Genomic DNA, 216165 nt, shown 5'->3' on the forward strand with positions numbered 1-216165 from the left:
GTTTTCATGCAGATTGTATAAATAGATAGAATATGATGAAGTATATTCTGTTCTAGTTGATATTTTATGTCTAATAATTAAATTAAGGTATATTTTGTTGATGTTTACTCACCAAACTCTGCAGAAAAGAAAAAAATAAAGAAAATACACAAAAGGGGCGTGAAACTTATCTTGTTTAATCAAATTCAAAAATAATTTGGCCGTTAAAGAACAGTTTTGTCCGTTATAAACCTCAAAATTCAAATCTTTGTTTTCAATCCCAATTTTTCTTATTTCTTAAAACTGAGAATTTCTGGACATAATTGCTTATCAAATTATTGATCTTTTGTTAGTCTACAGCTCAAAGTTATGAGCTCAACATGTCATGAGCTCTAAAATTGTCCTTAAAGTTCTTAAATTTGTAATAAAATATCACCCTTTTGTAGAAGGAATTTACTGTAAACATAACCTATTTGCTAAGATCCAGTTAAGAGGAAATAAAACGATCAATTCTAATGTATGTACAGTAAAAGAACATAACAATTACCCCAACTGCCTACTTCCCTAAAACAAATTTCAACAATCACGCTCTTTACAATCATTGTCGAAACATCCCATCTAGAACCTCCATTCGCTCCTTGTGGTCAATCTTTTATTGCCTTTCCCACAAAAACATTCTCCAGTATATATCTAAATGAGCATTTTTATATGCACGATGTGTCATGCTACTGCTTTTTATGATCTTATTGTTTATTTTTCTGAAAAGCTTTTTTGTGTATAAAATACAACAGTGAAAAATTGTATAGGACTACGAGTAATTTGTTTTATTCATTGAGGATAAAAACGGCTATAGACACATTTCTGTAGCTGTCGCAATTCATTATGTAATCAAAAAATTATGAAGTGTTAAATTACTCTAATCTCGTGACAAACAAATAAGAAAAATGGAAAATAAAATGATGAAAATGAATTTGATTAAATAACAAAAAAAAAAAAACAGCAAATTGAATTTCACCTTCGGAGTGGGATTTTTTTTGTGCAAATCTGATGATAGATGCCACTTATAATGTCACTTTGGTCGTTCGGCTAGCTGAGGTGTGAAATCTCAGCAATTAGACATCGAAGAGAGCTCGGGTTTGTTTTATTAGCTCATTTCTATCAAGTTAGTATGTTACTTGATATCCAATATTCTTAAGACATCGCCCAAATACGGTAATTAATGAATTTTTGATTTCATTTCAAAATGTAAACAACTTTTTATTCTTTAAGGTCCTTTGACAATTTGAATTTCAGAAAGCCGTTAAATGAAAAATGAACTGCATGATTTGTTTCTTGCTGGATTTTATTTTATAAATTGAGGAAGTGATTTGGATATTACTGGATCTTGTTTTTAGAATAGGAAAGTGGGTTACATCCTGCTGGATCTTGTTTTGTAGGTCGGAGAAGTAACTTGGATCTTACTGGATCTTTTTTTATTTAGACATTACTGTATATTGTATTGTGGGTTGAAAGCTTACTTGTATCCTACAGAATTTTCCTTGTGAGTCAATTACTGATCACCTGGCGTAAATGCGCTTAAATTCCTCAATCAATAACACGTAAATTTTCAACATTATTTTTTTGAAGGGGATACATGCTGTCATTTATATTTGCTAACATCCACGATCTCCCCAATATTTTTCCTGTTGTTTGGTGCCTTTTCATATTTTCTTTCTTCATACCAGTGTCATGATAAATGACGGTCCAAGATATATTTGATTGTTTCAATTATCCTTGAGCCTTGACAAAAAATAAAATACGGAGAGACGGAGAGATTTTCATTTTCTATTGTTTTTGTGCCAGCAAGAAAACTTTCCGAGTGAAATGAATAGCACTCTCATGGGAAATAATTTTTTGTTGTTGCTGTGTATGGCAGCAATGAAAAAACACAAAAAAGCAAGACGCAAATAAGTGCTGAAATTTACATCAAACTTTACTCACCTCACGTAAAATTTTCTTGTAATATTTCTTTAGGATTAATGTTCAGCATAATGGTTCACATTGAGCAAGATTCATTTCACTTTCAAGTTTGTTCCTTAAATGTTTGATATTTTTTTCCGAAAAACATTGATTATGGAAATGTTCGTGTTAGTGGCAATTCTGACGTTTAAATGAAAGGATGTATGAAACAAGTTGCAGCTCTAAAATTAATTGACACGTGCTTTAATACTCTCGATGCAGGATCGAATTAAATACTATATTCTATTGCTGATGTCTTACTTACGAATTTAATGGGAAATTCTAAATTGCCAATAAAATCAAATTTGTACACAAATCTTAAATAATGGCTTCTTTTCCCTCTTGGGAAAATATCCAAAAAATTATTCAAATTCTGAAAAACCGTTAAATTTCAAATATTTTCTAGCCGTTAAAATTAAATTCTTTTATTTCTGGCATAACCATTCCGCGTCAATGATTCATGCCTTTAATACACATTTTCCCGTTATTATATTGAACAACACCAAAGATGCTTCCTGCCTTTTTATATCAAATTGTGCGCCGAAAATTAGAAATAAAGCAACGCAAAACCCCCTCAAATTACAAAAAATGTCAAAATCATCCCTCAAACTGATTTGACCATAAATGCGCTTACAACTGCCACACATTTTCCGAACCCTCAGCAATTACATGAGCAAATGACTTAACAGTACACACAATGAACAATTTGGAATATTTCCTCAACTGAATAATTATGTTGCATTTAAATGACGGAAAATTGATGTTGAAAATCTAATTTAATATTCTGTACACATAACATAGTTAAAGTTATGATCTTTACGTGATTCTCATGCATACACATACACAAATGTTGCTGCTTTTCTTTAGAAAAAAGATATTTTTAATTTTCCGGAAGTTGTAACTGAATGCTTAAGACTTAATTAATAGATTTATTGGCATAAAACATTTTGAGGCTGTACAATGCATTGTTATATGCAGCACCATACTCCATGTCCATTTTAAAAATGTATGTAAAACATATAACAAAATAATTTAAACAATACAATCTAGCATAATATGCTTCATAGAATCTAATATCCGAAAAGAATATTCTTAAATAAAGTCTTGTATCCTCCCATGTCAGTTTAGTTCCAATCGACTAGAATGGGATGTGGAGTTTGTTTTTAGTGCATTTTTGGTACTTTTAATTTCATTTTGATCGGCTGTCTGGGTGAGGCGCGATATCTCAGCAACTAGACATTGTAGAGAGCTCTGGTTTAAAGGATTAGCTCTGTGCCATCGAGTTGCTGGTTAATTGATTGCTTTAGTAGCTAAGAATCACGAATAAGTGCTTTAATTAATGATTTTAAAATTAAATATGCAAAAAAACACGTGGAGTTTAGTTTTAAAAAGTTTGAATCTTTTTTGACCGTTAATTTTCAAAAAGAAGATGACCGTTATTAATCAAATACTAATTGCTGAACAAAAATGCGCTTTCAAGTCTTTCAATTATGTTACGAGGACTTCCGTCACTTTTTCCAAACAAAAATTCAATATCAAATGAACTAATAAACTAATAACCTACGAGATTTTCCTTCTTTATACATTCACGACACGTCTGCAATGATGCTTTTCTCGATTTGCAGCAATAAATACCAAATTACCGAAACTTTCATCAGTTCACTAGATTAAAGCTGTACACAGCAAAATATTTTCATTGTGATTTCACTTCGATTACTAGATACGATTGCTATTTTGGACTACAGTGAATACATATCCATTCATATCTCATCTACAGTCTTTACTGTCTCTTTTTTTTAAAAAAAAAATGTGCATACATATTTTTATGTATTTTCACTGGATGTATGTGATGTTCCTTTAATTTAACCAATTATTATATTTTTGAATTCGAGCTTCTCTCTCATCTTTATCTCTGTTTAATAATATCGAGCATAAATTGAAAAATTTATTCGAATTCACATTTGTTATTAATATAGCGAATTTAAATTCCAATTTGCATGCATTTTGTTTTCAATTCTCATAATGAAGTCGATAAAGCCATGAAATTTTTTATTTTGTAGCTTCTATGTATTTCACTGCATGCCTGAACAGTTTATGCTTTATTGTTTACTATTTAGTTTTAAAGTCACTATTTTGTGTGTTGAACGGCTTAATATTATTGATGAATGTTGTTTAGCATGAATGTTCAAATTTTTGCCTAAAACACTTCAATTTCTTTGTTTGGGAATTGTATGGTTTTGATGTTGATTCTGCATTTTTGCAGAAATTTGTTTAATTTTGGTATTTTCCAAACTTCTTAATGATTGAATCAGATTGTTAAAGTGCCTCACTTGTGCCTCACTTATAATACTAAGCAGATCACGAGAAAAACACTGAAATTCTAACCAAAATCCAAATTTATCAAAATCAAAATTGTTCAAAAAATCCATTCAATTCTCTTTAAAAACCCCATAAATGTCAATTCAAATTTAAATTTCAAAATTCCGTTGACAAAAAAAAACTTTTCCTACTAACTTGAATGAAAATATTTTTTCTAATTGAATAACTGACATGTCACAAGTGTAATTGAATGAAAAAATGAATACCATAACATAACATAGCATAGCTTTTTGTTGAATGAAACATTTGCAGTGCTTCTTCTAAACCCCTTAAAATTTATATTTTAGTGAAAACTTTTGGCAAAAATTCAAAAAAAAAATAGTCATTCACAAAGGAATACAATCGAGATTTCAAACCTGACAGATTACAAATGAGAGAGATAGCACCTTTTTTAAAAAAAAAATATAGTGTAATCAATGTTTGGAAAAAAAACTTATTTTTCCACCTTCGTCTTTCGAGTTGTTGAGCATTTTGGCAAAAATTCGCACATAAAACATGTTAAGGGAAACTACAAGATGCTAGGTATTAATGAAAAAGCCACTAAATCAGACAAATTTATGGTAAACATATGCATATTGTGTTACAGCCAACGAGGAAAAGAAAGCTCCTGTTTTGATAAGACAAAGATCCTTTTGTGGCATATTTAAGACGTCGAAAATCGTAAATTAAACAAATCCGAGCGTGATACTTATTTTTTTTGTGTTGTGTCTTGTAATATATACATAGGTAAATGAATTCTTTACATACGCTACTTTACGTCTTCTATGGTGCACCACACTTCTCTCACATCTCCTTTACTTTATAGACTTTTTTATGTTGTTTAATTTACTGCCATTCTTTCTGCTGTTATTCTAGGAAAAAGGAATGAAAAAAAAGAGTTTTTTTTTGTTGATGGGGAAATGAACAAGGAAAAGAAACAACAAGTCGTAAAAAATTTGTATGAGCTAAAAAACAAGTCTTTTGGAGATGATGATAAAATTTCTTAGTTATTGGCGCATTTTTAAAGCCAGACTGGCTTATAAATCTTACAAATCTTTAAATTTGTCTGCAAACTTTAACTCAAGAGTTTGTAATTCAAAAGATGCAGATGCTGGATTTAGCATTGACGATTTTTGTAGCTTTTGGTAATTGCAGTTCAATTAAATGTCTTTATTTATTCACAATGATGTTTATTCTTTGGAGTTCAAAAACGGACTGAATTTTTCTTTAAAAAAGGGGTTTTAAACTATGCACAATAAATATTATTCAAATCTAAAATGAACGTTATGAACGTAATTTTAAATATGAACAAATCTGCTCATGCATCAGTTAAAGATTGACTTGTTCATATCTTCTAGTCGCTTTATGACTTTTTATGGCTAATCCTAAGTATTGGAATCAACTTATTTAAGAACATGCTCAACAGAACAATTGACAGACACCCAAAACACCCCTTAAACACTTTTCTAATCACCGTCAGATAAGTTCGTTAAAAAAGAATGTTAAAGCATCTTCATTTTCTGTGGTTTATAGATGCTCTGATTATGATGAATCATTAAAATGAAATATGCATGAGCTCGTGAAGTGCATTTTGATTGTAAATTTAGACAAGAGATTTATATATGTGTGAAATAATGAAGAACTTAGAAGACATCATGCCATAAAGAAAAAAAAATTATTATAAGTCGTTAAGACAAGGAAAATTACTTTGATGAAGAGCTCTTACATTAGTTGCATGCATTAGTCATCCTTTAACTTAGTGTACCGAACGGTATGGTATGGGAAATTACATTTGTCGTCGTCAAAGTATCTAGTGTCCTCTGGACAATTTCACGTATTGCTGTTAAGGGGAGCAATTTTTTCCATTAAAGGAACTTTTTGAATAAGCTCAAAAAGTTCAGATTTGAAATCTTTGTTATCAATCAAAAATTTTCTTGTTTTCTTCAAATTTACCATTCCTGGACATAAAAGCTTGTCATGTTGTCGATCTCTTGTCAATATACAGATCTAAGTTATGTATCCAACATGTTTTGAGCTTGTAAAATGTTCAGAAAGTACTAAAATTTGCGGTTTTCTAAAACTTTTGGAAAAAAAATTTGATGCACTAAAATTAAGAATTTTCCGTACAGTACACCGGGCTTGCAGCATCAATGTATTAGCAATAAGACGCGAAGTTGCTCTGACGACATCGGAACTGCAGATTCTACGTATTTATAAAGCAAAAAATGCTGTTTTCTTAAATTTAAGATTCTAAATTTAAAATTCCTTCTAAAATAAAGAAAACAATTCCAAGTTGACAATTGTTAATTGTGCTTCTCGGGTGTATATTGAAAGAAGGACTGGGAAAGACATCCAGAATGGATAAAACCTTAAGAAATATCAAATCTTTAAGATTAAATGTTTACAGTAAAGCATTTTTTAGCGCATTTTTGAATTTTTTTTCAAAAAGGTAGCTTATTAAATCACTTTGTTCGTTCGGTCGTTCGGCTGTTCGGGCGTTCGGCTGACGCTAAAAACTTTTTAACTAGACATCGTAGAGAGCTCGGAATGGTTTTAAAAGATCAGTTCCATAAAGTTATTGCGGCGCCGGCCATTTAAAACTTCCAAATCAAAGCATAAATACTATAATTAACAATTTTTCATTTTCATATACAACAACAACAAAAACATCAACACGTTTTTTCAGTGCTTTTGAATGTTTTTCAATGTTCTTCGATGTTTTAACAATGTTTACTGAGCAATGTTTAAATTTTTTTTGACCGTTATATGGTTTAAATTATCAAAATCCGTTAAATTATGAAATTCTTAAATTTCTAGTATGGTGACCTGTAATTAACTAGATCTTGTTTTGTGGGTCTGGAAGTGACCTCGATCCTACTGGATCTTGTTTTTGTGAGTCTGGAAGTTATATGTATCCTACTGGATCTGGAAGTGACCTGGATCCTACTGGATCTTGTTTTGTGGGTCTAGAAGTGAACTGGATCTAGTTTTGTAGATCGAGAACTGATTTATTAGTCAATTACTGATCGCTGGGACAAAAATGCGCTTAAGTCCCTCGATCAATAACACGAGGACTTTTGTAATTTTTTATTATGGATATAATGATACATATTGTGTATTAGGGGTTTCAATCCCGGGACAAAATCTCAATCCCGGGATTACGGGATTTGAAATCTCAATCCCGGGATCCCGGGATTAATCCCGGGATTGGATGATGAAAAAAATGTCAAGTTTTTAGTCGAATTCAAGTGCAAATGTAATACTAATAGTTTTATTAGAAATTTTAAGGATGAAAAAAATCATTTCCAGTACACAAAAATGTGTTCTAAATAGTTAACAAAACAAATTAATGACAAAAAATTGCCAAGATTTGTGATTTCAAAGCCGAAATCAAGATGTCAATATCATGCTTTCTCAAAATCTCAATTTCAATAGATTTTTGAGATCGGGAATAGAAATTTCGGGATCTGGGGATTTTTCGGGATTCCCCGGGAAATCCCGATATCAAGAAAGCATAATTAACACAGAATTTGCAAATAAATTGCACAAACAAATAAATTTAATTTCTGGCCTTTTAAAATATTAAAAATTTAATATGAATTTTTAAAAAAAGTTTCAATCAATTTTTGTTATTTGATACTGTAAAGCCTCATTTTTAACTTTAACTTCAAAAATTGTGGATGAAATTACTATATTATATTATTAGACATGATTTTTAAACGTGTGGTTCTTAATTTTTTTAAAATTTTAGACTTTAAACTTGAAGTATTTGTATCAAAATCAAATGAATTCTCAATCCCGTAATCCCGGGATTGAAGCTTCTCCAATCCCGGGATTTCGGGACCGGAAAAACGTCCGGGATCCCGGGATCCCGGGATGCGGGATCCCGGGATTGAAACCCCTATTGTGTATATATAAATGCCTTATCTTGTCAATTTACTCTCCATGCCTCATCTCTTTATCGTATATAAAACATGTTATCATCTGTAGGAAAATCATAAAATATGGAAAGGAAAATCATGACCTTAAATCGTTAGTAGAGTCAGTTCTCTGTGAACAAGGAAAAGAAGGCATCATCTTAAAAGTATATAATTTTTTTCATCATCATAAGACAACAACATACCCAGATAGAATAAGAACAATAAGAAGGAACGTCGTCCATTAAATTTTCATAATCATAAAACGATAAACATCATCAAAAATTATTGTTTGCTCTTTCCAAACAAGACTTTTTTTTTTGTGGTTTTTTGGTATCATCTGTTAGAACTATTATTCTATACACCATGAGTTGTTTTGTTCAGAGATTCATCTAAGATGATGACTGGGGTGTAGTGAACGAGGGGTATCATAAAGATGGAAAATGCTTATGTATATATGTTTTGTTCTTTCTTTTTTTGTTGGGAAGAAATGAAAAGGAAAATTTAATGGCAATGTTGAGAAAGTTTAATCAGATTTTCGAGGGTTTTTTGTCATTTCCATAAGAAGTTTATAATTCATGGATTGGGGCGATTTTCCTTAAAACAACAGAAAAAAAAATGTTATATTCTTATGATTTAGGAGATAAGGACGAAATAAAAATATTACCGTACATCAACAACAGGAGATAAACGATAAAAAAATATGTTGAAAAGTTAATATAAAAATATTGTGAAGCATACTTATTATATGCTTGTGAACGGGACAACCTGAAATAAGTTATGTCAACTCGTTTTGTTCTTGTGTATTTCCCCAGTATTTCCAATAAAGTAATTGAAAAATAAATCCATAGCCGATATTTTTATTCCTACTTTATTCCTACCTATGCCTCCCTCATTGCCTAATTCTTAGCAACAGATTTAACTGCAGTTGATATACCCTCTGCCAAACGTTTCTTTTACCGGCGCACTCTTTTTTGGCCAAAAACATCTCTTTTTACCTTTACTTACTTACTTACTTCCACTTGCCAATTTCCGAAACCAAGTGCAATACTATATCTATCGACAGCTTCCTTCCAAGAGTTCTTTGGACGTCCACGAGCTCTTTTCCCGTCCAGAAAGTCAGGGAACATAGCTTTTAGTTTTTAAATATACACGATTTTTAGAATTTTTGTATGAAATTATATACTTCACAAGAGCAAACATTTTGTATGAAATTATATACTTCACAAAAGCAACAATTTTATATGAAATTGTATACTTCACAAGAGCAAACATTTTGTATGTAATGATATACTTCACAAGAACAAATCGAGCATGATCATAGGGCATGAAAGAACTGAGTCCCCAACAAAGAATACACTGCCCCACTAACCCCCTTCAACTCACCAAATGTTCAGAATAATGCCAGTTGAGATTCCCACCTTAATAAGCCTTAATATAACTGTAACTTAAGTGAAAGCTGAGTGTTACATAAATTTTTAATATTTAGATTGAATTCAACACATAATTTAGACAAGTTTTTATTCTTAATACTAGTAATCGATTATATTTGTCAAAAACATATTGAAAATGAACGTGAAACTTTTGGCAAGTGCTGTCTCACTCATTTTGCAACGATGCGATGATTACATTTATGAAAAAGTCATGAATTTAAGATGTGATGAAAATTGATATCTCATGTCGTTGTCAACATGCAGCGATGTTCAATTTAAAAATCCGAGAAGTGCATTGTCTCCTTCATGTTCGCTGTTTGTTATTATGTCACTAATATTAGTGAGATGAGTAAGTTCATTTGTTTGAGGTATCAGCAAATTTACTTCATTTCCATCAAGACTCGGTACATCGTCAAGTACTTTTATAACTTCATTGGCGTGTGCTACATGCTCAATATCTTGATGATGTACTTCTTCTATGCTTACATTACGCTCTTCTTCTATTTCCACCTGATCCAGTGGATTATCAAACTTGAAATTCTTATCAAATACATTCATATTAATCTTGTATTCTCCTGGATTGATTCTGAGGACACTAGCTGAATTTTTATCAATCACATGATGATGGACATTTGGATGATTTTCATTGTTTGTTATCAACTTTGGAGTAAGCTTTTCGCATTGCTGAACAAAGCTTGATAGCTCTTTGAAGAATACATTAGCCATGTCCTGATTGTTTTTCTTTTGACGAACTAATTTCATTAGATGGGAAAACAAGTCACTTTCCAATGAGAAGACTCGATGACTGGGATTTAATTTCAGATGATGATTCATTTTGTTCTTGCCGAGATAAACCTTTTTGCAGGTAGCACATCTGAATTCTGAAGAGATTATTCTCTGTTTTCTAGGTCTGTCAACTTCCTCAAGTGGTTCCGTTGGAATCCTTTTAATACCTTCTATTAATTTTTCAGGTCCTTTTTTGTGAAGTAATTGAGACTCTTGATCAATTTGTAGCATTTTAGCTACTTCTGTGTTGAATTTTATTGACCTTCCATACTTTGTCTTATGGATTAATATCTCTTGATTCAATGGATTAGCATGGAACTGATCATAGCTGTAAGTTTGTAAGATTTTCTTATCCTCATTTCTAGGTCTTCCAACCTTCCGTTTAGGTGGCACTAAGTCAATATTTTGCATAGATTCCTTCTTTTCATCCAGTCCCAGCTGTGATGGCTCAATTATGTTATAATTAATAAGCTTTGAGCTTACATGATTGTAATAGACGACATTCTCAAGTTGATTCTTCGAGGAAGTTTTCATTGTCAGGAATCCGTTTTCATTTTGTGGCACGACACTTGATATTTTCTTAAGTATCTTTAGCTGCTTCTCATTTATGTTTTGCAGTCTGTGAATGATAAGTTAGGTTTAGATAATTGGAATTTAAACAGGAATTTAAATCCTTTTTTCAGAATTTGTAAGGTTTAAGAACACAATTCTGGATCTCAAGAAGCTTAATTAATACTCACAGTTGTAAAGACTTAAAATAATCAGACAGATTCAATTCCTTTTTTGATTCACCGGAATGTTGTTTTGGGATGTTTACTTTTTCTTCTGTATTGTCATTTACAAACAGCGACTTGTTAAATATGCCGGAGAATTTAGAATTGATTGGAGATAAATTATCTACATCCTTATGACAGAGAAATTTTACGGAGCTATTTTTATTCATCCTTACTGAGATTTTTAGAATTTGTAAGTTTTTATTTACATGTAGTTTGTTTTGTTATGAATTAAGCCGTTCTAACAATAAATAGGGACTTCAAGGCCGTCTTGATCATTTTATTCAATGTTTGTTTTCTTCGATAATATACAATTTGTTAGCCGAATACCATTACTGGATCTTATTAAAATTATTGAAATCATGGTTAATATGATTGGTAAGCATGTCAAGAAAGTGACAATTCCTGATAAGCACAGGAAAATGACAAAAAAACAGTTTTGCCGGAAGTTTTCGAAAAAATGCAGTTTGATGTCCCTAAAGATGATGAAATCGGAAATTCAAAAATATTTTGACGGTTGAACGATTTTAGGTATGATTTCATGACTAATTCGATGTGTAGAAGCTGTTCGCTGTTCAGATTACAGAGATTAATGTGTGGAATTTCACAAAACGAAAAGTTTTTTTGAGAAATAATTTGTGTTTATTAAATTTATTTAAGCCAATTATATTGAAATGGCTAATGTATTTATAATACTACGTGATCGCGATGATAAAAAGTCATCAGACATCAATAAAAGAAGACAAATTCCACTTCAAAGTCTGTACGATTTGAAAGCCTTTTCGTCCAATGAATGTGATAAAAATTTAATGGTAAGTCAGCTATTTAGCCATTAATATGATTCATCAACCACCAAGTCCGGTTAGTTATAATCTATAGCAGCTATAAAGGAACAAAACAAAAAAATATTTTCGTATACAAAATGGAGTGAGAATTCAGGTTACGGAATCTAAATTTCGGAACAACTGACGTAAACAAGAAAGAATATTTCCAGATATGATGATAATTAATCATTAATATGTCTTATTTCTTAAGATCCTATGTCCAAATCTCATTTAAATATCATATTTACGGACTTTAGAATCATAAAAATCAAACTTCCAGTTTAACATATTTTTTTTAGATGATTATGTAGGACAATCTACTGATAATGTGAAAGTTTCTAAAATTAATTCACTTTAATTAATGTTTATTTTCAGATGGTAATGGATTTAGGACAAAAAGGATTAATCTTTGATCGCGATGTAATTGAAGGTGAAGCCTTAAATGATTTTGATGTTAAATACAGGCTTTTGAAACCATCAGAAATCAGAAATTCACTTACAATAACGACAAGCGAATTCCAGAATGTCTTAAGTCAGACAGTTCCATGTGTTGGATGTCGAAGAAGCGTTGAACGATTATATACGACCATAATGTCTAATAATTATGCGACATTAGATCCAATAAGAATAAAAAATGGAACATTAACTGTATGCGATAAGTATTTACAATCATCCCAGCTTATGTGTACCTTGTTATATGAGCATGATATTCAGCTCAATGAGTTGCTTGAAAATCAGCCGAGAAATAAGAAAAATTCTAGATGCAATTTACATTCACTTGAATCATTTCGGCCCTTTGCACGTCCATTCTCAGAAACATTTTATGAGACATGGCAGTGTATGAAGAAAAATTGTAAAGAAAAGATTACTGTTGTTGAAGCATTGGAATTGCATGCAACATTAGATGACTATTTGAAGAAGCATAAATTTTGTCAGGAATGTCGAACAAAAGTTGAAAAGGCATTCACATTATTAATGAGTGAATCGAATCCAACAAAGAAAGAGAAGGGATATGTATCGGCTATATATAGTGGAATTAAGAGATGTCTAAAGGATAAACATATTCATTTACCAACGGAAACTGAGTATATTGATGATTTAATTAAACGTGCAGAACCGGAAATTATTGGAAGTCATTCACGTCATCGTGAGCGTCATGCAAAGACTATGGAAATAGCCCAAGAAGAAGTTTTAACGTGTATTGGGATGTGCATTTATAACCGTCTTAAAAAACTACAGCAATGTGTTAAGGAAGAAGAAAATGCTTGTGAGCTACTTGCCGGTGTTGCTGTTCACGCATTGTGCCGTTCATTTGATGTGGCTGTGGAAAATAAACGCGGTGTTAATTTAGAATTCATTTATAATGAAATTTCACGTGATGAGCGCCCTAAAAAGCGTAAAATTAATAAGAAACGTAAGAAGCAACGCAGTGCTGACAAGAAATCAAAAGATGATGATGATCAAGATTTATGTAGCTGTGATCCTGAGCTCGTTGTCGATAAATGTGACAGTTCATCAGACGAATGTCATAATATTGACTATGAAGAAATGAATTCGGACGATGATGATAAGGACAAGATAATTTTATGCGATGGAACTATTATAGATGCCGTTGATTTCATTTCACCTATACTAAATACAAGTAAAATGTCATCAATTACGGCTGAAGATAATCATATACACAATAATAATCATAACAATAATTCGGATGAAGAAAAGACTAGTTGTTCTCGAAGTGCTTCTATTGAAAATTTAGAGACTAAAATAGATACATTATCGGTAACTTCCTGTCATTCGTGTCATGACGATGGTGAATGTGCTCAGCGATCAATTGATGCCGGATATAGTTCAGAAACTCAACACGAAGTCTTATCATCATCCAATAATAATTCGTCTCGGACATCAAGTATTGCGAGTACACCTGAAGGTAGTGAAGTGGCCTGTTCGCATTTTTGTTGTCGAGCCGTCAAGGAAAATGAGATCGAAAGTTTCTTAACACTGGAACAGATGCTTGTAAGACACGTAATACTTTTTTTTGTTCTAGAATTAATTTACTTATAAATGTATTTTTTTGCTTATATTGCAGGACGAGAATTCAGAACCGACAGATGAAAATGAAGTTGAATGTTTCATTCCGGATTCAGAAATAATAGCATGGAAAATGAAATTTAAATCGCGAGATGATATTAAACAAAAGCGGGAAGAATTACGGGAAAAACTACTGAAAAATTTTAATGAAATGTGTCAGAAAAAGTTGTCATCAGCAAAGTAAAAATGCTCATCATTTATAGCATCTTCTATAATATTGGATAAGGAAGTGAACTTTATTGAATGATTGCTGGAAATGCTCAAGTTTGCAATATTTGTATGAAAACCTCACAAATGTTTTTGCTTCCAATTAAAACCTTTCAAATGTTTGATAATTTCCGTTAAAAATTATTTTAAATTAAAATTGAAACCTTACAACAGTTTACATTTGATATGTAAAAAATTCAAATTTTTTTTGTTATTTTTTTAATATCTTCATTTCCAACAATCATTCCCAAGTCAAAATTCACTTCCTGCTATTTCCACTTTAAACAAAACCTATTATATAAAGTAAAAAAAAGTTTGCGACTGAAGACAGGAAACCGTTTTGATTTTAGTTCCAATATCTTTTTCTTTGCCATAAGCATTTTAGCTCTAAACAAAAAGTAAAACCTTTTTCAAAAAATCAAAACAAAAAAAAGTAAATGAATTAAGAGAAAATAGGAAACTTTTGGATATGATGATATGTTAAACAGCTTAGGATGTTCAAGCAAAAAAAGTTTTTCTAGTTTTTTCCTAGACAAAAAAATGGTAACTATAAAAATTTGTTAAATCATAAAGCATTATATTTGATTTTTATGCATAAATAAATAAATAAGGGCTAAAGTTAAAACAAATAATTCAAATTCCACAACCTTTTCAGTTTATTTTTATCATTTATTTAGGTATCTTTTAATCTTTTTCAGTTCTTAAAGAATATTTTGAAATTCTAAATTTATTAGATTAAATCTTGCAAAAATGGAATCAAATAATGAACATGTAGCAAGTTGATCGTGTTTTTTACTTTTTTTTTTTATTTAGTGACACAGAGAAGCACATCCTCTCTAATGAATCTCATCAACAAATTTTACGTCTTCTACTCCTCTTTTGCTGCACGTTTTGAACGTTGTCTAGGACTTTGTTTTGGTGAAATCTTTCCTTTTGGCGAGCTTTCTGTAATTCCAAAGTAGAATGTCAATAATCAGGACTAATATTCAGCAACTATTACTACTTACGTAAATTACGGAGTGTTTGGGCTGGTAACCAATCGTAATCGATGTCTGTGTTATTTGATGTTCCTGTTTCAACTTGTTTGCGAATATTTTGTGATCGCTTCTTCTTTCCGAATGTTCCGAGGAATTGTTGTCCAACAACAAGCAACAAAACAACAATAGCAGCGAAGAAAACGTAAAGGAAGAAAGTTTCTCCGTCAAGACCTTCGTCTAATTCAGTGATAAGTACAGTTTCGTTGAAAACTGATTCAACGAATGGAGATCCATTTGAGTCACGGTAGTTGATAGCAATGTTAAGACCGAATGGACGTCCAGCAAATGATTCTGATGGCATGAATGAGTATGAGACTGTTGCTTCACTTTCTTGCTTAACTTCGCGGTTATATGCAATAGCTGAGAAGTTCTGGATGTAGTAGTTGAAATCCATTGGATATCTGAATGAAGCCTCGACACTTTCAATGATGAAATCATTCTTTCCCTTATTCATGAATCCAATCAAAAATTCAACTGGAACTCCACCACTAAAAAAAAGAAAGTTTTGTTATTTTTTTAGTTATAGTAAATTATAACTGTAAATCTTACGGTAATTCGAGTTGTGTGCCTGGATTGTAGAGTGGACGGACAAATAGAAGATGTGTATCTGCATCAGGAGATGTTGTGCTGGCTTCATCAGGTTCCACATCATCGCCAGTCATTGCATTTTCTTCATTATCTCCTTCATTTTCAACATCTACTAAATCCTCATCAATTTCGTCCTCAGCTCTAGCATAAATCTTATTTCCTGTACAGCAAACGATAGTTTATTAATTAAAATATAAACTTAATTAGCTATTTCATTCATAAAAGGCGAAAAAATTGATTAACTTTGAATGCGTGGCAGATAAATCTCTTCGTTGCACAAATCTTTACATTTTCTTAATTAAATCATTTACTTACCGCTATCAATGAATAACAATAATGTAGGTAAAACAAAAAGGATTAAAAGTAATGAACTCTTCATGATTTATTGTATTTAGATAATTTTTATATGTCACTATTTTAACACGAGAGAAATATGAATGAAGAACAACTGTGCTGTTTTGCGGCAGTCCGTAGAAAAATTCCAACAAAACTCCAACGAGACAATTTCCAGGGCGTTGCTTACTCACTTAAAATGACTTTTTCTGACATGTTATTTTAACTTTCTCGTGCTCAATCAGTTTATCTACTCATTAGATCTTGACATTTGTTGGTACCTTGGATTGCATTGCTGTAATTTCACCAGATAAACTAAATTAAAGTAGATTTTCGAAATCAACGGTAAAATAACTTTTGAAATTCTATTTTTGACGAAGCAGATTTTCCCCTGAATTTTTTGAAATCGTTTCGGTACCGACTTATTTTGAATTTTCGATAATCGTTAGAAAATTATTCGAAAACATAACCATTGTCAAGATCTCAAAAGAAGATTCTCTAATTTATTTTTAAATAGATGATTTTTATTGCCTTTTAATACTATTTTATTAAAGAATATATTTAGTTTTATTATTATTTATTAACAAAATTAGCAAAAATGTATATTTTCCCTGATGAAATTATGTTGATAATTTTGGGTCACATAAAAAATGATTGCGATAAAGTTAAACTAGTAAGTACCCGATTCTACCGGCTGATGAGTGAACTGCACATCTGTGAAAAACCTCTGTTTATCTCTAACAAACAGGTATGTTTGGTTTTTAAGCTTTTCGATATTTTTATAACTTACAGTAAACATTTTAGTTACGGAGCAAAGCATTTTACAATTCGATGGTTTTCTCTCAAAAAAGATACAAGATAATGAAACTAAATACAAATAACATTAGAGCACGGAATTCTTTTTGGAAACTGATAACAATCTGCTCACTTAAAGCCCATTCAATCACAGAATTAGAATGGAAATCAGCAAAAATGACAACATCGGAAATAATTCTGATTCTTAGCAATTTTGAGAAACTAGAGAGATTAGAGTGTGATTCATGGAAGATAAAAACAGAGTATTATGATCAACCAATAGAACCAACAAACTCAAAAAAATTTAGTACTTTGAACATAATTAATTGCGATCAAGCATCAAATGACTTTATCATTGGTTATTTACCGGAAAACAGCTAACGTTCAAATTCCAGATAAAAAAGTTTTTATCCAGTCAGGAGTAGCTCAAATTGTTTCTATAATAGCTACTTTAAGTCGTTTGAACAATGTTGATTCCTTAAAAATTGTTGAGAAAAATGGCAAAGTTCTAGTCACATAATTGAATTTAATTTATCTTTCTAATGTCTTTAATTCATCAAATGATCGATTATCAGCAAAGTTTTATTCTTTTAAATTCTAGTTTGGCTACTACTAATTTAATTAAATTAACTCAGATATTTCTAATATTTATGTTTACATTTAGCAAAGACACAAACAAGATTCTAGTACGTCAAATTTTCAAAATTATTTAACTCTTTAAATGTAAAAGTAAACTCTTGTCATAGTTTTAAGCTCTTTAACGATACTTATGCATAGATGAACCTCTTATATTCTTATACTAAAAATACTCAATTTTATTGTAGATGTAGTTTTGCAATACTTTACGCAAGATTTAGAAATAAACTAAAAATAGAACTAAGCCTACCTAAATGAGAAAAAACAGTCGAAAAAAATTTGAAATTTTTCGAAAAATTAAATTCCAACAAGACAATTTTCAGGGCTCTGCTTACTCACTTAAAAAGTCTTTTTGTGACATGTTATTCTGACTTTCTCGTGCTGTATCAGTTTATTTACTCATTCGATTTTTTTCATTTGTTGGTATCTTGAATAGTAATTTCATCGGATACATTGAATTGAAGTAGATTTTCGAACGTTAAATGGTATTTTTGACGAAGCAGATTTTCCCCTGAATTTTTTGAAATTTTTTCGATGCCGACTTATTTTGAATTTTCGATAACCGTTTGAATTTTTTTCCATCAACATAAACATTGTCAAGATTCCAAAAGAAGATTCTCTAATTTATTTTTAAATAGATGATTTTTAGTGCCTTGTAATACTATTTTACTTGTGGATATATATAGTTCTATTATTATTTATTAAAAAATTTGCAAAAATGTATTTTTTACCTGATGAAGTTCTATTGCAAGTTTTCCGCCACTTAAAAAATGATTGCGATCAAGTTAAACAAGTCTGTAGGCGATTCTACCTGTTGATCTGTGAATTTTACATCAGTAATACACCTCTATTTATCTCTGATAAACAGGTATGTTAGTTTTTTAAGCTTTTCGACATTTGTATAATTTACAGTGAACATTTCAGTTACAGGACAGAGAAACCTACGATTCGATGGTTTTCTCTCGAAGAATCTTCAATAAAATGGAACTAAATACAAATCATATGGAATTTATGGAATCTTTTAGGAGACTTAGAACAATCTGCGCACTTAAAGCCAAATCTATCACAGAATTAGAATGGCATTCAGCAAAAATGACACCATCGGAAATAGTTCTGGTTCTTAACTTCTTTACGAATCTGAAGACTTTAAAATGTGATTCATGGAAGATCCTTACAGAGTTTTATGATGAACGTATTGAAATATCAGCATCAAATTCATTAAAATCGTTCAGCTTAATTAGATGCGATCAAGCAACAAAAGCATTTTTTATTGATTACTTACCGACCAATTGCTTAACAAAACTTGAAACTGATTTTTACTGTCCATTCTTAATATCGTGCCAAAGTGAATTGAATGAGCTAAGCTTCTCGACTGAAGAAATGTCACCAGAATGGATATCAGTTCCTTTAAAAAAATTAACTGTGAGTTTACAAAGGTATAGAACTGATGGTCAACCAGTGTTACGTCCAATTCTACAGCAACAGCCGAATTTAATCAGTTTGAATATTTTAAGCTGCAATGGAATATTTGATGGAGATGATGACTCATTTATCACTATGTGCAACCTTAAGCATTTAAAAGTACTAAAGATGAATATTGATGACATCAATCATATAGTCTTTAAATCGAATTTCGACAAACTTGATAAATTAGAAGAACTGCACATAGAGTCAGTGGATGGTGAATTTCTTCCTTTAGTACACGATATTGAGGAATTGAGCAACACAAAACTTGAACATCTGAAGACTTTAACCATTGATGTGTCACATATCGGAATTCCAATAGATCGAATTGAAAAAATGGGCATAAATTTTCCTAAATTAACAAAGTTATCATATAAATGTGAATATCCACTTCCTATAGACAAGTATTTGAACAACTTCAATGCATTAACTGAACTCTTGATTAATTATCATTATGGACAGAATTTCGCAGAAATGTGCAAAAATTTGGACGATACTACCTTTCCACTCCTTAATCGTGTTGAGCTAAGAGGATTCAATTTCGGATCAGATGCTGATACAAATGAGCCAGCATTCACCAAATTAGTCAAAGCGTTGCCAAATGTCACATTTATGGCAATAGAAATCAATGTTCCATTGAATACAAGATTATTGGACATTAATCTAAAGAGACTTCCAAAACTCAAGATTTTTAAGGACATTCAGTTTATCCATCAAAAGGAAAATTACGAAAAATTTGATGCTACTTGTATTAATTATTTTTTGGGTATTTCTAAAAATTATGAGGAATTTCAAGTAGAGCTAAAGCTTAAAGCTATTGATATGGACCTCAATGAAATGATAAACAAATTGAAGACGAATTTTAAAGTTAAGCTGAAACGTTGTATTTCTGTGATAGTCATTAATTTACAGTCAAAGTGAAATTATTTAATTGATTGAACATTGTTGATGTATATATTAAGTACCTATTTATTGTTATTAGCAGTTATTAGATTATTTAGAGGTCCAATTTTATGTAACTTTTAAAACTTGTTAGATTTATTTATTTTATGTTAGGTATTTAATTGTTTATTTGTTAAATTATTTATGTTTCTAGATTCTCAATTTTATTGTAGATTTAAGTTTGAAATGTTTTACGTGTGATGTGGAAATAAAAATATTATTAAATAAACTAAAAATAGATCTAAGCCTACCTGAATGAGATTCAACGGTCAAAAAAAATTTGAAAAGTTTCGAAAAATTAAATTTCTAGAAGCATTTTTCAAAGTTTGTCGTCGAGCATTAATCCTCAATTATCTCTGTGGATTTTATACATAAACACATAAAAATAATAATATTAAGTTCAGTAAGTTGTAAAATATCAAACAAATAACGATTGAATTGTGAACAATAAGAGAAAAGTGGATTTTCAAGAATTTGAAAAGTGACCACACCAATAATATATTTAAAGTATTTAAAAGAGTGATAAATATTGGTTAATTTCGTTAAAAACATAAACGTAAGTACATTATTGTGATTATTTAATAGCATTTGACTAGATAAAGTCTTTAAAAATTCTTGAAAATCAAGATTGCACAAGTTTTTTGGTTAGATAAATTTTTATCAAATTTCGCCATCTTTATTTTCTCATTTCTGGATCATGAATTTTGTTAATTTTTGTCCAAACTTGTCATTTGATGATCCAAATAACGACTGTCATTATTTATTCAGTGCACACATAAATAATTAATCAAAATAATTACTTAAAAGTCAAAGCACGCTATAATAGTAGAAAAAATTTCAAAACGTACATCCAGTGGCCAATTATAATAACATTTTCTTTTGTTTTCAGCATATACACAATACACGAATATGACGGACGCAGATGATCTGGATTATTTGGAGTCGCTGCTCGATGAACCATTTAAGCAAAAGAACGTAAGTACAGGAATTTTTAACTCTATGATACACTTTTTAGCGTTAAAGTTCATGTCTTTTAAATATATATATATTTAATATATTATAACAATGATGTGCACTCAATATGAACAAAAACTCGTTTTTTATAGACCAAGTGCAGTATACTCTTCTTCGTCTACAGCAATGATGGGCAAAGGTATTTTTTGAGTGAATTTGAAATGTTGAAAATATGTAGAGTTCAAAATACTCGTACACGATAATGGATCTCTTATCAACTTGCTTTCTATTGCTAAATACATACATACATAAGAAATGAAAAAGATTCCGCGATCTTAATAACTTATTCTCCATCTCAACGAAGTGCTTTCTTATGTTTATTTTTATTGCTATGTATTGTTTCTTTATTTTTAGACAAAGTTGACATTTATGTAAAGGCTTCGAGCAACATAATCAACAACGTTTAGCTACATTTTTTTTACCAATATTTTCATATTTGATTTGTTTAATTTTAGACTCGAACTCGATTTTGAATTTGCCTGAGAAAAAAGTATTAGTGATTATTAGATCCAGAAGCCTGATGTGGACATAATCTCCTTAAAATATCTATATTTTTTTTATATTATCGTTATTTCTCATTGAATCTCTAAAATAGGTGTTTCTTGAATAATATGTATGAGAGAGGATTTCGATGCTTTTCGTCAACAATCGTTTGATAACAATTTTGTTTTGTCTACTTCTATACCCTCTATACACAAAAAAAAATTAATTATCTTTCAATTCGGATTTGGGGAAGAATAACATATGTACTCTTTCATTATTATATTTATAGATATCTCGAATGAGTTTGATCTGACATGATAAATGAAGAAATAATCTCTCTGGGTAATTACAAAAGCCAATGTTGTCATAATGAGCAACATAGACTATTTCTCATAAAAAAAACAAATTACATTAAATATGAAAACTATGACAAAAAGTTTAAAACGCGAATTTATTATTTTGCAGAAAGAAATGCACGGTCGTTAATATAATATAAATGTCTCATTGCCTATTACGTATAAAAAATCGCATTCAATATGAAATAAAATAAGCACGTATAGAAACAATTGGTAAGTGGATTACAAGCACTATTCTCGTTGGCAGGCATTAAGTATAAACCAGCGAATTCGGAACAGAATGATTGTCCCTCATTTTTGTTGTGTCTGATATCAATTTTGCCAATTGCTGCATTCATTGCACAACACCGATCATGATTTGAAAAGCAAAAAACAAAATTCTGAGCAGCATAAAATACGTGTTGCTCGGATATCCTTTTTTTAAAAAACTGAAAAAAACTTTTTTGTTTATTTTTAATGGCAACATTCAATTATTAATCATTTATCTTAATTTTTCTTTTAATTTTTTAATTTTTACATCATCCTGCTGATTAAAAATATTAATTATGTGAACCTGCGATCGACTAACTTCTGTTCGGAATCGTCAACGAATAAAAAAAAACTCAACTTTATTTTATATTTGAATCCATAAAAAATTGATGTTTCAATGTGTATCACAATATATAGGACAAAAACGATGGAAGAAAGCGCCGCTCAGATTCACCGCAAGAAAAACGTCGTAGATCCCGCGATAGGAATCAGGAAAATGGTGCCGCTGTAGAACGCTCAAAGTAAGTTTACATACTTAAAACCATTTAGTTCTCTATTTTTAACAAATATTTATAAACATTGCAGACGAAGTCGCTCAAAAGAAACTCGCCACAAGGACAAGAGCACAAAAGATGATGAGAAACACAAGAAAGACAAACGTCGTGATCGATCAAGAGACCGTGAAGATCGTAAGGAGAAGGAACGAGAGAAACGCAGTCGTTCGCGCGACAAACGTGAAGCTGAAAAAGACAGAGACAGAAAACGTGAACGTTCGAGGTCAAAGGAGAAGCGAAGACGCTCAAGGTCGAGGGATCATGAAGAAAAAAAACGTTCAAAAGATCGTGATCGCGAACGAGAACGCCGCGACAGGGATCGTGACCGTGAAAAGGAGAGGGAGAAGGAAAAAGAGCGTGAACGTGAACGAGAAAGGGAGAAGGAGAAGGAAAGATTAAAGGAATTGGAAAAGGAACGAGAAAAAAAGCGTAGCCGTTCCCCAGACAGAAGGTATGATAAAGATCTGAAATATGTTAATTTATGTATGTACAGCATGAAGTAGAACTGAGTGATAAATTCTTTCAATTTTGTCATTTGGTGGGAAATTTAATGCTACATCAAAATACTTTAGTTCCATTTGATTTAATTGTGATAAATTTTGTCGCAATTTATTATTTTGTGAAAAAAGTTACATTTTGTGCTAAAAATGATGCATACGTAAATTTGAAATTCTAAGCTTTCCTGTTAAATTAACTTATTGACTTGTTTTATTGCAGACGAAAACGTTCATATTCACCAAGACCGTTCAGAAGAGGTCGAACACCGCCAAATGGTTTAGGATATAGAGATGATTCTCCATTTGAGGAATTATCACCAGAAGAGCGTGATTCACGTACAATATTTTGTATGCAATTGTCACAACGAGTAAGAGCACGTGATTTGGAGGAATTCTTTTCAAGTGTCGGTAAAGTCAGAGACGTTCGTTTAATTACATGCAATAAGACTAAAAGATTCAAGGGAATTGCATATGTTGAGTTCAAAGACCCAGAAAGTGGTAAGTACAATAATTATTGAGTATTTAAATGCAGGAATTCATTTGTGGTATTAAATATTTTAGTTGCACTTGCTTTGGGATTATCTGGTCAAAGATTGTTAGGAATACCAATTTCTGTACAGCACACGCAAGCAGAGAAAAATCGACTTGCAAATACAACGCCACCAGCACCGCCAAAACTTCCAGTTCAAGGACCTATGAGACTTTATGTCGGGTCACTCCACTTTAATATTACGGAAGATATGCTGAGAGGAATTTTTGAGCCTTTTGGAAAAATAGATAATATTCAATTAATTATGGACGCAGAGACAGGACGAAGTAAAGGATATGGATTCATTACTGTAAGTATTTAATGAATTTTAAAATTTCTGCATGCCCTTGACCTTGGTTAATCTGATTTTATAATCACTTGTGGTTAACTGAGGGGATGAAGTGTGCTACATGAAAAAATCTTGCTCTGACTTAATATTTATGCCGCATTTATTATGATAATGCGTCGTTGAAACAGTTATTCCAAACATTAAATCAATTATTAAATCCTTGGATTTATTTTAAACCACGGATTAAACTTAGTTCTAAATTAATTAATATTCTCTTATTTTTACAGTTCCACAATGCAGACGATGCCAAAAAAGCATTAGAGCAATTAAATGGCTTTGAATTAGCTGGAAGGCCGATGAAAGTAGGAAATGTAACAGAAAGGTTGGACGTAACAACACATCACGCATCACTAGACACAGATGAAATGGATAGAAGTGGAATAGATCTCGGAGCAACAGGACGATTACAATTAATGTTTAAATTAGCCGAAAATGCTGGGCTAGAAATTCCTCAAATTGCCGCAAATGCATTACTTGCTTCGGCGCCTCAACCAGTCTCACAACCTGTTGCTCAAGAAATAACGCCGCCAATAGCAACACAATGTTTCTTATTAGTAAATATGTTTGATCCAGCTACAGAAACGACATTAAATTGGGATCAGGAAATAAAAGACGATGTTATCGAGGAATGTAATAAGCATGGCGGTGTTTATCACGTATATGTTGACACTTCATCATCAGAAGGAAAAGTTTATGTGAAATGTCCTTCAATTGCCACAGCTGTACTTGCTGTAAATGCCCTGCATGGACGATGGTTTGCAGGACGGGTTATTACAGCTGCTTATGTTCCATTAGTCACTTATCATCAACTATTTCCTGACAGTTCTACTATAAGTACCCTCTTACAATTATCAAGAAAATGAATTGATTTTTAAGCATTTTTTTATGTAATCAATTAATCCTACTTCTATTAACCTCCTCTATTTTTCTTTTAAAAGTTTCACAATTTGTTGCATAACTTTGAAATGAATAATAAACAATATTTTTTTGTAAAAATAAATAAGATTTATTCACACATTATTTTACAAATAAAAAATTTATATAAAAAAAAAACTTTTTTTAAAAAGTACACGCTTTTATTCATGAGTGAACTAAAAAGAAGAAAATAATTTTTTCCCGGACACACAAATATAAAACAAAATTTTTAACTAAAAATAAAAGCGTGGGGCGCTCATAATAGACATAATGTTATACATTCTTAGTTACTTGGACATAGTCTTGAAATTGTATAAATGTCAGCGTTTACCATTTACAGTAGTCGACAGAGCAGACAATGAATATTCTCATTTTCATGAGCGTGCTAATATGTATACTCAATTAATGTAATTGAACATGCTCAACTATATGACCAACCTCATGAGCATGCTCCTTGTCTGTTCAGGATACTTGCTTACAATTTCCTAATTATTTTTGTGAAGTAATTTAACTTTTCTTTTTAGTGCTAAAATAGAATCTTATCAATTTACATATTAATACCTATTAGAGGAAATCTGCTTGTTATACCTTGTTGAGCAGTTGGCTTGAATGTCCAAGTAACTAAGAATGTATAACATTATGTCTATTATGAGCGCCCCACGCTTTTATTTTTAGTTAAAAATTTTGTTTTATATTTGTGTGTCCGGGAAAAAATTATTTTCTTCTTTTTAGTTCACTCATGAATAAAAGCGTGTACTTTTTAAAAAAAGTTTTTTTTTATATAAATTTATTTTATCCTTTTTAGTCATATCAAGTAATAGATTTTTCGACCCATGTGTACTCAATTCGTTTACGTAAATACTTAAAATATTTCGGTGACGGTTCACTTCGCTTCGCTTCGTTCGTCCGACTGTGTATAGATCACAGTAATGTCGGACTCCACTTCGCTTCGCTTCGTTCGCCCGACTGTGGATAGGTCACAGTAGTGTCGGACTCCACTTCGCTTCGCTTCGTTCGCCCGACTGTGGATAGGTCACAGTAGTGTCGGACTCCACTTCGCTTCGGTTCGTTCGTCCGACTGTTATTAGGTCACAGTAGTGTCGGACTCCACTTCGCTTCGCTTCGTTCGCCCGACTGTGGATAGGTCACAGTAGTGTCGGACTCCACTTCGCTTCGCTTTGTTCGCCCGACTGTTATTAGGTCACAGTAGTGTCGGACTCCACTTCGCTTCGCTTCGTTCGCCCGACTGTGGATAGGTCACAGTAGTGTCGGACTCCACTTCGCTTCGCTTCGTTCGTCCGACTATTATTGTTATTAGTTATTGTTATTAGGTCACTGTAGTATATTTAACAGTAATGACAGCATATTTATTAGGTTGAGGCTTAAGTTTCGCTCTAAAGCAATAGACTATTCTACTTGTAAAAAAGTGAGATTTTGAGGCTTGTGAAGTATAATCAAATTTATATTGAAACCGTACAACACTTTTTAGTATTTCTATATTATCTCAAATAATTATTAAATTGTTCGTTTTCACATTGAGACCTTATAAACGTTAACATTTTACTGTAAAGTAAGATCCAGTAACATCCAGAACCATATTTATACAGTATAGTAAGATCCAGTAACATCCAGAACCATATTTATACAGTATAGTAAGATCCAGTAACATCCAGAACCATATTTATACAGTAAATTAAGATCCAGGAACATCCAGAACCGTATTTATACAGTAGATCAAGATCCAGTAACATCCAGGACCATATTTATACAGTAAATTAAGATCCAGTAACATCCAGGACCATATTTATACAGTATATTAAGATCCAGTAACATCCAGAACCGTATTTATACAGTATATTAAGATCCAGTAACATCCAGGACCATATTTATACAGTATATTAAGATCCAGGAACATCCAGAACCGTATTTATACAGTAGATCAAGATCCAGTAACATCCAGGACCATATTTATATAGTAAATTAAGATCCAGTAACATCCAGGACCATATTTATACAGTAAATTAAGATCCAGTAACATCCAGGACCATATTTATACAGTATATTAAGATCCAGTAACATCCAGAACCGTATTTATACAGTAGATCAAGATCCAGTAACATCCAGGACCATATTTATACAGTAAATTAAGATCCAGTAACATCCAGGACCATATTTATACAGTATATTAAGATCCAGTAACATCCAGAACCGTATTTATACAGTATATTAAGATCCAGTAACATCCAGGACCATATTTATACAGTATATTAAGATCCAGGAACATCCAGAACCGTATTTATACAGTAGATCAAGATCCAGTAACATCCAGGACCATATTTATATAGTAAATTAAGATCCAGTAACATCCAGGACCATTTTTATACAGTATATTAAGATCCAGTAACATCCAGAACCGTATACAGTAGATCAAGATCCAGTAACATCCAGGACCATATTTATACAGTAAATTAAGATCCAGTAACATCCAAGACCATATTTATACAGTTTAGGAAGATCCAGTAACATCTAGAACCATATTTATACAATATAGCAAGATTCAGTAACATCCAGGCACATTATGTTAAAATTCAGTTAACATCCGGACACACTATTTCCATAACATCATGATCCAGATTCAATATGTCCCGATTCAATATTACTGAATAAATTTTGATGGAAATTTCATTTTAATTTAACGGTTTTTTAAGATTCAAACAATAACGGTTTTTTGAATTTTAAAAATTCCATGAGAAAAATACTTAACTTTGTTTTTTCTCTTCCAAAAATACTTTGAACGAATACTATATTGAACATAATTAATAGCTAGTATTATTAATCAATGCACAATAAATCATAGAAACTGGTTTTCAACCTTATATATGGTCTAATTCATATACATTAGAAATATACTTAATTGACTTCGAATTTTTTCCCATCTCAAATGTTATTTAATTAATTATAGCATAATTAAGAATTCTTGAGATTTCAAAATGCCTAAATATTGTATTGTCATCGGGAATACACATGTAGAAAAATTTTGAGCTCAATAGGAGCAACAGAAGTGGTCGAAAAATCAATTCCAAGATTTGACGCAGACAAACAGAGTGACTTGAATAAAAGCGTGTAAAATACTTCAAACTGTCTGTGTTAAACGAAAATTCTCGTTCCGTACGGAATTCAATAATTTATTAACTTTTTGTAACATTCCACAACTATTATGCTTAATTTGCATTCATTTCATTAAAAGTGACGTTCTAATCGTCAATGTTTTGGCGCAATTTTGAAAGGAAACAATTTTTAAATTTACAAAAATTGTTAAAATTTGAATTTCAAAAAATCCGTTAAAATTTTGCAATTTGATTTGCACTTTTTGTTTAATTAAATATTGATTGCTGCGTCAAATATGCGCTTAAGTCCCTCTATAAAACACGAGAGCTTTTGTCAATTCTTTTTGGAGTTTCCTTAATGGTTTCCATGAATCATAGTCAGGATCTTGTCAATGGAAATCTCTTTCGTTAAAATTTTAGGCCTAAAAAAGTTAGAAAATATTAATTAAATTATGTCTTAATAATGCAAAGTTGATGCTGTCGATTTTACTCACTCAGAAGGTTTCAAAATTTCCTTTGGCTTCTCTTTCTTTCCATTTTTTTCATCATTTGATTTCTTCGTCGGTTCCATTGTAAAAAGATTTATTGGATCGCAGAAGTCTATCTTGACTGTTCGTCCATCAATTTGAAGCTTGGATGGTGCACACAAACTTGCAATTTTGGTTTTTTCCTTTTTCGGGACAAAGTCGGCTGGTTCCTCAAATGTAAAGACATTTTTCTCTAAGATATCCGCGAATGCAAAATCACATTCATCATCACATTCGTCATCTTCAGTATCTGACTCACTATCAGGAACACTTAAATTTAATTCCGGTTGACTTTCTAAAATGTCTTTTTCCTTAACTTCCTCTTTATGATTATTGTTGATGTTTTCTGGAGGATCTTTTGGCTGTTCAGCCACAGATTCAACATTGTCAGGTTCTTTTTGCTGTTCATTTTCAATTTTGTCAACAAACTTCATTTGTAAATCCTTTGCTTCCGATTTTTCAAATCCTTGTGCTATTAATGTCCGTTGGAAAGTATTAGAACCTTCATCAGCAGTTTTCTGTATTGCATTAACAACTGTATTTTCAGGTTCGTCATCCGAAGTTTCATTTAATGATGTTGAGATATTAAGGCTTGGATGATCATCGTGTGCCATTGCATTATCATTGATATTTTCAACTGAAACTTTTTCAGGCTTGGCTGGTGACTTGATTATCTTCACACAATCTGATTTCTTATTTTCATTGCTTTGGCGTTTCTTATTGCTTGTTTTCCTCACTGTTGGATCTGCTTTTGGCAATTCATCCATAATTATTGTTTTTCTAGGAGTTAAGCACTTTCGTCTTGAAGATGATGATGATGATGTTGATGGAATTAATTTTAATGCTGTTGATTTTGGTCGTTCAGTCAATAAGCTAGCTTGTAGAATTTGATCACGTCTTGTTAATGGAACATACTTTGGTTGCTCAGCTGGCAATTTAAACTGCTTAACATTAGCCTTTTTGAATTTTGGAAGTTCCTTCTTTGTACTTGTTGATTCCTTTTTGAGGATATTGATTGTTCTTTGTTTAATAGCTTCCATATTTGCTTTTGCTTGTGCTCGTTGTTCTTCCTTCTTTTCCTCAATCGACTTGACGTCTGTAGGAATTGTCACTAAAACTTTTTCAACCTTCATTTCTTCAATAATTAATTTTGGTTCCTGTGGATCAATCTTTTTGGGAGTAATCCAATTTCTTAATGGGAATCGAACCTCGCCAGTTTTCTCATCGACTATTGACTTGTTACTTGGCAATTCTATTTCCTCTTCATCATAATGCCATTCAGAGTCTCGATCCTCAACATTTAATGCCTTATTTAATTTATCTAATGTATTCTCATCGCTTGATGGATCTGTTGAACATGTCGAGCATGTAAATGATGATGAACTCTCATCTGATGCTGTAGTTATCATTGATTCCGATAACAACCCTTCTTCATTCATATTATAATGTGGAACTACAACTGCTTTTTGTTCTTCTTTAAATGATAAAACCCTTTCTAGTGCACCCGGACATTCAACCTTCTTAACACTTCCAGTCCTTATTCTCTCCTTTTGCTCAACTATTATTACAGGCGCGTCTGATTCCGATTGTGAACCTCGATCTGCGATTCTTTGTTTAATTATACTCTCAATATTTATATTAATTTCTTCAGATTCATCAGGCTTATAATACGAACTGCATGATGAATAATCAGTTTTGCGACTTGCATATCCCGTACTTGGACTTGCTTCACTTTTTGCTGGTGTCACTTTAAATCCTGGTGTTATTGGAAAACTTGGAGTTAAAATGTCGCAAACTTTAAGTATTGAAGGTGCTGTCGTTATAGCAATGATATCCTTTGCAACTGGCGTTTCATGATGTGTAGTAATCAGAGGAACTGCAAATCTTGGAGTATTTGGTAATGGACTTATGGAATCTAATTTTAAGGGTGTCTCCATAAGTAATGATGCGTCCATAAGTATCGTCTTCTGACCTACTATCTCAAAACTATTTCCACTGTTTGTTTTCGCAAGGATCGTTTCAGGCAGATGAGTCAATAAATTGGCTACCTCCTGTACGGTGTCACTTCTATTTAAATCTGATGTGTCAGTTTCTTCTGTTTCTGTTTTATCCTCAACAAGACTGTCATTTGCCATTAATTTTGGTAAGCTTAATTGCTGTTTAGTTTCTGTTTTAGGATCTTCTGCTATTGGTGCCTCAGTTTTATTTTCATTTGCACTTTCTGCCAATAATGTATTTACAATATTTGCACTTGTAAGTTTCTTCTTTTTCGGTGATTTTTTTCTTAGTAATGCTGATTTTCTCGGTGATGTTACCTTAAACTTAGCACATAGCTTTCCCTTTGCTTGCTGTACAGTTGTTATTAATGGCTTTACTTTCTTTAATGCCTAGAAGTAATAATTTGATTTAAAAAATAACGATTAAATAATATTCAAATTTTAAAACCTTACAAATGACATTCAAAACATTTGTAGGGTTTTTCGATACTAACCTTTTTGCGATCTTCCTTCCTTTTCTTTGGTGTTTTTCGCTTCTTAGTATTAGTTTTGACCTCATTTTGCTGGAATAAAGCTCGCATTCTATCATCCACCGATACGTGTTTCTGTTCCTCTCTCATTTTAATCCATTCCTCAGCCGTCATTGGCTTAGGTGAAATCTCTTCCTGTGCTTTATCTTTATCTTTTGTGTCAATCTCGATTTTTCTCCTACGACGGTTCTTGGCAACTTTTGGAGTATTGGAAATGGAATTTGAATTTGAACTTTCATCAATAATTTCTATAGATTTGTCTCCATTTTCCACAGCTTGAGTTGCTATTGGTTCTTTCTTTACTCTTTGTGTTGCCATAATTGATGCGGGAGCGGAACCTGGCGTTTCATGTCTTATACTACTATTCGATGGAGTTTTACATTCCTTAATTGCAGCTAATCGACCAGATGGTGTGTGATTAAAATCTAAAATTCTTACATGTGTTGCCTTCCGTCTTGGCGTTGACTTGCATTTTGATTCCAAAAAGTTTTTTTGAACTGTCGCTGTTGATTTTGGTGTTTTTTGGACTTTTTCAGCCTCTTTTTGTTCATAATTAGTATTATTACTATTACTTTGTATTATATTCGGCAATGCTGGATTATTTTCAGTAAGAATTATTTGCACATTTGACGGCAGATCCGCTGTGGTCGTAATTGGAACATTATTTTCACAAATTATATTCCCATTAGAATGAAATGATTGTAGAGGAATGAATGTTGTGGTGGATGTTGGTATTGACTGCATAATAGGAACTAAAACTATATTTTGAGATGAATGAGAATTTAAAGCTTGTTCTATAGACATAACAGATGTTGTTGGTTGTTCTATTGGGGATATTACAGTATCGGTAGGCATTTTGACACATAAAGGCACTGGACCTGTATAAATCTCATTTGATATGATATTTATCTTTTTCTTCTTCCGTTCTGTTGATGGAATTTTCTTTAAGGCTCGAGGTCTTAATCTTTGCTTAATTGTAAGTTCCTCTCCTTTACCTTCTGATGCATTTGGTGATTCCACTTTACTATTCTCAGATCCATCTATCAAGTATTTGTCAATTACTTCCTTCAGTATATCTTCGAAATCATTTTCTGTTTTCGATAAAATGTCTTGAACGTCATGATGTGTCAATAAATTCTGCGAACTTGTTGCTTCCGCTGACTTTTCATGCTCAGCCAGCGTTTTATTGATTATATCAGCTAAATTTTCTGCAAAATCTGGTTTCTTTAGGATTGTTTCTGATAATAGCTGCAATGTCACGTAGACATAAAGAAACATTTGAATAAAAATTGTAAATGACCTAAATAAATTTTATATTTTTACCTCTGGTGGAGGAGCTTTTTTTGTATTTGATGTATTCGACTTTATTGATGATTCATCTTCAGTCACATCATCTTCTTTATTGGATGTTTCAGGACTACTAATATAAGTTTTCAGATCCTTATTCACTATAACTTTCTCTTCCGTTTTGTTGTCATTATTATTGCTATTATTTAAGGTATTTGATTTTGAGCATGAAATTCGTCGCTTCTTTATAGCCTGTACAGTTTCTGGTGTACTTGTATTCGTTTGTGACACATTAAATAGGTCATTTTCAGTCTTTCTTCTTTTACGCGAAATTTCTTCCTGAACTTGATCAAATTTCAATAAATTGTCTTTTAATACCTTTAAAATGATGTCTAGACGTGACTGAAGATTCGCTGTATCAATCAAATTAATAATTATTGATGTTTTTGGGCATGCTCTTATGAAATCTCTTAATTTATCTTTGATTAGAAAGTATTCTGTAACTATATTAATGAGACCATATCCATTATCTAATCTTTTAATTCCTTTGCTATATGCTTCATATTCCTGATCAGTTAGATGACGACTCGTTTCGCAAAATGTGTTATAAGCATCCGTGAGATCTTGTTCATCAAGATAATCTGATGTTTACAAAAAAATAATTAAGTAGGCGAAGGAATTTTTGAACAATTTTATATTTTACCCATAACCAGTCGCGCGACAAGCCCTAAAACTTGTGCATTCTCGATAGCCATTTTCACTGTTTTTATTTCTTACTTAAACTTATTAATTAACACTGTACATCCTGTAAAATTTAATTAATTTCAGTAGTTCTGATTTTTTGTTGTTTATACTTTTCTTAAGCGCGCGAAAACTCATTTACGAATGCATTCAAATTCGAAAAATTCGTTATTTTTGCATCGAATTTATTTTATTGCGTTTTAAATTTTCTTTATTAATCATACAAAATAGTCATTATACATTAATTAATATAATTAATATGTAGCATTATTTCAAAAAATTACGTTTTCTTAAATATTTAACAATAAATGGTGTGGAGAATAAAGTGATAGAAATTCTAACGGGCGCAAATACTTTATGAACTGCATATGCTATAATAAATGTGCTCGCATTTTCCGCAATCTTTGGAAGCTTGTCTGCCAAATTCATCTTCTCAAGTAGTAGGCATACGTCTAGTCCGCTGTAATACAGAAGAAATTGGAAAATCTATTAGTTTAAATTTTCAATCATCTAACTTTTAATGACTCATATTTCAGGCAGGGTACGGGAATCCAGGACAGAGTAATAGGTATATGCATGCTTGCAATTTAAAATTAAATAAAAAAAATTTCAAAATTTTATAACGATTTTTCAATATTCAAAAATTAACGAATACTTAATTTGAAAATAGAAATAACGGACAGTTTCCGTACCTGAACTTTATAGGAATCATTGAATGTTAGGAACATGTGACGTAAATATACATCATACAAAGACATTGTGCAAGAGCTTTAATATTAAAACATTCAAGGAATTTAAGCTGGTCACAAAATCATGAATAGAAATTAGTAAATGAATGTGTGTCTACCTTGATACGAGCGTGTAACAGATACCTAAACTAATTAATGAAATTCCAACATGAAACACAACAACAGTCGATCCATATTCTTTGACTGCCTTTTTCAACTTTGATCTTCCTGTTTCCTTAACTTCTGGCTTGACGTCTTTTGACTCACTTTGATTATTACTAAACTGTACAGTGCCAATTGATATGAAGCGCTTAGGAATGTTAGTAAGATTTTGATTTAAATTTAGTAGATGCAAATTTGATCCAAACACTTGACTATTATACATTATTGAGGGATTTATACAACCTTTGTATGACGACCAATCGGATCTCATTTCTTGTCTCAATTCCGTATAATGTGATGCATTCAGTTCATGTGACAAGTACTTTGTTTGCTGTCCTGTGGATTGAAAAAGTTATTTTAAATTTCAGGATTTAAAATTAGATCCTATATTATATACCCCAACTGCCACCTGGGAATGATAAGTATGAAGAGTAAAGTAAATCGTTTGCTGGTGGTGCGAATGGTTCAGGTACTTGTGTTTGCATGCTTGATGACAAATTTATCGGTGAATGTCTATCATATCCTCCTAAATGTTCACTTTCAATAAGTTTCTCTTCACATGGTACTTCCTTCTTTTGTTCTGTTGTGACATCGATATCATTGATTATATCATGAACTGTTATGGCCGATGCTGTTATGTCTCTTGTTCTCAATGGTGAGAATCTTGTTGATTCATTTGGATCAACATTTGGTGGTAGAGGAAGCGCTTCTGCTTTTGGATATTCTCTTTGTACGGCCAAATGTAAGTTGTTTTTGTGCATATCTATCATGATCGAGAATATAGAAGATGAAAATGTGTAGGATGAGAATAAAGAGAATAGCATGAAAGTGTAACAAGGTCATTGTGCCGGTTCTTTTTTTACGAAAATAAACACTCCAATAAATCGTGAACAAAAATTTTCTAGTGAAAATTTTGAAAAGCTGTAAACACAGTTCACGTGAAGGAAATGTGAAAATCTCTTCCACATAGAAAATTCTCAGCTTTTCTTTCATTATGCTATACATATTTGCATTTTGTATTTTTCCATTCCGTAAATAGAGAAAATTGTTGAATGATTATTTACATTCAGATCCAGTTCACAGCCTTGGATGTTAATTTTAAACATAAAGATAAAATCTAGGACATTTAGATGTCATCTGTGATTAGTTTTTCATTCGTTCGTGATATATTTTAGGGATATTTACTGTGTCACCCAATTTTCAAATATTTTGTGAATGCTACGAATGAGGAACTAAGTAAATCATTTGACAAGCCTTGTATCTGATTTTTACGATGTTTTCGAAGCGTTTCACAAAAAAAATCTATTTATAATCTCTAAAACTAGTTGCTAACTTATCATTAAGACCTTGAAATTTATAACGGTTATTTTTGGTTTAAATTTTTAGAGCCATACAATTGTCAAAAATATTAAGAATTTATATGGTTCTAAATCATAAATTTAATTTGTTAACGGTTTTATAATATTCAAAATTTGTAACGGTTTTATAATATTCAAAATTTGTAACGGTCGTTTGAAGTTTTGAATATTCAAAACCGTACAAATGTTACGAATGAAATTGTAAGGTTTTGAGACATTTTAAACAATTTCAAAATTCTACTTTGTTTTAATATTTTGTTCCAGCACAAAACTGGAGGAAGTATATCCAGACTCAATAAATTGTAATTGCTTTGAATTTAATGCGCAAAACATCCAATTAAGTCTATTAATAAAAGATGCAACATTTTAAAACAGCTGAATGTAAAAGCATTGTGGAAAATTTCTCACACAGCTGATCACTGTTGTCAAGTATATCTAGTTACACAAAGTTCATTTCTCCCAATAATAAATGATGATCTTACCTGAAACATTGTTATAACTTGATGAGAATGCACGTAGTCCTATGACATTTGGTGTTGTTCTTAATAGCTTTTGTATTTGATGTGCCATTCTTGTTTCTGTATTTTATTTCCAATATCCAGTAACTTCTTGCTTTATTAACTTTCAACTTTGTTTTTGATTTGTTTGGATGAATATTTTTTATGGTCTGCTCTTGATCGAGTCTAGTATATGAATGAGAAGAGAAATTAATAGAGGATCATAAAGTCAGTGTCACGAACGAACGAATGCACATATACAGACACGATATAATGGATATAGTTCGGCGATATTTATATTGTAAAAATAGTTAAAAATACAGCGATATGTGGACGAGCTGTTTTGCATGTTTTTCATGTCCGTTTGTTTTTATTGAATCTTAAAATAAGAAGGCAGTGGAATAAGAACTAAAATCCTGCGAGAAGAAAGGTGAACAAACATCTTAGTCATTGCGTCTATAAATGTTGCCAAATGCATGCCATGCCAAAAAAACATTTTTACTGATAAAAATACTCGAAAAATATTTCATAAGAAATTTTGCGAGTCAGCATCCAAACATGCTTCTTGTTTGTTTTGTATACATCCAATCGCCAGAACTCGTCTTTAATTCATTCCAATTGAATACAGTCAAAGATGATTTTTTTCACTATCACGGACACACGTCTTAGATCAAAATAATAATAAGAATTTTGCCGAATCTAGATCGTTGATCAAAAGCAAGTCATTAAACTCTATTTCTGGATTCTCTCATAACGCGGAAGTGTTTTGACCTGCTTATTTATGATATAATTTATTAAAGTATGTTTAACTTACCAATTTTCTTTCGTAACAATTTTTATAGAAGTGGACTATAGTCGATCACTGTGTTAGAATTAGTGATATAGAATTGGACATGGACGAAATTTTGGGGATTTTTTTTTCTTCGTCAACGGAATTTAATATTTTAAATTTTATTCTGGACACAATTCACCAACACATTCAAGGGAGAAATTATTTCTTTAAAATTAAGAACAATTCAGGAATTATCAATCAATTTAGCTGCTTAATATGATAGATCAGCCTTGCGGTTATGCTATGATTTACGTTAAACTAACGATATATTAGTTTTAAGTAATATTTTTATCGTTTTTCCCAATTCTTAAAATTGTAGCTTTGTTTGTGTTTGTAAGGAAAAATTTCATACATTATTCAAAATATTAAAAGCCGTTTAAAATGACAAAGAATACGAAAAACATCGAGTAATCCAGAAAACACTATCAACGCTCAGATAACAACAATTTGTCCAATCCAAACATGAAAAGGTTGAAGTTCGAATATTTTTTGTATTTCAAAAAAGTTACAGTTATCGCTCCTTTATTTTAAAATGATCATTAATAGTCAAGTTTGTCAAAATCTTTGCATTCTTCTTCTTATTTATGAGAATCGTAAATTATAATATTATTAATCTGTATATAAAATTAAGTTTTTTGTTTATGGGCATTTTCGTTCGACCTGAGTTTTTCCTCCTTCCTCATACTCTTGTTGGGAAATCCACATTTGTTGGAATGTTCCAATGCTAGCCAAAATCGATCCACCAATCCATGCTCCGAAGCGTCTTTCAACAGTTCCATTTGCCACAATCATTTTAATTCTAGTATTTGATGGTGCGCGATGTGATAAGTCTCGATTTAGACGTTCAGCAAAACCAGGAAGAAGACTATTTCCACCAGTTACAACAACCGATCCATAAAGAGCTAATCGGATATCGGCATCGCAATTAGATACACAAGTTGATGCCAATTGACCAGCTCCTAACATTGTATGATCGAAAAGACTTTCAGCAAGCTTGAATCGTTCAGAACCGAAATCTTGATGGTAGCCGGTTGGGAATTCATAATGGACAGCTGGAATTTGTGATGCGACTCTTTCATCAAACGGCGATTCCAAAACTTGAACAACAGCAGCTTGATAATCCTGCAACTGTTGTCTTAGCATATAATTTTGCCATGAAGTTGTTAAATTTTCTGGCAATGTACGTTTTGTATATCTTGGTGGATCACGCTCTTTTACAACATCCTTTCCAGATATGGCATATCCCATTGTTAAATCAATTCCTTGTGTTTCAAGATGCTGACGGCATTGCATAGATAAATAATCTCCTCCAAGTGGAGATTTAACTACGGCTTGTGTTAAGACATATCCTTCATGGACTGGAACAACGGATGTATGTTTAGCTCCACTGTCAACGACTAAAGCAGTTGCTCGACCATTCGCGAAAGCTGCAAGAACGGCATTTTTCACTAAGAAGAATGCTGGAACATTGTACTTTTCAAACATTAGTTCTGTCAATTTTTCACGATTTTGTCGTGTATTCCATGATGCTTCCGAAAATAATACTGGATGGAGCTCTGACTCTGACATAATAACCTTCTTGTAAGCATAATCCAATACTTTTTCAAAAAGATCCCAATCGTCTATCATTCCATCCTTCATATATGTTTTGATCTCACAGTTTGATCGTGGAACATTCAAAAAGGTTGTATCAATGTAATATTTATCTGAAAATGCAGTACATATGTCGTAATAATATCAAGTATTTAAAATGTATTTTTTACTTACTGGATGTTATGTTATTATCAGGTTTCACTTCAGGTTCTGTGATTCCATTTGGTGAGCCTGGAGAAACGGCTACAACCGATGGTATTTCTGACTTTGGTGAATCTTCCTGTAAGGTAAAATTTTAGCAAAAATTGTTTATATGCAAAATGCCGAATAAAATTTCAAATTTCATCAATATTTTACCTGTGCGAATCCCAATCTCAAAGACTGATGTCCAGGATCAAAGACAAGCGCTCCAATTTCATCTCCGCCGTATAATATGCCTTGCTGGTTCATACTTAATTAAACAAAATTATTTTTTCAATTTCTCTAATTTTTTTCTTTTCAGCGAGATGTTTATATTTCGAAAAATTCAAATTTTTTTCAACCGTTACAGTTTGCCTACTTTTCAAAAATTTCAAAAACCGTTATGAAAGTTGATATTTGCATTTTCGGGAAAAATATCGATTTTCCGAAAAATTTTCCGCAGATTAATCTATCTGTAAAGTTTTAAATTTTTTAATGATAACAAGAACAAAAGGAGTGTAAATAATTTTTGTATTAGCCATTAATGTTAGTTAATTGTGAATGCGGTCGAGAAGTTTTCATTTTGAGGTAAGGAAGTCCATTTCCACTTAATTTTTATGCTCACGTGTAGCATAAAAATTTTATTAAAAAATCATTATAGGATTCAAAAAATGATGACCTAGTTTCATGATTCAATAGTCAGCCTATATGGTTGTAAAAGCCTTTAATTAAAATTGAAATTGGAAGGTCTTTAGAATTTCAATTCGGAGCATTAGGGACAAAAAATCGATAATTCAACCTCCCCCCTTCATTTTCCTTTTCCTTGTGAAAGTTCTCTCTCAATTTTCTTTTCTCAGTGAAACATATCCAGTTAGTTCAGTAGGTTGAAGAAAGTGAAAATCACTGCACAAATTATTCTGTCAAGGACTGTCGGGAAGTAAAGTCTTTAATTAAGATAAATGTGTTGTATTCTGATAAGAAATCCATATATCATAATTTTATTAAAGGTTCCATGTCAAAACTTCATTCTTACCCGGGGGTCCACGGTTTAAATAATTTATTTAAATCATAGACCCCCCAAAACAATTTTTACATAAAAATCAGCATTAATTGACGCACATCTCTTATCTATTCACAGGTGATATTTATTTGTTTGTTATCGTTTATTCCATGGCCACCACGTACAGTCAGAATTCAGTGTTCACGCGACAGCACACGAATTGTGCGTAAAATAATACAAGCGAAATTGACACCAATATTCCAAAAATATAATATCGAAATTCCAATCGAGTGTCCTTTGCATCCCAAACGAGACTTATTTCTCCCGCAAGAGAATGCCAAAATTAGACATAGACCAACACAGTTTACCTGTAGCTTATGTGGCAAAAGTTTCTATGAGGAAAAATATCTCGATTTGCACTTTGATAATCGCCATAAAGGACATGTGAATCAGGCAGAGGATGCAATATGTCTAGCTGATTATTGTGATATATTAAGATGTGACGTATTGGTAACGAAAGATTCATCGATTGGAAGTATTGTTAGTAATTCAGCATCGACAGATATAGAGCTTTATAATGAGGCAACGGCACTTGCTGCGGCACGACGAGAAGTCGTCAAATCACATACTAGTAGTAATTCATTCAGACTTCCACAAAATCTTAAAGAGAAATTAAATGATCTTTTAGCAGCTACGGGACATAAAATTGAAATTCCGCAAGTGAAGGAGAAAATCCATAAAAGACGTAGAAATTTGTGCACTGGGAATATGAAAAAGTCAAAAAGTGATGGAAATGACAAGCTCACGGATAGAACTAATAATACAGATAAGGAAAATTCAAACGCAACTTGTGAGTCATCGAGCAAGTTTGGTCGACTGTCTGATTTACAAAAATTGAAAGCCAATTGCAAAAATGATGAGATTCATAAGCTCAAAACACGATGTGAGCAGCTAATCAGGACATGTATTACCGGAGCCTTAATTAAATTATCAACTGAAGATTTCAAGAATATGGAAAGTCAGTAAAGTGAAATTTTCAAGCCATACCTTAATCCTATAGAATTTATTCAACTTTTTTAGATGAGATGAATAAAGCAGTTTGCTGGTACTTGACATGTGATCGCTATTGGGAAGATACAACATCACGACCTTTTCCATTCGCATTAGTTTTCATTCTCGTAGTAGTATTATCACTTGGAATCTGTCTATGTTACTACATTATTTGGATTTTATTTGAGTAAGTTTTCTTATTTTTGGTCACTTTAATTTTTTATTTCCACAAGATCTTTTTGATATTTTTATGAGAACCTTACAATTGTTTTTACTCAGGATTTGTGAGGTTTTGGATTTATTTGAATTTTGTACAACAGTTTTTACTTTTTGAATTTTTTTAAACCGTTACAAAAAATAATTTTTGAGGCACTTTTTGAAAACGTTTTGTTTCATTTTTTTTCAGTACTGATGAAAGTACATCCTATAATTTATTAACAACACATTCAAATTATCAACAGCCATTACAATCATCAATGCACGGCAGTAACTTAATCACATCATCTTTATCCATGCCGCACGAACTTAGCAGTAATATTTATCCTCCTTCTACAAGCATAGTTCAGTCACAATCATCACAACCAATAGAGCAGATACCATATTCGGATGAATTTTCAGCGCCTCTTGTTGAACATGAACAATATATTTACGTTCAAACTTATCAGCATCAATCAGGAGATTTAAAAAAGCGATTATCTGACAGGTATGAACTGAAAATTGTATAAACCTTCACTAAACTGTCTTGGAAATTGGTGTGAACTCAAAAAAACTTTAATATCCTGACAAATTCTAGTGCTTTTCATGTTTATTCATGAGGCATTTGCATAAAAATTAGCTGTCCTGACTCCAATTGCTTCATAAAGCAAATAAAATATTTCCATAAAACGCATTCGAAACAAAAATTATGTGTTTTACATACCAGACCTATAATTTTTCATGTCACATTGTAAATAAGACTTTGTTAGAACTCATTCAAAAGAATTTGATTATAAATAGAGTATAATATATTAACCAGAGGTTGAAATTTGTGAGCTGATTTAGGTGTGAGGCTTAAAATAGAAATTTATAGCAAAAAGAAAACATTTGTATGGTTTTCTATAAAATTTTGAAAGGATATTTTATGAAACAATGTCAAATTCATTTTTCATTACCAAAACCCTACAACAAACAAATTTCAAATATTAGAAACCGTTAAAAATTTACTTTTTAAATTTGATGAAAATTCAAACTGAAAATCGATTTCCATGTAAAATTTCAACCTCTGACCTAAATGTTTAGATTAATAGCCCTTATGAATTTTAGCTACATGCCTTTTACGAATTTAATTTATATTATTTTATTAAGTGTATAAACTTCATATAATCATTTTTATTTTTATTCTTCTTTTTTTATTTTCTTCATTAAAGTTTTTACAATCGAACGTCGAGAATATAAATGGAAATCAGAGAGGAAATTCTCATTTTCATGGGTATTAATGATCTTAAAGGATGGAATATTTCGCCAAAAAAATCAATTTTACAATTATTTTTTTTTTCTTGAGCAAAAAAATTTCTACTTCTTTTTAATTTATAGAAATGCTGTATATTATGCCAAAGAATAAAAGATTATAAAAGAATTAATTTTTTTCTTTCAAAAAATAATTTAGCTTTTTTTATTATTTCATTGAATTTAGAGTTTCATAATTTTCTTTACTCATTCTCATTATTAAGCAAATCAAATGGATTAGAACTAGAAGCACCGACATTACATTCATCACTTTCGCCTTCACTATCAGCCTCATTATCCTTATCATACATGTCTCGCTTTGATGCACATTTCTTTTCAGGTTTTAAGACATAATCACTCGGCTTCTGAGCATCTTCATCTTCTGAGTATGCATCATCACTGTAAGTAGAAACAGTCTTTCCTATTGCTTGCAGTTCCTTGACTTTTTGGAGTTCTGGATGAGATTCCCAAAATGACTTGTTTTTGTGATAATTTCTAGGCTTTAATGATATTGTAATTTTTCCATCCAATGCCATTCTCAAAATTGAGTTTGCTGCTCGATATGTATCTGGTCTTGATGCCTTAGCTGTCATGTATCCTCGTTTAATTGCAAATGCTTCACATATGTCCATAGCAGACCATTCTTTGCTATTTTCTTCTGGATGTTTTAAGGTCAATAATTTTGGAAGGTCAACTCTTTCCGCTAAGAACTTAATAGATGCATATGGCTCTTTCAGTTGAGCAATCGGATAGCTTCCTAAAAGCACTTGCATGATTTTAGGTGTTTGAGAAGGAAAAACAAGGCCAGGACAATCAACAAGTCGGACATTTTCAGTCAAAAATATTGTTTGGAAATGCTTAGTATGGCCAGGTGTTCTTGAGATTGATACGACTTTCTTTCCCATTAATCCATTCAATACTGATGATTTACCAACATTTGGAAAACCGACAGTTCCAATCGTCAAAACTCCGTTCTTAAAAAGTTCATGCTCTTCAAAGTCAAAATCTTTTACTTCTTCTATAAGATTTCGTTCAACTTCCACTTCCACATCTTCGTTATCATCATCAAAATTTGATGCGGAATTTATTTCTTCTTGAATTTTGTCATGCCATTTTGATAAGTCGACTTGAGTCTTTGCGATACTGCTACATGCTTTATAAACTTCCATCGCTCCCTCACATGCCATTCTCATTCTACCTTTACGTCTTCGAATTTGCAATCCACTTTTATTTTGCGTTTGTCCTCTCAAATTATATGATGGATATGACGTAAACAGCACAACATTGATTTTATATTTTTCCTCAAAATATTTTTTCCATGCCAGCACAACAGAACTTTCAACTAAATCAATTTTATTCATCATAACGACGCAATGCTTCTTTAATTCTTCTGTAACATATTTAAATAGATAAGGCGGAAAGAGAAACGTTGGATATCTTGCATCAATAATGATAAGCAGAATGTCACTTAATTCAATTACTCTCCACAATTGTCTCCATGTTTCAATATTTAATTCAAAGCAACTCAAATGTTTTAGATCATCGTAGTGCTTTTTCTCGAGATTTGTGACATATTTAAAGAAATATCGTTCTTCATTTGCTAAAAGCACTTCCTTTTTCATTTTATAATCCCATGATGGACGTTTCGGCATATCAAAATCATCAAATGCAATGTCATGTACTTCCAGTTCTTCATCTCTTACATAAGTTAATGGCTTTCGGGCCAATTCTCGAAGTTCCTTGATTTCTTTTGGCGTTTCGGCATGAAACTGTAAGACATATCTGTTAGTTTTGCCTCTTAAATCTTTTATCGGCTGGACATGAATTTTATGAATCCTATCAGCTAATGTTGAATTCTCGCTTATTTCACTCGATGTATCTGAATCTTCTTGAACTTTCCGGATGAGATTGATTGGCAAAGCTGTATGCAATACATTAAATTTCATAATATTGAAAAATAGCTTGAAATTGACATTAACTTACATTGATTTTGTCTTTTAACAATCAACTGTTGCTTCTTCTGCTTTCCAGAGAACGGTATTTTTCTCCTACCTTGCGGCATCCTCTAGAAAACTTAAATAATTTAATTTATTTCAAATCTGATCTTTCTTTGTGGAAACTGGTGAAAACATTGAGAATTTGAATCTGAAACGACCGTTATGTTATTTTAATAACGAAGATTGCTGGGAATGTGAAATTTATGCCAATAATCAATGGAAATTAGAGTTTATTGGCCTTTTTATAAACAATTTGGAGCTATTGTAAGTTTTTCCAGGTTTAAACTACGCTATAGTCATCATCAACTAAAGATTGGTACTTAATGTTTAGTAAACAATCATAGTTCCTTATGCGAAAATTGTACAAAAAATGGGTATGAGCATAATAATATTGAATATATTAATCTATATGATCTGTACACATTCTTATTTCAGGCTTTATGTTTCAGATGCTGACAATATGTCTAAAAATACTCTAATTAATTCTAAATTTAGTTTAACAACTTCAAAAATTATTTGACAGTTGAGAACTAACGAATCTAACACGTGGTTGTTAGACTTTGATGAACTGCCTTCACTTACTTTATTGATGAAATCATAAAATACACATCTAAATTGGGGTAATAAAATATTATTAATCATTTGATAGTCGAGACTTTATACGCGATTTATTCAATTTTCCGAACATAATTCATTTAATTGCATGAATAATTGGACGCATATCAACCCTTTACTGACTGCTGACAAGGCTTTTTGATTTTCCATTTGATTAAATTTTCCGTCGGCAAATACGTTGTTGCTCGCATCAAAAGTGGATGTTTTATTCGTCGCAGCCATTTCTCGACTTCTATTTCGTCATCACGTGTAAACGAATCCTTTCTTAGGATTACATTCTGCCTGTAATATTCATTTCTGAGGCATAATATATGGATATCAACTTCTTCTTTTATGCTGAAATCTAAAAATATTATCCATCATATATGAATGAGTTGTAGTCGATAATTTAATATTACCGCAATTTGAGCATGAAATTGTAGATATGTGGAAATTTGCCTCAAGTGCTCTTGTAAAGTTGTTCCTTGTAGTTCCGGATTTTATGATGTTATTTGAGATATTTAAATGAAATAGATTCTTCGACGTGGATATTATTTTATTAAGTTCCTCCAATGCAATTCCATATGATGTGCATGTAAATCCTTCACATGTGGATATATCCAAATCAACAACATTATCTTTATGTGCTATACAGTTCATAATAAATTCGAGACCATCATGCAATATTGGATTCATTGATAAATTCAATTTCTGTAAAATGCCATTAAAATGTTCGATTCCGATAGAAAATTGGCGACAAAAGTCAGAACTTAAAGCATTATCCCTCAAATTGAGTTCTGTCAATGACATGTTTTTCGATAAGTACGATGCAAAAATAGCACCAGATTCTTTTGATGATATATTGCATTGTGTTAATGTCAGTGCCTTTAAACCTCGCAATTTTTCAATCGATGATAACAAATGGAATATTTTTTCATGTTCTTCTAAGTCTGTTTTGGTTATTTCCAATGTTTCTAGGTGAATAAAACTTTCCAAACTTTTTGAAAAATTTTCAATGTCGTGGACTGAGACTTGAAAAAATCTCCGCTCGTAGGATTCATATGATATTTTAGGATCGAAGGTGATTGCGATACTTTTGAGATTTTTAAGGTTTTTCAGGAATTCTAAGGATATGTGAGCAACTTCGTCATTTTTGTAAGTCTTTGAGAATAATCTAGGATTAAACTCATTTGCTAGCTTCCTCTCGTCCATGTTGACTTTACGGATGGTAAGGTTTTCGATGAATTTTGAGCATTTTTTTGTGATGTCATCTTTAAATGCTGAGACTGCTGGCAAATCAGATTCATAAAATGAAAGATTTTCAACATATTCTGAAAAGTATAATTCAATTCCTATTTTCTTCCAATTAGTGGCTGGATCTTTGAAACATTTGATCCATCTTACTTGATCTTTAATTTTTGATTCTACAACCCGTTTCCAATAAACTTCATTCTAAGGAAAGCAAGCAAATTCAAAATTTTCTTATTAAAATGTTTCAAAACCATACAAATTATTTTTCTTTTGAATCTGTTGTAGAGCTCTAAAGCCAAAAATTCAAAAATTTGAACTTTCAACGGTTAAATTTTTCTGATTTGGTTCAAAAAAACTCGATAAGCTACAGATACTCAATAAAATCATAGTAATATTTACATCAAGATCGAATAAATCAGACAGCGGTATGTTCAGCTCCATCAATCGCCCAAACAAGTTGTAATCATGACAGAAAATCCTTTCATCAATCTTGCCGGATTTATAGTCCTGTGCCAGAGAACTGAGAGCCATCATAGATAGTGACTCAATGAAATTCAACCCTTTAACTTCAATCTCAGTCCACCATTTTATTTGATTATCATTTATTACACTTTTATACTTATTATCGTCATCATCCTCATCATAATCATCATGTTTTGCGTTATCAGTAGTAATATTATTGAATTGAATGATATTTTTATTTGCATTCCAATTGAAATCCCTCCTCCAATCAATCAATTCACAATAAATATTTCGGTTGTCTTCACTCTCCAAATTATCAGTTTCCCATGACGTTTCGAACGCACGAAAAGCATTTTTGATATTTGTAGGGAAGTAATACTGAAAATTTTCAGAAAGTACTTTGGCTTTGATAGTTTTCATAATTAGACGTGAAATTTGAACTGAGAAAAAAATTTAAAACAAAAAAAGTCAAAGATATCTTTGAAAAAAAAATTAATTAATCAGTTTTTGAATTTATTAATCAGTGAAGTTGAATAAATTAAACAGTTTAAAGTTGGTCAAGTAAAACTTCAGTTGAAGCCGTCGCAATGTATTCAGGAACAAGGATGTCTTCACGGGTAAATTTACCTTTTAGTTCTGTAATGTTAAACGTATGATACACATTTAAAAAAATTGTTCCTTTTTTTTCTAACGAAATACTAAAAATGAAATATATTAAGGTATATGACTCACTATGGTTACGACTAATATTTTATCGATGTAATTCGAGGCGTGGAAAAATCTTTTTTCTTTTTATCGCGAAACAAGAAAAGTGCCATCAAAAATTATTTTAAAGCCAATTATTTCTTCTAATACATTAATAATATTATCGTTGTGTGCTTGGCATCGTGCCATAAATAATCCTTTATAGCCAAAAAAATGCCATTCTTTAAACAGTTGAAGCGAACTTTGCACGTAAGTTGGGTCGGTTGAACGTTTTCCTTATCAACATAAAACAGACGCTAATCTCTTACTATTCTGCCTATTTCTATCCTTTTTACTATTAATTACTTCTCTCTTCCTACTAAAGTTTTGGTTTTTACTTCTGAATGAAATTTTACAATTAAAAGAGAAATCGCAAGGAAACGCGGATATCCTCAGAACTTTTTTGCGCTGTTTTATAACGTTTATAGTGATTATGTAACAAAATCCAATGTGATTGCTGTGGATTTTTGCTTTGTTTACTCTCTTTACAACGTTGCACTTTCAATTTTAGTGCTACATAAAGCAACGAACTTATCACGATCAAGACACACATAAACGAAGCTTTTAGCGAGCTTAATTGCAGGTTATTTTAAAAGCTTTTTTTGTTTTATATACCATTATAAGCATAAATACATATACTTAGTACTCAACATTAATGGGGAAAATTTTTTATCGTTTTTTGCATGAAGTTTTATTAACTTAACATCATGTTTGACATAAATCATAAGCTCGTCCCACTCAAGTTTTTAAATGTATTATTTTTATAACAAGCATTGAGGTAGGATTGAAATGTTTACTGAAATTTATATCTTCATTAAATTTTGAAATTTATTAATCACATCAAGTCTACTAGATTTTTGTAAGGATGAGTCGACTTCCTATAAAATTCAAGTCGACTTTAAGCTCTGGTTTTCGATAACCTTGAAAATAATTATTTTAAGGAATTATGATCAAATAAGAATACCACATGATTTGCCATTAAAGGAGAGAAGAAGTTGTTCCTTAAGTACTCAAATTAATGAATCTTCTCACTCAATAGATATGATTTGAACAATCCTTTAGAAAATTTTATAACTCTTGAAATGTCTATTTGATGAAATATAATATCATCTTATTTCATCAAATAGACAATTAATTCTCAATTTTAGAATTTTACAGTGAAGTTTTATAATTATTATATTTGAAAGTATTGAGTGGACAGGTATGTAAAGTTCTAGGGACGAATAATTGCATCTAGACAATATGATAATTACACAAGGGCCCAAAACTGATTAATCACATTATTATCAATTTTAATCCATCCTTGGTCGTCCTTAGAACAAAGCATACGTTACGGGATGTTTAAATATGTTTATGTCTTTATTAATATGGGGATAAGTCAAAGCTCGAAGATAACATACTCCATAAATATTTTTGTTAACTTCGAACTCTGTTATGTAGGAAGCAATGAAATTGTAAGCACTTTACTTTTGAGTACAATGATGAAATTGCACCAATATTTAACATCCACGAAATAGCTCAAATTGTAAATGTTGACTTTCCTGTGCAGAACAAGCTACGATTAATCGACTTTATGTATAATTATAAACTAGACACTTCATGGCTACTCAAATGTCAAGTTTATAATTAGAAATGCAGTCAATTTATTGCAGCCTATTTCACTCAGTAATAATTTGATAAATTAGTTTTACTTCACATAAATGCATCGTCCTTTTCAATTATATACAAGCTACTTAATGAAGGTTTTTAATCCGGAAACTATTGTTTAACTGCAGTTCCACTACACTTGTTATAATTAGCTTTTATGAAAATATAAACTCTCCACTTTTAAGTACAGTCAGTCGTCTTGATAGTCACAAATGAAATGAAATGAAATGTTTTAAGCGATTTTTTTCATTTTCCATAAAGTGAGCGAGAATGATGAAAAATCACATTAATGTTAAAAAAATGTAAGAATGTTAAAAGACAATAAAATTTTGTCATAAAAATTAATTTAATCACGATAATGTGCACGGAAGGAAAACATTTTTTATGTAATTAAACTTGCTCTTAAAACAGTTTATAGCTTTTGCATGCTGAATAACAAGGAATAATGGAAAGATATGCATATATGCAAATTACCTTATGTTCTCGATGAGCTCAAGTAATCGACTAATTAGAAATAATAAAAAGTTGGAAGTAAAGGAATGGAAAATTATTTTTTTATGAGTGAAAAGCTTTGCGTTTTCATTTCAAATTTCTCAATGTAAATTTATTATGGTAAATTTTATCTATTCTACCCATCAATTTCTTCTCTACATACTTTCTCGTCTATGGCTTTTATAGACTACTGCATGCTTTCTTGTTTTTTTATATATTTTCCGATAATAAAAACAAGAAACAAATAGTTCTCGATATCATAAAGCAATTTTTATTCTTCCCCTACATATTTTTGAGTCGTATTGCGATTCTCGAAGTAGCTTCACTGCATTCTACAATTGTGAGAAACAGTAAAACGGAATTTTTATTGTCTGATTAATTGCTACTAATTGAGTGATTTATATTCAAACAAAAATAAACTATAATTTTTCATTAATTCAATAAAAACAAAACAAGACCAAGAAAAAAGAAGAAAAAGATTTTCCGATTTGCACGATGTTCATAAAAATGTCATGGGACAAGCTATTGGTGGGTAGATGGAATCATTTTCTTTTTCAAACAAATTTACCTTCAATTGGCTTTTGTCTGCTTGATTTTATGGTTGAGTGTGTACATTTGCTGTGAAAGTTAAGTAAATCAGCGGATATTGTGAATTAATTTTTGTACTAGACGGGATACCACGTTGAGGTATGGTCACGGATGTTTTTGTTTTGATTTGGATAACTTTTTGCACAAATCACTTGGATTGTTTTTAAATTTTTATTGTTGTTGTGCTAATTAATGAGCTATAAACTTAAAGAATCATTAAAGTTTATTTATGGATTTTAAATTTTTATGAGGTTATTAAAACTTATGTGAAATTACTTGATTTTATCTAATCAGTGTCTGGCATATCTTATGTTTATCGGTACTTACGTTATCTTAAGACTATAAACCTAACTTTTTTTGAGTGATTTTGATGTTTAAAATTTGAATTTTTGTGTCTTTTTTACAAAATTCAAAACTTGTTTATTTTTTCTAAATTTAAGTATTTTCACAAATATTCGCTTGTTAAATCATTAAACTTATGTATATCTTCTGTATCTTTTGATACATTTGATAATAGAACATTAAACTCCACCAATTTATATAATGAATTTTAAGTTCAAACACATTTTTTACAAGATAAAAAGAAAATAAAACTAATAAATGATATCTAATTAAAAGGTTTGGCAGGAACTGCTTCAAAGTTTTAATAAAAATTCAAAACTTTTTCAATAAATAACAAACAAAGTAATAAATTTCATTTCACGAGAACTATACTACTGCTTCTAAATTTCAACTTTTACCCATAAAACATACACCAATTGTACTGTATATACCTCTCAGTACCACTGGAACCACACAAAAAAAACTTTTCAAAGATTTTGTTTAATTATCAACTAAAACGCGATACTTTTCGTCTGTAACCCACAAAGGCTATAGTGAATTAACTAGAAGACTTCTTTATTAAAATAAAATTGGCAAAATCAGTTTTACTTTGACATTATGAGTGTAAAGTTTGCGAGTGTACTGGCTTCAATATCAAATGTAAAGGACTAGTGGAACTGCTTACAGTTTAATAACTTATTTAAAGTTTAAATGACTATGATGAATATCTTTTTTTTTGTACATTCACATATGAAGCTTTTATTTTGATTAAAATGAAGAAAAAGTTTATCCTCATTTTCTGTATGTTTTGATTGCGGAAAAAAAGGAACTTCCTGACTTTTCCCTGTGTCGTTAAAATCATGGTACGCGATATTAAACAATGATAATCACGACAAGAAAATTTTTTTTCCGAAAAAAAAAAAAATAAACTCCTTTCCAGCCTTTTGCACGAAATAATAATGATTTAAATGAATAAAGAGGAAGTATGCGCGTTTTTATCCTCAAAATAGGATTAAAATGATGATTGCACGGTTTAACAGAAATTTTCTACGCTATAATGCGTTTACGGATTCGTTTTGTCTGTCATTTAATGAAAAAAGTCATTCTAGTTTCACGTTTACGGTAGTGCGTACCTATTTGAGCCGTTTCTATTATTTCATAACTGTTAAATAAGTAAGAATTTATAGATATGCTCAATGTTATAATTTTCTAATTAAAGTGCGATTTTATTAATAAATGTATTCAAACCTATTAATAGAAATTTTTGTGCCAATATTTTCGACACAATCTTCAAGTGATCAGATACATTGTTTCAATATTTTAGGAGTCATTTGGATATTACGTTATAACTAAAAGTAGGCTTTAAACTTCCATTTAACCCACTTCAAGAGAATCCCAATCCTTTCTACAAGTTTTACTTAGATGCTGACTCAATTCATCACTCACCTTTTGCTTTTCCTTTAGATGTTTTCTTCTTGAGTATTCAAACTAGAATGAATCTTTTTTACGAAAATTCCTCGTTTTATACTACAAAGTTCCCGCTTAAAATTCCTGTAGTTCAAACTTTGAACTTCACTTTAAATTTTGAACATTCGTTACTTTTCAAATTCTAAGAATTTATTGTAAACACTAACACTATGAACTACATGTGACAAATGATCCCCCTTCCTTAAGTACAGACCATCACAATATCCAATAACTTAAGTGTTAAAAATTCAAGTACATATATCCGAAAATAGAAACAATATTTTTGTAAGCTTTCGGAAGTAAACGAAAGTAGTAAACAAAGGAATGGATCATTGTATGAGCTTTTCAAAGGCGTTTCATTCATGCAATTGTAATGACTGTATCCTGTGCTCTTCCGCTATTTATGTGTGTGTATGTGTATATGTATGAATGAAGAATAAATAAAACTTTTACTAAGGAGTCATTGACCAGTGATGTCTATGGGGGGGCAGGGGTTATTTTTGAGCTGTTAAATCTTGTCTATTTGTGCATCTCATAGAGTGTTATATTGTAGCAACTTCCAACCAACCCCTCCCCATCAAAATTGGATATTATAAGTGAATGACCCCTAACCCCATCCAGTTATTTTAATATTTTATGTTCATTTTTTTTTATTTTTATTTATCGCTCATTGAATGTAGCCTTGCTATCACGACATAAAATTGTATTTTGTTTTTTGTGCAATTTTCATTCTCTGTTATTTTGTGGTTCTCTTAGTGGCACAATAAACCAAATAAGATTTTTATATTTCACTGCGAAATGTTTCGATAATTACTCCGTACTCATCAGTTATACTTCAAAATTTGTACTGTAAGGATAGGAAAAAGAGGAATTGAGCATGGCTGAGAACATAGCCAAAAGTCTTAAAGTTCCATCGAGATCAAACTCGATAATCTCGTCGATTGATAGACGAAATTATAATGAGATAAATGACAGTGATCAAGGCACACTGGATGATGTCAGTGATCAAAGTTTTGATGATGAAGTTAGTGAATATGATGAGATCACGAAAGAAAGACGCGTATCTTTCAAAGTTGGTGCCATTACAGCTGATCTTGAATACTTTTTTACATTCCCTTTTCTAATTCTTTTCTAACTCTATACTGCACATACCTTAACTTTTTTCTTCTTCCAAGATTCTTTTTTCCACTTTTTACACGCAACAGACTTTCCTCAAAGTTTTTTCTATGAACAGGAACTAAAAAATTATAAATTTTTTCTCTGTACTCAATTTTGTTTAGCAAATTCGCGCCTCTTCATTTGTAAGGGGTGGAATTGGCGGTGACGGAGACGAAGACAGTTGGCGTACACGACAACTTATAAAGCCAGAAGATCAAATGGATTTAACGGAATCAGAACTATGTGAAGAGATTCCAAAAGTTTTGTCATGCGAGAATCGAAATGTTCCACATAATTTAGTCATCTATAGTTTCCGTGAGGGTGGATATATTCCCGTTCCAAGATCAACAAATGTTGTTACGATTTTTGAGCATGAAGGAACAGCTTTACATATTGAAAGTTCTGAAGCAAAAGCTCAGATTGCTGATGAAAGAGGTATGGATTGTGCTTAACTAATTCTCCTTAATTTTAATGCTTACTTATTATCTACAGACAGAGGAATCGTACAAATTGATCCACGAATTAGTGACCTAAAATCTGGATCTCAAACAGGCACGACAACACCTGATCTAGACCGTAATGCTGATGGAGATGCTGATGGCGAGAATGAGGAAGAAGCAGGTTCCGAGGCAGGCGGTGAAGTTGATGCAGAAGGTGAAGAAGAACAAAAGGAAACACAAACGGCAGTATCGTCAGCTGGTCCAAAGAAGAAGTTAACAAATCAATTTAACTTTTGTGAACGAGCAGCATTAACATACAATAGTCCATCACGATCGGTTGAAACGCAAACAGTTCCACCACCCCGTTCATCATTCAGTGCAAATGTCGTACAATGGCATATTTATGATTCATACAATGATGATTATGAGCGTCAAAAACGCGAAAAAGAAAAAGAAATGCTAAAGGAAAAGAAGCCAGGCTTGCAAAAACATGCTGAAATGAAACGAGGCGATGCAAAAACAAAAGCTGCAGAAGAATTTAATCGTAAATACTTTCAAAAAGCTCAAGTACTTGAACGTATGGTTAATCAGAATATATTCGATGAAATTGCTCACGGTTCGTATAAACTTGTTCCTTATATCTGAAATTATATTTAGTTTAACCTACTTTTGTCATGTAGATTATCGTTATTGGGAAGATCCGTCGGATGAATATCGCGAAGACGATGGAACTTTATTGCCATTATGGAAATTCACATATGATAAATGCAAGAAAATGAGTGTAACTGACATATGCTTAAATACATACTACTACGATTTGTTTGCTGTCTGTTTCGGTTCGTTTGACTTTATCAAGCAAGTCACTGAAGGATATGTGTGCTTATTTTCCATAAAAAATCCATCTTTTCCTGAGTATCGCAGTAAGTATGAATTTTGACTGATATAACATTTAGAATCATGTACTGACTACATGCCATGTGCTGTGGTGAATAAGAAAACAATACAACAGTAGGATCGAAACTGTTTTGCGGTTTTCAACTAAAATTGTAAACAAACTAATTTTACTTCTTATTTCTTAGTTACAACCGAGTCAGGAGCAATGTGCTGCGATATCCACAAGAAATATCCATACTTAATTGTTATCGGACAGTATGATGGAAATGTCTGCGTCTATAATTTACAAGACGGAACGAAAGATCCTGTTTATGTCTCGCAAGGTGTAAATGGAAAGCATTCTGAAGCTATTTGGGAAGTTAAATGGGGCGAAGACATGCAAGATGGAGAAATAAATTTTTACTCATTATCATCGGATGGACGGGTTTTTAATTGGGTCTTGATGCAAAATAAATTAACTTTAACCACGATCATTACGTTGTATTTGGACGTAAATCCTGTAAGCGGACCCGACGGTACAACTATTAAATTAAAAGCTAGTGGAACGTGTATGGTCTTTCATCCTACAAACAAAGAAATCTTCCAAGTTGGAACTGAAGATGGTTTGATATTCAAATGCAGTACAGCATATAGTTCCAAATATTTGATGATATATCAGGCTCATTACTTGTCAGTTCATCGAATGGATTTTAACAAATTTAATTCAAATATCTTCATTTCGTGCAGCGGTGATTGGCGTGTCAAGATATGGGAAGACATGAGAAGTGATCCTTTATTTATATTTGACTTGGGTGCCAGTGTTGGTGATGTTAAATGGGCACCATATTCATCAACAGTGTTTGCTGCTGTCACGACAGAAGGACGAGTTTTTGTGTTTGATTTAAATGTTAATAAATATAAAGCAATTTGTACACAGCAAGTCGTTCCACGCAAGAAGAATAAATTGACACGAATTGTTTTCAACAATAAACTGCCATTCATTATTGTTGGAGATGACAAAGGAACTAGTATAACTATGAAATTGTCACCAAATCTTCGACTTCCATGTAAACCACCAAAGAAGCAGCAATGGCTTGATCAATATACCTTACAAATCATGAAATTAGAACGGTTGCTGTCATTAGTAAGAGAACTGCCTGATGGCGTTGAGGCAACACAAGAAGACGTACAAACTGAAGTTGGATCAAACTAAATAAATTAAATAAAAGTTCACATAAAGCATTTATTTTCCTATAAATAAAAGACATAAAGCATGTATAGAGATTCACAAATTTTTATTGTTGTATAGATATTTTTTGATCCTTATTATTAAAATCACAAAGAAACAACTGTAGAATAACTTTCAAGACTTATAAATAAATTAGAATTTTCGTTGAATTATAAAAATAGAAAAAAAAAGCATAAAGGAACAATATCATTTTGAACAACACATTTCTTTATAATACACATACATCATGTCGTAAATAATGGTCGTAAACAATTTATTATAACAATATTTTGGTGGTTTTTATTTATATTTATAGATAAAAATGATTTAAAAGTAATTTACTGAATGTCTAGTGGCTAATTTATGGTGTTTAGTCATGAAAACTATATCTAACGGTTTCTATAAATTCAAAATGTTGTAAAACCATACAAATTATTCGTTAAAAATTCAAATTAAAAAAGTTCGTTAAAAATCATCAGTAAATTTTATTTAAAATTAATTAATTTTTCTCAATCCATCCCTTATCAACTAAATAGTTACGAACGTTATTCGGTGTGAAGACGGTTTTACTCAAAAAACTAACAGAAGACATTGGATGAATATACTCGATAGAGAAGGATTTTGCTTTCGGTCCATAAAATCCTTTTGGAACCATTTTATCTCCACGAATTTCAAATGGTAATAAGTTAACATGAATATCATTAGTTTTGGAAAACTGAACTTTAAGATAATGACCATCAGTTGCTTTAATCCAATAAAATCCGGCAAGATCGGTGAATGGTCGTGAGTCATAGCACCTTCTAATTGCAGTTGATCTATTATAGTCGTTGATATTGAAACTAATGTCAATTTCATAAGCATCACTTGATAAGTCGTGTAATTCAATTGCATTTTTCAGAGCAGCATTATCTAGCCAGTACCTAACGCCTGTATTTTCAAGTTCCTCAATAAGATATTGGAAAATTGTCTTTAATTTTTCTAGACAACAAGGTGGTGTTCTACGGTTAATATATAGGTAGAACGGCTTCTCATTATAGACCTGCCCGATACAACTTTTTGTATTCTTCTCACATCCAAAATAACTTATGTCTGTTTTCATTTGTACTTGTGCAGAATAATTAGTTAAAATTGAAGACGGTATATCCAATTGTTCAATCAAAACGTCAATTACGTTCCCATCTTTACCATTCTTAGGGATATTTCCTTTAGAATTTTTCTCTTGCTGCTGCTTATTTCCTTTATTTCGATTCTTCTTTAAATTCTTTAAACTAGCCGTCTTGTCTTCCGGAATGTAATGATATTTCTTAATAACCTTCTTCATTTGTAATTTCTTATACAACCATTTAAATTGCTCCTTTTTGAGATTCTTTCTCTTAGTACGACTATGATATGATGACATCAACAACTTCTTGCCTCCATCCGAAAAGGACTCATTTGAATACACCAGCTAATAGGGAAAAATAAGAGGCAATTTAGTGGTAAATTTGAATAATTTATAAAAAAAATTAACACGCTAATCCAGGTTTTACGTTACAATTGTACAAATTGTTAAATGACATGTGAAGGCATTAGTTGAAATTGATTCAACAAGTTCATGAAAATCATCCATATGAATGAACGATTGAAGTAATATTTACAAATAAATATTGTTTCATGCCTAACTATGAAAAAGGTTTAATATTTATAAACGCGATAGCACTATAAAAATAGCACAAACAAAAAATGTGGATGGGGAAATGTCAAATATGCCAACAGAAATTGATTACATCATGTTATTTCAATTCAATAGGTACATTACCTTTATGTCAGCAAGTTTTGCTTGTAAATAAAAATACTCGGGAAATGGTGATTGGAAGGGTTCTGAAAGAAATAATATTAGTTCCTTAAAGTTTCATTTTTGCTGAATAGATGACATTGAGAAGGGTTCATGTTTATTGTATTCATCGATTGATTGAATTTTACACAATTTGTCACATGTGTGATTATTTAACGAATTCTTCTATTTTGAATTCTCCAAAACCATACAAATTCATTTCAATATTTCAAACATTTGTAAGGTTCGAGAAATTCAAAGTCTGAAAGCCGTTAAATTTCAAGCATGTTTACAAAATGCAATAAAATTCAAAGTCCTTCCCAACTCACCTAGAAAGCAATAAATTTGATTGGAAAAGTTTGCTTACCCAAAAAATCATGAAGCAAAAAAGTTTCCATGAGCATTCCGTGCTTTTGTGTATACTGTGTGAAAAATGATTGATGATAATCGATGAGAATTCCTTTAATAAATTTCATTTAAAAATAAATTCATTTTTACCATGTCACAATCTAGTGTACTGTTTGTTTTCACCACATATTCAAGTGTCCAATTTGGTATATCGACATTAAGTTGGAAGCAATAATTTATTAATTTTTGATTAGACGTAAATGGAACGACGAGAATTTTCCTAGGATTTTTGCTATATTTGGCATTATAATCATCATCAATATGTTTAATTAAGCGTTGAAAGAGATGTCGAGCATTTGATAATTTATAATTATCGGGTAGAAAGAGCACATATTTTGTTTGTATGTAATTGAGAGGATTATTTTCACTAGCTTTTTTCGTAAGATCCAAATTTAATGGAATAAATTGGACATTATCCTTATAAATAAGAATTGAAGGATTTGTAGTTTGATTTGTTGACTGATACGGTCTAAAGATGCTTATTGGCGGGTATGGTTGTTGATCACTTATCACTAAAATTCTTAGGTTTGGTATGATGTTCAGCAGATGATCAATTCCACTTTTTAAGTCATTATCAAAATGATAAAAATCTCTTAAAATAACTGTAAGTGACTTTTGCAGGAATTTCTTTAATTCTTGCAATCTATTCTTATTATTCTTAATTGTGGTAACAGAATTAAACTCAATAATCTGCGGTTTGGACGTAAACTTTTGTATATTTCTCTCAGAAGTTATAAAATATTTCCAAGAAATTAGGAAAAGTAGAAAATTTATAATCACTATCGCTACTGTCGCAAATCTCGATATCCTTATTCTCATTATTATGCTATATACATGGAACTTAACGTATTTAATTTATTCTTTGCACATTCACATGGTTGTCTGATTACTTCTAGTGCCTTATTTTCAATCTTTTTCAGACAAAAAGTATTTTTATTATCATTTATTGCAATTCTGTGTTTATTATATATTCGCGAATGAAAAAGGACGATGATAACACGGGAAATGGAAAATTGTATGTAGGTCCCGTGTTATTGGATGCTCTAAAAAATCAATTTTCATGTGACGTCACATTTTTTTGAAAATCTAATTTGACTTCTTTATTTTCTTACTGGATCTCAATTGGATTCTAGTTAACATTAATATAGTGCCTACCAATTCTTATAAGAATGCCACATGAACAGTGCAGTGCCTGATATAATGAATTTTTCTAAAATCCCTTAAATGTTCCCCAACGGTTATTTAATTTTTGAATTTTCCATACACCTTATTACACAGTTAATATATATTTTGATTTTTCTTAATTTCATTTAATTACTTAGTTATTCTTCTATTAAACATTCCACAAATAAGTTTATTATATAGTATTTTATATAAAGTGCTTGAAAAACATCAATGTTATCTGAGAATGTAAAGATATTTTAAGAAAAATTGTAATTAAAGATTTTTTTGAGTTGCAAAAAATGTCAGATTGCATTTTATCTGGATTTTTATTAATTAAGTCGCAAAATGGTTTCAATATTAAACAAAATCCAAAAAAGGTATGAATTCGTGTGGTTTTTCACACATCCAGTGATGTTTTTGTGATATTTAGTGAAAATTTGAATTTATTTCCATAATATTCTCGTATTATTTATTAGGTCAATTAACTTATATTCCAAAAGTTCTTTAAAAATACTAAAATTTTCAATTAAAACAACAGAGCTAAGCTTTTAGAAATGATTTATATGAGAATATTATGAGTAGATTCATTTTTCTCACTAAATACTTGTTGCATCATTGGTATTTCCGTTTTGCCTTAAACATTGAATTGTTTGTTAACATTTTCCTTTTCCTCTTTATTCTCTCTTTTTAGAAACGGTTTGTGATGCTATTTAAGCGTTCAACTCAAGGAATTGAGCGACTTGAAATAGGTGATAGTGAGACTGACAAAAATCTTCGACTCGTAACTTTAGAAAATTGCATAAAAGTTAATTCAGAATCATCATCGTTAATAATAAATGTCATCACAAAATCTGGTCAAATAGTATTTCAGTGTAATAATGAATCTGAACTGAATCTCTGGACAAAATCTCTTCAATCGGTAGCTTTTAATGAAAAATTAAATCTTAATCAATCTAAACGGAATTCCATAGTAGAATATAATGAATTATACTGTTCGTCCTTTTCGGAAGGAAAATTTACATGTACATTAACACCAACTGATATTACTATCAAGAATAAGCTTGAATCAAAAGATTATATTCTTGAATTGACAGCAACTGAGATCCAGTTGAAAAATTTGGAAGATGAAAGTATTGTAGCTAAATGGCCATATAGATATATTCGGAAGTACGGTTATCGAGATGGGAAGTTTACATTTGAAGCTGGACGAAAATGTGACACAGGCGAAGGAGTCTTTAAATTGGATAATAATAATCCACAAGAAATTTTCCGCTGTATGTCATCTAAAATGAAAAGTATGAAAAAACTGTTGAACGGTGATAGTACTGGAAATCTAGATTGCGGTGAAAATCAATTAAATGCAGCATTATCAATGGAAGCAGGATCACGAAGTCCATTACCACCACTTATTAATTCTCCAAACTCACCAGATATTGACATGTCAATGTCTATAACTTCACATGCATCACTTCGTGGTTTTATTTCATCGACTGACTCAATTCCTTTTATTCAGACACCAACAACTCCACCAATACCGCCGTCAGTACTCAATAAAAATTCTTCAATAATGCCAATTCCAAATAAACCACCTAGAAAAACATTGCACATAGTTAATTCTAATGATCGAATAAATACAAATCAGCAGGAAACACTTGTTCAACTTGATTCACCGCCTACACCACCAGAAAGAAATAAGTCGATGCTTGATCGATATAGGGATTATGAATGCATTGAAAATATTACGGATGCTTGGAAAACATTAGGTATAGATGAAGTAAAACATACTGAGCATGTCTCAATACCTGATGATGAATTAGAGGAATTTGTATGGCAACGAAGTAAGTCATTTAATCGGAATGAAATTAGAAAAATGTCTATTGTCGATATTAATGAGAATAATCCAAGTACGTCCATGAAGTTTAATGATCATCCAAGTACAACGAAAGTTATGGAAATGTTTGATTCTGAAGGTGATTATGATCGATTGGAATTCTTTCCTGCGTCTGGTAATAAAATAACATCATCAGGCTACAAGACCATTGTACCAATAATTCCCTTACCAGCTAAAAAGAAGCCAGTTATATCCGATGATTATGAAATTATTACGCCAACGGAATTACAGCCATCAACATCACAAGAATTCAAAGCACTCACATCACCATCAATTGTTCATGTTTCCGAACCTCCTCAATTGTCTACATCACGTTTAGCCGACGATAGTTATTTAGGATATGGCATTATTAGAAGAACAAGTCTTCCACAGCAATCTGCAAATCTTTCATTTCCATCTAGCTCTACACAATCCACACCTGCTGTTTTGATCAGCGACGAGGATCTTTTAAGAGATCACAGCAATAAATACAATCAACTAGAATATGCAATTGTCAGCAAGCCTAAAAGGGTATAATTACAATTTTACTTACCTGACGGAGATGCCATAAATGAAATTAGTCAAATGACTTTAAAAAAAAAAAGTATGAAGCAATTTAAAGATGTCATCAATATTTGTTTTTAAGTGACATTCCAATTTATTGTCATTTCAGTATTTGAAATTAAGTGCCTTTTTAATTATTTTAAATTTTTTACTTTTTTATGACAAGATAAATGCAATAAAATAATGTTACAAAAGATGTCTTACTGTGTGCTTAACTCGATACTTATTAGCCTTCAGTATGCTTGAATCACAGTCGTTCAGTTGGATCAAAATGAAGTTCTGCAATCCAGACAGTAACTTGTGAAATATGGTGAAATAATTTAGTTCCTTTCAGTTCTATTTCGGTCTATCCTCGTCTTCTATGAATTCTATTGAGTTTGTCTTGTTCAACAATTTTTCTCCTCGTTCTCTAAGTAGGTCCTCGATATTTGTGTTCTGATCTCTAAACCACTTCAGATTATCAGCAATTAGATGATTATTCTTACATTTCTGACATTCGACTATAACTACTCCTTTTTCATACGCTAATTTACTAATCATATATGAATTCCGCTCATCGCACTTTTTGCATGTGAATTGCAGGTATAACTTCTTAATTTCATCAACTTTTCCTAAACTACTTGCACAAAAAGCTCTACTGGATCTCAATTGATGATTTTGAAGAGCTAAAAAATTAACTTGTTGTCTTCTTGCTGTTTGTCCACTTTGATACACTAATCTTAGTGCATTTCTAGCACATATTCTATACAAGGAATTCATTTTAATACCTTAATATTAGGTGTATTAGCGATAAATTTAATTAAACTTGATGCACATTGTCAAGAGAAAAATGTAAACAAAAGATGTCTGAGAAGATGGAGGGTGACTTAGCGAGTTGGGAATCGTACATGTGTTATGCCATCAAAAAATTTCTGTTATTTAATAATTAAGTAGATATGAATACCAACATGTTAATTAAACTTAAAATTGAAATGATAACATAACGGAATCAAAAAAAATTAAATTTAAAACATTACAAATGTTTTTAAAATTGTGCAACCGTTTTTGAATAATATAAAGCCGTTTGATTTTGTTTTCAATTCTTTTCGAGTATTTAAAGTATAAATACTCAATTAGTAGTACTCATTACTTCACCACCCGTCATTAAAGACATGTAAATATTCGAAAATATAACATCGATTTTCGAATCGTACCGTCTAGAAATTACTGGAAAAATCAAAAGCTATATAAATGGGGGTATAAGTTTAACGGCCGAAAAATATTTAAACAAAGGTTAAATTCAAAAGCGCTTTAGAAAAACCACAAAAAAATTTCTGATCGCGAAAAATTAGTTATTTTACAGAATTAGTGCAGTAAAGTGGTTAAAAAGTAATTTAATTATTTTAAGAGCATCCGGTGAATTAGGGAAAGCCTTTCATATTGAAATTAAGTGTTAAATTGATAAATAAATCTGCAAAAATTGGAAAATGAGTGTAATTGGAATTGATTTTGGAAACGAATCATGTTATGTTGCTGTAGCAAAATCAGGAGGCATTGAGACCATTGCAAATGATTACAGTTTAAGAGCAACACCGTAAGTATCATTAACTAAGTGAATTTTTATGTTATTTCGCAATTCTAATGCTCTTTGTTCTTTATGTATGTTGAGAGGTTATGTTTGCAAAAAAAAAAAATTCTAGAATTTACTAGACTAACATAAAGGTTTCCATGACCCTATTACATATATACATAGTGTTATCGATTATTGTTAAGTCATGAAAAGTCTGGATAACTTGTTAGCAACTTAAACGTTTTGAATGCTTCCGGAAAATTCTTCTCATTCACTTAAAATAATTGGAAAATTTATGAGTTTTTCAGATCTAAGCTGATACATAAATGGATATTTGTTCATGAAAATAATTGAAAATTAATAATTTATGATTTCAACATTTCATAAAAAGTCGTGAAAAGTGCATTTTATATTTTATTCATACATCCAGATTCGAAATGAGTTCATCATACCTCCTTGAGCAATAAAAATGCACAATATTTGTCCTTATAAGTCACTGTTTAAGATGATTTTACGTTTTCGCCAAAGATGAATATGTAATAATGCATGAAACTTACAAAACTTGTCGCATCAAATGCTCAATCTCTTTTGTGCTATCAATCGCCTTAATCTTTTCATTGAAAATTTTCCTTCTTTTATCAACTGTACTACATGAGAATAATGTTTTTAAGTCATTCAGTCATTCGGATCGTAATGAAATTATTATAAAATCTGATGATTCAGTTTTTTTCACTTCTTATTATTCTCATACGTACCAAATATATCTTCTCTCTTAATGTTTTCACTAAATTGTGGGCGGTTGATTTCGTTTACATGAAATTCATGACGACGATATTAATATATATTTTACTAAAAAAGTGAACTAGTACAGACGTGGTCATTAAGGAGCTTTAAATAAATTATTTAATTTTTTACAAAATAACGGAAATTTAAAATTTGAAAAGTATGTAAATTTCTAAGTGACCTTTGCTTACGCAACTTTTGACTGAAGACAATAGCCATACTATGAGTTGTGCCAGCTTTCCATTGAAAGTTGCACACAAAATTAGCCACAAAAATAATATTTATTTTTCACACATTCTTCTTAATTATAGAAATATGAAAATATTATAATAAATGTGCAATTCTTTTATTTTAGATCATGTGTCGCATTCACCGGCAAAAATCGAACGCTAGGCGTAGCGGCAAAAAATCAGCAAGTAACAAATATGAAGAACACAATATGTGGATTTAAGCACTTGCTAGGAAGGAAGTTTAAAGATCCGATTGTTCAACAAGAAATCAAATCGTTGCCGTATCGTGTTGAAGAACGTCCTGATGGCGGTGTTGGAATTTGTGCGACTTATATGGAAGAGGAACAGAGCTTCACACCCGAACAAATTACGGCAATGCTCTTCACAAAGCTCAAAACTGACGCGGCTGTTGCTTTACAGGCACAAATTTATGACTGTGTCATAACTGTTCCATCTTATTTTACTAATGCTGAACGAAAAGCATTACTTGATGCTGCTGGCATTGCTGGACTCAACTGTTTAAGATTAATGAATGAAACAACTGCAACTGCTTTAAGCTATGGATTCTATAGGCAAGATTTGCCAAATCCAGATGAAAAACCTCGAAATGTTGTCTTTGTTGACTTTGGTCACAGTGCTATTCAAGTTTCTGCTTGCGCTTTCAGTAAAGGCAAATTGAAGATGTTAGCATCAACATCAGATCTTGTTGGTGGACGTGACTTTGATTCCGCATTGGCAAATCATTTTAGTAATGAATTCATTACAAAATACAAGATGGATCCTCGAACGAATAAAAAAGCCTATCTTCGTCTTTTGACGGAAGTTGAAAAGCTAAAGAAGCAAATGAGCGCCAATAGCACTAAATTGCCATTAAGTATTGAATGCTTTATGAACGATACTGATGTCTCATCCGCAATTCAACGTACTGATATGGAACAGATCTGTTCAAGTTTATTACAACGTGTTGAAGCTTGTTTGAGACGTTGCTTTGAAGAATCAAAATTGGCATTAGAGGATATCCATGCCGTTGAAATTGTGGGTGGATCTAGTAGAATTCCATCCGTTAAGCAACTTATAGAGCAAATTTTTGGTAAAACTCCAAGTACTCAGTTGAATCAAGACGAAGCTGTATCAAGAGGCGGTGCATTGCAATGCGCCATTTTGTCACCAGCTGTCCGCGTTCGCGACTTTAGTGTCACTGATATCCAACCATATTCCGTAATGCTTGCATTTGACAATGAAAATGGTCAAAGAACAGACATGGAAGTTTTCCCAGCACATCACGCAGCTCCATTTAGTCGCTTATTGACAATGTATCGTCGCGAGCCATTTGCTATCACTCTCTACTATGCTAATCCATCACCTTGTCTCGATCCATTCATTGGTAAGTTCATTTTTTAATTTTATGCAAATACACCAAAACCCTACAAATGTTTGGTTATCCAAATAATTTGTGAGGTTTTGAAATTTAAATTTTTAATATTCGTTATTATCATATTGTAAAATTTAATTTATTTATAGGTGAATGGCAAGTGAAAGATGTCAAACCATCTGCTAGCGGAGAAGCTCAAGAAGTAAAGGTAAAAGTAAGGATCAATCACAATGGATTATTGCTTGTTGCCAGCGCTCAAATGGTCGAAAAAAAAGAAGTCCAAGATGCTGAACAGAATGGTGCAAATGATGCCGAAGCAATGCAAACAAATGCCCAACCATCTCCAACTGAGCCTGCACCACAAGAAGGACAACAAACTAATGAAGCAATGGACACAACGTCAGTTGATGTAAGTCGCGTGTTTTCCTCTCACAAAACTTACATAAAAATGAGAAAAAAATGTCTTGCTTACACCCTAATATCCTTAATAACTCTAACGTATTTAGTAATTATTACAAAATGGTGTCTCTGGAAGATAACCATCCTGCTGATAACTATATCTATCACTTTTTATTTTGACATAGTTTTGTTGCAAAATTTTTTGTCTAGAAAAACCTTAAAAATTATCCAAAAAAAAAAAAAAAAACAATTCGTCCAAAAAAATCTCGAGATTCTTGTACTAAATATCCAATGTCTTGATATATAGGGTGCTAGCAGTGAAGACGAAATTAAAAGTCCCACAAAAGAGCACGAAAAAACAGGGTGGACACATCGTATCAGCAGATGGTTCTCTTCGGTACGTTTTTGTTTTAGCTTTTGTGAGCCTTTAATCACTTCTGCATATTAGTTCTTTATACATTATTTTCACAAAATTATGCCTTAGTTCTCTTCCGTTTTATATCATTTATTCTCTGTCTTTCTTGACATTTTGTGTGACACCTTAGAATGACAAAAACTTTTTAGTTCATTATATTTTATTATTATTTTATGTTCTCACTGTTTTAGACTAGTTTAAATCATTTTATATGAGTTTGTTGATCTCTTTTGACATTATTAATTTATACTTTTTTCTCTTTTCTACAGGATGATAAAAAGAAGAAGAAGGTGTCTAATAAAATCATTGAATTGCCAATCAATTCCCGTACTCATGGCTACTCGCAAACCGAGTTTGATCGATTCTTCGAACAAGAGGTGAGTTCTATTTTAACGATTTTTGATTTTTAAATTTCTAAAAGTTGTAACGAGTTTTATAAATTTGAAATTTTAACGAAATTTTGAATTTATATTTTCAACGAACTTTGTAAATTTAAATTTTTAACGAAACTAAAATTTTAACGGCCAAAATTATTTTTTTCAGGGCAAAATGATCAGCAATGATCGTCAAGAAAAGGAACGAGTCGACGCCAGAAATGCATTAGAAGAATATGTTTACGATATTCGTGGAAAAATACAGGAAGGCGGAAATCTTTATGAATACGTTGCTGATGATATTCGCGATCAAATTTGTATTCAATTAGATGATGTAGAAAATTGGTTGTATGAAGATGGCGAGTGCTGTGAACGTGAGGTCTATAAGAATCGTCTTAGTGATTTGCATCAAAAAACTGACCCAATTAAAGTAAGACATGATGAATATGAAGGACATCCACAAGCATTCAATGATCTCGGTCATGCAATTCAAATGGCTTATAAAGCAGTTGAATTATATCGTAAAGGCGAGCCCAAATATGATCATTTAACTGAAACTGAAATGCTTAATATCAGTGAACAAGCTGACAAAACCCAAAAATGGTTTGATGATGCAAGAGGAAAGTTGAATACTGTAAGAAAAGTACAAGATCCGCCAGTTAAAGTTGCTGATATTCGACATGAATATCAAACATTAACAACATGCGTTAATTCTGTATTAAATAGACCAAAACCAAAACCTCCAACACCACCACCAACAACAACAACAAAGGCTGAAAATAATCAAAATGGTGCAAATCAAGAACAGAATCAAGACCAACAACAGCAACAACAAAGTTCGGAACAAAAAGAATTGAAGGATGATAGTATGGATGTAGAATAAATGAATTTTTTTTCATCTAGGATACAAAAAAAAAAAAATATTTGTTTAGCGCAAATGAAATAATTTTTTAACTGGACAGAATGAGAAAAAAAAAGCAAGAACATTAATCGTAAAGAAGTAATAATTAATAGACGTTTATGACCTTTTTCTACTCATCGATTTTCTTGATAATAATCATTAAAAAAAATATATTCCTTTTCACAAAAAACTATCGCGTAAAAAAACATAATTAATTATTTTATTTTCTAATAAGCTGCTTCGGAGCTACGAAAGATCGATGAGTAAAACCAAGAAAAATTCATTTGAAATATTTTAGCCTGAATAATGTAATTCATATTATAAACAAAACATAATTGAGGTGTAATTTAACTGGGGATAAATCAATTAATATGAAAAAAACAATTTCTGCCAATTTTCTCAAGTATCTTAATTGAAATCAATGGGGTGTGGATGGGGAATCCACAACAACTAACTTACTTTGACTCACTCGTCTTTTTTCGACTCTCGATGATAACATTAAATGCAGAAAATTTACGTTAAATAATTTAGATAGTATCAGAATTGATTTTTTTTTCACGCTTCTTATTTAATTAGTCTTTTTGGGAATATCAGTATAGCATATACCTTCGCATCTCACGTTAATTTTGTGTATCTTTTTCACTCATTCAGAAACTCATTTGCGATACATTTAAAGCTCAGTGGTGTTTAAAATGCTTCTTTTGAAAACGGAAAGGATAAATTATGTAAAGGATGTTGTATGCTGTTGACTAAATTTTGGCATAGTCTTGATTCAGAATTGAGGAAGTAAGGAAATTTTGGAGATAAATTATTGAAAATGTATCCTGAAAATTGTACTAATCTAGGTTTAAATAAATCCGAAGATTTAATTTTTAATCCTAGGATTTAATTATTTTCAATGACATTCAAGATAGGACAGAATATCAAAGATCTTATTGACAACAACAATGCCACTTTACTTCTGTAAGAAGTATAATAATTAAGATCTAGATTTACGATTTACTGATCCAAAATGAAACAGCTGCTTGCACCACTGACTTAAAAATGAATATCCTTCTGTGAAACACTTTCAAGTGATGAGTAAATCATGTAAAAATTCTTATAAAAAAATTGTCATTCCAGGTAAAAAGTGAAAAAAAATTGAATTGATGTAACTAAAAAAACTATTTAATGAAAAGCATTTATTTATTCAGCCTTCAGAGAATCAACATTTTGCGTCATATTAGTCAGCGAAAATACAACTTTTGAATTTGATTTGATAATTTATATCCTTTCCTGTTGTTTATGTAATATAAAATGAAAATTACACATGAAAAAAAAAAATTGTTTATGTAACCTTAAATTAAAGAATATATTAAAAAGAAGAGAATAAAAGTGCGAAGGAAGTATTAAGCAAAAAAAAGAAAGGAAAATTCATTTTTATGTTTCTTTATGTCGTTGTTTACAGCTATTGACTTGAATGGAATGGCAGTCAACGAAAAACAGCTAAACAGAAAATTTTTTATTACAGATTACGTTTTATGTGCAATGAATCCTTTTAAGTCTGTGGTTGGGAAAGTCATGGTCGTCGTAAACACCGACACTTTTCCTACCTATTGTGCATGATTTCGATTTATTTTTGTCTAGGAAATGGATGAAGGGGTTGTTGATGTCGGTTTAAGTAATAATCGAAAAAACAGAATGAAGTTTTGAGCTTTCCATTTTATTGTCGATACTTGGAACTGATTGGAATTATAACATTGACATACTTGGCAATTACTTTGATTAGATTAGAATTTGCAATTCAATTGCTTTAATTCAATTTTAACGGTTATTACAAATTTGAATTTTGATTAAAACCCTACAACAGTTTACAATATTTGAAACTTAAAAATCCGTTAAAAAGTAATTTTTCAAAATTTAAATTTCCGTTCGACATTTTTGATCTCAATTTCCTGTTTTACCTTCCCAATATTCATTTCATTCCACTTCAATGCACAAAATCTGTAAAAACAATTCATTTCGGAAGGTTTTCAATTAAAAACAATTTTTACATTCATAATTTATGAAGAAAATTTTTGTTTTATTAAATATTTTTTATGTTCTTTTTTTTACCCTGTACAGAACTTCTATCCTACATGACATAAAATAATTCCCTGTAAGGAACTAACAGAAAGATATTTTTTTTTATTCCTCATCATCTCACATGTATAAGCTATGGTGCTGTTTTTAAGTGCTTTTCTTGTACACAAAGCTATTATGATCATGACTAATAATTTCACACATTAACAGACATAGTTTTGCTATACATCCTATTGTGTTTGCATCCATTTTTCAAGAGATATATAAACTTATTCAACTGCAAAATTTGTGTGCAGATTTTCCATTTGCTACATACTCGTGTATGAATGTATGGCCATCTCTCTCTTATGGTTAGGCAATTAACATGATAGGATAGATATATTATGGATTTTACTATTATTACTGTTCGTATTGCATCAACAAAAAAAAAGACTATATATCCATACAAAACATTCAATTACATTGCAAAATTGACATTTTATGTGATGTGTAATGCGAGTATATATATGCATGTACTTGTAGCTTTACCTTTATTTTACTTCTTTCTTATATTCTCTTAAAGAAGCAAGTCTACTCGTGGGTGAATGATATTTTAAACTTTTTCCTCTCTTAATGCTTTGTTCTTCTTTCTTTTTTTTTCATTTTTCTTCATTATAAAATATTTTGTAATACTTTTATTTTATTTTGTTTCTTCTTCATTATATTATTCTACTAGGTATGATGATGAGTTCGTGAACTTTAATTAAAATCATGATGAATATAGAAAAAAACATTTCTTGTTTTTGCAAAAGTTTACAAAAAAGGAAATAATTACAGCACCATCAATTGAATTGAAAACTTTTTACTAATTTAGCAACAAAGTTAACAAAATTAAATTTTGGTCAGGTTTAAATTTTCTTAAAGATTAAAATTTTTGATTTTTAAAGCAGCTTAATTTTTTTAAAACTTAAATAAATGATTTTGAGGACGAATTTTTGAGTTTCATGGTGATTGATAAAGTTGAGTTAAGCATAAGTCAGCAATAGAGATTTGATCAAGCCTCACCAAAGAAAGGTCAAGGACAAGAAATGATTTTTGCAATAATCGAATTTTGTAGGAAAATAAGATAAAGTTTTATGATTTTTAACGAATTTTTAGAATTTGAAATTGTTTAAGTTCAAAAATTGATCGACAGTGAATTTTCTGAGTTACAATTTTGAACTTTTTAGTTTAAAATTTTGAATTTTCGTTGCTCAAAATTTGAGATTTTGTAGCTCAAAATTCCTTTAAGTTCAGATTTGGATATTTATTCAGTTCAAATTTTGAATCATTATAAACTCAATTTTTGAACTTTTTAAGTTCAATTTTAAAGTTTTTGCTCAAATTTTGAATCCTAAAAATTCAAATTTTGAACTTGATAAGCTTTAAATTTGAATCGAAAACCTCACAATTTCTTTTTAAACATTTGCTTTGTTTTGATAATTTTTTAATATTAGAAAATCTCTTTAAATTAACTTCAAGCAGCAAGCAATAGGGCTGAATAATAAATTATTCTGTAATTTTTTAAAAACTCAATCAAATTTTTCAAAAATCCAAACAATACTTACAAAAATTAATAATAATAAATAATAGGTTTTTTCGGGTGAGTAATTTCCGTTTGTAACATCAAAACACACTTTTTATACCTAATTGAACCATTAATTGAAAAATAAAACTGAAATTCATCGGTTGACTTCAATGGAAAATTATCATCAAGGTCATCCGTACTTTTCTATCCATGATGTGTATTGAAAAGAGAAAAGAACATTGACCTTGATAGCATGTAAATGTAAACACAGATGAGCTTTATATCAGATATCAGATTTATATTTGAACAGCTTTTTTTTATTCACGGAAACTCAAAGACCATTACAGACAGTTAAATTTATTGTAAGCGTTTTGGGTTTGCCTGCTTAAAAGTAATCGCTTGTTTACACTCTAATTAGTGACTATTTTTCATGGGAAATTTATTATCTAGCGTGCTTCTCCGAAATTTATCAATCATCATCAAACACCAGTTGAAGGAATTAGTCATCAACCATGTGACATCATCTCATCAGAATAAGTCTAGATCAATTAAATTAAATATTTATTTCATTTTTTTTAATTCATACATTTTTATTATTTTATTGGAATGTTGAATATGCAAAGCAATAATAACATTTAATACCATGAAATATTTATTTTTGTTCTGTTTTATTAATTTTTTTTTTCCTTTTTAATTCCACCAATTTGGTTTGGGGTTTGTTCATAAATGACGTCTAATTCATCGTCAATATCAAAAAATGTTTCTACAAAAAGAACTTCTGTAGGAAAGTACGGAAATTACGTAATGCTAAAAATAGCATTTTAAGAGCACCTTAACCCCTACCGCATTGTAACAACATCACGAGCTAAGATTTGACCAGGTTCGATAATTGCATGCAAGTATGCGCATTTTGTTTGCAAATATTGCATACAATTGCTACAAGTTTTATACAAATTCTAGCACTTTTATGCAATAAATGTATAAACTATGCGCATTATGCACATAAAATTTGCGCATTACACACATACAATATGCGCGGTATGTACCTAAAATGAGCGCATTATGAACGAAAAATGTTCATTCAATACAACGTGAGTATAAAACCGAATCCTATAATACTAGACCATATAACCCCCCTCAAGCGTTACGTATTTTCCGAACAATTCTTATGAAGTCCCTAAAGTTTCAAAAAACCCACCTCAAAAATAGCCTAGACGTCATTTATGAACAATCCTCTTTTTATAGAAAGTCTAACAATGATTTTTGATCTAAGATTTTTTTTTTATTTTATTCATTCTTACAAAGTTGTTTTGATTCTAAACAGAAGAAGTCAATTCTTTTTAAATATCATTATAAATCAATATAAATAGGCAATTATAGAAGAAATAAAAACATGTACAATCGATTGTCATTAGTTTATAGCTATTTCAGCTCATCTCTATAAAGGTTTCTTGTAATTTTGATTAACAGCGAATATTGCCTTTTTTAAAGGATGATGAATAATAACATTAAAATTACTTTATTATTATTTTTTTAACTGGAAATTGTTGAGTTGAAGGCTTTGGAACTGTTTATTTTGGATCTCTTGCGAATGTTGATTTTTGTGATGAAATTGAGATTCAGATGATTTTTTTGTGGGTGAATTATGTAAATTAAGGGATGATCCACTAGAGAAGTTCATTATCCATGGATTTTAGTTAGTATTCGATTTAAAGACCTACAACAGCTTTTAAAGAATTGGTAGGGTTTTGAGATTTTTGTAACATTTGTGAGTTTTCTAAAAAACGCTTGAGAATTGTACGAACTATTTTTGTAAGAAATCCCTATAACAGTTAACATATATGAGAACCATATAACAGTTTCCATAACAGTTACTAAGCATACACTTATACGTAAATAAGAGTGCTGTTAAGTATGCTCATAAAATTGAGCATGTTCAATTATATTGATTGAGTTTTCATAAACGGTAATTGTTCATGGAACCGTACACTAGTTGTATATTAAAGAAATTGTACGGTTCAATTTTATTAAACAACATTGCATGCAAATATTGTATGCAACTCTTGCATCCAATGATTGAATTTATATGAAACTATATGATAATGTCAATCACTTGGCAACTATGTCCATTCATATTATATGACCACAAATTGAACATGTATTCTTCAAAAATAACATTCGGTCACAACCAACAATGCTCTCAACAAATTCCAAAGAAATTTCCAAAATTTAACAAAAAATTTACAGCATCCAAACAGATGTTCAATCATAAATAATCATTAAACAATAAAGAATTTACAAGGAAAAATTTGAAATAATATTAATTTTTTTAAGTTTCTTTAATTATTTGGTTCGATATCGCAATAAATTACCCTGATTCGTTGAATTCTTAGGTATTCTCTCGTACAGATTGATAAAAATTATATTAAGGCTTAATTCATTAATAATAATAAAATTATGTAAATTGTGAAAATCTTAAATTATAATAAAAATTAGAGTCAAAATTAAAAATTATTTAATAAATTTACAACATTGTTGTTGTATTTTTTTCGATTCCATTAGTCGTTGTTGTGCACTCTTGTATCAGCTCACGAAGCCTCATAATTTCCATACTTGATGCCTGCAAATCACCCTGAAGGGAAAGCTCACGTTCTCTCAATCGCTTAATATCACGTTGACATGTCTGTATATACCCGAATAGAAAATACATAAAAAAAGTTAAAATAAATGCGTATGAGTCATTCCATTAACGTCATCGTGTCACTCTTACCACATTCTGTCTTAACAAATCTAATTTATCACACTTTAGCTTCGTAATTTCCTGCTTCAAGTCATCGATCTCTTTCTGATGTGTCTCTTGTTGATGTCTCATTTGTTGACTTGTCATTTGTGCTTGTTCTGATGATGACATTGAACCAAAACCTGGATCACTATCAATATAACGATGTTCAGCATCATTTAATGTCTCTAATTCAACACTATATAAGCTTGAGTTATCGCTTTGTTGCTCATTTGAGACTTGCATTGATTCACTATTTTTGAGATTCTTATCATTATTATTTTGTACATTTGTTGGTTGTGATAATTGTGATTGTAAGTGATGATGTGTTGCATGAGGTGTTGGTAGTGACTGCTGATGAATTAATTTACTTGATGTTCCTGGTGATTTCTTTTCTAATGTTGCCATTGATGAGCTTGATGATGAGAAATTACTTGATGATTTTGATGATGGTGCTCTGTTAATCTGTCAAGATGTAAATTGTAAATTAATTAAATTACAGATTATTGTGCTTTATTCATTAAAGTTGTTTGCCTTGTTCAAGGTAAAGCTGCGATTGACAAAAGACGTAAATTAACCCTAATTGGCAAAATGTAATTAACACTTTCTTTCTATGAATATTTTATGTCGAGAATAGATTTTGTTGTAATTTAGCAGTTAGAGGTTCCATTCAGCTTCATTCAATTAATGAAGTTGTTTTACTCAATTTAAGTTTTTTTTTTTTTTTTTTATTTTGCGGAAATTGAGTGTGAAATTTTTAATTGAGGAACATTTTAGTGGTGAATTTGACACGATTTGTGCATGGATTGTGATTTTATGGAATGTTGAGTATTAAAATTGCTGATTTTTGATTGTTAAAATAGTTATGGAGAATTTAACGGTTTTTGAGAATTCTAATTTGAACATCTTTTATTAACGGTTTTTCAGAATTCAAAATGATTAATTTTGAACCATCTTCTTTTTACCGGTTTTTAGGAATTCAAAATTAAAAAAATTGAACTTAAAACTTTTTAACGGGTTTTAAGAATTTAAATTTTGAACTTTGATCTTTAACGGCTTTTAAGAATTCAAATTTTCAAAATTTGAACTTTTATCAATGTAACGGTTTTTAAACATTCAAAATTTTGAACCTTTATGTTTTCAAATTTTTTATTAACGGTTTTTTTAAAATTATTTAAATTCAAAATTTACATTCATTCTTTAACGGAATCATTCACTCATATCTAAAATCTTTAATAAAATTCAGCAAGCAGCTCATTAAAGTTCACAGTTCAAAAACTTCCATGACTAACTTAACATTCATCATCAAAACCTGAAGTCTGTAACTTGTTTAGTTATGACGTCAATAATAATAATAATATTAAGTCATTAACAAGTATATAAATCTTGATAAATATCAAGGATATCAGTCATAAAAATTCAAGAGTCGTACAATGTACACGAAAATTAAACAACTTTCTTTTCATTGTTAAACATGATAGACATCCATGATAATAAAATATTGAAATTTAGTGTTTTCAGCACGGAAATCTAACAAAATATTTGCAGACTTGATAGATACACAGAATTTGGTGTAATTTATTGCAATATTGACATTATTCGTTACAATAAAAATTTATGAGTGCTGATTCATGTGCCTATATACTGACTTTTTATTTTTATATTTCTTATTCCGCAGCCACATAATTTTTTTTTTTTTAAAAACCTTGAATCTCAAACGACACGAACGTGAGTTATCCAAAATCTAATTTTCTGAGAATCAGAGTAACAATGGAATTGGAACCACTACTTTTTTTCATATATTTTGAAAATAATGATGCTATCTTAAATAACATCTTTTTCTTAATGGCTGGAAGGCTTTAAAAAATTTCAAATTTACTTTCAAGACCAAAATTAATTAGAGAAAATCATCATTTGTATGTAAATGTGTCAATATCACATTATTATCGTTGAGATACCGAGAAATAATAAATTTCTCCCCATTTCCGTTGATTGTGCGTTTGTGTCGAGATGGCAAAGACACTTTGTTGGCCGATCTGCTCTGTTTGTCCTTAAAAATAGATTTTTTTAATTTTTTGACCGTTAAATTTTGAATTTTTTATTGAACTTTAGTTTTCAAATATTTTTTGTCGGTTAAATTCCAATCTTTTTTGAAAGCTAAATTTTGAACTTAAATTTTCAAATATTTTTCGACCGTTAAATTTCAAATTATTTTTGACCGTTAATTTTGTTAACATTTTAAAATGGTTAATTAAAGGAACAAGCGCTTTTGTCAATCACATCTACCAACTTACTCATTAAATGGATATATTACTTACATTTTGTTCAATTTCAAAGCTAATTTGGTTTATATTTTTCTTGGCATTAGGTAACGTACAAACGTTACTATTTGGAACATCAGCCGTTGATTGTGATCTTACACGAGATATTAAAGCCTTCTTAACAGTGTCAATAAATCGACTTGCACCGGTATTTTCAGATTTTTGACTTATATCTTTTGCTGGTGACATTGGCGGAATTAAAATTTCATTGCCTAAGAAATTTTTGGTCTTTTCCTTTAAGTCTTCAACGAGATTCTCGAGAAGTGATGATCTTGTACGATATTCGAGTTTTGCAAACTTTTCTGCTTTATAGCAAGCATTTTCGGCATTAATGAGCTTCGTTAGTAAAAATTCTTTGAGATTATTTTTGCTGATAATTCCATTTCTTGGTAATGGAGGTCCAAAAAATGGCACACCGTCACGAGCCGCAACTGATATCTTATAAGACTTGTTCGAGTATGGTTGAATGACAATGAATGCGTGTAGAAAATGAGATGCAATCATGTCTGGTGAAAATGGTGTATTTCTCTCTTGAAAGACAATAGCGACGATATCATTTCCGATGTGTCGCTTCCTTTGTAGTTGCTGTGGATCACCATTTGTGTAAGGAAGTAAGGTTGACACGTGGAACATGATCTCTCGATCTTGAAAAACATCATAAATTGCAACATCTCCAGTGTGTCCATTTTGGATATCAAGTCCACCTCGATATCCTTTATGGTCTTTTAACTTGATTTTCTCACCCATCAAATTTAAAAATTCATCAAATTCTGCTGATGTCTCATTATTGCCAAAAAGTTCCTCTTCAATTGTCTGTCCAAATTTCTGATACAAAACTCCAAACTTAAAATTTACAACCAATTGATGCTCATCATATGCAGCAATTAAATTAGACGCTAATGGACATACAATCGGTAAAAATGTATCAATTTGAAGTTGTTCATTTAATAGTCGACTAATTTTAACTGGTGTTGCATTATCGTCCAAGCAAGACGTTGGAATGATTTCGTGCATTGTTCCACTCTTTAATCTCAACAAAATTCTCAAATGTGATTGATTTGCAATCAATTCAGGCTTTATTGACATCAACGCTGGTCCATGATTCTCATCAAATCCAATTAAATTTGAATGTTCACGACCGTAAAAGTGCAGTCTGTAACACCGTGCTGAATCATTTGCCTCAATTTTTATCTCAAACTGATTCTGTGAACCATCATTATCGTCATTATCATTAATTTTACCATTATTATTATTATTATCATTAAATCTGCTTCCATTTGAGTCAATCTCATCCTCATCATCAATTTGTCCACAATCTATCCAATAACCTCCATGTGGCGGTTTAACAATCATTGGTAATTTTTCAGGGTTTCTTGTCATAGTTAAAATCTGTTCCAATAGTAATTTGGTACTTGTACTTTGGTATTGATGTTGTGAATTATAATGATTCATTGCAGGTGACATCGGTGGTGAATTAATTGGTGTATTTGTCGAATATCTCGAATATGAGACTCCTTGGTATTGTTGTGATCCATAGTTCTGCGAATCATAATTGTCGTGATTATCACGTGTTACCTGTGAATATACACAAAAATATAATACTGACATTAATTTCAGGGTTATAAAACTTTTGGTTAATTTAAATATTATACAGAGCATATTGAAATATTGAAGCTTTTAGATCCATGATTTGCTTAATGATTCATTTGGTTCAATAAAAATTTCAGAGCATGAAGAAACAAAAAAATGAATTTCCTATTTGAGTTATTCTCCATATGTTTATTGAGTGTATGTACATACATCAATTTTGCAAAAAAAAGAGGTTGGTAAGAAAAACTTCATTGTAGGCGATTGATTGAAGTGCATTTTCAATTTAGAATAATTATTTTAAGTAGCTTTTGCCTATTAAGTAAGAATGTGTTAAAATGTATTAGAACGTGTTCTGTATTTTGCTAGTAGATCAAGCTGTTATTGAATTTAATCAATTTATATACGTTTGCATTGAGCATATATAAAATTTATATATTCATTAAGTCAAGTATGTGAATAAATTTTCGTATGAATTGAGGGATTACTTTGTATTGCAATCACGCGACACTTGAGTTTTATTTACAGGTTGAACATTCAATTTTGTTAAATTTGATTACAAGTTTTACGTACAAGTTTTAAATTTTACGTGCAACTTTCAATGCATTGCGTAAAATTTTAACGTACAATGTTCGAATTTTTACATACAACTTTCAACTCTTACGTACAAGTTTTTACATACAATTTTTAATTTTTGCGTACAACATTCAAATTTTTAACGTTTTCGTACAAAATTTAAAATTTCCGTACAAATTTCAATGCTTACTGTACAAATTTCAGTGCCTTACGTTCAACTTTCAATGTTTTATGTACAACTTTCAATGTTTTTACGTACAATTTTTAATGTTTTCGTACACAATTCAAATTTTAAGGACAATTTTCAATGTATTACGTACAACTTTCAATGTTTTACGTTCATCTTTCTATTTTTACGTAAAAATTTTCCATAATAAAATGCAATTTTAACTACATAAACCTCAAAGTCATCTACATTAATCTTCCTCAACTCTTTTATTACGTCCACATTTCATTGAGTCAGTTGAATGACGTACGTATTTTTCCCATGTCAAACTTAGCAATCCCATTCCATTCCATTTGATCTCAATAGTCTGTTTGATTTGCATAAATATTTAATTTGCCTTTTTTTTCAAGATTAAGTCAGTCAGTCAATCCTCTGACAGTAGTCATACTCAATTACAAAAAGGCCATGAAAAATTGTATAGAATATCTCAATAACGATGAGAAATAAAGAAAAAATAAATCTTTACCATTTAAGAGCCTCTTATATATTTTTATTCATTATACTCTTTAATAATGTATCGCACACAATATATATATATATTTTGCATGACGTAAGTAATTGTGTGAAGCTGATGATGTGATCGATGAAATGTGTAAGCATATTGAACATATTACTTAGTTTGTTATAAAATGAATGTAGTGTACTCTCGAAATAATTTGTGTCATAAGCATTATTAAAAAGTAGTTCACATTAATTTCACTTCATCATAACTTGATGACTAATTTGTAGAAAAAAATAGCTAATGGTACAGGAAGGAATATAAATAATAATGCTTATTTGCCTACTCAGTAATTTGTCAAAGTTCATGTTTTTTTCCCATTTACATTTGCTTTCATTATAAACATGTACAGCATACATGAATAGTAAAGGAAAAAGTAAAGTGGGATGCAGAAGCTTATGATTGAATCATAAAGTGAATAAAAATATTATTATTATTTATTGTTTATTTTTCTTCGTCGTTTTTTGATGAAAGCAAGCTGTTTGGGGAATTTGACTGTCTCTTTTAGTCTGTGAATGCAATTTTTGTTTATTTTCTTTTTGAGAAAAGACTTCAAGTCAAAATATTTCAGCGATGTCTATCCTAAAAATCATCATTTGCATGTCAATGACATTATCTTGTAAAAATTTTCGGTTGGATGTTGACTCTCACTTTTCATAGATAAATATGCAGACGTTTGGTTTTCTAAGATGAACTATTTTTGGCTAATGAACTGTTAAACTGAATTTGGAAGCATCTTTATTAGTGCGAAAAGAAAACTTTATCATGTAAAAGTTTGAATTTTATGATTAATCCCTAATTGAGAAGAATGAGAGAGCTGAAGTGAAAATATGGCTTATTCAGAGGCGTAGCTGTAAATTTTAAGGAATGGTGGGGTTTGGATGTATTTTTGAACATATCCTGCTCATGCATGCGCATTGTTTCATGTACTTATCAAACCCTAGTTAGAATTAGACATCATTTTGACATTAACTTGCCATTAAGTCAGGTATTGACTAAATATACCCCATTTTCATCCACCCGGGTATCCCATAGTCTTCGCTCATGCCAAAAAATTGCAGAACTCAAATTCATCTAAAATTAATTCTGACATTTAATGAAAAAGTTTCAGCAAGTCAACTTAATTGCATACAAAATTCATCCCAATTTCAAACCCTAAAAACTTGCATAACTAACAATGTCAATCATGACATTCAAAACTCATTAAGGCAGCCCTAAAATGTTTCATATCCACTAGAAACAGCTGCGTTGATTATAGAAAGGAACGTTTTACATCAAACGACATACAGATCACATGCTCGTTGAACCTTCAAAAAGCTGTGAAAAATGTTTAAGTACAGCTTTGATTTCACGACCTTTTAAAAAACTGCAGATTTTTTCAAGAAGATTGAGCTTTATGACTTTGGATCTTTGATGAACTGTGTACTCAAAAAACAGTTTAGGGAACGTTCAATTGCTCTATCCAACATTTTTGAGGGTGTATAAAACTGTGTCATGCTTCTTTTGATAATACCTTGATATCCGAAATGGACAAAAGTATTTTAGAACTAGATATCAACGGGAAATTGACATTGCATTAACTATTTATGTTATATTTTTGTCTATTTGGATGTAGACTGATAAAAATTGTAAGCCAAAGGATTGTAACATCTAGTTTGATTGAATTTATAAGTCTATGAAAATATTCATTAGAATCTGCCAGTGCTTTTTGTCGACTTGGATGTTGTATGAAAAAGCCAATTTTAGTCGACTCGACTCCGGTTTGGTCTGTTCTCGGTTTTGGAACCTGCTGGTCTAGAGAGAAATTTAAATTAAAATTTTCATGCGTTTCATTTGACAATGACTCCCTAGTTGTCTGTTTTAAGATGAGTAAGCTGAAAATTAAAGCCGCTAGATCAATCCCGAGTAGATTAGACTGCGCTTAGTCTACCATATGTCTAGTTAAAAAGTAGACATTTGTGGAGCTTGTCATGATGTATCAAGTTTATCACCAGACATGGGGTCGACTAATCGCAGCCTATTCCACTCGGGAAATCTCTATTCTATTAGAGACTTGTGTTGAAATTTGAGTTTAGAGTTGATAAGATTACAAGCTTCAAGTGCCCCAGATAATTACCCACTCATGTTTATGATTATTAGTCAATTTCTTCTAAAATAAGCAAGATATTAAAGTTAAATCACGGCTCATAATTAGCAATGATAACGTCATTAAGAGTTGTGTCTGAGTAAACACTCGTAGGCAGCAGTTTGAGTTTGAGAACTTTTTGATTGAATAATAAACATCCAAGCATTGATTAACAAATGCGCTTGTATCAATAAAAGCATCTTCCTACTCACGATGTTTATATTAAGCCTGACGAAAAGAAGTGAAAAGTGATTTTGTAATCTTGACGAAAATAAAAGCAGAGAAATGATCAAGGCGACGATTAGGCAAGAAAGTTAAGAAAAGAGTCACAAATAATAAAATAAAATCAAAAGTGAAAAGTAAGATTTTTTATATGTTCCGAGATGTGTCTCTTAAAAAAATCTGTGCTCTACTCTCTTCTGTGTCAGATGAGTGTAATAAGGAAGCAGTTTAGCGCACTTGCCATTCATTTATCATAATCACGAGAAATTTCACTTTTATTTCGTACATAAAATTATCCACGAATGTAAAAGAAAAAATAAAATTACACATTTCGGCTATTTCAATGCAAAAACAGAAGAAATCTTTTATTTCGTTACACATTTTCGTTTCTTTCTGTCACAGAAGCAGCAGAGGTGTAGCTAGCAACTTGAGGGACCCCTCCTCGTCGTAAATGAGAATTGCAAATGAGAAAAACACTAGAAAATTGCCCAAAAGGTTAGGAAGTGGCTTGGATTGACCACTAACCCCTCCCCCTGAATTACCCTCTGTCACAGCCAGCACCATCTTCAAGAAAAGAAAAAACGCAAAGTCAGACGACTTTGAATCGAGATGAGAAATAAATAATAAAAATCGTGAGTGAGGTCATTAAGTTCACTAGCTGTAATAATGATGAGATATAATAAACTTTCTATTTCTAATTCATTTTCACTCAAACTAAATGGAACACCTAAATACAATAAAAATATAAAGAATCTCCTACATATTCATAATGACATAAAGTGCTCACAATGGACCTATTTTCGTTTCTTTATGATCATACTTATTATACTCAATTAAATTTATTCGTACTGCTTTATTTATTTCTCTTTTGGGGGTTCGTTCAGTTATTAGGGAATGGGAGGAAGCGACTTTTGAGCCGGAACCCCCTCATTGCTTGAGATGGAGCCAAATACCCCCCACCCCACTTTCTCCTTACCCCCTCCTTTCCTATCCCCTTTAGAGTAGGTGTGGGCAACCTGATCTCCGTAAGCTGTGCGAATGCGAAACACATGCAGTTACGTACTACACTTAGCCTAACCACATCAAGTATCAACCTCACCTTCGCGAGGTGGAGACCGTCAATCCAAGCCACATAGTGGCGGAGTCAAACGAGGCTCTGGTTAATACAGTGAGCGTTGGCTTAGCTAGCCATCCTTAAACCAAACGCTAAGAAACACAAAGAGAGAATCGGACTGGGCGACATCTGAGGGAGGCCATGGATCACAGTTGATCTGTACGGCCAGTGAAGTAAGTAAGTGTGTGCCGCCAAAAATTCTTGAAAATGAGATGTGCTGTTTCGTTCAAGATTTATCTCCAATGTGTGCCGCGTAAAACGAAAGGTCACCCACTGCCTTAGAGCGTTCCCGAAACAACTGAATGAGCCCCAGTTGTTCAGTAAATTGTTTTGTATCTGATTGTTGTAGTTCAGAACTATATAAAGTGATGATGAGAATCATTTGATTACAATATGTGCATTTTATATTTTCATCTTAACGGGCTTGTGCGTACTCAATTCCATAAAAATAAATTACTGTATTATGTTTATCATATAGTTTTTTTTTGGGAAATTGATAGAGCAAGGCAACATAAATTTGAATAAGCATATAAAATGAATTTAAATATTTGACGTGAAATTTGATACAAGATAGAATGTATGCATCATAAATATAGATATAAACTCCAATGAAATAAATAATGCATTTTAATTCACTCCCATACATGTAAACAATAAGTTTATGTAGATTATCAAAATGCGGGCGCGTTCGCTAGCTAACATAGATAAACGCATTTCAATTTCCTTCCATATGCACTCTCGAACTATTAAGTTCCATCGAATTTCTAAACAGAAAGCATAAGTGTTTCACATTGTCGGCAGCAATTAGCAACTATTTTGTCGGAAGTACGCTCAATTTATGAGTCAAAAATTGCACCTTTGACCCTGAATGATTTTTTTTTTGCTGTTTTGCTGTTGGAAGTAAGACAGATTAATGATGAGATCATTCTTTTTTGGATTTATAAGGTGACTAACCTATAATAAGCTCGTCCATCATTAATGAACCATACTTATTGTTTAAGTTTAACTTTACTTGCTTCTATGAGTAGTGATGAGCTGCAATGGTTTATGACTCATGAGTCATGACTACTAATATACATTTTTAAGGCGATCGTGACTTTAAAGTTTGAATCTCAGTGAGGTTCTCGAGTACTTTAATTAATTAGTTTAGTATAGAATCATGTGGAGCTAAATATGGACAGCTTACTCTATTGGAAATGACGTCTTAGTGAACAACCCGAGCGGCACGAAGCGATGAATTGCAATTTTTCAGCATAAGCATTAAATCTAAGTCAACCGTCACGGCAACCTAACGACTTGCCATCACGTCAACCATACGTTTTGCAGTTACGGCAACCTTACGCCTTGTCGTCATGGCCACCTTAAGTCTTGCCGTTACGACAACCTTCCGTTTTGCCGTCACAGCTACCTCACGTCTTGCCATCACGGCAACCTTAAGTCTTGCTGTCAAGACGTCGTCGTAGCAGTGCCCTAGCCAATACATTGTGCTGTTCGGGCAATCCACATCTCTGAATCAATAAAAACGTCTTCAAATTGCTTAAGCAGATCAAACTAATGATTTCATATAAAATATGCGCTATAAACACTTCCGTACACATGAGTAAACAATGCAGTCTGATTTAAAGATCAAATCTGCAAAAATCATTTCATAATTTTGACATTAAGAAGGAGTACAAAAATCATAATAATAATGCTTGTTTGTTAAAAATAAAATTTTATAAAAGAGAGACCTTTTTATGCAGAACTGAATTGATTTGGCTCCAAAGTTATAAACACACCCATGAAATACATATTTGTTGTTTTGTCAGTGTTGCCACATTTCTGTTGGGTGTGAAGTCTCGAAAAAAAGAATATTTTACATTCATCACTTTATTTATTTTGTAAAGCTGCGTTTCATTATTACTCATGCCCATGTTATACACATTAGTCGCAAGAGAAAGTCACCGCTGAGAGCTGAGAGAGATCCTCGTGAGTGACGCAAGATTTTCATTTTTGAGCATGAATTCTTTTACATTTTATAGCAAAATTTACAGATTTCATAATGGAAAAATGCACAGTCGATCTATTTTTACCAGCTTATGCGAATCTTGGATTGGATTATTTGTTAACTATGCGTGTAAAGTGTTGAACGTGATTTCCATATAATTGCCAATTGACATCCTTAAGTCAGGCAGCGTAAATCATTCGATTATCATTTCCTACTGTCGTTGTGCAACTTTTTTATTTTATATTTCAACGTGTTTTATTGAATAATATGTAGACGTACCAGAATTAATATAATAAAATAAAATTTTGCACTTATGTTCCTCGAAGCTGTTTCACATCCTTTATTACATTTCTGTCATCATAGCCACAACATGTTTTTTAGGCACGAGAAAAAAATTTCATAATATTGACAAGAATTTAATTTCCTCTCCTCTAGCCGTTGCTCTCTTTATGAATAGTCTTAGTGATATTTGTTGGGATTTTCCGTTGACACTTGATGAGAGAAGATATGAAACTTTTGTTAAGGAATTTCCTCAATCTATTCTCTACAATTTATATCTTTTTAATTGTATTAAATGACGAAGAACTGTGGGGATGTGCAGTTAATACGTAACGTGAAAAATAGACATTCTAACTCTATTCCCGATTCTCTTTCGGATCGAAATCTCCATGAAACACTTCCTCCTCCCCCTTACGAGCCAGGTGCACAGCAATCCCTTACTTTTTGGGACGTGGGTTTGACAAAATTGAAGAACGCAATAAATAGATTTTTTGATGCCCCATGCCTTTCCTCTGTAGCTGAATCTTCATGAAACAGTTTTCCTTTTCCCATGAGACCAGGTGCGTAGCCACCTTTTTGGGAGGGGGATTTGACCCCAAAACCTATTTTTAGGGGAAAATTGAAGAATTTTACTAGAGGAGGATCCCCTATACCTACCAAAATAAGAAGCTAAATCCTTATTCTAACCGTCCCCTACCCCTTGCTAAGAGCGTGTCGTAATAAGTGAACAACCCCCACAATTATGAGTTATGGAAATTTCACACCCGATGAAAATGTGTCACAGAGAACATCTTGTTGAATAAAGTAAACTCTTTTTTAATTGATAAAGAATTAAAATTAAATTAATTTGAACTTTCTGTTGTATTCCAAGGCTATAAATCTACATTCTAATATGACTAAAAAAGGTTCTAAAGAAATTAACATAATTAATAGCCATTGTTAAGTGTTTTACAAAATTACGCGAATCTTTTTGTATCTTATTATACCTAAATTAAATTACATAAATAATAATATCTCAATTAAGCATAATAAATTCAAACAAACAATTAGATAATAGTGGTAATTAGCAAAACTCGAAGCTATTATAGCCCCCAATAAAAAAAGAGAAACATTCCAAGTTTCTACTCATTCAAATTATTATAGAATCGTTTATCGTCACGTCATATTGATCCAATTAAATTAGCATTTGAGAAACACCAATAAAATATATTTCCATTCTATATCCAATGTTGTTCCAACATTGTAAGATTTATATTTTATAGCGTGTTGAAATACACTGATGATTCATACAATGTTTTCCAGGTGTTTTTCTCATCATTAAACCATATAGATTTAATCGAAATCTGTGTTTTGTTTTTGTTTCGTTTCTTCTGTTTCTATTTATTTGCCACAAGCCACACAACAGCATGTAAATAACTAAACTATTGGGATTGTGATTGTTATTGGATTATGAAGCGCATTTTGGAATTGTGAATGAAATTGAAGCAATAATTATAAGTTTTATTGCAGAAATGACATTTGTAGTTTAATTAGCAAGAAACTCTCAGATTAATTCTTGCTATGGTGGGGTTCTATATGACTAGTTCATTGAAAGACAACATGTGTGACGTGGCACACCAGTGTGTCACCATAAAAAGTTGGCAACGACAATTGCCGTGTGGTTTCAGTCCAGGTTTAAAACCAAGGTGTGTCGCGAAAACTGAACGGTTGCTCATTACTAGTTGTAGTCTAGTTCTAAAGACGACAAATCGCATCACGATGACATTACTAGTTCTTAGAACTTTAACATACATTCAACATTAACATTACAATATCGAATTACATACATTCAACTAGCTAAATAAAACCTGTCAACTCTGGTAGATCAATATCATAGTTCGGCTTACAAATCTAATCACTGAACGTTGTTGAATAAAGTTTCAATTTGTTCAACATAGACTAGAGTTTTATTGCTGGATTCCAAGATTGAGGTTATATTTATTGCAGGTTATGGCTGATCTTAGTGACTCTACAAAATTGACAAAGCTAGCATATTGTTTGGATTTCCGTCAAAAGTGCTTATAACAATGTATTCATCATAAAATGAATTGAAATGATTTTAGCTAAAAAGACTGAGGAACTTTAAGTCTAATAGACTAATACAACATTTAAAATTGCTAAAAACGTTTTGATTCTAAAAGGTCAAATTTTCCATTCAACACAAGGCTCCATTTGAAAGCCATACGAAGTTTAGGTTGCATTTAGAATCCATATGAGCTCTACTTCCTATGTGGTGCAACTCATCCGAATGGACAAAAATAGATTACTTAAAATGAAGTTGATGTCTAGTTAATGACTAGATCTAATTTATATTTGTCCACTCGGATTGGATCTGATTCTATAACTTCCTACAAGTACACATCAAACATGTAAAATTCTATAGCGTCTAAGAACTGCTGGCATTTTAGATGCATAAGCCTGCAGTTTTCTGCTATACCTTATAGTTCGCCCAAGACTGCAGACCTGTTATTAGTTAATAAGCATACTGCTTATTTTAAATAATTTAAAAAACCAGAAGACAGAAACAAACAATTTAGTCAAATTATAATGTTCCACTGGCTTCATCGCAGTAACTGTATATATTATACAAATGCTAAATACCCCAAAATGTAATTCACACCATAATCCAATTTGCGAAACAATGCTAAAAAAATTATATATACATATATTTTGTGTATTAGAATATAAAACAGCGTTAAACCTTTTTGTTGTTATTTTCCTTTCTTATGAGAATAAACTAGTCAAATAGCAATAAATTAGAAAAAGAAATAGCTATTCAAGGACAATTGTTTATTTTTTAATGTTCAGCAATATTGACCTAACACATTCAATGTATCCAATCTTATTCATTCTTACCTAACCGAGTGAGACAATTGAGATAATTAAATTTTTTGAGACTTAACGGAGATTTTTGTGCATTTCGTCATGTGGAAGGCATAAACAACAAAAAAAAGTCATTTAATTTGAATGACAAAAAATGTAGACATTTTAAGCATAAAATAAAAATTGTCAAAAAAGCGACACGGCGAAGATTGAAAAATCGCATTTTTGGAGTCTATTTGATTTTTTTAGCGAGCATTTGCGAAAAATAATAGGCAATAAGTCACTTTGGTTGATTGTATGGTTGAATGGACGAGTTGCAAGGTTGCTAAAATATTAGGCTTGATGGTAATTTACACGATTTGAGCTAGCAACGCTTGAAGGAAAAAGCCACAATTTTCCAGCATTAAAATTGATTGTGTTCTCAATTTTGCATTAATGTTATTTTGTGATGCTTGACAATGAACTATTTTTGCTTGCTTACCCGAGCAACATATGGTTGACTTCATGTCACATGGACGACTTCATGTGATGTCACATGGACGACTTCATGTGATGTCACATGGATGACTTCAACAACATGGTTAATTGCAGTACCAGAAACTTGCCATGTGACCGACTCCATGCTATATGCCTGACTTCATGTCACATGGCCGATTTCATATGATATGACCGACTCTATGTCATATGACCGACTCCATGCCACATGGTTAACTAGTTGAATCGTAGCCATATGACCGCCATTTAATCGTCTCATGCTCCATGCCAGAACCTCCTTCATTTGTGTCGCTCGGTAAACAAAAAAATTTGTGTACAGATTTAACAGCGATAGTTTAAGCATGTAAAGACCATATCAATTTTCATGCCATGACGTTTTGCATGCAAACAGAGAATCTAGAGCACACTCTGAACTCAGCAAGCTCGTTATCTATGAGAAAGTTGAAGACTAACGAATTAAATTCCATATCAGATTGAAATTTTCTACGCAAATTAACATAAAATATCAAATATTTGATTAAAAAGCGCCTCATCATATCGTCTGCACAACTTCCTCAACATGCTGTACAAAAATAATTTCCAGCATTAAAAATACTACGTAAGCTTATAATTTTTATTTTGCATGTTAGTTTTTCCATTTTTTTGTGTGCCATCTTTAATATTTCATTGTGTCTGTGATGTCATGCAATATTTTCTTTTATGACTCGAATAGACTTTTTATTTAGACAGCGTGCAAATATGAGTGAGGAATAGAAAGAGAAAAGAGATATCTTGACAGTCTATTTTTAGACAAGAACGAAAAAAAAATTGTTTTTCTGCTCATTTTGTATTTGTTTTCATTTTTTGCATAAACATTATGCTTTGGATCAGTGCTGTTATCCAGACAATTTGAATGAGATTATTCATTTATAACGGGATTTTGATGTTGAGTACTCGAAAATTGCAGGTATTGCAACAGATTGTCACTTTTTTGAATGCAACATTTCATTGTTGATGACGTGAATCAGTGTAGTGCAAGCTATGTGCCGCGGCACACTAGCATAAAGTCACATTTCTTTGTAAACCCCATGAGCCGTATTACCTGTGCGCTTTCATGTTTACCTTAAGTTGCTTTCCTTCTATAAGATGATTTCGGAAATGGTCTGTTGTAACCTTATCATCTGTAGCCTGATTGTGAGTCTGCCACCCTTCAGACTAGATGTTTAAGATAGGCTTTAACTATATTCTATAATTCACTGTTCCCGGAGCATATCTCGCTCAGCTGTGTATTTAGCGATATCATGGCATACCACGAGAATGTATACTCATGGTATATGGACAGCTTTGAATTCAGACTTCGGATTCCCCAATTTCCTACTTTAGCTTCCTCAATTCCCCTGGTGTGCGATTTCGTTATCGACTCACAACCAAAATGTGCAATGGCACTAAAATGTTTGAACAGCACTGACGTAAATAAAAGAAGATTAAGGTAGAAAAATAGCAACAAGGAACATACATACCAAGTATAGAAAATATACAGCAACACAATTATTTATAAAGAAATCAAGCATCACGACTTGGCAATACTCATTCCAGATTATGTATGCCTTAGGAAAATTGCTGGAAGACAACATTGCATCTGATGCTCTAAAATAATCATGGAAACATAGATGATGGAAATAAAATTAATTTTTCTGTACATTTTCTCACTCTGGCACGTCGCAATAAAATTGTTTCATTGATTTTTATTTTTTATTTTGTGTGCCATTCCTCTTGTGACGATAATAAAAACATTATATATTTTAACACGCATAAAATATATTTTCAATGTACGTACCTATTATTAAATTATAAATTAATTTGATATAAAATGAAATTAAAAACATTTTTTTTTTCAAATAAATTGTCATTTGTTAATTGTTAACAATTTCCGAATGGAAGCTCGTGAAAGCAATATTATGATGATGAAGGATTATGATGACTGTATTTATATTCACATTTTCTACTAATGAACTTATAATTAACCTGACAGTTTTCTAATGTCACAACTTTTGCATGATTTCAATCAGTCCATCGTGATGAGACATTTTCGATTTTTATTACACTTCTTTTTTAGCGCAATTATGAAGCTTGTTTCCACAAAGGTAGCTTAATAATACACTTTGTTCGATTGTCCGGTCGACTGGACGCGAGATCTCAGCTACCAGACATCGTTGAGAGCTCTAGTTTTTTGTATTAGCTCAGGTTAATAGAGTTATTGAGGCAATGTTCATTCAAAAATTTCGAATCGATTCGTAAATACTAAAATTAACAATTTTTCCTTACGAACACATTTTCATTGTTTTAAAATGTTCTTCAATGTTTTCACAATGTTTTCTGAAAAAGTTTGAATTATAAAAATTTGTTAAATCATGAAATTCAACAATTTGTTGCATTGTGACTTAAATCTTACTGGATCTTGTTTTTTGAGTCGTGAACCCTAACAGACAATAAGAATACTCAATTCAACGATCGTGTTAATGAGTATACGCATTCTTTATAGTTATAGATGATCATGCTCAATTTTGAGAGTATACCCATGAGTATGTTCCTTGTATGTTCAGGAAAGTGACCTGGATCTAACTGCATCTTGTTTAAGAGTCGGAGAAGAGAAGAATAGTCTACTGGATCTTGATTTTAGGTCAAAAAATGTAGTAAATCCCATAAAATCATGTTTCTAGCGCATTTTTATTAACTTGCCATGAATAAAATTGGTCATCAGCTCCTAATTGCTGATTCAAAAATGCGCATAAGTCCCTCGATAATAACACGATGATTTTTGTAATTTTGTTTCCATAATTTTATGTTTTATTTTGATGAATTTCTCGTGTGCACACAACAATCATGAGTATGTCGACATTAACATTATTGATTTGCAGCATAAAATGTCAGTTTGAGGTATGTTGGGTAAGTTTGAGTTGTGGAAAATAGTAATTTTCTAGCTTGTGGCAAAGGTTATTAAGGTAGGCACATTTATGGGAAATTGTAGCACTTACACATATTACTTTTTTCTGTTCAAATAATAAATGACCCACATTTGCGGATTTTATTTTTTTTGCGGCACGAAATTCAATAAACCAGTTCTCGGTATGACTGCCTTGTTTAATATTTACTTTTTTCAATTTGTGCTGCTGTCTCGTTGAGATTAAATCCATCAAATTGGTAATTTTTCATTTTTTAATGCAATAATCTCCCCAAGAAAAAGTTGACTTCTTAACCCAGCATAAATTTTAATTTTCACGCCTGAATATTTAATGCAAAATCATCAATTTCACTCAAATAACATGAATGTTGATTTTTAAGCATGTTGATCTCACTCACTCATTTATCTTCTTTCAATTTCCTTCAAGATTTTTTTTGTAAATAGTTTAATCTATGCAGCATAAACTCGTTGATTTATATGCGTACGAAAAGATTCTTTACATAAGGTCTCTAATTTCCCTAAACTATTAAGTAATCCAGTTGATGTGTGGGAAGTTTTCAGCTTGTTTGTGTTAAAAAATATGGGTCAAAATATCATGTGAGCAATAGATCACTAATTTATTGTGATTTATAACATTAATCACTTACACATTACATAACTATGTGATATTTTGTAACCAAGTCTTTATTTTTCGGTATGCAAGAGAAATACAAAACAAATTCTCAACATTTGCTTCATGTGACACTGTGTGACTCATGTTGGACAATTTATGAAGTTTCTGCCTCTGAATATTAATGAATTAAAAAATTGTATTTAGAAGAGATTTTGCATATTAAATTTGATGACTTAGTTGTGTATTTTTAGACATTTTGTTGAAGACATGGTAACAAGCTGTTGAGCCAACAAGCTGACTTAGCATTTCATTATGTATTTTTTTTCAGCTTAAAATGAATTTGTTTCAACACAGACACAAAAAATTTAATTATAAAAAATGATGGGAGAGATTTTTAAAATATTGATTACAATCAGCATTCGTGTCAAGTTCAAGAAAAGCAATTTAAGAAGACAAAGAAATTGAAATAAAATTAGAAACTTTATGGAAAGGGCTTTTTGAGTAGCATTTGGTTCTTATGATGGCAACATAACTGTCTTGAATGTGATTTTATTACAGAATTGGCAGTGAAGCTACGAGAAATTTTTGTCATTTGGGAATTAAAGGCTTTAATGCCATTGAGTTAAAGGGAAGCTTATGATGGAGGCAGTATTGAACTTGGCAGCGCTTGGTTATTGGAAATTGGTAGAAGGCTATTCGCGCGGTATTGGGAATAGGTAGCCAGTTTTAGGCGCTATGTGAGGAAGGCCATGTAAATGCGTCTGGACAAGGAACATGCTCACAAAATTGAGCATGATCAATTGCACTGATTAAGTATACTTCCAAATTTTATTTTAAGAGCAGAATAAGCTGAGAACAACGCTCACGAACATGCTCATCTAGTACATATATCTAAGATGACAAAGCTCTTTGCTCTAACAGGCAAATATGCCGCTTTTGGGTACCGTAGTGGTCTTCCTGTACCATGAAAGCATATTCTTTGCCTGCTATCGAGTTGATCTGTATAGCCAGCGAAGTAAGTAATTAATGTACCTTAATAAAATGAAATCATTTAATTGTGAAGTTCTTTTTATTTATTTACAAGAAAGTGAAGGTCCGAATCTGGATTTCATATTTTGGAACCTCAAGGTATGAGACTATACTTTAACATTATAGTTAACATTCACTTGACAAACATCAATTAATCCAAAAAAGAATAAATTCCACAAACAAAAATATTAATTTGGTTAGAAAACGGATTTTTGTCGGTCAACATTTAAGAACGGATGTGTGAATGGACGTAGAAAAAAAATAATCCACAAAGAAACCTCAAACATTCTCATACACATTAACTTGTTAGAAAACTACTGAAAATTGAAGATAACATTCATCACAAACAATGGATTAGAATGAATCTATTTTTTCCATGAATTTCCCCACATGGATTTTATTTTTATTAGATTAGTTTACTTAGCGTAGGTATAAAATAGTAAATCCATTTAGAGAATATTATATTATGTGAAAGAGCACACAAGTGTGTTTGAAACATGAAGACGGTAAATCAGTGGTGGGTAATCTGTGGGCTGGGGTACACTAGTCTGTTAGTTCTAAAATGTCATGAACCGTATGTCATGTGTGGTTTCGATAGTGTCATACCGTCTGGTGTGCTGTGGCACAAATTATTATTATTATACCCGAATTCTTAGTTTTCGTCATTAGACTGCTGCACTAAAGAAGCTGAAGAATCTAAAATTCCGGAGGATTCGAACTCGAAATTTGAAATTCAACACCAACTTTCGTGATCTGCACCATGCTAAGTGAACTATCAAGGCCCATTCCCTTCACATATAAGTTTGGACAACATTGCATTAAAACATTTGGAACCGACCGAAAGAGATGGGAAAAAAATTGAATTCAAAAATCTTACTCAAACAAATAAGGAAAATAAACAGTAAGATAAATGTATACACTTAAAATCACACGAGAAAATTGGAAGAAGACGATTGTAATGTAACGAAATATGTTGAGCATAATAAATTGTCGAAGAACAAGCAGTATAGCACCCAAAACGTGCCATTCTCATTACCATCTCATCTTATAAAATAAAATGAGAAGAGAATAATGAAAATTAATTTAATTTGCTATTTAGTGAGAGAAATAAAAATGGCAAAAGTATATCACATAATTTTCCATGTTGCAGTAAGTGTAAAGAACGAGATCGTTTACGATTAATTTGTTTGAACATTTTCCACAAAAAAGAACCTCGAATGTGATTTTATACTTTATATTTTCACAAGATATGTGCGAATGAATGTAAATATTTGCCAATTAAGAGTAAAATAAAGGCAAAAACGAAGAAATTCTGTTCTGCTTAATGACTTTTAGCTTCTGTTTGAGGCGAAAGAATCACACGATATTTGAGATTAAGTTAGAAGCAAAATAACAATAAATTCTTCACAGGAAAATATCGCAAAGCAACAGAGTCATTTAAACTTAAAAAGGGGGTTCATTGACATTCTCAACCGCTATTAAATGAAAATTACTTAGCTAGTCTCTCAATTGTTATAAAAAATAACAACATAAAATAGAGGAAGAAATTTAAACTAAATCGTGAATTAATCACGAAACATTACGATACATGTGGATGAAAAGGAAAAGATAACATGCTTTTTCATCTTGTCGGCTATGTGTTTATGTTTGCCAAATCCATTCCGCATAAGCGCTGATTTTTAGCGCAGTTTTTTAAACAAATGATGCTTATGATTCCATTTTGATCGACTGAGTGGTTGGCTGGGTAGATGAGGAGCGATATCTCAGCAATTAAATATCGTAGAGTACTCGGATTTGAAGCATAGGCTCTGTGCCATCATTTTATTCCGGAATCAATTAGTTTTGAAACTCAAAACTATCTCTAAACATGTTAATAAATGATTTTTCATTTAAAACATAAAACAAAAATCATTTTTGAAGCGTTGCTTTCAATAAAATTAAATTGCAAAAGACTGTTGAAAATTTTGAATTTTAAAAACCGTTTTAAGACAAAATCCTTAATAAATTTATTGGAAAGTTATTTGGAGCAATGCATTGACACTTAAAATTGTTTCATCCGATACAAAAACAAACTTTCATCCAGATGAATTTAAATCCCAATGCCTTGATTTTTAGTTTACTGAATTTTGGTTTTTTTAGGTCATAGAATTGACTTGGATCTTGTTTTTCAAATCGAGGATTTCTTTTTCAAGATTTGGAAATTAATTCGCACAAAAAAATGGCACAAAAAAGAGCCAAAGTCGCTCTCGAAGGTCGAGTAATATTGTAAATTTTTATCTTTCTTCTTTTTTTTGTACATCCACATCCACATATGATTTCGTTCAATTTACACAGTATATGAGCAAAACGATAGCGGAGCGATGAAACAAAAAACAAACAATGATACAATTTAATATAGACTTTTTTAAAAAATTATTGCCAGCTGCTAAGCACCACCAATTTGATCTCGTAAATTGAAAATTATAACTTTATCAAAAATTGAATGCCTTTCAATTCAACAGCTGGTTAGTGCCTCAACTATTTTACCGTTATTAATTTGAGTGGATTACTCAATAAAAATATTGATTTTTTAGCGATTTTTCTTCTCGAGGCAGCAAATTTATTTTACTTTATTTTGGAAAGGAAATTAGGTAATTTGAGTGGTGAATTTATTGTTTCCAGAAAAGCTTAATATCAGCATTTATAATTAATTGGACTGAGAAAATTTCATAATCTTTCTATGGATTGAATTAAGGCATTGTTTCAATTAATTGATATTAGGCTATTAATTTATTCTTTGCAAATTTGCCGTAAAATCTCGTCTTATGAATTTTAATTCGCATGATGAAATCTATTGAGGCTAAATGATGATGATGATGAAGGATTTAATGTCTTCAATGGAACAATTCAATGATATAAAATTCAGATAAGCTTATGACATTGAGTTTTCTTTAGATAAGATGATGACAATCTAGATAAAACTAGCAATTTCCATACTGTGATAAGACAACTAGGCTAAATTGCTTTACTGTTCGTTCTCAATTAACATCTTGTGAAACGTCTTTAAAAATTAGAATTTATTAAATCGAAAGATCTTTGGAACCATTTTTAATTAATGTTGTTCAAGCATCCCGAGCGATAAAAATGAAGAATGCTCTGCCATGGAACTATAAAGACTACGATAGGCCTCTTTTATTGCCACTACATGTATGGTGTCTAGCCCTCCATGAGGCATCCATGAGTCTAGTCATGGTCCATGATATCAGATGGCAGCTCCACGAGGAATTCATGAGGCATTCAAATGGCTAGACACCATGCATCCATTTGATGCATCCACGGTGTCAGATAGCAGTTTCTATGAGGCATCCTTGGGACCTCGTACCAATTTTTCTCAATTTATCCATTTGTATGCTGCCATCATTAATAATGGACGCCTAACGGAGGCAACTTCCATTTGGTGTCAGTAAAAGGCATTTAGAGTAGTCTTAATAGCTCTATGGATTAGCATTCTTCATCTGTGTCGCTCGGACATAGTCGCATTTCAAAATCACAAGATTTAATTACTATCCAAACATTCTGACGACTTAAAACTACGATGATCTAATTCATTTATTTCCCCTCCAAATTTAGAGAACAAATAAAAGAAACTGTAATGATGCTCTCAAAATAAATAAATAAATCTCAGAACATCTAATGATGTCAAAAGCTCAAAGCTTTGAGCAAGAGCCATAAGTAATTCGATCCATAATGATTTCCGTAGGAAAATCAATAGAATAAATAAATCAATAGCTTTTCAATACATATATGGATGCTCATTCAACATGATCACATATTGTACAAAGATTATTCTACCTTTTATGTATGTATGAAGAAAAATTGTGTGACATTAATACTAAATTATTCCAGTAAATCACGATACTTCCAAAATTAAAACAACAATTTTATAATAAAAATTGCTATTTTTAACCTTTCGGGCGTTTGATCCAAGATCTCGGTTTGTGCATAGCAGGGGTGTAGCTAGGAGGGGGGTCGTTGGATGAGCATGGACCCCCATCCGAGAATTTCAAACAAAATTCAAGATTTTGATGAAAAATATGTCTGTGGGACCGAGGAATAACAAAATCTCTGCCTACGTCCCTGACTCAAAAGTATTGAATTACGTCAAATGAACTTTAAATTCTCATTTTTATTTTAACGCCTTTTCCATTATAATGATTTATTGATTATAAAATAACATTGATGAAGAATCATCTGCTATGCTGTTTTTTTTTGCTATGCTCTATTCTAGGAATAGAATTTTCAATTGACGATAAAACATGAAATATTCATAAAATTACTCCATTTTTCATTGAAAAATACATTTTTATCTCTGATTTTTCGATTAATCATTTTCACAGTGACATTACCTAAAATAACACATTTTCCATGAAAAATTTAAAACTTTTTTTTAGTTTCCCACAAAAATACGAAAGTTTTTTTTTTTCATGAAGAAGAGAGATCTTGGTCATTTTTGTAACACATTCTCACAGGAGACAAACAAAATAATTTTTTTGATGGACAGAGTTGTGTATTTATAGCTGAAAACTCAAGGGAAATTTGTTTGTAAGCATGAGAGTAGCTCGTGGATAATGTTTTCAAAAATATTACTTTTGAATCATGATATAAAGGCAACATCATGTTACCGAGCTGCACACTGTGTTCACTTGGGTACGGCAACATCACAGTATTAACAGAAAGTCACTAAGTTGCTCTAATGGCCCCTTGATAGCTGATTATGATCCGTTTTTAAGGTGAAAAATATAGTTTGCTACATTATACAGTTTGAGGTTAAAGCTAAAATTGACTTCTTAACCCGAGTGGTACAATATGGCAAATTACATTTTTCGACACAAAAATGGATAGCTATCAGATGTCACGGTGTCGTCAGGACAGCTTATCGTCTTACCGTATATACGGCGACGTTGAGATGCTCTAGCAAATACGATGTCCTGTTCGAATTTCTGTATATATCCCTGACAGGTAAAAAGCATGCTCTAGAATGTTTGCTAATCTGAAATATACTAGATAAGTATGCTTGCAATCGTTGCTCTACTCTTGAGAGCAAGTTCTTATGCCTACAAGGGTACAACGACATATAGAAGCTCTAAACAACTTGTTGTGCTGTTCGGACTATAAGCAAACAAACATTCTAAAGTACTGAGCCATAATTCTTTAAATCAATCCCTCAATCCCTCCACATAAATAAGGAAATACCGTTAAAAGAATGCAAATGCTATAAATAATTGAATTACGAGCAACAGTAGATAATGTGTCAAAGAAGAACAACAGGTAGTTATTTGTTCATTTCCTTAATATATCAATAGATTATGCACGGTAAGTAATGTAAGTCGAGATTATTATCTAGCATTTACAGGTAATAAGAAGTCAATTTTAGATGCCTGGCCAACAACCCTGACAACTAGAAATCTATTCACATTATGGATTTTTAATGATTCAAATGGAAAAAAGTTTCCGATAAACACAAAAAAGTAAATCTTTCAATGCCAAAACAGAAATGATGAGTTACAGTCTGAAATATCATAGCATGAATTATCTTTATAATGATAACTTTAGAGATAAAATTACAGCGGGAAAATGATTCCAATTTCAGTATGTTCGATATAGAAAATTTTCAATGAAAATGAATAAAATATGGCTATACCGTTTTAATTCAGTAATTTTCTTTCTATATCTGTAACATTTCACTCATTCTAATCTGTTTCTAAATATGCTCAAGCAATATTGTTTCCACTTTTTCCATTCAATTTTTCTTGGAACTTTTCAGCAACAGTTATATACAATAAAAGAAAGTAATTTTGAATGTTCTTTGTTCTCGACTCGCTATGTATTGTCTTCTCGAGTTCTGTTGTTGAATTTAACAGAAAGCTGTGTATCATTCATAAAAAAAAATCTACAGTAAAAAGTACATCTCAATGTCTCTAAAGAAGCGTCTCTCTCTCATACCTCAAGAAAAGGCAACAGCTAAAGGTTATTATTCTTTCATTCAAGACAGATTAAAGCATTTGCAAAATTTATTTTTGTGGCGGTGGCTATATGTGGCTGTATGGCGGAAAAGAAAGAAATCAACTTTTTTTTGTTCTTTAAGTTTATTCATGAAATGCCAAAAAAAAATGTGAAAACTATAAAGTAAATAGAATTATTTCCCGTCATCAACGATGGGAATGTCTACAATGGACAAAGGTTTTGAGGAAGTAAAAGTTTTTCTGACGGCGATCTTTGTTGCTGATTTTATGGTAATTTTTAATTTAAGATTCGGAATGTTGTTGAATTTTGCCCGAATAGCTGATCCAAAAATTTGGCACCAGACTCTAGTATGATGTCGGAGTCAACTGAATCAGTTTAAACTAATTCCGGTACCATATCAGTAGTTAATCGATCCGAAATCCTTCTCCAGGTCAGCGTGACTCTGGTGTAATCCGAATCGGTTCAAAATGATTCTAGCTCTATGCCAGAGTCACTCTGACCTTTTACTAAATTTCGGATCGATTAACAGATTTGTGTTATTCACTTTGGATTTAAACACATTCGTCATCAAGTCAGAGTCACTTCTGCATGGATCATTGATCAATCAACAGATTTGCGCCCTTCGGGTTGTTCAGGGATGGGTTCAATAGATTCTTCATTTATCGTCGATCGGAATCGTATTGTAATCCGGCTAGCGCCTTGGAATTCTCACAACGCATCGCCAGGAACCCTATATCATTATTATTATCAGGTATAATACATCAGTAACTGAAGTGTAAAATTGTAGGGCTAGCTAATAGGCAAAGAACGTGCTCTCAAGAACAGAGTAAGCTGAGAGCTACGTTCAAGAACATGCAATCCTAGTATATTTAAGGTGATCATGCTCTTTGTCAGTAAGAAGCTTTTAAATCAAGGCTATAGAACTCTTTGAACATGACTATCTAAGTCTTCAAGTATTGTATTGAATTCTTAAGTACAGAATTAACTCAAGCTTTGCAAATGATGAATCAACAAAAGTTTTTGTTGTTAACCACGGATGAATGAAATTGTCCATTGCGTGAAATTTTCTTGGGATAATTATATGGTTGACAAAAAATTATACTTTGGGTACACAAAAGTGCTTTGTGAGCACACAGACTGTGACATTAACAATTTGTTAAAAAAAGAATTTTTGGGGTTTCCTTATAATTTTGCTGAAGAACAATAAAAGACAGCCTTTTTAATAATTTATCTCAAAAGAATTTCCACAAGAATTATTCATCTATTATTGTCATTTTTCTGCTAAATTTATTACATCCAAATTTGAACCTTTTTTTTTGTTCTGCAACTCGAAACATTTGTTTGAACTCTTTTTTCGGTTCTATTTATGTTTAAACTCGTTACCTCACTCAAAGCAAACAACATCTTTCATTCTTATTTTTCGCATGAAAATTCATTTCCAACCCTCCAAGTTCCTAACGGCAAAAATTTTTCTTAAATTTCATGCTTCGATGATGTAAAGTCTATCCAACAAGAAAGTGTTATGAATTGTTTAAATTACTTCATCACATTTATGGTGTAATTTTTAATATAGCTTGACTTTTTTGTTCTCATCGCTTATGCATCGATGATGTTAAGACTGTGTACAAGAACTTGAGATGTTGGCGTAAATGAATTAATAACAATCTCATTGTTTTCATTAGTATATATGCTGTAAAAAAAAGTCTTATTTTTTCTTGTTTCACACAATTCTTTTACCCACGAAAAAATATAAAGCAAATGTGCTCGTTCAAACCACAATTCAGGCAATCAAATTCTGTGTATTTTTTTCTTACGATGAAAACAATGGCTTAACATTCTTCTCAGGTCATATTATTAATTTTTTTCATGACGGAAAGCATGATGATTTTAAAGGAGGGAATTAAGGTTCAGTAATTACACAATGTTGTCATACTTTCCATCCCCCTTTACATATTAAGAATGTACTTTTTAAGCATTAGTTGGATTTCTCACTGTCTCACTTTGAGGAATTGTTAAAAAGAACAACAAAGTCAGTCAAGCATAGAGATATGATGAAACGGGCAAGAAAAACCTTTATTCTCATAAAATAAAAATTTATGCGATGTTTATTAGTGAGTAACCGAGTGAGTCACACATGGGTTGAATGAGCAGCACAAAAGAACTTCATTTCACATGCAACCTTTTCTGCTTATTTCTTTTCCTTTCCTTTAGAATTGAAATGCTTTAATAATTTTTTATGTCTGCATTCATTTGCAGACATTAATTAGACTTCTTGACCACTTTTTTTTTCTCTCTACCATTCCTTTACACTTTGATGTCATCATAAAATTACTCATTCATGAAAAATCAGATATGTGAATATTTTTCGGCACCAGTAAATCTATAATATGTCTAATTATTTTGTTTTTTTGAAGGGCATAATCTAATTAATTTACGCTTTACTAACTTACTGAGAAGCCATTTTTATATGCTAGTCGTTTTGTATTTTTTTGATCAATGGACTAGGCAGGGGTGTAGTAAGAGAAGTAGGAGTATGACCAATTTTACAATAGAGCTTGACTTGTCGATTCAAGTCGACTTTTAAAAACCCGAACTAAGAGCATGCTCATGAATATGCTCACACAATTGTGCATGCTCATTTATATTAATTAAGTATAACCATTGTCTGTTCATGGGATTGCTGTGTGAGCAACGATGCAAAAGTGCTAAGAATTAGAAACTGGCAGAAGTTATCTAAAGACAGATCCAGCTTTCGATGAATTCTGAATGCTGCAATTGGCCCAAGTGCACCTTCGCCAAGGAAGTAAGTAAGTAAGTTCATTATCTGTTAGGGTCACAAAATCTGAGTCAACTTGGAGCTATAACTTGAGGCTTGATATTTGAGACTTGAGTCGTGTCGACTTCATACTTAATCCGGGGTGACTTCAAGCTCTAATTCATAGTCATAAATCATATATGATTACTACTTTTTCTAATTCTCAGAGAGGGGTCAGTGAGACCCTCCATGACTACACCCCTGTGTCCAGCTATTAATACAACTTAAGTCGCAGAAACAGAATATTGATTTTCCTTCTCGTTTCTCTCTCTTTTACAAAAAGCGATTATCTAAAAAATATTAAATTATTTACTGCCAGAAAAATAGAAGTCATTAAAAATGTTATGACAATGAATAATGAAATTATCATTGAAGGTTGAGGTCGCCTAGACAATTATTGTCAGTTGTTTTTTTGTTCGTAAACAGACGTAATTATGGTAGGTGCCATACCTTTCTGGAACAGCTATTTTTTTCATCTTAAAAATTTGCTCTTTCATCTTTCAAACTTTAAATCTGTGAATTTATGTACAGTACAAAATATATAAATTGGATACCGATATCATATTTTATCATTGATTTATGAATGCTTTATACCAGAAAGTTTTTTTTTCACATTTTGTACGGTATTCTGGTGAAAGAAAAGTATCAAGGATCTAAGACAGTTATGGTCAACCTTTGTGTCGCGGTACACAAATGTCCCGCAATTAATGAAATTTGGAAATTCTACAAACCGTTGGTCGTGTGTGGTTTTTGTCGAAGCTTACCATCAAGGTGTGCCGCAAAAAATAAAAGGTTGCCCACCACTGACCTAGAATATACAAACTTTTTTTTTTATTTCGTGCTTCATTAAATTTCAATCAATGTAATAATTTTATGATATTCGATTCAATATTCTGAATTGAAAATTTTTCCTTCTTTTTGAAAATGCCAACACATGTAACATACATGTGGCATTAAATTTGCATCACATGTGAAGTCGTGTTATTATTTAGCATGTTTTATAACTTGAGGGCATTATCAGCAACATTTTAGTCTAGTGTCTGGCTATACATAATGTGATAAGTGTACAACAAATTTCTCTGTATTGCTGTATATGGATTATGATATCGTTCGTCGTCGTCAGAATGTCTTTCCGGGAATTTCCGAAGAAATTCCATTAAATGATAGTTGTATATTACTATTAAGTAAACAGAACTTTTAAAATGGACAATAAGACTATAATAATACATTAAATGCCGGTCACTTCCTTGTCCGAATTTGGAAAACCATCAATTGAGTATGATTTTAAAAGCCAAAATATTGAATACCCTGTAATTTTCAGCAAATTCATTTCCGACAACAAAATTGAGAATGAGAATCTATAAACTATAGTCTTAGAATACAATACTGCAGAAAATTAGGTATGCATTACCCGCATAGTCTCAAATGAATTCCTTTTTCGAGTATGAATGAAACCCGAGCGACATAAATGAAGAATGTCTTTTTTGGCAGTCATATGGACGATAAATGGAAGCGGTTTAATAATTTGGGAATTTGGTGTTAATTAAAGTGGTTTTACGGATCGTTTAGGGGTATATGACGGACCCTTAAGGGATCCATGATGAAACCTTAAGGGGTCCACGATGAAACCTCAAGGGGTTCATGACGGAGCCTTAAGGGGTCTATGACGGAGCCTTATGTGCTCCATGACGGAGTCTTAAGGGATCCATGACGGAACCTTAAGAGGTCCATGGCAGACCTTATAGGGGTCCATGACGAAGCCTCAATGGGTCTATAACGGAGCCTTAAAGGGTCCATGACGGAGCCTTTAGGGACACATGACAGAGCCTTCTTCAGATTGTGTTGCTCGGGAAAGGATATTACATAAGCAAAAATCATAAGATTGAGAATCTTCAGTCATACAAAAGTTATTTCTCATATTAAAGTCAAATGTAATCCACGTGAGAAAATCGTAACAAGATTTCACCATGGAAACGACAATTACGACAAGTCAATGAATTAACTCATCTCAACTAAGACATCGTTCATTGTAACAATTATAATAATATTCGGGAAATAATGTAACAGCATTTTACATGACAACCCCGTTTACGTCAGCCTCGCTTACTCGTCTAAGAGTCTTTTATGCTGTTGCTAATGTTGTTTGGTACTAAAAATGTCATGTTGCCAATATTTTCACATGTTATCACAAAAATATAATTCCAAAATAAATTTTAATATCATTTTCATATACAGTAGCACGACGTGTGGCAATTTTTAGACACTTAGACTCCTTAAACTTTTATATTTATCCAAGTCATATACAATCTGTTTTTAAGCTATGCGGGAATGTATTTTTGACTAATCCATTAGATAATACATTTCGACGTGTGTCCATAAAAAGAATACAAATAAAAAAAAAATCAGCTGTATGGTGAATAAACACCAGTAAAAGAAGTTCCAAAGAAGTGATATGAAAGCATTTAGTTACACCCAGAAAAAAAAGCAGAACACCTGCTGGTTTGGTAAAGTAAACAAATTCTTTATATCCCCCTCGATTTAATTAAATGGGTAAATGTTCTTTTGTAAGTTGTTCCTTCATATTTTCTTCATTCCACTGTTTTTTTTAATGCAATGAACCGGTGCGAAAAAGTAATCCATCATATTTTTGTTTCTTACTGACTTAACATTAAATTAAACATTTATCACAAATTAATTAACCACCTTTACATGTGCGCCTTTACCTTTACCTACACACTATATTATATTTAGTTATAATTAGAATACCCGAAAAACTAAGTAAATGCTGTATTTTTTGGGTCTGATATGGAGGTAGAAACTTTAGGTAAAGAAGAAGTGCAGCCAACGCATATTGAGTAGGCAGATTTATTTGATTATGAATGAAAGTTATTCACAAAAAAGTTGGAGATGTTTCAATGAATATAATTGAATATTTGATGAACCGTTAGGATCATTCGGAATTGCATTAATATTGTATAATGAATTGATATCGTACTTCTAATGTATGTCATTAATATAAATGAATTGTAATGGATGGAGAGGAAGTGAATATCATGAAATATTGTTTGAAAGGCATAAAAGAAGCACCAAAATGCACAATATACATATATATTACTTCTATGGACGGAACAATGTTATTTTTTATATTTTATATGCATCATGTGTTTATGTGCATATTTGCAGCTTAAAAGAAAATCTATATTTGTAAATCGACTTGGCAAAAATGAAAATCCAAAAAGTCTCCATACTGTATTTCATTTAGAGCAGTTGTGGACAACTTGTGTGCTGCGGTACAATAATATGCCGGCAATTCTACTCAGATTTGCAGAACTGAGACTTGTCACAGGCAAAAACCGTACAATTCATTTTTTTACAAAACTATACAAATTATCAAGAAATTGTACGGTTTTTGCCTGTGACAAGTGCATTGCAACTGTGATTCAACTACAATATTGCATGCCATGTGCAGTGTTTATCGTGGTTTGGTTTACCACAAAGATGTGACGTGCCACAAAAGAGGTTGCCCACCACTGATTTAAAGCGATTAATAATAATACGAGTTCATAAACCTCGGGAAGTGCTTGCGTGAAAGTCAACCTATCTATCAAATAAATCCATACGATGGCTGAACACACGCCAGATGGCAAGAATGCGAATGTAATAAATAAATGAAGCGAGAAACAATTTTTTTTGATAAAGAAAATAAAGTTGGCTTGTGAGATTAGTGCAGGCCTGAATAATGGATTATTTAGCGCATTTTTGTTTGATATCAAATCGATTTCTGAACACATTAATAGGAAATTCCCGCTAAAAGAGTTTATAATGAATTTTTTTTTACTATGAAACTTGATACTGAATATTGAATTTTCTGAAAATTTGCTATCAATTATGAGCTGTACGATATAGTTCATTTTGTTCACAATTAAACATTCTAGGACATAAAATAATTAAACGCTATCTGATTAAATTAAAACATGAAATTGAGGATGAGTTTTATGATTAAATTATGAATAAACTGACAGCTTTTTTTTTGTTGAAATACTTGATTTGTTATCTTGTTAATCAGCCATTCATCCGAATGACTGTGTAAAAAAATTCATCTGCTTACTAGTGCCTACTTGAAATAACTGACAGAATGGCTATCATAACGTGAGTAGAATATTAATAGAATACTAGAAACTAGTGACAATCTCATTGTTTATTTGATGAATTTTTGTAGTGACTGATTGTCATCATAGTGGAATCATTTTGATATCTATTGCAGTATAGAAGCTGATTTTTCATCATTTGAAGCTCATAAATTGAGGCTTGTATAAATACAATTCCTTAAATGGAAATTCCTTCTCAGAACATTACTTAACCTAAAAATAACCCATTTATTCATCCAATCATCCTTTCTGTGAAACAAATTGCTCACGCGAATAAATTTCTTAAAATTAAGGCACGCAAAAAATGTAAGAAAACTTTTTATACAGCCTGTCAATTTTCGTAATAAGAATTTAAAATAATGTTTAATAGACGGAAGGGTGTTACGCATAAATTTAGCAATCAGATATTCTTTCATAAAATTCCATTAAGCTTCTATATCAGAGTATATCAGTGTTGTACAAACTGTTTTGTGCCACAGCACACATTGGTGGTAAGAAACGAATGAAGCCGCAAACTGAGTGTGATTCATGGTATTTTAAAAAAATGTTGGCATCACACTAGTGCATTAGCTGGCAACCTGTGTGTCGCATGACAATAGTGAAGTAGTTGGCAGTCTGTGTGTCGCCACACACTAGTGCTGTAGTTGACAACCTGTGTGTAGTGACACACTAATGCAGCAGTTGGCAACCTGTGTGTAGTGACACACTAATGCAGCAGTTGGCAACCTATGTGTCGTGACACACTAATGCAGCAGCTGGCAAGCAGTGCCACGACACACAAATCTGTAGTTAACAACATGTGTGCCGCGACACTCTAGTCTGTGTCGCCAAACATTTTTGAAATGCCATTAATCGCATGCCATCGTGCGCTTTTGATCAAGTCTTACAACCAAGGTGTGCCGCGAAACATAAAATGTTGCTTACTAATCTGTCGCGACACACAGCATGAACAACACAGTCTTACATAAAGTATAATTATTCTTAATAAAACATATAAATATTAAAATTAAATTATGTAAAAAAAGTTATTCTTGGCACAAACCTCACTGTAGTAATAACGGTGATGTCTTAAAATACTGACGGATGATGATCGATTCGTAACAGGTCCCACCGGACATGAGACTCGATTATTGTTCAACGCATTAGCCAATGCAACATTGGATGCTGACGTCGAGTCTTTACGTCTTAACACCCCCATCATGTCACGCCACAAGTGATTAGAACGATTCTTCACTATTGGCGATGATGGCGGTGTAAGATTATTATTGTATTTATCAATTTTATTCGCCACAATTTTAAATTTTTTAAAATTCACTGTTCATATATTTTTTTTTTTGTGCTTTAAACTTTCTCTAATTGTACTTATTTTTTTTCCTTAATACCAATTAACAGACAAAAGAGACTTTTGGCATCAATATACGTCGCACATAACTTAATGTAAATTTTTTTTTTACGTCTGTATATTCATTTAGTTGGTATTAAGAGGTGCCGATGATGTTGTTGAGGTATCTTTTCATTATATTGTGTGTTATTTGCTGAATCAAACTGGCACACTGACCGTAAAATGATTTTCTCTTTCATTTAATTCAATTTTTTTTAAAAGAAGTTTGTCTTCTCTTGATGATGTCGCGGAGGAACGAAAGAGAAAGAATGAAAATTCTGGCATCGGTCGAGAAATGTCACATAAAATTCACTTGACATTCAATATTTTGTGCCTTTCTATTTATTACATGTGTCATGAATGTTTTCTTGGTACACTTAAATATTTTTTTATCGGCTGATTTTCTTCATACACATTAAAACTATATCTAATTCTTTGTTGTACACAAATTCAATTTCAGCTTCGCCCATACACAAATAAAAATCATTCATATTCTCCTGCAACTCTGTCTGTTATTTTTTGCACTGTTGAGTTGTACGCTTAGTGAAACTTTAATTTTTTGCTGCTTAAATAGCAAAAGCAGTTTCAAGTCACATTCAATATTTTTTAAAAAAAATTCGAATTAGTAAGTTGCTGATGATGTCACACATTTATTTATTCATTTTTATATTTTCTTGCGGTAGATGTGAATTAAAACGCTCACAACACAAGACTATATACTTTTTTTTTTATTTTCATATATCCAAGATACTCATATGTGATGTATATAAGCCTTATATCTTTTTTTGATTTTAGTTAACGGCTTAAAGAACCCGTAAGATGCATATAAAGAGTCACTCGTTTAACCACTTCTTTCCGTATTGATTTTTCTTTTTTTTTTGCAAACATAAAATATATCAAAAAAAAGTCTTTTTAAAAAACTGAGTAAAGTCAGTCGCGAAACCACGAAACAAAATAAGCTTGACTTATATGTTTGACGTCTATTAGAAGAATAAAACATTCATATGCCGACTCTTCGGCTGTGAAACAGTCATGTTTGTGATGAATGTTTTATAATGTTTTACATACTCTGAGAGAATGAGAGAGAAGATGTTTTTAAACATTCAAAAAATGACCGTTGAACACGTGTTCATGTTTCTTGTCATTGCGCTTAAAATACGTTACAGAAAAATTTGAATTTTTCAAAATCAACGCCATCTATTGTAAATTTTTCAAAAAGCTTCAATTTCAAATGTGTTACACATTTATTTTCATAAATCAGCATGGCATGAAGAGATTCAACAGTTTATAAAAATTTATTCATTCAGCTTACCTGTGAGAAATATGATGGTAATACACATCGCTGATCATCCAACCTCTGTGACTGACATCGTTCGAGTAGTTCAAAGAGATTTTCAGTCTTTGTTGTCCCCTTTACATTCTTAATAGGCGATAAATCATGATTAGATTTTTGATGAGTCTCTTCGATTTCCATTCGTCGTGTTGCAGATTTGGAAGTTGAAAAATTTACTGGTATTGAGTCGTGACTTTCTTGTTCCGCTTGCCATTGTGGAATTTGTTGTCGACTATATGGGAGAGAGAGAATCAAGAAAATAATAATGTAAAAAAAAGCAGCAAAAAGTCAATTACGAATAAATTTTGTTATGAAAAAAAAAAAAATTCTTATTTTACATGAACTTTTGTATGTCATTATCGGCACAAATTGGATTTGGAAGGAAAAGAAGGAAAAAAAATTTCAATTTTGATATTTAATATGTTTATGCTACCATCATAAATTCATCATTTATTCTCCTATCTTAATGTAAATTGAGTTCAGTGAGTTAAAAATGGGTATCATAATAAAAATGCAAATAAGAAATTAGCAGATGAAATAATATCCGATCCTATCTACTATTTTTGAGCATTCTTGCAAAAAAGGGTGCATAATAAAACACTTTGTTTGGCTGACTACCTGCCTGGCTGGGTGAAGGACGAGATCTTGGCAATTAAACATCATAGAGCGCTCCAGTTTGAAGCATAAACTCCGTGCCATCGAGTTATTCCAGTATCAATTGGTTTGGAAGCCTAAATCCATCTCTATGTACGGTAATAGCTGTTGATAGAGATGGTATTGCATTTGGTATCGGAAATTGGCAAGTAGAAGCCAGAGATAGAGCCAGCTTCAGGCGACTCTTGTGGGAGGTCATGGATCATCATGATCTGTACGACCAGCGAAATAAGTAGGTAATTTGTACGTTAGTTAATGATTTTTCATTTCATAAGCAGAAAAAAAACTGTTTTAAAGCGTTGCTTTATTTTTTTTTGAATTTTTAGCAACCGTTAGAAAATTTAAATTCTAAAAACCGTTACATGATAAAGTCCTTTAATGTTTATAAATTTATTCGAAAGTGATTTGAAGCTTATTGGATCTAATTTTACAACTAATTCCTGGTGCAGTCATTCGTCTTGAGTGACAAAAATGCGCTTAAGACTCTCGACCAATATCACGAGATCTTTTGACTTTTTTTTTTCTATTAAATCTTTATTATTTATTTCCTCATACAGAAGCAAAAGGATTTCCATTAGAATTTGAGATTTCAATTTAAAATTCAATTCTTGTTTATTTTTTATTATGTTTATTGATACAAGGTAATTTATTTATGAAAAAAAAAAGTTTATAGTATTAATGCTGGTTCACCAGTAATCTGTTGCTAGGGATGCTGATATACAAAACTTTTTTTTTGGATTATACTGCAACATAGATTCATACATTCATGTTCATGTATGGAAAAGTTATTTTGTTCTTATAGTTATGGTTATGTCTAAAATTAAAACGTAACAGTATACAAAAAAAAAAATAATAACACGCATGTGGATTGTTTTTGTTTGGGTATTGCTTTATATTTGTTGTGTTGTGTATAAAGTAGGAAGAAAATCACCTTGGGCTAATGACTAAAGTGCATTTAAATTTGAGTATGGGTATTGTGGCGTACAAATTGTTTGGGTTCGGCCGGGGTTTTGTAAATTCAGGTAGACGGAGGTAGACAAGGGAGCGTTTGAGAATTGCGTAATGTTTAAGAGTTTGTTTAAGAAAGGAGTCCAAAAAGTCGATTTTGGACGTTGGATAATAAACGGGCCTGAAAGAATGTCAGTTTAACGTACAGACAAAGGATTTGTACAAACTAGCTGACAAAGCCAGCAACAGAGTCATATGGAAAGCCTTCTGTTGTAACCTAAGTTCCACATAGGAACATGGCACAAGGCCGTTCACTAGGGCGAGTGAGCTTACAATTTTGTGACTGAAAGGTGTGTGGAGGATAAAAAATTGTATTTAGCGTTGGGAATTGGCAAGTGGAAGTCAGTGATAAAGCCAACCTCAAACGACATCTATAATATATGATGTATCCAAATTGACGTCTATGGCCAGCGATTACTTTGCCGTAAGTAAGTAAGCAAATAAGTAAGTAAGTAAATGAGTAAGTAAGTAAGTGGGGAGGTCCAGGACTTCAAACCCCTATTTTCACCATTCCGTAATTTCCAATTGCCCCCAAAATTAAAGTCTGAATGACTTTTGATGTCAAGCATAGCTCACTGAATAAATCAAACCATATTCTTCAAATAAAAATACATTAAAGCTTGATATCAAACCAAGAGAAAGATTGCTGTTGATAATAAACCTGCAAAACAGCAGGATGTTCCTTCAATAAAACAGCAACACAGCGATATCCATCGATTTTATAAAATCACAATTTTCAGTCAAAGTGAGCACCCAAATATTCCGCAAAAACAGCTTCGAAAATCATCATCATTCCAATATTTATTGATTCATACATTGTTCATGCTACTTATCATGTAGTAGGTTATTATGTATGATTCTAGTGTTTATTATAGATAGGAATTTTGCTATTTATAAACACATCTCAAGGAATAATTTCAACCCCTAGGAAGACAGACTTTATGGAATAAATAGAGCAAGGTTATTTTTTCTTAGATTTCAAGGACAGTTCAATTCCATAACCTTTTTGTATTTGCTCTCTGTACAAAATGCGCAACATGATACAAATTTTAAGAAATATAAATCAAATTAAAAGACATGCAAGCATTGACGTTTTATTTCATTTGTTTCAAGCCTTTTGGAAACAAAAAAACGATCAATTGAAAGGTATTATTTAAATTACCCAACCCAGTGGCTAATAGCCCCGGCCATCTAAATTCGCTTCAACATCAATCAAAAAAATATTGTATGAGAAACAGATTAAATTAATAAAATATCTACAGCCATTCTTCTCGAAATAGCACTCAGATTTCGGAGACCACCATAAAAGATCTGAAATATATGAATCAATCGTTATAGTTCAATATGTCTTTTGTTATTATGTCAATCAGAATTTTTTTGATGTAATCTAGCCTCTTTTGAGACTTTTTTTTTGTGTTCGAGTGGGAAATAGATGACGATGAATGTCAAAAAAAAGAACTTCAAGCTTATTTTTGTGTGTGCGATTTGAATTACGTTCAATTCAATATTGAGTAATGAATGCTGAGTCCATCCTCATAGTCATTCAATGTGATGAGGAACTGGATATTCCTTTATTATATCAGTTAAGCAGGAAGTATTTGTTAGGGATGTACGAAAAAAAAATGATTTTTTATGGCTCTTAGAATCCCGAATGGGGACAAATGTGTTAATCCGATTACAGGTTGGCGTGTCTTTGACTAGGTGACGGATTCAGCAGAGTTTGAAGTCAACTCAAATTTTGAATGGAAAACTCGACTTTATCAACCAAATTCAGGCAGATTTAAACTGAACCCGGCACCAAGTCAGAGTCACTTCAGTCTGATGCCTGATTTTGGATCCATTCTCCGATTTGTGCCATTCGGAATTGGAATTTCAAATTATTCAGAGCGCAATTTCAATTACTCATTCTTCAACTAATGTTCAGAGCAATAACATCACTTTTATAGATGAATAAAAATGAGAAAAAAAATAATTGCAAGTGCAAAAATGAAGGACGTTAGTTAGCTCAAATAGTGAGGAGTGTGAAAATTTCCACATAATTTTCATAATTCTATCGTTTATAGGAATGATTTCGGAAAGAATTTTGCAATGAATTTTTCAGTGGTGGGCAATCTTTTTTGTTACATAGCACATATCAGCCTTAAAGTTCATTAATTGAGCATTAACCTCAAAATCTATTCTATAAATCTCAAAAATGAAACATAAGCCTCGACCTTTTAGCAGTCATGAAAGAGACACGATGTAAAAATGGTCGAAAATCCAGCATGAGGTTATCGTGACTCTGATCACAAGCCAAATTCAATGAAAACCAGCTTCGAGCCGACTTGACTCTCGCTTGACCATTTCTACGTCGTCTGCTTTTTGGAGATTATTTTGAACTTTTCCTAACAAAATCTGAAAATTTTAATCAAAAATTTCAAAATTTGTGCGAAAATCTGAGTATTTTTTGAGGCAAACCAGTGTGCCGCTGCTTAAGAAGCAACTTAAGTGACCAAAAACCGGCATGGCGTAGAACAGTAATGCGAAAATGTCAATTAGACGTGAATTCAGAGACTTTGTACAAACATTGTGATCTGGCTAATAATAGAGTCAGATCCAAGTCGGACCATGATTCCACCAAGTAAGCAAGTGTACCGCGACACATAGGTTGCCCATCACTGGTCCTTTTTAATAAGCAATTCTGATAATCCATAGAACAATGCACATTGAATTGGCTCAAATTAAATCAGAACAAAATTAATTAAATGTTTGACAAGAATAAAATGCAATAATAACAATAAATTGTTCTGATGATTGGTTAAAAAAATTTGAGAATTAAATGTCCATCCCACGCAGCTGTGTTCTACAAACACTTTACACCTTAAACCAATGCGGCGCCAAAAGGCAGAATGTTCAGAATCGATTTTTTCGTGTCAGAATCAAATAAAAGTTTTTGTCAAATATGTCGATGTGCCATTAGTTTATTGGTACGATCCAAATGAACTTGAAAACTTCTCCAATATGTAGTTTGATGCAAAAGAAGAAGTTACAAATGGCATTGTTTATTAATAAAAAAGCATCAACAAACAAGTGCAATTGTTTTGACAAAGAGGCGCCAAAAAAAGAAGTGACTGCAATGAAGTCATTTCTCATAATTAAGCCATTGCTCTTCGACCAGTTTATGAGTAATCCACTCGATATTCATTAACACTATTAATGGAAGTAGCATTCAATGTGACCGTGAATTAGAGTATGAAATAAAATAATAAAAAAAAATGAGATGGACTTAAATTGAGTTCTTCAAAGTGCTAATTAAGTCAAATATTTTTGTTTGATGCTAGGTCAGGGGTGGGCAACCTTTGAGCTGTGGTACAACTTGACGGTAATCCAGAACCGAAACCGTATATGACATGAGGTTCATGGCATTTTGATGCTATATCAGTGATGAACAACCTTTAAGTCGCGACACGACTTGGTGGTAAGTCTCGACCGAAACCATACACGACACATGGCTTATAGAATTTTATATATAGAATTTTGGAGGCACTTTAATGTACCGCGGCACACAGGATGCAAATTTTCTATATAATGCTATATCAGTTGTGGAAAACTTTTGAACCGCGGCACAGCTTGGTGGTAAGCCTAGATCGAAATCATACACCACATACGGTTCATGACAATTTATTGGCACTCTAATGTGCCGCAACACACAAGTTGCCCACCACTGTTCAATATAAATTGTTCAGTTTCGTTAAAAGTCATAGCCAGATGTTTTTGGTTTTTTTCCTCAAAATTAGATCACAAATGTGAGTTAATGCACAATATTCAAGTAAGAATTCTTTACAAAAGAAATTATAGATTTCGTAAGTTTTAATTAAAATACGATTTTTTGAAGTCTGAATCAATGAAGCGCGCACCAAAAAATGTGGTTAGCAAAAACATAAATTAAATTATGAAAGCACATTTTCTACAAATATAGAAAGAAAAATATTAAAACTTCAACCACAATGTCGAGTAATTAACGCCGACAAAAGCGTTAGTGCGGATGCTTCACTGATGTCTGACAAATGTGGATTTCATCATTTTCATTTCGTACAGACAACACAACACAAAATATAAAAAAATTTCACATATGGATTTGGCATACATTCGAATTGTAGTGTTTGTGCTTTCACGAGTTCAATAACATATCTGATTGCATAAGTACTAAATCAATAAAACAGACAAGCAAGACATGAAATGTTCTAATAAATGAAAAAAAGTATAAAAGAATCGTAAAGTGAAAAGCAAACTTTTTTTTTTTTTTGAATGACTTGAATGATTTTGCAATGCGTGAAAGCCAACACAAATGTGAGTGAGACAATATTTATGATTATTTATTTTCTACCTTTTTGAAAACTCCACTTACAATTCAGTCCCATAAAAAGGAGAAAAGGTGTTGAGTTGATGAATTAATAACGCATTTGTTTGAGAACTATGTATATAGTTGAGTACAATGGAAGTACCAATTGGGCTTGACATGGTTTAATGAGACCTGTGGAAGCTTCATTAGCTAAGGTTTTAAAATCTGACTCTTTAGGTGGCAAGAGATCACGTGGGTGGCCAAAGAACTCATGGAAAGAAGCTGCCGATTAAAATGATATTTAAGGTAAAGATGGTAAGCGGAAACCGGCGACAGAGCCGTTTTTAGGGGACATTTAAGGCAGGCCAAGAATTACAATTGTGCTGTGCAGACAGCGAACCCTAACACTCACGAACCCTAACACGACCCCTCACTTAAATGAGCTAGCTCATGAGTATACTCAGTCAATGAGATTGAGAATGCTCAATTTTGTGAGCAAACTCATGAGTATGTTCCATGTCTGTTCGGGGAAGATGACTGATACCTAATAATGAAGAAAAAAAACATCTTAAATCTTCACAGATGGAAACGTTCCCATAATTAAAGCTGATTGACAATTGACGAATCGAAAACGATCAAATTCGCCAATTGTATTTCACTTGAATCTAACCAGAACAGTACAAATTAGATAATCGATCAATAATCCGATCCAGTTCTTCGTGACTCCGACTTATTGTCAGATTCGATTTAAATCCAGCAACATACCAGAATCATACCGGTTTGGTGCCAGATTTTGGATCAATTAACCGATCTGTGCTATTTGGATAAGAATATTACTGTCTTGGCGATATAAGACGTATTTTTGTGTACAGATCGGGATTTACTGTAGTTACAGACATATTTGCTAATTCAAATTCCTATTTGAACATCTGATTCCGCATGCCATTAAGGTTTGACGTAAGTTTACACAATGACTAGAACACTTACTGCTCCAAATTCAACAGTTAATTTGGCATACCCAGACGCAACTTAATTTACACAATTTGTGGACAAAACACGGAAACATAAAGTTACATTTTGAAAGAAACCAACAAAAAAAAATTAAAGGAAGAATATCACAGTACATTCAAAGAATAGCAACTATCGTAGCGTCACATCAACATCATCAACATTTTCCTGTTTTGAATGCTTCATGTTTGCATTCATCGGAAAAATACTTTTTATGTTTCTTTTACAGCACGTTCGTTTAATTTTAGTCATGGATTTTGCAATGTGCATATTTATTCACATTGGTACATTTGTAAAGTAAAAAGACTTTTTATATTAATATTAAAAAAGAATACTTTGAGACATAATTTTTTTTATTATTCTTAAAGCATAATATTATGCAATTATTTTGTAATAATATTTCATTCTTATTCAGTTAAATGAGTATGAATGAAACAAGTGAAAGTTTTAAATAATTACATGTTGTACTTGTATTGTACATTAAATTAAGTCTAATAGAATCATAAAAATTATTTTAAGTACATTGTATTTACGTCATAGCCGTACTAAACTATCGCAATTTCGTATTAATATACATATTTTAAAACATTATGTGGGTTCTGTAAATAAGAAGACTGAAAAAATTATGCATGTGATATATTTTATCAGTTGCTATTTTATACACAAAACAATATTCAGAAGGCGACAAGCTTCACGTGCTTGTTGGCTGTTTATTCAACTTTCAATGTTCAATTTTTTCAATTGTTGATTGTTACCATTTTTATGTAGAGATAGAAATTCTATTTAAATTGATAAGATTTCTTCCTTTCTCAAAATAGGACTGGAAATGACTACAGGAAATGTAGAATGTGCGATAAATCCCATAGGTGAAAGAACTTCCTTTTATAGAAAATATCTCGAAGAATTGTGTCAAAAGCACACACTTGTTGGAGCATTTTTGAAAAAGAAGGCAGCCTAATAATACACTTTGGACGGTTAAACACTCTAATCGGTAAAGAGACCGCTTTTAGGTGACTTTGCCTGTTAAGGACTGGATGAGGGGCGTGATATCGAAAACCAGAGATCGTTCGAGTTTTGAATACAACAAATTTCTCAACTCTACAAATGACCCAAAGTATATCAATCCAATGAGTCTAACCATACAATTTATGTGTCACGAATTACACGAACCAAGATGATGCGGCTGGAACAGCGCACCCTAACAGGCAAAGAGCATGCTTTCATGGTACAGAAATACCACAGTCTGTTAAAGGAAAAATCACCCAAATTCAACTTGATTTACCCTGGGATTTGAACCTGAGTTGTTAGGATCGATTGGCCGAAACTTTAACCACTACGCCATTGCTGCTTCTTCGCTATCTAATGATTTTTTCTCATCATTAACAAACAAAATCATTTTTAAAGTATTGCTATTAGAAAATTTACATATTTAACAACCGTTAGAAAATTAAAATTCTAAAAATCCGTTATATGATAAAATTTTATAACATCCATAAATTGATTGGAAAGTGATTTGAAGTTTATTGGATCTTGTTTTGTAGATTATGTCCTCGCGTTATTGATCATTGTGACAAATATGCGCTGGAGTTCCTCTTTAAGGTCGAGTACTTTAGCAATATTTTCCTATAATCGAACAAAATTCATTTTTTCACACATCCTGCCTGTAGTCATCACTCATCGATAAAGTTGTTTATGACAGATTTAATTTAAAGTATTTTGATGCGTATGATATATTTTGTGTGCACGAAAAAGGTGCCAATGGCAACGGAATAGAAATTTTTTGAAGTATTTTCAATTTTTTTCGATATAAATTTCCTTCAAAAAAGGCTATTTTTGGACGCTTCTGGGGTGTAAATGACATTCTTTTGAGGAAATAAGTCGAAGAAAACATGAGCAGCAGGTGAGCTGTTGGTCACATGCTTATTATATTTACAGAATTTTGAATGGAATTTAATTTTGTAAGGCTGTAGCACAAATTTAATTGAAGAGTAATGCCTTTTGAAGATTATTTTATAAATGGTTGCTGTAGATATCAGGGCAGGTCAGTTCCAGACAAGCACAAGTGTACATAAATGTAGAATCAAATGATGATTCTAATGGTTTTATTCCTGCATGAAAAACAATTAAATTCATTCATGCAATTTTTAATTTTTTTTTATCTATCCAATTGCTTCATGACTAGGAAGCAAATGAAACAATAAGTTACGGGATTTAAATGTGATTCAGATGAAATAATTATAAAGTTTTATGGGCTAATCTTGCTTTGTTCAATCTTTATAAACATTCTGTTATTAAACTGTAGATATCATTGTGTGGATTAATTTAATGAACAAAAGTCTAGCTTGGTATCTACATTATTGAAGATCTCTATTAATTCATATTCCCAGAAACTAGATACATTCGGTAAGATTAATTTGGAATGTGTATGAAAGAAAGCCGAAATAGAGTAAGAATCGATAATTGAGTGTCAAGGATTTCTAAAGAAGTTTTGTTCCTATTTTGCAGGCACGTGTTGAGCTATTCTGATTGATTATATATATATACACATAAATTAGACCAGCCAGGTGCATGAGGAGCAAATAGCTCGTGGGATTATTGTGTGAGCAACGATGCAAAAGTGCTGGGAATTAGAAACTGCCAGAAGTTATCTATAGACAGATCCAGCTTCCGACGAATTCTAAAGGAAGCAATGGGCACCCGTGCGTTTTTGCCAAGGAAGTAGTAAGTAGTAAGGTGCATAAGGCTGACAGAATTTCGTGAAATAAAAGAGTTCTTTTGAACCAAGGGAATCTTTGCAAATGTAGGAGCAGTGCAGAGAATTCTACAGAGAGGCTGGCATCGTAAAACGAATTAAAGTGAACAGGGAGTAATGGAAATGGCTGGACATAATGAAAGAGAAGATCTGTAGAAGCTCTCTTAAATAAGGTCATCAAGCCTCACTTTGTTGATGGCAAAAGATCACAAGAACATTCAAACAATTCATGGAAAGAAGCTGTTGGCAGAAACAATATTGTATTTGGTATTTGAAATTGGCAAGCGGAAGCTAACGATATGGTCAGCTTCAGGCGGCATCTGTGAAAGGTCATGAACCACATTTTATATGTACTGTCAGAGAAGTTAGTAAGTAAATAAGTATATAAAGTCAGTTCCATACCAAGCACCCAAATGACACTTATCAAATCACCAATACTCTCATACTGACTCAAGACTTGCATTTTCAGGATGAATTAAAATATTATAAAATACCGCAATCTATTGTATCATCGCCCCTGATCTTGCTCATCATTTTAATACTAAGTGGTGAAAATCCTATGAGTAACAGATGATTATCGTTTAATTACTCAGCATTTGAAATTCGAATTGCAGATGCAAAAGTTTATGTTTGTATTAAAGCTGAATTATTGCGATTTTTCCTAGTCTAAATATAATCCCACCCAAAAATTTCATGCTCGTTGCCGTAAAATGTAATTTAAAAAATATATTCCAAAACTCATCATAAAGTTTATCAAGTCAAATAACTCACCTTGTTGACGACCGCTTTGGCACATAAAATTCAATTTGTCCATTTCTCGTCAGTTCACTCTCATTCACCGAATTATCACAATCATCATCGGAATTTTCATTATTCATTATTTGTTCCAACATTTGTATTTTCAGCATTATTTCATTAATATTTCAGCCTCGGAATATTTTGAATGAAAATTTTTTTTGGATGAAAGCAATGATGAGCTGCGAATGAAACGATTTATGTTGATAAAGAAAATTGAGTAAATCTCACAAAATAAACATTGAATTATGTTAAATGAAATAATTGTGTTGCTTTTTATGAATTAATTGGCGAAATTTCAAATTTAGATCAATTTAGCCAAAATTGCATTTTTGGAAGTGATAATCAGAGTGTGGCCATCGCAAATTCGAGTTTTTCGACATTTGATTGTCAACTTATTTTAAGAAAGTAAAAGTAACGGTCAAAAAAAATTTGAAATTTAACGACAAAAAGTTTTTTTTTGAAAAATAATTTAACGGTCGTTTTTGGAACAGCCACACTCTGTTGATAAAAATAGCGAAATTTTAATCGAATGTTTCGATACTTAAGTGGCTCAAATCAATTCAAATATAATTAAAAAATTAAAAACTCAATAGTTCAATTTTAGTTTTAAAAACCTAATCAAGTATGGATGTACAAAAACAATAATTGGCTCAAGTACATATTGGCCAATTGCAATTAAAATGAAGCTGCTTTACTAATCAATGTTTACATAACTGTTAGTTTAATTAATGAATGATTGCTTTATGGAGCTATATCGTTCATTGCTCGGTAACTATATGGTAAAAATAAAGCAGCTAAAATCGGTATGGTGTTATTGACGGGATTGATAAGGCAATTGTTATTTCTACTTTATTTTTATTTTGAGTCTCAAAATGAACAATAATGTCATTACACATGGGTTGTGTGTGTATGACATGATGGAAAAATGTTTGACATTGAAAATATGCGATTTTATAATGGCATCAAATTGAATGTAAATGTGATGGATTTGAGTTGTTGTTGTATGAATTATGATGTAAATCAGAACATATAAACATAAATTAGGTGTAAAACAATTTACATTGTTTTTTGTTATATTCTAATAATTCAATTGAAATTCAAGGAAAAGTAACGTATTTTTTGAATTCAAATATTAACGGTAGAAATATATTCAAAAGTTGCTATAAAAATCAGAATTGTATGATATAAAAAAAAATTAGACAGAGAGTTGAAAGGAAAAAGTGATGAAAAGAAGATTTAAACGTGAAATTAATTAAATAAGTCAGTTTAGTAAAAATTAATTGATGAATAAGAACGAGTAAGTTAAGATTATATTTAAGATTATGAATTAAGAAAATTAATCAAATTGTTAGGATTAAAAGGACTGAAAATATATGAAGACAGAAAAGCATGGAACAGAAATTTAAATAAATTAATTAAACATTACAATTAAATTAGAGACATATATTTATCTCCTTATTGATCTCAAAGTGTTTCTAAATTATTACTAAATTCGACTTTAACATTTTAATCTCGATTCTGAGACAAGTGAAAAAATTAACCTGGAAGTTTGAATAAAAAAAAATGATCCTGGAAGTTTGTGTTTTGAGTGAAAAAATTATTTAAAACAATTAAATTAAAAATAAATTGCTCTTATTGCAATAAAGAATTGTCAATAGAGCTAATAAAATTGTTATATGCTGAGAAGGATCGTGAATTAAATAGATTCACTAAAATTGTGAAAGATAAAGATCCAGTTGTGAACATTTTTTTTAAAAAAAAAAAAAAAAACATTGAGATAAATATATTCTGTGATTGTGAATGCGTGAGGAATTAAAACATAATTTTCGTACAAAATGAATGTGATTAGAACGCCTGTAAGTAATTCAAATGATGAAATTAGTGAAGATGATGAGATCCAGCGTGAAGAAAATCTTCACAGAATTACAAACGAAATGTCAAATATCATAATTACTAGTGAAGATGATGATTTCCAGGAATTTAATCAGTCACAAGTTGTTAGATCAACTTCTTTTGTAAATAATTCACGAAGATCGCTGAATAATAATACCATTCGTCCACAACCATCAAAATTCAGTAATAATGCTGAATGTTCATCAAAAATTGTTAATCCGCAATCGAACAATCCATTGTTTGTTAGTTCCCCATCCGCTCATGTTAGAATATGTGATGTATGTAAAAAAGACGCTAAAAGGCATGCGTTTGTGTGTAAAGGATGTAAAAAGATTTGTCATCCAATTTGTTTGAAAGATGAAGAGGAGTCATCAGTTGAATGTGAAACTGAATCCTTTGTATGTCGTGAATGCATGAATATTTTCAATAATTTAAGCATGAAAATAAATGAAACCCCTAAAATCAATAATTCCAAAAATTTTCCTTCGAAGTCTTCAAACACAATTCGTAAAAACCTTATGCAGAGTCCAGAGGAAGAAGAAGAAATTATCTCAACAGCAAGGTACTCGGGAAGAAATGAGATGAGATATACAGCAAATAGTAATAATAATGTCCATAAATCTAATTCTTCTAATTTCCGCATAAATAATGAGCTAGAATCCTATATTGTTAAATTACAATATCACAAACTACCCACTGTTGTTGATTCCGATTTATCGTGGTCTGTCTTCTATGCCGCTTTCACTCGAACTAAGATATTATTTGATCCAGATGAAAATGTCATAAGAGTCCAAGCTGCGATCAAAGATGAGGAAGTGAAAAGAATTGGTGGAAAAGGTCTTTTCAACCCAAAGACTTGTGAAAGATGCATTGAGGATGTAAATAAACGTTTAAAACACAGTTTCAATTTTTTGAACACTGAAGCAACAGACTTAGAAAGTCACAAACGAATTAAACCTGAGGAAAAGCAAAAATTAGTTCAATTTATTGACCGAGTAAGAAATTTCTCCACTCTATCTGAAGCATATGGCGACTTTTCGTTTTCCACTAACAAAAGATTCCTAGCTAATCTATCTGATGTGTTACCTTTATTTGTTCGTAATAAATGGGAATCTAAACAGGGATATTTAGAAGAAAGTCGCATCATTCCATCCATCAAACATCTCATTGAAATTCTGGAAAAAGAATTACCCAGACTAGAAGCAAGTATTCGAAATGATAAGCTTATAAATTCTGATAAGAAATCAGCAGAAAAAATTGATGAAAAACCTCAAAAAATTCACAGAACTTACTATCACACTAACCAAAATAATAATAATCCTTTGAATGTTGAAAAATATAATAGCGATGAAAATGAATCCAATTTTGCATGTTGGTATCATAAGAAGAACGACCACATTGCAAATAAATGTAAAGAATTGTGGAAACTTGATGGCAGAAAAGTTTCAGAGCTAGCTAAGAAAGCTAGCATATGCACGTTTTGTGGAAATCCACAACATAAATCATGTCCATCAAGGGAATATCTAAAGTGCAGAACTCCTAATTGTAATCATAATCATCACTCTCTTTTTTGTTTCAGAAGAAAAGTCACAACTTATCAAAATTATGAAGTCAAACCTGAAGATGTCAATTTAACAGTGCTGGAGAGTACTTCTAACGAAGATGAAAGAGAAAATTCATCACTAAACCGTAATACAAACACGATTAGTAACAACCAAAATATTGATAGCAATGTGACTGATGTTGTCAGTAATTTAATTAATAATGAGTTCTTCACAAATGTACCGGAAACATTACGAGAGCATCTGTTGAATTATCAAAAATCACAAAGATCGACTTATATGATTGCTAATTACAGCAGTGAATCAAATTGTGAAAGTAATGTCTTTAACTGTTATATAGACACAGGAAGTCAAACATCCATAATGGATAAAATTGTAAAGACTTATGTAGATGCATCGACACAGACGTCAAAAGAATTCGTTAAAGATCCAAAGAATGAATCTACTAATATTGAGAATAATTTTATCACTCATGACATTTTGTATAGCGACAGACAAAATGAATTCGATTCTAACAAATTAATAATTAATGAACTTCCATTTAATTTACTTAACTTAGATGTTAAGAAGAAGATGAATGATAAGTTTATCACACAAGAAATTCAAAAAGACGAAATTGTCGTTAAGAGCAATTATAAGTCATTAAATCCAAAATTGAGTAAATTTAAGTTGTCTAAAAAAGTCAAACACAACACACGAAAAGTGAAAAGTAAAAGATCTTGTAGAAAATCTAAATTAAAAATAATTTGTCATACTAAGACAAAAAAATCAAAGCATAAAAATATGCATAAACATGACTCGAAAAGACAAAAAAAGAAAGAGTCGATTAATGTAATGAAAAATACTAATCATGAATTTTCCAAAATTATTTCATTTATTCCAGGCACGAAGATGAAAGTAAATACATCGGCGAACGACGGTCAATAATTAAAGACGAAACTGGACAGATAATGGAAATAATGATTAGGAAGACGATTATGATTTATTAGGCAGAAAGATGAGTAACTATACTCAACAATTTAAATTATTAATCCATAATGTTTCACGAGAAACATTAATATCGATTTATTTAATTAAGTCACTCATTGTGAAACGATTCACAATAGATCTGATTAATTACTTAATGAAAATTACGGCATGAGCCAATATGAACATGTGAAGTTCAAAAATAACGGTCACGAGACCAAATTCACGAAGCGAAGTCCTTCATAACATGATGAATTGACGGTTAAAATTCAAAATATATCAAAAAACCGTTCAAATTCAAAATTTGAATTAAGTTCAAAAAAGTTTTGCAATAATGCTCTAAACTTTATTGACAACAATTGTGATCAAAGAAAATTATTTTCAAAAATTTAAATTTAATTAATTATAGTGAAGTAGTGAATTAAAGTGAATAAGATGAGTGAAAAGTAATGCATAATGCTTGATAGAAAGCAACAGAGATATTAGATACAAAGAATTATGTACAGAAATGTAAAAATGCATAATTTTGAGAAAAATTATTTTTTTTATCAAGAAGATAAAATTTAACTAAGCTTCAAAACTAGATATGATTCACTGAACTATTGGAATCAACTCAATAATGTTCAATAACATTAATCAATTTAACATAAAATTTCAGCTACAAAGTTCTGATAAATTCAGACAAAAACATAGAAAAAATATAATAATATTTTACAGAAAAATTAATCCCTTCAATTAATGTATATTTCTAGATGAGACACGTAATATTAATGTCAGTACATGATATATATTGCTTCATAGATGCGGATTACAGAATATTTAGATGGAGGCAAGAAATTAGATCAGCAACAAAAATTGGAATCTGATGACAACAGAAGGAAAATCATCAAGATGTATATAATTGACCGGGATTTATTTAATATATGCTGAATACTATGAAGATATGACAACAGCAGAAATCAGATAGTTTATAATATTTTATTATTGTTATAATTGTTACATTTCATTTAGTTTTTGCAATTATTTGAAAAATTGATGTCAATTTTTTTTGATAACTGTATCATATTTGCCAACAATATCAGCATAAGTAACATGTTTAGACTCAAAATTATAGTTAATTGAGTATCATTTATAGCATCACAGAAGATAAGATTGACTAAGACGTAGAGTAATAGTAATAACTAATCAAATTGTTATTTCATGACAATACTAATTAATGGCAATATACTTATACTTAAACAATTTCTTTATGGAAACTTTTTCAAACCATTCTTTCCTTTTCCTGTGGTGGATTGTAAAACAATTTACATTGTTTTTTGTTATATTCTAATAATTCAATTGAAATTCAAGGAAAAGTAACGTATTTTTTGAATTCAAATATTAACGGTAGAAATATATTCAAAAGTTGCTATAAAAATCAGAATTGTATGATATAAAAAAAAATTAGACAGAGAGTTGAAAGGAAAAAGTGATGAAAAGAAGATTTAAACGTGAAATTAATTAAATAAGTCAGTTTAGTAAAAATTAATTGATGAATAAGAACGAGTAAGTTAAGATTATATTTAAGATTATGAATTAAGAAAATTAATCAAATTGTTAGGATTAAAAGGACTGAAAATATATGAAGACAGAAAAGCATGGAACAGAAATTTAAATAAATTAATTAAACATTACAATTAAATTAGAGACATATATTTATCTCCTTATTGATCTCAAAGTGTTTCTAAATTATTACTAAATTCGACTTTAACATTAGGTTTAGCTATTCAGATCATTGAGATCCGGGGCTGTGCTAGGGCGTTTCTTGGCTAGGATTGTTTAACGAGTTAGGATGCGCCAGATCACTGCACTCAATAGGCCTACAGATCAGAGTTTCAAATCAGACAACTGTCTCAGGCAAAAACCGTACAATTTCTTAATGTTTTCTTACAAAACCATACAAATTATCAAGAAATTGTACGGTTTTTGCCAGAGAAAGGGTTGTTAACTCCTATTTTGTAACTCTGCTTCAGTCTATCCACTGAATATGATTCGAAAAAGTACAGTTGAAAAACTTTATCCTGCCGAGTCTCGAACCCATGACCGTTTAGTCGGTACCACAATAATTAGATACCCAATTACGAAACCATTCCGCCACCGAGCTACCTCGAATGACTGAACAAATCAGACCAATTTAATTTATTAAGGCTCATGAGTCGCTCATCTAGTCTATTTAAAGTAATCAAGCATTCGAAAGCATACTTTTAGGCTGTTATGGTACGGCACATCAACTGACTCAAACAGAACAAATCTTAGAAAAACTTTAGAAAGATTTGAGCATAACAAACTTTTAATACATGACACTTGGTACGATATAGGCGTAGATGATTACAAATTTTACGGAGTTATGCTTTCTGGGGTTTTAATTAAATTGTCAAAAAAACTTTTTAATGCTCAATTTTTCCATGTGAAAAAGTGTAAATTTGCCAAGGAAAGTTAGCGTTTTTAAGAAAAAAAGTGTCATGCTTTTGAATTAGAAAACATCCGAAAGTCGTTGAACTTCAGTAATTGATGATTGTGATAAATGAAGTAATAACTAGGGTTAAAATAAACATCTTTCTCTGTCAGAGACACTCGAAGAAGAAAACAAGAAAATAAAGCAGGCCTCTCTGAGTTTATTTTGTTGTTGAAACTTATTGACGAACATTTCTGATAACAAATTTTTTTGTAAGGAAGGCGACGTTTTTTATCTGAAGATTGACTGCTAGAAATAGGTTCTTTAACAAGATACTCGTCTGAAAATTGTATACAATTTTTTGATAGAACTTAACTACGTGCTATGTATGTCATAAGCAGTAAACATACAAAATTACTGATGAATTTTGAATTAAATGTTGCGACCACGGCGACGAGGTTCTGAATATACTACCACCTGTGACGATCGGGAATGTGTGTCGATCGGAATACTTTGAATAAGACAAAGTTTTAAATACAAAGTCTAGATTTAAGAAAATTCAGTCAAAGGCTCTTTTAAACCAAATAGATGTAGAACTTTTGAACTTTTGCAGTGTCTAAGTTTGAATCCTCTAATTTGATTAGTTTGGTCACACTTTAAGGAGGCATGAAACAAACATTGAAAGACAGACATTGTTTTGGAACGTAAAAACCGTTTTAGTCAGGAACAGAAGCTTGAATCGATTTTTTGTTGTCCTACGGTTCACAATGTATCAATAGAAACTAATCCGTATCAAAATCTTTGATTTCTTCGAAAACTAATTTTAATTATAAATAACTTCTTAAGTTCAAATAGTCTTAATTTTTACCAGATCTCGAAGTCGACTCGAATTTTGGAGTTGAATCAACTATTCCTTACAAAATTCGTGTCAACTTCGAGCTGCATGTTTAAATATAATTGTTCGATTTCATTAATTAAGGCACAAATTAGTCTATAAAAGATTTGATTTGCCTCAAACTTTGCCTATAAAATTTGGCATTGCAAAGTGTGACTAATTGAAATCAATGCCTTTAAACTGCATATGTAAAAGTAAATAGCAATGCCTTTGTCAAGGGTAAATTAATATCAATACAGTCTAAAAATAGCCAATTACTTGAACAAATAATCTACTTTTTGACTCAAAAATTTGATTATGACCAGACTAAAATAACACAGCGTCTGCTAAGGCATCTTTAACGTCTTTAGAATATTTAGTGCAATAAAAATTTGAATATTTATGTCTATTCCTAGAAAAATGATTCTTAGACACATAAAATTCATTTATTATTTTAGAACAACTTTTAACTTTTATATCCAATAGCCCATAAACATCAAACTAGACTAGAATAACTTTCCTAATTGGTTGAACTGGATCAAAAAATATGTTAAAGCAAATAGCATAAGTTATCTGAAATACATAAACATTTAAGCTAATCAGTCGGCATTTCTAACAAGTCAAATATCGCACAATTATCACATGTGCCAAAGCAAAATCCAGAGTGTGGCTTTGTCAAAAACGACCGTTAATTTTTTTCAAAAAAATAAATTTTGTCGTTAATATTCAAATTTTTTTTGACCGTTACTTTTACTTTTCTTCGTAACGTAAATTTTAATTTTAAAATATGTTGAGTTCGAATTTTTCGACAATCTAATGTCGAAAAACTCGAATTTGAGACGGCCACACTCTGGCAAAAACTATAATAAATATTTATCGCATAAAACAAAACAAAAATCGTCTTTATTATCACAAAAATTGTAACGTTTTAAGTTTTGTGCCGTTCAACAAACAGATGGATTTTCATAGCTAAATCGACAATGAGAGGAAATGAATTGTTTTAAAAAATAAAAAGACAAAATCAGCAAAAATAATCATTTAGTCACTTTGAGTAATTCACCACATGGCATTTTTAACAATTTCAGTTTTGTTCATCATGATAAAAAAAAAACTTTTTTATTTCTGGTAATATAAACAGAAAATCTCGCATCTTTGTTTATAAAACAATATACTGACAGCAGATAGTAAAGTGAAATAAAAGAAGAAATGCAACACAAATGGAAAGATAAAAATCATTCAAGGGAATTTTTTTTTGTTGTTTAGTTTCAATTTCTGTTATGGAATTTGTTGTTCTCTAGCTAGAGTTAAAACTAAAAGAAACAAATGGCTTAATGTTTATGTTTCAACACTCATAGCACCACTTATGTTTTTATGCCTTTTTAGCGCATTATCCTAAACTACAGTTTTAAAGGTGTTATTGTCCTCACTTCGTCTGTAATCCCGTCTATTCCTCCATCTAATTTTACAGGGAAGATAATAAAGTAGTGATGGGCAACCTATGAACCGCGGGACACTAGTGTCGCTACATCAGTCTGATTCATCCTTTTGGGAAAATAATTCTTCAATTTGCTATGGCTTCCATGAACCCAATCCATCGTTAGAGGAACTGCAAATTTTGCGTAGTTGTATGCCTCTCTTAAAGATAGATTTTCTTACAAAACCATACAAATTATTAAGAAATTGTACGGTTTTTGTTTGTGGCAGGTACCTGTTTTGCAACTCTGTTTGAAACCCAACCCAAATAAATTCAAACCGTCAAACCATTTAGAATAGGGTTTCAAATACGTAAAACCTTTATATTACCCCTAGTTTTGACATATTTTTACCAAATCAAATGAAATTTTGTGTGTTGGTTCAATAAACATTTCTCAATATAAAACCGACGTCAGTTTGTATTCGAGGGGTATGAAACTATCAATCGACGTCATTTTGTATATCGAAGTGCGAGCATCTACAATATGAAACATTAATCCAAAATCATCAAAGATTATAAAACCTTCATTTCCTCAGTATGCATTTTGATGTCATAAATGAAAAATGCGCTTCTATTTCGTATTCATGAGAACATTTTTTACTTATTTTCTTTCTCGATCGTGTTTAAAGCTAGACCTCTTCTAATATATTATGGAAAAAAATGCACAAGCACATGCTCTCAAAAAATTCACAGCTACCATAAAATGTCAATAAAAATTTTCCATTCATGAAACTCCCCATATAGATCTTTAATTGGAATCGAAGAATGCAAAACAGTTATAAATTAATCGATATACATGGGGAACAATTTCATGCAGTAATTATTCTGTACTAAATAGTTTTTTTTGCTGTTAATATGAAATTTTGTGTTCATTTGAAATCTTCGATTTTTGAACTACAATGAACAAAAATGTTTCAAAATTGCACTTTTGTTACGTAAATTAACAGAAATTTTTAACAGTTTTCAAACATTCCATTATTAATGAAATTGGGCGCCAAAAAAGGACCGCTATAATCATGCAATGACATAAATTCAAACGAATTAAAATTGATGTTTTAATTATGAACACGTAATGATATAATTACTTGATAAGAAGAAATAAATTATCAAATTTTTGTTTGTGCTGTTCGTTTATATTTTTGTTCGGTAAATATCAAAATATTGTTTCTTGCTGTGCAATTAAGATGTAAAATATTATGACTTTGTAGTTTGGGCATTAAATAATTGATTTTGTTTGATAATCATAAACATTGAATAGAGCATTGTTGCAAAACAGACATCGGTGACAAGCAAAAACCGTACAAATTCTTTATAATTTGTATGGCTTTTCTTGCTAAACCATCCAAATCATCAAGAATTTGTACGGTTTTGTCATGTTTTGCAACAAAATTATCAAGAATTTGTACAGTTCTGTTTTGAACTCTTAGAAAAAGAGTTCAGCTCAATAATTCTCGATAAAATAGCAAATAAACTTCAATATTGCATATTTGAAAGTGAAAATTTTATTTAAATCAATTAAAAATTTGAAATGCATTTGTTCCAAAAAGATCCACTACATTTTAATTGAATTTATTTGTTGTTTGTGGATATTTACAGTTTCAATTTTACCACATATGGAAGCAATTTTGTTTGTACAATATCAAAGTTTTACCATGAACGAAAAAAAGTAAGTTAAATTGTGCATAAACATAATTAAAAGTTATTTTATACACTAAACTAGTAGTATAAGTTGGAATATGCATCCACAAAGGATGGTTTTTTTGTTGTTGCTAAACACGGAGGATTCTCTAATGGAAGTAACGAAATGTGCAAGCAATGTACATATGGAGATAAAATTTATTGCGTGTATTCATCCTTTCGATTTTCAAAAATATGTTACGAGAAAAATTTTGGTATTTTATAAGAAAAAATTTAATTATTGTTGTAAAGTTCCATTAACTTTGATAAATTTTTATCTTTTAGGGGTCGGTCGCTTATTACGTAACGGAAAAAATGGACGTTATGGATTCCCTCAATGTTATTCAATTTGATCAGGAAATCAACATTTTTACATAATTTTTGATTTTCTTTGTTTTCATAATTCTTAGTTAGTTCCGAAAAGAACGAGTCGCTTACTCGAGCCGAAATCTGGCATGAAGCCGGCATGACTCTGCCATGGGACCGGATTTATATCGAGTACATGAGATCATCGATCGTAGTGCCGATTTTGGTGTAAGCAAATCCTACATTATATTCTATTCTATACCTACACTAACATGTGCTATCCAAGAACAGGGTCGTAACCTGGTAGCCAGAAAAATAAGAAGGGTTTGAACTCTTTATAAATGGGGGTTATAATATTGTGATTTTATACTAAAAATCTTAGCAAATTGAAGAATAATATTTTCCAAAAAGAAGAAATTTTTCCCCAATTATCCGCCCCCTCCCCCTGTATACGCTCTTGTTCAGAATCGTGAACGATAAGAAGGACATCTTAAGACATTCTAAAAAGCATGTCAGGAAGTTCTGTGATTTTTTTTCCTCAGCATTCAGACCCTCACTGTATTTTGTAGCAACTTAGGCTCCAAGTTCGAGCACGGTTCCAGTAAGTAAGTAAGTAAATAAGTAAGTAAGACCCCACACCGCAATATTTCGTTCCGCAATAAGCGACTGACCCCGCAGTATATTTTTATCAATTTATTTATACGCACTAATTGGTTTGAATAATTTACAAAAACATAACAATATATGACACACAGACAAAGAGTAAGTTAATTAAAAATGTAAAAAAATCCTCTAAGTGTACATATTTTTGATAAAAATTCAATTATCAAAGCCATTCAATATTGTTCCATTCATTTATAAAATATTGTTTATTAATATTATCAAAATATTATCCTCAAAAATTAAAAAACATCATTAACAGTCATAAATAAAGTTGAACAATGAAAAAAAAAATGTTTTTTTAATATCCAGCAAGTTCTCATTGTGGACATTATGTACACTAAATTTTTATGCCATATTACAAGTCATAAAAAATTGGCTTTAATAATAAGATTACACAACGTTTTAAGCATTTTATATTTGTTAAAAAAAGAGGAAAAAAATCAATCAACTATTCAAAACACGAATGTTTATGGAAGCAGCGACAAAAAATGAATGCTAACTTTGTATCGTGTATTTGCAATGAATTTATTATTATTTTATTTTAGCGCATTATCTCCAAAATAATAGGGAAACAAGTAGCTGTTGCTTGTGGTTATTTTCGTCCGTCTGAGATTATCGCTCATTTTTGAATATAATTATTGCGTACATGAGGGGAAGTTGAACTTTAGATGTAATGATGCGAATAATGTTTTTTTTTTGCTTTGACGGACGTTTTGGGGTTTAAGTTCTAATTTTAAAATCGGACTTTTTTTTGTTTTTTAAGTTTTTGAAATGATAATGCAAATTTGTTAAGATTTTGAGAACATTTGAAATTAAAAAGAATTAAGTCGGAAGATTCTTATGAGAATTCTAGAGTTCGAATCTCAAAATTGTAATTATTAAAAAATAGCATTGGGATACATCAGGAAACAGTACTTTTTTTTTAAAGATTTTAATAATTTTTTGATTTTTTTTCAATTTTAAAAAAGGAATGCGTCACCAAAATATATCCACAACCATCAATCCACGCGACTTGTAATAAATATTGTCTCATTTCTCCATCTCATTAATTCTCAAATCCTTATTAAATGATGTACAAAGAATATCAAGTAAATCGTCTTTGATATCAACGTTGATGAATTTTTAATGCGTAACGGAAAATAAAAATTTAAGAAGTTTAATTTTCACAATCTAATTCACCGGTTCGTTAGTAAAGGAAGTACAAAATCAATGACATTTAGTTACGAAAGAGAAGAATAAGCAACAACAACAATTTGAATGAGAATATAGTTTTTTATGAGAACTATGTATATGTGCATATTAGCTATTTGAGGTCGTATAGTTCACCTTCTTATCAGCAAATTGAAGAACTGAACTTACATAGTCTCTGTTGACTCGTTCCGGCTCGTTTTCTATGTAATATCAACACACACTTTTTTGTAATAAAAATTTCATAAAACAACACTTGGTGATGAGATGAATCATTTAATATGGAAGTGTTGTCTTAGTTTCGGCAATTGCTGGATATTTTTTTATTTCTTTTAATTACTTTTGTCTTCTTGTTGTGCACACAAAAGCTAATATTTTCTTGTTTTATAGACGGTAATTCGTGATTAATCTTAAGGAACGATATTTTTTGACACACATTTAGCTTTTTAGCACATTTTTTCTTGTTCCTCTTTCGTTTGTCGCATTCAATTTCTTTCTTAACTTCATTTCACTCTTTTTTTTGTGTGATTATTTTTTTTTAATCTTCTTTTCTCTGTTTTGGTTTGATTTCTCTTCCTCAATTAACTCTTTAAGCAATCTTTTTGTGTTTTATACTTCACAAGAAATGTTTTCAAATCTTTTTAAAGTTTAAAGCGATAATTTTGGCCTAAATCAAATTTTATGAGCCATTTAAAATCTGTTTTATAAACAAATTTACTATCATAACCCGCAATTTTGCACCTATTATGAATACAAATTACATCATTCATGCCAAAAAGTAAGAAACAAAAAATTTATGGATTATTTGGCTTAATAAATAAAACAACAAAATACTTTTTTTTGCGAATGAATGCGAGAATAATGTTCACACTACAACCGAGATTTAAAAACTGGAAATTTACTTTTTGTTATTTGCACTCTTGTTTATTTATTATTTTTTTTGAGTGGGGAACAGAAAAAAAGAGCTCCAAAACAAAACTTGAGTGTAGTCAGCTGTAGTTTAGAATGATTTTGTTGGTTTATTGACAAGAATTGACACTGAATTTGAAGAAATTTTAGATGAATATTAAGAAAATTCAAATCCTGAAGAATCTTTGCTTGTTGTCAGGTTGAAAATCCTCTTATCTATCCTAGAACATCAGCATAAGCATTCTAAGTTTCTCACACCAGACTAACTTTATGTAAGAGAACAGCGTGAGAGTTTTGCTCTCTCCTCTCTGATTTTCTTATTTCGAAAAAATTATATTCATTTCGAACTTCCATTCAACAAGTGCTTTTGCTTCTCAATTTCATGTAAAAAAAATATGAGCGGTTTATTAAAAAAGTATCACTAATTTTCTCATTGTCTTCTTCTACCTTAATTTTAGATTCTCGCATTCTTATCGTCAGGCTTGATTATATCAACGGAACTGATGAAGGATGCAGCATCAAAGAACCGTTAAGAAGATGAAATAATTCATTTAATCACGGTTCATTGAATCTTAATTTATAAAAAGTTTAAAACTCATTTCTATTCATTTCTTTTTTTCTAAAAACTTTCTATGGAAGTTGATTCTGAATTATTTTCTTTATTATTATTCTCGCGGCGATTTCTCGTTTTGCCCTTTTTGGTTATTCCCTTATGTTAAAACTTTCTTGTAACAATTGAATGAAATATGCTTATTCTTTCTTATGTTTTATTAAATCCTTTACAATTATTTCATTCCTAAGTCTTTCAACCCCTTTCTTTCTAATCACTTCTTCTTTCTATTCATCATTGATGATAATAATAGGTGAAATGAAATGGATGAAAACAAGCAGCAACGTTTCTTTGGTCATTGAAATGACAATTTAAATGGTTTTTGAATGTTGACATTTCGCGTTTTTTTTAAATATATTTAAAGATTGCTATTGTGTGTCACTATGGGTTGCATTCTTAGAGAACCCTTAGAGAAACATAATAAGTGAACGACAGAACTTCTCCTTCTTTTCTTATTTATTCTTCTTAGACAATAGATCTTTAACTAGGGACGGATATATACTATTTTTTTTAAACGATTCTATTGAGATGACGCAGTGAAAATTTGTTGACAACTTTTGGCATATACAGCTATAATAGTTAGAAGCAATTATATTTTCAGCAATCATTGTTATACTTTTCATATTCATGTTTGATTTGATAATCATTTTAGACTAAAATGTACGTTATTTAATAGCTCTCTGTATGACGCGAGGACATGCCCACATTAAATTGCATAAATTTGCACTTTTGAGACATTTTTAGTGGTTTTGATTGAATATTTAAATCGACCCAAAAAAAAGGGGTTCCTCAAGTACTGAATCAATCATACAGCATGCGAGGAGAAAGATCTACTCAAACTGCAGGTTCACGTGTCATAATCAAACCTTTTATAAATTTACATTTCGAATCCCTTTTTACCATCCATACATACATCTGTAATAGGAATATAGAATAAATCACAACAACAACAAAAAAAAAGGTCCATGAGCATCCAAGCAACAAAAATGTATTTTGAAAATTTGCATAATTGCATTTGGCTACGTACAAAGAATGGTTGAAGGTTTTTTGTGTGCTGTTGCTCATGGAAGAGTGTGGTTTTTTGGATGTAGTTTGTCTACTGATAGTGAATTTCGCAGGTAGCAGCATGCATTTTTGCTTGTATAAATCACAACAATGTCATGAAACCAAAACCTTTATGATATATCTTGATACTCAGTTACTTTATTTATCTGTAAGCCATAACACATAGTTTGGCACATATATTCAATTAAAATACTAATATTCATGCATAAAACACAACTATGGTAACCTGGGCAATATCTAGGTATATAAGATAAAAATATATGCAATTATTGACCATTATGGAAAATTCTGAGAACGGTGCAAGTGAGATAGAAGCACTGATGAATAATTAATATTTAGAAGCTATAAAATTGCAACTGAATAATTTTAAAATTCATCAGAAAATGCAATTTATGTTTAAGGGATTCACTTAGTATGTAACGCTAAAATTAGAATTTTTGGAACCTCTTCGCTAACCGAAACGATTTGTAACAAAACAATAACCGTTCCCTTATTACGTTTAGAAGTATGTGAGATAAAGGGGTAAATTTCAGAGTTGCAGGACTTTGAGAGGCTGGACTCCAAAATTCCAAAAAGTCCGGACTCCATGTAGTCCGATTCCAATTTTTGTTTTGGGAGCAAGCAACACCAGTAGAGTCCGGACTTTAATGCAGTCGACTCTACTTTGGAGTCCTACCAACTCTGGTAAATTTCAGTTAAACAATAGAAATTCTAATAAATCTATTAAGGAACGTTCACTAATTACGATACAGAATATCGAACTTAACAATATAATTCTCAGAATTTTTATTGGTTAAATGGTATTTACTCCTTCCTTCCCTTTGTGAACGTAATACGTGTATGGCCTCTTGTTAATTTTTGAAAATATTTCGTTACTACATGACGTATAAGTGAACGATCCCTAACAAAACTGTCCCAAACTCCATCACCTAAAAAAGCCAATAAAAGGAATTAACTATTTAAATCATTGAAATATATAATATCACTAGGGCCCCTTTTCAAAGTGTTACGTAATGTCCAAACGTTCCCTCACCTAAAGTGCCAATAATAATTCACAATTCAAACTGATTGACACAATATTACACTTAGAAATAATATTGAATATTGTGTGTCACTCATAAAATGCGCCTCTTTTGTACATCTTTGTTAATTTTACGACCATAATATTTATATAAAACAATTTCCATCCACGTAAGAGGACATAAAATTTTATTTTAGTTTTTTTTGTGCCCAAAAATCCTCAATATATTTTTTTATTGGTGACTTTTCTATAACAGACGATCACATTTTTCCATTAGTTAATGCAGTTTTAATAATACACATATTTGATAGACCGAACGAAAATGTATTTTTTTAAAAGGACACAAAGAGAAATATCCGATTTTATTGTTAAAAAAAATGTCATTTGTATTGCACATTTCCGATGCACACATAAAAATTATATCATTTACTCTCATAAATCTTTAGATAACTCACAATCTATTGTGAATGAGGAATACCTTCCATATGTCTATGTGTATTGTCGCGTCGCTGGAATTTCATCCCTCGGTTCTTTTTTTTGCAGACATCAACTATCAATTTTGTATTTTTTTAATTCGTTGGGGTGCTCTAAACGTGTTCAAAAAAATAGTTCTGCTTTGCTTTCCTGAAGAGGGTTTTTGTTTATTTTGATTTACTAGAACAACAATTTTTTACATTCATTCATACATATGGAAGTAAATATTTGAAACAAAAACAAGTTGATCCTTCCGCATAAGAAATAAATGCAATATATAATAATTTAATTATTCTGTAGCAATAAACCGGAAAGAATTTTAATAAAAATTTTGAAAATATAACGTTTTAATACTTTTGAGAGGGCCTCTTTTGTATGTACAATTGAATTTGAAACGTACTTGAAACTGTGAAAAACATTTAGTTTGATTGTTTAAAAAAAATTTAAAAAATGATTTTTTGAAGTGTTAATTTTTTTGTTGGCGTTTAAAGCGCATTTTATGAGGATTTTGAGATTTTTTTGTTGAAATTTTGAAGTACAACTCTTTTTGCCTTTGAGTAGGCATACTTACTGAATTACTGAATTACGTAGATAATACCTAGACTAAGCTAAATGCTACCATAATATAGCTAGGCACTTATCTAAAGACACCTATCTGACAACTCTGTTTAGAACAGTTTTTTGTGAATTTTGTTGATAAGTCGAAGTGGCTAGGTGGCCGAATAGTTTAGTACTTTGGGTCTTAATCGTTGCAACACCGACCTTGCAATCAAGGTTTCGAGACTCGGCAGAAAAAAAATTTAATTTGTCCTTTTTCGGATCATTTGCAGTTAAAGCGCGGATCATAGCCTTCCTTTGAAGAGCAAAGGCAGTAATGTCATCAAAAGAGTTCCACTGATCTCACTTTAAACTGAGTGCAGAGGTCTAGCACACCCTCACTCGTTAAACAATTATTAGCCACAAATCACTCAAGCGTAGCTCTGAATCTCAATTATCTGAACAGACAAAGACTTTTTTGCAAGTATTTACAAATTTGTAAAATTTTGAACAATTTCCAACAATTTTGAATAGAATTTATTACGAATTATTCATATGATCATCAATCATCGGATGCAAATCACCATAAAAATATTAATCCCAGATTGTATGCAACAAAGTTTCAAAACAAAGAAGAACAATGTCTACAGCCATCAAACTGAGCATGAAATATGCATCATTCTTTCATATTTATATTGACATAAACAGTGTGATTGTACGCACATGAAACATAGTTTTAAGTATCCTTTAAATACTCAATGTCAGTAATTACCATGTGATTTGCACTTGAAAAAAATAAAATTGAAATTGTACACAGCATGATGTCAAAAAAGAGATGTGCAGATGCATCATTGTCATAGTTTTTTTGCAATAGAAAGAGAAAATTATGGAAGCAGCATGTAACACTGACTGTATTTATCATTCGATGCAATTATTATGTATCTTATTTTCCTCATCTAGTTGTAAATGATATAAATTAAGGCACACGCTTGATTCCTAGTGGCAATATAAAATATAGATTTAATAAATCAACTGTTCTTTGTCATCCGTTTATTACTGGCAGTAGGAACTGCTTAAGCTCTTTGTTTATTTCAAATTTTATGTTTCATTAAATCCTTTCAAAATTAACTTGCGATGAATTTCACATAAAAATACTACAAAATTTTTCTACCCTAAAAAAAATTACTGATCAATTCAATGGTTATTTCCACTCAAGGGACATAGCTGTTGAACAATGATGTTATTGTGGTAAATGCTTTGTCTGTCTATTGGAATTACGTTTTCTGCGAAACCTTTAACAATTGCATCGAATTAACCTTCAAAAATGCACTATTTATGTCCATCAGGGAGAAAAATCCACACATATTCTATTATCTTCGCAATCAGCAACTAATTCAAATCGCATTCTGTTCAGAATCATAAAAATGTTAAATGATTTCACCACAATAAGCTTATCGTTTGGTTTAATTTTGATGACAATTGGTCTGATGCTCTTATTTGATTTGATCTGTAGACATAATTGTTAATTTACGATCAGTACGTTACATTTAAGGAGCCATTAATGCATCAATACCAATAATTTCCTCTTTTCTTTACCATCGTCAACATGTTACATATTTTTAATGTGAAAGAACAACGGAATTTTATTTCCCATAAATTCTCAACGACTTAATTTGATACTCTCGTTCTTTAATATGTCACGCTTCATTTGGGAATGTCTTGAGTGTATTTACTTCCACTTTTTTTTTATATTTTTGATATTATAATAATATTTTTTTGACTTGAGAAATTCCATTTGTCACGGAATATCGACAACGAAGACAATATGACTCTCGTTTTTTTACTATAGACGCACTTTTTTAAGGTAGAGTAATGTGATTAGAGTGTGATCGATTTTGTCATCTGACTGGCTGGGTTGATTGAGCATTGATAATTTTTTATGGGATTTGAATGATTGAAAATTACACTTATTATGCGTTAAAATCGTAATACTCAATAAATTTGCATAAATTTAAAATTTCTTTGCTAAAAAAATGCACCCTAATCCACTTACTGGTGACTCTTTAACTAACTTATAAATAAGTGTCGAAATTAAATTTTTAGCAAATTTTTGGAAAATATTGATGAAACACTTTGTCTGGTTGGTGGATCGGTCGGTCAGGTGCCGGTAAAAACTAGTTATTGAGACATCGTAGAGAGCCTGAATTAATTTTGGGAGATTAGTTTTATTGAATTATTGGAGCATCACATAGTCTTAAATTTTGCAATCATTCATAAACAGAGTTCGAAACTGAGTCGGTTTGGTTTTTTTCAAACTCAAGTCGAGTTCATTTTGTCATGAAGTCGATTTGAGAAAATGATGTCGACTCGAAGTATATTCCAAAAAAAAAAATCTAATTGACTCGAGTTGACTCGAAGTCGGTTCGATTCGAGTCAAGATGACTTCAAGTGTATCGACTTCGAGCTCTGTTCATAAATTCGATAGTGATGAACTTAATGACTTTAATTTAATTTGACAAATTTTATTCGGAAATTTAAATTTCGAATAACCGTTACAAAAACTATTTTCTATAATGATTCACAATGAAAAATTGTCAAAAAGGTCAGTGTTGTAAAAATTTTTTTGTTCTTCGACACACACCTTGTTAGTAAGCCATGATAGAAACCGCACACGGCTTGCGATTTATGGCATTTTCGAAGAAAATTGACGGCACACTAGTGTGTCGAGTCGCCCAGTTTGGACCATATTTAATTAAATATTTAAAACTTATTAATTCGTCAATAACTGATCGCTACCACAAAAATGCGCTAAAGTGACTCAATAAGAACAAGAACTTTTATAATTTAACTTTTTAAAAATTTAAGTGTGTCTGCAGTCGTAAAAAAATATATTGCAGTTTAATTTACGTTATTAAAGCAGATGCATTCGAAGATAATAAATTGATAATGGCAATCGGAATCGGAAGGTAGCACATAACAATTTACTTAACAAGCATAAGCAATAGAATATTGGGTTTAATGTTTTCAATATGTAAATTTTTATATTCGTAAAAAATAGGCATGCGATTATTAATAATTTATGATTGTAATGCGATGCAAATTCTGTGTTCCTACAATCATACTCGGTTCCGTTCTAATGTTGACATACAAGAGGTTGATGCAGTACACCACAAAAGCCCAAACCATTAGCTCAAATGACGTGAATCATTCAATAATATTTATTAAATGAAAAGTGTCAATTTCTATGAATATTTCATGAGTTTTTTTTTTATATAGGTACGGTGAGGCTATGAGGGGAAAATAATGACATTTTCTCTTTTTCCTTTTATGTTCACAAAAACTTTTTTTTTTGGCATGTGAGTTGATAAAAAGCAAAATTGAATAATACATTTTTTATTTTCGAGAAGTAACGGAAGTTTTTGTTCAACAACAAGACGTCGTTTTTTGTCAAAGTCAAAGTTCAATTCTATTTTTTAAGAGTCTCGTTGGGAGAAGAAAAGAAATGAAAAAAATCGCGTTTAGGGATAGGTAAATAATTAAACAGCATAAGAAAAAAATAAGAATCATGATTAATGAACCACCAAGTGTTGCTAAAGGAATAAAGTCAAGATAATTTTCTCATGAAAAATGAACATTTTTTTGCTTCCTTTGCCAACTTCTTTTCATGATCTAATCTGTGAATCTCTTTTGTACTTACAATCCATACACACAAATTCATGCGAAAGATGTAAAGTTGATAAATTATACAAAATATTGAAAATAAAAGGGGATGAATGTAAACACAAATAATATTAATTTAAGGATGCTGATGATAGTTTTGTTGATGATAAGGCACAAATTTTTTGAATTTAATTTAAATTCTCGTAAACAAAATAACAAAAAAATCTTCTTCTTATTTTTCGCACCAAATAATTTTAATTTTAACACCACAAATCTTCATTCTTTTCATTCAAATTTAAACAATATTTAAGGATTAAGGTTTGTGCATGTAGAAATTACAGGGGCTTTACTAAATATCCTTAAAAATTGAATGACAACATGTTTCGAATGACCATTTTAATCTAGTTTTAAATGCAATGAATGTCTCAATTACACACAGACCCAAAATGCCAGGTGTTAGCTTTATGGGATTTGTAATTCTCAACAATTCATTTAATGATTCTCACCCTCAAAATGAATTCAAATTCAAATTTTGCAAATCTGTTTATTTAGACTTGTAAATGACTGTTTTTGAAGTTCTTTTTTTTTAGCACAAAAGTAAAATTAATTTAATATCTATGGACATTACAATAGGATGTTATATATATATTATCGCCGTAGGTTATTTATTTCAACAGAAAAATTTTTAATCATTATCATTAGTTGCAATTCGGATTATAACGTGTAAATATAAATCTAGTTATACTTGAATTTATTAAACATTATGATTAATTTAGTTTAATGACGGGTATTAATGTTTGCAGAATAATTTGCACATTTTTCATCATAATGCTCTATATTTGCGAATCACATTACAGAATAAAAACTTTATATGGACTCAGTTTTTTTTTTGTTTTGCAACCCTCAACTAGAATTATTCAAAAAATGCTTCAGTAATTGATAAATTTTTGTATTTATTCATTATAGTTTTTTGTTATATAATTTTCATCATTTTTGCACAATTGTGTTCCGTAACAGGCAAAGAGCATGATTCCATGGTGCAAAAAGATCACTACGGTACCTATAAGAGATCTCTTTACCTGTTAGGGATTATTTTGTCAGAGTTTAAATTCGACTCGGTTTTTGTATCGACTTAATAGACTCAATTTCATATAAACTCAAATAAAACCAAAATGTAGTTTAAGTGACTTGATAGCTCAGTTAGTAAGGTGAAGGTCATCAAAATTAGTGTTCAATTCGGACTCCTGGGTTCATATCCCTCTATCCACCTAGAGACGTTCACTTTTTAAGTTACGCAAAAAACTCTTTTTGTTTGAGCTGTTCCAAAATCGTAAACAGACCCCTTTCCACACTAAAAAACGAACATAATAAGTGAACGATCTCCTAATGAATTTTCAGAAGTTAAGGTACTTCAGCTTAAGGTGCAGCAGTTTAAGATGTAAAAGTAAGAATTGGGCAATAAAAGATGTTGGACCCAGATCATAAATGATTTATTTAATAGACGAGAAAAAAAGGGAGAGCTGTAAATTTGCCATATTAGGGGTTTTACTTAAAATGAACATGGAAAGGTTCCCTAAAATACACCAATATGCTCAATAAGTATCTTACTGTACCAATGAGCATAGTCACTAGGTACCGTAAGATACTCACTGAACATATGCTTGTAACTGACTGAATGATTGAAACTAGTCCTGACATAAAATAATATTCATGCATATTAAACAAAATTTAAATCAATTCTATTATTTTATAGTCCTGGACATCCTCATACAGGGATCTTTATTATTTTAGGACTAAACATGCGATTTGTTATTTTTTTATTACCAAAAACCGGACTTATCCGATTACCGGACTTTTAATCTAGTCTTGTTTAAACTTGACACTCGTAATAAAAAAGCGGAAGCAAATACATGCATGTTCCTTTTAAAAATTTGAATATGAAAAGCAAGAGAACATCACAAATCACACCCCAAAAATTGTGTATAAGGTTTCCGAAAACGAGAAATATCGACGAGTCAAATTTCCTAGTGTTTATAAAGTCTCATGAAAAATCAATAGCTCATTTTTCATTATAATTATTTAGAGTAATTTGCAAATGATTATTGTACTATTAAAAATAAAAAAGGCTGGGACACAAAAGCATAGCAAAAATTCTTCTTTGAATTAAAACATTATTGACTTAATAGTCAACTTCATGGTACAATAATTACTATTTTTTTTTGCAGCAAATGGCTTTTGGGCTAGATACACAAATAATGAGAGAAATGCATCTGTCGGAAGAATGGTTTCTGATTGACTGGGTCAATTGATATGATTTATTGTACAAATGTACATTACGAGACAAAACTAAATCAGTTAAAAATGTTCGACAAAAGACGTAATTGCAATTAAAAATTTTTACGGGCATTTCTTTGCAGATTTAAAAAAAAATAATCAAATCAATACACAAGCAGCCACAGATAAAAAAAAATGTAATTTCAAATCGATCTACCGCAATCAATTGACTGGAACAAGCTCCTATTTCACCGAAATTGAACAGCACTTGAAAATTAAATTAAATAAAGCATTTCTCTCATTCCAAATTTTCACATTAAAGAGCATAATTACATTTAATGTACAATATAACCGTTAGTACAATTTACTTTCTATAAATCACTATAATATCCAGTAATAGACAAAAACAAGGTTAAACTTTTTTGCAATTAGTAATTTTTTGGACGTAAAAAAGACGGGTGGAAATACAAAAAAAGATTGAAATAATTTTTTGATGAATCCCATTCATGTATTTTTAATTTATAATTTTTTAAATCCTGACACAAAGCAGATGTGTCTATCGCATAATACAAAAAAATAATACAAAAGGCATTTATGCAAATCTAAAAGTTCAACACCTAAAATTGTTAAATCTTATTCCGCTGTATTTATGTTAAAACATAATATATGTTTTTTAAATTTATTTACATTTTTCTTCCTACCACAACAACTTTTTTTTTTTTTGAAAAATTATGTAATTGAGATTATTGTCAGTTATTCCAGATGCGTATTTTCCTACGAAAAAAAAAAAATCAAAAATGTTATATGAAAATGTCACGTGTCGTAGACTGAAATACTTGTTTTTAATCAAAATGCAATTGTCCTATGAGTAATACATACAAAAACATTAGCATTTTTCCTCTCATTGCGTACAGAAAAAAACCTTAATTAAAATTCATTTACTATTGCATCCTCTTCACCCCTCAATCACTCACTCTTCTTGTACCTCGTGCCTGTTATTTTAATTAAATATTCATTCATTGAAATCAACACTCTGTTCGCATTTAAATGAAAAAATTAGAAAAAAAAGAATCACTTCCATCAATTGAATTGATTTGATGTTATTTCTTCAAAAAATTTTGGTAAAAGTCCTCGTGTTATTGATTGAGGGACTTAAGCGCATTTTTGCCGTAGCAAGCAGTATTTGAATATTAATTAGCTACAAATTAAGTTGCAAATTTTATAGCAATAAATATATTCCAGGAAGATTTAAACTAGAGTTAATCCAAAACTGCAAGCCTATAAATCTCAAACTCAAAAAACGCAGACTTGGCGTGCTTGGTCGTACCTTAATTCAAACGCATGATCCAGCCAACTTTAGGACACCCCAACAGGTAAAGAGTATGCTTTCATCTTACAGAAATACAACTACGGTACCTAAAAGTGGCCTCTTTGTCAGTTAAAATCACATTCTCTGACTTTAGAACAAGATCCAGTAGGACTCAAATCACTATGGTCAATTGAATAGAATTGAATGATTTAACGGATTTTCAATGTCTAGACATGGTTTTCCATCTCCAGGCCAATTGATAAAGGAATAACTCGATGTCACATATTGAATGCTTTAGAGTAGAGCTTCTTACAATGTTTGGTTGTTGAGACCTGATCCCTTATCCAGGTAGAAATCCGAACAAAGTGTATTATTGAACGTCCTTTTCCTCAATATTGGGCTATAAAAATGCATGTTAAGGATTAACTTCAAAATGACAACTCAATAATTTATTGGTTTATTGTTATATTTCAATAACAATAATGTTTGTTGTTTTTGTGTAGGTTCCGTACGATAACAAACATTTTATTCATCGTCATTAAATGTACTTAATTTTCTAGGAATCACCATATTTCTCGTGAATGCTTTTAGCATTACTTTTTAATGCTACGATTATTCGATAAAAGTTGACATAGGTTAAGTGAAAGTATTATTGAAAATGATGATACTTATGATACTTATGTTACACCTCACCTTGAGAATTCATGAAAATGGCAGCATATATAAATTGAAATGCGCAAATTGAATTTTGCTATAGAATGATAATCATGAGAAAATTCATGTTGATTTGTAGCATAAGAATATATATTCTTTTATAAAATAAATTTCAATATTTGTGACTGTGGTGTTGTGATAAGGTGTTATGCTGTTGATACTATAAGCAATTTTATACGAAAATTTACGATCTAGAATCCAGAGCTCATGAATAATACCACAATATTTGGTTGCTTTACATCTCAGAATTTATATGAGAAATTTTGTGAAATTGTCATTGATGTTAAGTGAATGTAAAGTCATGAAATATTGATGAACTGTTAATTACCGAAAGACTTTTTATATTTTTTTGATTTTATTTCACAGGAGTATGATTAATTAGGTTGAATCGTGTTTGTTTTGCCATCGTTATTCATGAATGAACAATTGATTGACTTCTCTGTGTATATACTTATGTAAATAAATAAATTTATAACGTTTGTCTGTTATTTCGATTTTTTAAGGTTAAAATGAGCAGGTTAAAATGGAATCTGGGAAGTTTTGTCTTGAAAAATAATAAACTTTAGATGTTTAGACATTAAGATGCAACGCTGTAGGTTAGAATTTAAGGTCGACTTGAATTTTGTATGCAGTCAAGTTAAATTGAGTTGACTTTTTCATACAAAATTCAAGTCGACTGTGAGCTCTGCTGCAAATTTTATGCATCACAATGATTAGCTTTTCCTGACCCCTCTCAACCCTAGTCCTACAATTTATGGTGGGATTTGAAAGAATCTGAATTTCTGCTTTAAGCTCACACGCTGGGTCAGTGTATAGCAATTCAATCCTTTAACTCAATCAGCTCATTCATACCAAGTAAACAAATCAATATTTTTATGTTTATGTCAACTCGTCTTTGGTATTAACAGACTACCGACAACTCATTTCGAAAAAATTCGACATTTACTTCGAAAAAATTCGACAATTATTTCGAAAATTTGAATTTCAATTGACAGTTTTTGGACGAAAAAATTAATTTTTGAAAAAACTTTCCTGCCACTGTATTAAGACAGCGCTGAAGTGTTTAAACCAAAATTTAGCAAACTTATGCTTTATTAATTAGGTTTATGCACTCTTGTTCTCTGTTTTTAAGTAAAAATTTTGAAATTGCAAATTTCTAAAAATTCACGCACTAACACATACAAGATTTGTTTACAAAACATTTCCAAATTTTTGCAATCATAATTTGTCATTTTTCTCGTTGATTACAATATAATTTATGATTTTAAACTGTAATAAGTATTAAAGTCATGATTCTTTATAAAACTGAATAGTAATTAGTGTGATTTTCTTAAAATTCATGGAATTTTTCAACGTTCAAAAATAATTCAAATATTTTAAATTTTTTCTTAACGGAAGATTTCTGAGCAGTCGGTAGTCTGGGTATTAATTCCAACTCATTACAGTTACATTAATGATTTCTAACTAATAATTACGATTTATTTGAACTTATTAAGAAATCATTGCCACTTCTGCACAGCATTTCAACCCTACGCAACAATGTAACGGAGCAAAGTCCCTAGTAAAAACAATTTCTTAATTATTGGATCGAAATGAAATTTTTTTGACCTTGAACTCGTCTTCATGGCAATATCATCAATTAATCATAAAGTAATTAACATTTTTTTTGTTGTTGAAAATAAATTTCAAAATTGCGAGTTTTCATTTAAATTATGTAACAGGAAATGAGAAAGATTTGATAAGGAATCAATTTGTTGGTTGTAGGATTTCTTGAAGCATGTCTTTTAAAATTCTATGGGGAAGAAAACCACTGAAGAAGTCGTTCACTTCATACACCCTAATAGCACATTGTGTTCGCTAGGGTAGCGCTCTGTCACCGTATTAGCGGACAGAATAGCTCGAAGTCAACACGATTTATATAAGGATTCTAGTCGATTAAGCCGAATTATCAGTACAAATTTCAAATCGAACTCTTTCAGCTCTGAAGTGAGACATGAAGCTGCCCAGACATTTACGTAATGAAACGGATTTCTATCCAGTTTACAGCGAAAAATCCGTTTCACCACATCGTGTCATTCAAGACAGTTGCTATTCAAACTTTTTCGAGACATGACGCACTTTGGCTGGAGAAAATTATTCGCGACACACCTGAACATGTTCTACGACACAACAGTACGTCATGGTGCACGGTTTTTACAACACTGTCTTAATACATTCAGTATTTTGGAGAAAGAATGTCTCAAGCTGTGTGATAAACATTGGAAAAGAAATAAATTTGTTCAAATGTCAGTTACAGATAACTTTTGCATATGTGAAAATCTCAATGATTTCTAATATTTGTCTACAAAACTAACCCGATCGGCACATAGTGAAAAGTTGTCGAGAAGGTGAGGATGAAATTCATGAAAATGGCATAAAATGGAATAAGCGGCAGTATACTAAGAACCATGTGAGATTCAATTGGTAAATTACGCTGTTTTTGTCAATTGGCTACCTCGTAGCCTAGACGGTAACATTTCAATATATGCCGATCCCTAACAAACAAAAAGCATGCTCACATTAATGACTATACCCAAAACATGCTTTTTTCATTCAAATGAGCATGCTCAAAAATAAGAGTGTACTCAGAATACGCTCTTTGTCTGTTAGGGGCTTGGACAAGTCATGCAAACAATTATGCAAAAAAAACTAATCCCACAAAATTTTGTGTAAGAAATGACCAATTCGTATTTACTTAGTAATAACTTTTTTTTATCTTGTTAAATATAACACAATTGTAATACAATGAGGAGGGGTCATCACCGGAAGTTATAATGGATGAATAATCTTTATATCTATGTTGATTTTACAGCAAGATGATTCTTTCATTTACGATTTACTTTACACTCAAAGTCGCATTATAATTTTATTTTATTTTACATTTATAGCTCTTAGCAAAAGAAGCGAAATGAGGAAAGAAAATTCGTTGTAATTTTTTTATAGTACCACGAAATCTTTGTTGACTATATTGGAATTCTTTTTTGTCCGTTACGCGGCATGATTTACAAAAAATATTCTTAATGGAAAATTTATATCCGAAACGAAAGAAAAAGTTGTCTTTAAAAAATTCACAGATTTATTTAATAAGATAAAAATTTTCTTTTTGCACGTGTTTATCCATACCAAATAAGAACCAGTTGCATAGATACAAGTCACACATGATGAACGCATCATAAACTTCTCCCATACGTATATCATAGATAAAATAGTTTTATTCCACTTGAATTACTCTCATAAATAAAACACACATAAAAAAAATCGTTGCAATGAATTACAAATTTTTGACATCTTTTTGAAAAAGGATGAAAAAAACTTGTTTTAATAACCTTATTATACACGCACAAATGTTACATTTGCCAAGTGTTTTGAAACTAATCCTTTCGTCTCTTTTGTGAATTTTTTTCACCCTTAAGAAAAAGATTTCAAAAGAAAAAAATTGCAACTGTGAAAAAAATATGCAATACATTTTGACAACCATCAATTTTTTGGGAAGGAATGAAATAAAATTTATATTTTTATTTCGTCAAAGAAAACCAAAAAAATTTGAATGCAGTCAATTTGATTTGAATCGTTAAGCGAAACAAATTTATTCAACTTTTTTTCTCCTTATTTTAACGGTTTTCTTATCTTACCTATGCATTAACTTCATTTCTTCTTATTCTCACGTGTTTTCATGTCATAAATTGTAAACGATCAAATTCACAAAAGAATGCACCATGCGACATGTAAACAACAGAAATCAAGAGATGCAAAAGGGTTGATGGAAGTAAAATCGCAAATCAAAGATTATAAAAAAGAAATATTTCTCAGTGATTGGACACATAATAAGAATATATGCATTCACATGCTAATTTGAAACAGTTTCTTTTATGGTTATGAATTGCTTTCGTAAGTAAGGGTTGAATAAAGAATTTCTATTAAATCTTGATGATAGAAATTTTTATTGAATTCAATAGAAAATCACTCATCGCACAAGAATTGGAATTATAGAAAAAGTACGAAAGTCATCAATAATGTGAAGTTTTGAAGTGAAGCGTTCTTTAGTGTTTTGTTGAGTTAAGTTGAGGTTTTAAATTATTATGGATGTGTCCCATGAGTAAAAAACTTATTTTTTGAATTACTAGTTAAAGGCAAATCTTTGAACAGTTGTTGTCTAGTGCTTATGTATTTTTGTCTACTTGGATATGTAATTTTCAGAAAATTTTAATTTTTTAACGGTGAAATGGAATCACTGGCCTAAATGGTAGAGCGTTGGTCTTACTTGCCTAAAGTTCTGGTTTAAATCCCAGGCAGAGCTTGCAAGTGGTTCGGATCCTAATATAAATAGTAGGTCTAAAGGGTGTGGTACAACAGATTCAAATCGCAGTGCCTCCAGCTCATAGGGCTGGGCCCTTCAAGCATTATATGTATAAGCATTATGTATAAGGGTTTTCAATAATGAGATCAAGTCCAGTCAAGACTATTCCCTTCCGGTTTCGAGTTTTGTCAAGACCGTGGCTTCAGGAAATTTTGTTGAATTCTCGGTCTCGAGAATTTGTTAAAAACAAGAATTCAAATCCTACTCGTCCGTAGAAAACCCTAATCGTCATTTAAAATATATATTATGATCCCGACATTGAGGACTCTATTCGTCAAAGCAATAAAGAAACTATGTTCTGTATGAATCCGGTAATATTCCACACATGTGCACTGACCAGCTTCATACTTTTCTCTGCAAAATGGATTATGATTTATTTCATTAATTTCAATTTAAACATCTTTACTTATCCTATTAGAGATTGCGCAAGTAGAAGCTTGCGATAGAGCCAGCTTCAGGCGACTCCTGTAGGAGGTCATGGATCGCAATTGATCTGTACAACTAGTGAAGTAAGTAACTTAGCACATTTACTTTACAACAAATTAAAATATCAAGGACAAAGTGTCACTTTTTCCCTCAGAACTTCCTAAAACCTTGAAATTGCAAAAAATAAAATAAAATCAAAATATTTTCATGTGAAATCTTCAAAAATTCCCTTTCATAAATTTTCTATTCTTACTATTGTGAATATATACATTTTCAACTTCAATGACTATCATCTTAAACGTCATTTTTATTGTATCAAAAAATATTAAATTGATTGTTTTCTTCTTATTTTGCATTACAATGTTAGATATAGCAGATAGATATTTGAATATAAGCTTCTTTCCTACTGAGTGCAATTTAACAATAATCATCATTTATAATAAAAGTGAAATAAAAAAGAATTGATTACATAATAACAACCATTAAGGTTCTTCTCTCTCGCTTGATGTATGTTTATGAAAAAAAAAATAATAATAATGCACTATGCGACGTTAGAATTATGAAAGACGGAGAAATACGAGACGTAAAGAATTTCTTCTCTATAATTTTCTTCACTTCAATATCAAGAAATCATAAATCATCATAGAATCATAATAGAAAGTGAATGTTGATTTTTTATGTGGAATATGAAAATTAGTTCTATGTGGATTATGCAACATTATGTGAGGATGGGAAGAATAAACGCATAAAACATTCCACTGATGCTGTGAACGATTTAAGATGAAAAACTTGTTTGAAATTAAAGACTTTTTTACCCCCTTTTTTTTGGTTGCACGAATCATCTCGTTATGCAGTTGTTGTGTAACTCGCTCCTTTAATGCAGTTATTTTTTTAAACAAAGGAATTGTCTTAGAACTTGCGGTAAAAAAAAATCAACAAAAAAATATTTCGTCTATTGTTATTTAATGAGAACTCGTTTTACCATTGACGGAATAATTTATGTCTTATGCGGCATTTAAGACAATTTTATTGTAAAAACGTAAATAGATTTTTAAGATAAAAACTTAATGATATTCAAGAATATAAAAATCGAACGTATTTTTTCGAAGAATTTTAATAAAAATTTCCGCTATTAATAGCTTTTTTACTTCCTTTATTTTTAATAGCATCAATTTTCTGTCAGCATTGGTGGGCAACCTTTGAGATGCGGCACACCTTAGTGATCAACCTCGGACGAAACCGTATACGGCATATGGTTCTATATGTGGCATTTCCACAAAAGAATGCCGCAACACACAGGTTGGCCACCACTGGTCTAAAGAATCACTTTAAATTTTTTATATTTCTAAGAAATCTCATAAAATTTTGCACTAAGTATGCAAAAACAAATATATCTATTTAAACAATAGATTTATATGTGGATGCATTTTATTGTATTTGAAGGTCATAAGAGTATTACTTCATGCTGTTGAGTTGATGTGCATGGCTTAAAATTTTCTGCATTGAAATGATTTCAGTGTTCCATATTTTTCAATATATAAATATATACTCAAAAGTTTAACGTTTTATATGCTGATGGTGATTACATATTTGTTGATGATGCTCTATATTCGTCAATTGCAGACAGTAAATGTCAGAACTATGGACATGATATGAGCATATATGAAGTTTATTGAAATATTTATTGTTGATTGTTTATATAATGATTGTGCCTGTATGACGATATAATGTCTGAAGGGCCAAACCTTAAGAGCTTCTAGACTCACAGTTTGTAGTGGAATCTGATCTCCTTACAAGTTCTGCACATTGCAAGAGCACGAGTACATCATAAGACCAGAATCGGATCACATGATTTTCCCCTATGTGCAATGTCCTTAACTGAAATTCTTGTGCAAAAGATTCCGTAAATCAAATCATCCAGATAACCTTATGGATACACGTAGCAGTGGAGACACATTATGCACCAAAGACCTCAAATGTGCATCCAACATGCGAATCGATTATTATAACTAGAATGACTTGAAAATGGCAAAATGGAAATAACAGCATCAAAAATTTGAATTCTCTTTGAGTTTCACATTATAAAGCATCAAATGTTATGTAATTTAATTTGAAATGATAGATGCATCATAAAATTATTGAAATTTATTTTGGCAGTTTCATTAAAATGCAATACTGCATTTGACCAGCCAAATTTCAACATTGATTAACTCTTTATATTTCATCATCAACATTAATATATTTTATCGGTAAAATGAGCAATAAGCTTGATTTCATTTGAGAGTTCACTTGATAATGAGTCTTTAAAGACTTCAATTTAAGAATCCATTTCTGAATTATTAGACACAAATTTAATAAGCAATAAGAAAGCTTAATAAAATGTTCAAGGATTTAGTTTTAAAAATAATAAGCAACTGTAATGGAAAGTTTAATTCAATAAATGAGACATTTTATAAAACTTGTCTAAGAACTTAATTTGATTAAAAAAATAGATTTCTTAGTTCTCCTACAGATTTCAATGTCAATTTAAAGAGAGTAATTTTCATACCAGACAATCTTTCATAGCTATAACAATTTTAATGATGATGATAAGTGCTTTAATGTTTCAATGTTTTTATGATAATTTTAGCACACAAACTTGCCTTCAATTCTATTTATCCAGATCTTAAAATATGCTTAAACTCTAACTTTAAATAAAATCTTTTGTCACTTCAAAAAAATATTACATTTAATATAGTGATAGTGATTCACATATTGACAAGTCTATTCATTCATAAATAAAATATCATTCATTCATAAAAAAAAAGTTATTACTCAATGATTATTTACTTATGCCTATGTAACATCTTGTGTTAAAATATTTTAACGTATTCGTTGGTTGACAGTCCCAGTTGGAAATATAGGAGACTAGATTATGTTGGAATGGCAGTCTTATAATGAGCTATCAACGGTACATCATTGGATGAACAGTAGTAATTAGGATACAGAAAATGCATAATTTAAATATTGCACTTAGCCATAAAACCGAATAGCCCCCTATAGTTCAGTGGTAAGAGCATGCTGCCAGAAATCGGAGGACGTGGGTGCGAATCCTATTCGGAATCCGTTATTCGCAATCTAACTTGATCTGTTTGTTCAACAAGATAGGATTTTTCCCGAACAGATATGGAACATACTCATAAGTAAGCTCTCAAAATTGATCATACTCAACTATACGTAAACTGATTAAGGATTCTTATGAGCACGCTTATTTAGGTGAGGTCACGTGGGCGGCCAAAGAACTCATGGAAAGAAGCTGTTGATCGAGATATTATCGCATTTGGAATCGGAAATTGGCAAGCGGTAGCCGGAGATATAGCTAGTTTTAGGCGACATCTGAGGGAAGTCATGGATCACAAATGATCTGTACGGCAAGCGAAGAAAGTAAGTCTGTTAAGGATAAAAATCCAAAATTGTCATGAGCCCTATCAACTCTGTCCTGTCAACCACTTACTTACTGGGTCGACTTCTTTTGTTTTAAACACAATAATTTTCCATGTGTCTCTCACTCTTCACTACGGTGTCAGTTGTGTCAAAACTTTAGTTCGCATTTAACTTACTTATCTTGAATTTTCTTATTTGTTCCAAATAATAAGCAACAATATTCTCGTTAAACAAATTTTAATTGACGTAATCAATATTCTTTACCTTACATTTTCGTTGTAAAGAAGGAAATGTACGTTAAAATGTGCAAATAGACATAAAGTCTCATCATTTCCAAATAAAATTCGATTTCAACGATGACCAGTGTTTCAGTCTATGTCTTACTATAGAATCGTTGTGACATGAATTTGAGTGAGCTTTAATTATAAAAAAAAGAAAATGATGAAACTTGGAATTTTAATTATTTTATTTGTGGGACATGTGCATTGTGAGCAGAATGGAGACGAAGTTGCTAGTGTGACACAATTAAGTGAGAATAATTCGACAATACAGAACATTTCGTACACAAACAATGGAAATTTTATGTTACCAAATATAAACTCATCGAGTCAACAACAATATCCAGCATACGAGCATCCACAAATGATTGGTCAGTGCGGTGGAATTTTCCGTAATCTTCAAAATCTCATAGAATCACCAAAGTTCATAAGTGCACGTCCAATATGTAATCTTAGATGTGAATATCAGATTATATCGCCATACATCTGTGAAAATGAATTTCACGTGCAATTTTTGGAATTCTCACTTGACACTTCACCCAATTGTGAACGTGACAAAGTTATAATAAATTATTCGGACGTTTTATGTGGAAAAGTGATTGGTATTAAGAAGTATCGTACTGTTGGTGGCGTTCTTAACATAACATTCTCATCTGGTGGATGGGATTCAGTTGGAAATGGATTTAAGCTCTTAATTACTCGTTTACCGTGTATTGATGAATCAAAGGATACTCAAACAGAAATGACAACGATTAAATTTGAGCCAGAAATGCAAACATTAAGCTACGATATTGATGATGATGACTTGTATAATGTTAATGCATCTTATACTGTTGCTGATTCGCCTCATGATAATCAACACCCTATATATGGTGTACCAGCTATATACAATATTTCAATGGACGTTGAATTGAACAACAGACAAGACATTCCTGTATTTCCACTACCGCCTCCAACCACAACACAAACACCTTTTTATCCACCATTTCCTCCAGTCACATTACCACCACCTATATTACCGCAATGCTGTAGAAATGTATATAATCAACAAAGATTTCTCATGTTGAGTCAAGGATTTCCAGCTCATAGTGTTCCATTTAATGATTGTATCTACGTTATACATAAGAGTTCATTAAATGCGTGTCGATTAAGAATTCATTTCAAGTATTTCCTACTTGATGATGTTGCACAACAGCAACGACAATTGGGATGTATGAATAATTTTATTGAAATTGATGGTCAGAGAATATGCGGATGTAAAACAAATTTTATTTATGAGTCACAGTGGGGATTAGAACCAAAAGTAATACGAATTCGTACAACTCCTGGAAGGTATTTACATCCACAAGGATTTATCTTTGAGATTGAACAATTAGATTGTCCATATAAAATTCAATCAGCACCAAGTCATCATCGACAGAAGAGAACCATTTTATTGAAAAAATTACTACTGCTGCCACATCTATTCAGAAATCATTTAATTGGACATCAGCCGGATCCACAAACAGAACTAACAGACTCGGAGGAAAATTTTCGAGCAAAATTCAACCAACCTAATCCACAATTCATGGGTAATGTTTGCTCGTTGAACTATTTGAAATTGATTCAATTGAAAATTGAATCATTCGGGATTTTAAAGCACTTCTGTTTACCCTTGTATTGATTATATCATCTGTATTGGTATTATTTTACAATAACAAATATTTTTCTATTAAGGTCAATAGTTACTAAAAAGAAATCACATCTGATTAATTTATTTCAGTATTATTTTAAATAAAAGAAGAATTAATTTGAAATTTGAGACGTAAAAGCCGTTTTTGATTCATGAATTATTCAACATGGGACTCTTGTCCCAAAAAGCGATTTGAAATAAGAATTCATGAAAAAAAATATACACAATTGTCACTCATTAATTTCTTTATCAGCTATGCTAAAGGCATCTCAACAATAGAAATTTAATATCGTGAACGTCCTTGTGTGATAAAAAAATACAACAAACATTTTGAATTATTGTCTTTGTAACCTGTACTTGAGAATCGAAATACGATTCATCGTCCTCAAATTCATCTTCTATCTAAAATCACTTTCAAATACGAAAATTACCTATTGATGTGAAAAAAATAAATTAAAGTATGTATCTTTCAAGGGAGAAAATGTTGCAACCCTTATTTGAAGAATAAAAGTAGAGTGAGAGAGAAATAGGATAGTAAAATAGATCAAGGTAATTTTTAGCGTCAGGTAAGTGGAGAAGGGAAAAGTTTTCGTTGGAATGTCTCGCTGTCGCTTAACAGAAGGGGTTGCTTGTAATGGTCTATGAAAAATCGAGCATTTAATCGAATTTATTGCGAAATATTTGCTAAATCATCAAAATTTGACATCCCTTTCAGCTATCGTAGGAAGCTGATTTTGATGAAAAGTATACTGTGCATAGGTGAATTTTGTTAATCATTTGTTTTATAAGCCCGAGCGACACAAATGAAGATGGTGCCGTCACAGAGCGTACCCAGAAAATTTTACAAACGTTTTTTAAAATTTTTCGAAAAAGCTAGCAAAAAACAATAAAAAAACGTTACAAAATATAAGGTTTTTCAATTCTGAGAGGGGTCCATGCCCCCAATGGCCCCTATAGGCTACGCCGCTTCACAGAACTCTTAAGGTTATTTTTTAATAACATTAAATTGAAGCCAAATACATGTGGATGCCTTATGGCAGCCATTTCGGTGCCACATGAAGACGGCTTCAATTTAATGCTAATTAAAGAAGTTTAACGGAGCCATAAGAGCTCTATGGTACAGCATCCTAATTTGTTTCACTCGGAAGCAATACTGTCACATGAAAATTGATTACATTTGATTCCAAGAAGCTAATTCGATTAAAGAAAAAAAAAATCCATCAAGAAATGCGTCTTATTACTCAGAAATTGTCGTTTACACTCCTTAGTCTCATTCAGCACTCGTTCATATAGGATGACAGAAGAGCCTGTGTGAAATTTATTTCTCATATATACATTATGTTTTTTTTTGCCTTCAACATTCCGGGCAATAATTTACGAACGTTTGCACACACATGGAAACATAAAGTGTAAGAGAAATGAGAATGAAAATCATTTTTGCTCTTTCGTAAATTACTTTCCATTCAAAAAAAAATTGAATCATGTGCTATATTCAATAGCAGCATGTGCCTTGAACTCTCGAATGCATAAACTACAACAACAAAAAAAAAAAAGCGTCTGGCAAATATTTGTTCCTCATATTCTGAACGGGTTGATCATGGAAGTGTGACAAAATTAAAAATGTTTTCCGGCTATTTCAGCTCTTTTTTGAACAATAGCAAAAGATTCATAAATATTTTTTTTAAATATTAAATTAAAAAATCTGAAATCATGTTATAAAATTTAATGCAGTGTAACAGGACAAGCATGGAGAAATTTTTTTAACATCGTCCAAAATTTATAAAACACACAACACTCATTCATCTAACGAAAATTATGAGTTCGGAAAACTATTAAAAGGGTGTTATTTTATAGTTTTTAATTTTAAAAAATATATATATCATTTTGCTATGAATTGTTTATATATAAAAAAAATAGTTCTACACTCATGAAAAAAATTTAATCGTTTTTAAAAATTTTTTTTTTTAATTTTTAAGAAATATTTAAAACTTTTTTTTAAAATTTTTGAATTTTTAAAAACCGTTACAAAATGAAAAATTTTTTAAAAAAAATTCTTGAGATCGAGCTCAGGACGCATGATCTTCTCGCAAATCGTCTAGTCTACTATCCTCTAGACCACTGGACCATATGAAGTCAAGTGATAATATTTCAATTTAATTGTTAAAAATTTAAATTTTAAAATTGCTTGAATTTTTAGGTAAATTTTTGGATCGATAAAACTTAGTTTTAGGTAAAAGCTCCATAAAACTAAACATTCTTTAATCGAATTAAAAATAGTCAATTTTAAACTTTTTCCATGAGTGTACCAATCTTCAACAATTTGATTTGAAAACCGTTGAATTGCGATAAAAAACGATAGAGCAAAAGGCACACAAACTGTTGATATTTGCATTTGGATTAATTACATAAAAGAATTTAAATATTCATGATGCTCATCATCCCACAAAAATACAATATTTTTTTTTATATCAAGAGATTTATCATCTATTGTTACTAAAGTAAATATTAGCATCCTAGACAACACAAAAAAAAAAAATGCATTGCATTTATGTTAATTTTATCGAAATGATATTTAATTTCAAGCACTGATGCATAGAAAAACCTTTTTTAATTGAAGGTTTTTTCGGAAGTGATTATGAGTCCCAAGTGTATGTAAGGATGTCAACAAAAAAAAAAAATATTTATTCATCCTCTCGCTTTATGTATCTATTTTAGATGTCAGCAAAAAATGACATTAATGTTATGTATCTCTCTACTTCTCCTCTTTTATATTCTTTTTTTTTTCGGATGACATAGAATTTATGAAATGTAATGTACATGTGTTTGTTGAATATCTTGCTTAATTGTGCGTATCTTTTCAAAGCAGATGGACTAGCGTGCACACATAAACGTCCCCAATCATAATAATAATATTTGTTTTTCTGTAATGTCGATAACAGATTTATTTCATCAATCGAGTGTGAGGTTTCTTGGCAATGCTTTGTAGACTGGAATAACATAGTAAATGATGTACGTATGGGAACAGTGTTGTTTATCATATCAAGATACCGAAACATTTTCGTGAAGATTACGATTTGTTTAATTTTTTTTAAGAAGGCTTTAAACATTTAACTCAAATTTCATAGAATAATTTAGAATTATTTGTTATGGTTGTAAGTGTTGGAATGAGATTCCTGTAATGTGCTGTCAACGGTTCATCAATGGGTGTGAAGTAGTAAAGGAGATATTGAAGATGTTTAATTTATGTATGACACTTTGTCATATGGTAGAATAACCCACGATAGCTCAGTGGTAGAAGCATGTGACTAGAAATCAGGGAGGGCGTGGGTTCAAATCTCACTCGGGATTCGTTATTTGGAATTATATATATTCGAATAGATCAACAATCCGGGAAAAACAAGGAGTGTAGTAACATAACCGAATTCTAGCATGTAAGCACATGCTCTTCGATCACCATACGGTTTCAATGAGCATGTTCACTTGATACGGTTTCAATGAGTATGCTCACTTGATACGGTACCTATGAGCACCATACGGTACCAATGACCATGCTCACTCGGTACCGTAAGATGCTTATGGGGTATATGATTGTATGTTGGCACATCATGCTTAATTACATTGATTTGACTATACTCATGGACACGCACTTATTTAGATGAGTTCATTAGTCTTTCATGCAATAAGATTATTAAGAAGGAAATTATTATTGTCTGCAAAACTTTTTTTTTCACGATTTGTTGCTCTTAATAAAAATTTCTTATTACATCACAAAACTTCCTCAAAAATTTATTCATACAATTTAAGTCAACAAATTATTTTAAATTATTATGCTAATGCAATTTTCTCGCTATTTTGTTACCAATTTTCAGCATTTTGATTTTCTTTTGTGCGTCTCATTTAACGCAAATTTTATTTTCATTTTTTTTCAACAATTTATTCTTTGGCTTTACCGTTGCAGATAGACAAAATGTCAGAACAATACCGAAAATTACTATAGAATACAATGCATCTAAATTTGAGTAACAATACGATTCAGGCGTTTCAAATTTATTATTTCAGCTCACGATATTCACGGATTTTCGTAAAATATTACATGATTTTTTCATTGACACAATTGATTCCTATGTAATGCCTTTCCTATAGGCACGTGTGATATTTTTACAAAAAAATCTTTAAACGTGAAGGATTGTCTGCACATGTATGAGCTACATATTCCATATGTTCTATTAACTAATCCGTAACTGCGGAAAATCTTAAATTCTTATTTACTTTGCGGTAATATCTCATAGGTTATTTATTTTATATTCAAGAGTAAATTTGAAAATTATTCCATAAATCTTGAAAAATTTATAAATAATTTTCTTTGCTCTACAACTCAATGCTGCTCTATTTTTACATACATTATGAATATAGCGAAAAAAACTTGATTTTTATAAGAGATGAAAAAATATTCAACTGAAAAAAACTTATTTTAATGAAAAAAATATTACGAAAGTTATTTGTAGTCTGCGGCAATTATTTTAATTATTCAATCTTCATCGATGATTTGTTGTTGATGAATTAGTTCTATTCAGAAAGATTAATTAATATTTTCATTGAAATGTGAAATCACTCTTTCATTATAATGTGTGCGCAAGTAAACGTGCATTGATGATCGCTCTAATTTTGTGATCAGTATGGGATGGACATTAGGTGATGGGAAAATAACGCATTTATTGGTGTAACGAGTTGATTGAAAAAGCTATTTTTGGAATTATTATGATTTACAAAGATTAATGGCAAATATCCTCGAATATAGGATATGCATTTGGTATTGATAATTGATAAATGGAAGCCAACGATGGACCCAGTTTTAGGCGTCATCTAAGAAAGACCTTGGAACAACACATTTGATCTCTACGGCCATCGAAGTAAGTAAGTAAGATTATAGTGACTAATGACAAAGCTTAATGAGTGATCATTCACCAAACCACGGCACTTAAACCACAAACTAGTTGATAATGCGATCCGAACTGTTCTTTTGACGACGAGATTGTCAATATCCTACAAAAGGAAGCTGTGAACTGCGTTTCTAGTGCATAAGATTCGAAAAAGGACAAATTAAAATGTTTCTCATAACAAGTCTCGAACCCAAGACATCTGGGTTGGTCAGAAATGACTATTTCCAAAAAAACGAAACCCTCAACGACATTGAGTCATTTCCACTCATAATTTGTCAACATTTAATAACATAGAATTCATTAATATCAATCTCAAATAATACTTCATATCCACAAAAGAAACATAATCGAAAAGCTAGACAACCAAATTTCTTCATAACAATATTTCTATTTTTGATAACTTTTTTTGTCATTTTAGTCACGAATTAATTTTTTCTTCCTCTTGATAAAAAGCAATATATTATTCAATACCTAACAGACGACTCGAGTATAATAATTTTGACAAACCGCGAGCATAATGCCTCGAACAGCCTGCAGCAAATGTTAAACAGACTAAAAAATTGAGTCTCATTAAGCTTCTGTATAATATTTTGAATGTGAAAATTAAATTAATTTAATCTGCTAATAAAATATTTGCCAATTATTCATCTATGACAAGTACATGGAATCGTAAAATTATGGAAAAATATGAAATTCTTTGGTATGATGCCTCATATTTATTATTGCAAATTTTTATTATCCTCTCCAAAAACAGCATTTAATATATGACGTAAATTTATGTTTTAACATACTATGCAAACTGCATAAAATATCAGAAGAAAAAAATTGATGTTTTTATGACACAAAGGGTGATGAATTTTAACAAAAACTAAAGTATGTGTAGTGTTTATGACAATTTTTACAGTATAGAACCGAAAAAAAATAGAAGAGAGAATTAAGTTTTATGATCAAACACATAAATTTATGAATAGAACTGCTGTCGAACAGTTTTCAGTCATAAAACAGATATAATGGATAGATCATCATAAGGCATAAAAACCTTTGATAAACTTTTTTTTTTGTCACGTTCTCGGTGAACGATTGAGGGTTGATGAATGACATAACGAAACTCATTTTCACTAAAAGACTCTCTTTTCATGTTTGACAAACAAAACAAAAAAGAAATTAATGAAAATGTTCACTTTTAACGCTTTCAATCATAACAGACTCGACTTTTTCAGCATTTTATAAGGTTCTGGCAATAATAAAGATTTTTTTTGACAATGAGTCATTTTTGTTGGATCGTAAAAATCAGCAAAACCATGCATTTTCGTATTCAAATTGTGCATATGACTTGATGAGTTAGGCAGAGTTGGGATGTAAGTAGATATAATCAGTGAAAGCTATCAGCGAATGGAGGATATCTTCAGAAGGGATCAAAAGTGGAAGGAAGGAAGCAACCTAAAGAAGAGACTACCCTCCGGGAAGTGAGCTGGAAAGCGCCAAAATTTGGCTTTTGCCACCTCTGGATCCATACTCAAAATTGCATGGTTCTTTTCTGAAAACAAACTCGTGCGACACAAAAAAGGAGCCACCGTGACGGATATCTTAACTCTATGTCACAGATATATTCATTATTTCCAAACCGAAACCGCCTTCGAAATGAAGTGAAGTCAAGTACCCGCCAAGTACTAAATGACCCTCTTCATTTATGTAACATCATAAAATACCTTCAAATTTTAAAATAACCGTTAAATTTTTTGACTTTTTCAGTTAAGAGTTTGTGTTCACAACATTACTCAATCTACCCACAAACCGTGTCCTTTTCAAACTCATTACATTGACATAAAATGACATGAAAGAAATCAGAATTGTATGAAATTAAAATGCAACATGATACATGACTAGATGGATGAGCAAAAAAATAAAAATGTTAATTATTATCTAAACATTTTGAATGGCCTATTTTTGTCAAGCATCTGTTCTTCAAAAGTGTATAATAGAGATATTTGAATTAACACCATAAATTTTCATTTCACGTAATTATACGTAGCAGTTCAAACAACAAAACACACAAAAAAAAAAATATTCAACTTTTAATTCATCATATGATAGAGAGAAAGGGACAAGCAAAGGGACACTACAACAATAGGCAAACCAAACAATAAATTATTAACAGTAAAAAAAAAATATTGTTCATACTGTCCCTCTCTCTGCTTCCTATCGTGGCCATTGAATGGTAAATGGTGAAGTGCAAAAAAGAGGAATTTCTACAAAAATTACATCAGGAAGGGCTTCACAATGACATAAACATAAAACATAGCATCATACTTTTGCTTCTTTTGTACATTTTAGTTCTTCATTTAAGGTTTAGTATTTTTTTTTTAAAAACTACACACACATGAACGCATAAAAACTAATGCATCATCTGTTTTTACCGTAGGAGGAAAATTTTCTCAAATTACATTGTAATGGAAACCATGGAATTTTGGTAAAGTTTGTAACACCCCGCAAAAACGGATAGAAAAAAAAAAATTAAATTAGAAAACGAAGCAGGGTGTATGGGCAAGGCAGGTAGAATGGCAAAGCACAAGACCAATAACTGTTGAGTCACTGTCGGGTCATTGTATTATGTGTAATGATTACTATAATTTTTTTTGGGGGTATTGAAAGGATCATGATCACGACAAAAAAAAACCTAATAAACGGTTTGGCTTCTGTCATTTATGTCTCAGTGAGCATTCATGTATGTAATTTAATTTCAATTATATGAGAGTTTTGCGATGTTTAAGGATAGGCTGGGATTATTAATATCACCATATATTCTAAAATTGAAAAGTGAAATTCATCTGAGCGGCATGCATGCATAATTTACATATTCTACTGATATAAATTCTGCGTGACAATGAAATATCGTGCAAATTATCCTTATTGGAAATTATTTTTAAGATCATGTGCTGCGAAAGTTATTAAAGTACAAAAATAACTTTTTTTTTCCACCTCAACCATGCAAAGTTTTTTACCGTTTTTATTCTCAAAAATATAACTCCCAAATGACATAATGTCACACCAAACACCGACAATGAATATTTATGGAAATACTTTAACATTGCATTTCTATCACATCTCACCTACATACATTCCCATAGTAAGTGTAGAATTTTTTTTTGTGTTTTTTCAAATGTGTTTGTTCCCACATGACATGAATCATAGATGTGATGATAAAAAATTGCACAAACATAACAATTGATCTTATTTCTTTTAATATATTTTTTGATTAGCAGCAATTTACAAAAATGACACTGAATGTTTCAAATTGTGACATATTTTAGCGCTTTAAGTGGATAAGCTGATAAGTGACTGAACTGATTTATTTTTCTACGAGAACATTTTTTTTTGCAAATTAAATTAGGAAATGATGCATGTGCTATATATTATGTGTGTAATTTAATTTTAACATTATTTTTTGGGTTTATTTTATGAGACTTAATTACGTGATATACAGAGCATTTAGTCATTTGAAAGAACAAAGTAAAGCAAGTAAAAGTATAGCAACATGGGGCCCTGAGGGCATCCGCTTGTCTAAAAAAACTATAGGCAGCTGTATACAAACGCAAGCAGAGTTGACAGTTGAGCAAATTTACCCACTGCTGTTCTTTAAATTTTTTTCCGTGCATGTATAAGCAGCAAGTGACTTTATCGTTCTGAATTGCTACTGATAAAATTTTATTATTGAATAGATTTTTTTGTTATGAATCAGATAATTAAGTTAATGCGTGCATATAGAGTATAATTAGGGATAGATTTGTGTTTATGGATTTTATTAAGCAGATTCTGGATTGATATTGTTGGCGGTGTTAAGTATTGAGTGGTGTAATAAGTATCAAGGTCTTAAATTTACACAAATTGACGAAATGATTATACTAATACATTATGTTGATTTTTAGCACATACGACGTATATGATCACAAAAATTAGAATGTCCAAATTAAGGGCGAGCGAAGGGGTTTTAGCAAAGTGAAACATTTTAAAAAAGGGGGTGAGGGAGGGGTATGGAATCCCAAAAATTTAAATGAGGGGGAAGGAATTCAAGGATGTGCGATTTAGGGGGTTTGGGGGGTTCTGACAAATTGAAGAATTGTTTCCAAAAAAAGAGGGAGGCCCCTGATTCCCAGCATCTAAATGCGAGATATCATACCTAAAAGACTGAAAAACATTTTGCACTTTACAAACTTTACACAATCGCACAATTACTGACAAAATTTTTTGAATTTAAATGTAGTTTTAAGAACTTTTACAACACCACAATTTACAACTTTCCGTCAAACTCTGTTTTGAACCTTAAGAGACTCACACATCTCTCCATATCAAATCTACTTCAAATGCAATTTGAAAAACATTTTTCTTATATTATCTGCGAGCATGGAATATGCAAAAGCGATTTACTCACAATGACCCTTTAAGTATCTTTTTTTTTGTTCAAGCTTGTCAGATCCAGATGTATGCAAAAAAGAGATTCAACAATTGCATTAACTTCTTCGTCTTTTAATGTACTTTTGTGCAATTCTTTTTCTTGGAACTTTACACTTGATGCTGTTAAAATATTTGAAAAAGTTTTTTTCAATTTGAATATTATTTTTTTGAACGTTCAATCAACGAGATTGAATGTGAAAAGATCTGAAGTTGAAAACTATTGCGATAAAAAAAATCTAACTTCGTGTTCTCATAATTTGCACTTCTCAGACATCATTTCGACAACAATGTTTGAGCAAATAAAAAGTAAACTGTATATAAATTTTTTAACGAAACTTACTTGCTACACTCGAGCACATCAACAAGTGAAAATGTTTTTTTTTTTTTTTTTATATTTTTATTTTAATTCGCAAAAAAAATAAAAATCATGATGCAATTATTATTTCATTCACACAACAACTACACTGATACATTATACATTTATGCTATTTCAATTCATATCACATCACAGACCGAAATCCAAAACTGGAAGTTCGAAAATGAGCAAAAAATACATTTTCATGGATGGTTATTTAACTCGCTTGTTGCATGTGATGAGAGAAAATTTTCTACTGAAAAAAGCAGCACGAGAGCGAGAGCGAGAAAAAAGTGAAAAAAAAGAAAAAAAACATAAAAGAAATCCCAACAAGTGTTTGTGGAGCGAGAAAGAAATCTCCATATAACGTGTAAGATTGTGAGTGCTTTTTTGTACATTATACAATCAGTCTAGAATCTCGGCTCGTAGTTTGTGGGTGTATTTTTCTAATATGCGGGCCATAAACTATTAAGTAACTTCAAATGTAGTTTGACTTTATTCGGAATATAAAAATAATTTTTCACAAATAATTAATCGTGTGTGTTTTTTGAATTTTGAAATTAATAAAAAAATTACAAAATAATTAATTGAGTGGCGCAAAAAATAAAGAACGGAAATGAGTTCTAGGTTCATATCAATTTGTGGTTTACCGTAAAGTTTCTTTTTATGTGTGCAAAGAAAGAAAAAAAAGGGAAAAGAAAAGTGAGTGAAGAAAAAAGTGTTGACATCTTTTTTTACAAGAGATGACATGAAAAGAATCTTTTCTTTTTTGGCTCAAACTGTAGCATGTGAATCAAAGAAACAGAAAATCCTACGAAAAATATAATAAAATCTGAAGCCCTCAGTGACGAATGAGGAAACTTGATAATTTCACACAAAACACATTGCGTTTAGCAAAAAAATAATTCTCGTGTATAGAGCTGATTAATCTGTCAAATAAGAATACATCTCAATTATTCTATTCAAAAATAATGTTTGAAGTCGTCACATAAGCTTCTATGTCTATGCATAATGAATAATAACAACATCATCAGCAAATAGCATTTCGTTCTAAATCTCTATAGAGAGATATGTAAACATTTTTTTATAATCAATTTCCTCAATTATTTATTCATTGGAAATCTTCTTCATTCTGATTTCATGCATTGAAATAATTTTTATTCTAAAAAAAAAACATATACATGCTAGCATGTGTTGTTGAGTACGATGGATGTATGACAGATTATCATTTTAAAAAAATATGTCTCTCCTTTCTCATCATTTCATCTCACATAGTTGAAAAAATAAATTAAATTATGAATTAAAATTAGCAAGTTTGCAGTATTGAAATTGCAGCACGATATCCATGGCGTGATTTACTTATATTGAGCTATTTGAAATCTCAAATATAAAGCTAGTAATTTAATTTCATTTTACACAGAAAAAAGAAAAAAATGTTTTTGAAATAAATATAATTAGGGTCGTAGTAGAAACGAGAATGAAATTAAAAATTATAAGATCCACTATGCGTTATTTTACTTTCTTTAAATAATCTTACAAGATTTTTTTTATATGAATGCAGTAAGATACAGTATTTGGTTGTTTAGTTGAAGCGCTTGTTTATATTAATGTGAGTTAGGAAATTACTTCGCTTGAAAGCTGTATAAATCATTCCGAAAAAAAATTTTCATTTTTAACTACAATATTTTCAAACAAAAAAAGTTTCTTATTTTGTCTGTTGAAATAAATTAATTTTATATAGCTCAACCTTTGGATGCTTAGTTATGCAACTCAAGCTATATATCTTTTTGGTGTCAAAATCCCATTAGAATATTGGCAATTAAGTACGATTCCGTTGAGTCTGATGTGAAAATGTTACATGTCTAAGCAGAGCACAAAAAGATTTTTGTTTTACAGGTCCAAATAGACGGAAAAAGCTAAAATTTTCCCACAGTCATTTTTAGTCTTAACCAACATACAAATGTCTCTATTTTGCATGCTCAGATTGGTGAAACTTTTCTTGCCAAAACGTATAACAGAGAAAATTTTCTGATTTTCTGCAAGCGACAGACAACAAAGGTTCAACAAAATAAATTTGCAGCTTTATTTCTCACAACCAGCAACAAACCAAATTAACCTCTCAAATTCGTGATAACAAGATCATAAATATATATAAATGAGATCATAAGCGCATCGTAGTTTCCTAGTAGTTTTATAGTTCTACGAATAGCAAGAAATAGGAGCGTCATAAAACGAAATTCACATAAATCTAATAGGCAATTTTCCCTCCGACAATACAGTCAATAATTCAGTCAAACTGCCTAACAAAGACTTTCAATTTATACACAGAAAAACAAATGCAACTGAGAAAGCAAAAACATGTGTATGTACCAAAAAATCTGGAGCGTTTTGTTGTATTTTCTTATTTTTTTGGAAATCATAAATTTTTAGCTTCATCTTGACACACAAAAAAATTTCACTTGCACGATGTCATGAGCAGACTTTATTTTTTTGTTGTTTCAATGATAAACAAAAACGTTTCATTGTTTTTATTCGGGGCTACGAAAGTATCTTTACAATTCATAATGTATATATCCGTTTTTTTTTTCTTTCTATTTCACTATGTTGAAAACATCCATCCATTCATTCATTCATTCTTTTATTCATTTGTGTATTTTCAATGTCAACGTTGTTAAGGGAATGAGTAAGATGTCAAGAAAACTTAAAGTTTGTATTAAAGAAAATGAAGAATGAAATTAGATGTCTTCAATAATAATAAAAAACTTACTACAATTCAATTGAAAGACAGACAGTAAGTTAATTGCTAAAAAAGACATAATTTTCAAAGTTAATGGCACGTCTTTTTGTATAATGTGTTGAAATTTTATAAGTACTAAAATAGCGGCAATAATAATAATCTCATTTCGAACTCATCCGTGAACCATTTATAATTTATAGCGCGTTTTTTAAGCTATTAAATTATGCGCACATATTTATTTATTTTATTTTTTGTTTCAATGTATATTTACTTTCGCTGAGTGACTTGAAGAATTAATTACAAAGACCTTTGGAAGACCTTTTAATGATAACGAAATGAGAAATAAAGAGAGATGGAAGATATTTTATCACAGAGAATAATTATTTTGGCACAAAAGACCTTTTTCAAGTTTAACATGAAGATAAAAAAAAATCTTTTTTTGAGCAATTAAGTTTCTGTGTCAACGCTACTATATTACGCGTATAGGACGTTCAAATTAAGACATTCGTAAAAAGTTTAATGGAGTCTTGTTACCTTTAATTGATTATAATGGCTAAATTGGTTTTTATGAGCGGTATTTTTGTGAAGTGAAGGTCGATCAAGGTGCGGAAACTCTCAATTATACCAAAATTCCATTAAGCTCGTCTCCCATTTTTGGGAGAACCCAAAAAAGGGAAACCAAGAACAACAGACTTGCATTTTAGATTCCCTAGCCTTTAGCTGTTTCTAATAGTATGAACAAGGCTGCAAATTTGCGTTTGCATCAGTCTGTAGTTTTGGACGAGATATTGAAAGAATTCAAAATTCATCTCTGTTCTGATATGATTATCAAATCCTTTTGGATAACCTTACTATGATTAGCATAGAGACAAGCAAAGCATCAAAAACTACATCAGAAAGTATACTGGGATTTATGCAAGTTTCCACGCCTTAAGCTTAGTCGATTTATTTAGTTAAATTTAATTTCAATTCATTTTTTTCCTCAAAAGCACAGTAAGAGATATTTATTTTATGAGAGCATCTATAAAGAAAATTGAATTCTTTTTAGTTTTTGTGAAATGAATTTCGTAAACTGTTTACTGATTTTTCAATAGAAATGGGGTTGAAAAAAATTTGCATGCTCCCATTTCAAATTCATTTATTATTCTCTAAAAATTACTTTCGGTAACTTTTTTAACCAGGAAAGAAATTCATGCTTGAAGGCTTATGTAGGGAAGAAGAATGCAACAAGTTTGAAAATCTTTTTTCTTATAAATTAGTTCATAAGACTAAAAGAGACCGTATTCAAATTCGACTTTGAAAAGTCAATATCACATCCGAAGCTTTCTTCGTCTTACGTAGAATGTAACGAAATTTTCACATGTGCTTAAGTAATCTCTTCAACATAAATTTTCATTATTCATCAAATATTTGGCAAAATTCTTTGAAAGATTCTTTTCTTCCGTTCGAGAAAATCCTCAAGTAAATGAATTTTTAATGATCATATTTCTCGGTAGAAAACAATTCTTTAGAAATTTGAGATTCAAAGGGAACTCAACATATAGAATGGGAAATTCGCTATCTATTATGGACAATGAAAATTATTTAAATAACAAACTTCCTCCAATCAATACCCTTCATTCATTAAATCATATAATTCATATACAAAAATTATTGCCATCAATTACCGAAATAAAGAACGAGCACTCAACTTAAAAATTATAGTAATTGAATCATTAAATGTAAAACCCGGCAAAAAAAAACAACTTCATTGAAATTCATTAATGGCAATATAGAGATACAAAACTTAATATTTTTTCACTATAACGGAATTTTTATTCCATATGAGCTCATGAATAGCTATCGATTAGTTGCTGATTGTTTTGAAAATTACTGATCTGCTTTTTTTTTTGTCTGTTTGAAATTGGATTATTTCACATCAGACTCATTCATACAGCTTTTTTTTTGCTGTAACAGCAAACAGCCGAGAAAAATAAAAGAGCTAAGAAACTCAATAAAAAAAAGATAATTACTATTAAAACCTGAAAAATGATTCAATGATTCAATGCTATTATAAGTGATGATTTTTTTGAGCTGTTGAAAAGTGAAAAATACATAAAGAAGTGGAATAACTGAAATTGCACAATATTGAAGTTTTATGTATGGGGACTGTTCGCATGTTATGTAGCGCCAAAACCCCCTTCGTCATTGTATGACCCTCTCCATGGAGCAACTAGTCGGACCAAAATTCCAAACCCCCCATGCACCCCCTCCCACCACCCAAGAGCGTTACATAATTAATGAACAGCCCCTAGCATAATTTTTTGTTATTTTTTTCACTCTCCGAGTTTTTAATAATTTTGTTTTGTTGTTGTTTTTTTTTCACATTGCTCATAAACGTTGATTGCTGTGTTGTGGTGCTGTGAATGAATTTATAAAAAAAAAATAAAATGTAACAACTCAGGAAATCTATCATCAAAAAATAAACTTAAAGCGATATAATAACGAGAACCATTAAATAAAATGTTGAAAATTCAAATGTTGGAGCAAATATTGAACAATGATGAGAATATTAACGAGGACAGTACGAAATCGCAAGTCAGTAATATTGACGAAAGTGAATCAAGTTATGATGGCCAATATGGATATTTCGTACAAAATGGATCTTCTTATAGCGGGTAAGCAATAAAATTTTGATTATGAATTTGTTTTTAATTTACCGATTCAATTCACCCAAAAAAAAAAAACTTGAAAATACAAAGAAATAAAAAATATTGAACTAATTTATTTTTTGTATATTTAGCACATCTTGTAGATCTTTAGATGTCAATGTCCTTGTGCTTTACCATTAAATGATCTTTAATTCTTCTCTTCTTAAATTCTCAAGGTGAAATCAAAATCATTGTCAAAAATAGTAACGCACGACACATCACGCCCATGCGGTTGTATATTTATACCCAAACAATCGATGTTCATTGTTGATTTTCAACACCGTAAAGAAGTATCTTTTTGATTATAAATTGGATCGTTTAAGATAAATCACTAACTTTATTGACCATTTAAGAAACTGTATCAACCACATAATATGTATGATTACCACTAATCATCTAAATTATGATCAAATAATATGCTTGTACAGGGCTACAAAGGTGTGAACACGAATTATTACCAATACGAATGAATTGGTGTCTAATGAAAGTCTTCAATCAATCATTATCGAAACAAATTATTAAATAAACGTATAATCAATCTTTTTAGCAACATTTTATTCATGAAAAAGGTTATGCTTTGCGGTTATATAAATGCTTCGTTGACTGTCTTTAGATTTGAGTAAGATTATGGCCTTGAATTGTGGTTCTAAGAGAAGCTGTCACATAAAGAGTGAAAAAGGTTTTTAATTGATTATATTCACACCGTTTTCACGTGTGAATGTATTGAATTTGTTCAGATTGAAAAACCAGTTTTTGGATTTTCCAGCAAAACTAAGCATAATGACAAGTTGTGTTCTATTGCAATAAGTTTGTGCCTGGAATTTCACATCATTATCAAAAAACAGAATTGGAATTGGTTGAGGCATTGCTGAGAAAATCGAAAAATTCGCTTTCTGTAAGCAAGCAAGCAAGCAAGTTAATGTACACGATAACTCAAAAACGAAACATCGTAGAGACTTCTAGTTTTTTGCAATCGATCGGTGCCATTCCAAGGAAGAACTGATTAGATTTTGGGCATGGCAGGAACAGCCGTTGCTTCTAAAAAAGCAAAAAACTTTCGGTTTCATACAAAATTTTAAAATCAATGTTTTCTATGATTTTTTGAAACTTTGAACATTGAACAAGTACGAAAAATATTAAAAGCCTGCTTGCTGGAGCTTGATTCCTCAAACATTAGCCAAGCGAAGCTTGGCCTACCCGCTGGAGCTTGATCCCTCAAACATTTGCCAAGCGAAGCTTGTTCTACCCGCTGGAGCTTGATCCCTCAAACATTTGCCAAGCGAAGCTTGGCCTACCCGCTAGACTGATTCCTCAAACATTCGCCAAGCGAAGCTTGGCCTACCCGCTAGAGCCTGATTCCTCAAACATTCGCCAAGCGAAGCTTGCCTACCCGCTGGAGCCTGATCCCTCAAACATTCACCAAGCGAAGCTTGGCCTACCCACTGGAGCCTGATTCCTCAAACATTCGCCAAGCGAAGCTTGGCCTACCCGCTGGAGCCTGATTCCTCAAACATTCGCCAAGCGAAGCTTGGCCTACCCGCTGGAGCCTGATTCCTCAAACATTCGCCAAGCGAAGCTTGGCCTACCCACTGGAGCCTGATTCCTCAAACATTCGCCAAGCGAAGCTTGGCCTACCCGCTGGAGCCTGATTCCTCAAACATTCGCCAAGCGAAGCTTGGCCTACCCGCTGGAGCCTGATTCCTCAAACATTCGCCAAGCGAAGCTTGGCCTACCTGCTGGAGCCTGATTCCTCAAACATTCGCCAAGCGAAGCTTGTCCTACCCGCTGGAGCCTGATTCCTCAAACATTCGCCAAGCGAAGCTTGTCCTACCCGCTGGAGCCTGATTCCTCAAACATTCGCCAAGCGAAGCTTGGCCTACCCGCTAGAGCCTGATTCCTCAAACATTCGCCAAGCGAAGCTTGGCCTACCCGCTGGAGCCTGATTCCTCAAACATTCGCCAAGCGAAGCTTGGCCTACCCGCTGGAGCCTGATTCCTCAAACATTCGCCAAGCGAAGCTTGGCCTACCCGCTGGAGCCTGATTCCTCAAACATTGGCCAAGCGAAGCTTGGCCTACCCGCTGGAGCCTGATTCCTCAAACATTCGCCAAGCGAAGCTTGGCCTACCCGCTGGAGCCTGATTCCTCAAACATTCGCCAAGCGAAGCTTGGACCCGCTGGAGCCTGATTCCTCAAACATTTGCCAAGCGAAGCTTGGCCTACCCGCTGGAGCCTGATTCCTCAAACATTTGCCAAGCGAAGCTTGGCCTACCCGCTGGCGCCTGATTCTTCAAACATTCGCCAAGCGAAGCTTGCCCTACCCGCTGGAGCCTGATTCCTCAAACATTTGCCAAGCGAAGCTTGGCCTACCCGCTGGAGCCTGATTCCTCAAACATTTGCCAAGCGAAGCTTGGCCTACCCGCTGGAGCCTGATTCTTCAAACATTTGCCAAGCGAAGCTTGGCCTACCCGCTGGAGCCTGATTCCTCAAACATTTGCCAAGCGAAGCTTGGCCTACCCGCTGGAGCTTGATCCCTCAAACATTTGCCAAGCGAAGCTTGGCCTATCCGCTGGAGCTTGATTCCTCAAACATTTGCCAAGCGAAGCTTGGTTTACCCGCTGGAACCTGATTCCTCAAACATTTGCCAAGCGAAGCTTGGCCTATCCGCTGGAGCCTGATCCCTCAAACATTTGCCAAGCGAAGCTTGGCCTATCCGCTGGAGCCTGATCCCTCAAACATTTGCCAAGCGAAGCTTGGCCTACCCACTGGAGCCTGATTCCTCAAACATTTGCCAAGCGAAGCTTGGCCTACCCGCGAGACTTTTTATGGAACGGTGTGAATATATCCGCATTGGGTTTCTACCCGATACACTAGTTTTTCTCAGTTTTGTTGGATTTTTAAAAATTCTAAGAAATCATAATTGAAAGGAAATTCGGCTGTTTAACGAGAAATTCATTAATTTTTACGTTTCAAATCTAAGCTTAGTTTTCGCGCCAAAATTTCTGAGAATGCCATGTTGTTCGTCCTGAATGTCACTTAAATCATTTGGGAATTTCTCAAAATTGATAATGAATTTATCAATAATTATGATAATGGAGGAAATTTCCTAATTGGAAGAATTAAAATCGTCATTAAATTGCTAATTTTATTACTTCCAAAAATTATATAGCTGAGGAAGTCTAAAATTAATCAATTTGAAATTTTACTCATTCCTTCAAATCCCCCAAAAGCTATAAAAAATTTTTAAAATTCAATAATTGTTTAAAAAAATTCCATTAAAAATGCGCTTAAACTACCAGCATTTTCCGCAACATTTTCGATTCATTTTTATTACATATTCACGACAATAGTTGGAGTTTCAATTCATTTCATTCAATAACCGTAAAGTCGAAAAAAAAAGCCATGAATATCTGCAAAAAGTTTTTCCTTGAATGAAACAAATTAATTCTTGAACTCATTACGTTTCCAATTCTTTATTCATCGGCTTAAATTCATTTAAATATTTGAGTAAGTGATTGAAAGAGATTTATTTTATCGATCGATTGAGAGAAAATTACTTCAATAAAAGCAAAAAAAGATTTGTTTAGAAAGGAAAAGTTAGCGGTCTGGACTTTAATGTTGAAAGCGTATTGAAAATAATGTTATTGAATCTGGTAATGTGTTTAAATTAATTTCATGTTCAGTTCGAATTTAGTCCATATAAGATGTAAATTTATGGGTTTCTTTTGTGTATGTTTTAGATTTATTTTTTATTTTCAAATACTATTGCAAAATTGCGTTGAAAGCAGACTTGATTGAACTGTTAAGCAATAACTGACTATGGAAATTGTTATTGTAGGTTCAAGTTCATAGAAAAAAAAATTAATTTAGAGCATAAATTGAGCTGGCAATCTGGAAGATTTACTGGAGATCTCATTTCATTTAACCACTATTCATTTCTTATGGGATAAGACTAGTAAGTTACAGTAATATTTCTATTAAAATTCTCAACGTTTGTTCATTTACCGACCAAGAAAAATCAATATTCAACAACATCTTGAGCTCGTGCTTATTTAAAAAAAATCGGAAGCTATTCATAAAAATTTTTGTAAAACTAAAATCCGCTACATCGACTAAAATAAATTAAATTCCAGTGAGGCCAATTGGTGGGGTGTGAAAATCATCGCACTTATTTTTTAAACAGTATTAAATTAGTTTTCAAGTAATTTAGCAAGGTTAATAAACTCTTTAAAGTGTTAAACACAATTTTAACAAACCTTTAATTTTGAGCAATTAAAATAAAGCATGTCTATATGCAATTTATACTTTCACTTAATTATGAAACTAAAGTCTTTTTTTTTCGTTGATGAATGCACATGATCGATTATAATTTTACAGTTAAATACTAAGACATATCAACATGTTATTTTGATACGCTCGTCTACTATATGTTGCTGCTTTATGCAAATATAATCACATGAAGAAATGCATATCATCAAATGAAAGTGAGCGCGCAGCAATTATCATGAAAGCGTTTTGCATTTAATTTAATCTTTTTATTTTTCCTTGGCAAGTTTAACAGCTTCAATGATTCTTATCAACAATATTGTGTTATTTTTCATTTATGTATTTATAACATATGCATGCTGTTTCATGATCCACTTTCATTTTCTGATTACTTTTCATCATGGCTCATCACTAGGTTCAATAATAATTTATTTTTGTTAATTACATATTTAATTTCATAATTACATACGGACTGTAATTTGATTAGGGGATTTATGGTCGAGATATGTTTTTGAAAGGCATCCAGACCAGAGAAATTTTTTCTTTTAACAAAGTTTGTTGCTCTGTGATGCTGTAAACTTTGTTTTTACAAAACATTTACTTTTCTTCTAGATATTTTTAAAAAAGTTTTGATATCAATCAAATTAAATTATTAAATTAAACTTTATAGTATTCATACATGAAGTCTGCAGACTTTTTTGATTGACTCTGAAATTTAATGACTTTGTACGTGTAGCACGTGAAACTTTTAAATGATTTTTTTTTTCGGAGATTTTTCTATGAAGATTTACGTATCATTGACGTAGGGGGTTGAAATTTATATGCAAAAATATAAATATTTTTGCAAGTTCAATTCGAGGTATTAAATGTTTATACTGATAAGAATATATGTAGGCATTTGGCAGAAATATCACATCGACCTTGAAAAAAATCACATAAATTTCTTTGCAAATTGAAGAATTTTATTGACCAAACGATAAAAATATTCTTTTTATCATATTTATGTATAAAATATGATTTAGTATGTGTAGAGCTTTGTAGGTGGAATAACCTTTTATCTTTAATAAAAAGCACATCCTTTTTATATCAAAACCCGCAATTTTTTTGTTACAATATAAAATTTCATTCTGATCATAAATTTCTATTTTTATTTGCATGAATGCTTCTATTAGATATTTAAATTGAGTCAGTTTCCTTTTTTAGAAGTAATTTAATACATTTTTAAAAACAAATTTCGATTGAATTTTCGTCACAAGTAAAAGCATTTTTCGAGTCAATGGAATCACTAAATTAGATAATCGCTTTATGATTCGAAAGATTCATTCACATTAACTCAAGTATTAATTAATATTTGATATCAATACGATAATTATCTCTATTATGATGAAATATCATTAACACCACAAACGTCATGCATGAGTCTTTAATAACATTGATGAAAGAATGTTTTCATCAAAAAAAAAAAAAAAAAGGGAAAAGTTTTCTACTTTTTTGGGTAAATTTTTGCGGTATTTCAATATTTGTATAGCTAAATTACGATATTATGTTCAAGACAGAAATTTTCAAACATATTTATTTGATGTAGCAAATTTGAAATTTGATATAGTTCTGCAAGGTCGTCTCTCTCTTGAGCATGCTTTTCATGAAAAATGTACACAAAAGCGAACTACGATAACGAAACTATTTGAGTTTCATCTAAACAGCAAATAACAAGTAATGTAAAAACTTTTAGATGAAACAATTTTAATGGTTTAATAATTATTTACCACGGTAAGAAAGTTTTAAGTGAGATTGAGCATCTAGCGATGCTTTTAAATTATATTCATTATCGCAATAATGCCCGAGAATGGATGACAAATGATAGGAAATATTTAATGACAAGAGAGATGTACTTAAGTGAACATCCTGACATCATGGGCAATAAACTAATTCATGCAAGAACAATATGCTCTTTTTTGTACTCTATAAAGCTATTTCGCGCCATTATTTTTGCATTCGACCTTCATATTGAAGAGCATTTTTGTTTTAATTCTGTCCAGAGGTTATTTTTTTTGTTATTGAACGTGAGGCTTTATAAATGAAAATATTAGTTTAACTATAGATTGAAAAGATATCCATGAACTGTTGGACAAACAATGCATAAAATTCGTGTTATATCGAAGGACCAAGCAGACTCAATGAATAACAACAAAAATATTATTTTTCGCGACAAAATAAATATTTAGAAAGTTGTCTATCCTGTGATATTTTCATCTATTTTACATTTTTCCCATAAAAATTTTCAAGACCACACACAACGCACCAACATCTTAATATGACATCATAAAAAATGCGTTCATGTCACTAAATTCGGTTGAGATGTCAACAACTATAATGTCTCTATGTGATATACGCAAAAAAAAGTTCAACAATAGGCATCCTACGTATTTTCCGTTAAAAAGTATATCTTCTTTCAACTATAATAGACTGCGGAAATTATTATAGTCGACAAAAAAATATATAAAATAAGAAATATTTCATTTCATGTGTCCGTCTATAGCAAAAAAAAAAAAAAAATTGTGTACTAAATTTACATAATAATAGTCTTTTGACTGAACTATACTTAGAGATGCTCTTCTCTTGATGAAGGTTTCACACATTAGTAGGAAGGCAATTTAAAGAAAGATGTTACACTCGTATTTAAAAAAAGTCGTGACAAAAAAAAAAAAGCGGAAGTGTGGAAAGAAGATGAAAAGGTTTTTAATGGCAAAATTAGTACGCGTACGAATGAAGAAGGTAAAGGAAGAAGAAGTAGAAAATAAAAATTTGCGCGATTAATCATATGAGAGACGTTTATACCAGGAACGTAGTTGGGACAGACATGAGCAAGTAGAACTTGAATTTTTCTAGTTTGGATCGTCAAATTTTTAAGGAGTTTTGGAATTATTTTTACGAAAAGCCTTAACAAATTGAAGAAGTATTTCCAACAAAGTGTTTTCCGCCCTCCAAACCCCCCTCCCCCCTTAATACGCCCCTAATCAACACACATAAAATTCCAATTCATTTGACACGGCAGTGACAGTGCAAGAAGAATTGATATAAAATTCAATAAGAATTTAAAACGAATGTTTGAAAGTTTTTCTTTCATTTCATCAATTATGCAATAAATTACTTTAATGAGATGCTTTTCATGCACGTTAGATTAAACGTGAGAAAAGTGCACGTTCGGAGAGAAATCGATATATTTGTATCGGTAGATTAGTTTGAGAAAACTGCCAATTTAGGAGAAAGTTTATGTTGGTTTTTTTTTCTTCTTTCTTTTCTAGTTCTTTTTTTTCGATTTCATTTACCATATTGCTACGTCTTTCGGGAGAAAGGATATGTTACTGACAAGCTAATTATCTTGTTGCTCATTTCAAAAAAATAATAAAATAATGTTTGAACATTTACACACGACAGGATAAAATTCAAACATTTTACACATTACAGAAGAAATTAACAGAACAATTTTCATATATTTCATGCTTGCGGGTTATTTATCATTAATACTAATTCTAATATGTTTCGGTTTTTGATTACCTTTTATAACTTTTTTAGAAATAAAGGACATTATGGGCTGTGGTTTCGATTTCCTGTCATTTTGCGGTTAGCTGTGTAAATTTGTTTAAAAATCATTTTTTCGGTAACGGATTTCATTTCAACACATTTTCCATGTCATTAAATTTATGTAGCATTTGTTTGATATGTCAAACCTTTCTTCAAAATTTTCAGCCTTCACATTTTACGATGTTTGTAAAGGAAAAATTATACAACTTCGGATGTTTGTTAGATTTGATTTTTTGTTTGATTTTTAAAGAAGATTCTATCTAAAATGCGGAAACATTTCGTCCCAAGAAGATGATTGAATTCTATTCAATCCTAAATATCAGCTGATGCTTTTCCCAGATTTGACCAAAATCGTTTTTTTCCTTTCGATTACATCACTTTTTGCTCATCCAAAGAGGGAAAATTGAGTAAAAATTTCAGTTGAAAAATAACATTTTTATCATGAAAGGATTAATGCTGTTTTATAGAATTTCAGTCTTTGTTCCTGATAATTGCAATAAATGTGTAATTTAATCAACCATTATATAATTGAATCATACAAAATTAGTTCATGAGTTCACTAACTTCTGGATAACATTGCCTATATCCTTTGAATATTATCTAATATTATACATGATAAAGGCAATCTTCATTACAACGGCGTCTATATACTGTAATACGATAAATAACGTAATACTACAAAGCGAGCCAACAATATGTGCTGTAACAATATGCGCACAACTGAAACTATAGCTCTTTGTGTGCATTAATGTGCTTAATTAAATTTACTTCCAACAACTGTACAGTACATGAAAGGGGGTAATAAGTTTAATGAGAAAAATAAGAAGAACTAAAATTCATCTGAGTTTTTTTTTTATCCTTCAGTTGGAAAAAAAGTTTTCCTCTTAATTTTTTATTTTATATTTCGCTCTCCCATAGCAACTTGAAAAGCTCAACTAGTGTATCGGGTAGAAACCCAATGCGGAAATATTCACACCGTCCCATATAAAGTCTCGCGGTTAGGCCAAGCTTCGCTTGGCAAATGTTTGAGGAATAAGGCTCCAGCGGGTAGGCCAAGCTTCGCTTGGCAAATGTTTGAGGAATCAGGCTCCAGCGGGTAGGCCAAGCTTCGCTTGGCAAATGTTTGAGGGATCAGGCTCCAGCGGGCAGGCCAAGCTTCGCTTGGCAAATGTTTGAGGAATCAGGCTCCAGCGGGTAGGCCAAGCTTCGCTTGGCAAATGTTTGAGGAATCAGGCTCCAGCGGGTAGGCCAAGCTTCGCTTGGCAAATGTTTGAAGAGTCAATTTTCATACAATGTTCAAACTTTCAAAAAATCATAGAAAACATTGATTTTAAAGTTTTGTATGAAAACGATAGTTTTTTGCTTTTTTAGAAGCAACGGCTGTTCCTGCCATGCCCAAAAACTAATCAGCTCTTCTATAGAATAGCACGGATCGATTGCAAAAAACTAGAAGTCTCTACGATGTCTCGTTATTGAGATTTCTTGCTGATTAACTTGCTTGTTTGCTTGTTTGCTTGCTTACAGAATGCATATTTTTACGATTTTCTCAGCAATGCCTCAACCAATTTCAAATCTGTTTTTTGATTAAAATGTGAAATTCCAGGCACAAACTTATTGTAACAGAACACAACTTGTCATTATGCTTTGTTTTGCTGGAAAATCCAAAAAACTGGTTTTCCAATCTGAACAAATTCAATACATTCCCACGTGAAAACGGTGTGAATATAAAAAACAAGTTATGAAGGTGTAATTAACCCAATGTGTTATGAATGAGTGAAGCGATTAAGAGAGGTAGAAAATGAAAGACTCTTTGGGATTATAGAGCATGAATATTCAGAATTTAGAAGATAGAAAAATTGTAATTTAGGCAAAAAGACAGTCACAAAAATTAGATTGATGTTCTTCGTGCATAAAGGGTCAATGTTAATCAAGAAAATCTAATAATTGACTTCTGTCGATTCCTTTTGAGGGTTTTATTTGCGTAGTCGAAAGACAAATTTGAATTTCAATATGGTTACGATTGGCAATTTTGATGCCTCTTAGATTTGATTCTATTCTCAGAATTTGTCTTCTCATGCGTGGTATTTTTCATTACTTTTTTTGTGATTTACGATTGAGTTTGATTTATTACAGCAATTGTAATTTTAAATCGCAAAGTTTTTTCAAATGTCAGATGCTGTCAAATATTAATGATGGTATCGACCTAAAATGCTTGATAAGAATATTCTTTTTGTCAGTTGTAATTGAAAATGGTTGTTTTTGACGGATTGAGATGTTTGTGAGGAAAAAAGTATTGAAAATACTAGAGAGATATAGCGTTAAGAATGAGATGCGCTGTGATTTATAAATGCCCAAAATACCAACATTTGGCTCGTTATTTAAGCTTGTTTGTCCACAAAAACTCGAAAATCAAACCAAACAAATCTCAAAAACTATATTAACAACAATACCACTATGTATTTATTCCCAAAAAATATAAATTGAAGAGGATGGCGTAGCATGATCCGCTGACGTTAGAAGTAATGAGATAGAAATCTTGTTAAACTAAACAAAACAGCGATGCGTTTAAACAAATTTAAATAAGTATGTTTAAAAAAAAATTGAAAGAATTTCAAGAGAATCTCAAACAATTTATCATGTCAGAAACTTCAATACATGCCAACCTCTTCATGGTGGAAAGCAATGCGGTTTAATCTTGACAATACGAGTCAAATTAATTAGATTCCTCCAAACAAACATTACCGACAATAAAAAATACATAAACAATAAAGCTTTTTTGATTTTAATTAGCGCTTTCAATTTCATTTTTGAATTTCCGCACATGATTTATCGGTAAAAGTTTAAAACATTCACTATCGGTTATTTAATTTAATTTTCATTTTAATTCCTTTATTACCCCATCCAAAATTCCTTTGTCTACTCAAATTGAATTGTATGAAAATTTTAATTTCACTTACGCATGTCAAATAACATAAAATAAAGTGCTATGGAATATAGTTTTAATGGCATCAAAGACAATACAATAAAATTTTTCTTCTTACATAATGACAGTTGTTGAAAAGAGGATTGAATACATTTTTCTATTAATGCCTCTTTAATCAACGGTTTGTTTTCCTAAATTACATCCCATTATAGCTCATCGAATGATATTTCAAGTTTTCTTTTTGTTAAAACTACTACTGTAGCAGAAGCGAGCATGAATAAATCACTTGATGCATTGAGTGAGATCGTAAGGTGAAGAGAGAACAAAACAATGCATACATGTAAATTATAACCTACAATCGTGTGAGTGATCCTCTCGCCAAATGGATATTTTGTTTCTTAAATTATTATTTTCAGTTACTTTCTAACTGTCGGAGTGATTTAACTGACTCTTAATGTTCATAAGTTTATCTGCGCGAGTTTAAAAAACTTTTTATCTGTTCTCGAGTTTACTCAACTTTGAAGAATTACAGCACAAAATTTTTGTTTGTTTGATTATTCTAGATTTTATAATGTGAATTAAAAATAAATATTTTTACTAGCATGGAAATCAGCTCAACAATAATAAAAATTAAAAGTAAATTCATAGACTATTTCCTGCATTGAATGACACCTACGTGAGATAATTTAGTGTTAAATTGATTGTAAATCTTGACTACAGTAACATGTAATAATGATGATGTTATTTCTAATTTTTATATAATATTAAAATATTAAAATCTAAGTCAGTAAGCAAGCACAAGTGAAGTGAACGAGAAATAAAATAATAAAAAATAAAAAAATATGAAAAGATTGTAGGAATGAGCAAACGAAACCAACGCAAGCGTTAACCATGAAAATGAAGTATCTTAATGGGCAAAAAGAATCATATACTCTTACAACAGCTCGTAAAAGCATGAAGAAGAAAATGATGTATGTATACACATATTGTAAAATTAAAATTGTTCATTTAAATATTCTCACTAGGGTTCGAAATCATATGAAAGTCACTGATATGTTGATGCATGTAAACAAGTTTAAGATGCAAAAGTTACGTTATGTCATTAATTATTATTATTAACTCATGTAAATTGCTGATCACGTTCAGATAATAACAAGATAATGGAATATTCTAGTGATTTTTATTGCGACAAGAATGTGTTTAGTTTTGGTTCTAGTTGAGTTCGTCTATAACTGCAGGTCTGCAGACTTAGACGAACTTTTAGACACAATTGAAAGTCTGCGCATTTTAAATACGGAATCTATATTCTAGGAATTCCATAGGACTAAAGTCCCCATAAAGTCTAGAATATTCCGGACAACAAGTCAGAATCAAGTCATCAAAACAATATTCTCATATACAACGATGAAAATAAATAATGTAAACTAATTAGCACAAAAAATAGGAGCGGGTTTAATAATTACACCCGATGAAGTCTATAAAAATTACTATATCGCAATTAAAATGCATCGTTTGAAGCTATTATTTTACACATTTTTCACGCTAAGCGCAATAATAAGAGTAAAATTTTAAGGAGCAAAAAATAAACCTTTAAGTATTACACTTGAATGATTAACAAATGAACAGCGTGCTGCCGATTCTGTTTGTAATACGATATAATACGTAAATGGGCAAAGCAAGTTGGAGTTAAAAAACAGAATAAAAAGATTTTTTTTTTCTTATTTTATTTTTTAACACGAAAAAAAATCATAATTCAGTGACTTTAGTTTAACTCATTTCATGCGTAAAAGATGCCGTGAATTCATTTATTTTTTGTTACTTACAAACAATCATTAAACAACAAAAAAAATGCTAAGAAATAAATCTACAGTAGCAAAATTTAACGATATGAAATTTTCAGCCAAGGGTCAGACACTATTTTTAAAATTGTAGAAATTGCAATTTCTTAAAATTTGTATGAAGAAATTGTAAAAAATTTTATTTCTACAATTTTTACAATTTCTCTTAGAAAAAAAAATTGTGAAATTGGATTTTTACAATTTCTACAATTTTTACAATTTTTTGTATGGAAAAAATTGTGAAAAATTGTAAAAATTGTAATTCTTTATGATTTTAACTGAAAACTTTTTCAAGTCTTTAAAAAGTGAAAAATATTTTTTCAGATTGCTTTCTATAATTTTTGATGTTATTAATGACTATAATGACAAAATATAATATTTTTCATTTAATTTATATATTTTTAATTATTCACACTTAGAAAGTGCTGTTAAAAACACTGAAATTCATAGTTATTCGTTTTGATTTTGGATCGATTTCCTTAAAACAAAGCGAGAACTCTGAAAAATTCTATTTTCTATTTATTTTTCTCTAAAAATTTGTTGCAAAGCTATGAAAAATGAATTGATTTTCTTATGGGATTAAAAACCACCTCGGAAAAGCAAATTTTGGCCTCAGGTTTCTTATTAGAGGCGAAAAATCTCGAAAGCCGAATTTCGCCTCGGGTTTCTCATTAAGGGCGAAAAACTTCTCGGAAAAGCAAAATTTGGCTCGGATTTCTTATTAAGACCGAAAAACTTCTCAAAAAAAAGCCGAATTTTGCCTCGGGCTTCTTAATAAGTTCGAAAAACCTCTCAAAAAAACCGAATTTTACTTCGGGATCCTCGTTACGGGCGAAAAACCTCTCGAAAAAGCCGAATTTTGCCTCGGGTTTCTTGTTAAGACCGAAAAACCTCTCAAAAAAGCCGAATTTTGCCTCGGGTTTCTTATTAAGACCGAAAAACTTCTCAAAAAAAGCTGAATTTTGCCTCGGGTTTCTTATTAAGACCGAAAAACCTCTCAAAAAAGCCGAATTTTGCCTCGGGTTTCTTGTTAAGACCGAAAAACCTCTCAAAAAAGCCGAATTTTGCCTCAGGTTTCTTGTTAAGACCGAAAAACCTCTCAAAAAAGCCGAATTTTGCATCGGGTTAATCAGGGCGAAAAATTCCTCAAAAAAGCCAAATTTTACCTCGGGTTTCTCATTAAAGACGAAGAACTTCTCAAAGAAGCCAAATTTCGCCTCGGGTTTCTTACTCGAAGTGAAAAACCCATCGGAAAAATCAAATTTTCTATTGAATTTCTTATATGAGACTGAAAAATCCACAGGAAAACCAAATTTAGGCTCAATTTTCTGTTACTAAGGTGAAAACCCCTAAAAAAATGAATTTATAAGCTTTAATATCTATTAATTATAGAAAACACGTGTAGCATAATAATTCCATAAAAATTGTAAAAATAAAATTTTTCTCAATTTTTGTATGAAAAGAAATTGTGAAATTTGATTTTTACAAATTTTACAATTTTTATATGGAGAAAAATTGTAAATTGCAATTTCTACAATTTTTACAATTTCTATATGGAAAAAATTGTAAAAATTGGATTTATAAAATTTTTCAATAGTGTCTGACCCTTGTTTTCAGCATTATCACGACATGATTTCTTTATATTTGTTTATATCCATATCCCTTTTTGTTTACAAAATAGCTTTTGTTCACTCAACGATAGCTAATTTTCCCTCGAGAAACTATTTATATGTTTAATAATTTTTAAAATAAGTAAAATACCTTAAGAGTAAGAAATCCTTACCAATCACATCATTAATCATTATATTTATGTAACTAATTTTCATATTCTTACGACTTGTGTGACTTTTTAGCAATATATTCTTAAAAGAGTGACATTAGGAAGTTATTTTGTCAGATTTGAGGTGAAAAATTAATTTAGGGTTGCAAAAATCAATAATCCAGGTAGATCCTTGAAATATGTTTCCTATAAGAATACGAATAATCGAAATTTGAACTATTCTACTCGATAACTATTAATAAAGCATCGTCCTTGAGAAATCTATAAAAGTTTCGTCAGATTTTTACGACAATCAACAACAATAAACATACAGATGCCCTCATTTGACAATTTTTATGTCTAAAAATCTATTAAAAACGATCTCAATGGTAATGCTCGGCAATCTATTGTCCAATCATAAATTTTTCTCAACCGATCAATTCATTATATGCTAAACATCAAGTGTCACAATAACTCATGTATGAGAAAAAATAAAAATGCGCCTCAATCGATCATATTGAAAATTACAAAATCCTTTCAACTCATTCATTAAATGTTGCAAACGATTAATCATGGAATTATGATTTTAACGTTTCATTCAATATTACATAACAATAAGATCTTGATTAACGGTGTGAATATGGTCGCAATAATATGATGAATCTTGATATTGACTGGTTAACTATAATGAGCGTTTAAGACATTAAAGAAAAAAATTATACATTTTTTGACATATTCTACCAAAAAAGATATAACGGAATATTTTAAAGGATTCATATATATCCATACCTATTGTATAATTCATAATGCAAACAAGAACTATTAAATTAAATGGTGTATGAAAGAATAACGAGTGAGTAAGAGAAGAAAGTATGATGATAATAATACAAAGGAAAGATGAAGAAACTCACATGTTTAATGACTTTCTAAGCATACAAATAAGGGTTTAAAAGTTGTTGCATTCGCGGTGAAATGAGAGTGAATTTCACGGGAAAAAAAGTTGTTTGATAAATAATAATAAATAAAAAAAAAAGTAAGGACCGTCCACCGATAATTTAACGGCTCGCTTTTCTTCTTTTTATTTCCCATGAGAAATTCACGTCCTTTTTAGCTTAAATCTTAATATCTCGCGATATAACTGTATAATATACAGAGAATAATAAGAAGGGATGTGAGAAAAAAAATTAAGGATGGACAATGTCCAATAAAAGAAATTTAATGCTTTCATCCGTATCATTTTAGCGTGAAAAAAGGAGAAAGGATGTGAAACAAGTTTTTTTTTTTTTATTCAACACAATTGTTTTCAATTTCATTAAAAATTATTAAAAACGAATTTTTAACAAAGCGAAATTTGATATAATCATCTACTTAACTCAATATGAAACTTCTTACATTTTTTATAGCCTGTTATAGCAACAAAAGCAATTGAGAAATTCCTTTCACTCATTTTACGTGAAATGAAAATTTAGGATCCTTAAATTGATTGCATTTCTTCGTTTTTTATTATTTATAAGCGATTGCACCCTTCGAAGAATAATATTTTTTTGAAGGGTTCTTAAAAACTTTCTTTTAAATAATATTTGACGGTGAAATTCTGCTGTCGCGCAACGATTTAAAAATTCACAACTTGAAGAAAATATTAATTTTTGAATAAAAATAAACAAAATTATGCATAATATGCCGCCTATGAATGCTAAATTATAGACGTTTGAATCCTTTTTTGACACAAGTTTAAGGGTGCCTTGAAAGACATCATTTTGCCTGTCCCAAAATTCTTAAAACAGTTAAAACATTTTGTATTTTATAAAAAAGGACGAAAATAATAATTAAAATGTCCATTAAGGCTGATGATGACAATATACAAATACCAATTAAGAACTCAAAAGTGAATTTATCAATCTAGAAATCATCAAACCATATTTTTCACCTTCATAACCAACTGATCATGACAAGACTATAAATTTTCATTCTTTTAATAATTTACTATGAACAACTTAAAAGAAATGAGTAGGACATATGTGATATAGATACTATCTTAAGTGTTAAGTTAGATCTACAGAAGTCAATGTACACAGCTGTCCTTAAATTTATAATCCGTATCGATATTTACCAACAAATTGTTGACACGTGTTTTTGTTAAAATTTGTTTTCCTGATTAACGTCTTGAGAATCATCATAATGCATAATTTGTGCATGAAGTTTCTTCTTTTTTTCATTCCATTCCATTGACGGAAGAGTATCAACGGTATCGGCTACAAGGGGTGATATATAGGAAAGAAATAGAAAAAAATTTCTTTATAATTATTATGAAATATTTCCGTTCGCTAAAGAAATGTATCCTTGCGTAACAATGTAACAAAAATTCTTACTTCTTTTTCCTATACAATTTCATTTTTATAATGGCCCGAAACCGGAAAAGGGTTTCGGATCATTAGCAAAAAAGTAGTTAAAGACATCCATCATATTCCATCATTCGAAGGAAAGTGAAGGAAAGGGTCTGAAAGAAGATATGAAAATATTCTCAATGAAACCTATTGTCGATACTTCAGACTGTTAATTATTAACACATTAATATTAAATTTGCTACCCACTTTGAATAGAATTCCTTAATCTTTGTATTCCTATCATTAAAATATAGTCAACCAGGATGTTTTTTATTGTGACAAGAAATCTTTCAAACATTTGCATGTTGCAATTCAATCTTCAAAAGGAATTATTATCTCACCCTACTGAGCTACAATTTTTTTAAGTGTTTGGTACATCAACTTTTTATTGCATGCATCCGTTCTTACCCAAAAAAAAAAGTTTTTCTCTAATATTTAAATCATGTAGTCTTTGTGATGCTGGTAGCATGCATCATTTCGTTTTTGTATCCCTTTCAACATCGATATGTTTCGGCATATATCATATCACATCATTTATTTCCAAATTTACCGATATGCATATAAATATCTTACTAGGAGATCCTTCCTGTCAAGTTTAATGATCGGATTTGTTCTTAACGAATCGTTTAAAGTGAAAGTCGTTAGTGGTGAAAAGCATTTCTTTGATTTTTCAAGAACTTGAGTGAGGATGTCAATAATCGTAAATTTGTATGGACTTAAAAGTGCATTTTTTTGTCATAAAAAATTCAGTTTGAAGGAAGTTGTCGGTGCAATGTCTAAATATTGTCTGAATTCTGTTTTGTAATAAATTTTTGGATTCAATCTAAAATCACGTAAGTTAACGGAATTTTAACGAATGAATGTTAAGGATGTTTAATGATATTTTCAAATATTTCATCCCAAAAATGTTTCTTTAACCTCAAAATTTGACATATTTCATAAAATGTTCATTGTGTCCTAACTCTTCAGGGTTCAACCCATTCAATATTAATACAGTGACATTTTTATCCTCTCATATCATCGATGCAGAAGTAATCCACTGTGCAACAATTGAAAACTATATTCATAAAAATTGCAAATAAAATTTTTTCTCTCCTGACGACGGCTCTTGAAATATTCATAAAAGGAATTTGATAACAGCCTCGATTATTTTCGTATGAATAATTTTAATTGTCAATTTGATCGAGATAATTTTTCAAAAAAATATAAAAAATCTCTAATTTCACTAATAAATTAAATCTGTCGTATTGAATATGGTACGGTGCATATACGTATAGGAGGAGAGATTGATTAATATAATCTTTTGAATATCGGAAGCAAATTGATTTTACATTTTGCAATCATTAATCAAATCGAGCATACAACAAAGGCTGAAGGAAAGCAAAATATTTGCAACCCTTTTTATTTATTATGAATACGGTACATGTAATCAAAATGCATAGTCAATCTATCAATAGTCGGATTTAATTTTTCATTTTTAAGATATCTATTTTTTGACAGAATCAAATAGGAAATGTTATAAAATTAATTTCAAAAATAGCATAACAAGGCCACTGACAGATAATTATGATGTTTTACATTTTTATTTTAACAAATGAATTTCAACGGTGAGGTGAATTACTTGTACGATATGTCAATTCAAGGAATTAAGAAAATGATATTAGGAACTAGATATTTATCTATACAGAAAACTTCAACACATTACCACATTTTTTTGATAAATTGGTGTTGTTAATTTTTTGACATTTCCCAAACCAACAAATTACATTATGATCTAAAAAAAGGACGTTAAAAATGTGGATTTCCTTTAAAATTTCATATCTGTCATAAAACATATTTTTCATCACATTCTTGCTTTTGATTATTTTGATACGTTATTAGAATTTAACTTTCACACAGTAAGAAACAAAAGCAAAACAGAAAAAAAGAAAATCCATTCAGCAAACTTTTGATGGTGTCACATAGATAATGTCAGTTTGATAAAAATATGTATGAAACAAAAAAAGTTGTTTGAACAGCATGACATGTAATGGAAATAGATCGAGCCATAACATTTTATTCTACAAGGAGATGTTCAGAACCAGAAAAAGTTATATAAAAATTCTGAACATGCGGATTTAATTAGAGGGTTGAAATAAAAGTGATTTTGATTGAATGTGCATAAAATTTCAAATTTTTTTTTGTTCTTCTTCCTGAAAAAAATGGAAGGAGAGTAATACGGAAAAAGAATTACTTTTGATGCTCATATGAGTGGTACGCATCATGTATGGATGTTAAAGGTTAATGTACAGAAAAAATTTTTTTTTTCGTTCCATTGTTATAATAAAAATTGAGAGGGTCTAAATGTAGAAACATGATCATATCAAAAGACTATTTCTGACACGTAAAAAAATGAGTTATACATTATTTCTCGTTTCAATTGTTCTCAAAACCTGAACTAATTATGTGTAGTGAATTTTGCAAAAACTTGAAAAATAAAACTCATTTTTCTTCCTACTTTTTTTTTGTTGTTGCTGTTGTTCCCGTGTGCATCATCATAATCAATCACATTTTATTTTGACATGATATCATATGCCTCTTTCAAAGCCAGACAACAATCGCAAGAGATGAGTAGGTAGGAAGCCAAAAATACGAATAAGAAGAAGATGTGGAATTTACAAGGCAGCCTCATTCAAACTTTTCAATGCACATTGCTATGTGATATGTTTTATTTATAAAAAAAAAAAATGTAACAGAAAATTGTGGTTGCGTGATGAATTAAATGTGGCACATTTTAAAAGGACAGGCAATGTTATCCACGTGCACCAATTTGCATTCGTAATGATGAGTAACGAATTTTTTGTGTTTTTTTTGCACGCTTACTATCATATCACGAGAGAGAAAGGAGAATAAAAATGTCATTATGTCCAAAAGGTAGCAGATTTAATTCTATAGAAACGTTTTGAATTCTAATTAAGCTGTCGTGATGTACAGATGTTATCTCTGTCGATTAATTGGCTTATAGATATCAAAGGTTATGGTCAACAAACGTGTTTTTTAGATATCTGTGGTTGCTATATGTAGATACCGCAGGTTCATTAACGTTTTACTAAATCCGAGCATATTCTAACCTTTTAGGTATTAAATGCGTCTCATAACAAATGTGCCCTACTCATTCCTCCTTTTCTTAATTTGTTACAGTTTTACATTAAATTATTTTGACTTTTTAAACTCATTACACTTTCATTTTTTCCATAAAAAAAGTATAAATATTTTATGACACGTACTCAAAGCATCATGCAATTGTTGTAAAAGAAATAAAATTGAAAATTAATTAACGAATTCAGAAGAGTATGAGGCAGTTTAATTAAAATTGATATGCAGACTCCAATTTTTATTCTTCGCGCTCAAAAAAAAAATTTTTTTATTGTAATTTCTTGCTCATGTAGGTACGTAATTTTACGGAAGCGGTTTACAAGTGGCGTTTCATAATTTTCCATAATTATTGAATAAAAAAAAAGAGAAAAAAAGAAGAAAATTGAAAGAGCAACGGCGAGAAAGTTTTCAACGAAAACAGCATCTGACAGACATCGCTTAATGTCCGATTAAATTTCCATTAATTATTAAGTGCAAATTAATCATAACAGCCGAGAAATTGGTCTAATGCCAATTATCATTGAATAAAAAATAGTAAAAAATAGCAATCTCATCTGCTCATTAATAATAAAGTCAATCCATCTCTCGAGTGAGAGTGTAAAAATCATTATTTTTTAACACATGACAAATCCATGCAAATCTTTCTGCAAATAATGTTGTAACTGCTTGACAAACAAAAAAGAGAACTACAAATCTAGCTTATTATAGCTTGATTGATCGATTCGATCCAATAAATTTTCAATATGTTCATCAACAGTGCATTTATAAATACAATTTTTTTGGTCAATGACATCGCATAAAAAAAAAGCTGTTAATAAAAATCCCATTGTAGTGCCTCGCAACGATCAATAAATCATGACCGAAAATCTACTTGATTCCCATTCCAAAAGAGGAACGAGCAGTAGAAAAAATTGGTAAAAAAATCAAAACACCCTTCATAATGCATGACATATAAAAAAAATAAAATATATATCTAGGGACCAAAAAAAAAATCTGTAAATTATTTTTATAGGACGATAAATCAGAAGCAATTTCATGTTTTTGTGTTCCGATACAGAAATTTTTTTGGTACAGTGTCATCACGCAAAATAATGAGCACAAAATCAATTAAAATGTCCAAAAAAAAAGTTGTGCGATTTTTATACGGAAAGAGCGTGGAAGTTGAAATTCTTTGCCTTATTAAATTTTATGTAATTCTTGCACCTTCCTAAATTCTTCTTCAGGTATTTAAAATCATTCAGACCAATTCTTTTGATCCTTTTATTGCTCACAAAAAAACACAAATTGTTTACTTTTGAGAGAATTTTTCAAGCCCACATGTAAAATATCTACGCATGTATTAGTGTTGAGTGCATCAGAGAGAGAAATAAAGAGAAATAAATGTTACCGTAGGTAATTCAATTTTAACATACGATCAGTTTCCTTTCAACATTCGTTGTAACTAGAGGGAAAAATATTTTTGTTCCGCTCGAAAATAATAAAAATCTAAGAAAAAAAAATTTAAATTTATTTTGTCTAGCGTGAAATAAAAACGAAAGTTTAGTGAAGAAGAACATAAAGTTTTTATGACTTAGAAAAAGAATTTTAATACAAATTTTTATGATTTAACGGATTTCCCCATTAAATCTCCGTATGTTTCTCAGAATAAAACAAATAAGAATGCAAAGAAATTAAGAAATACGGAAATAAAAGAAACAAAACAAATATTTGCATTTCTCATAAGTGCTCATATGTGTAATAAAAATAGTTCTACATTCTCCTGTCAGAATGAAAAATGTGAATTGAATTTGTCAAACTAGTAAAATAAGCAATTTAGAGATTATATCTAACAGTGTGTGTCGCTCGCCCACGTTAATTAATTAAATGCTAAATTGATCGCAAATCTTGACTAATGATTTTTACTATAAGTGATGACGATCATGATGATAGTCATAGTAAAGTAAAACAACAACAAAATATATAAATAATAGAATTAAAAAAAAAATAAATAATCAAAAAGGCAAGCAAAGCCAGTGTAGAAGTGAATTGAAGGAGAAATATATATATTGTAGGAATACAAATGAAACCAACGCAAGCAACAACCATGAAAATGAAGTATCTTAATGGGCAAAAAGAATCGTACACCCTCACAGCTCGCAAGAAACACATGAAGAAGAAAATGATGTATGTATAAGTTATAAATGAACGGTCTCACTTACAAAACTAATTTAAAATGTAAAAGATCGGATTCTAATCAAAATTTCCAAAGACTGAACATGAGTTTTAATTTACATTATCCAAAAGAGCTTGACAAGAACATACAAAAAATTACAATTATGTAATTTTAATTCACGAATTATAATAAAAAATCATAAAAGTATTGTCTGCAGATATGAGATTTCTATGACAATAAAAAAAAAATTAAAATAATTATTCAGTCTTATAGAACGAAGACATATTAAATTAAATAGCGTATGAAGAACAAAAGGGTCGACTCATCATAATAAATTCACATGTTTAATGACTTTCTAAGCATACAAATAAGGGTTTTAAAGTTATAGCATTCGCGGTAGAGAGTGTGATTGAAAATATAGGCAAGGGAATAGAGAAGAATAAGATTTTTTTCTGAAGACGTCCGAGAGGTTCTAACGGTTGAAAAGATATTCTCAGCGTATATTTTGTTAACAAATTGAAGAAAGAACAATGATGTAGTCATTTTGTCGGGAATATAAATAACAGTTGTGATGGGAATTATGGAACGTGAAGAGTTGTTCACAAGTTGAAGGTTCGATTTTTTATAAGAAAAATATGCGATTTTTATGAAATGTTTAGCTGAAATCTTCTATTTTGCATTTTATTAAATGCGTTGAAATAATTTTTTTGTTACCCAACCGTAATCCACCCAAAACTTTTCATCTCGATTTAATTAAAACAATCTTAAGATAAAAACTTTTTCGGACAAAAAAAGAAGATAAATCAATTAAGGATGGACGTAGTGAAATTGTAATTACTTGATTTCTTACAATTTTATCAGATCAAATTAAGTTAAACAATTTTAATCAGTACGGAAACTTTCTTTTTTCTCATCTCATTGAGGATTATATTTGTGTAATAAATTGGATAAAAATATTTACAAATAGTCTTGCTCTTGACACGTGCTGTTATTAATTCTTAGAAAAATTTCTCTTTTTTTAATCTTTTTTAAAAAATATATATAAATAATTTTTGAGGAAAGAAACTTGTCATTGAAATTGTAACTAATTTTTTCAGTCTAGGAAGTTTGGTATTAAATAAAAAAAAGTATCAACGCATGACTGAGGGGTGCAATATAGATATATGAATTTTTGTCATAATTATGAAATGCTTCCGTTGTCTAAAAAGGAAATGTATCCTTGCGTAACAAACAACAAAAAAAAAGAGTCTTTGTAACTTATTTCTTTCAATAATTTTCTTATAATAATGACCCTAACTTGGAATGAGTCTCGGATCATTAGCAAAATTGTATGAGATATTCAAGGCAAAGCGGAAAGAGAAATGGAAGGGGTTTTAAATATTTGAAAAGAGAATAAGATATAAGTTGAGATCCTTTTAAAGCATTCCATTCATATTGTCAATATTTCAAACTGTTAATTATTAACACATTAGACCTATGGATGAGATGTGACAACCGTGCTACCCACTTTAAGGATCTTAAGCGATTCATCTATTTTTTTTTTTGATCTTTCACGTACCGTATCATTATGACTGAATGATGGAATGTCATTCAGGATGTTTTTTTTTTCAATTCTATTGTGACAAGAAATGTTTTTTAAACATTTGCATGTCGCAGCTCCTCTTGAATGCATTGAAAAAAAATATATTTATTATCTCACCCTATTGAGTTACAATTTTTAAGTGTTTATGCATCAACTTCTTATTGCATACATCCGTTTATTCTAATATTTAAATCATGCATTGCTATCTGATGCTGGTAGCATGCATCATTTCAATTTAATTTCCCTTTCAACAACCCAGCGAGTTACTTTTCAGTGTATTTTAAATTTATGATTTTTTTAGTTAAAATTTATAGAGCATCGTCATGAAAAATTGTACAATTCGTTACCAGAGACTCTCAACAAATCGTGCACTCGAAATTTATTCCTCTAAATAATCACAAATTACATTCGAATGAATAATTCTAGTGGAAATTTCAAACTGAGTTGTATCTTGTTTGATGGTGCTGTCATGAAAATACGTTTTTCATTATTTATGCTGAATATAAGCACTTTTATGTGCAACAATTTTTCCTCTTTGTGCTGGATATTGAGATGGAAAAAATATGAACATTTGTGATAATGAGTCGCAATTTTCGTAGGAGTGGAAAGTTCCATTCATGATTTTTTATTAGATTTTTCGTTGCTTCTTTGAGCCATTTTTATGGATATTTGCATTATTGTTTCAGTTTTTTTGAATGCTTCTGTTGATAATTTCATGGGAACCCATCTGGCATATTAGCCTAATTATGTAGATAAAGAACTTTGTTTCTTTTTTTGCGGACAAATGTGATTATTGAGTTCTTTGCTTAAATTTTAGTTATTGTCATGATAGTCGTATCAAGGTAGTCACAGTTATCTCCTTAAAACAAAGATATGGAGTTTCTCTATAACGCATATGGCAAAGCGTAAAAAATTATAAATTTTTCTCACAAAAAAATTAATTTTTGGATAGAAACTCCAAAAAGGCAAATATTGTTGAAGTTTACTTCCGATTTAAGTCGGAAATTTAAAAATAACTTATTAAAAGAAGACACGTTTTGCTGAATAGGATGTGAAATTGTCTTGTTTGTAGGCATTTTGTGTATCTTATAACAATTGAAAAGTTTTTAGACTTGAATAAATTTAGACTGTTCAATATTGAATGTTTGATTAGAACTACATAGAGTTGTCAAAACCAATTCCTGTTTGAAGTTTGTATACTCCCGTATACTCTAATATATATGAAATTGTGGGAACTAATATATCTATAAATTATTTTAATGATGCAGAAGTATTTAGATAGGATTGGATGCTTCCAATTAAATCCCACTTACTTCGCTTGCCGTACCCTTAACAGGTAAAGAGCATGCTTTTACAGTAGAAATTGCCTCTACAGAACCTAAAGTGGTATCTTTGTCTGTTGCACTTTGGGTACAGATCAATTGCAATTCATGGCTTCTCTTAGTTGGCATCTGAAGCTAACTCTATTGCTAGCTGTCAATTGAAGCTGGCTCTATTGCTAGCTCCCATATGTCAATTAACAACATCAAATATAACCAATTTCCAAGACTTCTTAGCCTATCCTCATGTTATTTCCTAGTAGGACAAGCATTGGAATTTGGGATATTTCGGAAGTATTTCAAGATTTAGTGCGTTTTAGGAATTGGGTTTGACACCCTTATTCAGAGCAAGATTGAATTTTTGTCGAATTATATAAGCTCGAATGGTTACCGAAACCAAGAAACCAGAAATTCTTGCCTATCCTTACATTTTTGATATATCTTCAACATCTCATGCATACATACATTTCATACGACATTAAACTATTCTATCAAAGACATTGGACATTGACAATCTATTGAGATAAAAAGGAAATTCTTATCAAGATTGGACATTTTTTCTTTTAGTACCTTTTTGACTTTAATACACACATTTTTTTCCAAGATTTCTATATTTAACATTAATACACGATAAAAGAAAAAAATAAAATACTATACAGCATAAAAAAATAAATTAACAATATATTGGTTTCTTTCCAGACGACATCATTTGAGCAATTGGTCGATGGCAAAGGAGAATCATGATCCTATGGATACAACTGTGAAATCATGCATTACACAGCAGAAATCAAATCAAAAGCAACAAAATGTATCTCCAAAAATGTCTAACATAAATAATGCTACCGATTTATTTGAGCTGCTGGAGCGATGTCAATCACAAAGATTAGATGATCAACGATGCGTGTTACCGTCGTATTTTTCACAGGTCAGTTAACACACATTTTTGGGTTTATCAGTTAATAATCCAATAGTACTTACCATCATCAATTTTTTTGCGTCATATATGTGAAGGCATTCAAGAATTTTCATATATGTGACTTATTCTATTCTTGATTTTTTTAAAGCACCACTTGAACTACATTTGCTGCAGATTTTCTTTTCTTTTAAATATTTCCTTCCCTTATATTGCGGCTTTGAGTACACTTGAACATTTTTCTTGATCTTTATTGAGCATTTTATTAAAATTCGTCGCATTTTTTCCCCTTTTTTACAGACTAAACGCGAATACGACAACTTCAATAGCTATAAATCACATCAGAATACAAAAATTCAACATCAAGTATCGAATGGCTCTGCATCATCTCGACATTCAATCAATACATCAATTAGTTCACCTCCAGCCTCACCGAATCACTCACAATACCAAAGTACAAGCACCAAATTGCTATTGGAACAGATTTTAAGGGAGACAAGAAACCCTGAAAAATTACCAATGATTGTTAAACCGCCACATGGAGGTTATTGGATAGATTGTGGACAAATTGATGATGAGGATGAAATTGACTCAAATGGAAGCAGATTTAATGATAATAATAATAATAATGGTAAAATTAATGATAATGACGATAATGATGGTTCACAGAATCAGTTTGAGATAAAAATTGAGGCAAATGATTCAGCACGGTGTTACAGACTGCACTTTTACGGTCGTGAACATTCAAATTTAATTGGATTTGATGAGAATCATGGACCAGCGTTGATGTCAATAAAGCCTGAATTGATTGCAAATCAATCACATTTGAGAATTTTGTTGAGATTAAAGAGTGGAACAATGCACGAAATCATTCCAACGTCTTGCTTGGACGATAATGCAACACCAGTTAAAATTAGTCGACTATTAAATGAACAACTTCAAATTGATACATTTTTACCGATTGTATGTCCATTAGCGTCTAATTTAATTGCTGCATATGATGAGCATCAATTGGTTGTAAATTTTAAGTTTGGAGTTTTGTATCAGAAATTTGGACAGACAATTGAAGAGGAACTTTTTGGCAATAATGAGACATCGGCAGAATTTGATGAATTTTTAAATTTGATGGGTGAGAAAATCAAGTTAAAAGACCATAAAGGATATCGAGGTGGACTTGACATCCAAAATGGACACACGGGAGATGTTGCAATTTATGATGTTTTTCAAGATCGAGAGATCATTTTTCACGTATCAACCTTGCTTCCTTACACAAATGGTGATCCACAGCAATTACAAAGAAAGCGACATATCGGAAATGATATTGTCGCAATTGTTTTTCAAGAGAGAAATACACCATTTTCACCAGATATGATTGCATCTCATTTTCTACACGCATTCATAGTCATTCAACCATTTACAGATAAATCATACAAAATATCCGTTGCTGCACGAAGTGGAGTTCCATTTTTCGGACCTCCATTACCAAGAAACGGAATTATCAGCAAAAATAATCTCAAAGAATTTCTACTAACGAAGCTTATTAATGCCGAGAATGCTTGCTACAAAGCAGAAAAGTTTGCAAAACTTGAATTTCGTACACGGTCATCACTTCTCGAAAGTCTTGTTGATGATTTAAGAGACAAGACGAAAAACTTCTTGGGTGCTGATGCATCAGTTCAATTGGAATCGCCAGCAAAAGATTCAACAGTAAAGTACGAATATTCTAGCACAACACGCTTTATTGATTCCGTTAAAAAAGCATTCGCATCGAAATCAAAATCCCAAAGTCAACAATCAGATGGATCAACAACGTGCACGAGGAAAAATCAGAATACTGGAACAAGCGAAGGTGCACAAAGTGTAAGTATTTATCTCGATATTTATGAATGTAAAAACTTGTTTATTCACTGACATTATGAATTAAACTTTGCTATTTTATTAAAAAGTTTTGAAAACATAATGAAAAATTTTCCATTTGACTCACCATTGCTTTTTCCGCCCACAATTCAAGCAATTCATGAAACTTTAGAGTACTTCACGTAATTAAGAAACACTAAATCGTATTAAAACTTTTACATTTCACAGATCACTTTGATTTTAAAATTTTAACTTGTTATAAACAAACCAAGGGTATATAATTATTTTTAACGGTTTTTTTGAAAAATTCTATCTTCTCAGAAAAAGCTTGATGATTTTAAAATTGGAAAATTCGTTGAAAATTTTATTTTGAAACTTTTACTAATTACTTAACTTTCTCTTACAGATTGGAGTAAAAACTCATTTATCATCAAAGTTTAGCAATTTCTCATCCTCAAACTCATCAATGGCAACACTCGAGAAAAAATCTCCAGTTACATCAACAAAATTACTCCATCAACAATCACTTCCAACGCCAAAACATCATCATCCACTTCAACAGCAATTATCCGCTCCAGCACAAAATAAAATGGCATCAAGTGCGGCAGCGGAATCAATGCAAGTATCTGTTGAGCAGCAAAGCGATAAGTCAAGTCTTAATAGTATTGAACTTGAGGTATTGAATGACTGTGATTGTGATAGAGGCTTTGGATCAATGTCATCCGGTGACCAAGCACAAATACGCCGACAAAATTCCGAGAAATCTTATCAAGACATACAACATCAGCATCGACGTGAAGTTGATGACCTAAAAGAAGAGATTACGAAATTAAAATGTGACAAATTAGATCTGTTGAGACAGAATGTGGTAAGTTGAATAATGGCAACGATTGATGTATGTAAAATAAATTTTAAAAATATTGTCTTTTCCTATTTGTTTTATTAGACATGTCAACGTGATATTAAACGTTTGAGAGAACGTGAACTTGTGCTCCAGAGTGATATTGGTACTGCACGTAATGAAATCAACAAAATGCGCGAACTTCTCAAAGAGCTTACCTCGTCACCAACTATTAGTGATTTGTAAACCTAATCTAATAACTTAATAATCATGAATTTCCTTTTGAAAAACAAGATAAACAAAAAAATATTATTATTATTACTATTATTAAATGTTAAGTGTTGAATGGTGCAAATTTATATAGAAAGTATAAAAAAGAATTAATTACTTATTGATAACAAAGATAAAGCCAAATGAAAAAAAAAAATTAATATATGATTGTTTATGATCTATATGAAGATGAAATACTTAATAAATGTTGATCCATTTAATAAAAATTACTAATTAATGCTTGTTTTTCTTCACGACTGACTTCAGCTTTCTTTCAGTTTATTGGCAGTAAATAACGCTCCAAATGTTCAATGGTTCTGTGAAAATTAAACTTTTGAAGTTTAACGATTTTGCAAAAATTGAGTTTCATCGGTTTTGTAAAATTTGAAATTCAACGGTTTTGTAAAATTTGAAATTTAACGGTTTTGTAGAATTTGAAATTCAACGGTTTTGTAAAATTTGAAATTCAACGGTTTTGTAAAATTTGAAATTCAACGGTTTTGTAAAATTTAAAATTCAGTGGCTTGAATTCTTCAATTGAACCGAATCAATTTGAATTTCAACGGTTTTAAAATATTCAAAGTCAATTTTTGAGAATTTTGAAAATTTAAAAGTTAACGGTTTTTAAGTCAAACGTCGATCCTGAAAATTCCAAAAAAATTTTAACTACAAAATAAGAATACAAAAAAATACTCAGCTTCATTTTTAAACTTTTTTATTAGTTTTTCATAAATAGTTCAAATTAAACTAAGGTACATTTGATAAAATATTAATTTTCAAGGGTATCAAGTTTCAACGTCAATAAAAAAGAATCCCTCGACATATTTTTTACTTTATTTTATTTTAGCAAATTTTTAATTAAATATAAATAAGTTTATAAACTTCCAGTGTTCATAATAATAATCATCAGTTTTTTATCGTAATTAATTGGAAGATTTATAAGTACTAATTAATCAGTAAATACAACGATCCAGCATTTTTAATATCAAGTCATCGACAAACATTCAACTGTAGCTATACAGAAACATCAAAATCTGTACGAAAGTGTCTACAACTTGCTTTTTTTTGATGTATCACAAAAATTTTTCGTCCTTTTTTCAGAGGTTTGAATTTTATTGGCGGAAAATATTGAGGAATTTGATATTTTTTTGTGTTGAGCAAATACGGTTTTGTATGCCTTTAACAATCATAAAAGTTCAATCCATTAATGGAATTTTAAATCATAAAAAATTGAATTTAACAATGAAAATGTTTGAGAAACGTCAGAAATAAGAGTTTCAAGGCATTAAACTCATTGTTAAGAGAATTTGAATGGTTTTTTGCTTATAACAATTGCAAGGAGTTTTGTTGAAGATCATTTAATGCTTCTATGACTTTAATTCATAGAATTGTGTTATGAATAGGATTTAATAAGTTAAACTTAGTTTTTAAATCCACTGAACTTGAATGAACTTCTTTAAATGCACTCTAAATTGCTCAAAATTTAGTTCTAAACTAAAACAATTCTTGCAATGTTTTAAAACCTTACAAATTACTTCTTGCAAGCTAAGCTATCTGAATTCACCATACAAATTATCATAAAATTGTTCAAAACCATACAAATTATCGAATATTTGTTCAAAACTCTACAAATGTTAATGTTTTAGATCCATACAAATGTTTTTCAATCGATTTGAAAGTTCAAAAATTCATTCTTAGAACCATACAAATGTTTTTAAAATTTAAAAATTTCTGAGCCGTTACAAATTTAAATTCTTTTTTGAGCAAATTCAAACCTCTGAAACATTCCATCCTTCAACAGCTTTAATACTTTTTTCCGTAATTCATTCCATTTTGTATAATTAAATTAAAACATACGATAAGTTTTTGATATGGGATTCTATAACAGTAATCTTCCAAGAATCAAGCTGTTAATTACAATCTTCAACAGTATAAAACAAAGTTTTTCATATAACAAGGTTTAAAATTACTTCCAGTAGAAGAAACTTATTTAAAGTTATTTAAGGATTCTTATGTTCATCTTTAGGATATGCATAGTTAGTTATTAGTGGGGATTGATTTTGTGGAATGGATTTTTCATGACAAACACAAAAAAATAAAATCGCGAAAATTTCCATGTAAATGTTTTTTAAGTCTAAACTTTTATCTTTTTTCATCTTATAATCACAAATATGTTAGAATATGTTTTTATGATACCTTTAAACGTCATATAAAAAGATTTTTATGTGTGTATGGTATAAAAAATTTACTTTTTTTTTCACTTTTTGCGAAAAGGCCACAAGAAGGTTTTTCTATTTTTAAGCACCGCATTCATGTCTATCCACTGAAAACATAAAAGAATTTTTGAAATTATTGGCATTTTTTCAATTAATTAATGGGGTTCATTTGCGAATGACGTCTGATATATATACAGAGAAACTGCTTTAAAATTGTAGAATTCTTAAATTGAATTTCTGTGAATCGAATACAGAACAAAGCATGTAGATTAATACATGCGAATTAACTTGGAAGTTTCTAAAGACATCATAACCAAACGACCCCCAATAAATGACTTTTGCGCATTTTTCTGCAATTTGAGTGCATCATCTGCCTTCAATATTACGTACATAGATAATTTTCGTAGATCTGTAGCATCGTTGGAAGCTTAAGAACTTGTTCTATGCTCCTTCGCTGATCTATTATAAGAAAAATTGATTAAATTAAAATTAATTTACAAAATGACATGATGTTGACCTTACAGCACATGAAATATGTTTTTTAAGCACAAAACGTATGCGAGAAAAATGCGCATCCATCACCAAAAATGAAATGAGATTCCCAACAAATAACTTACCTCTGTTTGATGTACGGATTTTGGAGAATTTTTGGATGTGTTTCCATCACTTTAAGCAGCAGCACGTCAAGATATTCTTCAAGCTCTTTGTTCTTCTGCTTTTGGATTAATAGCTCATTTTCAAGATTATGAGCAGTTTTCATTATTTCCTAAAAATAGATACAAAAAATCAATTTTCAATAATTCACTTAATAGGTTGCTAAAAGCTTCATTGTAGGCTGACAAGGTGCGCCACAAAATGACAGAATTTACATTTTTTCTTCATGCACGCATTGCTCGTAAGTGATTTAATTTTTTGTGTGAGACGACAAACGTGTGAAGGGCTTTAGGAGGATTTGGAATGGATTATCTGCAATTGCTTAAAGCGTCAACCGTTTACGGTATGATGATTATGAATTCACTTTAATAGTATTTATGAAACTGTATGATTCGTAAGAAATTCTGACTCAATATGAAGATGTTGTAATAAGTGCTTTGTTTAACCAGGGAATGCCGAATAAATTGTGTTGCTTTACATCACAAATTGAGTCATTAAAATGAATTACAGTTGAAAATTAAATTATTAAATTATGGAGATTTAACGGACATTTTAAATTCAAATATTTTGAACTAATGAAGTTCAAAAATTTAAATTTGTATTTTCCGTTAAAATTTGAAATGAAAGATTCGTTAAATTTTGCCACAGGTTTACAGCTACAATATAGTATAATTCTGAAACTCACCTCTTTTGACTTTCCTTCATACTTCATAAGAACTTCTTTTGGCAAATCAATTTTCTTCTCCACATACGCTTGATTATTAAAAGCATTCTCACCACCGATGATGATTCTTTCACCTCCATTTCCAGTCGACGACTTACTCAAATGATTCTTAATCATGTCATTCTCACTATGAGTCTTACTTGGAGTATGTTCCTTTCTAAAATTCTTCCATTTTTTAGAGAAAATATTTTCCTTGTCTTTTTCGACTTTTTCACTTTTGATGGAAACTGGTGACATGTTGGCACTTCCAGCACGTCTTTCTTGTTCTATAAAGTTTAGAGTTACCATCGGCTCAGATGCTGTTGCTGAACGAGGCATTGGCTTTGGCTCATAAACTTCCTCTGGTTTTTCATCAATTGTCATAGTTATTGGCTCTGGTTCCAGCGATACGCGTTCCAATGATTGTTCCTGAATAGTTGGTTCACGTTCCTTTTGTTCCTGTTCAATATTTAAAGGCACACGAGATGTCTCCCACGAACGTCTCTTTAATGAGTCTGTACTATGTCCAATTTCTAAAGTTTTACCATATAATTTAGCTTCCCATTCATCAACTTTTGGATCTTTTTCCTTAGTTAATGAAGATGTATCGCTATGTCTTTCTGGCTTAGTAATTTGTGGAAGTGTCGAACTTTCTCTTAAAATAGGAGAATCTAGTTTATTTAATATCAAATTATTATTTTTTTGACGAACATTTAAAGAACTTCCAGAACTTTTATGTGAAAGATTCTCAAACACAAATTCATCTTCATCCTCACTAATCACACCAGGATCAGCATTTTCATTACGGAAGCTACCACGTTTCATGCCAAGATTGGGTGTTCCAATGCTTGAAAAACTACCTGTATATGATTCGGTGTCATCACCTCCTTTATCCTTCTTTTTCTTTCCTGTAACATGCATTTTGGTTCCAAGCGATTTGGCAAATTTCTTTAAGCTTTTACGCTTTTCAATTGCTCCCAATGACAACAAGCTTCCACCCACAGATCCAGTAATGTTACTTAGTGACGACTTATTTTTGTCTTTCTTACTTAAATCACTCAATGAACCTGCCTTGACTGTAAATGATGTACGCACTTCCAATTCACCACGATCTTTGTCTTTCTTTTCTTGTCCTGGCTTGCTTTGTAGCTTAAACCATCTTGAACGAGGTCTTTCAAATTGATCCATTTGATTTAATGGCAATGTCACTTGACCGAGAAATTCATCCATACCGAAATTGTTACGATGCAAACAAGTAAGAGTTAATTCCGCACGATTTCCTTGCGATGGAATTGCACTGTAGGAGATATAAACTTAATTAGTATGGGAAAAATAAAAATTGTATTTAATTGAAACTATGCATAATGAACGGACAAGATAAATTAAAGAATTAAAATTCTACTTCAAAAATAACAGTATTTGAAAATTTAAAAATCAACGGTTTTCAAAAATTCAAAATTGGTAATTTGCTGTCAAAAAAGTCAAAAATTTGAAAAATAACGGATTTTTTGAGAGATTTCATTTTTGAATGCTAATTACTGCACAGCATTATTTTGGTCTCTGTCTTGAGAATTAAAGCACAAAAACAAACAGACAGTCAAAACAGGAAAATGCTTAAGTCAACGAATTAAAGCAAAATAAACAATGAATAATATTATATTAAAACTTCTTTGTGAATTATTATACAACTTACAGTTCACATTCTTCGTGCCATTCAACATTTGATGGTGCATTATCTTTCAGTGATGTCTGATATTTCTCCTTGCCCAAGGCGATCGTCGTAAAGCAATTATTTGTTCCATTTTTGCCTTTTGTTAGAAGACCTTTAGCACGTTGGACTGTAAAATGCATAGATTAATTATAGTTTATTTATCATGACTCATCAAACTTTACAGTTCTTATCAAAATTTATTATTTATGTTTACGTTATTAAGGCGATAAGAATCTACGGAATAAAAACATACACGAATCGTGAGGAAATGATTGGACAAGGGAAGAAGAAGTAAAATGCGAATTCCGATGGTATGAGTAATTAACATACTTTTAAGACGGATTTTAAACACCTTCTACACACAAAACTCTTTCCAATTTTGGAAGGTGCTCGAGAGAGCATATAGATAGTATTTCATTGAAAACACATAAAACAGAGTGAACAAAACAGTATTAAAGATTGTAATTCAATAGATATTAATTCTCACACTGCGTATTTCACTTCTTTTCATCAAAAATTATATTATTTATTACTTGAAGTTCCCGTTATGTATAAGAAAAACTGTATTACATACTTTTTCACTATAAGTGAGTGTCTTCATTATATGACACTTAATGGATGCACAATTCTCATCGCCAACGTTTCACATTCTCAAATATAATTTTTAGAAAATCACGTAAATTAATAAAGTTATTAACATTTCGTAATGGAATCGATTTCTTTTTGCAAATTCTTTTATTGCTCTAAATTTTTGCACAATATTTCACTATTCTTACCTGTCACTTGGATGTGAGTGGGAGTATACATTATCTACAAATCTATCACGTATATATTTAGACTATTTTCGACGATTTAACTAAATTAAAATTAATAAAAATGAAATAATTTCTAGTGGACTAAATGTTGACAAAAAATAGGGGAATAACAACTGCATGTAGAACAATAATAAAGTTGAATTTCCCCTTTGATTATCCAGTGTTTGTCATGTCTGTTATGAATAATTTTTAATGTACTTCCTGCATTCCTTTCAATAATATTTCACAGTCTCATAGATAAAAATGAACTAGTTTAATAGCAAACATTCCTAAAATGTGGATAATCATCGTAAAAAAGCCTAAAATTGCTGTATTAAATTTCATTTTCACATGGAAAAATCCCTTGCACAAATTTAAGAAATTTAAAATCTTAAAATCCGTTACTTTGTTTCAAATTATGTTTTTATTTAATTTAATTACTTTAACTCAATATTTCAAATATTTTAATCAACAAAAAGTATATAATTTAGTAAATTCTTTCTTAAACATATTGTGAACCATTGAAATTGATCAGCCTACTTAATTTCACAAATTGACGATTTGTTTTGATTTGTTGTTTTGAAAATTTTATTTGACAACAATACAGAATTTTTAAATTAAATTAATTTTTGACTAAAATAGAGTAATTTAGGACAGAAGGTGTATTTAATTATCATAAGGAATTAGTAAAAAGCATGAAATCAATGGATTACCATTTATTTGATGTGATATTTGTAATAGAAAGTGAGTTGAAAATATTTGTGCATCGCAATAGAAATTTTAATGAATTTTACTAATTTTACAGGTACTGCATCATGCGGTGTGTATCTAAATGAGATGAAAACAAGTTATATTCATCCAGCACTAGAGTATTTTTCATCAGGTCTTGAGGATTCTAATTTTTATGGCATTGTTTTGTATAATGTAAGTGTATGTGATTTATGGATAAGAAGTTGATCCTAATTGACAATTTTGAATATTTCTAGACATCTCAATGTGCACCAAGTAATACTTGCAATACATACGGACCATTTGGAGCACAAAAGTTTTTAAAAACCATTGATTCTCTTGAGTAAGTATTGTGAAATATTTCAAAGATCCAGGATATAATAAATTCTCAATTAATCCTTTAAAGATTGACAGGAGGAAGAAGTGAAAGTAATGCGAATCTCGCTGAAGGTCTTGCAACAGCTCTTGTATGCTTCCAGGATTTAGAAAAACGTCATGAAAAGGATACACAGATTCACAAACATTGCATTCTCGTCTCAAACAGTCCACCATATAGTATGCCGGTAACTGAATGTTATGAGTATGAAGGCAAGACCGTCGAGCAGTTGGCTACAATTTTCTCTGAGAAAAATATCAACTTATCGATTATTTCTCCACGAAAAATTCCAATTTTTTATGAGATTTTTGAAAAGTCTGGAGGTGATTTGGGAATTACTGCAAAGAACTACAGCAAGGATCCACGACATTTAGTCCTATTGAAAGGCTTCTCATTAAAGGAATTAATTCATGTAATATTCGTTACCAATTTTCACCAAACATATTTTAACTAATAATTTAATTTTAGGATAAACCAGCAGATAGCCCAGCAAATCAAATTCCTAATCAGCAACAAAATTCAATGCAAAATGTATCTGTTCCTCAAGTTCAACAAACTCAGCAGCAGCAGCAACAACAACAGATTCCTCAGTCTCAACAAGCAAATGTTCCTCAACAGACACAAATTATGCAAAACAACGAGCAAATGGTTCAAATGCAGAATCAAATGGGACTTACTGGCCAAGGAAATGTCCGACCAATAAATCCTAATATTATTCGTGCGAACAATCCAATGGCAATGCCACCAAATGCTGGACAAAATATGCCCAATCAAAATCCTCAATTTGCTGGTCAAATGGCCAATTTCCAACAACAACAAGTTCAAAGAGCTCAAAATCCCCAAAATACTCCTCAACGACCATGGATGCAAGCAAATCAACCAGCACAGAATCGCCCCAATCAATTTATTCCTGGAAATATGATGAATGCAAATATCATGCAAAATCAAGGACCACAAAATTCAGCATTATTATCTCAATTAAATCAACCGCCGACGATGAATCCAAGCACAATGACTCCACAGCAACAACAAAATATCGTCCGAATGGCTATGCAAAATCCTAATCAGATGAATAATCCAATGACAAATCAAGGAATGAATCCTGTTGGAATGGGAGGTCCACAACAAGGAAATATCCAAATGCAGAATCAAAATCCAATTCAGCAAGCACAGCAAGCTAATATGATGCAAAATGCTCAGAATCAAATGCCTCCACAGCAACAAGCCAATATGATGCAAAATAATCAGAATATAAATCCTCAAATGGTACAGCAGCAACAGCAAGGACAGCAAGTTGTTACCCAACAGATTCAACAACGTGAAAGAATCTGGCGTGGTATGCTTGAATGGAATGATAAACAGAATCAACAAAACCAGATGAAGCAAGTTCCGTGCGAGATTTTTGCTAGTATCTCAAAAGACACGAATGAATTGGAAATTAGAGGCGATAATTGGCCACAAAGATTAATTATGCAACTTATGCCAAGAAGTGTAATTTCTAATGTTGGCGGTCAGTTACTTCGTGACGCTAAAGTTGTAATTTTTCAATTTGTTAATTCGGAACCATTTGAATCACTTTCGAAAGTTATGGCTAGTGGATTTGCAGGATGCGTTCATTTTACTAATAATCAGCAGACACAATGTGATGTCAAAATTTTGATCCTCCTTTACATGCAAGATAAGAAGTCATTTTATGGTTTCGTACCAAATGATCAAGCTGGATATGTAGAAAAGCTTAGGAGAGTCATTCAGGCATCAAAAGGTATTCAGTACGGACAGGCACAAGGAGTTCCTCAACAACAAGTTCCAAATCAATCAATAAATCAACCCGCACAGGCACAACAAATCCAACAAGGAATTCCAAGACAAATAATGATGCCTGGAATGACCGGAAATCAAAATGTCGGAAATGTTGGAAATATAGGAAATATGATGCAAGGCGGTCCTCAAAATGATCAACAGAATATGATGTTTAATCAGCAGATGCAGATGCAGGCTCCAAATCAACAGCGAATGGCACGTCCGAATATGATGCAAAATAATAATTTAAGGCATTTATTACAACAACAGCAGACACAATTTCGTCCACAGCAAATGGGCGGTCCGCAACAGAATCCACAAATGCATGGAATGGATTATGATATGAATTTTCAAATGAATTGATGGTAAAAGATTATAATTATTGAATAAAAATTAACCGAAAATGTAGAAATTATAATTTAAATGTGATTGATGTTTCAGGATAAGGATGCACTGGAACTAATTAAGGTATTGTAATGGTTCAAAATCATAAATTTGAAATAATTTTGTAACGGAATATTTTGAATGTTTCAAAACCATACAAATGTTTTGAATACTGAATAGAATGTTTTCTAAAACATTGAAACAATACAAATGTTTTACAAAGCAATGAAAAATTACAAATGATTTTCAAATGACAATATAAATGAAATTACACAAAAACCATACAAATGTTTTTAAAATCAAATCCATAACTTAATGAGTAGACAAAGACAGCAGTTATTTTTACTATTTAGAAGAAAACCATACAATTCCACAAACTTTTATTCTATTTCGGGCAAGACGATACAAATTTACAAAATGTTTTTTTTAGATTAATAAAATTAAAAATTTATAAGAAATTGCAAGGTTCTGACAAAAGTTATTTAAAACTAAAGGTTCTACATTTTCGGTTAAAGCCGTACCGACCTAAAATCACTGAACATTAAACATGAATTGTAAATTCTTTTGAATGTTATTCCATTAAATTTTGCAAATATGCTATAGTTAATAAATTTTTTAAAATAAATTATAAATGAATATAATATAAAAAAATGATAAAAATACAAAAAATTTCAGACCAAAAAAAATTAATTAGTGAAGTTTAATTGAAAATAAGAAAACTTCGAATACAATATTTGTGATTTTCATTCTCGTGCAATTATGGTTACAAATATTATTATAATTATTTAGTATGGTTGTAATTCTACTTGTATTCCATCCTCTTACAATAATAATCATTAGTTATATATCAATTATTATTATAATATTCATTTTTGTTTCAATGCTTCCTCCAATTCTTCTTCGCTGTCAGCTAATGCAGCTTCATCGTCATCGATTTTATCGTCATCCTCACCATCATCTTCACCCTCATTACCATCTGATGTTTTTACATTATCTAATCTTTTAGATAATTCATCCTTTGTTTTCTTAGCATTTTTGGACTTCTTTTTCTTCTTATTCTTAACATCATTGTTTGGTTTTTGCTGTTGATTCCAATTTCCACCTTTGTTGTTCATGCGATACTGCTAAAAATTCATCAATAATTAATAATTGATCATATTTAATTAAGTATTAGATCACTTACATTATTAATGCCGCCTTGATTCTTCATCATGTTACTCATGGCGATGGACAGTGCATTAACCATTGGATTTAATTGATTAACATTTGGTGTCATATAGGAGTTACCGTAATGATTGACGGGATTCAATGGTGCTGTAACATACTTAGTTCCAGGAATCCAAGATGAATCTTGTCGTTGAGTTGGCTGGAACCATCCATTGCTCCAGTCATTTGAGAAATCTTGATAGTTTTGTTGCCCTTGACTTTGTGGCTGTTGACTTTTATTTTGACCATGTGTTGACTTAGAAACGCATAAGGAATAGCCTTTTACGATAAAGTCTTGACCACAAACCCTTCGTGCGACATCGGGATCGGCAAATGTTATAAATGCATATCCCTTGAATTTTTTCGGGAATGAAATCTCAACAATGTCACCAAATTGAGAGAAAAATTCACGTAAATCAGCTGCCTTAATTGCCTCATTGACACGCCCGATAAAGCATTTATTTTCTTGATAAAGTTCAGACGGATCACGAAAATCGGGCAATGCTAATTTTGCCTGATGTCCATCAATTTTATGCTTTGGTGAACCCAATGCACGCATTTGTTCCTTGTAATCCTTAAATCGAATGAATGCAAAACGCCGGGAATTTCCGGTTTTTCGGTCGCGTTTTAATTCAACCATCAATAATGATCCAAAGTTTGTTTCAAAGTAGTCTCGTAATTCCGCTTCAGTTGTATTCGGCGATAAATTCAAGACTATGAGATCGACAGTTTTTGGTTGAGCTCCCGTTGTTATTGTTTGCTGAGACTTTTGCGGCTGTGAAGCAGTTTCATCCGTGTTCTTTGGAAATACGCATAAATACTGCATTTTATTAGCACCCCATCCATCATTATCCAAACCTGGTGGATGAAATTTGCCATCTTCAATCTTCACAGCGCGCAAGCAATTGTTAATGGGATTTCGGAACTTGAGTCCTACTTGATTAGCCAAAGAGAAAAAATATGAGATTTTATGAACAAAACTTTAGTTAATTCACTGAAATAACGTCTATGGATCAATACTTGACATATATTATGTCCTTTTCACACATATTTCACGAGATTTTTGCAAAAATATACTGACCAGTGACTTCCGATCTAGCGAATGCTGATGTTAGAGTTGTTAACAGGACAGTATTGTCCTTTTCAATCGGTATTTCTATCGGTTCATCACCAAACTCAAGACAGACTTGAATGCAAGGCTGATTTATCATTTTTCTTATGTATTTTTTTATAAAATTATTTTTTTCTTTATTTTTCTTCCCAAAAAATCGATTTTCGAATAAAAATCACAAAAAACTGAATAATGATAAAATCGTCGACTATTAAAACACTTTTGAAATTTTCGGTTGAGTCTATGTGAATTATTGCAATACAAAGAATATTATTGTATTTTTTGCATAAAATTTTTTTCTCACTTCATTTAAGCTTGATTTACGCTTCGTTATTAATAGCTTGATATCTTGTTGAATACCTTATTTGTCTGAATATCAGATAATTCACTGTTATGTCTTAAATTTTATTGTTTAATAGATATAAATTAACTTATAAAATTGATCTTGAATGAAGTTTGTCGGTGCAATAATAATTTTCCGATGAAAATTCGTATAAAACAATAACGCGTACGAATCGCAAAAAATTTGAAAATATAACGACCGTTATGCTATCTCTTTACTGGAAGCAGTTGTGCAATTGGGATTTAATATGTTTATATATACTGGGTTTTAGTGGCAGGGCTTTAGGTTCTCAAGCGTCCGGAATAACATTACTTTCGATACACTTAGTCATTTTAGAACGTTGACTAATTATCAGGATGTTTGAATGACCCTGTTTGTGACTGAAATCAAAAAAGTCATTTTTAAAACTCACTTAGAAAATAAATAATACAATATTTTTGTGTTTTTCGAGAAATTTGAAATAGATTCTCAGAAATGCATACACTTATTTTGTGCAAAATATATCTTAGAATTTTCGATTATTTTGTTCTAGGCCACTAACACTATCACACTATACAACAAAGTAAACAAAGAAAACAAAATGTTGGTTCTAAAAAAAGTTTTCATTTGAGTGGCCAAAAAAGTGCTCAGGAGAGCAACCAGCATAGATTTAAAAAATGTGGAATTTTAAAATTTAATTAAATTAAATGAGTGCCCTCCTGACTTTTTTGGCCACTCAAATGACAATTTGTGACGAGTTTTAAGTGAACTTAATCCTAGTGGGTATGGAAAATTGTAGTTTTTAACAAAATAATCGAAAATCATCTTTTTAAAATTGATATATGCACAAAATAAGTGTAAATATTCAATATCAATCAAAAAAAGTCAATAAAAATATTTCCTATCTGAGAATGGAGAGACTACATGAGTATTACCTATGAAGGCCCCTAAAGCTGTCGAAAGTTTACAAAATGAGATTTTTTGTGTTTTGAGATTTATAACTATCATATTTTGACATGAAAAACACAAAAATATTGTATTATTTATTTTCTAAGTGGTAGTTTTAGAAATGACTTTTTTGAAAATTTCTTTGAACAACTCACGTATCAAGCTACACTAAACAAGAAACAGAACTGAAAAATAAGTCATGTAAAAGTTATAGCAGGCTGACAAATCAGGTTAGTTTTCCTCAATTCAAGTTCACGGGATCAATTGAATTTCGGAATATGGGGGAAATCGACCTAAAAATGTTAGTTCCGGACGCTTATTTATCATACATACTACAACACCTACTAAATTTGACTACATCCCGAGTCAAACTGTGTTTTTTCACCATTTTTCAACTTCTCAAGATAATTCTGAAAATAAATTTTACAATATTTTTACATTAATAAGTTGCTTGCGAGAAACCTTTGAAATAGAAAAATGCATACGTTCTTAGAATCTAACTAACACTATCACACACAACAAAGTAAACAAAGAAAAAAAATTTTTAGATTAAATGTGGAATTTTAAAATTTAATTAAATTAAATGAGTGTGAGCATCAAAACTTATTTTCTCTGCAAACACGATTGAAAATTCTTAGAAGGACTCAGTTTGCGAAAAGTTTGCCTTATTCTTAAATTGATGGCTGAGTGATATCATTAAAATATTATGTCTTGGGAAAATTTTAGTTTACACATTTGACAAGTTTATTTTTCGATACCTGAGTGATTTTCATAATTTCTGTATAAATAAATTTTGAATCTTTTGAGGAAATTGTTGTTCTTACTTAAGAGCTTTAGAAGAAAAGCTAATTTTATGCAATTTTGTCGGGAATTTTTACAAAATGATGATTTGTATTGATCTCATAAACAACTTCTATTCATCCACTGTGAATTGTCGGGCGCTAATAAACTGGTTGAATAGATGATGATAAAGTTCCTTCTTATTCTTGTTCTATGATTACATGTCTCTGATTTGCTATTCACAAAGTCGTTCTATACATAGACAAAATATTGGGTTGAGTGTTGATTTAAGCTGTTTAAGTAATGATCTGTGGTGATAAGCTTTAATTGCAATTCCATTTTCCAATTATCCTGCTTCACACTAAATGTTAAATACACTGCACATTAAATGAAGTGCCATTTAGTTTAAAGTTCAATTATGGATCTATTTAATGAAGACAATACAGTGAAAAACTTCAAACAACTGCAATTAAAATTCAAACTCATTAAAATCAGAAACCGCCACTAATTGCTGAAATTGAAATTATAAACATTTTAATTAAAAGCTTTTAAAATTAATTAATAAAACATCAAAAATGGCTCATTTTTTTATAATCAACAATTTATTTTTCATTTTTCTCATCACTTGTTTTTTTTTTTAATTCAATTAGAACAATTGCATGCATGTCGATTTGTTTTTTAGTCAATTAATTCCATTTTTTCCATGTGTGATAAACAATTTTTCTCGATTTTTCGAATTTATTAGAAATGAAAAATTCATAAAGAAACTTTTTTTTTTTGTTTTTAATAAAACTTAAAAAGGATTAAAAATAATTTTTTGCGTCACTTCTAAAAATGCAACTCTACAACTTTTTTATATTTTTTTAAATTTTTTATATTTTAATTCATTTATTTTTTATAAACTTTTTATTAAATCGCTTAATTTAATTTACGCATTTATTTATTTTTTTAATTTTTTTTTATGATCGTCTTAAACTGCACAAATTTCATCTACAATATAAAGTTTCCTTGAATGCATGTTGAAAACGATCGATTAGCGCTTTGAATGCATTAACATTTTAATTTACTCTTCGATTAATCAATTTGATTTAAAGTTTTTTTTTTATTTATTTATTTAGTTTAATTAATGATTTTTTAGTTAGGTATTTTTTTTTTATTTTGAATTGCGATATAAATTTTTCATTTTATTTAAATTTGAGAACTAAATGATCAATATATAAAGTAGGTATATATGTATATAGGCAAATATAATTTTCCTTTTTTTATATAATTTTTTCAGTAAATATGTAAATTGAACTATTTCCGTCCTAAATGAAAAGTTAGTATCTTTTTTTTATGTCGATTTTTTGATTTTTCGGCATTGATGTGGAATTGATTGATAAATTATTAAAACTAATTATGTCATAAATTTGAAATTTTTAATTAAAATTCCATCCTAGTTTGTATGTTTAGGATTTAAAATGAATTTTTAAGCGATTAAATTCAAATAAAAATTTCCAACCTAAAAATTTGTTTTTCCGATACCACCAAAATTAACTTCGGTCTCCGAGCGACACAATGTAGTGAATCTCATTTTTCACCATGAAAATTGGTAGAAATTTGCCGTCACTGTGCCATCAGGACAATTTCACATGCTACCGTATATAAACCAGGCATCGAAGTACCCTAGCGAACTGGTCTACTGTTGTTTTTGGAGCATTAAAAGCTTGCCGGAGCCTTTATCATTTGTGACGTTCGGGGATAAATATTAATCTTGATGATAAAAGTGACCAACTTGGAAATTGAATTTAAATTTTTATAAATAAGTAAAAAATTGAAAAGTTTTTGGAGAATTTTGCTGTCAAGTTAACAGGAATATAGCAAAAGAGATTTTCTAGAATTTTTTAACAAAAGCGGAGTACGAAGTCGACTCGGAGTTTGGATGAAAAAGTCAATTCTAGTAGACTCGACTTCTTTTAAAACTTAGGTCGACTTTGAGCTCTAAACAAATCGCATCTTTTGAAATACAATTTGATCAAAATCAGCTAGGGCAACTTCAAGTCTTGCCATTAATAAGGTTAAAGCACTGCCTTTGAGATGCAGACTAAGAAACGTCTTCAGACTTCAAGAGTTAATATTTCTTTTTATTCAAAAAAAAATGCCACAATTACAACAAGTCCTTTTAAATTTTGCAGAAATTCACAAACTCATTAATTATTTAGATATCTTTTAAAAGTTGAATAGAAGTGTGAACCTGAGTGTGAATAAATAAACTTAATAAAGATTAAATTAATTCTTTATTAACTTAATGCATCCCACAGATTAAACTCATCTTAATGGTAACTGACTCGACGAAAAATTCAATCATGTTATTTTTCATTCATTGAACGAAAATCTCATTATGCAAACGTTGAGTTCACCATAATTTAAGATAAACCAAAAAAATGTGTGTGGGAACCGCAATATTGTGCGGGGATGGCTGATGGTATGCTTTATGATCTTCTATATTCCATATGTTAAGTGACTCCAAAATTTTACAATTAAAATTTAAGAAAGAATTTTTAAAAATTTTCGACATTTTTTGGAATGGAATCTGAATTTTGTCAATACTTCCACTCTTAAATTTGATTCTAATCGATTTAACAATTTTCTTTTCCTGTTTAAATTTATTATTAAATGTATATAAAGTGATTTTTTTTCTTTTATTTTTAAGGGAGAAAAGCTTTTTTTTTCTGTTCATTTGATTTTCAGTGTTCTTTTTTTTAATTAAATTAATAGTTAGTATAAAGATATTCGTTTTTAGAAAGTTTTTTTTGATTTTAAATATTTTGTTGGGCAATTGAAATATTTTTTCTTGAGAATTAGTTAGAGAAGAAAGAAACTGATGTAATATGTATGGAAATATCATTGAGTTTGTGGATTTTCTGGATTATAAATATGTATATGTGTGTCTTTTGTGTTTATCATTAGTAATTGATAGTTTCATTGATTAGTAGTGTACATAGGTAACGTTATTAGCTTGAGACTTCGTTCATTGTTTCATTATCACTTTCCTGTTTTTTTATGAGTAAAACTGACATCAGTCATTGATTTTTTTTTATTTTTATTTGCTTACTGTGTTTATTTTGGCATTTAATTGTGTTATCGTTTATCATTTGTTGCTATATTTTCTGCTGTGTGTTAAATTGAAGATTCAATGTGGAAAATGTTTATAAAATCAATAACAAATGTAGAAAATACTGTAAAACTTAATTATTTGTGAAACCATAAACTTGAATTTCAGTTCATTAAACCTTTATGATATTTAGTTATTGGAAATTATATGAATGGAATAAAGCTTATCCAGCTTTTTTGGAATTAAATTAATATCGATTTACGTTCATTTATTATCGTCAATTCTTTTTGATTGAGTAATTAAGGAAACTCACTTAAAATTCATTGAATTGACAGTATTTTCTAGTTGAATCGTGAAAATGGTGTAGGCTTTTGCTGAGCTGTTGCTAATTGTTGAACTATTACTGATTTTATCTTTAATAAACTCAAAAATTTTAAAAAATTCAATTCACAAAATTTTAGAAAATTTAATGTTCAGGTGCACTTACAATTGTTATCAAATATTCAGATGCACTTGCAAATCTTATCTTTAAAATTTAAATTCAAAAAAGCCGTTAAATATTTAAAGTACTTGAATGCTTGTAAAATTCATGTTTTTGGATTGAAATTCATGTTTATGGCTCCACAAATCAATGAAAATCAAATTTTTATTGCATTAAAGATTCATGAACATTACAACAAAAGCTTAATTCATAAACAAAATCTCCCATTATAAAATTTTTTATTTAATTTTTTTACAATTTTTATTTTTATCATCATGATCATCACTTTTT

The 216165-nt window shown here is 31.0% G+C and overlaps 20 protein-coding genes and 1 long non-coding RNA gene across 34 annotated transcripts; 10 read left to right on the forward strand and 11 right to left on the reverse strand.

Annotated features, from left to right (window-relative positions):
- Positions 1 to 9756: 9756 nt before the first annotated feature.
- Positions 9757 to 11471, reverse strand: LOC139087029 (uncharacterized). The gene is made up of 2 exons (XM_070635717.1): positions 11212 to 11471; positions 9757 to 11090 (listed from the first exon to the last, which is right to left on the reverse strand). Exons 1-2 carry the CDS (start codon positions 11412 to 11414, stop codon positions 9956 to 9958), a joined length of 1338 nt encoding a protein of 445 aa, XP_070491818.1. The 5' UTR covers positions 11415 to 11471; the 3' UTR covers positions 9757 to 9955.
- A 353-nt stretch (positions 11472 to 11824) lies between these two features.
- On the forward strand, positions 11825 to 15001 carry LOC139086979 (gametogenetin-binding protein 2-like). The gene is made up of 3 exons (XM_070635652.1): positions 11825 to 12056; positions 12444 to 14081; positions 14155 to 15001. The coding sequence occupies exons 1-3, from the start codon at positions 11919 to 11921 to the stop codon at positions 14338 to 14340; spliced, it is 1962 nt and encodes a 653-aa protein (XP_070491753.1). The 5' UTR covers positions 11825 to 11918; the 3' UTR covers positions 14341 to 15001.
- On the reverse strand, positions 14996 to 16728 carry l(1)G0320 (signal sequence receptor subunit 1 l(1)G0320). The gene is made up of 4 exons (XM_070635655.1): positions 16304 to 16728; positions 15950 to 16148; positions 15371 to 15888; positions 14996 to 15308 (listed from the first exon to the last, which is right to left on the reverse strand). The coding sequence occupies exons 1-4, from the start codon at positions 16365 to 16367 to the stop codon at positions 15232 to 15234; spliced, it is 858 nt and encodes a 285-aa protein (XP_070491756.1). The 5' UTR covers positions 16368 to 16728; the 3' UTR covers positions 14996 to 15231.
- A 1637-nt stretch (positions 16729 to 18365) lies between these two features.
- LOC139087030 (uncharacterized) lies at positions 18366 to 20209 on the forward strand. 2 transcript variants are annotated; one of them, XM_070635719.1, is made up of 2 exons: positions 18366 to 18620; positions 18683 to 20209. In XM_070635719.1, the coding sequence occupies exons 1-2, from the start codon at positions 18471 to 18473 to the stop codon at positions 20135 to 20137; spliced, it is 1605 nt and encodes a 534-aa protein (XP_070491820.1). In that variant the 5' UTR covers positions 18366 to 18470; the 3' UTR covers positions 20138 to 20209. The 2 variants fall into 2 exon arrangements, with proteins under 2 accessions (XP_070491820.1, XP_070491819.1); XM_070635718.1 differs by having other exon boundaries at positions 18370 to 18620; positions 18677 to 20209.
- Positions 20210 to 20457: 248 nt separating this feature from the next.
- Positions 20458 to 25143, forward strand: Caper (RNA-binding protein 39-like protein Caper). Its single transcript, XM_070635738.1, has 7 exons — positions 20458 to 20714; positions 21048 to 21133; positions 22678 to 22781; positions 22846 to 23265; positions 23532 to 23809; positions 23873 to 24150; positions 24417 to 25143. Exons 2-7 carry the CDS (start codon positions 21068 to 21070, stop codon positions 25050 to 25052), a joined length of 1782 nt encoding a protein of 593 aa, XP_070491839.1. The 5' UTR covers positions 20458 to 20714; positions 21048 to 21067; the 3' UTR covers positions 25053 to 25143.
- A 3100-nt stretch (positions 25144 to 28243) lies between these two features.
- On the reverse strand, positions 28244 to 33415 carry LOC139087044 (microtubule-associated protein futsch-like). The gene is made up of 5 exons (XM_070635737.1): positions 33256 to 33415; positions 32589 to 33193; positions 31230 to 32513; positions 28706 to 31125; positions 28244 to 28633 (listed from the first exon to the last, which is right to left on the reverse strand). The coding sequence occupies exons 1-5, from the start codon at positions 33305 to 33307 to the stop codon at positions 28567 to 28569; spliced, it is 4428 nt and encodes a 1475-aa protein (XP_070491838.1). The 5' UTR covers positions 33308 to 33415; the 3' UTR covers positions 28244 to 28566.
- Positions 33416 to 33461: 46 nt separating this feature from the next.
- Positions 33462 to 36931, reverse strand: LOC139087046 (uncharacterized). Of its 2 annotated transcripts, none has more exons than XM_070635739.1 (5): positions 36853 to 36931; positions 36024 to 36224; positions 34581 to 34946; positions 34141 to 34519; positions 33462 to 33753 (listed from the first exon to the last, which is right to left on the reverse strand). In XM_070635739.1, the coding sequence occupies exons 2-5, from the start codon at positions 36109 to 36111 to the stop codon at positions 33561 to 33563; spliced, it is 1026 nt and encodes a 341-aa protein (XP_070491840.1). In that variant the 5' UTR covers positions 36112 to 36224; positions 36853 to 36931; the 3' UTR covers positions 33462 to 33560. The 2 variants fall into 2 exon arrangements, with proteins under 2 accessions (XP_070491840.1, XP_070491841.1); XM_070635740.1 differs by having other exon boundaries at positions 33611 to 33753; positions 34427 to 34519; positions 36853 to 36927.
- Positions 36932 to 37347: 416 nt separating this feature from the next.
- Positions 37348 to 38986, reverse strand: Bap55 (Brahma associated protein 55kD). Its single transcript, XM_070635634.1, has 3 exons — positions 38821 to 38986; positions 38638 to 38743; positions 37348 to 38576 (listed from the first exon to the last, which is right to left on the reverse strand). Exons 1-3 carry the CDS (start codon positions 38911 to 38913, stop codon positions 37510 to 37512), a joined length of 1266 nt encoding a protein of 421 aa, XP_070491735.1. The 5' UTR covers positions 38914 to 38986; the 3' UTR covers positions 37348 to 37509.
- Positions 38987 to 39096: 110 nt separating this feature from the next.
- Positions 39097 to 42333, forward strand: LOC139087006 (uncharacterized). Its single transcript, XM_070635694.1, has 5 exons — positions 39097 to 39231; positions 39782 to 40661; positions 40724 to 40880; positions 41100 to 41396; positions 42100 to 42333. The coding sequence occupies exons 1-5, from the start codon at positions 39205 to 39207 to the stop codon at positions 42125 to 42127; spliced, it is 1389 nt and encodes a 462-aa protein (XP_070491795.1). The 5' UTR covers positions 39097 to 39204; the 3' UTR covers positions 42128 to 42333.
- On the reverse strand, positions 42151 to 44322 carry Ns4 (Nucleostemin 4). Its single transcript, XM_070635692.1, has 2 exons — positions 44162 to 44322; positions 42151 to 44099 (listed from the first exon to the last, which is right to left on the reverse strand). Exons 1-2 carry the CDS (start codon positions 44238 to 44240, stop codon positions 42382 to 42384), a joined length of 1797 nt encoding a protein of 598 aa, XP_070491793.1. The 5' UTR covers positions 44241 to 44322; the 3' UTR covers positions 42151 to 42381.
- Positions 44323 to 46530: 2208 nt separating this feature from the next.
- Positions 46531 to 49072, reverse strand: LOC139087023 (uncharacterized). The gene is made up of 3 exons (XR_011544093.1): positions 48918 to 49072; positions 47215 to 47566; positions 46531 to 47118 (listed from the first exon to the last, which is right to left on the reverse strand). It is a non-coding gene; the product is annotated as an uncharacterized lncRNA (long non-coding RNA).
- A 3546-nt stretch (positions 49073 to 52618) lies between these two features.
- LOC139086917 (dynein intermediate chain 2, ciliary) lies at positions 52619 to 55561 on the forward strand. The gene is made up of 5 exons (XM_070635551.1): positions 52619 to 52813; positions 53022 to 53334; positions 53392 to 53955; positions 54020 to 54259; positions 54419 to 55561. The coding sequence occupies exons 1-5, from the start codon at positions 52619 to 52621 to the stop codon at positions 55423 to 55425; spliced, it is 2319 nt and encodes a 772-aa protein (XP_070491652.1). The 3' UTR covers positions 55426 to 55561.
- A 129-nt stretch (positions 55562 to 55690) lies between these two features.
- LOC139087016 (ribitol 5-phosphate transferase FKRP) lies at positions 55691 to 58629 on the reverse strand. The gene is made up of 4 exons (XM_070635707.1): positions 57752 to 58629; positions 57621 to 57675; positions 57239 to 57300; positions 55691 to 56887 (listed from the first exon to the last, which is right to left on the reverse strand). Exons 1-4 carry the CDS (start codon positions 58478 to 58480, stop codon positions 55940 to 55942), a joined length of 1794 nt encoding a protein of 597 aa, XP_070491808.1. The 5' UTR covers positions 58481 to 58629; the 3' UTR covers positions 55691 to 55939.
- A 333-nt stretch (positions 58630 to 58962) lies between these two features.
- Positions 58963 to 61455, forward strand: Dok (docking protein homolog). Its single transcript, XM_070635732.1, has 2 exons — positions 58963 to 59202; positions 59517 to 61455. The coding sequence occupies exons 1-2, from the start codon at positions 59125 to 59127 to the stop codon at positions 61230 to 61232; spliced, it is 1794 nt and encodes a 597-aa protein (XP_070491833.1). The 5' UTR covers positions 58963 to 59124; the 3' UTR covers positions 61233 to 61455.
- A 1087-nt stretch (positions 61456 to 62542) lies between these two features.
- On the forward strand, positions 62543 to 68158 carry Hsp110 (heat shock protein 70Cb). Of its 2 annotated transcripts, XM_070635614.1 has the most exons (6): positions 62543 to 62832; positions 63947 to 65205; positions 65343 to 65602; positions 65900 to 65989; positions 66277 to 66384; positions 66551 to 68158. In XM_070635614.1, exons 1-6 carry the CDS (start codon positions 62726 to 62728, stop codon positions 67262 to 67264), a joined length of 2538 nt encoding a protein of 845 aa, XP_070491715.1. In that variant the 5' UTR covers positions 62543 to 62725; the 3' UTR covers positions 67265 to 68158. The 2 variants fall into 2 exon arrangements, with proteins under 2 accessions (XP_070491715.1, XP_070491716.1); XM_070635615.1 differs by lacking the exon at positions 65900 to 65989.
- A 1189-nt stretch (positions 68159 to 69347) lies between these two features.
- LOC139086977 (rap1 GTPase-activating protein 1-like) lies at positions 69348 to 164114 on the reverse strand. 4 transcript variants are annotated; one of them, XM_070635644.1, is made up of 6 exons: positions 163940 to 164114; positions 118739 to 118944; positions 108204 to 108456; positions 75987 to 77564; positions 73660 to 74133; positions 69348 to 73572 (listed from the first exon to the last, which is right to left on the reverse strand). In XM_070635644.1, the coding sequence occupies exons 2-6, from the start codon at positions 118873 to 118875 to the stop codon at positions 73414 to 73416; spliced, it is 2601 nt and encodes an 866-aa protein (XP_070491745.1). In that variant the 5' UTR covers positions 118876 to 118944; positions 163940 to 164114; the 3' UTR covers positions 69348 to 73413. The 4 variants fall into 4 exon arrangements, with proteins under 4 accessions (XP_070491745.1, XP_070491744.1, XP_070491746.1 ...); XM_070635643.1 differs by lacking the exon at positions 163940 to 164114 and adding an exon at positions 131974 to 132544; XM_070635645.1 differs by lacking the exon at positions 163940 to 164114 and adding an exon at positions 120720 to 120736.
- Positions 153004 to 154614, forward strand: LOC139087021 (uncharacterized). Its single transcript, XM_070635710.1, has one exon. It carries the CDS (start codon positions 153059 to 153061, stop codon positions 154559 to 154561), a length of 1503 nt encoding a protein of 500 aa, XP_070491811.1. The 5' UTR covers positions 153004 to 153058; the 3' UTR covers positions 154562 to 154614.
- Positions 164115 to 164745: 631 nt separating the features above from the next.
- On the forward strand, positions 164746 to 198745 carry LOC139086978 (rap1 GTPase-activating protein 1-like). Of its 5 annotated transcripts, none has more exons than XM_070635647.1 (6): positions 164746 to 165019; positions 169498 to 169711; positions 195384 to 195609; positions 195898 to 197457; positions 197861 to 198322; positions 198401 to 198744. In XM_070635647.1, exons 2-6 carry the CDS (start codon positions 169557 to 169559, stop codon positions 198539 to 198541), a joined length of 2544 nt encoding a protein of 847 aa, XP_070491748.1. In that variant the 5' UTR covers positions 164746 to 165019; positions 169498 to 169556; the 3' UTR covers positions 198542 to 198744. The 5 variants fall into 5 exon arrangements, with proteins under 5 accessions (XP_070491748.1, XP_070491749.1, XP_070491750.1 ...); XM_070635648.1 differs by having other exon boundaries at positions 164746 to 164944; XM_070635649.1 differs by lacking the exon at positions 164746 to 165019 and adding an exon at positions 165037 to 166679.
- Positions 198746 to 199387: 642 nt separating this feature from the next.
- On the reverse strand, positions 199388 to 204770 carry Rip11 (Rab11 interacting protein). Of its 2 annotated transcripts, XM_070635653.1 has the most exons (6): positions 204626 to 204770; positions 203832 to 203976; positions 202121 to 203435; positions 201399 to 201547; positions 201172 to 201240; positions 199388 to 200888 (listed from the first exon to the last, which is right to left on the reverse strand). In XM_070635653.1, exons 1-5 carry the CDS (start codon positions 204654 to 204656, stop codon positions 201210 to 201212), a joined length of 1671 nt encoding a protein of 556 aa, XP_070491754.1. In that variant the 5' UTR covers positions 204657 to 204770; the 3' UTR covers positions 199388 to 200888; positions 201172 to 201209. The 2 variants fall into 2 exon arrangements, with proteins under 2 accessions (XP_070491754.1, XP_070491755.1); XM_070635654.1 differs by lacking the exon at positions 201172 to 201240.
- Positions 204771 to 205234: 464 nt separating this feature from the next.
- On the forward strand, positions 205235 to 207966 carry LOC139086945 (mediator of RNA polymerase II transcription subunit 25-like). Its single transcript, XM_070635604.1, has 5 exons — positions 205235 to 205387; positions 205449 to 205567; positions 205630 to 205715; positions 205779 to 206160; positions 206217 to 207966. The coding sequence occupies exons 1-5, from the start codon at positions 205339 to 205341 to the stop codon at positions 207909 to 207911; spliced, it is 2331 nt and encodes a 776-aa protein (XP_070491705.1). The 5' UTR covers positions 205235 to 205338; the 3' UTR covers positions 207912 to 207966.
- A 692-nt stretch (positions 207967 to 208658) lies between these two features.
- On the reverse strand, positions 208659 to 210665 carry LOC139086950 (TAR DNA-binding protein 43-like). 3 transcript variants are annotated; one of them, XM_070635612.1, is made up of 3 exons: positions 210220 to 210665; positions 209116 to 210074; positions 208659 to 209053 (listed from the first exon to the last, which is right to left on the reverse strand). In XM_070635612.1, the coding sequence occupies exons 1-3, from the start codon at positions 210347 to 210349 to the stop codon at positions 208799 to 208801; spliced, it is 1344 nt and encodes a 447-aa protein (XP_070491713.1). In that variant the 5' UTR covers positions 210350 to 210665; the 3' UTR covers positions 208659 to 208798. The 3 variants fall into 3 exon arrangements, with proteins under 3 accessions (XP_070491713.1, XP_070491711.1, XP_070491710.1); XM_070635610.1 differs by having other exon boundaries at positions 208659 to 209056; positions 209116 to 210071; positions 210220 to 210662; XM_070635609.1 differs by having other exon boundaries at positions 208659 to 209056; positions 210220 to 210662.
- Between the last annotated feature and the right edge of the window lie 5500 nt (positions 210666 to 216165).

The sequence above is a fragment of the Chironomus tepperi genome, unplaced genomic scaffold (assembly GCF_022539635.2).
Source record: "Chironomus tepperi strain 1889 unplaced genomic scaffold, CSIRO-AGI_Ctep_v1 contig_93, whole genome shotgun sequence".
In the NCBI taxonomy this organism is placed as follows: Eukaryota; Metazoa; Arthropoda; class Insecta; order Diptera; family Chironomidae; genus Chironomus; species Chironomus tepperi.

What these genes read in the sequence shown, in the direction of transcription:
- LOC139087029 (XM_070635717.1), bottom strand. Translation starts at nt 11,414, where the DNA reads ATGAATAAAAATAGCTCCGTAAAATTTCTCTGTCATAAGGATGTAGAT. An exon ending in TATTTTAAGTCTTTACAACT is followed by an intron (nt 11,091 to 11,211) that starts GTGAGTATTAAT and finishes TATCATTCACAG; the next exon opens with ACTGCAAAACATAAATGAGA.
- LOC139086979 (XM_070635652.1), top strand. Translation starts at nt 11,919, where the DNA reads ATGGCTAATGTATTTATAATACTACGTGATCGCGATGATAAAAAGTCA. An exon ending in AATGTGATAAAAATTTAATG is followed by an intron (nt 12,057 to 12,443) that starts GTAAGTCAGCTA and finishes GTTTATTTTCAG; the next exon opens with ATGGTAATGGATTTAGGACA. An exon ending in TAACACTGGAACAGATGCTT is followed by an intron (nt 14,082 to 14,154) that starts GTAAGACACGTA and finishes CTTATATTGCAG; the next exon opens with GACGAGAATTCAGAACCGAC.
- LOC139087030 (XM_070635718.1), top strand. Translation starts at nt 18,471, where the DNA reads ATGTATTTTTTACCTGATGAAGTTCTATTGCAAGTTTTCCGCCACTTA. An exon ending in TATTTATCTCTGATAAACAG is followed by an intron (nt 18,621 to 18,676) that starts GTATGTTAGTTT and finishes TGAACATTTCAG; the next exon opens with TTACAGGACAGAGAAACCTA.
- Caper (XM_070635738.1), top strand. Translation starts at nt 21,068, where the DNA reads ATGACGGACGCAGATGATCTGGATTATTTGGAGTCGCTGCTCGATGAA. An exon ending in GTTCAAAGACCCAGAAAGTG is followed by an intron (nt 23,810 to 23,872) that starts GTAAGTACAATA and finishes TAAATATTTTAG; the next exon opens with TTGCACTTGCTTTGGGATTA. An exon ending in AAGGATATGGATTCATTACT is followed by an intron (nt 24,151 to 24,416) that starts GTAAGTATTTAA and finishes TTATTTTTACAG; the next exon opens with TTCCACAATGCAGACGATGC.
- LOC139087044 (XM_070635737.1), bottom strand. Translation starts at nt 33,307, where the DNA reads ATGGCTATCGAGAATGCACAAGTTTTAGGGCTTGTCGCGCGACTGGTT. An exon ending in TGTCGCGCGACTGGTTATGG is followed by an intron (nt 33,194 to 33,255) that starts GTAAAATATAAA and finishes TGTAAACATCAG; the next exon opens with ATTATCTTGATGAACAAGAT. An exon ending in GGAAGGAAGATCGCAAAAAG is followed by an intron (nt 31,126 to 31,229) that starts GTTAGTATCGAA and finishes TATTACTTCTAG; the next exon opens with GCATTAAAGAAAGTAAAGCC.
- LOC139087046 (XM_070635739.1), bottom strand. Translation starts at nt 36,111, where the DNA reads ATGGCACATCAAATACAAAAGCTATTAAGAACAACACCAAATGTCATA. An exon ending in AAGTTATAACAATGTTTCAG is followed by an intron (nt 34,947 to 36,023) that starts GTAAGATCATCA and finishes CGATCATGATAG; the next exon opens with ATATGCACAAAAACAACTTA. An exon ending in ATTCCCAGGTGGCAGTTGGG is followed by an intron (nt 34,520 to 34,580) that starts GTATATAATATA and finishes TTCAATCCACAG; the next exon opens with GACAGCAAACAAAGTACTTG.
- Bap55 (XM_070635634.1), bottom strand. Translation starts at nt 38,913, where the DNA reads ATGAACCAGCAAGGCATATTATACGGCGGAGATGAAATTGGAGCGCTT. An exon ending in TGAGATTGGGATTCGCACAG is followed by an intron (nt 38,744 to 38,820) that starts GTAAAATATTGA and finishes TTTACCTTACAG; the next exon opens with GAAGATTCACCAAAGTCAGA. An exon ending in TGATAATAACATAACATCCA is followed by an intron (nt 38,577 to 38,637) that starts GTAAGTAAAAAA and finishes CTGCATTTTCAG; the next exon opens with ATAAATATTACATTGATACA.
- LOC139087006 (XM_070635694.1), top strand. Translation starts at nt 39,205, where the DNA reads ATGCGGTCGAGAAGTTTTCATTTTGAG. An exon ending in AGATTTCAAGAATATGGAAA is followed by an intron (nt 40,662 to 40,723) that starts GTCAGTAAAGTG and finishes CAACTTTTTTAG; the next exon opens with ATGAGATGAATAAAGCAGTT. An exon ending in AAAAAGCGATTATCTGACAG is followed by an intron (nt 41,397 to 42,099) that starts GTATGAACTGAA and finishes TCTTCATTAAAG; the next exon opens with TTTTTACAATCGAACGTCGA.
- Ns4 (XM_070635692.1), bottom strand. Translation starts at nt 44,240, where the DNA reads ATGCCGCAAGGTAGGAGAAAAATACCGTTCTCTGGAAAGCAGAAGAAG. An exon ending in TGTTAAAAGACAAAATCAAT is followed by an intron (nt 44,100 to 44,161) that starts GTAAGTTAATGT and finishes TATTGCATACAG; the next exon opens with CTTTGCCAATCAATCTCATC.
- LOC139086917 (XM_070635551.1), top strand. Translation starts at nt 52,619, where the DNA reads ATGGCTGAGAACATAGCCAAAAGTCTTAAAGTTCCATCGAGATCAAAC. An exon ending in TCAGATTGCTGATGAAAGAG is followed by an intron (nt 53,335 to 53,391) that starts GTATGGATTGTG and finishes TATTATCTACAG; the next exon opens with ACAGAGGAATCGTACAAATT. An exon ending in ATCTTTTCCTGAGTATCGCA is followed by an intron (nt 54,260 to 54,418) that starts GTAAGTATGAAT and finishes CTTATTTCTTAG; the next exon opens with TTACAACCGAGTCAGGAGCA.
- LOC139087016 (XM_070635707.1), bottom strand. Translation starts at nt 58,480, where the DNA reads ATGAGAATAAGGATATCGAGATTTGCGACAGTAGCGATAGTGATTATA. An exon ending in GTACACTAGATTGTGACATG is followed by an intron (nt 57,676 to 57,751) that starts GTAAAAATGAAT and finishes TTTTTCACACAG; the next exon opens with TATACACAAAAGCACGGAAT. An exon ending in CAAAACTTGCTGACATAAAG is followed by an intron (nt 56,888 to 57,238) that starts GTAATGTACCTA and finishes TTTCCCTATTAG; the next exon opens with CTGGTGTATTCAAATGAGTC.
- Dok (XM_070635732.1), top strand. Translation starts at nt 59,125, where the DNA reads ATGTCAGATTGCATTTTATCTGGATTTTTATTAATTAAGTCGCAAAAT. An exon ending in TTAAACAAAATCCAAAAAAG is followed by an intron (nt 59,203 to 59,516) that starts GTATGAATTCGT and finishes CTCTCTTTTTAG; the next exon opens with AAACGGTTTGTGATGCTATT.
- Hsp110 (XM_070635614.1), top strand. Translation starts at nt 62,726, where the DNA reads ATGAGTGTAATTGGAATTGATTTTGGAAACGAATCATGTTATGTTGCT. An exon ending in TACAGTTTAAGAGCAACACC is followed by an intron (nt 62,833 to 63,946) that starts GTAAGTATCATT and finishes CTTTTATTTTAG; the next exon opens with ATCATGTGTCGCATTCACCG. An exon ending in TTGTCTCGATCCATTCATTG is followed by an intron (nt 65,206 to 65,342) that starts GTAAGTTCATTT and finishes ATTTATTTATAG; the next exon opens with GTGAATGGCAAGTGAAAGAT.
- LOC139086977 (XM_070635644.1), bottom strand. Translation starts at nt 118,875, where the DNA reads ATGCTGAAAATACAAATGTTGGAACAAATAATGAATAATGAAAATTCC. An exon ending in CCAAAGCGGTCGTCAACAAG is followed by an intron (nt 108,457 to 118,738) that starts GTGAGTTATTTG and finishes TCTCCCATATAG; the next exon opens with TCGACAACAAATTCCACAAT. An exon ending in TACCATCATATTTCTCACAG is followed by an intron (nt 77,565 to 108,203) that starts GTAAGCTGAATG and finishes GTATATTCACAG; the next exon opens with GTAACACGTGATAATCACGA.
- LOC139087021 (XM_070635710.1), top strand. Translation starts at nt 153,059, where the DNA reads ATGATGAAACTTGGAATTTTAATTATTTTATTTGTGGGACATGTGCAT.
- LOC139086978 (XM_070635647.1), top strand. Translation starts at nt 169,557, where the DNA reads ATGTTGAAAATTCAAATGTTGGAGCAAATATTGAACAATGATGAGAAT. An exon ending in AATGGATCTTCTTATAGCGG is followed by an intron (nt 169,712 to 195,383) that starts GTAAGCAATAAA and finishes GTTTCTTTCCAG; the next exon opens with ACGACATCATTTGAGCAATT. An exon ending in ATCTGTTGAGACAGAATGTG is followed by an intron (nt 198,323 to 198,400) that starts GTAAGTTGAATA and finishes TTGTTTTATTAG; the next exon opens with ACATGTCAACGTGATATTAA.
- Rip11 (XM_070635653.1), bottom strand. Translation starts at nt 204,656, where the DNA reads ATGTATACTCCCACTCACATCCAAGTGACAG. An exon ending in TGGCACGAAGAATGTGAACT is followed by an intron (nt 203,436 to 203,831) that starts GTAAGTTGTATA and finishes TATCTCCTACAG; the next exon opens with TGCAATTCCATCGCAAGGAA. An exon ending in AATCCGTACATCAAACAGAG is followed by an intron (nt 201,241 to 201,398) that starts GTAAGTTATTTG and finishes TTCTTATAATAG; the next exon opens with ATCAGCGAAGGAGCATAGAA.
- LOC139086945 (XM_070635604.1), top strand. Translation starts at nt 205,339, where the DNA reads ATGAAATCAATGGATTACCATTTATTTGATGTGATATTTGTAATAGAA. An exon ending in TGTGATATTTGTAATAGAAA is followed by an intron (nt 205,388 to 205,448) that starts GTGAGTTGAAAA and finishes CTAATTTTACAG; the next exon opens with GTACTGCATCATGCGGTGTG. An exon ending in ATGGCATTGTTTTGTATAAT is followed by an intron (nt 205,568 to 205,629) that starts GTAAGTGTATGT and finishes GAATATTTCTAG; the next exon opens with ACATCTCAATGTGCACCAAG.
- LOC139086950 (XM_070635609.1), bottom strand. Translation starts at nt 210,349, where the DNA reads ATGATAAATCAGCCTTGCATTCAAGTCTGTCTTGAGTTTGGTGATGAA. An exon ending in CGCTAGATCGGAAGTCACTG is followed by an intron (nt 210,075 to 210,219) that starts GTCAGTATATTT and finishes TGGCTAATCAAG; the next exon opens with TAGGACTCAAGTTCCGAAAT. An exon ending in ATCAAGGCGGCATTAATAAT is followed by an intron (nt 209,057 to 209,115) that starts GTAAGTGATCTA and finishes ATGAATTTTTAG; the next exon opens with CAGTATCGCATGAACAACAA.